The sequence below is a fragment of the Thamnophis elegans genome, chromosome 4 (assembly GCF_009769535.1).
Source record: "Thamnophis elegans isolate rThaEle1 chromosome 4, rThaEle1.pri, whole genome shotgun sequence".
Lineage (NCBI taxonomy): Eukaryota > Metazoa > Chordata > Lepidosauria > Squamata > Colubridae > Thamnophis > Thamnophis elegans.
In genome coordinates this window covers 75,274,412-75,562,769 of record NC_045544.1, presented here as the reverse complement: position 1 = coordinate 75,562,769, position 288,358 = coordinate 75,274,412, and the positions used below count along the sequence as shown (strand labels likewise).

The window sequence follows — 288,358 nt, the reverse complement described above, 5'->3', positions numbered from 1 at the left end:
CAGTGACAGGTATCTTTACTGACAATAACTGAGCTAGCCCTTTCCAGAATTCTTATCATCTGAAAACCCAAATTAGATTGGAGACAGAATGATAAATGAGAGGGATGATAAAAGTAATTTTGGACGAATAGATGTTAACAAAAAATCTATAGTGGAATACCTGAGATCTGGGGGTAGGGGTGGGATAAGGATCAAACATGCTGACTTCCTTAAGTTCTAGCTATTGCCAGGCCATATGGGTCTGATCTTGCATTTATATTCAGCTTCTTTAAATAGCTTTATCCTAAAGGAAATCAACCCTGACTGTCCTTTAGAAGGACAGATACTGAAGCTGAACCATAAATATTTTAGCCATCAAATAAGAAGAGAGGACCCTGATGCTGGGAAAGACTGAAGGCAAAAGAGGAGACGGCAGAGGATGAGTGTCACTGATGCAGTGGGCATGGTTAGACTCTGGGAGACAGTGGAGAACAGGAGAAGACAGGGAGGTGCGAAATAATCTCTGATAGACAAATGTCACTACAATCATTAATAACCAGAATCTGAATTTAATAAATACATGGTTGTGAAACTTACTTTTACAGAACACTTAAGATGTGTCAAGTTCTTATCCACTCACATGTCCAATGAATTTATGACTTACAAGACATACATTTTCTGCTCTGTTCCATATTATTAGCTGCTACATCACATCCACATCCAGATGCAGAAAATTTGAATTAGATATTACAAGATGAGGGAAACTAAACGTATAAACCACCTTTTCAAAACAGTCCTAGGATGCATTGGTAATCCATCCTTCTGAAGTCGGTAAAATGAAGACCCAGATTGCTGGGGGCAATACGCTGACTCTGCCAACCGCTAAGAGAGGCTTTTAAAGCACCGTGAAGAGGTATATAAGCCTGGGTGCTAGTGCTATGATTCCATCTATAGTCAATGGTTACATATTACCTTATTAAAGACTTGCCCCAATTTAAATAAAATTAGAAAGGGTCTTTGGAAAACAGTCCATGAAAGGAAGCTGAGATAATGGAGGGTCACATTTTAATTTAAGCAATGCACCATTTGTTGTACCACTCATATAATTTCCATTTGCTGTCTGACGCTGTCCATTGGGGCCTTCAGTCTACAACCAGCATCCCAGATTGAGATCAAATTGCAAGCATGGTTGAAATAGTTGTCCTAAATGTTGGATTTACTTTCTTTTTATTCCCGTGTTGCTACTTATTTATTGGGGGGGCGGGGGGGCAGGGATGTATAGTTGTGTTTTGTCTGAGTAATTGTGTAGGAGAATTCAGAAACCTGAAAAGAACTCTTTGGGTTACTTTGGATCCTTATTTTACCCAATATGGATTCTCTTCCCCCCACACACACACAGGAAAAAGGAGATATTTAATTTAAAATGCCCAAAGCAGATACATACGGTTTTGAAGGGGCCTGTAGGCTAAGGCAGCAATGACACATATGGCTAACATAGCGCTATAGGCCCTTAGGCTGCCTGTCCATTCAAGCTTATGGATGAGAAAGGGCTGCAGTTGATTTAGGATGACAGTCCCTGCAGCCCCTCCAGCCATCACCAGGCCAGTAGCCAAAGCGCGTTTGCTCGTGAAATAAAGGCTAACCATTATCAGACCTATCAAGAAACAAACAGAAATTGAAAGTAGTTGTTTTATATTGAAGTCCAGTCACATCACCCTCTGTTTTATTTAACATGAAAAAGGGATCTGGGAAAGGAGAAAGCTTAAACATTGCTTTTCATCTGACACAATTAAAAACCATGCTACTATTTCTAATGAGTTTTGTTAGGAATTTAATCTAACGGTTGGGTTGGCAATATATAAATCATGTAGCAATGTTGTAATTGTTTCTTTAAATCATACGGTAAAATGTGATTGGTTGCTGTTTTTCCTCAATCGGCCATAAGAGGGAGCCAGAATGACTGCTAGCTCTCTGTTCATTAGATGCTAGGCTGATCTGATCTGAGTGTCGTGAGCTATTGTAAGTTTTGCAACAGTTAGCAAACCGACTGTTTGTATGATTATGGACTATGTTATTTGGATTATCCCTTAACTGAAAGACATTGATGACGGACTGTCTTATCTGTTTATGACTTGGACTGTTTGATGGACTCTGATACTTCTATTTCCACGAAAGGAAAAGCCTATTTAAACTGCAGCGTCTCTGTATCAGGGGTGGGTTCCTACCGGTCCTTGCGGACCAGTTGGTCGGTGAACCTGGAAGCAATTAACTTCCGGGAAGACCCCCCTCTAAGGTGCGGCTAGAACTGGCCACCCGCAAAGGACCTCCCCAGACTTGTTTTGTTGAGCACTGGGCGACTGACGGTAGTTTGCGCCGGCCGCTCAAACTAGCACCAGTCGTCCCGTTTTCAGCAAAGCAAGCCCGGGGAGGTCCTTTGTGGGCGGCCAGTCCTAGCCGCTTGCGCCCAGCACTGCAGCTGAGGAGAAGCCCCAAAGCCCCCGCTGCCACCAGATTATCTTCTGCCGCCACCTCCTCCTCCTCCTCCAACAGCACTGCCAGATTTGCCGTCCGACACTGCGGCTGAGGTGAAGCTGCCAAAGCTCCCGCCACCACCCCCATCCATGGCAGTGACACATCCCCCTCCGCTCGGAACACCTGAACTGGGCACCGCGTTATCCCTCTCCCCTCCTCCTTCGCCGTGCTTTTGAGGAGCCACGAGGCTGCGGGAGCCAGTAAGAAGGCGGTGGAGGTGGTGGGAGCAGGAAAAAAAGGCCTCATGGCTTCTCAAAAGCACGGTGGAGGAGGAGGAGGCAGCGGCAGGGGTAACGCGGGGCCCAGCTCAGGTGCTCCAAGCAGAGGGGGAGGCGTCGCTGCCACAGGTGGGGGTGCTGGCAGGAGCTTTGGCGGCTTCACCTCAGCCACAGCATCGGGCGGCAAATCTGGCAGTGCTGTTGGAGGAGGAGGAAGAGGCGACAGCAGATATTCCGGTGGTGGCGGGGGCTTTGGGGCTTCACTTCAACCGCAGCACCGGGCGCAAGTGGCTAGGAATGGCCACCCACAAAAGGGGCTTACCAAGTTTACCCACCTTCTCCAAGAAACAACTACATTTCTCTCTTTCTTTATCCCCTACGTTGCTTCTTTTTCAGTTTGTGCATGTTCCTGGGTGGTGTCTTTTTGCCCACTTCTCCTTAAGGATGGAAGTCCTCCCTAGGAAAATGATTGCACCTGACATACTATCTCTCCTTAGTTGGTTAGTTGAAACCCACCACTGCTCTGTATGCTGCTTTGTGTGTTCTGCAACACAACTCTCACAACGCTTCGCTGAACGTACTCGCTCTCCCAATGGAAAGCTTACCTAACAAGTTTTCTCATGAAAAAGTGCTGCAAAGCAAAAGCAAAAGCAAAAGCAAAAGCAAAAGCAAAAGCAAAAGCAAAAGCAAAAGCAAAAGCAAAAGCAAAAGCAAAAGCAAAAGCAAAAGCAAAAGCAAAAGCAAAAGCAAAAGCAAAAGCAAAAGCAAAAGCAAAAGCAAAAGCAAAAGCAAAAGCAAAAGCAAAAGCAAAAGCAAAGCAAAAATATGTTTTCAAAAACAGAAGAAATGTGTGACAAAATTTGATTTTAATGTAAAGCATTACCTGGAGCGTAGGCCAGACTTGATCCCACACCAACAATGATTCCTATAAAAAATAGGATTTTAAATTTTTCAGCATATGATGACCACACTAGACCACCTATGGTCACCAGATCGCCAATTACTGCCACTTTGATAGCTCCATACTTCAGCACGAGTTCTCCGGACAGGGGAGCAAGGGTCATCATAAGAGCATGGCTGATTGATCCAACCCAAGCTTAAAAAGACAAATGCATTTAATTAAACATATAAAAAATATCGTAAAAAAAATATTATCAACTCACTTGTATGTTTTACTGATGTAAATGACACTAATTCTTGTGGATTTCAAGAGCATTGACATATAGTTTAAACCATTTGCTTAAAGACTGTTAATAAGCAAGACATAATTATAAACAAAACTGCAGTACAATATATCAAAGCTATGCTGGAAACCTTAATGTAACAATGACCTACCTATCTGCCAGTTGCTTGATTCAAAAGAACCAAGAAGGGGCAGCATGTAGACGCCAAAGGCGCTATGTAAACCACCAACAAGCAGGCAATGGGTAGCAGCCACCGCCACTACAACCCAGCCCCAACCTCCATCCGGAGGGGGTTGTACCAAAGAATCATCCGAGCTCATATTCTCTGAAGTACACGTTCTTCGTAATATCCGTCTGTTTAGGAAATCACGGACCCTCCTCATGTCTGGGAACAAAGAATTGTAGAGAAGAAAAAAAGCGTTATTAATCTCTCCAATAGAAAAGATTCAGCACACCTGTCCAATAATCAGAATTTTGTTACTAAAGCAGCATGCACATAGGAGCAGTGTTTGCATTACACCATGTCAGCAAACATTTCAAACTTGTGGCAGTGCTCAACAAGGGGCACTTGCAATTGGTCTGCAGAGTTCTGGCCATCGCACCGTCTCTGCAGTTACACAATTGAGATCTGGGTTCTTGGCACTTGGTTTGCAATTGCAATGTTGCAGCAAGCTGCTATGGTGCTAGTGCAATTTCTGAAGTTTCCTGCTGACTTTCCAGTAGGAAAGTCAATGGGGAAGCGGGCAGGAAGTTGGAAGTCACTGTCATGTAAGGTCGGTGTTTAATGATCCACACAATGGTCTCTTAATGATGAAAACTGGGATCGCCATCCCTAAGCAGCACAGTCACATGAAAATGCACCACTGCATTGCTTACCAATGGCAATTCCAGTCCCAATTGTCTTTATAACCCGAAAAACTACCTGTACTGCCTGCTGGCAAAGCTGACTTGACAATTTATTTACAACTTTTCATAAGTTATCTAAAAGATGTTACAAGTGTCAATTCCTAGAAGCATAATTTCACAATTAATTTTATAAGACTATAAAAGCTATTATATTCATCAGTGAACATTTCACTCTCAGAGAAATGCTAGGTATAAGAGGATTTTTTTAACACATGCCTTGTTTTTGCTGATATTGTCAAGTGGAAATCAAGACATTCAGAAAGTTCACATGAGTAATAAAGATTTATTGCAAGCTTAAGCTCTCTACAAATCTGACCCACTAACAGTCAAGGGAAATGAGTAGAAGAGAAGCATTCAAGGTGGGCTGGACTTGCATGTCTTGTGAACATGCAGAGACTCGTAACTTATAACGCATTTGACCCTTCCCTCGGGCTCAGCCTGGTTATCTCCTGCAAATATTTCTGATACCAGACAAATGTTCTTAAATCATCCATCGAATCTAACTAAAATATCTTCTACTTCAATTTGCTAAGTTTAAATATTTTTAAACTGTAAATTGGTTTTTGATAAAAATAGAGAATATAGTTCTGAGAGAAATCTGTCCCTTAAGAAATCCTCTTTCTGATATTTTTCCCCTGAAACTTATGGATCAATATACTTTTAAATATTTTGTACACATATACTCAAGTTAAAGACTGTTGGCTTACGTGAACGGTTGTTCTCAGGGCACTGCGAGGAGAGTCCAAGTGTGGGTTAACACAGTCTATCTGCTCTAGGACTGAGTGAGTTTTTTCTCTTGGCCACGCCTCCCTTTGCCTCCATTATTCAGTTTAAAAAACGAGGAACCACCGAGCAGGAAGCCCGTACATCCAGTCATCACCCTCGCATCCGCGAAGACCCGGGGTGGGATTGGACTCTCCTCACAGCGCCCTGAGAATGACCGTTCAGATAAGCCAACGGTCTTTCTTCAGTGTGCTGCTGGGAGAGTCCAAGCGTATGACATGCCCAAGCTATAGTGTCCCCGGGTGGGAAGAAACTTGAGTCTCCGGAACATCCACAACCTTCTGTAGAACTCTTTGCCCAAAGGAGGCTTTGGCTGAGGCAAAGGTGTCAATCTTATAGTTCCTGATAAATGCAGTGGGAGAAGCCCACATGGCCGCTCTGCATACATCGAGAATAGATGCCTGGGTCGCCCAAGCCGCAGAAGTGGCATCGCTCCTCATCGAACGCGCAGTCACCCGGCTAAGCACAGACCTGCCCTGATGTTCGTAGGCAAGCTTGATGCAGGCCTGCAACCAACGCCCAATGATGTGGGAAGATGCTTTTTGACCAAGCAACCCCAGATGAATGGCAGGTCCCAGGACAGACTTTCTGAGCCAACATTTTGGTTGCTAAGCAGTAGCGTTGTTAAGTGATACTGATATTATATAACACTTTTAATTAAGCGGGTACCTTAAATAAACATAACTTTGAGTTTCAAATAATACTGATTTCGTTGTTGTCTTAGGTGACATCTGTTAAAAATATTCAGGTGCTCAGGCATGAAAATATGCCGCTCAAACACTATACTTTTCTGCTCACACTGAAAGAAAATTAGAGGGAACATTGCTCTCCACCCCCCTGAGCTCTTGGGGACTAAGAACAGTATGGAATAGAACCCCTGCCTCTCCTGTTCTTGGGGAACGGGTTCTATGGCCCTGATCTGGAGAAGATGAGCAATTTCCTCCTGCATAAGGGACCTCTTCAGGGGATTCTTTGGGGTCGGGCACTGGATGAATGTCCTTTGTGGAAAAGAGAGAAATTCTAACACCAGGCCCCTCCTGATCATGTTGAGGACCCAAGAGTCTGTGGTGATCTCCTCCCACACATTGGCGTATAACTGTAGCCGATCCCCTATGCGAGGGCCCCTGTGATGGTCACTTGCCCTTAAGGAACTGGCGGGAGTTGTTCCCACCACAGTACAGCTTCCGAAAGGAATGTTGCTGCTGCTGCCTTCCGTGTGACCCAAAGGAACCCCTGTTCTGATTCCTATCCCCACCCTGGGAATAGGGTCTCTGGTAGGTGGAAGAAGTGGATGGCTGGTTGGTGTCTGGAGCCCAAAAGGACTGCTTCCGAAGGGAACCAGAACCCTTGCGCTCGCCCTTCTTCAAGGTGGCCGGGAGAATCTTATGTTTGTCTTTCATCTCGATGACAAACTTGTCCAGGAGCTCCCCAAAAAGCAAGCTTCCATTTGGCCTTCATGTCGGCTTGCCAGTGACGAAGCCACAGCAGCCGCCGTGAAGTGACATTGATGCCAATGCTCTAGAAGCAAATTTTGCGGTGTTCAATGAGGCATCTGCCGAGTATTCCACAGCCGTAATGATCTTGCTGAGGTCATGCTTCCACCGGGATCCCTCGGCGGGAGGCCTAGCCCTCAGCTGTCTGAGCCAAAGAAGGGACGCCATGATGAAGAAAGAGGCCGAGGTGGATGCCCTGATAGTCCAGGTGGCCGCCTGGTGCACCTGGCAGGCCTTCTCAGAACATTTATCCTCCGCCTTTAGACCTTCCAGGAGGTCTGCTGGCAGGTTCAAGGTCGATGTTAAGGAAACCACTGGCGCATCCACCTCGGTCAGTTTCACCACATCCTCCATTTTACCCTCCATGGAATAAAGGGATTTATCTGCTCCGCTAGGATTGGTCAAGGTACCAGGCTGAAGCCACTCTCTGGACTACGTCCCAAAACAGATCTGCAACTGGAATTAGCTCCTGAGTGGGAGCAGTCTCCTTGAACAGACCTTCTTTGGGATCCTTGGTAGAGGAGGATGCAGCAGCTGTAATCTTAGGGGTAGAACCTAAGTCGGTAGCCGCCTTGGCCTTATGCAATATGGACCTAAACAATGTTGGTTTGAACAATCCTGTAAAGGCTGGCTTGTCAGGAGGCAAATCCTCATCCTCAAATTCAAAACTTCCAGCCTCCCCCCATCCTAAGATTGACTCCTCTGTGGCGACCGAAGTGCCCGGAGAGGCTGGAGCCTGAGCGGAACTCGAGGTTCACTTAGACCTGGGGGTCCCAAATGCCCCCGCTTCCCTGTGCTTAATGCCTTCAGTGATCCCTTGGGATATGGCAATGGAGATGACCTCCTTCATCTCTGCAGACAAGGCCGAACCTTTGTCCTCCCTAGGCCGAGGCCTAGCTGGACCAGGCCCGCCCTGATGCCTCTCTGAGCTGGACCTCTCCTCAGCAGGGAGGAGACCTTGGAAGGGCCCCAGCTCCTCCCTGACAGAGGAGCTAGGGGAATCGGGGTAACCCCAGGATGCCTCTGGGGAATCACCCCCAGATCTTTCATCTATCAGGGAAGGGGACCTGCTGACCTGGAAGGAGTGGGGACCTGCTGCCCTGCATTTCCCCATGCCACGTGGGCGAGCCCACCTCGTGGCTCATGTTCACCAGAGACCCTTGTAGTTATGGGGCCTTAACCTCAACAGCCCCCCCTGGTTGGGAACCTTCCCTGGCCCTGTCACCAGTCCCAGAAGTTCCCAGGGAGGCTTCTCTCCTTTACTTCCCTTGGTTTGAGGGGATAGCTTGCTGCGTTTAGCGGAGGGCCCTGCCTGGACCTCCTGTGCCTCCTTGCCATCGTCTGCCATGATGTTCTACACAGACAGGAACTTTCACTGCAGCAGCTGGGCACTGGGCACCCTGCCAGCCGGCAAAGGTGTGCCCGCAGACCAAACGGGGAGGATAGGGCCACCCAAAGGCCGGATTCCCTCCTCCTGCCTCCCTCGGAGACTCTGAGCAGTGGGGAACAGGAAGGCAGGCCTGGCCGGTGCCCTGGACAAGGCCCACTTTCCTGGCGGTGGTCTGCAGCTGAGGGGCTTAACAAGGTCCTCTTCCTTGGTCCGACGGCACACAACTGCTCCCTCCGTCCACGAAGCTCAACCAAAATGGCGGCCGATATGTGCGTAGCCGCAAGCAAAAGCATGCAAACTACAAAAATGGCCGCCGCCTTTCCCAGGCAAGAGGAACACCGCCGCTCTCGCCAAAGTGCTCAAGCTCACCGTGCGAGCTCACGAAGGCCCAGTGGGGATCAGCGCCATTCAGGAAGCTTCCCAATGTCCCCTTGCTGACCAGCCCTCGCCGGACAAGCGACCTCTTGTTCCTGCCCGCGTGCGACCAGCAGGTGAAGAAACGGCCCGGAGCCCTCTCAGCACATAAACTACCTGTAAGTCGATCTTCCGATCCTCATAGAACACCTGAAACAAAAAACTGAAGCAAAACTTTAATCTCAACTAAATGCAACCAATTTAGACTATATAGCTAACGTGGGGAGTCCAGTTATCTGTTCTAGGACTGGAGCGCTCCCCAGAACAGTCCAAACGGGCAGACTGAGTTTCTTAAACTGAATAATGGAGGCAAAGGGAGGCATGGCCAAGAGCAAAAACTCACTCAGTCCTAGGGCAGATAGACTGTGTAACCCATGCTTGGACTCTCCAAGCAGCGCACTGGAGAAAAAATAGGGTTATTGTTTTAGTATATCAAGGCACTTACCTGGCTCAGCTTATTTACATAAAAAAATATTTAACTATTTTATATAGAAAATCTGTACAAGGTGGAAAAATACAAAAATTATGAAATCATTCTAATGTAAATATTGGTTCCTGCTTTTTCTTAAAATTCTTCTTGCCTAAAAGTAGATATGAAAAATTGAGGGAATAGATTTTATAAAAAACACACAAACACATTCATTATCATGTTGTCTTACAATTTAGAAAGATGCAGCAATTTTATGCCCATTTAAAGTGGAAAAAGTATGGCTGTGCAGGCTTCTGAAAATAAAGAAATGCTCTAGAATAAATATGCCAAGGATTAGCCAAGGTGGCGCAGTGGTTAAATGCAGCACTGCAGGCTACTTCAGCTGACTGCAGTTCTGCAGTTCGGCTGTTCAAATCTCACCAGCTCAGGGTTGACTCAGCCTTCCATCCTTCCGAGGTGGGTAAAATGAGGACCCAGATTGTTGTTGGGGGCAATATGCTGACTCTGTAAACCGCTTAGAGAGGGCTGAAAGCCCTATGAAGCGGTATATAAGTCTAACTGCTATTGCTATTAAAGGGGCACTAATGCTGCATTGGTTTGCAAGTCCTTAAAACAGCTACACTTTATTCTGGAATCAATCATACAGCTTCTGCACAAAAATGCATTTCATTTGAAGAAGTGCAGAGTTGCCTGCCTTCAAAAATCTGCGTAGTATTTTTAAAAGAAACATTGTAGCAGTTTACTGTTTATTTAAAACCAAAATGGGCAACCATCTGAACATAAACTACATTTAACACGTGGTCTAATTTTATACAACCCCCAACATGTGTTATTTTCCTTTCTTAGCAATTAGCAATTAGACTTATATACCGCTTTATAGGGCTTTCAGCCTTCTCTAAGCGGTTTACAGAGTCAGCATATTGCCCCCACAGTCTGGGTCCTCATTTCACCCACCTCGGAAGGATGGAAGGCTGAGTCAACCTTGAGCTGGTGAGATTAGAACCGCTGAACTGCAGATAACAGTCAGCTGAAGTGGCCTGCAGTAATGCACCCTAACCACTGTGCCACCTTGGCTCTTTCTCTCCTTTTCCAAGGGATTCATGGAAAACAAAGAGTACCAGCAGGTTGAAACTAGGATGCCTGTCACAGATTGTGGTGTTTATATTGTTCTCTGTTTCATGTCCTGCACAGCTTAGTCTTTCCAAAGAGGTATTCAAATTCTTTTCTCTACCCATATTCCTCACCCACACAATATTCATAATTTCAGGCATGTCCCTATACAAGCCTGCAAGCAAGCATTATTACTACAAAGCAAATTGACAGTCCTACCACCTTTACACCACAGTTAGCATTTGAATTTTTGAACATTCCAACGGCTGTTGAACAATAAAACCATAGTCACATTCTCTGATTTAATACATAGAATAATAAGGTTGGAAACGACCTTGAATATCTTTTAGCCCAACCTCCTGTTCAAGGCAGGACTTAATTTACCTAATTAATACATTTTGTAGGTGCTCAAAAGCATCTTGTTTCAGTTTTTTTGAATATGCTACCGGTTTAAAAGTATCGTGGAAATAATCGATTGAACCAATTTCTTTCCCTTTCTAATCAAAGTGTAGAAATATCTAATAATCGTTAACAGTGTTAACAAACCAAAGGTGCCTTTTACAAAAGGCATTTGGGACTTCGCTTTTCATATCTCATCATCCAAGAGGCTTCTTCAGTTCGGACCATGGATGAGAAGCGAAAGATCTTCAAGGGGGAAAAACAAAAGGCAGCTGCCTTTTGAAAAAGCCCCTTTGGGCTAACCATGACCTGGATGGCCGAGAATCTCCAAAGCCATTAAGCGTTAACAACAGGATTTCTTAAATAACACATGCTTAAATCAGTGTTTCCCAAACTTGGCAACTTGAAGATTGCCAAGTTTGGGAAACACTGGCTTAAATAATGCCAAAAGCTCTGTGGCCAATCAGTTCAAAGTTGAGTTTCTCAATAAATGTGCTTCGGCTGGATGATGAATCCAGTGGTCGTACGAAGTCCAATTCAGTTCAGTTCCCGTTCCTGCTCCCATAGACCTATTGTGTGCCTATCTTAATACCTCTTTCTTTTCGTTATACCCTACGATAACACCACCGCTAGTCTCCTCCTTTGGCGCTATTCCGTATCTCTCCTTGTCCCAACAGTTAGGCTAGACGACGGAGGATGTCCCCGTTATTATGGGATACACAGCCCTCCAGCGCCTCCTTTGAAGAAGCTCGGCTCTCCCACCCTTCAATTTTACACTCCCTTCTCCGAGCCCAGCCTTCAAATGCCGCAGCGGAGGACGGTTAAGAGGAAAAAAAAAACCACGGCTCCTGCTTTTATTCAAAAGCAATGACGTCAACTTTTAGAACGCTTGCTAGAAAAGTTGGGGGGGGGGCGGAGGGCAGGAGAGTCGAACTTAAGCCGCGCCGCAGTTCCATAACGGAGGCGGAAAGAAGAAAAAACGACCACCGTCCATAACAGTATTTCCCAACCGTGGCAACTTGAAGATGTCTGGACTTTAACTCCCAGAATTCCCCAGCCAGCCAGCTGATGGTGTAGACCAGTGTTTCTCAACCTTGGTAACTTGAAGATGTCTGGACTTTAACTCCCAGAATTCCCCAGCCAGCCAGCTGATGGTGTAGACCAGTGTTTCTCAACCTTGGTAACTTGAAGATGTCTGGACTTCAACTCCCAGAATTCCCCAGCCAGCCAGCTGATGGTGTAGACCAGTGTTTCTCAACCTTGGTAACTTGAAGATGTCTGGACTTTAACTCCCAGAATTCCCCAGCCAGCCAGCTGATGGTGTAGACCAGTGTTTCTCAACCTTGGTAACTTGAAGATGTCTGGACTTTAACTCCCAGAATTCCCCAGCCAGCCAGCTGATGGTGTAGACCAGTGTTTCTCAACCTTGGTAACTTGAAGATGTCTGGACTTTAACTCCCAGAATTCCCCAGCCAGCCAGCTGATGGTGTAGACCAGTGTTTCTCAACCTTGGTAACTTGAAGATGTCTGGACTTTAACTCCCAGAATTCCCCAGCCAGCCAGCTGATGGTGTAGACCAGTGTTTCTCAACCTTGGTAACTTGAAGATGTCTGGACTTCAACTCCCAGAATTCCCCAGCCAGCATTTGCTGGCTGGGGAATTCTGGGAGTTGAAGTCAGGACATCTTCAAGTTGCCAAGGTTGAGAAACACTGGTGTAGACAGCTGGCTGGCTGGGGAATTCTGGGAGTTAAAGTCCAGACATCTTCAAGTTACCAAGGTTGAGAAACACTGGTCTACACCATCAGCTGGCTGGCTGGGGAATTCTGGGAGTTAAAGTCCAGACATCTTCAAGTTACCAAGGTTGAGAAACACTGGTCTACACCATCAGCTGGCTGGCTGGGGAATTCTGGGAGTTAAAGTCCAGACATCTTCAAGTTACCAAGGTTGAGAAACACTGGTCTACACCATCAGCTGGCTGGCTGGGGAATTCTGGGAGTTAAAGTCCAGACATCTTCAAGTTACCAAGGTTGAGAAACACAGATCTATATGGAGATTCTCAGTCATGGTTGTCCCAAAGGAGCTTTTTTTCAAGAGGCAACTGGATTTTCTGGGGTTTTTTTTTTTCTCCTTTCCTTTGAAGACTTTCACTTCTCATCCAAGAAATGAGCTGAAGGAACTTCTTGGATGAGAAGTCTTCAAAGAAAATAACAACCAGAAAGTCCAGTTGCCTCTTGAAAAGCAGCCACCATTCTCCAATGAGGGTTTTGTGGAGGCAGCTTATAATTCACTAGCTTGGCTTCAGTGGCATCCCAGGCGTGAAAAAGCTGTCGGAAGGGCGAAATAACTGTGAATGGGAAATAGCCGGAGGTTTTGAAAGCTGCCTTTCAATGTTGAGCCTGAGTGAAATTGCAAGGTCCGAGTGAACTCGGTTGTAAAATCCGTCTTTCTAGGCGTTGCTGCTGCTAGTACCATATCAAGCCTGTCATAAGAATGATGGTGTAGACACCCAGCCGGAGGGTAGCACGAACCTGACAAATGGTCAAAGTGGGACATAAAATAAAGTTCTGACTAGCAATAATATTCCACAAGAGTAATTTTTAGTTCCATTTCTGGAGAGCCACCAAGATATTTAAAGTCATAAACAGTCATCAACTACTATTTCTCAGTCCGTGACCCGTCAAAAGCGCGGATGGCAAAAGCGCGATCGACAAAATCGCGCCTTTGACGTCATCACAGCGCGACGAAAAAGATCGAAAAATTCAAATAAAAATTAATAAAAATTAAATTAAAGCAAGCCGATTCACATAAAGGTAAGGGTTAGGTTTAGGGTTAGGGTTAGGTTAAGGGTTAGGGTTAGCTTTAGAGCGTTAGCGTTAGCGTTAGGTTAAGCGTTAGCGTTAGGTTTTTCGTTACTTTAACGGTTAGGTTTAGGGTTAGGTTTAGGGTTAGGTTAAGAGTTAGGTTTAGGGTTAGGTTTAGGGTTAGGTTTGGGGGGCTTAGGGTAAGGTTTTCGCTTTATTTTTACATTTTTTGAACTTTTTCGTCGCGCTATGATGACGTCACAGCGCGCTTTTGTCGAGCGCGATTTTGTCCTACGCGCTTTTGTGGTGGAACCTTTCTCAGTCGCCCCCTCCGCCACATTTCTATTCTTGCAGTGGGGATAATCATGAACTATATTGCAAAGCTGTGGGTAAATTGTTTACTTTTATCTGGAGCTTCTTGGGACGATAGACAACGACAAAGCAATTTCTTAAGTGCACGCACTGCCTTTATAAAAAGCCCAACAAAATCTTTTTGAGAGGCTGCTTTGTACAGTCACAGTTGTGCTGAATGCCTCTTTCCCTTTCACCACCATGTAAGCAGTGCAAATGCTGCAGGTATACAGGAGGTTCTCAACTTACAACAGTTCATTTAGTGACCGAAGTTACAGTGGCACGCAAAAAAGTGACATGACCATTTTCCACACTTACGACTTGCAGCATCAACATGGTCATGTGATTTACATAGATACCTGACAGCTGGTTCAGATTTATGACAGTTGCTGTGTCCCGGCATCATGCGATCCATCCTTTTGCGAACTTCTGACAAGCAAAATCAATGGGGAAGCCAGCTTCACTTAACAACCATGTTACTAATTTAACAACTGCAGTGATTTACTGCAGGAAAAGTAGTAAAATCAGGCAAAACTCACTTAACAGATTTTTCACTTCACAAACAACAGTTGAGCCCCGAATTTATGTTGCTAAGTTTAGGGCTACCTATACATGTGTAGCCAAGAAGCCCCCTCTGTAGATGATCAGCTTGTCAATTGAGAAATATGTCCTAATTATGTGCAAGTATTTGGTAGCACTTGTGGCAGATTGGCCGAAATGTGCTCAAACTGATCCAATCTTATCATTTACAGAAAACACTGCATGTGACATGGTGGGCAGGGTGGACTCAATTCTACATTTTCTCTGTATTACTGAAAAGGTGTTATGTGAGTGTCTTTGTTCACCAAAGCCATGATGGGCAACTGAGGTCAATATCTGTGGGCCCAACTGTGATATACAGAAGGCTTTATACAATATAGGATGTAGGAATGGATTAACCTATGGAATGGAAAAAAGAAGGGGGAAGGATGTAATGTTTCTGATTGAAAGTGGTCTGATCTTGTGGAGCAGAGTTGATGTGGTGGCATGGTGGTTAGAATGCAGTATTTGCAGGCTCTACTTCTGCTGATTGCTGGCTGCCAACAGTTCGGCAGTTTGATCCTGACCGGCTCAAGGTTGACTCAGCCTTTCATCCTTCCGTGGTCAGTAAAATGAGGACCCAGATTGTTGGGGGCAATATGTTGACTCTGTAAAGTGCTTAGAGAGGGCTGTAAAGCATTGTATATAAGTCTAAACGCTATTGCTATTATTAAACTGATTCCCTGACAGCTTACAGAAGGCAGTAATAATTTAACAACAGTTAAAGCATCTACAGTAACCTATAATCCATACATTTGAAAACTCTAATGAAGATATAGACTTAATATATAAGTGTGTGCTTTGCGCAAAAGTAACCAATGATGATCTTTATACTACAGGTGTCAAACTTGCAGCATCACATGGTCATCATGTGACATTTTGCGATGTTTCCCTCTTCTTGGAGCTGGGTGGGCGTGGCCTGTGTGTGATGCATCTGTCCCGCAGGCCGCCAGTTTGACACCCATCTTATACATATATGTAGTTCCATTATAAGTCGCATTGTCTCATACTCGAGATGCAATCCTGTGTTGTGTGCAGTACTCAAAATATGTCCCACTGAACTAAGTAGGACATTTTATCAGGTGAATTGATATAGTACAACTTTAGTATTCCCTAGGAAGCTTGGACCACAGCTTCAGGGACACTTCATTCTTAACATGTGGCCTGGAGCATATAGAAAATGCAGTGCAATACCAGAAAAACTTTAAAAGCTTTAAAAATTTCAGTGATGTAATTATATCACTACATGTAATTACGGAACTAGCTTAGGGCCTTTCAAATACCACTGGCTTAGTACTTGGTATTAACTGAGCCACTATAATCACAGCTTATGGCTTGATAGGAAAAGTGAATTTGGCCACAGAATGCAATGGAAACTTCTGACTTCATACTGAACTTCAGTAGATCCATCTTTTCCTAATACTTAATACCAGTGGTGGGTTTCAAAAATTGTTCGAACCTACTCTGTGGGTGTGGCCTCCTTTGTGGGAGGGGCTTGCAACCCATGTGACCGGATGGGAGTGGCTTGCCACCCATGTGACCGGATATGAAGATGCCGACGACACTTGTCAGAACCACCTTAAATTACCTCACACACAGCACTGGCATGCATAAGAATATGATGTAAACTTGTTTTTTAAAAGGCTTCTTTGGTTTGCGTTAAAACAACTTCAACACATGCAATGTTCTGATTGCACCACAAACGCAGTAGTCATCCTTACCTTTCACAGAGGCACTGAGTTTTATAAATATGAGCATGATAGTGTAGAATAATCATATCCAAGGACCAGTGGTGGGTTTCAAAAAAATCTGGAACCTCTTCTGTAGGTGTTGCCTGCTTTCCGGGTCCACTGGTGGAACCTCTTCTAATCGGTTCAGTAGATTTGACGAACCGGTTCTACCGAATAGGTGCGAACTGGTAGGAACCCACCTCTGCTTAATACCTAATGAAAGTATGCTGTATAAAACTCGATTATTTTTTGTGAGTCCTTTGCAGTTATTCTTCTCATATTTACCATCTAACTACAATAAATAGTAGTTTAGGGAGGAATAGATCTTTGAAAGTACTATTTATAAAAGGAGAAAATGGAATGAAAACACAATGTCTGCAAATCTCAACACATTTTTTTTTGTTTTAAGCTAAGTAGGGACTCTTGTTAAACAGTATTTATCCCACTTGACTCCAACCCTCCAAAGCCCATCACAACACTAGTAACAGTTGCATGGACGTCAGCAACCGTAGTTGTATTAATTCATGAAAAACTATATAAATTCATTGTTGGCTTCACCAACTAAAGTGGCAAAAAAGTACACGCCAGTGTTACCTTCTCTAGAACTCAGTCTACCACAGAAACAAGATTTGGGGGGGAGGGGAGCCCAAAATTTAAATTTTCACAATGTTTCCACCATAAGTGCTTGTATGGAAAGGAATCACTTTGTTATTTAATATACTCAACAAGTAGAAAGCAGACTGAAACTAAAGCAGCCTTTCCTACTAATACCTTCCTCAACTGCTTGGCTATAATTCATATGAATTACAAATATCATGGCCTAACAAGCCAGTGGTGGAAGGCAACCTTAAAAATAAACTGCAAATCACAACCAATTTCAGTTTACTGATAGTAATTGGAATAATTTTAATTTAAAAAAAAATACTTCAAAAGTTGTCAGTTTTTATTAAGGTGCACTAAGATGCTCAAAAAAAAGGCCAAGGATTAATATAACTAAATCACAGATAATATATTGCTGAGTATCAATTACAATTCTTGTACAAAGCTTATTAGTAAACACTGTATTTCTATATGTATTTAAACATAAGCATAGCCATATATGATATACAGACCACTTAGGTTTTATAACTTAAGGTGTCTAGAAGCAGGCTAAAGAAGGTTCATACTCAGCATTAAAAGACAAGGTTGTATGTGTTCCTTGTGCATTGATTTTACATCCTTTTTCGAGCCAGTTATACCACCTATTCCATATCTTGTGGTACTGTTTCCTCTCTATCTCTTAGTTCCATCGTAAACATAATGAAAAGAGATGGCATATACTTAGAAAGCAATAGAAATGGGAATATTGTATATAGATGTATATATTGCAAAAATGAGAAAGTATGAAACAAAGAATATGTATGATAATAGAATGGAAAATGGTAAACCCGAAATCAGAAAAAAGAAATACCAATAACGGAAAGCTGTAAAAGTATAATTGTGATTTTAATGTTTAGAAAATGTCAAATAATACTTAAAAAAATAAAAGACAAGGATCACAAAGAGAATTATTTTAAATAAAGGACTGTTATCACAGAACTTTTAAGTTTTTTGGAAATATTTTTATTTTGCATTCACCTGTGTTTCAAAGAAAAAAAAACATGCTAATAATCATTTATAATTTTCATTAAATTAAACAAAATGGTAACAATGTTTTAATATATATAAAAATAGGTTTAAAGTTAAGGCTCATATTTCAGCGGCAATATTCAGAAGTACTTAGCAATCTTGGCCACAAAACTAAACACTTAAAGCTGCAAAAAAGGTCAACTTGCTAGAAATCCTGAGGGATTCATAATTCAGAACATGTAATATACCTCAAGTTAGGTATTCTATTGCCATTTTGAGAATTTTGAGAATTATGCCCTGCAACTAAAATAACTTCAATAGCTAAAAGATAAATTATACTGAAAACTGAGTCAACCAAATAGCAACCTTGCTGAATTTTCTTACTTTCTTCAGCTAAAAAAACCTAGATAGTTGCCATAACATCAAACCATGTCTGCCATTCTTCATATACTTTATGGATTTCTTCCCTTATGAATGTTTATAAATCAAATGGTGGTGTGTCTGTCGCCTGCAACAGACATCTCTCTGGGACCTAACTACTACCTTAGTTGAACTAGTCAGCAGTATTAAACTCCATTCTTTGCAAGCTTAAAATCTTTCCCCTCTCCAGCTTTGTTGGGTTGTTTTATTTTTTCTCTTGAAATAAAAGGCACGATTTGTGAGGGGTATTTCAGAAGATTGATTGTCTTAAAATACAGTCTACAAAGGTCGACAGTCCCACCATTTAAGATTTCTGCTCTCTACTCATGCAACATCCTCTAGGTAATCTGCTTCAACGCTTAACTGAGAAACAGTGAAGTCTTGTGTGAGGTCTTCAAGCTAGAAAGAAAAAAAATAGGGAAATTACTAATATTAAAATTTAGATTAATGTATGTTGTCTGTTAAATACATTATTTTTGTTTAAAAAAGGCTGTATCAGCGACTTTAGGAAACATACAGTGCAAAATATATATACAATAATACAATAGCAGAGTTGGAAGGGACCTTTGAGGTCTTCTAGTCCAACCCCCTGCCTAGGCAGGAAACCTTATACCATTTCAGACAAATGGCTATCCAACATCTTCTTAAAGATTTCCAGAGTAGGAGCATTCACAACTTCTGAAGGCAAGCTGTTCCACTCATTAATTGTTCTAACTGTTAGGAAATTTTTCCTCGGTTCTAAATTGCTTCTCTCCTTGATTACTTTCCACCCATTGCTTCTTGTTCTACACTCAGGCGCCTTGGAGAACAGCTTGACTCCCTCTTCTTTGCGGCAACCCTTGAGATATTGTAACACTGATATCTGTTATTGAAGAAAGGTCCCGTTCAGAATGTGGCATAATCCAATCTTGATTCAAAGTTTCAGATTAGCTTCAATTTTGCTTTCGAATTGGCAGCGAGAAATAAACTAAACTAAAAGGCTCATACCTATTAGCAGCCATGGTGGTGCAATGGTCAGAGTGCAGTATTGCAAGCTAATTCTGCCCACATTCTGGGGTTTTGATCCTGACCGGCTCAGGTTGACTCATCCTTCCATCTCCCCCGAGGTTGGTAAAATGAGGACCCAGATTGTTGGGACAATATGCTGACTCTGTGAACTGCTTAGAGAGGGCTGTAAAGCACTGTAAAGCAGTATATAAGTCTAAGCATTATTGTTATTCTTCAGGTAAGATTATCGTACCCTGCCTATCTTGAATATCTGGCCATCAACCACTTCAAATATTGTATTCTGGGACTAGGCTAACTAAATGAAATTCTGTCACTTGTAGAACAGGTTTTTCGGTGCAGGTTTTTCCTACTTTGTCAATGGAAGAAGTATGACTAGATTTTGTATTTGTCCCCCATTTTGCCATGCCTTCTAAAGCAGCAGGGCTTCTTTTTCAAGCACAATATTAGAGCCGTGATGGTGAACACAGGTGGCACATGGAGCCATTGGTCAGGGCACACAAGTCATTGCCCTGTCAGCTGGCCAGCCTTCTTTTGAGGCCATTTTTCGCCCTCCGCAGCATGCGAAAACTGGCCCTAAGGGGCAAACCAGAAATCACTTCCAGTTTGCTCGTAGGGCCGTTTTTCGCCCTCCGGAGCCTTCAGGGAAGCCTCCTGAAAGCTCCTGAAGCCTCCGGAGGGTGAAAAACGGACCTATGGGGAACCCGAAGTTCGACTTCTGGGGCCTTCAGGCTTCTCTGAAGGCTCCAGAGGGCAAAAACAGGCCCTATGAGCAAACCAGAATGACTTCTGGTTTGTCCGTAGGTCCATTTTTTGCTCAAGGAAGCCTCCTGAAGACTCAGGAGGTCAAAAATCGCTCCTACAGACAAATCGGAAGTCACCATTCCCAAACTTCCGGGTTCCCCGTAGGTCCATTTTTTGCCCTCCGGAGCCTTCAGGGAAGCTCCTGAGGCCTCCGGAGGGCGTCGGGGAGAAAGCTGTTTTCGTCCTCACCAGGCTCCTAGAAAGCCTCAGGAACCTGGGAAGTCCAAAAAAGTCATGGCAAATGTAGGGTGGGGATGTTGCTGGTCGCGCACATGCGTGCAGGTGGTGGTGGTGTCGCACGCATAGCATTATGGGTGTGGCACGCCGGCGCACGACCCCCCTTGTGCTCCCCCCACTTTTGGCACGGCAGCCAAAAAAGGTTCGCTATCACTGTATTAGAGTATACAGATGATACTTTCGTGGTCATTGTTCTCATTAGTTTTCCCCTATTCTTCCTCCTATCTTGTGGTCTTTAAATATACTTAGATTTCTTGTTAGACCTGGCAAGTTTATTAGCTATTTAATTGACTATGAATCTAATGGGTTATATCTGAGGAGATTTTGACTAGGAAAACTATCAAGGAAGGAAGGTGTCACACCAAATTAGAGTTTAGAGTTTAGAGTTTTATTGGGATTTATATGCCGCCCTTTTCCCTGAGGGGACTCAGGGCGGCTTACAACCACAAGGGAGGGGGGTGCAGTGTCAAAAACAGAACAGTATGTGAACAAAGAAAAATCCTTCTCAACTGAAAGAATGGAAACTGATGTCAAGTAAATCCAAAGGAATATATAATAATACAATAAAATTATAATGAAAAAATTGTGATAGATAAAATTGCAAAGGAATAACAAAGTTCAAAAAATTGTGACAGATAAAGGAGAAAGAGATGAGAATTAGAAGCAGAAATAAACTCTTTTGCAATGCTTAACCTCTGTAAAGAAACACATCCCATCTCATTCAAAAGGATGTGTGCTGCCGTTTGCTTGGTTTATGCTTTATTTGTACACAGTACTTGTAAAGAAAGCAAATTTTATAGAGAAGTTAAAATTTCTTACTTGAATACTAGTTGAGATTAGCTACTACAAGTGAATTAAGCAAAGTTAGAGAAAATAAATATCTATCACTGGCGAGGCTATGAAATTATGAAGTTTCTAGTAGAGGACCAAAGTAGCCAGACTCCCTCTCAATAAATGTTTCTAAGCAAGCACGTCATAAAAATTCATCTAAAAATTATTTTAGATGAATCAGGAAAATAAATAAAACAAAACAATGATTACATGGATCACAAATCAGTCAGTCAGTCAGTCAGTCAGTCAATCGATCAGTGAGCCATTGTAACCCATCTTACCTAACAGTTCAGATTTATCCTAATCTTATTGTAATTTTAAAAAATTAAATTAAATCAGTGAGCAGGATGACTTCTGAAACTTTTCATGATAAAAATGACCAGTAAGTTTATCATAAAAAGCAGGGCCTCTGGCAAAAAATTCAGTACTGGTATTTGAAGCTTTAGTCCCCACGGCAGTTTCACTGATCAATTAGAATGCAGCTTTTGTTCGTTTTAAAAATAAATTTTTTTAAAAGAAACACAGATAGGGTAAAAAAAAATTCCTCTAATGGGTTACCAAGTAATCTTGAAATGAGAACATTGTGTCTTGGGGAGAAAATGATGACAATGAAGCAAAAAAATCCACACTCCTGGGCTCAAACAAAATTAAGTATTGACCTTTGTTGATACAGTCAAAAAAAAAATCACAGCCACTTGTATTTTTTTTAAAAGATAACAATATATAATTTATCCATGAAAGCAATATACTCTTGGCTCCTGGACAAAACCGCAAAAACAATTTAACTGTGTGGGGGGGAATAAAGTTCTATAGCTCAGTAATAAAACAGCAACAAATTTTACTAAGCTCCAAAATGTCTCTTGATTCAGCTTTCCTCCTTTCCCAAGGACCCAGTTTTCACAAAGGGCTGTCTTAGAAGTGTCTGTGACCTCTGTTGTGTTCCCCCCCTGCCCTTCCCCCCCTTGAATATATGGCTCATTAGTCAATGATACCAGACAGCCAACCTTGAGATGCTCTCATTTAATACAGAGTCATCTCCCTATCAACAGGAGGAGGCCCTAGACATCTTCTTGTCCTTCTTTAGTCTATCAAAAAGGACAAATAAAGATTGATTGATGTAAGTTGGCTGAATGTCAACAAAGCTGGCTTTTTGCCAGGGACAGTAATTTCTGACCTTCATTCGCATCTAGAGTTTTTGACAGAAAATTTGCAGATGCACAACAATAAGGCAATTCTGACTAAGGCACAGGAATTCACCGAGACCTGAATAGGTGGAGAAAATAAGTCAGTGTTCAGAAGACAGAAGACCATTTTCACACGGTCCAAGCACAATTTCAGCCCCAATTACTAATGTCTTGTTTTGAGAGATGAAATGTATGCTTGGTGTCATTGAGGCAGGGATATAGAGGAAAGATACAAGGACATTCGGGTCTTTGTTTCTGATCCTAATATAACAATATAGTATAACAATAGAGTTGATTCCACAGTCATGCTTAATGTATTTGCTTTGGTGTTTCTTTTCCAGTCTTCCTCAATCAATGTGACTAAGACTTAGTGTACCACACTTTTCTGAAAGTGATTAAAATGGATCAGCAAATTTGAATACATAAGCACATCTCTTTTTCCTACACTGAAGTGTTTTCCTCTTTGAATCTTTCACTCATACTGCATGGCAGATTTTTTAAAAAACTAACTAGGCAAGGACTTAAATATTCTTGATAGCCAGATGCTCCTTCATTGTGCATGCAGAGGGCTTCCAAGTCTTGTCAACTTGACAAATGAACTTAGTACTAAATGTGTCCTTCACTTACTTTAACAACAGTTTGTTCCAGTACTCCAAAGTATGTGCTCCTTTGATGCACTGAGTCTAAGAGATCTGCTATCAAAAAAGGTTGTACATTTATTCATTGAGTGTATGCTATATTGCTGTGTTTTTTTTGCTATCGGAAATTGTTAAAACAAAAGCCATAAATCAAGATAGTGCACTTGTAGCTTTTCTTTCTCTGCTACTTGCACCCATAGTTCCAAGAACTAGTTTTAGATTACAAATTGATTTAAAGCTGGGAACATTGTTTAAAATCTCTTTCGAAGCTTCTCTTTCTCACACCTAGCAATTCATTATACAAAGGTTGCCAGCTTCATAGATCCCAATTCCTTTTGAAGAAGCATTGCCAAGATTAGTAGAAGATCCAAAATACAGTGTTCCAGATTCCACAGAGTAGACATTGTATTTCCATTGCAAATGGAAATGTATTTGCTGTGCTAGGACTGGGCAAGAAAACACTATGTGCAGCTGTATGTATGTAACTTGCAAGGCAGAGATGGGTTCCTACCTATTTGGTCCGGTTTGGCCAAATAGGTAGTAACTCCAGCGGACACGTGTCTGTACTGGTTCTCTCCCCTCGGTGGTGCCATCTTGATTTTCTGTTCTGCACATACGCAGAACAATTTTCATTGATTTTTTTTATTTTTTATTCGTTTTTTTATGTTGTATCCATGAGCAGATCATTTTAAGTGCAAATATGCAAGTGCATGAAGTGTGTGTCTGGTGTGCGCATGAGCAAAGCAAGCGCGTGCAAACAATTTTCATGCGCCAAACCGGTAGTAATGGAGGCTGGAACCCTGCTGCAAGGCATATATTTTACAGAAATAATATGGGCTTTTTCTCCAAATATGTGACAGGGTCAGTGGTGGGTTCCTACCAGTTTGGATCGGTTCGGCTGAACTAGTAGTCATTTGGTGGCCTGGGTTGCTGGACCCAGGCCTGCTACACCCCCGAACCAGTTCTCCATCTTGTTTTTCAGTTATGTGCATGAGCAGAACAATTTTAATAGCACTGCGCATGTGCGCGTGATGTGCACATGAGCAATCCAGCAGTAGTGCCTGCCGGAACCCATCCCTGGACAGTGTGTACATGGAATTAAAATATAAGGTGTGGTTTGTGGTTGTTGGTTTTGATCCAGGCTTTGTGATAGATAGATAGATAGATAGATAGATAACAATGTGTAGCTTAGGGGGATGAGACAAAGGAAGAGTCATTAAAAACAAACTGTATTTCAAAAATGTATGACCCCAGACGCTGTAATACTGTGTCTTCAAACAAATTAATCTCTTGTTTAACAATAAATAATAGTGAAAAGAGGAAAATATGTAACTGCACTCCTAAACATATTTAGTAAGGAATATATTTATTGAATCCCACTTAATCAATTATGACTGATTCCCAAAAGATAAGTAGAACCTGATCTGGTTAGAATTTGAATAAGAAATCACAAGGTTGCAGAATAGTTGAAGAATAAATCAGAAAAAGCAATTGCAATCTAATTTTCTATTTTTTTAAAATAAAACAAGTGTGTCCATATTGAGTTGAGCTAATATCAGTGAGACAATATTCCAGGCAAATTGCAAATAAAAACAATGTATAACATTGAATTTTCCTTTTAACAAGCTACATTTGCTTGTGAAGACAAGTTGAACCAGCATAGACAGTTTAAACCAATCAACACACCTTAAAGTTGCCAAACAATGGGTTAAACAATTGTGTAGTTGACCAAGTAATGAACAATCCATTATATGTATTTATTAATGGACCCTGGGTTACTTTCTTCTAACTGAATGTACTTAATTTCCAATTGTCTTGAATATTTCCCTTCAGAATGTACACAGATTGCTAGCTAAGTGTATATGAATAATTGTTATTCATTTCTAAAATATAACTCAGACAACAATGCATGGCCTTTATATTATTTAGAAAATTCATATGCCCTTCATTTTTCCTTTGTTATGGTCAATTGTGACACGGGCAACTGGAAACTATATTGCTTCAGTTTGGGGAAATTGCATCTAGCTACATGCAAGTACGTCAGGAAAAAAAGAAAGGAAAACAGTCAATTATCTCTCTGACCTATCACATTTGGTAATTTAAAATCTGTATTTTGAAACTTCTTATGAAAGTAGAACTGCTATAAATCTGTTAGCCACTATCAGGAAATATAATCAGCACATTATTTAAAACATTAAATAAATAATTTTGTTACAACTATACTTACTTTTTAAGGAAATGGTTAGGGAGAAAGGCCCCATAGGATCAAATATGAACTACAGTATATCTGTGCCAAGGAACAAACTGGAAGGATGCCATTTCATCTCCAAGAAACAAGTTTCTTGACAGACAGTAAAAGTTATCTTCACAATCAATTTTGCTAACACAAATACATACTACTACATTGCTTCGTATTCCAGAGTACATTTCTCTGTTACTCATCATTGTTAGATAAAGCCAGCAAAAGCAAAATATTTTCTAAAAAAAATAAGCAGAGCAGAATATGTAAATGATTTTTGCAACTAGTGGAAGATAAGGCTGTCAGTGAAAAATAATAATCACAATAGGGTATTTCCAATCTCAGAGGCACTTATACTGCCTCGATCTGCTTGTGGTCTTTTAATTGGCCATGAGAATATTAGAATATATTGTATATGTCTCTAGCTTGATTCAGCATAACTCACATGTGTTTTATGTTAGTGAATCTCCTTAAGATTTCAATTTTCAAAACAGTGAGGAGTTTCAAAAAGTGGTTTTCATCTGGGGTCAGTTTCTTTTGGAGCAAATTCCTTGATCTTCTATGACACTTTCAGTTCTCCATCCTGATGTTCTATCAGAAATGTTAGCCACAAAGGACAATCACTAATATTCACAGGATGCCTAAATAGGGAAGTCTGTTGTATTCTTAGACCTGCAGAATTCTAAAGTCTTTTACAAAAGAGGGTCAGGGTTTTTTTGTAGAAAAGTAAGTAGGTCGGGAGGGCGGGGAAGAGAACAGCTGTGCTGGATTACAAAGATTGATAACATATACATATCCTGAATCCATTCCTTAATATCAGTGCTGGAAGAAATGTCCATCTGGGTTCAGTTTCAAGTGGGGGAAAAAGACACTGGAAACATGGAGACTACTTGGAAAGATGGTTTAATGGTGGACAGGATCCGGATGGACAGGAGCATGAGCTCTTGAACAGAAAAGGGGGAATCACATGCTTCAAGATGTTGGATGAAAAAGAAAAAAGAGTAGAAAAGCCGAGAGTAGTTTAGGTTTAGGTTTGTTGGTTTTTATGCCGCCCACTCCCAAAGGACTCTGGGCAGCTCACAGGGGAGGGAATAAATAAGACAATACAAACAATTTTAAAATCCACAACAGTCACAATTAAGACAGGGCTGGGTGTTTTAACAGCCCCCAGCCTGCCGGAACAGCCAGGACTTAGTAGCTTTAGGAGGTAGTAAGGGTCCGGATCTTCATGGGGAGCTCGTTCCAGAGTGCCCTGGTTTTATGCCCTCTGTTGGGTCCCACCCCAGAGCTTCCCATTCCTGTGTAAGAAATGATTATGGTTGGTGGTGAGACTCCCAAGGGGCAGTGCAGGGGCAACTATGTAGGCTGTGCTGAGACCCAAGCCTGTTTGTTCTGCTGGCTGATGCAATCCTCCCAGGTGCCATGTGGTGAGATGGGTAGAAGACTAATACCATCATGCCTTAATCCCATCACCCTGGAGCTGAAGTAAGGAGATCTTTTTTATGTAGAATAGACTGGCTCAGGCCTTAATGGCTCATTGACATAGGTGGGGGGACCTGAGTTTCTGTCTCCCATTTAGAGGAAATATTCTGTCTTTTTAATATTTCCTAAAAAACTCCATTTTCTCTAGGAGATGGGTGGATTTTAACTTCCTACACCAGGAAGGTAAGTTTCTTTCCATTTATGTAAGATAAATGGATCTCTCCCTCTTTGTCAACCCCAAGCTCAATAAATTCCATAATTTAGGAACATGGAATTTAACATCACATTTGCATCTTTAATTATTATATTTTTTTCCATAATTGCATTAATGTATGCTATTTAAGATGAATATCATGTTGGTCAATGATGGCAAAAAATTGGGAGGAGTCTAATGGTACCTTTTTGGACTAATAAACTTTATTAAAATGCATATTTGTGAGCTGCAGCTGATTTCTAATGATAGAAGCTACCACTATATTCCTTTTGATTAATGTATGCTGTAACTCAGGAGTGCCAAGCTCATGTTGTCACGGTGTCATCACGTGATGTATCAGGAATTTTTTCCCCTTTACTAGATCGGGCGTGGGAGTGGCCAGCTTGTGACGCATCCAGCCCGCGGGCTGGGAGTTTGACAGCCCTGCTGTAACTGAAACCAAGCTGAGCTAAGGCTGGAAAAGACCAAATCATAGGAGTAAAACAACCCTCTAATTTCTTACTATATCAACACACACACAAATATCTCATATCCAGCCCTTTTCATACATTAGAGACAAAACAATATTTTCTGATGCATTTATTCACCTGGTCTCTCAGTGTGGCCCTAAGATATGACCTCAAACCTATATCTCTCATTCTTTCCATTTGAGACTGCACTGATATAATTCTTCTAGCTCAGTGATGGCAAATATTTTGGCTAAGTGAGTAAAAAATTAAGAAAATGCCTAATGTGACACGGCGTGTCACCCAAACAAAAAAGAAAAAAAATTCTCCTTTCATCTAGGCCATCCTGAACTGCAGCACTTGGGGCAAAATTGAGAATGAGCCCTAGCATAACCACTGCCACTTAAAAAGGACACGCTCCCCAAGGCACACGAGGGATTGCCCATGGCCCAGTGCTTCCCAGGATCTGCTGCTCACCACTTACCTTCAGGAAGTGTTCACTTTCTCTTGACAGGCCCCTGTGGCCTACCTGAGGCTGCTCCAGATTACACAGGGCCTTTGTTCTCAAAGTGGCTTTGGAGAATGTTCTCCTGCAACCTCTACAACTTTTGAAAACTCGTTGCGCATGCTGCACAATAAATGGGAAGTGCTCTCATGCTCTCCAAAAAATGTGTGATAATAGGGCACGTTTTCAAGAATAGTTGTTGCTACATGTTGGTAAATGTTGGTGTGTTACCCAAAATGTCACTATTTACATGCATGTCATAGGTTCACCATCACTGATCTGGTTTATATCATTCATACTTCTTCTTTCATGGGACAGAACAACTAGTAGAAGGCTTTTTCTTTCAGTTCCTAGTTCATGAGCAGTTAATTTAAAGTCAGAACATGTGTTGAATATTACTAGCTATGGTTAGGATTTGAGAATTATTTGAACAGAAGTCCATCTCTATTTGCAGCTGAAATTAAAGTATAATTAAAAAGAGATTGACTCTTTTGGATGTATTGGGAGAATGGTTTGACTCATGCAAAAAGGATCAAAGATTAATCCTTTGATGCCTTCACAAATAGCTAGTATAATTTTTATAACCATGGTGGAATTCCAAACATTTGTATCCTGCATGGACTTAAGAACAAGACATAGTGGAATTAAACTAATTTTAAATAAAGCTGATGCTTTATTTATTGTCAGCGTATACTTTGCAGCCATAATGAACCGTATGTCCTTGACAAAAACAAACTTTATATAGGCAAAGCTTCAGCTAAAAGTCACTATTGTTCAAAAAAAACACCTCTTTCTGAAGAAACTGTTAAGTTACTAAAATAGGGGTTACTTCTCTTTTTGATTTTATGAGAGAATCCATACATTTCAGAGAAATTTCTAATAAGTATAGGGCTTGACATTTCTATTTTCAAATCATGAACATGTGCCCTAGGCATTCTTGGAAGTGTGTGTGTGTGTGTGTGTGTGTGTGTGTGTGATTTTTTATGCCCTCCTTTCTCCAATAAATTAGGACATCTTACTTGGAGACCTTCAATTTATCTCCACTTCCCTCATGTAATAAGGGATGACCTGCCTAAAGGGACCTAATGCATTTCTTGATTGAATATGGACTTCAGGCTGAGTATTGTCTGTCCTTAAATCCTTTAAGCATTTCACCAAACTGGCTCTCTAGATATGCCTGGAGATTAGCACTTATGCCTGCCTCCTGTGAAAACCATCTCCATCTTTATTATATCTATATTAGCTGTCTTCTTTTTTAAACTCCTGATGTATTTTCTTTTCTTGTAATTTTTTATCTAAAAGCCACACAGACTTGTTATGGAGTTGGGTGGCCTAAAATGGAAATACTATCTATAAAATTGAATTGGCAAGGAGCGAGCAGTGACCAAGGGAACTCTGTTGTAGATCAAGAGTTCAAGAAAGATTAAGTACCAGGACATAATAGCTTTTAATTGGAATAAGTGCTTTTAAATTGTATCTTTGGAAGGTTTTCAACATAGGGAAATCTGGAAGACTTTATATGAGGGTGTATTTGCGTCTCCTGAAAGGTCAAAATGAGTCTAGATGGCGGCTATGATTATATGATTGGAACCACTTCCCTTTTTTATGTATGTTGTAAGAGAGCTTTGGTTATATAGTCATGACTGTCATCTTTTTCTTTTTAACATGTTCCTGAAATTGGGGGGGGGGGGTATTTGGAGCATACTGGAATCATAAAATGTCATATATAATCACCTTTATAGATATTTCTCTTATGCAGTTAATTTGTTTACTGAATTGTCTTTTTCTTCAACTTTCTTTCTCTGAAAAAAAATGTTTTATCCTATCTTCAATAACTGCTGTTTGCAATTTTACCATTTCTTTTCCTGTTCAACAAAAAAAAGAAAGGTAAAAATGAATACGTGAAAAAAACTTGCACAATTCATCTTTGCAAAGATAAAAGGGTTCCTTTCTTTCTGTTTGCCTTGGCCTATCTGCCCTGGAAGCCTGCTTCTCTTACGGCATCTCCTTGAATTCTTTCTAGCTTGCTTGCCCATTTCTCTGAAGTAGCTGCTAATATACCATTTCTTTTCATCCAGAGTGCCTTTGTCATTTTGCCCTGACGGAGTTTCAGTGCATTTGGCCAGAAAACATTGACGATTAGAGAGGGAAAAGAATCTTAATGCAAATATTAAAGAGGAATACTTTTGGTTTCGAATACATTGTAGAATGCTGTGGGCTCTTTCATTCAACAGTGGGCTGTTTGCTTTAGCATAATTTGGCACTAAGAGTGCTGGAGGAAATGGGAACGTGGCTTTGGGTGGATTTTCAAAGCCTGTCACTTTTTGTCACCATCAAGAGAAACAAAAAGGCAAGAATGGACTGGTACAGTACTGCTTCGTTTGCAACTGTTGACTTGATTTAAAATACATTCCTTGGGATTACTTTGCTATCACTGTCAGATTTCCTCAGTGGTGGGATACATTTTTTTTTACTATCATTTCTGTGGGCGTAGGTTGGTGGGAATGGCATGGCTTGGTGGACGTGGCTTGGTGGATGTGGCAAGGGAAGGATGCTGTAAAATCTCCATTCCCTCCTCACTCCAGGGGAAGGTTACTGCAAAATTCCCATTCTCTCCCGATCAATTGAGACTCGGAGGCAGAGAATAGATGGGGGCAGGGCCAGTCAGAGGTGGTATTTACCGGTTCTCCCAACTACTCAAAATTTCCGCTACCGCTTCTCCAGAACTGGTCAAAACCTGCTGAATACCTCCTCTGGATTCCCTTTCCAAGCTTTGAAAAATGATGGAAGGAACAACCCATCAGGGAGTTTCCCCATGGCAACTATGAGAGCATTGCTGCCTCAAAGATGACTCTACGCATAGAGATAAAGCCACCACTTGAAGAAACAGGACCCTCAAAACTAGAAACTTTGTTAGTATTCCCTCCCTCTTCTTAATTTTTTATAGTACAATTAAGAAAAAGAAAGGTGGCTTCTCTGCTCTACTCCATTCTCTACTCTACTCAATGCCTGAAAATACTTACATTGACTACTTGCACACTTGGAGGAGACCTTTGGAAGATCACATCTGCCTTTAATAGTTGTTTCTGGAGCAGTGCTACATCTAGTTCAACCTTGGTTTTTTGCTGTGCTTTTTAAAAAATCTGTTTTAAAAAATTGATCAATATGGTAAAGAATCTTGTAAAATGCTGGCTATTAGTAAAATGCTGAAACTAGAAATATCTGATCTTTATGATCTCCCATGTAACAAGGCAACCCTATGGAGTTCTTCAGCCAGCTCAGAATGTAGACAGACTGGGCTCATTTATGTGCTAGTGTTCAACCAAGCAGCAGGGTCTCCATTTTTAAAACCCAATTTAACCTTATTTAAAATAATTGTGATACAATTCACCAAGCAGCACTATGTGATTCAGTTGTGTACAACAGAAGGCCCAGGCAAAGTAGTTTGTTAATTCTAGATCAAAATATTTTGAACTCATTATAATCATATTCTGAGAGCATCTTGTTCTAGAATTTATGTTGTGACTTTGCATTCCAATTCAGATTCTTGTATGTGTGTATGTGCATCAGTATTGGGATTCATTTTTTAAACTACCAGTTTGTGGGCATCGCTTGGTGGGTGTGGCAGGGGAAGGTTATTGTAAAATCTCCATTCCCTCCCCACTCCAGGGGAAGGATACTACAAAATCCCCATTTCCTCCCAATCAGCTGGGACTCGAGAGTCAGAGAATAGATGGGGAATGGGGCCAGAGGTGACATTTACTGGTTCTCCGAACTACTCACAATTTCTGCTACAGGTTCTCCAGAACTGGTCAAAACCTGCTGAATACCACCTCTGGTGTGTGTGTGTGTGTGTGTGTGAAAGAGAGAGAGAGAGAGAGAGAGAGAGAGAGAGAGGGAGGGAGGGAGAGGGAGAGAGAAAGAGGGAGGGAGGGAGGGAGGGAGGGAGGGAGGGAGGGAGGAGAGCCATTTTGATATTTTGAGAGTATTATTTTTCAGAAATTAAATTCAACACACAGCCCTTGGCCACCAATTGAAATGAAAGAGACCTATCCCACCAACCTTCAAAACAAACTGTGTTCCCATGGGAAGTATTTATTAGCAACTCTATTTCAGTAAACTGACATCAGAAAAGGCAATAAAGTGATTTACATAGAACAATCTATTACTACTGCTTTTAGACAAAATGAGTTTATGGTGATTAATGGCTTTGCTGTAAAGATGAAAGTTGCTTGAATATGGTTGGCAATTTAAAAATCTTGTGATTTGCTTGCATTGTTTGCCCTTTTCCTTTTTAATTAACTGAAGAAATAAAATAGATTATATTTTAATATAAGAAACAGGAAGCGGGTTTAAAAGTAAAACAACTTGGGAAGCCCGTTCTTCACTGACGAAATTCATTGGGTGGTTTTGGGGGCCAGACTCTGGTTCTTAGGCTGATGTATCTCATGAAATTGATGTGAAATAGAAATAAGAAGGAAATGCGATGTATGTGCTACCGGATCTCCTGAGAAGAAGTTGAAAACAACCCTAAAACAATCTAATTAAAAAAGAAATACTAGACTGAAGATGTATGGAAGAAGTATTTGTAATTCAAACGTGAATGCACTCTGCATTTTTCAGGTAGCAAGGATATTGTATGACAAACTTTTGAAATGTAAACATTGTTTGTGAAACTATTATATTGTATAGCAATAGCAATAGCACTTAGATTTACATACCCCTTCATAGTGCTTTTACAGCCCTTGACAGAGTCAGCATATTGCCCCCAACAATCTGGGTCCTCATTTTACCCACCTTGGAAGGATGGAAGGCTGAGTTAACCTTGAGTTGGAGAGATTTGAACTGCTGAACTGCAGCTAGCAGTCAGCTGAAGTTGCAGTACTGCACTTTAACCACTGAGTCACCTTGGGCACAAAACTGGAAAGACTCTGATATACCCACAAAAGAGGAATGGCTGAAGATGATTGAACTAGCAGAGATAGCAAGATTAACTTGTCTGCATAGAGAAATATGAGTTACATTTATTAGTGGCTGGAAAAAAACTTACAAACTTTTTGCTGAAAAAGAAAGAAAAAATGAGCTTGTGATTTATGGTTTAGAAAACTAGAAACAGTAACTTATGGAATTATGATGTAAACTTATAAATGCATTTATAACATCAGAAGCAGCTTCTTTATAATATTTTTATCTGTTTTCTTTCTGAGTTATGGTCTAACCTTCCTCATGTCTCTCATAACACACATTTGGGAATCCTAAAAGACTTGAATAGCATCATAAAAAATAATTTTATTTGAAGAAAGTGTTAATTTATAAAAAGCGCACAGACAACTCTTGCAAGAGGATTTATATGTTTTTGTTAGATTTAGGTCCTGCCTTTTGCCCAAGTGCTCGAAATTTTGCAATTAACACTCTTTCCTTTTATTTTCATTTTGTAAAATATGTGGAGCTAAGACAGAATGACTGGCTGAAGGTGGAAGAGTAACTATACAAAGAGAGCTAGCATGTCTGGTATTTTAAAATACAAATTGCACTGGGGAGCATATAGATGAAAGTAGTATAGGAAATGAGAGAAGGATGACTTCCTTTCTTTTGAAGGGTGAGTATAGAAGGCTAAGTCCCATGGTGAGATGGAATAGCAAAAGTAACAATTCTCTAAAATGTTTTAGCAAATGTTATCTGTTTTTAAATTGAACTAAATTGCAGCACTGGAGAGTGATTTATTGAAATTTGACATAACGGGATTATATGTGATGCATTAGAGTCGTTCTGATGCTGATACAACTGTTATCCATGTAGTATTTAACATTTCTGCTTGGTGGGAAAAATCCTTTTGCTACAAAAATGCATTCCTATCCTGTCAGGTTGCACTTACTAGAAAGATATTTGGATCCCCTATTATACCTCTCAGGAAGCAGGGTTTTTAAAAATGGGAGAAGTAAATACAGTTTCATCAAAATGTTCAAACTTTTCTACTGGCTGCTCCTCATTGAAAGATAAATAAAACCATATCTGTTACAATGTTAGGTGAAATGTGAAAAAAATGTAATTTTACTTGTATGACTTAAACACACACAAACATATGTAGAGTTATTGTTGCTGCTGTGTGTTTCATAAACTCCAGTTTAAAAAAAAAATTGAAACACCTTTAGGTATATAAAAGAACTTGTTCAAACATTTTGAGAATATGGATGAAAGACAAAGGCTGAATCTCCTTTTCAGGCATTTGGATACTTCAATAATATTGTCCAGGAAAATGGAAGAAGCTTCTATGATTTGGATCTGCAGCGACAGGCATTTAGAGTGCAATTTCTGGAGAACAACAGTTTGGGCAAATCAGCTCTATATCAATACATGTTGTGCTTATTTCTAAGTTTAATGTAGCTTTGTACATTCCTCAAAATGAGTTGTGACTTAAGAAACAGGCCATGCCATAAATTGTTTCTATCTTAAAAGTCCCTCTTCTGACCTAGTCTTCCTTAAAAAGCATGAAGCAGAGTCTTGGTTCCAACAAAACCACTGTTATTTACATGACTGTGAATTCGTTTCATTCACAGTCAGCAAGGCTTGACAAACAGTCTTTCAGAGGAATATTTATCAACACGAACTTATCTCACTTGGCGAGCTGCCAGATAACTAGTTTACGAACACAGGGCAAGGCAACACTTGGCAGAGTCTCTTATGAGTCACAAACAGAATTTTCCACTCTTGAAACAACCAAAGGAATGAATTGTTTCCTGCAAAAGCCCACTCCCCGTTTGCTCCTCTTTTGTTTCCTATGGGAGGGGCCAATCAGCTCCAAGGTGTGGCTTTACTCCCAAGTCGACCCTGCTTTCCTAGTGGTTCTTGTCTTCTGGCAGCTCTGTGCATGCGCACACTGGGAACAAGCTCCAGCTCTTCCTCTGCCTCATTGCTGTCTATCTCCCTCACTACCTCTGAAACAGAGCCCTCGTCTGAGCTTTTCTCAGCCCCCAGGGCTGGCCCATGTTCCTTCCCAACCTCCTCACTGTCCAACTGTGCATCCAGCTCTGCTGGCCGCCAGCGGGCCACAACAGTCCCAAAGGTGCTTTTTTTTCCCCCAAGAGACAACTGGACTTTCTTGTTTTTCTATCCTAAAAGTGTTTGTTATTGTCAGCCCCACGATGCAGACCTGTTCTGACCCCCTCCTCCGTCCAGTAACAAAAGCTGAAACAAGCTTGAATGGAATGTCCTTTAATAACAAGACCAGAATCTTGGTGGCTGAAAGCCAAACAAGCAAACAGATAAGGACCTTGGCAGCAAGTCTGACAAACCTTGGCAGTAAGCCAGCCTGCCAAGTTAGTTTCTCTTTAGTCAAAGCATTTACTTCTGCAAGAAGCAGTCTTTTTTATAGTCTGGAGAGGAGCCTAATGACCATCAGCTGAGCGTAATTACCTCCTGTAATTATGTAATTGTTCTTGATGCCGAGTAGCTCTTCGATGTCGTGCATCCTGGAACAACTCACTGTTGGTTTCTGGATTACTCTCCCTTGTCTCCTCCCCACTGATCCAAGGCTCAGGCACCACCTGGTGGTCAACCAGTCTCTCTGCGCCCTGCTTGGAGTCAGAACCCTGTCCAGGGTTCTCCACATCCTCCAGGGGCCGACTCATAGGCCCCTTGCTGTCAGAGTCTGGTGGCAGCTCCAACGGCTCCTGCTGGGCCACAACACAGACCAAACTAGAAATCAAATCCGCTTGAAGGCTAAAATTATTTTTATTAATATTGACTATAATAATTGGAACTTGCACACCTGACTAACTATGCTTTACTTCCCTACCTCCACCCCATTTATGTTTTTGTACATCCCTTCTTGTATTTTTGGACCTACACCACAATTTTCCCCTTGTCACTTTGGTAACGGATCTGGCCTATCTCTGTAAATTTCATCTTTGCTAACTCTCTACAGTTCTAGAACTTAAGGAAATACACAGATCCATTCACTAAATTAATGTTTGCTGCAAGAATGAATTATTCCTTTCAGCTCATTTGCATTTGGTATCCAAGGATTAGATTGTTTGGCTTTCCTCTTAAAAAGATATGATAGAGGCAAGCAAGAAATTCCAGGGTTCCAGATGAACCTGGAAATAAAAAACAACATTCTAGAACACTATTATGATAGGTAGTCCTCGACTTGTGACTACAATTGAGCCCAAAATTTGTGTTGTTAAGTGAGACATTTGTTAAGCGACTTTTGCCCCATTTTACAATCTTTCTTGCCACAGTATTTAAATGAATCATTGCAGTTGATAAGTTAGTAACCTGGTTGTTAAGTGAATCTGGCTTCCCCATTGACTTGTGAGAAGGTCATAAAAAGATGTTCATGTGACATTGGGGCACAGCAACGGCCATAAATATGAACCCGGTGCCGAGCATCTGAATTTTGATCACATGATTGTGGGAAGCTGCAAAAGTAATAACTGAAAAACAGTCAAAAGTCACATTTTTCACTGCTGTCGTAACTTTCAATGGTCACTAAATGAACTGTTGTAAGTGGAAGACTACCTGTACGGCATTGCCATCAAGATAGCTAGAATGATGAGTCTATCAGACATGACAAACTGGGCTTGAACAAGATATTGTTTCCTGGGTTAGAGCTCATGTATCCTGTTGGTTTCAATGCCAATTCCCTAAAAACCTCATTATTCATTACGTTTGTGGATTAGTTTTTGAAATATTCCCAACAGTTTTCCTCAACCAGGCCGGCCACCCTCCTAATGTATTGACTCCAAGCACTATTAACCAGCATAAACAATCTCTTCATTCTGAACCAAACTGCAGGATTGAGTTAACCTTGAATAACTGATGTTCTTCTCTCTGTATAAAACAACCCTTTATTTACTTTTAAAAGGAAAAATAACTTAATTCATGTCCCCAGGTTTTGGATTGTGATGTGCTGATCTCACACTGCTATGCAATAAGTGCAACAATATTGAATTCTTTGGATGTTGTAAACCAAGCCTTATCTCAGCTAGCAGAGCAGTGAACTGGAATGATGGGGAGGTACCCATATTGAGAAAGGCTGCTTTAGACAAAGGAAAATTGTGGCAGAGATGGAGAACAAAAGAACACTGCAGAACTATTTTAACTCCTGGAGATAAATAAGCACAAAATTGAATGATGAAGAAACAAATCACAATATTTATGTCTTTATCTGTTAACATAATATGACAATGATCTGAAACCTTGGAAGATAAATCTAGTTAATATATGATAAAAGCATCACCTATGAAGCAAAATAATTTTCTCATTCAATCTATTGTTTTAAAACATCCATGTTAGGTGATTTGCTTTATATTTTGTAAGGTAAAACTGCATTTAGGAGATTTGAAGAGGCAAAATTTTTGCATTCATTTGCACACTTAAAATATGTATAAAAGTACTCAAGATGAATAATCTGCTTTTGTATATATTGTTACTTCATTAGCAAAAAAGGAAGTTATAAGTTCAATATGAGCTAGTTTAGTATAGGGATAAAAATATCAGGCTAGAAACAGGGAGACTGTAAATTTTAATTCTGCCTTAGGCACAAAGCCTACCTTTAACCAGTCAATCTCTCTCAGCCCTAAAAAAGAAGCAATGCCAAATCATTTCTATAAAACCTTGCCAAGAAAACTGCAAGGAGTTGTCCATGCAGTCTCCAAAAATTAGACATGATTGAATGAAATAAAAAAGGTCAATACATCCTTCTAAAACATTTTATTGTGAACATAATCTACCTTATATTATTCCCAATGTAGTCCCCTGGTGATGCCTAGGATGCCAGCTCCCATAAACTCCAGGTGGCATAATAAACAGTCTTCTAGAGGGCACCAAATACTGTGGAGCTCTCCTCTAACTTACGGCTAAAATTTTACATCTCATTAGATGGATAATCATGTTTTCCAGCAATCAACCCTGATTTCATTAAGCATAAGATACATGGAATAAGATACGAAGCATGTTAGTTAATGACAATTAACCAGCAATAGCTGTGCATTTTTAGAACAAACTAGTGTGTCAGAATGGCATGCGAAATGCAAGGACAAAGCTAATAAATAAATATCAATATTATTTCATGCCTTTATTGGGAATGACATATTCTGTTTCAAAGATATATAAGTCAGGATGACTTTATTAATATTTAGTTTAAACAAGTTTATTAAACAAAATTGCTTAAAAGGTAATAGCAACAGTTTGTCCCTTATAACAACACGCGTCACAAAGGGAAGGAGGGAGGGAGGAAGGAAAATAAATCAAGTTTCAAATGTAAGCAGAGAACCAAGAGTGTAAGTTGCAATTCTGAAAAAATTGTTTCTGAAGTTATGAGCTTGTTTCTCATACTAGACACATAACCTGTGGTGCAATGTAACATCCATCAGATATTATGAAGCTAAATGCAATTGTAAATCTATGAAGAGGAAAATTCAGGGGAAGAAGGAAAGAGATGTCAAATGGAAACTTTGGGAGGAAAACAGTTCAAGGGCTGACAGATAAAAGTAGCAATTTGGAATAAAGCAAGAATGCTGCGTATTAAGAATCAATTCATGTTGTTAGCCAGATCCTTTTATCTACATTAAATATAATTATTTTCTAGTAGGCAGTTTCCAGTATAATGTATTCAATGACAGTGTGTTAAGAGAAGGGTTGGCACTGTGACATTAATGGGAGCTTCTCTTGACACTGCCAAACTTGCTGTCCCATCTAAAAAGCATCTTGCCAAAGTTTGCAGTGTATTCTCTAAAAATAGAAACAATAGTTTCAGAGACTTGTCTGGAAGTGTGTCCACCAACTCAGGAAAAAAAAAAGCAAAATAGGGAAGGTTGTAGGAAAGCATTCTAGAGAGCTTTTTCTAGAAAACCTTCCTTCCTTCCCCCTTTCCTTTCCATTCTTTCTTCTTTATTTGCTAAAGATGCTTTAAAGCTAATTGATGGTGTCCATTTTGTAAACAGAGAAGCCTTCCCATGAAAGCTTTTGTGAAAGTGTTCATATATTTTTAAGCATTGGAATGTTTTACCAACCTAAAAAGATGGCCTATGAAAAGGAACTGCATTGTTGAGCACCAGTTTGCCCAGAGTTGAAGTTGGCAGCAACACTTAAAACAACCCTGATGGATCACGCCAAGGTTTGTCTAACTCAACATTCTTTGTGGCTGAATGGCCAACTAGGGAAGCATAGATATTGGGCTTAGATTCTGTGAGTATATATTTGATTTTTTTTTAAAAAAATTGAAACACATGCAACACTTGGTATTTAATTATCCTTAGCGTAGCTTTTACTTTAAAGCCAATTCACTCACTTGGAGGGATGTTCTGGGAGCATTTCATAATTTTTAAACATTTTCCACTTTGAATCATTTTGTGACCATACAAACCTAGTCACCCTGGATTTCAGAACTATTATCAATAAATTAAAGCATACCAGCCCCAACAGAAATCCTTGGGGGATTCAATTTCATATATCAAATAATCTATCCATTACTCTGCTCTGATTCTTGTTTCTGACATGCACAATGTCTCCTTCATACATAAGGCTTGGGGAGGCTGCTTTAGAGTGAAACCAATTCTGAAGTTTGGTCTTTTTATGGTATATTGTGTTTTCTATTTATAAAAACATACTAGCAATGTTATGGCTCTTCAGTGAGCTTTATTTAGGAGAGGATTAAAAAGTTGCAAGTTCTGGATGATGTCATAATTTGTTCTTTTTTGTCAAGAGCCACAGACCCAAGGACAATTAGTGCTAATAATGAAATGACTTTTCCGTAAGATTTTCCACTGTATTAAATGCAAGAGAAGATCCAGTACAATTGCATCAGTGGTCTAAAAGCTAAGTCACGTATTGAATAAATTCACTTCCCTCGTAGATCTTGTTTAAAAACACTTATGGCTGTTTCTTCTATATACTGTTTCAACCCGTTTTTTCTTCTTTTCTCATATTTTGAATATGAGATTGGGCGTTGGTACTTACCTGATACGCTCATTCTCACTGCAGGTGGAGACAGCAATCAGATTGGGTTAACTCCATCCAGTAACCAATAGGGCTGAGTCTACAGTTTATAAAACCATCCTCCTTGCTGCTCCTTCTCAGCTTTTGATGAAGGTGGACTGTAGACTGATGTGTAGTTGATATGATGGAGAAGAAAGGAAAAAAGGGAAAAAGGAAGGGAGAGGCCTACCCTAGTCCTATCAAAGGATGGACCCTGACCGGAACAGGGTGGGGCTGACTGCTGTCTCCACCTGTAGTGAGAATGAGCATATCAGGTAAGTACCAATGCCTATTCTCCGCAATTGGTGGAGACAGCAGTCAGATAGGGACATACCTAAGATTGGCCTGTGTTGGGAGGGATCCAGTCCACGTGAAAGAGGAGTCCAAGGAATGGACCTATTGTAAAACCCTCCTTCCAAAGGCAGCTTCAGCAGAAGCAAAGAGGTCTATCTTGTAATGGCGAATAAAAGGGACTGGGGATGTCCACGTGGCAGCCCTACAAATTTCCTCCACCAAAGTCTGAGTAGCCCAGGCTGCAGACATGGCCGCACTCCAGGTGGAGTGAGCTGTTATGTCTTGTGGCGGACACAGATCATTCACCCTGTATGCCTTAAATATACAGACTCTAAGCCAGTGCCCTACTGTGGAAGAAGAGACCTTGGAGACAAGGGAAGCTGGTTAAAAAGAAATTAGTAAGGCCTCAGAATGCCTAAACGCAGCAATACATTTGATGTAAATATGCAACGCCCTGCGAATGTCTAGGGTATGCCACTTTTTTTCTAACCTATGAGTAGGATGGAAACAAAAATTAGGTAGTATAAGTTCCTGAATTTTATGAAAGGATGAGTTCACTTTGGGCATAAATGCTGGATCGAGGCAGAGAACAAATGAAAGATGCAGAGGTCGCTTCTAATTGACAGAGCCACAATTTCAGAAATTCGTCTCGCTGAAGTCACTGAGATCAAGAAGGTGACCTTGAGAGTGATATATTGTAGAGAGACGGTCTGTAATGGTTCGAATAGAGCCTTGGTGAGAAAGTCTAAAACCTTGGTCAGGTTCCAAGTTGGGTACCTCTGAATAGTGGAAGGATGAATGTTGGTCGCTCCACAGAGGAACTGTTGAATGTGTGTGAGATAGGCCCACTTGTCGGTAGAGTTAAGACTGTAGAGAGGGCTGCCACTTGATGCCTCAATGTGTTTGGTGAAAGACCTTTGGTGAGGTCCTGTTGGAGAAAGTCTAAAACATTAGCCAGAGAGGCAGACAGAGGAATAATATTAGAAGAGGAACACCACTAGGTAAAAGCTGTCCAGGTAACATCATATATTCGAGTCATAGATGGGCATCGCAACATTTGTATGGTTTGAATGACACTGTCTGATAGCCCATCCGCTCTCAATGCCTCCCGCTCAACCTCCACACGGTTAGTTGCAACCAATGCAGGTCTGGAAGATGGATCAAGCCTTCTGAGAGGACAGCTTGTGCAGCGGAATACACCATGGAGGTGTTACTGATAGCGTCATTAAGCCACCGAACCAGGGACGGCAGGGCCAATGTGGTGCCAGAAGAATTTCTGCCTCCTTGTCTAGCATTTTCCGCACCACCCTCTGTGTTAGAGGTAGAGGAGGGAATGCGTATAGAAGGCAAAGTGTCCACCCCTTCTGACCCCAGAATTGCATACCTGGTGAAGTATCACGGAAGTGGGGAGTTTTCCCTTGTGGCAAAGAGGTCAAGTACCGGTCTCCCGTATCTGTGGGACAGTTTCCGGAAGAGATTGTGTGAGCTGCTCCACTCGCCGTGGTTGATCTGGGTGCTACTTAGCCAATCGGCCGGAGCGTTGTCGACACCCGAGATGTGTTCCGCCCTGAGGGAGAGAAGATAGGTTTCCACGCAAAGCATCAACAGCCACGCCTCCATCATTAGTGGTTTGGACCTTGTCTCCTCTTGCTGATTTACATATGCCTTTGCGGTGATATTGTCTGTGAGACGAGAACATAGGTGTTGCGCACTGTGTTCTGGAACCACCGAAGGGCTAGGTGGATTGCCTGCAGTTCCAACCAATTGATGGTGTTGGCATGATCTGCTTGTGACCACAGTCCCTGTGCCATCCCTGTTTGGAGGTGGACCCCCCACCCCATCAGACTGGCATCTGTGGTGAGCGTGAGGTGAACCGGCTCTCAAAAGAGAGCCCCGTGAGTCAATGCCGGTGATAGCCACCACCCCAAGGACTTTATCACGTGCAGTGGGATGGAAACCTGTTACAGTGAGCAGTTGAGGTCGCTCTTCTGGTACAGCAGCAGGTACTATTGCAGGCAATGGCTGTGGAGGCGTGCCCATGGCACAATGTAGAAGCAGGACACCATCTTCCCCAACAGAGGAGACAACTGGAGAAGCTGGACTCTGTGACAGGTGCGGATTGTTCTGGCCAGATCCTGCAGGCTGTTCTGTTGATCTGATGAGTTGAACACTTTGCCCTGCACAGTATCTATTAAAGCCCCCAGATGAAGGATACTGGTGTCTGGATTCAGAGAGCTCTTTGTGAGATTTATTGAGAAGCTTAGGCCCTGAAGGACTTGAATGGTGGTGTGAATGTCTCTGTGGCCCTGCCTGATGTAGGGGGACAGCAAGAGAATATCATCCAGATAGACCTGGATCCAGACTAGTCTGGAGTGGAGATGGGCCGCTACCACCGCCAGAACCTTTGTAAAGACCATTGGGGCTGATGACAGCCCAAAGGGGAGGGCTCAGTACTGGTAATGATTTCCCCTATACTCGAACCTAAGGAACTGTCTGTGTTCGCGAAGGATGGGAATATGCAGATACGCCTCCATGAGGCCCACCAAGGAGAGGAGGACGCCCTTGCGGATGTTCTCCAAGATGGACTGCAGGTAGAACTGTCAATAAATGACAAATCAGTTGAAGACTTTGAGATCCAGAATTGGTCTCCATCCCCCTGAGGCTTTTGGCACCCCTAACAGCCAGGAGTAGAACCCCTGGTGTTCTTGGCCCTTGGGAACAGGTTGAATGGCCCTGATCTGAAGAAGATGGCAAATGGCCTGTTCCACCAGCTGTCTCTTTTGAATATCGCAAAACACTGGACAAGGGACAAAATGCCTTGGAGGATTGGAGAGAAATTCCAGAGCCAGACCCCATTTGATGGTCTTCGGGACCCAAGCATCTGTCATTATTTCTTTCCATTATTCTACAAACACAGCTAGTCAGCCCCCTATCGAGAGATCCTCCAGTCACTTTTGATATCTGTAGGATTGGTTGAAGCCCCCTCCAAAGGATTTCCTGGGAGGGTATCGCAGGAAGGTCCTATTGGACCTATCCTGCTGTTGATTGGAGCTCTGCCTAGGGTGAGACTGGCACTGCGGATGGAGGTTGGAGAAACCCGTCCTGCCCTCGAAAGGGCGGGTGTCAATAGAAGGGAGATGTTTGATTGTCTGACTTGCGGAAGGTTGATTGAAGGACCTTACGCTTGTCTTTTGACTCCACTAATAAAGGCTCTAAAGGGGCCCCAAATAGACTTCCCCCAGAGAATGGGGAAGAAGCCAGATGCCACTTGACTCTGGCATCAACTTGCCAATTTTTATGCCACAATAACTGTCTGGATGTGAGGGGTAGAAGCAATAGCTTTAGAAGCAAAGCAAGCTGCATTGAGTGCTGCATCAGCCGAAAATTCAAGAGCTGCTTTCAACTTATTGAACCCTATGGGCCCTAGAATCCTTATTGGGAATCCTGCTCTGGAGTTGTTTTAGCCAAAGGAGAGCAGATCTGTTAAAAAAAATGAAGACGAAATGGAAGCCCTAATAGCCCAGGCTGAAACTCCAAACGCTTGTCTTTAGGTTTAAGGGAATCCTCCGAGGCATTGGCAGCTGCATCAGGAGAAGGAAAGGCCACCACTGGCAGGTCTATAGTGGGGAGATCGAGAGCCTTAGCTAAAGCAGGCCCTATGTTATACAGACGTTCTAGGGCATTAGGCAAACGACTGGAGCCAGGAGAGGCCCATTGTCTTTGTATCACATTCATAAATATTCTAGAAGGAACAACCTCCTTTTCAACAGTGGGTTCCAGAAAAAGAGGATCTTTCGAATCCCCCGTCTCTGGGGCTGCAGCCTTAAGAGCTGGAATAGGTTTAAAGCCAGCAATTTTCTTTGTCTTAAACAACAAGGACCGAAAAAGAGCAGGTCCCACAAATGAGGATTGATTGGGGCCCAGATCTTCATCCTCAGAGAGGTCTGAATCCCTGGGCGCCTGCTCTTCTTTGTCCCCTACCGTGGAAGCCCGAGACACAGAAAGTTCGGAAGAAGCCTTCCCAGAGGAATGCTTCTTTTTACTTTTAGATTTGGAACCCTCAGACTTAGATTTAGAACTGTGGCTAGAAGATTTATTGCGCTGAAGCCCAGCAGCTATGCCTTTTTCAATGGCTGAGGATATGATGGCAGCAACATCTGGGGTTATAGTAGGGGCTGGTTGAAACCCCAGAAACCCTGGGGAGGAAGGAGACTGATCTGCCTCAGGAGAGGGGCCTGCACCTCTCAAAAAGCCCTGTACCCTCTCCTATCGGAGAAGGAGAATCTGGATCAGAAAGAGAAACCTCTGAATCAGAAGAAAGACCCACAGGAAGAGGGTTATCAGGAGAGGCCGGGATCACCTGGAATGGATGCGGGCTCTCTCTGCCACCTTGTATGCGCTTGCTGGAAGAAGTCTTGTGAAATGAAGACTTAAGTTGCCCCTTTTCTCTTTTCTTAGCTGTCTTAGGAGCCTTTGCAGGGATCTCCTCAGCTGCCTCAGTTGCTACCACCCTTTTTCTTGAAGGCTGGGCTGATGAAGGACCAGCTATAGGCTCTCTGGTGGAGAGGGCTGAGGGGAGATTACTGCCCCATCTCCTGTGCTGGAAGCCATAGTTAGATGCCAAGAAGAAAACAGCCACCCTCAAGATAATTGCTGATAAAAGGGCCCTGTTACCAACCGTTGGCTTCAAAATGGCACCCGCTGCCCTTTGCACCAAAATTAAGTGCCTCATACTTTCTGCTGGCTTAAAATGGTGTCCGCTGCAATTTCTGAGGGAACCAGTCAGTGATCCTTCTAAGGGCTTTGCAGCCACTGCACTGTGCTTCTGACAGAGGTTGCAGAGTTTCCACCGGGGCAATTGCCAGCAGTCCGAATTGAAATAGAAGGATCGGAGCCTCTCTGCTGCCTAATAGGAGCCTCCAACGTTTTAAAACGGCTTTCCGAGCCGCGCAGCTGGCTCCGCAACGTGGGGCAAAGCCCTTTGTTGAATTTGAGCACTCCCTCTGCCTGCAAGGTCTTAAGGATGGCAGAGGGTGAATTATTAAATTTTTAGCAATAGCCAATTAGTAATTAAGAACAAATTAGTCAGAGAAAATCAACTAAAGCTGGGGAGGAGCAGCACGGGGGATAGTTTTATAAACTGTAGACTCAGCTCTATTGGTTACTGAATGGAGTTAAACCTATCTGACTGCTGTCTCCACCAATCGTGAAGAAATGTGACAATCATGTTACCAAAGTAAAGGCAGGAAATGTTGCCCTGTGTTCAAATAATGTTATGTGGCTAACAATGGCTAACATGACATTAGGACAAAATTCATTCTGAGTAAGGGCAAGCACCAAAATTTTGATGAAGAATTCACTTTTGGGAGTCCTCCTGGATCCACAGCTATCCTTTGATCACCACCTGACGGCTGTGACCAGGGGGGCATTTGCCCAGGTTCGCCTGGTGCGCCAGTTGCGGCCCTACCTGAATCGGGAGGCTCTCACAACAGTCACTCGGGCCCTTGTGACCTCTAGGCTGGAATACTGCAATGTGCTCTACATGGGGCTGCCCTTGAAGAGCATCCGGCGACTTCAGCTAGTCCAGAACGCGGCCGCGCGAGTGATCGTGGGTGCAGCTCGGTTCACCCACACACCTATCCTCCGCGAGCTGCCCTGTCGATCTCCGGGTGCGCTTCAAGGTGCTACTAGTCACCCATAAAGCCCTTCATGGTAGTGGATCTGCGTACTTGAGAGACCGCCTTCTGCCAATTACCTCCCTGCGACCAATTAGATCTCACAGATTGGGCCTCCTCCGAATTCCATCTGCCAGCCAGTGCCGGCTGGCAACTACAAGGAGGAGAGCCTTTTCAGTAGTAGCTCCGACCCTTTGGAACGAGCTCCCCGTGGAGATTCGTACCCTCACCACCGTCCAGGCCTTCCGCATAGCCCTCAAGACCTGGCTAGCCCGTCAGGCCTGGGGACAAAGATAGCCGCCCCTCCCGAATGATGAATGAATGTTGCTCATTATTTTTACTCTATGTGTGTCTACGTCATTGTTTGTATTCCCCCCCTCCTGATTTTATGTAAGCCGCCCTGAGTCCCCCCCAGGGAAAAGGGCAGCCTATAAATGTTAATAAACTCTCAAACTCTCAAACTTTTCAGGCAATATATAAAGTTTCACTATTCATTTATAGTGCTCTCTTTCCACAAACGAAAGTAAGAAGTTAGTACCTAATACTAAGAACGAACATTGTAGAAAAGCTATTGATTGTGGTGTGTTTATGTGTGACTGCATTTATGATGGTGTGAAACCAAGACTGTTGCTATTATTACATCTCCTTTGTTGCAATCACAGCTTGGTTTTAAAGCTTTGAAAAATGTTTTCATCTCTGCCATAGGACACATCAACAGGAGGTGCTTAATCTGAAATACATCTTATTTTGGGAAGATGGGGATAGTATTAATAAATAAAACATTGCCAACAAGTATTTGTAAATCTGTTTCTACTTGCAAATATAACTCTCCTTCTGTATTGTCAAATGTTACACATATTGAATCTAGTAATCTATTAGCTTTGTACCATCTGATTACAAAAATACTCTCACCATATTGAAATTAATATTTGGAAAATAGATGACAGGACAGCGCAATCATCTAACCCAGGGCAATTTGTAAACCTCTCAAATGAAATATTTGAGAAAATATTTCTAAATATTCAACAAGTATTTTTTGCTTAATTTGAAATCATAATCCCGTTTTTAAAAATACCTTTTAATAATGGGCAAGAAATCTTCAAAATTCTTCTCTTCTATTGTGAGAAATATTTTGTCTGTTTGAGTAAATATCACTGAGTTATTAATAAAAATTTAAAAAAGATTAATTCAGTAGTCCACATTTTGGCTGAGGTAAAACCATGTGCATTTATTTCAACTGCATTTTAGAATTAGTTAAGCATAAAATTAAATATGTTGACTGTAATAAATTCAGTCATACAAGTGCAAGTCTCCAACTATAATGTATTCATGGCAAGATTATTAAAAAAGGTACCAGTAAATCATAAGACGGAGCATGTCCATTTGATCTTTATTGAAGTATACAGAAGGTTCTCTTTAGAAATCAAATATGAGAATGGAGATATGGCCAAACGTAAAATCTATCAAATTCAGTGAAAACTGTCTGACTTTAAATAGTAGCTGTAAGAATGACCAATATATATTCTGTTACAACTGCCCTCACTCTACAAGTAAAAAAAAAATAATAAACATTCAGTAAACATTCTTTCCTAAGGTAGCTTCCCTTATATAACAGTGATTTATCCATTCTTGTATACATAACTTTTAAACATACCAATCAGTGGTTCTCACAATTGGAAAATAAAAGCACAAAAAAGTTTACACTCTTGTACAGGTAAATAAAAGATCATCTTGAATTAAACTGTATATCCTGAAGGGCATATTAGAGTTTCAATTTCTTTACCTATTACATAATTAGCTTCTTAGATACAAATATTGACATATTTGGCTTGTGCTTCAAAGCCTTGTGTGTCTATCAAGTCCATGTCAACATAGCTCATAATTTGAAGTCACTTGGGAGGTCTTTACTGCTGCTTGGTTTGACTTGCTCGTGTAAGAGAGTGTCCTCAATACTAGTCATGGCACTGCATCTCTCGTCAGGATCATCCACATCTGGATCCAAGCCTTCAGGGCAGGGGAGTTTCTGAAGCTCTTCCCTCAGCTGAGCTGTGTGACGCTGTACACAGAAACATAGATAGGAAAGGTTCTCTTTCACAGCAGTTTGAGTTTGAGTCCCCATTACAATAAAACCATTATACACTTCATATGGTGATAATAGCCAAGGTTTATACTGTTGATAAAATAAAATAAAAATATGGGGAGTAGTAGCTGCCCTACATATGTCAGAAAAAAAATTCCACACAGAAAGGCCCAACACATGGATTAAATTCTTATAAGGTGATCATGGATCTGAAGAGGGCAGTGGTGTTTAGCTAATGCATTCACTAGTGGGCTTCTGCAACTATCTACTTGGAAAACACTAATAAAAAAGGACCTAACTCCAGGATGGGCCTTGAAAAGCTGGAAATGCCTGTGTGACACTGAAATGAAAATAGAAAGCAGGAATTTAAAAAAAGTAATCACTTGTTGGAAATGGGATACAGAAACAAAAGCTCAAGATCAAAGGGATATTTGGGTGAAGAATTACTGTACTTCGTTCTTGAAAAGTGAAGGCAGGTTCTCTTATCCAGCAAGCCAAAATTACTCCTATTAAAAATACCATTTTCCATAAAAGGAAGTGATCATTATTTTAAAATGCTTCAACATTAATGTGGGGAGAACTAGGAAAATTCCAAATAGGGTCTGGAGTAGCAGTGGGCAAATCAAATGAAATGTTTTTCAATAGGCTAGGAAGGAGGAAGGCTGGAAAGTAAAGGAAGAAATGAAGGTTGGTCTTTGTGGAGGAAAAGTGAAACTTCAAAGATTTTGCCCAATATGCTGTAGTTTCACTAATCCTTGAAGAATGAAGGCTAAATCTAGAAAGGTGACTGAACAAGGAGGAACAGATTGCATCTTAAAACCCCTTACGAGCAGAATGGACAGTGAATAAATTAAAATATATTCACACTGAATAAAATAGAACAAGATGGAAAGAATAAAGAATTCAGAAGAACCAACAAGGTCTAAGAATTAATATAAAATCACTGTTGTGCAAACATATATTGAAGGAATTCAATGACAGCTGTGCCTAGGCATATTTTTCTCCCCCAAGAAATTATGTTAGCTCCAGCAAATTCTGAATGAACTCCAGGCAGACATATTACCCATGTCTGTAAATCACAACAATCACAAAGAAGAATTTTATTAATCTGATAAATTCATTTTTAGTTTATTTCATGTGTTATATTTCAGCAGTTGTGATAAGTAAAAGAATTGTGCAGTTTAGAATTAAAGTTTATATTTTAGACAGCTTGCAGAATATTACACATCTGCAAATGCCCTATACCTTTTGGGTACAAGTAAGCAAAGTTGGATTCATTAACCCTAAAAACTACATCTTGAACTGTATGATGATGATTCAGGAACACAGGCATTTCACTTGATTTTTGTTACCTCCAGCTAAGTATGTGAAATGACATTGAAAATCATTGGGTTTTAAGTGACGTTCAATTTCAAATAAAACATATCTTCCTATTGATCTTCAGCATTATTAATAACTATTGGGAGAGAGGAAAAGGCAACATGGAGCTGCTTTAAGACTATAATAGCCAATTCATAAAGATAAATGACAGGAACAACTTGAATAGAGAAGGGTCTGGTTTAGAGAAGGAATGTGCAATTTAACTGATATTTTACAATGTTTTCCAATGCAAAAGAAAGAAGAAAAAAGACAATGAAAACAATTCAATCTGACAACAGTTTTAATATGCACAAGGTGTAATTTTTAAGGAACTTCCTACTTTAATATTTTCACTCACTCACTCACTTTTGAAGATAGCCATGAATGCATATTTTAGCTTCTTACCTTTAGAGCTGCAGCGTGATGAGACATAGTTCTGCCTACCCGTTTATCGCTGCTGTACTGCTGTATATCTGCTATCCACTCCTCACACTGAGCCATTATCTCTATCCTCTTCAAGTAGAAGTGTTTATGTATAACCTATTAAAAAAAAGAATAGGAGCAGAAATAAGAATTAGCTATTAATTTACACTTTCACAATGCTTCTGATGTTCATGAACATGGAAGGAACTATTTCATTTTCTAAGTTCATCAGGCAAATGTAGTAGGAAAAGATATGGTTGCTTTAAAGCACCGCCGATAGACTCTGTTTGGTATGAGAAATGTTTTTTGATATAAACAACTATCTAAATAGGAAATTAGTTAATAGCTCTGTAACAATCTTGAGAATTGAATTAAATAATTAAAGTGATTTATCTAATTGGTTTGACTAATTTCATTAATCAAAAAAATTCTTATATAAACTTATAGTAAGTCTTATCTTATGAGATAAGAACAAATGCTATTGTTTTCAGTTATGAAAATATAATTTGGCACACTATTCACATTTGTTTTGTTTAGCAATTTTCAAAAGGTGTGAGTTTACCATATATGAACCGGAGTATCTCAGAATATTATTTATTTACCAATTTGACCTATATGACTTTCAATATCTGAGTATCTCTGAGATCAATGGATGCTGGTGCAAATTTATTCTCACAAGGGGTGGAGGGAGAACAACTGTGTGGCTGGATCTTTTATTTTTTTGGGTCAACAAAAATCAGTTTGGTCTAGTGGTTAAGACCTAGAAAGCAAGAGACCGTGAGTTCAAGTCCTTCCTTAATCATGAAAGTCACCTGGGTGATCTTGGGCCGGTCACTTTTTTTTAACCTGACTCACTTCACAGGATTATTGCAGTGGGGAAAGTAGGAGGTGGAAGGTGTGTTATATATGGTTGTCACCTTGAGTTACTTGCAAAAATAATAAAGATGGGATATAAATAAATAATTAAAAACTCCATAATGAGTAGACTTCCTTGTGCTCAAACTCCTGTTCTTAGATACATTGTCTGCATTTTAATCTGTTGTTAAAGTTTTATTATATTAAACAATTGTTAAATGGATTTTAATATGTTGAATCATGAGCTTTTTTTTTCCAGTTTACCAGCCATTCAACTGAGAGGATTTTAAAGAAGTGAAAGGAAAGGAGTTCTTTATTGAATTCCATGCAATAAATTAAATTTAGTGCTTATCAAATTAATTTTTTTTAATTTTATTTTTTTTAAAATTAAAATTAATTTAATCTTAACATTTAACTAGGAGCGTGAAGTAAACTTAGACACTTATTCTACATGTAATATATAAAATCTTGATAATCAATTACATGAAAAAACCTTGCATTTATAAACTATATCTTATGCTTCTATTCTGATTTATCATGATAGCTCCTGGTGCCTCAGAATTAAGATAGAAATGCAATGATCGATATGAAATTATCTTTCTATTATTATTCAATTGTTTTTACTTTTGTTAGTGTTTTATTTGGTTTTAATTCTATGTTATTCACCCAAAGTCCCAATCTGATAGTTGGTTGGTCATACAATATAAAATAATTAAATAAATAAGTAAAGAAAGAAACCCAAATATAACTCCTACTGGCTTTAATTACAGTTAAAGTTATTCATGGTGTAAAAATAACCTCTCTGAATATTATTTACGATTGGTTAAGATTACAAAAAAATATAAGAAAATTTGCTATGAAAATGGGAAGGTTTTGGAACATGTAGTTTTGCGGTACAATTGTCAAGCCTTAAATACAATTGAAGGCATGTGGGTACTCTATGCACTGATCTATTTATGTTTCTATTAAGTTAATTTAATGCTACTATTGGGCAAATTTCATTCCAAGAGACCAAAACCCATTAGGATTTTGCAGTAAAATATGCAAATAGATATATCTATTAACTGCACACAATACTTTAGAAAATTTTGCAAAAAATACTTGGCAACAGTACCTACTATATATACTATGTCAGAAACAAAAATCACAAGGAGTTAAGTAAGCACTAATATATTACAATAGTGGGGGTAATATGACCAAGAGAGAGCCACATATATAATCTTAAAACAAGGCCAGGGCTATGCATGATTTATTTTGGCTCCAAATGGACGCTTGCAAGGTCACTTCGAAGTTTGGCAGTAAGTAAAGAAATGTAGAGATAATGAGAGGAGAACAGGAGCCAACTATGTATTTCATTAGAATTGTCTTAAACATTTCATAGCCTTAAAAAGTGGAAGTTAGTGGTCTGGCTTGTTTTCATTATATTTTAAGTATCAAAGCCCTTTTCTGTGAAATGTTCAGTTCACCATTGTTTTAATTATAAATCAGTAATTCAGTTTCTACTGTTAACTTCTACAATTGCAAATGCTTTAGGAATGCTACTCCCAACTAAGCAAGTATAGTGCAGAGGAAACTTCATGGAAGTGAAGGATTTAATTCTTACTTTGTTTAGCAAAAACATATTTGGTCACCTAATTTCAAAAAACAACATATTCCTATTGCTTTCTTTCTGAAAAGTTGGCAGAAAGGTTTGGTGGTTCGAATCCCTAGTGCTGCACAACGGAGTGAGCTCCTGTTACATGTCCTAGCTTCTGCTAACCTAGCAGTTCGAAAGCATATAAAAATGCAAGTAGGAAAATAGGAAACACCTTTGGTGGGAAGGTAACAGTGTTCCACACGCCTTCGGTGTTTAGTCATGCCAGCCCCATGACCACAGAAACGTCTTTGGACAGTGTTGGCTCTTAGGCTTTGAAACGGAGTTGAGCACCACCCCCTAGTGTCGGGAATGACTAACACATATGTGTGAGTGGAACTTTTACCTTTAACTATTGCTTTCTTTGAATGTATTATTTCTTTAGGATGTCCTCTAAACTCATATGCATAATTTGATATGGGATACCGAGCAATCAAATAAAATGAAAAAAAAATAGTGTTGTTAATTTAAAATATGTTTCTCCATAAGATGATTAAAAAAAAATGTTACATTTGCAGGAAGAAATATTATATCTGTGATTCAATTTTTCAAATGTACATGTTTTTCAATTGTACAAATAAGGTCATTGCAGAAATGATATAAATTGCTGGCAATGATATAATTTATTTATTTAGATTTATACGTTGCCTGACTGCAAAATGACTCTGGTTAGCTCACAATATAAAAACAAGCAACAAGATAAAAAATAAAAATACGTAATACATATAAGAAAACAAAACTGAATCCATCCAAAGAATACACCATACATTACACACACACATACACACAAACACATGTGCACACACACACACACACACACACACACACACACACACCTAATTGCCATCCATCCAAAGAATATAGTATATATACAAATATCTACAAGCTGAGGATTCCACATCTATCCATCCCCAAGCCCTGGGAGAATAGCTAGTTCTTTAAACAGATCTTTACAAATAATTGGCATCCCCACAATTAGTATATTCACTTTATGTATGAGAAATTTGCAGAACTATTTTTAGTACTTAGTACTTTTCTTTGTGAGCAATTACTCTTGTAGGGAAAATGAAAGAGCTGTGTATTACTATGAAAAATAAAATTTTAGTAAATTCACACATCAATATACAGGTAATTCTCAATGTAAAGAGCATTCAAAATTATTATGGTTCTCTGCAAAGGGACTTACAAACCTGCCTGAAACACCCCAGAGACACAGCAGCAACCCCACCCCCTCCATCCTGCCTCAATGCGTCCTTGCAGGTTTTGGGTCTACTTCTTGTCCTGTTAGGTTCCCTTAGGTTTTGGGCCTATTCCCTACCCTGCTGACTGACTGAATACTACTTCTTGAGGAACAACAAGAAAAGTATGACTGGTAGGCTTAGCAAAGGCATTTAGTTGAGTAGTGTGTGAGAAATAGAACAATGACTTCTTAATCTATGTACCTTATCTCCATGATAAACACATATTTTAGGTCATATCCTTAGCTAGGTTACATTATGGGGCAATAGAAGACCATTAGATTTACAACCGTTAGATCGCCTAGAAAACCACAAACACAAACCTCTTTAAAACATGGGGAAGGATTTCTGATTTGTTCAAGCATTGCCCATTTAACTGTTGCTTGCCGTATATTTCCATCATATTCTCTGGAACTCTGTGTGCCACTTGGAGTTCCTCTAGATCTTTCGTAGCCTGGTTCATTGAAATAGGGCTCCGCAACTAAAATGAGCGATTGCACAGAGACCAGTACCTAAAGAAAGAAAAAGAAAGGTTTTATGTAGGCCAACAGTTATTAATGAAAACATAAAAACAATTGAAACTTTCCCCTTTGCAGGAATCGATTCATGTTAACAAAATGATACTCTGTTCAGTTTAAGTGCTTGTATATAACATCTTAAAAAGTGATAGTGTGCCTTTAAAAATGTTTTTAAAAGGCTCACAAAACAGTTGATTCTGTTCACTTTGCTTGTGTTTTTGCCACTTTTTTCTTGTCAATATAGATCCATTTCCATTTTATTTCTTAACATAAAACAATTACATGATTAAATATTTTGTGGTACAATTCAATAAAAGTTTTCTTGTTCATCCATATAGTCTTCCATATGCTGTTTGACAACCTACTGCAAACCATGGCTAAATATGTTTATGGTGGACATGAGTAACATAAATTTTGTAATAAAGCACTTATATTTAACCATCTTAATGCAAATACTCTGCTTACCAGCTTGATTTCAAGGCATCTGTGGCTAGATGCAATGATGGAAAAATGAAAATATTCATGCAGTGATATACTTGCTTTCTGACACTAGGTGCTAATGTTGTAGGGTTTGTATTGCAACATCATGACTTATATACACTAATGAAGAAAAAGTTACATACTTGTAAAAAGCTTGATGTCTGGGGATTCCACTTCTCTTCTGGTCTTCCATGCCAGGTATTGAGTATACTTAAACAAACCTGAAAATAAAGATTTTGAACCATTTAGGACTCCAATCCTATAGGATTCATAAATGCTACCTGTCCAAAGCTGATGAGTGTTGTATAATTTAAGAAATGTGTCTTCCTGTCTTCAAGGGGTGACTGGTATATTATAAAACCCATCATCATGATCTTTGACTGAAAATAAATTCTGATCTTGTACACTGAATTCAGAAATACAGTCAATATACAGAAGCTGGTTTCTACTTATTAGTGGATCTGAATATATAAATATACATATAATCTTAATAGTATTTTATGGGGCTTTGCCAGGAAACAGTATTTTATTTTACACAAAGCAAATTGTGATATTAGTATATTTTCACCCTTCTAAATTAAAACTGTAGATCCCAACTTCACCAAGGATGACCAGAAGATCTGCTGTCATCACACTGGTCTGCAATGAGTTTGACCAACCATTTACCTTGCCATCATTGTATAGGTTTGGATTGAATCTCACGCTGTGTCCGCCAGTTGTTTCCAGATTGACAAGTGGAGGTGAATTAGGATAGTCTTGTGGAAAATACACATCAAATTCAAAACAGCCATTTGCATAAGGTGTGTCTGCTGGGCCAGTTATCAAAACCTTTTGAAAAAGTTAAATTAAATTATCCTTAAGAATCAAAGGAAACTAGATCACAATACAAATTGCCACGGAAATTACAACTGGTTAATTAGCTAATTTACTATTTCAAGCAATAGTCTTTGACTAAATTTACCTTTACTCTTACACCTGAATGGCTCTTTGGCTTCTTTCTCCCAAATAGATGGGCAAAACCTCTTTTACCTGCAGCTAATGATATTCCCTAGAGTTTTCACTTATCACTGTTTTTGTATTTCAATGACTTGTCTCTCCTGTTTCCTTTTTACTCTTCTGTCATCTTTCCATTTATAAAACTAAAATAAATTTAGGAGACAGCATCTGGCAAACCTGTTCTCACAAGAACTTAAAAACTAGACTTGAAAAGTGAACTGAACTATCAAATTCTATCAGGTGGGAAAGAGATGTATAGAAGTAGTGGCCTAATTTGCCCCTTGCCACTTCCCAGGTCCAATGAATTCCACAAAATAAGTAACAATATTATTTAACTAGCATAATGGATATATGTCTGGCTTTACCTTCATGATATCTAGTCTCTCCTCATCACAGCGGACAAAAACACTGGATGATGAAGAAAGTGGCAGTGATGTAGAAAGTGTTACAGCTTCTTGAGCAAGACGTCGGGCTCTAGCAGCACTGTTTGCATCAGTGGCATTTTTCACCTGAGACATGTAGTGGTAATTTACTTTAAACACAAGTTTCCCATCATCATCTTCAGAAACCATCTCAAAAGTATCTAAAAAAAAAGCGTTACATTCTTACTTAGGAGAGCAAAACTGTATTTTAACTGGATAAAATAATTAAATTTAATAAAAACAAATCAGTAAATAAAAATATTTTCACAAAACAGTTCTAAAAGATTAAAATGTCAGTCCAAATTTCCCGAGTTCACATCTACACTACCTCTGCATATTGTGTAATCTAAAACTGTGAAGTTATTCTACCTATATATTCTTCCAGAACACAACAGTAGTGATACAATAACATTAATTATAGGAGAAGGTGAGTAAATTATCACGTTAAGTTTAAGAACAAGGATAGCTCTCCTGGTTTAGGGCAAGACACTCCTTAGTCCAGAACTTTTCTCACAGTGGCCAATCTGATGCCTATTGGTGCTCATAAGCAGGAAATAAAGACATACTCCTCTCTTGTAAGTATTAACTGTGCTAGTTTTTCCTTAACAAATTCTTCCTGTTCCCTCCAAAGTAGAACGAAACAAGTGTCCAACATTGATTATTTGCCATCAATTCCCTCTGTGTGTGTTTGTGTGTGTCTGTGTGTCACACAAACACACTTTATATGGCTGCCCATATTTGACTTTGGGCAGCTAACTTGGAAGAAAGACAAATTATGTGTCCAGTCCTAATCGGACTGAGTCTAAAGCTGGGAGAGTCACCAGCGGTACCAGTGATGTCACCAGGTGTAGACTCAGTCCTATTGGTCACTGGACAGAGACAACCCATCCTGGCTGCTGTCTCCACCGTCCGGAGAAGGGACTAACACCCATTCTCTTTCTCTCTCTGTGTCTGTGTGTGTGTCACACAAACATGCTTTATATGGTTGCCCATCCTATATACATGACTCTGGGCAGCTAACAATTAAAAAATAGAAACAAAGTAAAACAAAACCAGTAATCAAAATAATAAATAATGCAAAAAGCATAAAATAGCAATAGTTTTCCTCAAACTATGACACTGTTTTCTGCCTCACTAACATTTATTCTTGGAAATGTCTCCCAAAATATATGTTATTTTTCTTGCTTATTTCAAATTTATTTGTCAAAGTTGCATTTCCCTTGACAGTTTTGCTAGCGCTCCTGGTTTTCTCGCACTCCATTACAAGTACTAAATTTGTACTAAATTTCAGGTAACTATATCCAGAATTTTGGCAAAAAAATAAAAATAAATGGCAAATTTTAACTTATATGCATCTTTGGGGGTAGGAGTTTTGGATGGTTGTATATAACACATTCTGAAAGGACTACAAAGGAGTAGTAAAAATATCACTTTTCTCAATCTTTCATATAGGTACACCATTAAAAATGTGTTTCAAATTAAACCACAAAACAACAAAAGCTACAAAGATGCCTTTAGGATTTTTTTAAATGCTATAATATAGATTATAGCATTTAGTAAGTAATATACTTACCAAACTGGAGTTTTTTCATTACAGCTACATATTTCTCTTCAAGAGATCTTAAAATTGACAATGGCTTGGGTTTCATTGCGGCTTTTTTAGAGGATTCAGCCAATTTTCTCTCTGTTGTAATGGTTACAACAAAACATAACAATAAAGTACTGTTAAAGTTATCAATAGTATTTATTTACTGCAAAATTCAGAAGACACTATGCTGATGGTCCTAAAGTCAAACATAATGGTATTTCTTTGGTTCCAACTTTGTGCTTGGTCCTATTCTATCTCTGTCACAGGAATTTCTAAGGAGAAGCAAAAGCACCATGAATAAAAGCTTCAGTAGCTTTGTATTAATAGCATAGTCTTCTTTGATGGATATTGTAGTCTCTAGCAAAGTAGTCCAGATGGAAGAAAGAAGTATGTGTGTAAAGTGAGTGGCTCGGCCTGGGGGTGGAGTCAAAAGGAATCAGCCTAGAGCACAGGTGTCAAACTCGTGGCGTCATGTGACGTATCACAATGTTTTCCCTTTCGCAGAGCTGGTGTGGGGATGGCCTGCGTGTTACACATCCAATCCATGGGCTGCCAGTTTGACACCCCCGGCCTAGAGTCTTTACATTGCTACAAATGGACACCAAACAGACCTTTCTTAATTCCCATCTTTCTTGAATTCCCTTGACCCTCATCTAGCACCACAATAATGCTAATGGAATCCTAGAATCCTGTGCACAAGCAATAAATCAGTTTAACTGGAACTTCATGTGTGACCTTGATCTTCCACACCTGAGACATGTATGCAAAATAACTTGGGATAAAGTTTCATTTTTCTATGTCTCAGGAAGAATGAAAAAGTTCTTGCCCAGGTATAACTTATACATTAGTTAACATTTGATAATTTAAAAAAACATTTTAAAATGATTGCATTTTATTTTTTATCTACTTGTCCATAGTTTTTTTTAAGGTTTTCCATTTCTGAACTCATTATTACCTCAGTCTTGTGGAGAATTTGTATACTGCTAAAAGATAAAATGCAAAAATTCATGCTCATTTACCTTGATTAGCTTGACGCAAACTTGTTGTTGCAGCGTAAACAATTTCAGCAGTCCTTTGAATATCTGGCACCAAAAGAGTCAGCCCCTCGGGTTCCTGATCTGAAGTCTCTGACTTTACTCCAGGTTTTGACTTGTCTTTTTTTGATCTACAGAATAGGTCAAAATTGGACAAGATTTAAAAAAAGAAAACCTTTAATAGAAGTGAAAATATTTACAAAACATGCCTTAAATATAATGCCTTGAAAGGTTAACCAGGTGTGTGACTTTCAAATGAGGAAACCATAAAATAAAAATAAAATTTAATATGTATAATTTAAACCACATTTTTCTTGAAATCGATAAACAGGACATTTCTAACAAAAAAACATTGAAGCAATAAAACTACCATATTTTTCAGAGTATAAGATGCAGCGGAGTATAAAATGTACCAAGAGGCAAATTAAAAAAAAAAGGTTTTGCATTCTGCAAACATCCCCAAAATGGCCCATTTTTTGCAAAAACATGCCTGTTTTTTTTCTTTTCAAAAAAGGGCATGAATAGCCCTTAGGAGGCTTGTAGAATGTTCCTGGAGGGGTGGGGTCAAAAACGAGCAAAAAATGGCCCATTTTTTGTCAAAAAAAAAAGGGCATTAAGAAGCTTATAGAGTGCTCCTGGAGGCTGGGGGGGGGGAATTGTCCTCCCTAGCCCCCAGAAGCTCTCTGAAAGTCTCCTACAAGCTATGCACGACCATTTTAGTGAAGGGGCAGGGTTTCAGGAGGCAAAAAAAATGCTGTATTCAATGTGTAAGATGCACCCAGATTTTCAGCCTCTTTTTTGAGGAAAAAAGGTACGTCTTATACTCTGAAAAATATGGTACATCTTTTGCAAGGCTTATGAGGCTATGTGAAAATTGTCCCTAGTTTTCCATATGTGCATGCATTGCACACTTCTGCTCGAACTGCTAATGAAACAAAATAGTTTGTCTGCCTATGTATACACTAACACATCTGGGAACAGATTTCAAAGCAGTAATTTAAGTATTCAAAGAACAAAGTTGTTTAAAATCTTCAAATATAGGTACTAATTTTTTTGCAAAGCAGCTCTTTCTAAAACTTTGTATAGCCCCAACAAATGAAGATTGTGAGTGTGTGTGTACAAATTTTCTTTCCTTTTTTCTCTGTCCAAATTTTCTTTCCTTCTTTTTTTCTATCAAGACAATGCTGATAAATAAAAGCTTCTTTAAATTCTAGCAAACTAAGTGTTTAAAATCTATTTCAGAAACTACAATAATTAATATGCTGAATAAGCTACGTTTCAAAACATGTGTATGGAATATTAGTGTAAATAACAGCATTTAAATTTTATTCTGAGTACCTTGTACCTGATTAATTTGACTACTTTTCTTCATTTATTTTTATGTTTAATTCAACCAATTTTGTTGTATTTAAATACAATGACAATAAAGATTATACTTATACTTGTCATTTAACTCAATAAAACTAATAGGGTGTGACTTTCCTTCTTGTTTTTACTGCTTTTATTTATCAGATTTTAATTTGCCTTTCATCTACAATATAACAAATAATATTTTGTTCAACATAAAATCTTTTTCTGGTAAAACTATTTATTATCTGGAGTCAGGAGAAATACGAATGATAATTTGATCTGATTTTCTTAATCTGGATTTTGGATATTTGTTTATTCTGAATGCTTGCTTTAACATATAAATTTATTTTGTTCTTCTCGCTCTGATATATTTTTGTCTGCCCCTTTTTCTAGTTATTTTATAATTCATGGGACAAGCAAACATATTTCCTTTTAATATTATTAATTTCTATTTTTATTGTCTGATTATAATTTGCATTTTATTTGTATTATATTATCTCGGCTCTTACTAATTTTTTAAAAGACATTCTTTCTCCTGACCCAGATTTTTGCACACTTTTCATTCTAAAACTTAATTCAAGCTGCTCTTCTATGATACTCTATATACCTATTTGTTCTTCTGTTGGCAATAATGTTTTTCTTCATTATCATCATTATTTTCAAATTCAGTAGAGTCAATGCAATAACTTTTCTGTTTTTAATAGATTCTGTTTTAATAGATTCTACTCAAATTATTGCTATAATAATTTTTCATAATATTTTCCCAATGTTTTCTGTTTGTATTTTGTTCTATTCTCAATGAAAAAGATTCTGACTACTTTTTCATTTTTTTTCCTACTGTATTTTTGGGGAATTTATTTTATTTCTTTAGTTCTCTTATTAAAGATACTTTCCCATTTCTTTTCTTTAATGTTGGGGTTCCAACATTTAAGATGCTCTTTGGAAAGGTTTGACTCATTAATGACTTATTTATTTCTGAAGAACAATGACAAGATGTCACACGTATCCTATGTCTACATGAGTTCCATTATGCAAGAAAAAGAGGTTAGGAATGTCCAACATGAATTTGAATTTATTTGGGTCTTATTCTTTTTGCCCAAATTTCATAATTAAGGTATAATTTTCAGCTGTAAAACATGAAGTAAATTTCAGTTGAAATTTCTATTTGCATATTCAATATTCAATACATATATATTAGCACAGTAAGAAACTGTCTGGACGTACAAGAATCAACAATTTCATTCTTTTTTCAATGCTGAAAACTTTGAACATAATTTAAATCCAGCCATTGGAGAAATATTTAAAACTCACCACAGGATTCCTATTTACACCAGGTTTTGATTGTTTTAGAATCAACTTAGTTTTTTTTTTAAAAAAAATCTAGATGGAGGGTTTTTTTTCTCCAATTCTTTTATGTTTTTAAAAAAATTAAAAATTAGGTGTGGCTTGATAAATATTGTAATACAATTGAACCACCAACTATGAAGATAATATTTAATGTTCAGCATGATCCCAAGACATCAGCTCTTAGATTAGAGCAAGATGGATTTGCTTAAGAAGGTGTAGACAGTTGTTATTGTTATCGTCCCTATGAAGTACAGTCCTATTATTTAAAATATTACATTTGGTTTCATAATTTTTGTCTTGACTTCTATCAATTCACTTGATTTGGAATTCAGATCAACTCTAAATTTTGGTGTGGTCATCTCAATTTATTAAATACTATTGTTTTAATGTATCCAAAATTTCTAGTATCTGTTGATTACAAAAAGAAATTTTCTGGAGTTATGCAGGGAACTTCTTAAATGTTCAGTTTTGTTTACTGATGCCTCTTTTTTGTGTGTTTGTCACATCTAATATTGGATAAATGTGCAAGGTACAGATCTCGGCCCATTACTATATATTATGCTGGATTATATCTTGCTTTGTACATAACATTAACTTTGTTTTCCATACCTAACAAATTCCATGACTCAAATATTGAGGGGAAAATTGTTTTGGAACACTGCCAAATTTCTTGTCATTTTTTCCTAATGTTTCCTTATATTTCACTGCATTGATCCCTTGCATACTTGGTTTTAAAAAAGCTCTAGGTGGAGAGCTCTTCTAAAATTGGAAATGTTTTTTATGAGAGATTTCTACTTTTAAACAAAAGTGATGGTTGGAAGGAGAAAAGTCTCAACTGCTTGAGATTTATTACATGAGGCAATGTTCTTCCCAGATTCTTTTCTAATGGGAAATAGGGGTTTGTAGCAGGAGTCATTAAAACCAAATTTGATGGGCCAAATTTGTTTTAAAATAAGAATAAACCAAAGTTGTTCTTATTTAAAAATTTTCTGCTCTAAGTCATGGAAATAAATGGAGGTTCCCTTGCGTTTGTTTGGGGAGTAGTTTATATTATGCTATTTCTCAAAATCAATCAATCTCAAGAAATACCTCAATCGATTAGTGTAAGTATCCACACATGTCTTCATTTTAGCTAACAGAGTTCCAACCGAAGCTTGGGATTCTAACTGTTCTTCTTCCTCTTCTCCATTTTCTCCAGTCAAGGGAAGCAACAATGGTACCATAGATGTGCAAGAAGCAATGGCTCGGAGAAGTTCCAAAAGAGCTCGATAAAGGGGGACATGCCTTGCCATATCCAAAACTAGTGAAGAAAAGGAAGAAATATAATAAAATTTCAGCTATTTACATTTGAGTTAGATTCTATTTAGTTATTAAAAATATCAATTTATAAATGTTTCTTGAAAAAAAGAGGAAAATTAAAATGTTTTTGGTTGTTTTGAACAACTGTAATTGTAAAATCAGAAGTTCATAAGACAGTATAGAGATTGAAAGTATAAAAAGAAACCATCTAAAAGTGCAATTTCAATATAAAAAATAAATTCAAGAAAAAGAATAAATTCAAGAATAAAAAAGGTTTTCTTTCTACAACACGCAGTTATGTTTCCTTCATCAGATATCATACCAGCCATTAATTTTAATAGATTTAAAGGGGAATTGGCCAAATTCATGGCTATAAATGGCAATTAGTCTTGAATGTTGCTCACTTTCATGGAAGTAGGAAGTATAAGATATGATAATTTTATGAATGAATTATGACATTAATTCATGGAATTAATACAACTTCAAAATATATCTTAATGTGTATATCTCCTAACTCTTTCCTCAGATTATATTATTTTGAGGACAGTGATTTAGTTTCAAATATTAAATGCTGATATATTTCTGATCTTATTTGTGTTTTTGAGAGAGTAAAGTTTACCAATTTTTTTTAAAGGTAGGCTAAAAGTACAGTTCATATTTTGCTATTTCACTACCTATAAGTCATCTTTGAAGTTAAACTACAATTTCTTCACCTTCTGTTTCACTTTATTGTGTCCAACTCACTCATTATAAATTATTCTTAGGCATATCTGCATTGGTGTTACTGAAAATTCAGAAATTCTTCCATTATATTTTAAACTCAACCTGAAGCAGCTGTGAAATAATAAGGCTACTGGTTTCCAATCATTTTTCCCCATTGGCAAAGCCACTTGATTGGTACTGTGAATGCAAACCTCCCATGGCAAAAACTACAAACCACATTTTGTGTCACTTACAAAACCTGAACTTTAATACTCATAAAGAATTTTATTTAGTCTTTAAAATGATGTGTATTAAATTAGTATGACCTTATTATTTATAACTCATGTTGCTACATTCTGGGCAGGTTGCAATCTAGGGGTTGCCTGAAGGAGAATGCAATGCAGTAGTCTAAGCTCGTGAAAAGCGGCACATACGTCACTGACATACCAATATCTGTCTTTCAAGAATGGGAGCAATTTTTTAATTAGCCAAAGCAGATAAAAGCTTCATCTCTGGTGTCTATCCAGCATCAATGCCAGACCAGAATGCAGAGGACAGGAGGACGAAACAAGATTGTCCTTGTGCGTATGCCTTTTCTGGAGCATTCTGAAAAAATTACAGCTATCCTTTAGGCTGGTTTGAAAGAACATGTCTTCGTAATGGTATAAATAAAATAAAATGCTAAGCAAATAAAATGCTATCATTTTATTGAACATCTGAAACTGTATCTTCTGGATCCAATCCTAGCATTCCAATCATTATATTTGATTGCCTTACTGAATGAAATTTATAAAGCAAATGCAGACAGATTGGTTAAAGGTAGCCCTCGCCCCTAAATGGCTGCAAATAGTAACCTTTTTCATAGGTATCACTGTCTAAGTTTCAATGTTCTGTGTATTGCACTACTAAAGGAAAACTAAGCTGGACTGAACAGTTTCCTTTTACTGCTGATCATTCCAAGCAAGACTGCCTTTTTCAGTGAGTTTGATTGCAAGACACAATCAAAATAAGCAAGGTGGAATTTTGTGATTTTGCCTTCCACTGATATATCTGTTTTTATATGCTACAATATAGTACATTTATAGTAGCAATGACAATCATATGTCTACATTAGAGTAACGAATGGTTGTATAATACAAAATTATTTGGGATGGAATACAGAATAGAGAATACCAAAGTTGGAAGGGACCTTGAAAGACTTTTAGTTACTCCAATCCCCTGCTCAAGCAGGAGACCCTTCAGACAAATGGTTGACCATCTTAAAAACCTCCAGGGATAAGAGCATCCATAACTTCTGGAGGCAAGCAGTACCACTAATTAATTGTTCTCAATGGCAGGAAATTTCTCCTTAGTTCTAGGTTGGATCTCTCTTTAATGATCTTCCATCTGTTACTTCTTGTCCTACCCTCAGATGCTTTGGATTTGAGCTGACACTCTCCTCTCTGTGGCAGTCCCTCAAATATTGGAAGGACTCCTATCATGTCACACATAATCCTTCTCTTCATTGGACTATACATTTCCAGTTCCTGCAATAGTTCATTGTATGGTTGGATAAGGTTTTAACAGTTCAAGATTTGGAACTGTGATATTCTCAACTGTTAGCTATATTTGAAAATGTCACTAAGTATGGCTGGGTGTCCAAATATTCAGACTCAATGTATTTCAAAAGAAATACAGAAGAATGTTTTGCTACACATTATAAAAGTTTTGCTAATACTGTACAGAATTGAGAACTGCAGGGAATGCCCAGATTTATACAAAAACACAATCTTATCATGAGTAAAAATTGAGTGTTGTTCTCTAAATTCTTAACATTTTATTGGGGGAAGGGAAGACAAGACGAAATTTGAATACATCACTTAGTACAAAACAATAACATTTGTCAATGACCTTATCATCTGGGAAACTATCATTAGATTTTGGTATTTGTCCAAATGCTCTTTTCTCTCTCATAAGACCCTGAGAATCTGAACTGACACTATGCTTATGATATACAACTCCAATCCTAAAAAAACCTCTATCCATAGTATTTTAATCTCAAAAGTTAATGGCACATTTCATTCAACAAAAAAGTTGGTTTAAACTATAAATTATCTAATTTGATTATCTAACTCATGTGCTAAAAAATTCCGAATATACTTAATGTTTGATATTTATATTAATTCTGGGCAAAGAGCATGGAGAAATGTCTCTTGAAAAAGAAACTTTGCTGTAAGCTATACATTAATTAGAAGCATCCATATTCCTAAACTTTTTACTGTTCCAAGATACTCATAAGAATAACCAAGCCCAATGAACCATTAAATAGATAATATTGAACAGCTCTAAATTCTTTTCCAAAGCATTTAACATTCCAAGTACAGCTTAACCAAATACAGATGACATTTTAAAAGTCTTTTTTTATATTATTGAAATGTGCTCTCAAAAAACACAATGAATAGAGCATATATAACCATAATGAAAAATGGATTATTATGTAATATTTCCCATGTGCCTCAAAGCAAGCTAAGCAAAAGAACCAAATGGAAGCTACACAAAGTATGTATAACCATTTTATAAACATCTTTTAATAACTTATTCAAAGGATATAATGTTTTTGTTTCTTCTATCTTCATCCATAATTTGAATTCAACTCTGAATCTCACACTATTAAATATGCAGATGAAGGTAAAAACGGTATGCATACAACCCATTTAACTTGTAACATGTGGGACTTCATTTTGGTATTATGACATTAGGTTAGTCTCCAGTGACAACGTAAATTGAGGTTTAAAATAAAAGGTGGTGTGATCATAGCTGGTTTCAAATAAACATCTTTTCTATGTTAGGAGCTCCCTTTTCTCATCTTTATTAGCTAACCAGTTCTGTATCATTCATATCTTAAGAAATCATAGAGGCCATAACATTTATTCAGACAGTAATGTTTATATCCTGTTTTTTCATCTTTAAGCTTCTGATGCAGCAAACTCTGATTGACGACTGAACCAAAGTCTCTTTCCCCCCCCCAAAAATTATATGTGTAGCCTTCATATGTAAATTCAGTAATAATTTCAATAATCACTGAAAATACCATCCAAAGATTATGAAAAAGTACTACTAACAACAATGAATCCTGAGTGTCTTAGTTAACGGGATGTGCAGGAATCTCATTAACTATCCAAAGATTTACAGCACAGGATAGCTACTCCAGCTATTCAATTAAGATAGCTAGAATCCATTTTCTTGCTTTATAATTAGTCAGTTTAGATCTTCAAAGCATAAAATTATTGCCAGTGGTCATATTTTTGTTTCATAATGTCTAAGTAATTTAAAATTTTAAACTTCCCTTGTTTCTGCTTTTGTGGTACATTTTCTTAAACATATGATGTTAACAAACTCACTAAAAGACATGGTCTCAGTTACAATATTTCAAGAGTTACTATGCAATCTGAATCTAATAAGACAGGAAATAAAAAAGCCATTATGTAAATATGGCACAGTGCCCTCTGTATTTCAGGTTGGAAAAGAGACACCTACAACTAAAAACCCCAGAGCTGATAAATACAATTATACACTCACAGAGAAAGTTAGATATTTTGTAATAGTTGATTTTTTACATAGGCATTTCTCCTTCTAGATGCAATCAACTTCCTTGAAAGTTTTACTATTGGATAGTTACTGACTGTAGTATATATATGCATGTTTGTGCATCTGAAAAGTAGAGAATTAAAACATGCCTGCAACAAGTTTGACAGCAAGTTCAGTTCCTTACTCCTACACTATGGGAAGACATCTCGGAGTCCAACCTCAGCATTTAAACAATGGCTCTAATTCATTTGCAGCTCTGCTGAAGTTGGATTAGGTTACAGTTTTTCTCCCATGCCATCACTCTGCTAAACAACTAATTTCCACAACACTATCGAAGTATCTAGTAGGACTGTCTTACTATTATCCTTCTCATCTTTTCTATTACATTTTTCCTTATCTTCTTATGACTATAATAACTTTGTTGCTTGCATCTTACAATTTATATTGTTTTATTTAGAATCTAGTATGATTTATGTTGATTGCTTACTTAGTATCCTATGACTATCACTTAGTATTGTATCTTAAGATTTATGATGAATATATTTTATGATGATTATGATCATGATTTATCATTTGTTGCTCAAATGTACACTGAGATCTTATGCACCGGAGACAAATTCCTTGTGTGGCCAATGGCACCTTGATTGGCCAATAAAGAATTCTATTTCTATTCCTATTCCATTCCATTCTTTCTCCACCAGAAAAAATGGTGACCCTGACGGTTAAGCCACACAATGAATAAGTGAGGCAGAATTTAACAAAACAGACAATTCCAATGCCTCTTTCCAACCCAGGATCCAACTATTGTCTTACCCTAAGGAGTTTCAACCTTGCCCGAAAAATTTACTTCTGTTTTGGAAATTTACAACCTTTGTAACTTTGTCATTCAGGAATTGTCTTTTTCATACCAGAGGACTTTCTCACTGATTGAGCTTATATACCTTTTGCAACTGATTCAATGACTAAGATAACTAATATGGGCAACCCCCTTCTCATTAAAAAAAAAAAAGGATTTGGATAACTACGCAACAAAAGGACTACTAGATGAACTGCCAGGTGACCTATTTCAGCAGAGCATCCCAGACATTATTCCAACACTACACTGATGGAAAACTCAAAGAATTACAAGAGAGTAACACATCACTATTTACAAGTCGAACCCAGATAGCTAAATGCTAACAAAACTCCAGTTTTTCTCCAAAGAAAAAGTGCTGACAAACACATGGAAAGGAATAATGCCTTCCAGTTTCCCACATTGAGAGAGCAGGAGAGAGAGATGCTCCTGAGTGCTTCAGGCTTAAAGGAGAAGAAGAAGAAAAAAGAAAACACGGTGGTATATAAGGGCTAAAGTTGGTAAGGTGAGAAGCAAAGGACTGCAGATCAGATTGCTATGTAAAGATATTTTTTCCTCTTGCTTTTTATCTTGTTCTGTTTCATAAAATAAACAACCCCACCATGCAATAATCACACTGCAATTGATTCTCCCTATTGTAGTCTGGGAAAAAAACAACAAAAATTTCGTTGCCACGAAAGGAATGGAAAGATCTCATTTGAGATCACACATATTCCAGCACATATGCATACAGCTAGATTCTGCCTTCTGTAATAGTTGATCTTCTGCATAGATGTTTCTTTTTCAATTCTGCAATAAAGCTTTCATCTAATCATGCTGGGTCCTCGAAGATACTGCTGTTAGCTAGTTACTAAGCACAGGGGGGAGTGTGTGTGTGTGTGTTTAAATGTCTGAAGACTCATGAATCAAGCTATGCCTGCATGAAGTCTGACATCTAATGACTTTTGCTTTTTCTATTTAAACAATAACTGGAGGCAGATCTCTTATAAAATGTCTAATTAACACTCAATATTCAATTGCTCTGAAAATAATTGATTGCCTGGAGAGCTCTGTACAAGAGTGGGAAATATTGTTTTTATAAAAGGAAAAAAGAAATAATTTCAGACAGTTTGGTCAAAATGACAAAATCCAGGTTCTAACCCTGGAATGCAAGCTTTGGTCCAGCAATATGTTTGTTCAATGTCATTCCTCACCCCATATCTATGATTTAGATGTTTTCAATTTCACAGATTGCTTGTCACATGATGTAACATAGTATCAAAACATTGAGTAAGCATTTGGTAAAACTGATGTATTTTTAAAATTACAGGAATTTCATCGCATAACAGAATAGGAAAGGGGCCTTGGAGGTCTTCTAGTCCAATCCCCTGGTCAAGCAGGATTCAGGAAACCCTATATCATTTCAGATGAAATGCCCAATCTCTTTTTTAAAACGTCCAGAAAACCATTTGTCTGAAATATAGCCGTGATGGCGGTATATAGCCGTGATGGCAAACCTGTGGCATGCGGAGCCATTTCTGAAGGCACATGAGGCTACGCGCTGGCCAGCTGATTTTCAGCCTTTATTTTTGGCCATTTTTCACCCTGAAGCCTCCTGAAGCCTCTGGAAGGAGAAAAACGGCCCAACAGGCAACTTGGAAGTCCATTCCCAAACTTCTGGTTTATGTGTTGGGCCGTTTTCGCCCTCCCCAGGTTTCAGGAGGTTTCTCTGAAGCCTGGGTAGGGCGAAAAACGGCTCAATGGGACCCACTGGAAGTTCAGGAACAACTCTGGGTTGTCCATTGGGCCGTTTTTCTCCCTCTGGAGGCTTCAGGGGGCTTTCCTAAAGACTGCAGCGGGCACAAATGGCCCAACGCTCCTCCCAGAAGTCCAGAGGCTTCAGTGAAGCCTCTGTGCATGCGTGGCTGGAGGGCATTGCATTATGGGTGTGGGCATGCGTGCCCCCCCGTTTTTGACATGCCTCAACAAAAAGGTTAGCCATCACTGATATGTAGGGTATCCTGCTTGAACAGGAGGGTGGACTAGAAATGATCCCTTCCAACTCTGGTATTCTGTATTCTAAACATAATTAGAATAATTATAAGTTCTGAATTGTATAAAATTAAATCCTACAGAATGATTCTCTTTTTTGCTCACTCTGCAATGGAAGACATATGGCAGAAACTGATGTTCTTGAATATCTACCATTTTTCCTAGCTACCTCTGCTCAAACTGCTCAATATTTACCAACTTTTGATTCCTGCAGTTGATATGCATTATGTCTGAATGATTCTCCTAAACTTTGCAGAATCTCCCAACAAAAGGGATCAATTATATTCAAAATCTCTTTTATTCTCCACAATAGTGGCTCCCAACCTTTTGGTAAACAGGGACTGGCTCTATGGAGAAGAGTTTTTCCACGGACTGAAGGGGGTGTGATTTTGCATCCTGCCTGCATCCTGCAGATGGGGCTTTGCTTGCTTGTGTGGACCAGGTTGCTGCCATGCCACAGATCGGTGCCGGGCCTGGACTGGCTGTTGGGGACCTCTGCTCCACTATGAAAATAGATTTTTATCCATACAGGTAAAAAAAGATTAAATAAGTTACTTCTACTTTATTTTAATTATCTAATAGCAGAAATGATTTAATTTCACTCTTTGGGGAAGAAAATCAACTAGCTTAAGACAAAATCAAGGACGTTTAAGATATTAGTTGCTCTTCTTAGTAGTTCAATGTAGTTGTAATAAAAGTGTAAATATATTTGCATATATCTATCCCTCCACTATATTCTACATAATTATTTCTGCTTCTGATATTTCAAAAGAAAAAATACAAAGCACCCTGCAATGATTCTAGTTTCTGAGATTTCATTAAATATCATCCACACTTTGACACATTGGTTATAACTGGACATGTCATTACAAAAATGAGCAAAAGGGGAAAAATCAAATTAAATTCTTAGAATATGAAATTCTGTCAAGTATTGGACTCATGAATTGTTATTTACATTCATAGTTCTGTCTATAATCATTTCTTTATTGATTCCTTTTTACTACCACTATTTATTTAATATTGCTCTTCAAATTCATCTAAATCACTCTTTCTGGAAAATGGCCAACTAATTCTAATCCTATTCAAATTAATTATGATGTGTGGCTACTGAGATTTAAAGTGAAGAGAAAAGTGTAAGAATAATTATATTTCATTTAAAATTTCACAAGTCGTAGTATTTTTCAAAGGGATTCTAATAAAATAGATGATTTTTAAAAACTCCAACAGATGAAACTTTAAGAAGACTTATCGAACCATACTACCTAAATTTTGCAATTACATTTTGTTATGTTAGTGCTTTAATTAATATAATTAATTTAAATCCAAATTCTGTTTCCCCTTTTCTTTAAGCTAGATACACACAAGTTTTGGAATACTATTACCAACATAATACTGAATTCCAATAGATTATTTTACGTAGCCAATTTTAATCCTTTAAATAAAGCACTTGGATTAAAATATAATTCAAATGCTTGTGAATTATTTTTATATTTCTATTATAAATGTAGAACAAATTGATTAATTTGTAAATCACCCTGTGGAAAAAAAAAGCTGGTGAATGTAAAAATCAAAATAATTTAGGACTGATAACATGTGAAATTTCTTCAGATAATGCCTTAAATGCTCTGATTAAAGTATCTCAAAACCATTGGAAGGCAATATGCTTTTCTTACTATAAATTACCCTCTAATGACAATGAATGTTTCTTGTTTGGTGGTATATTCCATAAAACCAAAGCCATAATAACCACTTGTAGGATTGCTCCTTTTGAAAATGTAAGGATTCCTTTTGCAATATGGAAAATAAATTATTTATATTTGATATAAATACATAGTGGAACAGAGAGTTGAATGCCCTCAAATTATATTTATAATGCAGAAATTTTAAGATCACAACCAGCACTAATTTAGTTTCTTATACTGTAGCATCAAAAACTTTGTGTAGTTCATAGAAGATACTAAAAGCTCCTGTTGATTTTAATATTTTGTGCATATATAAAAATTTGCAGTGTTTCAAAATGCAAAGCATTCAAATTATAATAGGTAAAAGTAGTCATTAAAAAGTGGTAAGAAAAATAGAAAACAGTAAGCTCTATGTAGGAAGACTAATGGACTGAAAATAGTATTCAGATCTATTACAGCATATAATTTTATTGGATTATTGTAAAATAATATTTTCAAATGAGTAGTAAAATATTATTTCTAAAAAACACACCATGCATATACCAGTTGTTGATATTGTATTTTGTCAGATAGGAATCAGTGAGAGAGCAATAAGAATCAGTCAGAAATCAACTTGCAGAGTCAGTAGCAAAACTTAATCTAAAAATACATAACTTTTGTTGAAAATAATAGATTTTTTGAAATAATATAAAATTATGTGAACAATAAATATATTTGTCACCATACACCCCCAAATGTCTTCAGATTGGAAAATATTTTTCATGAAGCTATGTAATAATCAAAGCAATTTGTCAATCAAATAACCTTTCCTCAAAACAGCCATACAATTAGTACATACTAATTCCAAAATGATTTCAAAGTTGATAGAGACCATCTTACAAATCAGGCTTTGTGCTGTAATATGCTCTGCTTTTATGCTAAACACATCTCTGAGGTTTTTAAAGTTTAAAAAAATACCATAAAAATACTATAATTTACCGGAAACAAATTTAATGAAAAGATTTTTACAAATTTTTAACTATGGATAAAGGATGTAAACACACAAGCAAAAATGTTTTCATTCAAAATCATTGTCTACCAATTTCTTCATAATGAAATATTCAGTTAAGAAAGTATTCATTTTGTTTTTATCTGAAAAAGGTATTACACACACCTTAATACACTAAATTGCATTAGCACAGATCTGAAATTCCACTCAGAACTATCAGATAATTACTTCCTATGACAAAAGGCTGGGAACATTTCTTTTGTACATGGTGTTATTTTCACAACTGACCTGTATTCTTCAAAGAGAGAACAGGAAGGGAATGAATAGATTTCAAAACGACAGTTCCATTTTGAATCAACAGTCTACCAAAAGCTGTTGAAATGAAAAAGAACTCAAAAGCAAAAGGACCGAAAACCTTGTTGCGGCTCAAATGCCTTAAGGTTGTTATTTGTAGCATAGTACTTTGTCAATTTGGCTTCCTTCTACACAGCACACTTTCACAAGTGTTGCTGGATTAAAATGTGCCTAGCCTGACAATGAAACAGCAGAACCATCATGCATTGTTATGCAACTCATTGTCTGCAAGGGGGACTTGTAGCTGTTCTTTATTCAGCAAGTGCCAACTGCATGTTTAATCAATGTCACCACTCACTACCGTATGCAACTGAAGCCACTGACATTCCACTCCTCAGATCTGACTGGCTGCTAAGTTATGCAATGCTCTGAAGAATGCCTTGGGATTATTTGTCAGATGCTCTGAATGCAGGTGTGTAATATTCCTATCCTTGTCGCAAAACAACTAACTTTGTTCCTTCTGGATAAAAATATAAACAGGGCAATATAACTGCATCTACTACGTTTGGATTTACAACTCAGCAACACGAAGAAAACATCTTCAGAGAATTAACAAGATCGAGAGCACGTTACCAAAACATGCCTCTGGAATGTCCTGGGTTAACAGCTACATGTATATGACAAAGAGTGGGAGATTAAATTTTAACTGGAAGTCTCAGCTGTGTATCCACTGTTGGTACAGAATGTGCTTCGTCTGATCGAAGATTCAAAAAATTTAAAAGGGAAACAAACATACAACCTGGATAAGAAGAGCAAGGTTTTCCTTCCAAACATAAAATTGTTTCAATGGATAACCGACATAAGGCCTGCATTTCTTGGAAGATATTATAACATTATTGCATCTGCAGCCTAATTTATCAAGAAATTGTTCATGCATGCATACAATTTCTGCTCTGACTGAAAGGAACAGCCCTCCATGAAGATAAGGCTGTTTTTCCACTGCAGTGAGGAGTAAGCAGCATGTCTGATGAGATTTTATTCCTGATGCAATGTAGGGTAAGAGAGGCTTTTACAAATCTTTAAGCGTAAATTAGTTTATTAATTTTTGATTGCTGCAATCACTTTAATTTTAAATATAATTAAAATATTCAAAAACATGTAATTTCAATAGGCATTCAGTTATATGCCTTTCTGGATATTGTGTGTAAACTGTCTGGCATTCCATTCAGATTAGACTGAAAATTTTATTTCCCAGAGTAATATTTAAATGTAACAAATTACAAATCCCAGCATAACTACATCTTCATTTTTAACACCAAAAGATTATAAGGTGAACCATGCAACATAAGTCATATTAAATCTATATTAAAAACCACAAAACAAAAAGGAAACAAAAGACAATAGCTGGTATCTACCATAAATTGTATATATAGCACTTCTCCAAAATCTTCCTAACAGCATCGTGCTATCTGTTGCCACACTTCATGGCAACATTTACACAATTTTCTTTTTTTTTCTTTCCAGTTTAAATGCAGATTTTTAGATATAAAATCCACTAAAACCATTCTATCTTTTATATAAAAGGCTAACCTATTTGGGGCTATGTGATCAAACTTACTTATTAACATATCAACGTATACTAATTTAACTACCTGTCTATTTCCTGTTTATCTGTTTTTCAGTAAGCCACATATGTTTACTATGTAAAGTACAGGTGCAGACTCGGGGGGGGGGAACTATTCAGTTCAAAAATTAAAATTAGATTGGAATGAACTATACATTTCTCTTTTTTACTATGAAATACACAAAATAGAATACATGTTCATTAATATGTGGGTTATGCACATGTTGGATTTGTGTGTGTATGTATATGTGTGAAAGGGAGGGAGGATCCACAAAGTAAGTAATTTTTTTCCTTTTTCTAGCCAGCAGTCCAAACACTGGTGAAGGTCTTTGCAGAAAAAATGAGGAGCGCTGCCATTACAACGTTAGAAGATGTAAAAAAGCAAGAAGAAAGTGAGGAAAAAGAGGAATCTGTTTTAGCTCTGTTGGGAATAATTGGAACAGTGCTTAATCTATTTGTAATAATTTTTGTGTATATCTACACAACACTTTGATGGTTTTCTAGAAATCCAGAAAAGCACAGAGTGCAAAGGCCAGCAATGACAAATAGGATCAGTGAACTCTATCCAACAGGAAACAAAGCCTCAAAAGAAAATACACATTCCAGACAGAACTGCCCAGATAAAGGCCCAGCACCACTGACCATATTCAAATGTATCTTTGAATCTAATTAAGCTTATTACATGTAAATGAAAACAGTATTCAACTTCTAAATGATGAGTGTCAATATTCAAATTCTTAAAATGCATAGTGTTCTTCTGCCAGTGAACATGGGGACAGTGATAATATAAGCAGGTTACAAATAAAGAGAATGGTGCCATGAAGCCTACTTGTTTTATTTACCTGATCCCCATTAAGCTTCTGGATTCATTTAAATAACATCTGGGTTGGAATCCAGTGCACTTTCTACCATTATTAAGTGCTAAAATTTATACAACTATACATGAAATGTAGAAAGAAGAACATTGTTAAGCACCATATTATGAATAAATAAAATCTTCATTGATTAGCTTCCATGATACTTTTATTTCTTATACTGCTGACAATTCTGTCAGGTACTGCAATATAATGCTTGTAGGTATTAATTTATATCCATGCTTATAAGCTACACTCTATACAACATGTAATTGTAAAACAATGTTTGTATTGCAAATTGTAATTTTCAAGGGCAATTTTCATTAAAAAAAGTGAAGATCATGGTTTGGGGAAAACATAGTAACTGCAATCTACTATAGAAGTCTGACTTTAACAGAATATTGGAAAGAAATACATTGAGTAATTGAAATTTGAATCATGTATGATTTAAAAACAGTTTTTAAAACAGATGGTTTTAAAGTATTATGGTATTATATTGGTTCCAAACAATATATTCTCCATGGCCAATAACCTGGGGAAATCTTTCATGCATTTACTCAAAATTCCACTTAATTGATCCAAATAAACATTTTTACAGTTTTAAAGTGTCTCTTAGACTATAATATTTATGGGGGGGGGAACCATAATTAAACCAATGGGATTTATTTATAATTTTTTTTTAAAAAAGAACTGAGCTGTTAAATGTACATCAACTACACTGTTTTCCTATTCCATGTGCCAACTAAACCAATCATCTAAAGAATTATGGTCCATGACGTTGCCTTTCCTATTTTGCCTGTATTTTTAAGAACATTTTAATTAAAAGAAACATCATTAATATTTGAGTAAATAATCTTTGAAAAAATGTAATGTCTTTGAATATTAGATGTGACAATATAACAAGGCAGTTGTCCTTTATTACTGTTTAATATCTGATGAAACTCTAATTTCTAAAACAGGAAATAGGACACTAAACAGATGAAAAACTAAGTCCAATGGACAAGTAGGTTGAACCAAACATCTAAGCTGAAGTCAAAGTTTTTATCCACCATAAGGACCCATTTTAAATTTAAAACATGTACTGTGTATTGCTAAGAACTAAATTAATGTTTGGGAGACTGGTGAAATGCTCAGGCTTATAAAAGGACATTAAGAAGACTTAAAAGTGTTTTATTTCTCTGAAATGAAAGGAGACCTATATCTGGACATCGGATACAAAGAAAGGAATATGGAATAAGAATACATATAGTAATTGGACATGAAGAACTGACAAAAGATTATAGGACTGACGTAAATGAAAAAGAAAACAGAAGAGTATAAGAGCAGAAATGAAAAATGAACACATGGTGCTTGGGCAAAGATGCATATATAGGAGAAATGACAGTATAGGGCACATACATTTTTTATGAATATTTTTAAAAGGAAGTCCAAGATAAGTAATGAAAAAGAGAAATCAGTAAAGTATAGATCGTAGCAAGGTATTTGTCAATCCTTGTCAAACTATCAGGTACAATTAAATGTCTCTTCAGATTAGCATTTGAACTTGACAATGGTTATGATCAATTTAGAATGTTTACATTTTTCCAGGCAGTCTCAAGAAATCTTAAAGTGACTTAAAGTGGCATACCTGCACATGCACACGCACACAGTTCTAGCAAAATAACTTTGAATCAAGATATCTTTAAAGTATATGTGCTTACACCTAGTATTTGCACTCAAATACTAGAGCAGCCAGGAAGGCTATGGAAAGATAGTCAAATGTCATGATGTGTCTAATACCAGTGATGAGATTCAGCCAGTTCGCACCTATTTGGAAGATTGGTTGTTAACTTTCTAGGCAGTTCGGAGAACTGGTTGCTGGAAAAAATCTCCCCCCCCCCCCCACTTTACGGGACTAATCCTGTCAGGAAGGCAGGAAGGAAACATTCTGGTGTTGTTTCTTTATTGCCTTGCTTACAGAAACTGCCTCTCAGGTTAACTTTCATTACATTGTAACAGCTAAGGCAAAGTGCCCATTGATGTGAGTGACATTGAGGTGGCCATGCCCACCCAGTCACATGCCCACCGAGCCCAGGCTACCCAGCTGGTCATTAGGGCAGACAACCAATTGTTAAATTATTTGACTCCCACCACTGGTCTATACCTACGAAGATCAGAACTGCTTAATCAATGGTTCTTCACTCTATGAAAGCTGCAGTTTAAAAAAGTAGGGAAAAAAGAGAGCACTGTTTTTGAACTTTGTATTTGAAAAGGCTATTGAAAATACCATGGGTTGGTAAGAAATCAAACAAATGGATCATAGAACAAATCATTTAAAGTTCTCGCTGAAACAAATGTCCAGGCTTAGATTATATTCTGGATACATTATGTGAAAACTAGCTCTCTTGAGAAATTCATGATGCTTGGATAGTGGAAGGAAATTGCTTTAGAATTTGCTGGATCTGAAGCACGTGTTGTTTAATTAATTTGGCCTACTGATCTCTATAATAATCTGACAATTGATATTAAGAATCAAGTTCTTAAAATGATGTCTCAGCAGGTACTAGCTCCAGGCTACTAATCTGGGCTGATAATTAACTGAGGTTAGGTGTTCTTGAGAATATTACACTGTTAGCAGGATAAAAATAGCATTGTTGCTTTTGAACATTGGTGTCGAAAAAGACTCCTGAGAATACCATGAACATCTAAGAAAACAAAAGAATAATTGTACAAATCAACCCCGAGTTCCCATTCAAATGATGTTATTTCAGGTACATTATTGGAAAAACCTGACTCTCTGAAGAATGCTGGGACGATTGGAAGGAAAAACGATGAGGATGACCAGCAGCCAGGTATATGAACTCAGTTACAATGCCAATAAGTACACTGTTGGAAGACTTGGAAAACCAGATTAGAGACAGCACATCATGGAGAAAATCTATCTATGCAGTCGTTAAGAGTTGATAATACCTTGATGGCACCTAATCAGCCATAAGTTAAATACCACATCTTCTATTCAGCATTCCAGGAAATACACTACTGAGTGGCTTAGATGAATATTCTAATTATTTATTACACGATTTTTTTCTAAAGAGCTATGATATGATGACTATTTATAATACTTTTGAAAGTTAGATCCATAGGAATTAGGGGGGAGGTGCAATTTGTCACAATAGAGACATTCTTGAGATATAATGACTAATTACAAAATATGCAGACTGACCACTTGTTAGCTTTACAGATTTAACAACTTAAAACCAAATTCTCTCCTAACAGAAAATAAAATGATCAACCATAGGATGAAATTCCATATACTGTCCACTTTTATTGTAAAAAACACAAATGACAGAAATCTTAATGTCTCAAATGCAAATACTCATAAGCCATCAATTTTACATTCCTATACCAACTCATTCCCAACTACTAAAATTTTGTCTCACCCTCTATAATTTGAAACTAAAAAAAAACTTCAATCCTGCTTTTTTGCACAGCCAAGGCCTTCTTTCTACTTTTGATCGGTCTGGCCCATCTTTCTCAGGATTGAATATTTTGATAATACATACATGTGCAACTTACTGTGCTCTGCAAACTTTTTTCTTGTCCTTTATGCCTCAGTGGAATCTGAACATGGAAGCAGGGAGACTCCATGTATCTTATTCCACTTCTGAACTAGAATAACTTTCACAATATCAAATATCTCTTGAAATAGAAGACGGCTAGCACCTTTGGTAACCTTCCACCTTGTCCGTGGGAATCTTAGCTTGTACACTATCTTATATAAAGATTCCTATTTTTCCCAATCTAAAATGTGGCAGGATGGACAAACATGAAAAAAAATTGTCTCTTTGTTTGGGATTATAGAGCCATTAATCATTATGCAATTCCTTTTCCTCCCATTGTTTCAAATACTACTGTAGCATTTGTTACTATCCCTGCCAAACTACTCATTTTACTGTCATAAATCTTTGTTCTGTCTCCTTCATTGTATCTTTATAAACAGAAGTAAGATTTGGATAGGTTGCAATTAACATGAATTCAAATAATATGGTATTTGATTTAGTACAAATTATAAATCGATACCAGGTTGTGTTTAAGGCAACGCAAAATTCACTTAATGTCAGGCTAGCACAAGCACAATTGAGGCTAGCACATAAGCGGTTGTGGCTGGGGTTTTAGATGCTGCTAATTATGGATGCTGACTCTAACCTGAATTGGAGCATGCAAATTTGCTGAGATGTGGCTAGATGTGCATCTACCAGCATATTATAAAGATTTAAAAATAAGGGAAAAAAGTTCAGTCTATGCTGCTAAAATATTTTGAGAGGCAATTAAGATATTTTTGTCAGGATAGGTTTACCTTTAGGAATACTTTTTATATACTTTTTTTAAAAAAAATATTCTGTGAATTTCTTAACCATACGTTTATATTTTTACCCTTTGCCATAATATTTCATTAATATAGATATAAAATATGTTTACAAATTTTACGGTCTATTTCTATCGAGCTGGAATCAATTGCCACATTTTCTACAGAAACATCATTTCAAATAATGCAACCATTTTGAAGGCTTAATTAGCCACACTAATCAAAATCCACTTGTACCTGTTATTTTTACCTCTCAGAGAACAAGTACACTTGGACATGTTTACTCCAGAGATTTTGAATATTTGCAACACGTTTTTCCTTAGGAGCTGCTCAGAGTTTATTGAAAGAGGGGAAGCTATATAAATGTAATAAACAAGCAAGCTAACAAACAAATAGGAATGAGTTCACAAGAAACATTAACCCTTCCTGAAGAAGGAAAACTAATACAGTATAGGTATAGGTGCTTTATTTGTATGCCGCCCTTTTCCCTGGGGGGGACTCAGGGCGGCTCACAGTTCAGAGGGAAGGGAGGACAAACCAGATTAAACACATAAGACAATACATCGTTAAAAGCACAACATTCATACAATTCAGGTGGGGTTGAGGTCTTTAGCCCCAGGCCTGTCGGGACAGCCAGGTTTTAAGGGCTATGCGGAAGGTCTGGAGGGTGGTGAGGGTACGAATCTCCACGGGGAGTTCGTTCCATAGGGTCGGAGCTGCCACCGAGAAGGCTCTCCTCCGCGTGGTTGCCAGTCGACACTGACCGGCTGATGGAACTCGGAGGAGGCCTAATCTATGGGATCTAATTGGTCGAGTGGAGGTGATTGGCAGTAGGCGGTCTCTCAAGTATGTGGATAACCTGCTAGTGGTAGCTCTTGAAAACCACATTAGGAGATATTCTTGTCACAGATGACACTGAAAGGATATAAAATATACAGCAAAAAACTGCAATTTTACTTCTGAGAAGTTTTTTATTTGGGACACCTAATTTTGGAAATCTAATTTAAAACCCAGTCATATTACTTGTACAGTAACATGTTCCATAACTAAATTCTGAGAGTTTTTCTAGGGACCATTAATTTCTATCATCAACACATCCCTAAATATTCCACTTTGACTAAGCTTCTTTATGCTTCAAACTTTATTTATGTTCCATATAATTTCTTATCTTAAGCAATTGCTTTCTACCATTTCTGCTTTGGAGAGACCTGATATTAAAAAAACCCATTTAAATTATATAGTCATAAAAAGAGCAGATTTCTTGGTATAACTGGATGGATACCATACAAACATCTATTATTCTATGGAAGTTATCCTATGGCAAATATCTTTCACCCTGCTTGCATGTTGTTGCAACTGCTGCTTTACTAAATGATAAATCACAAAGCCTGATATTAAGAAATCCTCCTACGATAGCTGTTTTGCCATATTAAAAAACCTACATAGAATTTTCTCCCCAAAGACTTCTTGTTATGAAGTAATCTTGTAAACTGCCAAAAATGTTATTTTAGTTCACTGCCCATTCTTGAAGCGCCTTTCCATTTCCTAATCCAACAGAAGGCACTTTGCTCAAATTATTGCATGAATGTCACTTCTACCAAAATTCTTTGATATTCTCCTGGCAAATCATGACCTGATGGCTTCTATCCCAAAGGTAAAATATTTTTTTATATTTATATAGCTCCTCATCTCACAAATATGCGATTCTGGTTTGCATACAACACAACAACAGTTAAAAGTTTCAACAGTCTAAAAACAAAGCAAACAAATGAATAAAATATATAATATAATCAAATCCGTCCAAAAGTGGGAGAACAAACATCACTTAATGTCATGTAGCCAACTTGCAGAATCTCTCTGGGATCCCCAAGGTTGGTAGGAAAAAACCCCACATGTTTTAAGAGCATTCCAGAAGGCTAACAGGGATTGGGCTATCCTCAACTTGGCAGGAATGATATTCTTGAGGATGTAGGCCATAGCAGAAAAAGCAGACCACCCGAGTCCTGACAGATGGTGCTAATTTGGGGACAGGGCCCACAGTATTCCACTCCTGCCTGACATGGTGGAATGGGTAGATGTAATTGGGAAGAGAAAGTCCCTCAAATAACCTGGTCTATGCCATGTAGGGTTTAAAGGTCAAAACCAGCACCTTGAATTGCACCTGGAAGCAAATCAGCAACCAGTGGAGCTCACAGAACACAGATGTAACATGTATCTTTCTAGGGACACACTTCATTGTCTGTTCAGCTGCATTCTGAACCAGGCTGAAGCTAACAGATGAACTTCAAGGATATGAGTTACTGTGAGAGCCTCACAATCCAGGAAGAAGCACAACTGGGCACAACACAAAGCTGTGAAAAGGCCTTCCTAGCTACAACTGCCACTGCTCTTTGACAAAGGGTCATGAGTCTAGAAGACCCTCAAATTGCACACATAGGCATGCATATGTACTTAGTACTTGGTTTGGGCCCCTTTTGCAGCAATTACTGCCTCAATTCGGCGTGGCATGGAAGCTATCAGTTTCACCTTTTAAGTTGCATTACTGAAATAAATGAACTTTTGCACGATGTTCTAATTTTTTGAGTTTCATCTGTACAATCTTTAAACAAGTAAATCGATTTCATATTCCTTTCATTTACACAACAATTATTTTTTGCAAACTGCAATAGCATAAAACCTCTTCCTTCTATGTCTTACCTCATATGTAAAAACAAATAATTAAAGCCTTATAATTCAATCAGATTATAACTCTATTAAGACTTACCAGAAAAAGTAATAAAAATAATTTTTAATCTCTTGAAATAATTCTCATAAATTAATGTATTATCATCTTTCCTCTCCTCTCAGAAACGTCTCCCCAACTTTAACACTTTCCTTCAATTTCAATACTATAGATCCGGGATGGCGAACCTATGGAACTCGTGTCACAGGTGGCACACAGAGCCATTTGTCAGGGCACACGAGGCATTGCCCTGTCAGCTGGCTAGCGCACATGCGCCTGCTGGCCAACTGAGTTCAGCCTTTTTTAAAGCCATTTTTTGCCTTCCCCAGGCTCCAGAGGCTTTATAGGAGCCTGGGGAGGGCGAAAAGAGCCCCCCCCGTCCCCTCAGAGGCCCTCTGGAGGCTTCAGGAGCTTCCCTGAAGCCTTTGGAATGCAAAAAACCGGCCCTATGAGCAAACAGGAAGTTCAGGAATGGACTTCCGGGACCTTCAGGAGGCTTCCCTGAAGCCTCCGGAGGACTAAAAACCACCCTACGAGCAAACTGGAAGTCACTTCCGGTTTGCTTGTAGGGTTGTTTTTTTGCCTTTCGGAGGCTTCAGGGAAACCTCCTGAAGGTTCCTGAAACCTCTGGAGGGCCCCCGGGGGCGTGGGAGAGACTGTTTTCGCCCTCCTCAGGCTCCTATAAAGCCTCTGGAGCCTGGGGAGGGTGAAAAAAGCATGGAAAAATGGGGGGGGGTCGCACCTCTCATGTGCGTATGAGCACTGGGTGTTTGTGCGTTGCATTATGGGTGCAGCACGCCTGCATACGAACCCCCCTGCGCTCCCCCCCTATTGCATGTGAGCCAAAAAAGGTTCGTCATTGCTACTATAAATTGTCATTTTCTGTAAAAATATAAGAAACATCTTTTCTTCACGTATCTTATCTATAAATGAATGTTAAAAGCCTCCTTATTTAGCCCTGGGTAAAAAAAAATTAAAAGCTGTTAGAAAAAAAATCACATATATTTTAACATTGATCCAATAAGCCACCTTTATAAACCTTCCTTTTACTTTTAAAAGTAATGTTTATTCCTTTCAAACAGTGCCTCAAAATCCAATTTCTTTCTTTCTTCATAAATAAAACACATCTTTCTTGTTCAAAATAAGAAAGCTGACAAACTTCTGAGTTGAAATCCACACATCCCAAAGTCTTCTTTTTTATTAATTGTATCTCCCTTTTAGCTATTAAAACATCAGCTGATTTAATTTGTAAATCTTGTATAAAATCTTGTTCCTATTCTTGTATCCAGTCAATTTTAAGTTCATATTCAAAATAGTTATTTCTGAATTCTATCTTCTATCTCCTCTTTTGAACCCATTTTTATTGTAATAGACAATCTTAAAATAAGTTCTGAGTACATATTGCCAAATACTGTATCTTTGAATTCTTTTAGAGTTAAAATTCCTTTCTCCAGTCTGAATTAGTGGATTTTCTCCTTTAATTATAATCTTTAGTCTTTTTGTTTTTCTACTTTCCTGTTTCCTGAAAATAAGACCTCCCTGGGTGGCAGAAAGGCCGGATCCAACCGGAGTGTAACCCGGTCTGCATGAAAAATGCACAAGTCCTCCCAAATTGAGAGAGCTGCCAACTCTGATCCTCTCTTAGCTGAAGTAATCGCTATGAGAAAAGCTGTCTTCAGAGTCAAATGCCAAAGGCCAATGGAACGTATGGGCATCGTAGTCAAGGCTCACAGAACCAGTGGAAGGTCCCAGGTGGGGAACCTGTGGACTGTGGGTTGACATAAGTTGGACACCCCTTTGAGGAAGCTTCTCACCTGAGGGTGCTGCCCTAAAGATACAGCCTGATGTCTAGCTAGGATGGTTGAGAGAGTCGCTACCTGTCAGCGAAGGGTGTTGGGGGACAGCCCTTTGTCCAACCCCTCCTGCAAGAAGTCCAGCAATTGTGGGATGGATGTCGAAGATGTCCAGAGAGTTACACCAGGTAGCGAAAATGGCCCAGATAGCATTATAGATCCAAATCATAGATGGAAGTAGATGGTACGGATGATCTTGTTTGAAAGCTTGCCTTTCCTCAGGAGTTCCCACTCAAGTACCAGATGGCCAACTGGAGCCAGCTGGGATCCGGATGTACTATGGCCCGCTGGCTAAGGAAGAATAACTCCTGAGGTATTCTCCATGTCTGTGAATGGAGAGGTTGACAAGGTCCGCGTACCAGGATCTCCTGGGCCTGTGAGGTGCTACTAGGAGAACCTTTGCTTCCTCTGACAATATCTTCCGAATCAGCTGTGGAATGAGAGGAAGCGGCAGAAAAGCATATAGGGGCCAGTGGCAGTGCAGAGTGTCTGTTCCCTCGGCCTGCGGTGTGGCATTTTCTCGAGAAAAACCTTGGGAGTTGAGAGTTGGCTGGACTGGCGAACAGATCGATCACCGATAGACCAAACTTGATGTTTAGTTGATGAAAGGTTGATGGATGAAGACGCCATTCCGAGTTGTCGATGGTCGTCCGGCTCAGCCAGTCCACCCTCACATTGTCCACTCCTGAGATGTGGTCCGCACGTAATGAGGGTAGGTGACGTTCTGTCCACCTCCCCAGAGCTCTCGCTTCTGCCATGAGGGACTTGGTGCCCACCTGGTGGTTGATGTGGGCCTTTGTCGCTTAGTCTGTGAGCACCAAGACATGGCGACTCACAATGTCCTTTCGAAAGTGGCGTAGGGCCAGCCTGGCAGCCCTTAACTCTAGCCAGTTTATATTGTGTGCTGGCTCGTTTTGCAACCACTTGCCCTGAGTCACTTATACTTGAAAGTGGGCGCCCCATCCTTGGAGATTTGTGTCTGTGGTGACCACCAGATGGTTCAGCACCTGGAAGAGGCATCCTTTCATCACCGCACTGGACCCCCACCACCGTAGGGACTGTTTTACCTTTGGTGGAAGTCTGACCCATATGGGAGAGTTGCTGGCTTTCGCCCGCTGAATGGGCAGGAGGAACCATTGTAGTTCCCTCGCGTGAAGTCGTGCCCAGGGAACTATGCTTATGCACGATATCATGAGTCCCAGAAGCTGTGAAAGGGACACAATGGACGCAAACTGGTTCACTCTTGCCTCCCGTGTACGGGTGATATTGCGCCTGCGGTCCAGTGAAAGGAACACTCGGCAACAGAGAGTCTATTAGAGCCCTGAGATGCAAGATGCGGGTCGAAGGTGTCAGTTGACTGTTTTCTCGGTTTACCGAGAGCCCGTGTTTCTGCAAGGTGGTGATGGTGGTTTGCACATCTCTGAGAGCTTGGTTGATGGACACTGATTGAATCAAGATGTTGTCCAGGTAACAAAGAAAACGTATTGAGTGCGAGCGCAGATGGGCCGCTACGACCGTCAGTATCTTGGTGAAAGTCCTCGGTGCTGATGATAGCCCGAACGGCAGAGCTCTGTACTGATAATGCTTGCCGTCATAGTGGAACCTGAGGAACCTCCTGTGGGACCTGGGATTTGGATATGCAGGTATGCCTCCTTCAGATCGATGGAGGTCAACCTGTCCCCTTGCCTGATGCAACCTAGGATGGTTTGTAAGGATTGCATCTTGAAACGCTTGTAGGCCGGATGTCGATTTAGGTTCTTGATTTAGGTTCTTGAGGGCTTTATGCCTGCGGGCTTCAGCTTTAGATAGGGCCTTGCCACCCCTGGGTTAGGAATCCCTTTCCCCTTGGTGCCCTTCCTGCCCTCCCCCTTCTCCTGGGTATCTGGCCTACTATGTTTGAGCGAGGGGACTGAATGTTTCTCTGGCGCTCTATGGTCTCTGTCAGCCATAGCGATCTTCTACTGGAACAGTCTGACGTGGATGGTTCTTCAGGGAGATTGTATAGGCAGCAGACAGGCACCGGTGCTAAGCAGAAGGCTTGGGTGTGCTCCACAGATCTGTCAGTAAGACAGGAGTATGACAGGATGGCCAAAACTCTCCTAGGCTGCCAAACGAGTGTTCTCTGAGGGAGGAGATCTTGCTAGAGCCCCGAACGAAGGCTAAGAGCTCCCTCACGGCGATTGGCAGCTGGGAGGAAAAAGCACGGCAAGTCTAAACGGCCCATAGCGCAAAGCGCGTGAAAATGCTTTAAACACTTTAAAATGGTCGCCGCGCTTCTCAGACACTCAGGGAGCTGTCAAACATAAACCGGAGCCTCCGACGAGTACTCCAGCAGCCGCAACAAGGTGAAAGACAGCTGGGGGAGAAGGAAGCCTCCTACCTTCCCCCGCATTTGCCAGCAGCTGTTGGACAAACACCCCGACAATCGTGAGCTCCGTCAGTGACGGGCGCTCAAATCCAAGCCTCACCAGCAATTTCAAAGCGAAGGCAACAGTGAAGAAATTCCCTGAATCTAACTACAAAGAAAACATAAAAATAAATAAAATACTATGCTAGCTAATGGAGAGTCCCAGTCTATTCGCTCAAGTACTGAGGAGCTCCCCCAAGACGTGTCCATTTTGGACTGGGCTGAGTTTTTGAACTGGTCTTCAATGAGGAGACGAGGCGTGGTTAAAACTTCAATTCAGTCCATGGGCGAATAAGCGGAATTTAACCCATGCTTGGACTCCCCAAGCAGCGCAGAGGAGAAATTGAGGATTCTATCTCAGAATTCTAACTTTTTGAATAAACAATATTAGAAGTAAAAACAGTTAGGCACTTGGAATTCTAAGCCACAACAAACATAACAAACTGCTAATAAGATTGGTGAATGTGAACTGCAGGAATGCAATCACAGCCATAAAGAATGAACAACTAAGACTGGGAATTCAATAGTTTTAGATAGGAGCTAAATTAAAACAACAGCTTAGACCCAATTTATAGACTTCTATGTTTAATCCAAAGGATCCGTTGCACAAGGAAGGTAGCATTTCATCCTCTCCACCTCCATGCATACAAATTAATCTAATCAGAAAGGTTAACTCTATTAACAACATTACCTGCTATCACATGACTAACGAACATTTTAACTTTTACTGTAACATCTCAAATAAAAAAGATGTAAACCTAAAAAAATTGTTCTTGTAACAAGAACTTGTTTATAGGTAGACCTCAAAGCATAATAGAACTCAAAACATTTCTAGGGAATGCAAGCTATGCATTCTGAACTTTAATATCAGGCAAATGTTACACCTGCCCCCTAATACACAGACACCTTATATATACTTTATAAAAAGTTAACTGAACAAAACAAGACAAAGTTTCCATGGAGAATATAATTTAGTCCAATGTGGCAGGAATCAGGCCTTTAGGCACTAGAGAATCTTTCGACAAAGCCAAAAGGGCATTCAGTTTCTCAGCGCAGTCAGTTAAACAAAATTAAGCTGCATTAAGGAAGACTAAAAAAATCAGTATAGAACAGGTTACCTTGCCTATTAGAACCATTACTTATCATTTTACTGAATCATAAAATGTTTTACAAGTGATTCTTGCAAGTTGAATTGATTGGACAACTATTGTTGTTAGTTGCTTCTTTTGACTACCTATATCTTTTAGGAAGTCTTGGCTATAGTTTTATCACTTTAACTCATTCTCAACTGACATCTAGATTTTTGGGAAGTCGCAACTGAATAACTTTTGTATAATCATAATAATGTGCCAGTGAGATTTAGAAAGACTTTATAGGATTTGTAAGCAGAAAAGACAGAATCCTACTTTACAACTGAGTAAATAAATGTTAGTCTTTTGACAAACTGTACTGAATTGGATTCAACTTTGTGCAGTTTCAGCTAATACTCAATTGACGCGATGAAAAAATAATTGTTATCCTGAAACACCTCTGAGCCACACTGCTGTAAAAAGCATCATACTTTATAGAAGTTTTAAATATTCATCTTTCACATTCACAAATGTATATAAAACACAATTTACAGAAAACCCCCAAAACAGTTATTTTTGTTATATAACAAAATGTGATAAAATATGTATAATCTATTAACATCCAAAGCACAGAAGATAAGTTATACATCTCATGGTTTGAAGTGTAATTATATTCATCTTTAAGGTGCTAGTTTCTCACACATTTTACAGAAACTTCAATGCATCTGAATTTCATAATATGCTTTGATACAACATTACACACACTTAGCATTTCTACATTGGATTGGAAAACAAGTTGTTTTGAAAAACAAAGAGCAATACACTACCTGAATCATTGCGGAGGTAAGATGACATTGCTGGAATAAGACATGATTGACTAAGTAGCTCTAGCAAAACTGATGGAAGGGCACTGCTGTTTTGTCCTCTACTTTCATGGCTGGACTGGATATCTCCATTTGATGTGCTGCCTGCAGGATTTATGTAGCTAGCTAGAACCTGAAATTTAAGACAAAGACATTAAGAATTTTACTGAGATGTGCACATAAAGGATATGAACTACAAAGTAGTAGTTCTTACTATATACAATATGTAGGAAAACTATTTAAAAATCTCTTCTTCATTACTACAGAAAAATAATATATTTAAAATAAAATTAATAAGCATTCTTCATCAACTTCAAAAACCCATTTAGTGAACAATATAGGCACTCATATATCACTATAGAAATTATCATATTTAATTAAACCTTATACTTCTCTGCTCAAAACAGATTGCACATGTTAATGTTGGAAAGTTTTCAATAATGGAAGAAATGGCATTCAATACCAATCAAAGGGAAATTCAGTGTAACTCCTAAATGGAAGATTTACTTTTTGGTAAACTAATGTATATGAATATTATATTGTTCTAATACCTGTAAAAGACATGTAACATGCTCTTCTTCCAATCTTTGTTTAGTTAGAGCTTGTTCCACATCCCATCCTGAAGCAGTAGAACCAGTTCCAAATCCAGTGCCTTTAGCCCAGTAAAGTTGCTGTTCTTCTGTTGATGCACTATTGTGTGTGCTTGACATCTGCGTCTAGTTAAAAAAAATTACACTATCATTTGGAATTGCATAGATTCATATTCTAGATCAAAATAGTCAATAAAATCCTACTGAATAAGCCCTCCTTATTTTGGTATCTGGCTTATGGATAAGAAGGGATACGTTGAAAGCTTGCTTAGCAAAGATTCTAACAGGTCTTTACAATTCGTGCTTATCCATTGTACCTGAACTGTGGGATGACATTTATCTACTTTGCTGAATGTAAATGTTTTACGTACTGTATATCAGTAAGACAAATCTCCTTCTATTGCTAAACAGTGGTAAGCACATATAGTAAACAAAAGTTAGATAAAAAAAGATTTGCTTCCCTATCTGCTTAACAAAAATGAGAGTGCAGGTTTCGATAGTAAGGTCAACCAGGTATAATGGCTTGTGTTTCACAAAAAATACTTTTAAAAAATCTGATAATTCAGAAAGCTATTCTAACCTATCTAACCTATCTACCCACCCATCCATTCAGATAATTTATTGTGTTACGTTAAGTAACTACTTAAAACAATTGTGGTATTAATTGGAAAAATAAGTTTGATCTGAATGACTATTAAGTTCATGAATATTCTTTATCAACAGCTTTCAGTTTTGAGAATAAATTGATAATCACAACATCACCTAAGTAGCAAACATTCTGTTCTACATTACAAAATACTTTGTGTACACAAAGTTATATTATCATGTGTCTTTGAAGCAATTATATTGATTTAAAAGCAAGACTGGACAGTTTCCATAATGTTTTTACATTGCATGTGCTAATTAGGTCTCCACACAAATTGGGAAAAGTCACATTATGAAAGGTGATGTGAAGCTAGGAAATATTATCAGTCAGTTTTTAGGGGGGGGGAAACTCCTTATATGAACTGGCGGTTTTTTCTGGAACTCAGACAAAGTTGACATCTTTCCACCAAGTTCCAGGCCACTGAACTTCCAAAAAGCACACAATGCTTATATAAGCTTCAATTACAAAAACTGGACATAATAATGTCTTTATAATAAACAAAGAACTGCTATTAGAAAGACTGAAGGAATTTGGGATAGACACTTCAGGACATGGCAGATAAAAACACTGTATCCACTACCAATGAATTAATTGAGACTTGTTCTCAAAGAACCTGCTGAGAAAGCTTCATGTTGACAGCTTCATTTTGTAAAATAATCTTGAAAAACAATCCTCTAGCAAGCACACTACTGTGGAAATTGATTACTGTACCATCCTTTCAATATCATGCTACTCTTCTGGATCATTAAGCAAAACAAATATTATTTTAAATAACTACTGATGCTCTGAAATCCATAGCGGTAGGCTTATATGTTTAAATAGGTTAGAAAATTGAGGTCCTTGTGTTAAAAAAAAAGAGCTGTATAATTAAAACTCGTAAAAGTATTATTTGAGCTATCCAAAATTAAGGCAGAAACATTAACATGCCAATTTCCCTTTTTATGAAAATGTAGAGTAATCATTATCTGGAAGCAATTATTTGGGCAGTCAACCATACACAGAATAACAGGGGGGGAAATCCTCATAGATATTGATAATAAAAGACATAAAGTTGGAGTATATATATATAAAAAATTCCTCCAACATCTTTATAATTCTGAGATCATTATTCTGGAGTCAAACGCACCTCTGTTTGGTTGGAACCAGAATTGGGAACTCTTGGAGCGTGGTGACTAAGAGCAGACAAACAAGCAAGAATAAGGTGAACTGCACCAATTTCCAGGGCCATTCTCCTCAGAAGTACTCCATCATCAGTAGTCAAAGGCGTAGTGCTAAACAAGCTGCGCAGCACGTGAAATGGAAGAGTTGGAAGAACATTAGCTGAAGGAGACTGGAGAATGTGACCTAAAGAAAAGAAAGAAATAAAACATTTCAATCGCAATGGCTTGGCATAATGCATTAATCTTCAAATACATACCAAATATTTTATTAGGTGTCTAAAATGCAGCTTTTGTTTTATTATACATTAAGTGTCACCGACTGCAGGACTTGTGGAAAGCAATGGAAAACAGATGCAATGCCCTTCCATTATGAAGTGTATCTAGAATATAGTGTTAATATGCTTGAAAGTGCTGCAGCAGGAAAGGAAAGCGCATTTGCTGTATGGTAAGTAACGAAACTTGGCTTGTATTCAGTTACTAAACCAATTTAATGTTTTTCACACGTCATGCCATTATGAGGTTATACTCCTTGCATGTGACTATTGTCTAGAATGTAGGCCAAATTTTTAGAATGTTTTTATATGAGAATATTTCTTACAAGAGGATAAAATAGATCTTCTCCAAAACCGTCCACAACATAAAAAAATTCAATAAGTATTACCTTGTTCCTTTGGGAACATAACTTTTGTACATGCAATTAATATATAAGATTTATTTCCTGTATATGATTAACTTTATGAAATCAATGAATATATGTTAAAAGATTTATACCATTATGAACATTTTGGTTGTATCAGGCCATTAAATCTCTTTTTAACAAGCTGAAAAAAATGCAAAAGCTTCGAGCAGCTGTGCATGGCCATGTTACTTTCCCTTTGCAGAAATGAGAAAACAACTGATGATGTAATAGTCAACTCAGAGCTTCCCATTAGATCGGAACTATCAAATATGGCTAATAGCTTCCATTCAAGCCAGAATCAAAGTGCCAAATTTAAAAAACTTTAATACACTTGTATTTTGTATGAAAAACTATTGATTGAGAAGGCCTTTCCCATCAAAGGGAAGTGTTCAGGTCAATTGTGTGCTTTGTGGGATCAAAGAAAGTCAAGCACATCTGCGCAAAGCTACAGTGCCTGACACCAAAGTAGCAGTACAATCATTTTATACTTAGCTACAATTAGTTATGGGTTTGAGAGATGAATAGTCTTAGTCATAGCATGATGCTAGATCTCATTTATCTTCAAGAAGTTCAAGGGGGGGAGAAGCTTACTTCTCCCAAAGAAAGCATCTATCAGTGGTAGGGGATTGATGATCATTGTCTATAACAGATACACATAACACCGGGGTTATAGTATTAACAGTGTGTTCTTTGCCCAATCTGATTGCTGCAGCAATGGAAAAGCAACTGAGGAAATAGTAAGAGTTCTAGTCACTTAAAATGGGGTAGCATTCTGACCAAAAAGTATCTCAGATATAAAAGATATTGTTGGGTTTCTACACAGATGCAAAACCTATATAGATGATATACAAAAGATTTTAATTCTCAGATAAAATTAGGATTCTTAATAGGCATGACAAATCAATTTTTTTCTCTTTAAATTAATAGATAAAATAATTGTTTATAAAATTCAATTGTTTCTTCTGTATTTTTTATACATGGATCTCTCAAAACTCAAATTTCTAAGTCATAGAAATATTGATCTTTGCAGCAAATACTGTACCATAAACACAATCATATATCCAATCATTCAAGGAAGATTATTACCTAATAATAACCAAACTGGAGAAATCTTATATTGTTTTGAATTCCATCAAACAATAATTTCTCATTATATATAAAAGAAAGACATTAATAACAAGCAGAATGACAGAGATCAAGAAGTGGGAAATGTTTTTGCTATAATCAAGTATGCTTCTGCACACCAACAGAGAGAATATCCACACAGTAACTTTCTGATAACTTTGGCTCACGCTGTCTCCATTGTGTGCATAATGTAAGAAAGCTGCAACACAAACCTAGGGAAGGGGAAGCAAAAGCAGATCAAGGTGCCAGTTAAGATTAATTTGACTTATTATGTGACAGACTGTCTAAACCTGGTTCAGATAAGAAAAAAATAATTGTAATACATTCAGATAAGAAAAAATAACTTAATTAATTGTATTAGCTTGGAACAATTTTTACCCTGTGCAATGAAGGAAGAATGAAGATATATGTCTTTAAGGACAAGTTTTCAATATCATATGCTTTGCTTCCAAAGCCAGAAAAAATCCAAAATTCCACCGAAAAGCCACTTTTATCTGTTTCAAATACTTGTCTAATTGCACATTCAGAATAATGGTTTAGCAGTAGCCCCAAATATACTTAATAGTTACAGTACATACTTCCTTCACCGTCATCTGTAACTCCCAGCACCAATCTAAGCAGACACTGGGCATGTTTCCTTTCTTTAAGTAGCACCTCAGCATAGCCTGGGAGGCGAAGAAATAATCCAAAAGCAGCCAAAGAATGAGCAGGTATGGGAGACATAGTTTGGACTGTTGATTTGATCGGTGGCGGTTCTGCTGCAATTGTTTCTGGGGCTTCATAAACCAGTTCTCCTGATTGTTCAATGGTAACCCATTCAAACTGATCACTGTCCTTCTGCTTCTCCTGGGTGGTGGATGTAACCACTGGAGCACTCACCTTCAGAAAGAAAAGAAGATGCTTAATACTATCCTCTAAGAGTGACAACCATATCGGTAAGTAATTCCTTGATTTATTTACAACCTTCTTAACAACTGAATAAAAATAACTGAAAATTAAATTGACAATCAAGTTTTACCTAATATGTAAGCATTTTTGAAAGTTTCTATGAAAATATCTGTGATATATTTTAAAAAGTAAGTCATATATTCAAATAAAACATTAATATTTTTATCATATAAGAGGAAGTAAATATGCCAGTAGGAATTTTCTATTATTACTTCCAGTGTTAGAATTTTGAGACAACTCAACGTAGTATTTTGTAAATACTTCTTTTTTACCACGAGGGGGACAGACAACGCAATATCCAAAGAAACCCCCTTTGACACTCACCAGACTCTGCTTTTTGTTTAATGTACCTAATGTGTTCATTTTAGAAGCTTAAGAAAACTTAATGAGAAGCTAGCATGCTGCAAAACTTTCCACATCACCTTTATTTACGACAGGAATGCCTCTTGGCCTCTTACTTAGCTCAATAGATATATTTAGAAAATAGAGGGGGGGGGATGAAGAGCCAATCTGGTATAGTGGTAAAGGTGTTGCCTTCAAAACCAGGGGATTGAATTGTTGTTCTGCCTTAGGCATAAAAGCCGGCTAGGTAACTTTGGGCCAGTCACTCTCTTCAGCCCAACCCATCTCACAAGTTTGCTGTTGTGGAGAAAGTAGCACTATGTAAATTTCCAGCCTCGAGTTATTTATATTAAATAATAATAAAGATGGGATTTAAAAATATATAAAAAAGAAGCGATTGGAGCCTTTACCTGTTTAGAAATATAGAAAAAAAATAGCTGGGGTGGTAGAGATTATTTTGAAAGATATAATGTATAATAGTGACTATATAATGATGTAGTGAACCTCAACAGGTAAATTCATATTTTATGACTAGCAACATGCACTATGACAATTTTATGAATTACAAAAGCGTTTTTATGGCAACCATTCACAGAAAACACCCCATCGGCACCTCAGATATCCAAATATATCCACTGCTCCCATAAAATTGCCTGGTCTGTTTAATACAAGGGGTAAATAACTTTTTTTTTTGCCAAAGCTATATTTTATTTATGTATGTTTTAAACTTATCTTTGTGAAGAATATCTGAAATAATGATGACACTACAAATTGCTGTATTTTTAAAACCCTTTTTTTCACTTGGGAGGATAATTTTAAAAATGTACAAAAGAAACATTTAAATTTGGTAGTACATACTGAACACTAGAAAGAAGGAATTCAGAACCATTTTTCCTGTGAAGACTTGGGAGAATTATCAAGAGCAATATGTAAAATCAGAAATCCCCAATCAATCAGTTATATAAAAGGGGTTATATATTTTCAAAGCGCAAGCTGTACCTAATAGTTTTTACTTACATAGTTAGTGTACAGATATATGCTTAAATGAGTGTGTGTGTGTGTGTCTAACTTATTAGTAAAATCAGTTATTTTTGAAAAACAAACCCAACGTTTGTATAATTTATCAGTGTATTTATGATAAATTATGTTCCAGGGTAAAGTTTCATTTTTCTGATTTTTAAATATATAAGTGAGAAAACAGGAGAATAATTATCTCATAGAGGTGGAAGAAGTCTCTGTGCCTTTCCCTATAAAAAATGGACATTAAGAGATCTGGAGGCAGTTTTCAATATTGAATTTCTTATTTTACATTAATTCAAAGTTAAGAGACATTTTCCAATATACCTGGCATAAATACGACTTTGAAATCATGGAATGTATCAAAAGCAAATTTTCTCATTTTTTCAATATGAAGAAATAAAATTGAGACAAAGTGCTTTAGAATATTCTCAGATTCTGTACCAGCAAGCCCTGAATAATTCCAGTACTTTTAATCATTATATTAATCCATCTCTATACAAGTAAAATTCACTAGATTTTTTTTTAAGCAGGGTACATAGAGGTTTACAGTTATATGTAATAATTCTTAACTGGAATATTGATTCCAATGTTTAGTAAATGCCAAGATAGAAATAACAATGCATACTTTTGAGTACCTTAGCCACCATTAAGCCCATCCATCTGTTCCGTTCTCATAGATTTTAAACTTTTAATTAGGTCAATTATACATGTATCTTTTGACTTACTTGTTGAATCACATCTGGGTAAAGCATAGGAAGTCTTTCTGCAATGAGAGCCAACCCACCCATTCCAGCAAAAACTTGCAATGGGGACTGGAGAGGGCATGCATCAAGAAAAGATTCATCCAGCACAGTATCCATGCATTCTTCAACTGGAGTAACTGCTTCATCTTCAGGGCAAGGTCCCAATAAATCTGCATGATCTATTTGTGCATAACATAATACATAAAAATAATCAAACTTATAAAAATAGTATTAAATAACATTTATTTAGAGCGATTATAGACTTACAGTCTAGCACACTACCGTTTAGCTATAAGTAGGAGAAATATGTTTGGACAAATAAAACACTTGTATATCTCTGAAGAAATACAGTATTTTTCGGAGTAGAAGATGCACCAAGATTTTGAAGAGGCAAATTTTAAAAAAAGTTTTTGCACTCTGCAGACCTCCCAAAAATGGGCCTGGTTTTTTTTTTCTAAAAAAGGGGCATGAATAGCCTTTAAGAGGCTTGTAGAGTGCTCCTGGGGGATTCAGAGGGGGAGGGCAAAAACAAGCAAAAAATGGCCTGTTTTTCACTCATTTCTGCCCTCCCCAACCCCCTAGGGGCACTCTGAAAGCCTCCTAAAGATTATGCATGGCCATTTTGGTGAAGGGGGCAAAAAAAAGCTGTATTCAGTGTATAAGGTGCACCCAGATTTTCAGCCTCTTTTTTGAGGGGAAAAAGGTTGTCTTATACTCTGAAAAATACGGTAGGCAAAATTAGAAAGTAGTTTGTCAAAAATAATGAAAAAAGCAATGAGAAGATTCTGAAATTCTGAGGCAAGAGAAAAATACTGAAAATACTTTGAAAATTTTAATTCTGTATATAGAAACTTTACTATTATTATTTTTATAGCTATCCTATTTTTACTAATTGGATTGCCATAATATTTGGGACAATTTTTTTTTTGTTAGGCATGATGTAGGATATAGTATTGTGCATAAAATGGGACAGGAAGACTGTGCAATGTTAATAGAATTGAACTGATTTGAACTGGAATAATTTTGTGATCAGTCATTTTAGAAGTATTTCAAGCCTGAAATAGTGTTTTGAAACAGGACTTTTAAAATTCCTATTAAAAAGTAAAGCAATTATTACTTTTCACAATTTTTATATAGGTCAGCTGCTAGGAAACAACATGGATTGCCATTTCACTTATTCTTGGAATGAAAGTAGGGCAGTAAGAAACTCATTCCAATTTTTGTTTTCTGCGGCTGGAACACTGAAAATGCTTCAGGTTTTCCTCCACTGCAATACATTCAACTTTTAAAATGGAGCTTTTTTTGTTTATGTTTCCCCCAAAACCTGATCCAAACAAAACAACAACACGCAAAACCTTTTCTAGGGTTGAGCAAAATGCATTAAATGTGTACTGTCTTGAAATACCATTGTTGTTCCACATATGAAGCCAGCTGTTTTTATCATTATGACAAGTGCAGAACAAATTATTTGACATTCTTAAAAATTAAAAAGGAGGACACAAGACACCCAAACAATTAATTCACAAGAACTTTTCTCCCATAGTGAAAACATATCCAATCTTGTAATAACTTATCTGCCTGGCAAGCTACAGTAGCAACTGTTGCTTAGCATTGGATTTTAACACCCCCCCCTCCACATACACATATTACCCCATCCAGCTAAAGAAACAGTGGCACAAAAATTTCCAATCATAAGACATAAACCATATGCAACATCTGAAACTTCAAAGAGCCACGTTTTATTCTGAGTTTAGTTTGCTTTGCAGTAGTAAACAACAATATGAAATTGTGTTAGATAACTGTCTTGATGTCTGCATTAGGATTTAACATGGTATATACAAACAGAACAAACATTTTGTTTGTATTTTCCTCTCTTAATTCTGGTGTTTTAAACAATCCACAAGGCAAATCTTTCTCCCTCTCTCTATTTTCAATAGGTCAACTATTTTCCATATTATGTACAAATCTATCTATATTTATACACACAAACACACAGCAAGTGGAGGTTCATTCTCCAAGCTTGTGGGTTGGTTTTCAAACGTTTCGTTACCAGACTAGGTAACATTTTCAGCAAAGTTTAGGATATGTCACTGTTGGTGTTCTTCTGCTTATAAGGGCTTCGTGTGGTCAGGAGATCTTGTGATGGGAGGGTCAAGCCAGGTCAGATGTGTATACACACACACGCACACACACACACACACAAACACACATACGTATATATATAATAATTTTCAATAAGTTTATGTAAGTTTCCACATTTATATATCATTCAAACAACCAGAGCAAAAAAACCAGTGTCCATATAAAGATAATTCTAAGTATACCTTTTTCAGTGTGTAGGCGCTTGAATGAATCTGTTTTTGAAAGACTAGGGTCTGAGATGACCTTCGAGCCAAGCTTAACTGCCAAGTCTATAGATCGGTATCCTTGAGGAAGCTTGCGGTCATACAACAGAGTCAAAAGTTGGGCAAGGGTCATCTCAGGTGGCAACGGCTGACCTAAATCACATGATGTTACAAGAAGCTCTAAATTGGTATTTAACTGATAAATTCAAATCATAAATAAGCAATTATCATTAACATAATGAATAAGCAGCTTCTGTCTTTTTCATTTTCTAGGCAATCAGTTCCTATAGTTGCAGCACATCCTTAAGCGAAATGAAATGTCCTTTCACAGATTTTTCAGTAATATTGAAAAAAAAATCTTCAAAAAGGTAGTCTTTGGCTTATAATGACAATTGGGACTTAAATTTCCATTGCTAACTCATTAAATGAGTCACACCCAATTTTATGACCTTTTTTTGCCAAGGTCATTAAGTGAACTCGGCTTCTCCTCCTAACTTTGTCAGAGGTCCCCTATGAATGTTGCAAATGGAAATCACATGACCCTGGGACACTGCCAATACATACTAGTTGCCAACAATGAATTTTGATCATGTGACCACAAGGATACTGTGACAGTTGTAAGTAAGAGGACCGGTTGTAAGTCATTTTTTTTGCCGCAATTATAACTGAACAATTACTAAAAGAATGGTTATAAGCCAAGGACCTCCTTTAAAAAACTACACATACAATATTAATTTGGATAAATACTTAAATGTTATTAAAATACTTGCTTAACAAAATGTGATCAGCACATATTTACCCAAAGAGCTTACTACATTCTATCATATATTGAATCAAATAACTGATTCAACTGTAAGTTTATCCATGAACACTAGATATATTTATAATGCTAAGGTTACAAGCGTATAGATACAATGTTCCATAGGACTATATCATATAATTAGAAAACTTCTCATTTCAAGGTTTCTCTATAGTGAATCCGAGAAAATGTGCAGATCCTTGCAAGTCTTCAACATCATTTTATGTACCTTAGCATTCTTGAAAAACATGGTCTAATTTTTTAAAAAGCCGAAAACTACCTGGTAGCAGCTTATGATATAGGTGAAAAACAGGAACACTAATAGTTTTGCTGGAAGAATCATTTCCTGTGGCGGAGCTGCCTACTTTATCTGTCACCACTCTCCCTCGTCTTGAAGGTGGACGAGGTGGTGTGGACAATACAGCTCTTTTTGACTGAGATTTCAAACCTATAATGAAAATGAAGTGTTACATTTTATACAGTTTGCAATGCAACTCAACAGTATTTACACTGTTGCTTAAAAGTTAGTGAAGCTTTTTAAAATTTTCAATATTTCTGCATAAATATAACCAAAACACGACCTGTTCTCCATACAAGTCATAAAACTAGATAAAGAGAGCTCAATTCAACAAAACTCATTATACTTATTCCTTTATTTTTTCAGGGAAATGATCCAAGGCTATATACTTATGTTTGGCAAAAGGATGTGAACCTCTAGCAAGATAGCAAAAGAAAATTCAACCAATGGAATAATGTGTGAGTTTGGGAGAACATGTCTTATTTAAAGAACAGGTTTCTGGATGTTCACTATTAAAGCCAACCTTCACAACACAGGTACATGGGAGTATGTCATGGCCTGAACAAAGGAGATATCTGAGAATCTTTGAAAAACAGATGTTGATGGAAAAGCCTGGAAAAGGTTATAAAACTTTTGCCAAAGTGTTTGGACTCCACCAGTCCAATGTCAGGCAGACTGTATACAATTAGAGACAATTTAGCACCATTATTATCCTCCGCAAGAGTGGTTGGACAACCAAGATCACATCAAAAAGCAAGGTGTGTAATAATCAGGGAAATCTCAAACAAGCCCAGGGTAACATCTAAGGAACTTAAAGGCCTCTCTTGCACTTGGGAATGTCAGTGTTCATGAGACCTTCATCAGGAGAACACCAAGCAACAAGGTATACATGGCTGGGCTAAAAGGAGACAGCCAATACTCACCCCACCTCTCTCTCAAAAAGCAAGCAAGCAAGCAAGCAAGCAAGCAAACAAACAAAAAATCCAGTTTGTAAAAGACCACATGGATAAGCCAGGAGGCTATTGAAAGAATGTCTATGGAGATTCTCAATCATCCAGGTCATAGTTGTCCCAAAGGTGCTTTTTCAAGAGGCAACTGGACTTTCTGGCCCAGTTATCTCTACGTTTGGACAACCATGACCTGGATGACTAAGAATCTCTATAGACATTTAGCTATGCACTTTGGGATGAACACCCTTTGAATGGTACGGGACTATGAACGGATATTCAGAAAAATGGTAGACTACAGGAACAATTTGCTCTTCAGTTTGTGATTCAGACAGCACAGAGTCATCCCCAACAGCCTGCGCCTGTCTCAACAGTGAAAGTATGATGCAGAAAGCATAGCTCCAGCTTCTCAAACCAGAAAGTCCAGTTGCCTCTTGAAAAGCACCTTTGGAACTACTAAAATAATATTTTGTTGATGGATGAGACCAAAGCACAACTTCTGGGCTTAAATGCAAAGAGTTACATTTTGTGAATGGTGAACGCTACATTCTAGCATGAGAACCTTATCCCATCTGTAAAATATGTTAGTGCAGTACTGTTCTTAATTGAGTTCTGTTCAGTTTTAGGACTTGTGTGGAAAATAGATCACATTTTAAGTCGTATTTGAGTAGAAATATTGAAAATTCAAAAGGGTTCCCAAACATGTAAGCACCACAGTATTTGTAAGAGCGACAATAACCTACATATTATATCCATTATATTATATTATATCCTCATAACCCAGCAGATTGTTGCAAGAGAGAAGCCACTTCTGCCTCACCAAGCTTCACTGCAAAGCATCTTCTATCCCAGGATTTTACATGCATTTTCCTTATGTCTAACCTTATTTAATTCAGACTACATAAGTAATGGGCAAACTATATTTTTCTTCCTATCCAAATATTAATATCCCATGCCCCATCTTCATTTAGTTTTGTTATCTCTCTTCTCAGTCTATCTCCATTTAGATTTTTTTTGGTATTTTCTGTTATTTCTTCTGGAAGGCAGGAGAGAGTTGTAGACTCTAGTGATGATGAAAAATGTTTGGGATTCCCTTTGTCTAATGCTACACACAGTGCCTCATTCACCTTTGCTTGAACACATGGCTTAACTTTAATTCAGCAAGTTGTAAATTACCATGCTCCAATCTTCTGGCCAATGAATGCAAAGGATCAAGATGGCTAACACTGTTTAAAAAAAGATGCTTTTAATTTAATATTAAAGTTAGCTTACTGTTCCTCATACTATCCCAAATCAGGTATGGTAACTTGACATAAAATTAGACATACCAGATGCAACAACAACACTGTAATTGTCCTGAAACCCACTGTCTGCTTTAACTTTCTCTTTTTCTTCGTAATTCTTTTTTTCCTTGTCTTCTTTTTGTTCACTAATTAATTTTGCTGTTATGCTAGGAGTATCTGGAAACAAAATATTATATTATGTAGAAAGCATTTCTATTTAATTATGTATGTATCTAAAGGTATACACACACACACACACATACTAGGGCTGTAGTAAGTATTTGAAAGAGATGCTTTGCAACAAAATGAAGTGGCTGTATGTGGACATGCATGCAGAGAAGGCCAAGAACAGCTTTCAACGTCACTTAAGCCTGCAAAAGGGATACTATTATCAAAGAGAGGTGGTGTGTTTGTGTGGTGTGTGCATTGTGAAATACTTCTTTTGCAAGTCTTGCACAGCACTATATGCATACATGTACAAGAGTCATTCAGTATTGAAATCAATGAGAAATAGGAAGAAAATAAGGTGGAATTGGTGCAACTTGAATATATTCATTACATTATTGTATATTCTAAAGCCACAAACCTCACCTCTGTCTCCTTATGACTAAAGAAACAAGGAATGATATAATTTGTTTAGAGCTAGCCTAGCAAGGAGGAGTTAAAGCTCAAATGAAAGATGATATTAACTCTTTCTTAAGTTCATTTTAGAATGTTTTTGTTAAAGATTTATACCCTGTATTGGTTCTGGGAAGTCGGGGGGGGAGGTTGGGGGGGTTGGGGGGGAGGGTGGGGGGAGGGAAGTAAATATTTGTAAAAGTTTTTTTTCCAAAATTTTCATTAAAAAAAAAAAAACCTCACCTCTGTCTTGTAACTATGAATAATGGATGCCGTAATTCAAACCAACAGGTCCCATTTTGCTACACTGCCTTCTAAATTAGTAGTAATACATTGGTGAAATATTTTTATTTATTTATAGCATCTTTCTAAATATGACAGTTTTGAGCAGTATCTGGTTCTTAAATGTTAAGTCACTTTTATGAACCTGCTGTAAGACTTAAAATAAAGTGTATTTTAGAATAATACAAATGTACTCTTCAGCTCTGATATAAATACACCCTTTTATTATACATTCCACCATGGAAAATTCTGCATTGAGCAATAAATTTATACATGAAATAAAATAACTTTCCACACACTATAATAAAAAAATACCTATTTAATAAAAGCAACTTACCTGATACACGATCAAGAACCTCTGCCAGGGTTGTTGAGACTGGCAACAGAAGAGTACGGAACATATGTCCCGCCCCATACATTGGATGTTGAATTACGTGGCTGGTAGCATTAATTCTACCTTTATACAACTAAAAGTTAAGAAACATAAAAATTGTTTTAAGGATTTTGAAATAAAAAGGCCATAAACATTTCATAGTGTTTGTTTGTGTAGAAGCTGGGATTCCCTCTAGATTCACAACTCCTGCTCAATGAAACTATGGCTGGGAGAACTTGCACAGTTTCATCTTGTGTACTAATTGAGTCCATTCCTGCATTGGCAGTCTCTGCTTACAGTCACTCACGCACTGATCACCTCCATACTGGATTACTGCAGCATGGTCTCCATGAAGCTGCCCTTGAAGAGTATCCAGAAGCTTTATCAGCAATAGATGCCCATTCTGTTCCTGTTTCTGCCTCCTCCCCCATACACATATGCACACTCAGCTGAGCTGCAGCTCCTGTTCCTGTCATCTCCTTTCCAAACCTGTCCATGTACCCAGCATGCAGATCTGCCTCCCCATCTCCCTCTTTTTGCACTCTTTCTTCTCCTCCCCCCTTAAGAGCAGCACACCAGCAGTGAACAGCATGTCCCAAAGGATCAAATCCCCAGCAAACTGAACAATCCAAGACCTGAGGACAGATGGGTGGGAGCTTTTCTGAATCTCTTCACTTGGCCAAAAATAATGAGGGGGAAAAAAAGAAGAAAAACAGGGAGGCAGACTCTGAAATGCTTGTGCCCCAAGTCAAGTTTGGAAGAAGCTGCACATGGAATACCCAATACCCCGGTTCACTTCCTTTTTCTTTAAAGATCTTTTGTTTTGAGGATTTCTGGACAAGATAAGCTTTCGGGAAAGGTAGCATTAAAGTTTCTTTTGAGGAGTGGCTGGCTGAGGAGTGGGAAATTGGTTCTTTTGATCAGATAACATTTTTCTTTTTGGGGAAACCTGGGACTGGAGATATTTGCCAATAGCAATAGAAAGAGTATCCTGTCCAGGAACTTCCCCCCCTCCCAAAAAAAAACAAATGATCTTTATAAAAAAAACAGTTGTGGGGTACTCAGGGCTAGCTCTCTAAAGACCACCACCTTCGTCCAACTTGGTTCCAGGCACTAGCATCTCAATGTGCCAAGTGGCAGAAGAGAGATAACAGGAACAAAAGACTTGCTGCTGAGCTGGCGTAGCTCCATCCCTTCCGTCATTCTGGAAATCTCTAAAGACCTGATTATATTTATCAGGCCTGGGAACAGGAGACATGCTTAGATGGCTCCATTGCCAAAGCAGCCATTTTTACCCACTCTTTGCCTAAGGGGTTATATATTCATTTTTACATTTATCTCTTAATGTGAATTTTATGTTTTTGCATTTGTTCTTTTATATTATTGTTATAGGCCAATCAGAGTTGATTTATGTGAGGTATAAATAAATAAAAATGAAATACATAAACAAGCTGTAATGGATGCTAGTTATAGAACGCAATTTAATTCAGAGTATTTCAACAGCTTACAAACAAGATGAGAAATATCTAAATTAAAGCATTCTCAAAATATCATTTTGTACAGTATAACTGAATTCCACTCCCAGACTTTATTTTGAAACAGTAATTAAACAAAGAGTCCAGGACCCTGTTTGCCACATTATCTAATTAATAATTCTGAAACACACAGAATCTTTGTGCATAGTTTTTGTGACCTTGAGTTATTAAAAGAAATAGGGCATACTGTTTCTATTAAAGGACTACAAAAAAAATTTCAGAAACAGATTAATTACTGTGATTTACAGTGAACAGCTACCAAGATGAAACGGATATTCTAAACTTCTTTATTTGAAAAGGAAAGGAACACGCTACACAACAAAGAATATAAGCAAAAGAGATGATCCCATTATTCAGGAGCATTGAATGGCAATTGGATTAAGTAATTAACATGGAAATGCATTACACTAGAAATTGAGGCATAATTAATATTAACAGATGGTAAAATATAGGATTTGTCAAGATGTGGGAAGCATATACACTCTTCCCCTTTTGCACCTTATGATTTCAAGGTTATTATCTAAATTTTAGTATAAGAAATTATATAGAACAGGATTATGCATATGGATAATTTACAGAATTAATAATTATGAATAAATTTAGAATAACTATGTATATTGTAAAAGAACTGTGTAATATGTAGTTACTGGTTGGGCAAGGCTAATCTATACCATCAGGGCTGGAAAAATATATTTTAATATTTCCTTTTTAGTAGAAACTGATATGATGAAGTTTTATTTTTGTATCTACTGTGAGTTTTACTTAGCAATGAGCAATGGCTGGGTTGACAGAGGATAGGTAATAGTGGTACAGTGAATGTGGAGAGAAAACTTACTGGGCAAGGTGACTGAAGAAACATTGTCACTTTTTCATCCTCCAGCATCAGCTGCAAAAAAAGCCTTCTAATAAACCCTGAAATATTTCCAGATGTTGGGAGATTGCTTCTTTGAGGAGAGGAATGGAAGAGTTCACAAAGAACCTATGAAGGAATGGAGAAAAAATTTCAGACCGAATTATGTATTCATGAGCTATAATTATGAATATTTACTTAGTTGTATCTACAATAGGGCATACATTTGTTGAACTATCGGTTTCACCAATTTTTCCCCTTTATAACTCTTAAATCAGGTACTTCAGACTATACCTACAGGAACTTCACTAAACTCACATTCCATTGTTGGAATGGGCTATTCCAACCCTACCTAGTGCCTAGACCTTGAAACAGACCATACTCGATCCCTAACACAGCTAGAACCCATTCTGATCTGTAGTAAAATTTGCTATTGCTACGTCTGTTCTTGAAGTTGCTTGCCATGTTATACATGGCAAGAATAAGAATAAGATTCTCATGCATAAGAATCTCAGCAGTTCCAAGATCTTTATTCTGTAAGGTTACTGTGTTGTTCTGTATCACATTTACTGAATTCTGATCTCATCATAGGTGCCAGAATAGAAGAGTTAGCCATACCATAAGGAATTCTCAGAAAAAGCTGCTCTCAACCAGTCCTTCAAATCTAGCTAAAGTGATATTTTATGCTACATCGACTATTCAGATTACCTGAGCCATCAATCTTTGATTATTAGGATGGCAAGAAATACACTGCAAGAAAAACGCAACGGTAGCATTTTCAATTGCTGTTCTCTGCTGAGTAGTCAGTCCTGTTCCTGAAGCTGAAGTAAGCAAAGTAGGTCTAGCACTATTCTGTTGTTGTGGTGCTGCAGCATGTCCTCCAGAAGTAGCACCAGAATGGCAGAGTAGAAACAAAAGTGCTGTCCATAGTGGATTGACTTCAGAGCCACCTAACCAGTCCTTCATAAGGTTGCTGTTTCCAACGTCTGTCAAGAATCTGAGTACAGGAGCAACTAAATCTGCTGTGATGGGCATTTTATGAAAGTGCTGCGGAATGTGGTGTCTTCTGATCCTATCTTGGGAATTGTCTGTTGTTGGAGTACTGAAATCAGAGGCAGAAGTATGGTTAAAGCAAAAACTTGCAAGGCTTCTTACAAGGAGGGAGGGCAACCCTGAGTCCAATAACTGTTTAATAGCTTCAGGAGACTGTGATGAGGCAGCAAGAGTGGCCAAGTGCGATTCAGTTAGTGCAAGGGGAGCTTGTGCATTTTTAGAGTCATCTGTTAAAGACGAAGTAAGATCCTGTTTTTTGCTGTCATCTGTCATGGACAGTCTGTGTTGCAACTGGATAGGGGGAGGAGTAATACCCATCCACCCCATGAGTAAGGAAAAATAACTTGGATGAATATGGCACATAGAACAAAGGAGACTGTCAACAGCTTTCTTCAAAACCACATTGCACGGAAGAGACATGGACCAATTAAACAGAGACCTAAGGAGAAATAAAAACCTAATTAGAAAACCATATATATTAACGACACATAAGTTAGTCTTAAATTCAATCATTCTATTTAAAGCAGACTGCAGGACTAAGTATTGATAATATGGATTTTGAGTCACTAGGGAAGTTACTGAAGCCAATAGCTACTGGTTTGCCATAATAGTTGAAGAACACCACAAGAAATTTCTAAAATGCTTATGCCAGCAAATAAAAAGGGAGATATAAAATCAATTAAATCTGATATTTCAGATATTTTTCACACAAATTCTTTTTTTCCTCAAAGTATTATTTTCTCCAATTTACATTGCTTTGAGGCTCTGGAACTATAAATTTGATGAAGTTTTTCTGCGGTTTAGCTACAGACCTTGATTGTCGCAGATTCCTTCTCCATTATCTAAAGATACTGAGTATTCAGGCCAAGCCATCCTATTTCTATTCAGGACTTGGGGTTTACTGAAAATATTTGTACAGTTAAGTTTCTTATATTTTTTATGCCACAAAATAAATTACTGCCTTAAGAGGGACTGGGCCTGCCAATTAGGAGCAGTAAATGTCTAAACTGAAATTCTGAAATTAACATTTCCTAAGAAAAGCATGTTTTTGTAGGTAAATAGACTTGTTCTAGAATTGTACTTATACAACCTTTGCCACTGGCTTGTACTAGTACAGAATCAAAGCATTTACTGCATCTTGGAAAATACCCACATTTTAAGTGAAAATTGAAAAGACTCTTCCACAAGAGATATAGACATTTGTCCAAGCAAACAGGAAAATCCTATTAGATTATGAATGTATATGGGAAACTAGGTCCATATTTCTGAATGATAATCATTGTAACAGACAGCTTTGGGCATTTTTAAAAAAAAAAATTATAGTACAGGGAGTCCTCGATTTATGACAACAATTGAGTCCAAAGTTTCTGTTGCTAAGGAAAAGTTAACTTAGTTTTGCCCCATTTTATGACCTTTCTTGCCATAGTTATTAAATTAGTAACATGGTTGTTAAGTGAATCTGGCTTCCTTATTGATATTGTCAAAAGGTCGCAAAAGTTGATCACATGACCTCGGGACACTGCAATGGTCATAAATATATGCCAGTTGCCAAGCATCCAAATTGATCACGAGACCATGGGGATACTGCAATGGCAACAAATGTGAAAAATGGTTGTATGTCACTTTGTTCAGTACTATTGAACAAAGTGACATACAACTTTGAATAGTTGCTAAACAAATGGTTGTAAGTTGAGGACTACTTGTACCATCTTTTTGTCAAAAACGTATGAAAAAAATCAGTAAAACCTACACATAAAAAGAGCAAAGGATTGGAAGTCTCATTGAGAAAGCCATTTTTTCTGAATACAGTTTTATTACATCAGCAATTTATGTTTAAGTACTTGAGTGTTTGTGGCGCTCAAGCACTGCAGAGAAATTCTAGTTCAGACCTCTATCACTTAGTAAAACTAATGCATTGGCTACTTACTCAAAGAGTTCTCTGTTCAACAATGCTGGCAAGTCATATTCCACAAGCAATTCGTAGCTATGCCATAAAATTGCTGCTACACAATGCAAATGTGAAGGAGACGGCATGAGAAGACCATATTCTCTTGTTGAACTGTTTGGACAGACATAGTTAACTCGGCCACTTTTTTTCATGGCTGCAACTCTTGCAGAATCACTGACCCACTTCAACAAAGCTTGAATTCTAGAAGATGGAAATACATTAAGAAGGCATATGGTAGGTATATTTATTTATTTGTAAAACTTACATGGCCACCTGTCTTATATATAATAATCCTAAGTAGCTCACCAGAAAAACAATTTAAACAGTAATATCCCTCAGACATTCCCACCATAGTGGCCTAATATCCATCAGTTCCTCCCCATTCTAGTCTAATATCTGGGATAACTGACAAGTTTTCACAGCTTTCTGGAAGGCTATGAGGGTAGGAGCCCTTTAAGGTATATTTATTGAATCTATTTCTATGCAGCCGTTATCAAAATGACTCTTGGTGACACACATAGAAAAAAACAAAAACACAAAAAAACTGCAACAGCAATACATAGTAACAATACTGTGAAACAGTTTTGAGAAAATATGAATATAGGAGAAAAAACAAATTTTAAACCAGCACACAAGCTAAAAATAATCTCAAACTAAAAATTATTTCAAAATAATTCAATAAGTGTCTGCTTATTCTAGGTTCTTGGGGAAGACTTCATAGGTGGATAAACATATCAAATCCATTCTAAACATCTGTCTGACTGTGTGACCAACCACAATTTATTAAACTTGTAAGGTGCCTGACTTTTAATGACTCTGAGCATCTTGCAACAATCAAACAATATCACAAATGCCTTAAATCAATTTGTTCTGGCTTTTATATCTTGTCTTTATGTTCAGTGATTCACACATACAGGTTGCCCTCACAGGGTTTATCCATTCCTAACATTTGGGACTTTAGTATACTTTATTTTATTGACAAGAAAGTCAAAGTTAAAAAGGAGGATGCTATCTATACTGCCGAGTAAAAGCAAATCTTGTTCTAATTCGCAAATGCCAAATTTGATAGTTACAGCCAAATTAGATCACAGAGATACGTTTGTGAAGAAGGAAGGAAGGATAAAATCTATAGATCTTAAATTTGTATATCTATTTAAAAATAAAATATTTACCTTTCTTTTGTTCCAGGGTCCTGAGTTGTCCCAAGCTGATAGAGAATGTCAATTGTGGAGTCAGAAGACAGGCCATTTAATCTTCCAAAAAGTAACGGGCTATTCAAATCTTCTCATATAAATAAAGTAAAAACAAAACAAAACACTAAGGAAGATGCACATATAATTCACTGGTCTGCCAAAATATTTTAATAATTTTATTTAAGAAAAACAATGTTTTGCCATGTTTCTACTCATGATAATTACAGTTTGAAAACATAGCTACCAGATTTTCAAAACTCACTATATGTAAATGCATGATAATCTACTAATACAACTTTCTTTTTGTGAGCGGAAGTCTCCCCAAGCTTAAAACTAGAAAGAGATCAAACTATTCTCTTACCTGTAGGGTCACTCCCAGAGGCAGAACAATTTCTTAAAAGAATGTCAATTAGCTTGAGGCCTATTTTAGTGGACTGAAGTCCAATTTTTACAAGCACAGCCTCAATATTTGGAGAATGCATGCCACAGTATGGTGACATCAGGAGAGCAGCACAGGTCTGCAACAGGTTGGCAGTAGGTGCTGCAGCACTAGCCATCATTCCTTCTAAATCACTTATGTGAGTGAGGCAATGATGCAGCAGCCTTAACCATCCAATGCTGGAAAAGACAGAAGTACAATTTAAACAGATGCCATCTTGACTTCAACACAAAACGTAATTATTATGTAAGTTGGAGTGTAAAACCAAAAGTACTGTTCTCCCTCCCCCTTTTCCAGGTTTATTCAATTTATTAAAAATATATGAAAATAACTATAGTATTTCTTTGGAAAGAAAACCCCTCTTTGAGATATGTAGACTTGAAGTTCAGAAGTTAGGATTAGGTTAACCCTGTTCACAGCTCCTCAAATCAAAATTACAGTCTAGGATTGTTTATGTTGTAGGCCACCTTGGTATGAATTACAATAAGAATGGTATGAAACTAACATCCAAATTTTAAAAGTGCAGAGCATAAAATAATATCCTCTGAATTTGCTTGTCAAAAGTTTGATTCTTCATACCTTCCAAATTGTCTGTGAGGCCTAAATTTATAATCCAATGCTTGCCGAACAGAAATGAATTACGGTTATTCCACAAATCTAATTAGTGGAAAAGATATTAGAGATTTCAGAAAATGAACAAAGGAGGGCCAATAACCATTAAAGGCTTATATATTAAGCCAACAAACTTCAAAAAATTCAAATATTTGTTGAAGTCTAGTCGCCACAGGGGACTGTCAGCCTTACTAGGTAGACCGGACAGGAGATCTATAAGCTATTTCTACTTTATTATAAAACTACATTAACAGAATCTTGCAAGGCGGAAAACACACTATGTCTACCATCTTCATTACTGCCTGAGAAATTAGGGAGGATCACTTCTCAGCTTCTTGCCCCACCCACTTATCCAATTGTGGGCTATGCAGTCTCTTATCTGTTTGTTTCTAGCAGAGTCTCTTTGCTCTGTCTCCTAGTCTTTCTCAAATATCATTACAGGAACAGATGCAATCAGTATAAAAACTGCAACTGGAAGTCTATTTTTAAGCCCAATTGTAATACTTGTAATTATATTTAGAGAAATGTGAGTCGACATAACGCCACACAATTCCCTCTCCCCTGCTAAGCCTGAGGTTTTTCTTGAGGGACAGTATGAATAATAATATCCATTAAGTCTTATAACATAGCAAAACTTTTTCATATAGGAAAATGAATTAATCTGATATTGCTACTAATAAAACATACCTTGTTTTAGATACCTGGTCTTCAGAAGGAAGGAATGGATTATTGACTGTTGCAGACGAAGTGTTACCAAAGGCAGTGAGTCCAAGTAGTTTAATCTGAGATAGTCCTAATGTACTAGCATCCCGTGGGCGATGAAGGCGAAGACACACAGCTGAGGCAACTTCAGCTTTCACAAGCTGTATTTTTATGTAGGTAAGACCACTTGTGATAACAGGTGTTGACAAAGGTAACATGTTCACCCCATCTGCACTTATTTCAACAGATACCGAAGAAGGGCATGCTGTAGAGATAGGAATGTTCATATATATTTATATGTAGAACAAAATTTACAGACATCAATTTCATTACTTTAAAACATGAAATAAATACAAATATTCACATATGGAATGGCAATAGCTTTCCATCTTTCCAAGATTGGTAAAACAAAAGCCCAGATTGTTGGGGCAATATACAAATAATGCTAACATTGTAACCCACTCAGAGAGTGCTGCAAAGGATTATAGGGCGATATATAAGCCTACATGCTATTGTATAAGTAAAACAATGAAATCTTGTGGCATATATCTGCACACACTCATAGCACCTGGAACAGTTGGTTATGGAACTAACAAAGGGAAGAGGGAATTGTAATCCTCATGTCAGAATTATAAATCCTAATGTCAGGCTTCCAAAACTGACACATAAAATATTAAGTTTTTTAAAAAACAAGTATTGAGATTATCTGAAACAAATGGCTGCTATTAATATCTGCAATTGATTACATGCACTAACACATTCGAGTGTAGAAATCTTCTCAAAATGAGGAAGTAGGTAAAATTATAATGAAAGGGAGAGCCAAATAAGGTAGTTACTCAAAACCAATAGAGAAATAGCTGGTATGTGTAGATCAAATTAAAAAAGATACATCAATGAATGAAGTTATTAAATGTAAGGAGTTTCTCTCTCCAAGAAAACCAAAACTAACATCAAATTAAGAAAAGATAATAAACTTACATTTCAAATGGTATAGTGTATAAACATAGCAGAAACATGGATGGATTGGAGGGCAGAAAGGTGTGGACAAGTTTCAATGTAAACTATTTATAGCTATTTTTGTTTTTATTTTATGACTTTTAATTTCTTATTTGTTTTCTATGCTCTATATAATGTTAATAATAAATGTAAGAATTTTGAAAGTTGTCCACTTTAGCTTCTAGAACTTTGTCAATTCTTTTAAGTCAGATCCTTTCTTCCAAGTATGAATTTTACAATAGATGTAAAACTGTACATTATTTGGCCTACAGCCAGCATGTTTTAAAATCTTTAAGATGGAACCTAGAATCAGATTGTGTTAACAGCACTCTTATTTTCTCACAGTAATACTTCAAAAGACTTTCTTTACTGTACAACAACAAATGAGGTATTGTGAAGATACCTACTTGCAAGAGAGGCAAGATGTGGCTGAATATGTATTTCTTTTAGCAACACTGCAGCAGGGAGATGAATTGTAAGGTCACACCAGGCTTCCTCAGGTAGAAAGATGTAAGACCAAGCGGCAGATCGAGCCCTTCGATGTGGTGGAGTTGCCTGCAGCAATACTTCAGCAGGCTGGGCTGTAGGACTACTTGAGGTAATTGAGCCTTAAATAAATAATTGCCATTAATTTAAAAAATATGCCAGATAAACTTGAAAACGATCCAAAATCCAAAAGAGAAGAGAAAAAAATCGTATGTGTGTTGTCTATGGGCAAGCAGTTGAACTCCATTTGTGGCTACATACATTTTACTCACTGTTCTTTATATGCAACTAGAACAAATAAATATTATACGTGTGATGTCAATCACGGAGTATTTCAGTTCAGTATTTCAGAGAATGCTACACAGTTCATGTGAAGGTTCCTTCTGACTTGGTGTGAAAAAGGCATCATAAGGCTTAACTTTTTTGCTTAGATTGGCAGAGATAACGTAATTTAGATATTTACTTTAGGCTTTGTGCATTTACATTGTATCCTTCCAAGTATTGACTGTGGCTGAGTTTGAGTACATGCATAGTAGAAAGATACACTGTTGATCAAATCAGGCAGCAAGAATGAGAATGGCTAATTCTCTATAATCTATTCTCCAGAATAAATGAAATGGTAACTGATGAACACTTAGAGAAAGAATGGCCCACCTCTATTGTAAAGGAGGAGATTTTAAAATTTAATTTTGAAGACTGATCTCTATCCAAAATTGATATACTGTAATTAATGACACTCTTCAAGTAAGCTCTCCTGGTATCTTTCATCCAAGTCTCTAAGGAAAAGCCTCTACTTTAGAAAGGAGGGTTGTCATAAGACCATCTATCAGAAATTTAATTGATAATGGTCTTTGGCAGAATATATAGGCCAGTGATGGCGAATCTATGACCAGAGGTGGCACACAGAGCCCTCTCTGTGGGCACGCATGCCGTCACCACTGCTGTTCCAGTTTCCAGTGCGCGCATGCTCACTGACCAGCTGGTCTTTGTGCATGCAGAACCATTGGAAACCTGAAGACCAGCTGGCCAGCGCGTGCATGTGCAACGGCCAGCTGGTCTTTGGGTTTTTGGTGCTCCAGTGCATGCAAAGACCAGCAGCGTGCATGCGCACACTGGAAACCCAAAGACTAGTTGGCTGGCGCATGCGCAGCGGCCATCTTGTCTTTAGGTTTCCTGCACTCCGGCATGCAAATGTTCTGGTTTTGGCACTCAGTGCCAAAAAGGTTGGCCATCACTGATATAGGCCTACAAAGTGTCCAACAGGTTAAGTATCTACTATCTTGTTTCTGCTGGAAGTAATTGTCTGTGGAACTAAGAAAGTAGTGTAAGAGAGAAAGAGTAATGAGAAAGTGTAAACTTGATTTTGTGGCCATTCTGGAGAAAGGAAGATATTAAAGAAGATAGCTGTCAAAAAAAAATGATGTCTTGGGTGAAAGGTAAGGAAGATTTGGAGTGGAGTTCCCTGGCATCAAGCCTAGGATAAAAATATATGTCACATGATCTTTGCCCTTATTAGTTGACAGAAATTGCCACAATAGTAGATCCATTCCTCATAACAACAGACAATTTCTATATATTTCCACGGAGAGAGCAAGAAAGACAGAAACTTAATACAAATGTTTATAAATTGTGAATAGCCTAAATAGAAGTTCTTAATTTTCAATCTGCTTCATACTGTCAGAGAAATATCTGTGATCTTGGGGGAAGACAAAGCATCTTATTACATAGTCTGCTGTCATATTTAAGGATACCATTAAACAATAAAAAATGCTTGATATAAATTTGAACCACAAGTCTCTGGAAAGTTTTTTACAGTGGTGTTGGTGAGACACTAAACAGGTTTTACAAAAACATATTACTTTCCAAAAGTATTTGCAAAGATAGATTATTGCTAATGATTATCACATCTGAAGTTTCTGAACCGAAAAGCATCTCTTCACTGTGAGAAAAGAATTTTTTTTTTAAATGCTAAAGTGTTTACATTTTTTTAGTTATAATGAAACAAGGAACATCTTTCTAGTGATTTTAATTCCAAAAAGCTATGGTTAAATGCAATGACTTTAAATCATGTTTTTATCAGAACTGATATACAACTGAAACTCTAAATGTAACATTTATTAGAACACAACTAAAACATACATAAATTAAATTTAATGGTGAAGCGGTTACAATGTAAATCTCTCCATATTTTACTTGGTGTAAGAGATTGGTATGGTATAGGGTTTCCTGCTTGCACAGGGGGTTGGACTAGAAGACCTCCAAGGTCCCTGCCAAATTTGTTATTCTGCTATATCAAATCTTAGCCAAAGGCTAGATAATATATAGCTTTAGGAACTTTTGGGAACTATGATATATAGCAAAATTTTGTGGTGAACATTCTTGCTCAGAATTTCAGACAACTTATTTCATGATATGTGAAATAATCATAACAACTTCCTGCACAGTCCTCCTTTCTATACTAATGTAACATTTTGTGCCTATTGTATTCCACCACCAGGTGGTGTTATTCCTTCTGCTTTCTCTAGTAATTTAATATTATTTTGCAAAATCTAAGTTTTCCTCAAAATCTGCCAAAACATTCTATTCTCCTGTGTTTCAAAATCATATATAGGGATACGTAACTTACCCAGTGGTGCAAAATTGTGGATTCCTTCTGCATTATCAGGCTCAGAGGCTAGGACTCTTGCTTTCAAAGTACCATCTGTTGCCTTGCTAGGGCCAGAGTCTAAGAATTTCATAATAGTTGAAACCATGCTTCTCGCTGTGTTTACAATGGCTCTGGTACTGGTCACCATGTTATTGCAAATGAGCTGAACACCTCCTAAGCAAGAAAGTCAATAACAGAAAGAGAATAACAATATGATCGGTTACAATTTAAACAGTTTTGACAAAAAGCCGAGTACAATTTATTACAAATCTGGAAAAAATTATGCCTACACAAAGAGAAGATATTCAAAATTCATTTAAACCATATTTGAGACCAGCAACTATTTTCCCTCATGTGCTCCCTTCCTTTCTCCTGTTCTCTTAATAGTCAAAAACTGTTAGATCAAAAGTTCAGTCTGAAGTACTCACGGCTGGGTACACAAGGAGCCTTTTAGTTCAGATGCAAACATGTTTTGACTGTAATTTTGATTGTAATTTCAGTATATTTATGGAAAATGGAAAAGAAGAACCTTACCCATATCATGAAAAGCTTTCAGTGCCTCACTGGTATCCAGCACTCTTAAAATGAACCATAGCAAAGGTTCAGACAACTGGCAAGTGGCAAGAGAACCCTAGTGGAAAAAAAATATATACATTTACCTAGACGTACATAATCAATTGATAAGTTAGCTATATAAGTTACCATTTTTCTGTTTGTTTCCGTTTTTATTTTAAACAATTAAAATAAATGAAAGAACACAATTCTCACAATATCTGAACACCCATTTTTTTCTGAAACTAAAATTCAGTTTGAAGTAAACTGAAGAGCAGTGAAACGAATCTGCCAATGCCCATTGTACCTATTGCAAAGAATAATGTCTACAGCTTATATCGGTAAAGTATCAGTTAGTATTTTCATCTCATTATAGTTTAACAATGAGTCCTCCATGTTTAATAGCTGGGCTGAAAAGAACTAAAAGAGCAACTAAGTCAGCTGACCAGATTTAGATTAAACATTCATTGCTTCTCTTCTTCAGTGGATCCCTATTTAATTAGGTTCAAGTTTATAACACAAAAAAGGCTGTAATCAGCAGTTCAAACAACTTCCCAAAGTCTTTATTAGAGAGAGAGAGAGGATCAGAAATCAATTACAAGATAATACTTTGAACACTTACTTGTCTCCCCATATACCCACAGGCCATATAGGTAAGAATTGGCTGAAGCATCACTTGCACTGTTGTAGCTTTTTTACTGAGTGTTGTTAGTATAGTAAATAATCCATCTCCAACTGATATGGCATCCAATCCTCCATGAAAATTCTCATGCTTTGTAAGATGTAAACCACTGGCCCCTAGGATATAAAGAAGTGTATAAATCTGAAAGCACTGGGAAACAGTGAATGATTTACGATAGCATTATCCATTTAAATCAGGATGATCTTTTCAACCCTTTCCAAAAAAGTAATATAAAATGATCATGTTTCTTGTTGAAGGACAAATAGCATATAAGACAGTAGGTTTAACAAACTCATATTTCACTATTATTCATGTTAATGACAAAAGCAAAAATGCAAAAGCTGATTTATAATATCATTTTCAGTAGATATTTGTAGGTTTCAATGGGCAATATAATATAATATAGCAATAACAGTAGATCATTTTGTGTTCTTCACACTGTCACAAGAGTGGAACCTTTCCCCCCTCAAAATCTATCTTCTTCAACTACTTGCTACAAACTTTGCACTCTTTCCAGTGCCAAATTAAGAGACAATATGGTATGGTGATTAAACTGGTGAATTAGGAATAGGGAAATACATTCAAATTGACTAGAAACCATGGAGGTTCCCCTGGTGACTTTAGGTTGGTCAGCTCAAGTTACTTCACAGGTAGTAGCAAAGTTGTTATTATGGATATACATTGAAGGATGAAATGCTACATATGCCCTTTTGAGTTTTGGGAGGAAAAGTGGAATCTGTATTTAACAAATAAATATATACGTTTGCTAAAGCATTTTAGAAGAAATGTTATTCAGTTTCTTTTTCTGTTTCAATTCTTTTTATTTTGCTTAAATACATTTATTTTGCTGCATTTTATTCTATTATTTGTATTATATTTCTAATTTGGCATGGATATTTTCCAATTATTGCACACCATTCTCCATTTTTCAAAATAAATTTTAAAGGAAAACTTGAGATTGATTGGTATGTGGGAAGAACAGGATTTAACACTGAGATTTTTATTTGTGTCATTTTCAATTCTTTTGTTAGTTCACTGAAAAATATACTGAGTTATCCATAATAATTCAGGGATAAAAAACATGTGTCATATTATCTGAGCTATTCCAGCTTATCCATCGCCGTAGTTGCTAGGAGTAAAAATTGTCTTGATCGCACATGATCATTCATTCATGTTATATAAAAATATTTGAAATACAGAGTATTCTTACAAAGAAAAACTTTACAGCCAATTTATTTAAATATGGGCATAGCTGGAATGGTAGCAGGCAGCATTACGGATTACCTAAGAATTGCACACAAGCTGTTCTGATCTTTTGAGATGGTTTAGCAGGATACAAAAATTATATACATGCATAATTAAAATACCTACCAATGATCATTGCCATAGCACTGCTGTTACATTGGCCCAGAGCAGACAGAATCTGACTCATGATTTGTTGGTTTGCTAAGACTAGGTCAGCTACATAGACAGTAGAGCCTTGAGTGTTCCCACTGTTTCCATTGCTATCTTTTCCACCAGAAACCTTTTCTTCATCAGAGACACTGTCCATGGTGCTACTCGCCACCTGAGCCCGAGCACTATATTCTCTGTTGCTTGAAAGAGGCAGCTGAACCAGGATATTGACCAACTTGAGCAAATCAAACATGAGCTGATCCCTCGTCATCTCGCCACAGACTGCTTTGGCATCCCCTGGCCGGATGATATTAGCAAAGAGGCCTCCAAAACATGCACGAGCGCCCACTGAACTGTCAGAACCACTACGAGACATCACTTTGTCGGTACATGTAATGTAATGGTGCACTAGAAATGTGATGGATTCAATGACAGCGGAAATGGTGCTCACTGAAACGACTTCAAAATTCTGCTCAAGGGTAAATTCCAAAAGCTTCACTTGTGCATCCAGTGGACCCTGGCCAGTCTGGAAAGCACCCCTAGAAATAAAGGGAAATAAAAATTAGGGTTATTTAGGCTGATAAAAATCAAAATACATACAGGTATACATATTGTATATTTTATTATATAAGCCTAGCCAAAAACCTGCATAGAAATAAAAATAAATATCAGAAGACACAAAAATAAAAAAATAAGGAATAAAACATAAGAGAAAATAGTACAAACAGGTTTTAGTAACACATACTCCCCCTTTTATCCCATGTTTCAACCACTAACCATTACGTAAATATTTATGATTTATGTTGAACATTAAACATTGGAGAGTGTTGCTTATATTTTAAGTAACAATTATTTGATCAATTATTTTTACTTAATCTTTTGATCCCCCCAAAAACATATTCCAAGTACATAATTTAGTCTTGCTGTGTAGCACATCATATATAAATGAACCAATCTTGTTTACATTCAATTAATTATTTTATGAATAATATATTGTTAGTTTTTCTATTGTAGATTTATGAATTTTGGTCTCACAATCTTGTATCATCATCAAAATTTCATTTTACCAACCTTTTGTAAATTGTAATATTGTGCTGTTACTATTTGAATAAATCATGATGCTTTTTATTTATATATTTTTAAAAATATTGTTATTAAACATGCTTGTGGTTTTCGTTCAAATTTATTTTTTTTAAAATCATAATGTTTGATTCATTTCTAATACACCTGAGATTTGCATGACTATCACATGATATAATGTTCCTTTTTGATGGTGACATTTCCAGCACTTACTATACAATTTGTCCACCTAGGTAATCAATGTTACCTATATACCTTCTATAATATATTTTATACAATTTTTTCCCTGAATTATAGGTTGGAATGGATTTTATTAATGCTTCCATTTTGCTGCTGCAATTACTTCTTTAACATTTTGCATTCACTTCAATGAGGAATGTTTACTTTATTGTGTCTCTATGTTATATTTCAATAACTATTTATAAATACATTCTAATAGTTTATTTTGATTCTAAGTGTTTCAAATCCTGTAATCTTTCTCAGAGTCACATCCTTCTTTCTTAAGGTCACTTTGTACTATTCCATCAATTTGTAAATACATTAACTGTGGTAAATTCCTATCTTCCTTAACAAATTCATGATGTGTTTTTAGTCTGAATGCGCTACATTAGCAAATGTAATTAAATCTTTTTTGCTGTAATTACCCTCAATCTAAAGTATAAAAACATGATGGTGATGGCTAATGATAAAAGCCTTGGATTTATCCTTATTCTCAGAAGACTCCAAATTTGCAACAAACTTTGTCTTATAATACATTCCTTCAAATTATTTTCTTCTTTTGTTTCTTTGAACCATAAATACTTTTGAAGGCCTTTGGTTAAGCCAGCTCCTTATGGGAGCTGGGAAGAGTTCTATGGCAGTTAATAGAACTCACTAAGCCCAAAATGCTGGTCATCATTACACTTAATGAAAAGCTTATACCCCCACCCAGCTGCTACAAATGATTCCACAGAGTATGAGGAATAAACAGGGCGAATTAGAAATTCAAGTAAAAGAGGGCAGATACGATATTATTGCCATTACAGAAACTTGGTGGATGAAACCGACAAATGGAACATACAGGTAGAAGGATTTAAATTATTTAAAAGAAATAGACCAAATAAAAGAGGAGGTGGAGTTGCACTATATATAAGAAATAACTACAACTCTATAGAAATAGAGCACAACAATGATGAGAACTATCTTGAATGCATTTGGGTCAATATTAAAGGTTGGGGGGGAAATGACATTGCCATAGGTCTATACTACAGGCCACCCAACCAAGCAGAGGAAGTAGATGAACTTTTTGCTAGTCAGATAACTAAGGTATGCAGGAAGCACACCACAACAGTAATGGGAGATTTTAACTACCCTGACATCAACTGGGAAATAAACTCTGCACCAAGTGGAAGATCCAACAGGTTCCTAACAAACCTAGCAGACAACTTTGTTTCCCAAAAAGTAGAGAAGGGAACAAGGGCCATATTGGACTTAATTCTCACTAACAGAGAGAAAATGATAGAAGGTGTTGAAGCCACAGGAACCCTGGGGGCAAGTGACCATGCAATATTGGAATTCAACATTATGCAAACACAAGTAGTAGAACAAAGTCAAACTAGAGTCTTGGACTTTAAGAAAGCTAATTTCAATAAATTTAGATGAGAATCCTCAAGGGGAAAACAACTCAAGAAGCTTGGGAAATTTTGAAAAATGAGATTACAAAAGCTTAGTCTAGCACAATACAAATGAAGAAGAAAAATAACAGCTCCCAAAAGAAACCAGCATGGCTGCATAAAGAACTCTTTGACAAACTGAAAGACAAAAAAGATAAGTCTAAAAAGTGGAAAGAGGGGGACATAACTAAGGCAGAATATCAGCAAATAGCCCAAGCCTGTAAAGATGAAATGAGGAAAGCTAAGGCTCACAATGAAGAAAGGCTTGCCACGAAAGTAAAAATTAATAAAAAAAGCTTCTTCCAACATGTTAAAAACAAGAAAAATGTTAAGGAAACAATTGGTCCATTGCTAGGAGAACGTGGCAAGACAGTGACAAGCAACAGAGAGAAAGCAGAACTATTTATCTCATGTTTTGCATCTGTCTTTACACAAAGGGATAAAACAGTCCAATCTATCAAAAACAGCACCACAAAAATCAGATTAGGAACACAAACTGAAATAGGAAAGAAAACAGTAAGTGAGCATCTGTCTACCCTAGATGAGTTCAAATCACCAGGACCGGATAGATTACACCCCAGGGTTCTGAAGGAACTGGCAGACAAGATCTCAGAACCACTGAATTATATCTTTCAGAAATCCTGGAACACTGGGGAACTACCAGAAGACTGGAAAAGAACTGATGTGGTTCCCATCTTCAAAAAAAGAAAAAAAAATAGATCCAGGAAACTACAGACCTATCAGCCTGACCTCAATACCAGGGAAGATTCTGGAAAAAATAATCAAGCAACGAAGTAGCAAACACCCAGAAGCAAACAAAGTAATAGTCAAAAGCCAACATGGGTTTTTCAAAAACAGACCATGCCAGACTAATCTTATTGCATTCTTTGATAATGTAACACAAATTAGTGGATCAGAGGAATGCTGTCGATATAGTTTACTTGGACTTCAGTAAGGCATTTGATAAGGTAGACCATAACCTAGTACTAGATAAAGTAGAAGAATGTAGGTTAGACAGCATCACCACCAGATGGATTCGTAACTGGCTGACCAATTGCACTCAACGTGTAGTCCTCAATGGAACGGCATCTACATGGAGGAAAGTATGCAGTGGAGTACCCCAAGGCTCTGTTTTAGGCCCAGTACTCTTCAACATCTTCATCAATGATTTGGATGAGGGAATAAATGGGGAAGTCATCAAATTTGCAGATGACACCAAGCTGGCAGGAATAGCCAACACTCCAGAAGATAGGCTCAAGATACAGAAGGATCTTGACAAACTTGAACATTGGGCACTATCTAATAAAATGAAATTCAATGGTGAAAAGAGTAAGGTTCTATATTTAGGCAACGAAAAAGAAATGCACAGGTATAGTATAGGTGATACCTTGCTCAATAGTAGTAACTGTGAAAGGGATCTTGGAGTCCTAGTGGACAACCATTTAAATATGAGTCAGCAGTGTGCAGCAGCTGCCAAAAAAGCCAACACAGTTCTAGGCTGCATAAATAGAGAGATAGAATCAAGATCACGTGTAGTGCTAATACCACTTTATAATGCCTTGATAAGGCCACACGTGGAATACTGCATTCAGTTTTGGTCGCCACGATAGAGAAAAGATGTGGAGACTCTGGAAAGAATGCAGAGAAGAGCAACAAAGATGATTAGGGGACTGGAGACTAAAACATATGAAGAACGGTTGCAGGAACTGAGTATGTCTAGTTTAAGAGAAAGAAAAACTAGGGGAGACATGATAGCAGTGTTCCAATATCTCAGGAGTTGCCACAAAGAAGAGGGAGTCAAACTATTCTCCAAGGCACCAGAGGGCAGAACAAGAAGCAATGGGTGGAAACTAATCAAGGAGAGAAGCAACCTAGAACCGAGGAGAAATTTCCTGACAGTTAGAACAATTAATCAGTGGAACAGCTTGCCTCCAGAAGTTGTGAATGCCCCAACACTGGAAGTCTTTAAGAAGATATTGGATAGCCATCTGTCTGAAATGGTATAGGGTTTCCTGCCTAGGCAGGGGGTTGGACTAGAAGACCTCCAAGGTCCCTTCCAACTCTGCTATTTTATTGTTTTGTATTGATTCAAAGATCAGCAATGTTGATGGGATTTTAGTATTATTGCAACGAAGGATTGGTTAGGGAAACAAGCCCACCAAACTAAGGAGCTCTCTATAAAGCAGGGGTGCCTGAGACAACATGGTTTGTGAAGCAACCCTTTCCTTTGTTTGCATACACTTAGTTTCTGATTCATTTTCTGAACCATTGCTCATTTTTATTGTAAACTTCAAAGACAACAATGCATCACTAAATAACTTCCATGATCTTAGATATCATCTTTATTGTTTATAGGTATTGCTCCTGTTGGATTTTTATTTTATTTTAATCATTCTCTTGGCTTGCCAACAGAATTTCATGCTGATGGCTTTTAGTTTTACTTTGCATGGTCCAAAATAATTATGGTTAGGGTTTATTTTTATAAATTCCTATACCTATAAATTATAAATTCTGATAAAACTTTCCCCCTCCTCAATTCTTGCTTCCAGGAATAGTTTTAATATGTTTAACAAATCAGAAACATGGTAATTTAATATCCATTTGCTGAAAATTGACAAATTCTAAAAATAAACATATGCAATGTTTCTATAGTCCAAAACTATAAATTTTGGTATTTATAATAAACATTACCTCTCAATTGAAAGAATATGTATCAACTTTAATAAAAATTCACTGAACATCTGAGGGCATGCCGAAGAAAGATGCACTTGTAAACGAGTAAGGAATTCTTGCATAGCTTGGGTGGCTGTTGGGCCAACCTGAAATAGATTTAAAGAAGTATTTGCATTACATTCTGAATAACTACATTGTCTGAAATTGTTTGTGATTAAACTATTTAATGCAATTAACATTGCATTCCATTCCAATTTCAAGAGAAGAGAGATCTACATATACACATTTAAAACTGCAATATTAATTGGTAGGTTTGAATACTCATATTATTTCTCTTAAATGATTAACATTTATCTATACATGCTTTCAACTGACTACCCAAATAGTACAAAAATGAAGATGGTATATAAATCAAATCAGCAAACAAAATTAATATGAATAAAAAATATTACCTGTGGACTATGTTGATTTGTTCCATGGGGATTTGTTCCAGAAAGAAACTTCACTAAAATATGAATAAGATTAGGATCTGATACCAGTAGCTGGGCAGTACTTTCCTGAGATGTAATGGCACTACTAGAACCAGCTGTAAGACAAATAAAAAGTTTGGTTTTTCTTCAGCCTAAATTATAGTACCTATGACTCTGAAATATTCATTCTATATATAAAGTGTTCTGAAATTCTAAATTTTAAAATACATTCCTTTCTAACTATCAGAATTAATTTGCATGTTCTAGGCAGTACCTGAATACATTCCTAAATGCCAGGAGGATTAATAAGGTAGGAATTTCATTCTGTTATTTAAAAGGGACCCTGATCTCTAGTTGCCTTGGTGAATGTCTTAAATACCATAAGGTATCAAATTTCTTTCATAGCTCCATCTGCCACTTTCAAAACAAAAGAAGGGCCACCAGTTTCAAGCAGCCAAGCTGTATGGGGGAATACATGTAGGAGGAGCAACAGTTATATTTATCAAGATTATTTATCAACATTATCAAAACTGGGAATAAACAGTAGATCTTTGGGGCTAACTGAATTTGGAATCATGGATGCTTACAGATATTCTCACAAAATAGCAATAGCAATAGCAGTTAGACTTATATATCGCTTCATAGGGCTTTCAGCCCTCTCTAAGTGGTTTACAGAGTCAGCATATCACCCCCACAGTCTGGGTCCTCATTTCACCCACCTCGGAAGGATGGAAGGCTGTCAACCTTGAGCCGGTGAGATTTGAACCGCTGAACTGCAGATAGCAGTCAGCTAAAGTGGCCTGCAGTACTGCACCCTAACCACTGTGCCACCTCGGCTCATACTATGAGCAAGTCTTTAACGAAGTATTGGGTTGTACATATTCACAAAATACACATATACCAGAAGATACAATAGACCTAAGGATATATATGACTATTCCACTTTAATTGTCTTCCTTTTCCGTATAGGTAGCCATACCGCACAAGCAGGAATCTATATCCATCCAGTTTTTACTTGCTAAGAATGCTTATGCAGCCTATGCTAATAAATGTCAGTTATCTGCAAAATGTATCAAGCTAAAAATGTTTTGAATTCTCAGAAATACTTTGTTTCAAATCCATAATCTGTATTTTGGGCTGGAAACAGCTGTTCTGACTTCATTGGAAATGCCCTAGCCCTTTCTTAAGTGTTTGGACTCAATCTGAATTTAAAACAGAATTATTGCAAAGTTAATACATTTCAGACTAGAACCGTATGGAAACATTTTTTGCTTAAGGCAGAACATTTTAAACTCGAAACAACTGTTTTGAACCCCAAATAGTCATACACTCCTAATAAATGCATTTAGAAATTGATCTTTTCTTTCAGGTATGTAAATTTTTCAATTTCTTTTTAAGAACAGATTTTTAAAAATTAAAATTAGATGCTGGACGCATGAAAGGTATTTTCAGGCATACTGCTGCTAATGGAGATATTACCTATCCAGTTATTGCTATCCACTATTTATTCAGTATAACCTTATGAAGTTGATATGGCCTACACCAGGGGTGTCAAACCCATGTTGTCACAGCGGTGTCACATGACATTATCAGGACTTTTTTACCCTTTGCTAAACTGGGTGTGGCCAGCACGCATCCGGCCTGCAGGCCGAGAGTTTGACAGCCCTTGTCTACACAAAGCATATTTAATGTAATGATCTAGTATGCTGTGAATTGAAATCTAGATTCATTTGATCAGTAATTCACCATGTTCCACACACTGAATTAATATAAGAGGTTCTTATTTTATGCTGATATTTTAACAAATACACTGATTAAAATGAGGCATCAATTTTTGGTGTCTACTACTTTTAGTCAAAATGTGTTTCAAAATTTCCTATTTTTTAAAATGATAATTACATTTCTAACTTAACTTGAACTTACAATTGAACTGCATGTTTGTCATGAGAGTTAGGCTGTGAAGTACAAGGCACCATGTTCGCAGCAAGGTATTAGGATACCATGCCAAGACAGTCAGGAAGCTAGTTACTGATGCTGAAAAAAAAACCAGACAAATCAAAAATTGCATATCACAACCATAAGTTGCAGTTTTTGGTATTATTGTTGAATTATTTGAAAAGGTTAAATAATGATCATTTTTTAGATAAGGGGAAAAAAATCATTATGCCAGAGTCTTTAGTCTTTGGATCTCCCAAGCTAGTAAATGAACTACATACATCACTTAGGAATAACATGCATGAAACTGGCAGGAAAAACTGTGATAATTTCATCGGCATTCAAGATTAAAAAAAAAAATTATAACACTCTGGTTTTGCTTTAGCTTCTATGTTTCCTCTCTGTTGAAACGAAGACCAAGACTTTTACTTATTTATTGGTAGCGGTCTTATTCCTGTATCCACAGCAATTAACAGAGTTGCTGTCATAGAACTGTCTACAGCCACACTACTTTGGATCATTTTACATGTTGTCAGTTCAGAATATGTCAAGATCTGCACGCAGAAATCAAGCAATTTCCAACACAAAAACAAATTCAATGTTGGACATCCGTGCAAGAATTTGATAATATATGAAGCAGCATTTGTTGTCTTACTTAGGTAATGAGCATACGGCATATTAATGACTGAATTAGTCAACTGACCCTAGGATAAGTATTATTGCTCTTTTTCTTTACAGACTAATAAAAAGAAGTAGTAATATATTCCTAACCCTCAAGCTTGTACCTGTGTATTGCACAGCGCCTAGAGATAGAAAAATGGAAGAAAGCAGGCACCAAATCTTTGGGGGAGATGAGCAGTCTAGATAGATGAAATATAAAGGGGTGTGTGTGTGTATGTGTGTATACATACATAGTCCTCAAGTTACAACCACAATTGAGCCCAAAATTTATATTGATAAGTGAGACAATTATGGAGTTTTGCCCCATTTTACAACCTTTCTTGTTACATTTGTTAAGTGAATCACTGCAGTAGTTACGTTAGTAACATCGTTGAGGCTTTCCTATTCACTTTGCTTGTCAGAAGGCCACAAACAAAATTAAAAAAAATTAAAAAGAAAAATAGTCATAAAGTGCCGTTTTAACTTCAAAAGGTCACTGAACTGATGTTAAGTCAAGGACTAACTGTAGTACAGTATACTGAATACAACAGAATCCCAGTATTTTTAAAACTACTGATTTAGATCAATGCAGCAGTGACAGTGATGCAACTCACCTTGATTTAAAGGAATGACAGGTGTCCGGTTGGCATTGTATAAGAAAATGTCAGAACAGTTGTCTTTAGTTCCAGAAGTTCCAGAATTCAGGCTTAACGTGAGCCATAACTGTAGTAGGGACTCAAGCTAGAGAACAAATATTACAACTGTTAGCAACAAATATTAGCAAATATCTAAAAGGCATACTTAAAACAAGATAATCATGTAATTGAGAACTTGCAATTAAGATTTCAAACATCAAGTTTTACTTTGGTTAACAAACTACTGTTGCAGACTGTATTATTTCTGTTATATTTTAATTTGTATGGTTACTAAAAGCAGATAATAACCAGTTTGTCAAAGCAGCAATGTAACATCCAAATTAGTGTTTGCTCGTGTTTTACTGTTACTGAGAATATTTTTGTTTCTTTTATTGGAGCTTAATAATTTGCTTTTGTTCTTCTAAGTTCCGTTGCTTACTTGAAAACTTAGGAAGATACTTATTTTGAAAACATAATTGTATATACTAATGAAAAAATATCAGAGTCCAGAAGAGGACATTATAAAAATGTAACACTGTAAATCAGTTTAAATATATGTTATAACTAGATACGTTGAATGAATGTTATGTGCAAACTCATCCCACGAAGCTACAGTTTAAAGCACCAGTGCATGGCTTCATAGATCCTACATTAAATAATGTATTATATTATGTTTTAATATAATATGTGAGCCATGATCTCTAAAAATGCATGCATATTTTTAAAAATGATAAAAAAGTTTTTAATTAAAATTATGTTATTAATATTTTGTTGTTAACTAGCACTTTACCTATAAGGATTATCTCAGCCTTAGAATATATTGTTTAATTTGCAAAAACATCATAAATAATATTCATCTGTCTGTATGTATGTCTGTTTTGGAAATACATATCTATTTATTTTCTAATATATTTATTAAGGTAAATATGACAGAGTCAAATACTTTTATTAGAAACATCAACGTGAAAATACAAACAGCAGACTAGGGGTCAACTCAGTAAAATATAGTGCCGAGTAAGTGTATATTTCTTGATACTAAATGCCAACACAGAATATGAACTTTCTACAAATACCAAGGGCAACAATTATGTACCTGAACATGATGGACTTGTAACATGGAAAATAGTTTATTGAAGCATGTGCTTAACACTGGAATGGAGGACAACTGGATAATAAACTGATTGTTTTGATTTGAAGTGTGCAACCCATGTAGCAAAGAATCATCTGTTCCACTAGGAGACTGAGTTACTAGCAAAAAAAAAACAAAAAACAAAAAACCAAGATATTTTTAATTACAAAAGAGAATCACATAGTGTTTGTCACTGAATGTGTTATTCTTCCAAAATATTGTGATCAGTTTCCCAGAACTCAAACTGAATTAAATAACTTGAAAAAACAGATTGATATAACGATAACTTAAGTTCAAACTACAATTAGTCTGGCAAACATACTGCTAGGAAATTGAATTAAATTCTTTGTATATCCTATGTCAGGGGTGTCAAACTAGTGATGACACATTGTTGTCACATGATGTATGGCAACTTCCCCCCCTTTTGCTAAAAGGGGGGTGGGCATAACTGGCCTGCGGGCCTCGAGTTTCACACTCCTGTCCTATTTTCTAGAAAGCACCTATATTAATTAATGTTTTGTCATTTTTTATATCTACATGCTTATTGTTATATACTGTAAATAACCACCAAGTTGATAAATATTAGCTAGACAAATTGTCACTTGTTGAAATAACATCTTAAGAACATTCTAAAAAGATAGATTTCCCAAATAGGGAACTCAAGTACAGTACAAAAAAACCCTCTCATATATATCATATATATAATATGTTTATAATGAACTATGAAATTAATAGGATTTGTAAAATTAGGTGTATGCTGGGAAGTTCATATGCGCTTAATATGTAATTATGCCAATTATACCTAATTGTGATTAGGTATAATTGACATAATACAACCACTATTCAGCTACAAATTCCAGACTATCTACAATAGGAAGAGAAAGATTACCATAACATTCAGAGATGTTTAGGTTTAACTGTGTAAAATTACATGTAGGAGATGTATTGGTCAGGGCCTGCAAAATGGAATCAGCTTCCAGGGTAGACATCATTTTCAGCATCAGTTCTGCTTGGTGTTCCAATCCAACTTCTAAACGTGCATCTAAAGCTTTGAAAAGAATCATTAAACACATTTGTAAATTACATTAAATAGGTAAAACTCTACATGTTTTAATATTGTATTAAACATTAATACGTTATTAAATATTTGTTTATTCTTATAAAAATAAGTTTTGACTGATTCATACATTTGGAAATACTTTTAAAATGGATTAAAATAAAAACTAATTATAAAAATGTGCAAACGTGAGCAAAGAGTTAAATACATCGTCAGAAAGATCTTTCCTCTAAGTAGCAAGACATGGTTCCAAGACAGAAAAATGTCCAGTTCTTAACTTTAAAATATTTTTTAAAATGCAACATTGTTTTTATAATCTTTATATGCTCACATCTCTTGTGTAATATGATACTGGATCAGAGTTTCCTAATTATTATCTCTAAAACACTTTTTAAGCATAGTTTGCATAACTATGTAAATATTTTGGAAATATGTCCAAAAGCGAACATGTAATTTTTTTTAACCACAAATACAGTATTTTATGAAATCGGGCTGCAAAGTAAAACTAGCTGATATGCTTACCTTGAGAGACTGATACACTCACAATCTGTGATCCATTCTTCTCAGTTGTAACTGGTGGTTTTGCCACAGAAATTCCAACACCTCCAATATAAGGATTGTAATTGTATGTACCATAATCTGCACCCCAGTAATCGTACCAGGTACTACTTATAGGCTTTATAAAATAGAAAAAATAATAATTCATTGATCTGAAATTCCACAAAATAAAAACTTGTGTGTGTGTGTGTGTGTATGTGTGTTCAGTATTTGTATCCTAACATCATGTGTATCTATAAGGAAATCAACAGCCTTTATTTTTGCCATATAAGCTGCCAACTATTACTGGCAGTTTTCAGATCAATACGTTCTTTCACTGAACTATAATTTTGACGGTATAAAGGGAATGGCCCAGCTAATATTTACAGCATTTTTTCCCAACTCTTTATTGGACCATTATTTTGTATTATCACTCCAATCACCTGCTAAATGGTCATGCTGAAAGGAGCTGAAATTCAAAGTGTCTTTGAAGAAGATTGCTTTACATGATCATATGCTCAGAATGAAAACAAATGAATTATGAAGTATATAATAATTCAAATTCAAAAATTACAATGTTGTATAAATAGATCTATTACTATTATGCTCAAAATCAAATTCTAGCACAGACATGTTTCCTATTATGACCATTAAGTCCTCTGAATGTCCCTCCTTCTACAGTTTATTTTAATCATATGCTGTGACACATGAATGTAAAGAATGTCACAGATCCAAATATAATTAAATACTTAAGTGGCCTCTGTGGTGTGACATGTCTAGAATCTGATCTGTGGTTCAGATTTACCACCTCAGTATCAATAATATGTGCCCAGTTTCTGGTTATGAATTGGTTCTACCAATGTAATACTGATCAGCACTATAATATTACTTCATGTGTTCAAGTTTTAATGCTGGTTTAAAACACCTGATTTTTGTTACAAGCAATAAAATATATTTCCTCCATCATTTTTAAACATATATTTATAAGTTTTTGCCCCTCTTCCATTTCTTCATATACAAAAATAACAAAAAAATTGTTAAAATGATGCATTTTAAAATCATTAGGATTTTACGGAATGTCTAGAAATACCTTAAGACTCTTACTCTTAAGAGTATTTGTCAGAATGAAAATATAACCTGTATATAAAATAACCTCATAATAAATCTAAGAGGTTTATAATGAAAGTGATATTGGTACCTATGTATTGTACAGGATTCTACCACGTCAATATCAGAAACACACATTTAAGAAAGAGCTGAGATGGTGTCACAGGTCTTTTGCAGCTATTTAAAAAGTGCATTATGTTCCATACCTTGAAGACTTTTGCTGCCAGAGGATCTTTTTCCAAATCAATATCTAGTGGATCAATGTCAACTTCCATCAGGTCTTGTAATAACTCAAGATCAATGTCTTTGTCCTTTTCCAAAGATGACAAAGGTGGAGTACCTTTGGGTGATTAAAATAGTTCATTTATCTACTGAATTTACAGACCATCCCACTGACATGACTCAGAGCAGCTTACAACAATAAGAACAACAATAAAAACTGAAGTTTACAAACAAAATACAGGCAGTCCTTGTCTTCCACCCATAATTGAGCCCGGAATGATGCCAGCTGTGCTTGATATTAATAGCAATAGCAATAGCAGTTAGACTTATATACCGCTTCATAGGGCTTTCAGCCCTCTCTAAGCGGTTTACAGAGTCAGCATATTGCTCCCAACAATCCGGGTCCTCATTTTACCCACCTCAGAAGGATGGAAGGCTGAGTCAACCCTGAGCCGGTGAGATTTGAACAGCCGAACTGCCGAACTAGCAGTCAGCTGAAGTAGCCTGCAGTATTGCACTCTAACCACTGCGCCACCTCGGCTCTATTAAGAAGGCCATCGTGTGACAACCAATGTTTCATTTTTTCCAGAAGCCATTAAGTGAATCACCATGGTTCTTAAGTGAATCCATAGTTGGTAAGTGAATGCTGAGATCATTAACTGAATTCATTGTTTGTAATTGGCTTTTTTTTGCCGGAAACCAAATATAAATGCAGATTTCCAGCAAAAATATTGTAAATCATGGTTACATGAATGTGGGATTCTGTAAACAGCTGAGCACCAGAGAGAGGATTCAGGCCTCCTGGGCATGGGGTGGAGGGAAAAGAAATTGTGACAACTATGGCATTTGCTAGTGTATTTGCCAGCTATGACATTTATTCCTCTATTGTGCAGAGGAATTGCTCTCCCTAGTGGGGATGGAGAGAGAGTCTAGGCCTCTCTGGTACAGTCAGGGCCCTGGCCCTCTCTTCTCCATAACATGTCCAGGAAGCCTGGACCACTTCCCTGGTGCTCCACTTAACAAGTGCAACTGGGAGAACTAGGATACTAGTTGGTGAATGAAATGTTGCTCAACTACAAAAAATCCTAGGCCCATTTGTGGTTACAGGTGGAGGATTACCTATAGTTTGCAACAAAAAATAGAAATTCTTTGTCTATCTACTCACTAAGTCTTGGAAGGTGAGCTCTGAATTTCTATTATGCACAATGTGGGGGGAAGAAAGTAAAATAAGGCTACATTACACTCTAGAGCATGCTTGTCCAGCATTTTGGCTTGCCTGGGTCGCATTGAGTGAAGGGAAATTGTCTTGGACTGCACATAAAATATGTAACATAGTTAATGTCTATAAATAACAAGCTTTAGGTTATTTTTTTTAATTATCTTTTGAGGCCTGTACTAACTGTACAGGGCAACATGTGGCCTATGAATCACAGATCTGACGCACCTTCTCTAGAGATTTGCATCTGTTATAGACTGCATCAAGTTTTCACAAATCAAGGCAATAGCAATAAAGAAGAATATTTGTCGTTCAGGGCTTGCTTGTTTTCATCAGTGCTAGTAAGGAGTGCTGTTTGCTGTCAGTTTATATTTTGGTTGCTTGCCTGCCTGTGTGGGTGGTGGCCGTCTTAGAGATTCTTTGGTTGGGCTGTTTACTGGCAGTTTATTGATTGGGGGCACTGCAAACTATGCAAAAGAGATAATTAACCAGCCCCCAAAAAGAAACTAGCAGTACTCACCCCTCAGATCATCACAGATTAACTTCAAGGTTAACTTCAGACCAATAATCAAATAAGCAATGCCCCAATCAAAAAACTGTCAAAGAGCCATCAGTAAACAGCCCAACCAAAGAATCTCTAAGACCCCACCCCACCCACAAAGGCAGGCAAGGAACCAGATTATAAACTAACAGCAAACCACTCTCCTTACTAGCACTGATGATGTTACCTAGTTAGGTTAACAAAACGTCTGCAAGAAAACAAGCAAGCTTAGAAGGCAAATATGTATGTCCCAGAATAATGTTGCAAGATCCAATCTGGAGTTGGTCATCGGGACCAGGGATTTATTTTTCTGAGCTTTCAGAGGAACTTCTCTCTAGCAGACTGTTTGGGCTATTTTGTGGGTGGTGTTTATATGCTGCCTGGTTATGTGTGTGGCTTTTTAGGTGCTGAGTACTAAAGGTGCTCAGTACTATTTGACACCAGCACAACTGTATACTTTCCAAACAACTACTGGAATCCAAGAATGTTTAGCAGAATTGCCAAAGCAAAAAAACCAGAACAGTTTTAAACAATTCAATGCCATTATGCAGGTTATATTGATTTACCTGTAATGTCATGTGATAAAGGCTCATCAATAGTTTCCACTAACTGAGCTGCAGATTGCTGAAGAGCATCATCTGAGTCCCCAGTTGAAGTTCCTGCCTCCTCTCCTACTGCAGCCTCCTCCATGGCTTCAGCAGCTACTGGAGCCAACAGTTCTCCTGAATGGTACAAGGAAGAGTTACCCGCATAGTCAAAGTTGGGTATCAATTTTAAAAGAAGCCTGATGGAGACTGACACATGTACCAAAAGATTATATAATCTAAATATAATTACCCAGGTACCTTGCCCCCTCCCTCAATGAAAGTATTTAGAGCAAAAAATAGTCCCAATGCTGAGACATGGTGTGGAATTGTGGGGCCTTATAAAAGCTTCCTCATTGGAATAAGTTCAGATCCATTTTTAAAAAAATCATACTGGGAATTGACAAGTACATATAAGCTTCAGCGGTCAGAACAGAAGCAGGTTTTCACTCCATACAGTCATTCAATAATTAGTTAAAATAGTTTTTAACCTTTTGGCACAGGATCCATTCAATAGGCCCTGACAGACTACCCAAAATATGTTTAGCGGAACAGTTTAAGTACATCTCAGCTCATCTCCTGCATAAGCTGAATTACTAAAGTTGTTTCATAGCATGGGTTTTCCAACCAATATTTACTCTCCCAGGCAAAGGAAATTTTCAAACAGAGTCCTGAATAGCAGTACCCAAGAAAACATGGCGTTATTGGCAAAAAAAGGCCTTAATATGATTGGCTAAGAACGAAACCATTTTCCAATATGAAAAATATCTGCCTATGAATTTGATGCAATTCTTATAAAGGGCCTATTATAGAGCAGGATTTGAGGTGCTAAAAATGGGTGCTTCCCTCACCTACCGTATTATAAAATGGCGTATAGAGAAGGAAGTTCAGCTAAGAACCTGTTATACCAAACAAATTGGGATATCATATACCGACAAAATATTTTTTTCTCTATTTACCACATACATATTTTATTGTTGCATTTTTAAATCTATTTTGTCCTGGAATTAGTTCCTGTATTTTATCTTTCTTTTGTTGACTTTAATATGGCTCAAGACTAATTCTCCTTCACTGTTCCCCACCGCAGGTAAACAAAGCATTTTCCATAGATAAAATATAATTTTTAACAAACCTGCTAGAATATCTTGCAGCATACATGTCAGAGAATACTGAGCCCACGCTCCTCCCCAAGAGATATCACCTCTGTTAAAGTCTGTTCCAACCAGAAGCAGTAGTAGCCTTTCTAACTGAGCTTCATTCACAATTTCACACAAATGAATTGTAGGCCTTGTTGCATTTGCAATTCTAGCAAGAACCTGGGGGAAAAAAAACAGTAGACAAAATTCTCTTTGCCACAACCTGTTTCATATCTATGGAGAACACAACACTTCTACAAAATAAAGATTTGAATATTTAGCAACTGTCATTTACATTTATATTTATAAATAATGGTAAAGGAATTTAGAATAATATCAGAAGTATTAATAAATCAAAAGAAGAAATAAGATAATCCTTCTGGTTTGAGAGCATATGTAACTTTAGTTTGATGCCTTCCATCTGTAGCTTGGGGAAGTTCTTCTCATAGAGTCCCTCCCATTTCTAATTTCTTTATTTTTAATTTTACCTTAGAAATTGCAAAGTTGAAAACTATAAGAAAATATGAATTACTAAAGTTATTGTACTGTAACCAACAGTGTTTCTATCTAAGTGAACAACACTTTCAAAAACTCCCAATAAAATTTTGGTTTATTTCCAACCACTACCTATGCTGTGATGATTCAGATTTTTGCCAGTTATCAGGAACACAATGACAACATTTTTCAGAGGCAACGTCTTAAGTCAAGAGAGGAAAAGAAGCAAAATTTAGGTGCTCTAGTTAGCATAAATTAAAGGTTCATGTAAAGCAACACTGCTAGTTGATACAATCCACAGCTTTTGCTTCACCACAGATGGATTGAGAAAAAACATAGATGATTTTATATAAACAACAGCTAGGAAAAGGTACATCGTATTGATGGAATTATATTTAAAGCCCAACAACCAGCTTCCTTCTCTTATGGAAACTTACTTATTGAAATGTAATTCTACCAGAGCAAAATTCCTTGGGATCAGAACAACAGTGCAAGTTTTAAATTTTTTATCCTCTCAAATCATGCTATTTTATTATTTCTCCCTCAAGGGGCTGAAGTCATCATACTTTTGCATGACAAATAATTATTCGGAAAGAATTTTGTGAGAGCTGCTGATCCAGCCTAGTGTACTAAAATGCAAGTTTCAAGTTTTGATCAGGTTTATTTCTATTAACTGTATTGCATAATACATACCTTGCAGACAAATAACAGCAAATCTGCATGACAAGTAAAATCCATGGACAACAGAAAGAGGGCCAATTTCTGCACTACTGAGATACAACGCTCATGTGCCAATGTAAATGGAAGTGGCTCAATTTCTGGAGTTTCTTTTGCAGTTGATACTTCAGTGTCTAACGTAGAACGGGGCCACTCTGCAGTCCGTCGTAAGCGTATCAAATCCTTAAAGTGCTACATAAATCATAAACACAAACACATTTGTCATTATTCAATTATTCATTGAATCATGAGTCGATAATTTCACAAACAAATAAAGAAACCCCCTCCCACATAAATCACTAGTATCAATAACACAGTATTTCAATCAAAAAGAAATAAGAAAACATTGAGTTACCTTATATAAGCAACATTGAGTTATCTATTGTAAGCCTTATATTACAATATTATGCAATTAGTCCAAATAAATACATGTCTATTTAACTAAACATACATACGTTTATTTCCTAAATCACAGCATGAATAACATTTGTTGTTCTCAAATTTATAATTCTTGTAAGAAACAAATTAACTGATTACATAAACTATTAACTGATTACATTCAACTATTATCACACTGAAACCTTTTGATAAGACACTGGATAAACTTAATGTCTTAACAGTAAGGAATAGTAGTTGGAACATACAATGGTTTCTAGATTAGATGATGTGAAAACACAACCATAATGGTATGATTATTGGTCTTCAAGTGAGGATTTCTCAACACTTTGTACAATGTGACTCTAACTCTAAGACGGGTGGTAAATAAATTTAATAAATAAACAAATATTCCTAAAAGAAATAATTAAAACTGATAGCCAAAACTATTTCAGACAATTCTGTTGACCAAAAAGTGCTTAATTAATACACCATTTTATTTGAAGAGCATCCTATACCATATAATAAAAGAATGGATAGTGAAGGGGAGTTGTTTTAAAAAGACAAATCCAACTTCCTTTTTCCTTAACTAGTAGCATAATTATCTGGATACAGCTCATGTACCTCTTCTGATGACTCAAAAAGGGCACAGTTGGAGAATTGTTGAAATATTCTAATTTAATCTTAAATTTTTATTATAAGGAACTGTCTTGATGTGAATAACCCACAGCATTATTTAGAAAGCAGCTTATATAAAATATATGTACATTTACATACATATCAACAGGTATCTCTGTTAGAATTGATTAGTTCTAAAACCAGAGATATAGCAGGTAGCTGAATAAACGAGTTAGGCCTTAAGCGGCATAATAAAATCATATGTGGAAAAAATGAACCCAAAACATATTTGAATTTGCAGAAAAAGATATTTCTGCACGAGACAATAAATATAATTGCAGAACATCATACCTTTGACGTGGCCTGCTTTAGTTTTGCCTGTTCTACTAAAAGTTTATAGGATGATCCTTTGTTGCTTTGTATTTTTTCTTTTTCCATCTGTTCCACCAAAGCCTTCTGTTTTGCTTTTAATAAGTTAAGTTGCTAAAAGAAAATGTTAACAGTATATAAAAATGTATATAATAAAATGCAAAATAGATATGCACTTTCATAGGATGGTCAAGTTAAAGTTTTTTTTTTTAAATTTAGTTTTTATATTTATAAAACTTTAACAGACTGCCAACAGACCTGAATTACAAAGCCAGTTTCAGTAACAGATTTAAGGTTGCAGAAACTGGTGAGGCTTCAAATACTATATATAGGAGCAGATATTTGTCAAGTGTTTGTCCTCATTGTCAAGTTTTCCAAACGTTGTATAATGAACAAGTTAAATAGAACAGTGGTTTCTCACATTTTTCCCTTCAAAGTTTTAGACTTATGTGAAAACTCTTCTTCTACCAAGATGGTGGAAATCTCTTATTCTACCCTGCAGGGCACGCATAGGATTTCCTTAGATCCCTTGTCTGCAATTATTATATTGTCAATATTGTCAGTATCAGTCACACTTTCAGTTAGGTTCATGGTTGCTGTGGGAAAGTCAGGCAACTGGAATTTTCTTTAACTTGCTTCAGTGCATTCCAGCTACATGCTACCTAACTTATAAAATGTTGCTCTGAATATAAAACATGAATGGCATCTCAAATGCATAATATCCTCCTATAATTTAGAAGAAAGAGAAAATCATTAATATGAGCTAGAAGTTACCTGTTTGTGATGAACAAGCTGTTTCCTGATCTTTCTGGAATATAACCTATCTAAGCTACTGTTGCCTTTTGAAGATCTATTGAGGCTCTGTGTATGTAAATTATTATTAATGAAACTCCACTGATTGCCTGAAAAGCAAAACAAAATGATATTTCAAATTTGGTAGTCAATGTTTTACACACAGACCACATATACACACAGAATCATGTTATCTTGAAAAAAAGAAAAAAGTGTTAGTTTGTTAAAGGGTACAAACATTGATTGTTATTGTTATGGATGCTGAGAAAACAGCTGATTTAGCTTCATTAAAAGGACCAGAGACGGTATTTAGAAACAGCTAGTTTACATCTTTCAAAACAGGACTTTTTAAAAATGAAATGTTAACTGAATGATCAAACAAACAAACAAACAGGTAAATTTTTTAAAAAGGAAAGTAGAAAAGACATTAAATGTTGCACAAGAAAATCAGATGAGAAAGGAAGTCCTATGCAATAAATCTGTGTATATCAGCCTGTGATAAGCTTTCAGGCTGAATGGCCTTGACCTCATCTTATATTATCCTGATGGATCCCGATCCATCAGCATTTTCAGAGCTGATGTGAATTGTTTTGTAGTGTGTACAGGTAGTCCTCGACTTCATTTAGTGAGCGTTCAAAGGGACAATGGCATTGAAAAAAGTGACTTATGGCTGTTTTTTCAGACTTAGGACCTCTGCAACATCTCCATGGTCATATGATTAAAACTCAAAATGCTTGGCAATCAGCGTATATTTATAACCGGTCCAGTGTTCCGTGGTCAAGTGATCACTTTCTTGTGACCTTCTGACAAGCAAATTCAATAGGAAAGCCAGATTTACTTAACAACCGTATTACTACATTAACAACTGCAGTGACTCACTTAACTGTGGGAAGAAAGGTCATAAAATGGGGTAAAATTCACTTGGCAACTGAAACATTGGGCTCAATTCTGGTTGTTGAGTCGAGGACAACCTGTACATCATGGCATCTCGCAGGCAACTGAACAGGAACTGTTTGATTGACACTGGCTGTAAAACCTCAGGTCAGCTTGAAACTGAGTGGACCTTAGAATATTCCTTTGCAACAATTAAAATCCCAAAATATTTCTTTTTACTAAGCATGTATTCAATTACTTTATAGTCTGTATATCTTAAAATTAAGCTTAACTAAAAGTTTGTATCTCTTAATCAAACCTTTGGAAACTATCCCAGAATCTGAGGACCACAGATCTGTTACTACAAAGCGTACGATACAATTCCAGAATTTTTTGAAATGTGTACGGGAGGGGAAGGGAGAAAACAGCAGCTAGCATTTATGTCAACTAAAAGCCTACTAACCCAGACTTCAACTTAAACTTGGGCTGCTATGTTATTTCATGTGTGGCTCATGCTGTTATATGGTTTTTGCTTTTATCACTCTCGATGATTGCAGTTTTATTGCACTCCACTCTGGTATTCATTTTAATGAAAATCAGGCTAATGATTCAAATAGGTAAATAAATGGGATTCAATTGTTTTCTATAATACCAAATTATAAGCAAATACTAGTGAACAAAATCCCAAACCAAAAGACTCTCCCAGCCCTTATTCATACTTATTTAGTCAAGTGGGAAGGAGTTCTATCCTAAATAATAAAGAAAAGAAAAAGAAAAGAAAAAAGTGGACTGGACATGGGTATGTATGGGTTAATAGCTCCTTAACTTAAATATGCACTTTACTTGGGTTGCATAGTTACTGTTTTACCCCAGGAAAAGAAGTACCTTTTTTTAAAAGTAATGTACATGTGCATACACACATTGCTACTTTGTATCACCTTTTCAGCTCTGGGCATAAAGTGCTGCCCATCCCTATGTTTTTCCAAATGACTTAATCCAAAAGGGAATGTATATGTTTGCAGATATGTCCCTTGGCATACTGCACATTTCCTGCCCTGTCTGATTATTAAAGCATTTTTTAAACAGATGAACAGTTAATAAATTGATAGATGGACAGAAATGATGCTGGATTGTAATATTCTTATAGGAATAATTCCAAATATGACACAGATCTATAGATAATCTAAGAAAATGAAAGTAGGTGATTGATGCTCAGGGCTTTCTTTGGAAATGGGGAGATACTGGAAATGTGGCCATGGGAAAAAATAATAGTAAAGCTAAGCTAAAATGGTAAAGGGCAACCTGAGAAAATAGCAGCTGGTGGGAAAAATCCTCAGGCTGTGTTACAGTAACTCAGTGCTTTTTGAGTGGCCATTTATCTTGGCAGTCATTCTGTGAATAGACAAGTTCCACCAAACTTTATGCCTACTTCTGTCTAACTGTTAACTAGCACTGGAAATATTATGGAACAAGTTAACTTTATTTGTAAATTCCAAAGAACTGATTAGAAGGGTGTGACTAAAAACTATTATTTAGAATGTTTACTCTTGCAAGTATTTGGCATTCTGATTTTAGAAACAGAAGAACAAGATCAAGTGATGATTTTAAAATTTGTTGCTGGACTAGAGGCTGATTGGGTCTGACCTGAGAGAAACAGGTTCAGGTTCAACCCCAGCAAGATGGTGTGGCTTTAAATGCTTGGTTTTCCTAGCTCTGGAGAGTTCTAATTTTGGTCCTGAATGGGATTGCACTGGCCAGTGAAGAGCTGTGTAATTTAAGGCTCTTCCTAGATTCTCCAGCTTCTGCTGGTACTACCTGTGGCATTACTATAAATCCAGCTTCTGCAACAGTTATGCTCATTTCTGGATTGATAGACTTTCCTCACAGTCAAGCCTTGCTTACCTTGTGGTTGGAATACAATAATGCTTTCAACATGGGCTATCCTTGAAAAAACGATAGATTCAGAATGCGGTAGCCCAAGCAGTGACAGTCAAACCTCACTAAGTCTACATGAAGCCCTTGCTATGTTAACCGAACTGGTTACCAGTTGGTTTCTGAGTGCAATGCAAAATGTTGGTTATTACAGGTACTCATTTTAATAGACATTCTTTCAACAACTGTTTAAAGTTACCATATTGCTGAACAAATGGTACTCTGGAAATTTGTGAAATGAATAATTTTTCCAACACAATGACAGTGCTCCTAGACTGGGGAGCAAGGATGTCCAGCACACACAACCTTCCCCACCCCTTTATTTCTACTTGCCATTGTAAGTATTGAACTAATCAAATAGCTAATCAGCAGAATGCTTAATTCAGTATCTGAGATTGGGATACTGGTTCTCTCTAAAATGGAAAATTAAGATTATTTTGTTTTGGAACAACAGCGCAGGATCTTCAATTCTAGTAATATTCTAAGGTGTCAATGGTTAGATTAGCAGTGACAATGATTGGGTGGAGTAAAAAGATTGTAAAAGGAGTGGCAGAGCCTGGGGGTGGAGTTAAAAGTGGGATCAGTCTAGAATTCCTATATAGTTACAAGCAAAGTAAGTCTATCCCCCCCTCCCCCAATTCTATTATCTAACCCCAGGCAGGTGCTAACCATTAGTTGAAAAGATTCCTGTGCAAAGGCATGATTAACAATTAGTCAGTTTAATTGGACCTTTACATATGGACTTGATCTTTCACGCCTGACAAACAAGTTCATAGCTGTTTATAATAAGATTTATCAAAAATGGTAGGTTACTATTCTATGCAAACATAACTGCCCTTTTTCAGGCACTATATGCTCATTAATAGATTTTACCATCTTAAGTAGTATATACTACACCTGTCAAGAATCTTTCTCTCTCTTTTCCATTCAAAGGCTTCTTAGATGTAGCTGCTTCATCTTCCACTGTTGCCACATAGTCTAAGAGTCTAGATACCAACATTACAACCCAGCTAATCATTGGGATATCCAGAACTCCTTCAAAATAAGAGAATTTGTTTAGGCAATTATTAAGACAAAATATACTAACATATTTTTTTTCCAGAATTTCAAAATAGTTTACATATCTCTTTTCTCCTCACATAGAAAAGCAAAAAAAAAAAAAGAGTGATTAAACTTTGATAACCATGTGAAGAAATTATTTGTTCAGCTATTGGGGAATAAATTTTAATACCTAAAATGAATGCTTTGAAATTAGTTTCAGTCAAATTAGTGTGCAATGGTTGTCTGTGAATTTTTTAGTTCATCTTTTCTTCTAAAGCTCCTGTACATGGGCTTAAAAAAAGCCCAGCTCATAACAGACAATCAATAGATGGTAGCCAAAAATCAAGGTTTTCTGTTATCTGTCTGTTTCCATCTAATTGTGATCTGGATTGTATTTTACAAAACAGTTACACTAACAATGTTGAACAGACTTTTTAAAAAATCTAATATTATTTTAGAAACGTTTGGTACCTTCTGAACATCTGTGGATAGGTAATTGAGGCTGAAGAGGAGACAAGAGATTATCCAAGAGATTCAACAAACTTTCTAAGACACCAGTGTTGCTGAGTGATCTTTGACCAATGCAAGAAAGCAACATGAAGACCCTAAATATAAAAAGTAAGAATTTTAAAAATATTCCTGGCTTCTTTAATAAGTAGCAATAATTCTAAGAGAGGAAAAAAAGCTGATCCTAGGGAATATATCATTTATTTCTCTTTTGTTCTTCAGGCATAAAGAACTAAGTCATACTGATAGCATTAAATATACAGATGTCATATTATTTTTGCAGGTACGTTATAGACTATGTATATCAACATGCAGATCCTAATATGAATAGAATACATTTCAACCAATTACAGACAGACTTAATTATGATGATGATGGCTTTCATTTATAACTGCAAATTGTTATAATTATTATAAGGCTTTCCCCCTCTTGCTTATCTTTCTATATTTCAATAATATATAGACTGGATGCTGCTTGATGATATATTAAAAATAATGTGAAAATTACCTGTCTTGTGGAAAAATAAGAAGTTGCTCTGAATTATACAATTCCTGCAGGACATTTGAGAGAAACTGCCCCCACCATCTTTCACCTCCACACAGCTGAACGAGTAAAAGCCCTGTGTGCAAACGTATTTTGGGAGTCCCACTAATACATAAGTGCTTGAATAATTCTTCACAGGCTTGAGCATTAAATGTACTTTGTAAAACCACAGGAACAGAGTGCCCTTAGAAAAAGAAATGAAGAATGTTAGATTGCAAAAAAACCATCCTATGCTTAGTTGATCATGATTCTAGAAGTGAATATAGATTACACAGGTTTGTTTAAGACATTATCTCAGCAGTGACAATATTGCTAGCAGTCTCACAGGTTTCTCTTGAATTAATTAATTGAATTTCTATGTTGCCCATTGCATAATACAGCAACTTTGAGTGATTTACAATATAATAAAAAGTTTAAAATGCCATCAGTCTTTTAATTTAGAAGATTTAGAAGCCTTTTGTCTTCTATTTGTACAAAAAGGCGAATCACTAAAAAAACCAGAACACATGGATACTTCTAAAAAATACAGAAGCTGATTTTACACAACAAGATCTCTCTCTTTCTCTCTCTCCCTCCCTTATCTCACACACACACTTATCCCTGTAAATTAGATCTCCTTCGACTCACTAGGTTCAACCCCAGGGGCACATCCTCAGTGCCAGGCACAAGGCTGCAGCCTCCGCTTCCTACGCCCCCTGCTGGGGATGTGTTAATGAAAGAATTTTTCCTGAGCGAACTAAGCGTGGCTCTTAATGCACAGACAATTAAAATGGAAGATAAGCTTAGAGATCATAGAGAGGTGATAAAGCAGGAGAGAAAAGAGGAAATAAAAGAAATGAAAGAAGAAATCAAAAGTGAAATAAAAGGACTTAAACAGGAGTTGTATGAGAAAATTGATGCCAGGGTTGTTAAAATTAAAGAAGAAATGCTGAGACTTGTAACTGTATTGACAGAACATGTTTCTGGAATTGAAGATAGTCTAGAGGATCTTAATGACGCCAATACCAACTTGACATTGAAAACAGAGGTGGTGGAACAAAAAGTGGAAAATGCTGAAAAAGAAATTATTATGATACAGTATCGACAAATGGAGTTTGCATTAAGAGTAAGGGGGCTGCGTGAGGAGAAACAGGAGAACCTGAAACAGATCCTATCAGAAGCTTTTGACCGCCTGATGGGAAGACCAGGGACCAACCTTGACTGGCAAATCGACAAAGCTTATCGCGTTAACTCTTGGCTGGCAAAGCAGAAGCAGCTTCCTCGAGACATCGTTATATACTTCACTACAAGAGAGCTTAGAAATATGGTACTACAAGCGTCTTATAACACTAAGCTTCAAATTGGCGGTCAAGACCTGATTGTTTTGAAAGAGATACCACCTCAAATGTTAAGAGCCAGGAGAGACTACGCTTTTTTGGTCGAAGAACTCAGAAATCGTCAGATACAGTATAGATGGGATGCACCATTTGGCATTATATTTACATTTGATAGGCAAAGATATCGCCTCAACTCTGTATGGAAAGCCCGAGATTTTTATTATAATATATTGAAGGCTGGATACCCTGCACCATCTGGACCTGGAGAAAGACCACAAGAAGGACAGGATAGACAGCAAACTACACAACCACCAGATAAGATGGAGCATCTCTCTCTTCTAGAAGCACAAGGTGTTATGGAACAAAGACCTAGCCGCATGATTACTAGACGAATGGAGAAACAAGCTAAAAAGCAACAATATCAACAATCACCGGCCATCGATCAAGGAACTACAATAACAAGTCTGGAAGCAGTGGGAGGAGCTAGGCCTAAGATTAAACAGGCCATGCAGGAAGCTCTAAAAATGCTTCAGCCAACCAAAGATGACAACTAAGATTTTAACATGGAATGTCAATGGACTGAATTCTCCACAGAAGAGAAAGAAAATATTTCACTATCTCAAACAGTTTAAGAATGATGTAATTTGTTTGCAAGAAACTCATATCAAATCAACTGATCAAAAATATTTGATTAACTCAAAACTTGGTCAACATTTTGTAGCTTCCGCTATGGAAAAGAAAAATGGTATAGTTGTATACTTAAGAAAAGATATGAAAGCTGAATTAATAGAAGCAGATCCCTTCGGAAGATATATTGCTTTAGACCTAATCCTAGAAGGGAAAAAGACATTACTTTTGGGAATTTATGCCCCCAATCAACAGCAAGATAGATTCTATAGAAATCTTCATGCTAAATTAGTACAGTGGGACTATAGTTCCTGTATACTATTGGGTGATTGGAATGGAGTGATAGACACTAAGAGAGATAAGAAGACTTCCTGCCTAAATACTAAGATGCGAGCAAAGTTACCCAAACCTTTCTTTGACATCATGGATGACTTTGAATTGAGAGATATTTGGCGAGAAAAAAATGCAGAGGAATATGACTTCACTTTCTTCTTTGACAGGCATCAATCCTTTACAAGGATTGATTTTATACTAACCACTAATGATTTGCTTTCTAGGGTCAAGAAGACAAAGATTGCAGCTAGGGTCCTTTCGGACCATAACCCAGTTTGGATGGAGTTGGGAAGGGTAGTGCAGGCAAGAAGGTCTTGGAGATTGAATGAAAACTTATTTAGATATGAAAAGTATATTAATGATTGTAAAAAATTGCTATCTGAATATTTTGTTTTGAATATGAATAAGGGTACAACTATGGAATTTGTATGGGATGCAAGCAAAGCGTATATGAGAGGAGTGCTGATGAATATAAATAAAACACATAGAAATAAACAAGGGTTAAAACGAACAGAACTGGAAGAGGAAATTAAGAGAAAAGAGTTGGAGTTAACAATGAACCCAGGCGATACAAAGGTTAAGGAAGCTATTAACATATTAAAATCTCAATTTGACATGTTGATCCCTGACCAGGTAGCCACTAATTTATTATATGCAAAACACAATACCTTTTGTAATGCAAACAAACCTGGCAGGTGGTTAGCTTATCAGATTAGGAAAAAAAAGAAAACTCGAAATATATCTAAACTGATTTACAGAGGGAAGGAGGTCTTTCAACAGGAAGAGATTCAAAAGGCATTTCGGGAATTTTTTACAGAACTGTATAAAGGGGATAAAATTAATGGTTTAGATATAGACAAATATTTAGATAAAGAGAAAATACCTTCAGTTAGAGAAGAGCACAGGCAAAAATTGAATCAACCAATAACCTCGGGGGAAATCTTGCAGGTAATTAAGCAATTAAAGTTAGGGAAAGCACCAGGTACAGATGGTTTGACAGTGGTTTACTATTAAAACTTACAGTTAGAAATGGTAGAACCTCTTAGAGAATTATTTAATATGATTCAAATGGAAGGTAAAGTGCCTCCATCTTGGAAGACAGCGTTTATATCTTTGATACCCAAAGAAGATCAAGATTTATAGTCTCCCTTTGTGGGGAAGGTTGTTGAGAAGGTGGTGGCCTCCCAGCTCCAGCGGTCCTTGGAGGAAGCTAGTTATCTCGACCCATTCCAGTCCGGCTTCAGGCCTGGTTACAGCACAGAAACCGCTTTGGTCACATTGACCGATGACCTCTGGAGAGCCAGGGACGGAGGCCACGCCTCCATTCTGGTTCTCCTTGACCTCTCAGCGGCTTTCGACCATGCTATCCTTCTGCGACGACTGCGGGAGGTGGGGGTGGGAGGCACTGTTTTGCAGTGGTCCTCCTCCTACCTGTCGGACAGGTCGGTCGGTGTTAGTTGGAGGGCAGAGATCGACCCCAAGGCCCCTAACATATGGGGTGCCTCAGGGTTCGGTCTTATCCCCCCTACTTTTCAACATCTACATGAAACCGCTGTGCGAGATCATTCGGCGGCACGGGATAAGATACCATCAATATGCGGACGATACCCAGTTGTATCTGTCCGCCCCGTGCCAACTCAATGAAGCGGTGGACGTGATGAACCGGGGCCTTGAGGCTGTTAGGGACTGGATGAGGGCTAACAAGCTTGTGCTCAACTCGGATAAGACCGAGTGGCTGTTGTGTTTCCCTCCCACTAATTTGGCAAGTGTTCCATCACTCAGGCTGGGGGGTCAAACACTACACCCCTCAGACAGGGTTCGCAACTTGGGAGTCCTCCTGGACCCACAGCTGACATTTGACCACCATTTGTCAGCTGTGACCAGGGGGGCATTTGGCCAGGTTCGCCTGGTGCACCAGTTGCGACCCTACCTGAACCAGGAGGCTCTCACAACAGTCACTCGTGCCCTTGTGACCTCTAGGCTGGAATACTGCAACGTGCTCTACATGGGGCTGCCCTTGAAGAGCATCCGGCGACTTCAGCTAGTTCAGAATGCGGCCGCGCGAGCGATTGTGGGTGCACCTCGGTTCACCCACATAACACCTATCCTCCACGAGCTGCGCTGGCTACCTGTCGATCTCCGGGTGCGCTTCAAGGTGCTAGTTACCACCCATAAAGCCCTTCATGGTAGTGGGTCTGGATACTTGAGAGACCGCCTCCTGCCAATTACCTCCTCGCGACCAATTAGATCACATAGATTAGGCCTCCTCCGAGTCCCATCTGCCAGTCAGTGTCGACTGGCAACTACGCGGAGGAGAGCCTTCTCGGTAGTAGCTCCGACCCTTTGGAACGATCTCCCCGTGGAGATTCGTACCCTCACCACCCTCCAGACCTTCTGCACAGCCCTCAAAATCTGGCTATCCCGTCAGGCCTGGGGTTAAAGTTTGTAATCCACCCCCACCCGAATGGTATGAATGTTGTGTTCTATTTTAATTATGCATTGTTCTTATGTGTCACTGTTTGTATCCCCTTCCCCATGAGTTGTAAGCCGCCCTGAGTCCCCCCAGGGAAAAGGGCGGCCTATAAATAAACTTTAAACTAAACTAAACTAAGATACTACCCAACCCAAAAATTATAGACCTATTTCATTACTGAATGTAGATTATAAAATTTTTACTAAAATATTAGCAAATAGGTTAATGTTGGTTATTCAACAATTGATACACACGGACCAAACAGGTTTTATACAGGGGAGACAGATGAAAAGTAATGTCAGATTAATTATTAATGCATTAGAATATTTGGGAAAGAACAACCAGATCCCTGCTGCGTTTATATTTTTGGATGCTGAGAAGGCCTTTGATCGAGTTAACTGGCAATTTCTGTTGAAGATATTGAAAAAAATGCAGATAGGAGATAATTTTTTACAGTCAATTAAAGCAATATACCAACAGCAAACAGCACAAATCATAGTCAATGGAAGTTTAACAGACTCTTTTCAAATCGGAAAAGGTACAAGACAGGGTTGTCCTTTGTCCCCATTATTGTTTATTATAACTTTGGAAGTATTGTTGAATAAAATACGGGGCTTGGATGGTTTAAAAGGGATCAAGATTAGGCAGCAAGAATATAGAGTCCGCGGTTTTGCGGATGATTTGGTCATAATATTGGAACAACCGCAGGAATTCAGTATGGTCTTAATGAATACGATTAATCAATATGGTCAAGTGTCTGGTTTTAAAATAAATTTAGGAAAAACAAAAATATTAGCTATAAATATGAATACTAAACCAAAGGAAGAATTAGGAGTGATGATAGGATGTGAGGTAGTTAAAAAAGTCAAATATCTTGGAGTTAACATCTTAACTTCAAATGGGAAATTATATAAGCATAATTATGAACCACTTTGGCATAGTATACAGACAGAGATGAAAAAATGGGAGAAATTGCACTTATCTTTGTTGGGTAGGATAGCGGCAGTGAAAATGAACATCTTACCAAAATTTTTATTTCTTTTCCAAATGTTACCTATACTTAAAAAAGATGCGAATCTTCTAGAATGGCAGAAGGGTATCAACAAATTTGTATGGGCAGGAAAGAAGCCGAGGGTAAAGATGAAAATAATGCAAGATGTACGTGAGAGAGGAGGTTTGAAACTACCTAATTTAAAACTATATTATGATGCAGTGGCATTATCTGTAATTAGTGATTGGACTCATTTAACTAATGATAGAATATTGAATATTGAGGGACACGATCTGGTATATGGTTGGCATGCTTACCTGTTATTCAACAAAAAATTGGATAAGAATTTTAAAAGTCATATTTTAAGAAATGCTTTACTGCGGGTCTGGAAAAAATACCAATATAAATTAAATGACAAGATACCCATGTGGGCAATTCCTAGACACGCAATTGAAAATATGAATATAGCACAAAAACAGGACAGAATTACTTACAGACAGCTTCTTACCTCGGAAAGGGGGGTATTACAATTAAAATATTTAGAGGTATTAAAAGAGGAGAAGGTAGTTCAAACATGGCTCCAGTATGGGCAATTACAGACTAGGTGGAAAATAGATCAAAAAATTGGTTTTATCCAAGTTGAGGATAATTTGTTTAAACAAATAAGAGATCAAAGCTTAATGCATATAAAGAGGATATATAATGTATTAATACAAATGGATTCGGAAACAGAATTAGTTAAAGATTTTATGATAAAATGGGCTCAAAATATTGAAGAACCAATAATGTTGGATACATGGGAAAGAATCTGGGTAAGAAATGTGAAATTTACACAAGCTCAAAATCTGAGAGAAATTTTTTACAAAATGTTCTATAGATGGCATTTAGATTCTAAAAAGTTGGCTTCTATGTATTCGAATGTACAGCCTAAATGTTGGAGGTATGGTTCTCTCGATGCTATGTATTATCATATATGGTGGACCTGCCAAAAGGTTAAGGCATTCTGGATAAAAATATGGTGGATTATGCAAAATATCTTTAAAAGAAGGATAAAGTTTACTCCTCAGTTATTTTTACTAGGTATATGTACTGACTTTACAGTGGTAGAGACTAACTTGATTCTGCACCTAATAACGGCAGCAAGACTGTTGGTGGCGCAATACTGGAAGAAGGAAGACTTGCCTACAATTCAAGAATGGACATTGAAAGTCACAAACTTAGCCGAGATGGCTAAAATATCGGCATATCTTAAAGATCACTCAAATGAGAGATATAAACGAGACTGGAAAAAAATGGATTGACTATATACAAAATAAATACGGGACCAAGAAACTCCAGTTAGCCTATGCTTAAGATCAGAAATGATTTAAATTGTTTACAGTTAGTTCAGCAAGAAGAAGCTAAGGTCAATGTAGAATGTCATTAATTTCTTTATTTCTTTTTTCTCAATAGATTTTAGACTGTGTTTGTTAAAAATCCATACCGTGTACGGGTTCTGGGAAGTTGGGGGGGGGAAGGAGGAGGGGGGTAGGGGGGTGGAGGGAGGGAGGGGCATACAAAAAAATTGTACTTCGATGTTTTAATGATTGACGAATGATGAAATATTTGTGTTTTAAAAGAAATAAAAAACCTTTGAAATGGAAAAAGACTCACTAGTGAAGATTTCTTCCCAATTTCTGAATAAAGACAGCTTAGATAGCACCTGAAAATATTTATTTTATATTTTAATTAATTCTGCACTACTGCAAATTATATGGGAGTATCTTGACTGACTTATCAAGAAAAACAAGAACCCTGTCTGTGAATAAAAGTTAGGCCATTTCCCAGTTAAAGATGCTACACCATCAAATCCCACATATTTATATATCATAAGTTGGAAGGTATTCTAAATATCAAGATGTTATTAAAAATGATGGCAGTTTGAAATAATTTCTTGCAATGGATCAGTTCTTAATGCAATCCATTATTTTTGTTTTGAGTGGTTTACAAACCTATCCTCTCTATGAAATGACTATTATCACAAATTTTCACGGTCTAATTTTATACGTAGACCTTGACTTACAACCATTTGTTCAGTAACTGAAGTTGAAGGGACTTAAAAAAATGACATGACCATTTTTCACACAGCCAAAATTTGGAAATTGGCAACTGACATGTATTTATGACAGCTGCAGTGTTTTGTGGTCATGTGATCACTCTTTGCGACCTTTTGACAAGCAAAGTTAATGGGGAAGTCACTTAACAACCGTAGGTACTAACTTAACCGCTGCAGTGATTCACTTAGCAACTGTGATAAGAAAGGCTGTAAAATGGGGCAAAATTCACTTAACTGTCTTGCTTAGCAATGGAACTTTTGGGTTCAATTGTGATTGTAAGTGGAAGGCTACCTGTATAAAAAAATTGGAGTTGTGCAATATTTGTTAACATATATGATGTAAGTTAGTTTCAAAGAAAGAAGTGATCCAATATTATTCAATTTTTGTACCTTACTGAATAAATGAACCATAATAATCAGTTATCTCCCTTGGATCTCATCCTTTTATTTCATTCTAATTTTAGTACAACTGTCTGTGATACCTATCTTTATTTCTATATTTTGTGGTAGATCAAGAACTTAGGCAGGGAGGAGAGAACACTAAGAATAACTAGGCTGACCAGAACCAGGCTACTCTGAGATGTACATTTTGTGAATATTCAAAATAGTGGACAGGAAGTCTGAAGGTAAAGCAATTCTCCAGTTCCTGTAAATTTAGAAAATTAAGAGACACAGTTGCTGAAATTTTCAGATTAACCTTAATTTGACTCTTTATAGTCTTACTTTCTTAACCTTTGTCTCATTCATTTAATCTGAAACATTCTACAAAGCCTCAAAATCCCCACTGACACGAACACATATCATTTCAACACTGACCAATTAACAAGTTTGTTATTTTATTAATAAAAATAATTGAGCTACCAACCGTTGGAAGAATGGAGTAAACTAAGTAATGTATCCAAAAGATATCGGATAATTGTGCGCAACTGTTCCGTGGAGGACATCTGAATTAGTTCTTTAGGATCACTCTGTTCTTTCAAAATCTTCCTGCTTGCTCCTAGAGCTACTCTGAGCCTTTGTACAGCATGATGAGCCAAATTCAGCTGAAGCTGGAGTTGAATGCAATCCTGATAAGCAGAAAATACTCGGCTGTCTTCCTCCACTGCCTTATCTGGCTTGCGTAAAAAATACTGAGCATTGTTAGCACTGTTCAGTGGTGGAAGGTCAATACTTTGTAGAAGTGTTTCAAGTCTATGGCAAGCTAAATTATACCTGTAAATGAGGTAAGGAAAAAATGTCTTAATTATACATAAATTATTAATAAAGATCCCAGGATATAAGAATATTTGTACTTATACTGTTAAATAACAGTATTTTAAACAGGACTAACACTTTGCTAACATTCAACAACTTGCATTATCTAACTAACACATCAACATAAACGAAACAACACAACACAACAGAAACAACAACACATTTTACCTGCATTGTATATCTTCCTGCAGTGCAATCATCATAGCTAAATGTTGATCAATTTCTGGCTGGTTTGCAGATTCAACTTCACCTCGCAAAGGATCGTGCATAATCTTCAACTCACTCTCTAAAGGCAAAATGTATGTATGTCCATAGTAAAATCCTAAAGGAATTTTGGCTCTGGCATTTGTACTTCCATAGCGACCAATGACCGTAATCTGAAACAGAAGAAATGCAGCCTTTCCATGTCAATTCATTCTTTGAAAATAGGAAATATATTGTAAAACTGAGCATTATTTATCATGAAGAACATTTACCATATTGAAGTATATATTCATTAGAATATATTATCTTTATTGAAAGAATTTTTACCTTCATGAATCTGCAAACTGGTGGCGGGATTAAATCGTGCAGAATAAGAGAATGGGTGCTAATATCTGTAGCAACAACTAGCCTTCTTCCATCAACTTCTTCACCGAGTGTCCAAATATCAATCGATAAGGAAGCCAAATCCCCGCAAGTTGGAATCAACACATCTGTCAATAAGATGGGTCTGCCAAAGTCTAATGTCACAAATCTTCTTGCACCTTTGAACAGAAATAGTCTTGATGAAATACCAATAGAATGATCTCTGCCAGCCTTTGCCAGAAAGGCAATCATGGCCCACAATTTAACAGACAGAAACCATATTGTCAAAAATATTTAATTTTAACAAAGAAATATTTACAGTTTAGTTACTGCTGGCCCAATACAGATTATTCTGGAATTTATGGCTGATATATCAATAGTTCTTTCTACCCACATCCCTGTGTCTTTTGGTTCCCCTCAAACTATAGCTAGAGAAGTGTTAAAATCAACCCTATGAACCCGAACCAGGAATAAATGTAATGTAAACCTTGACTACACTCCCAATCCCTCTTCCCCTTATTTGAAGAATTACTAAATCATTTTACAATTATTTCAAAATTGGTGAGGAAGAGGCTCACACAATTCCCTTCTCATTTTTAAACATACATCTCCTACATTTAATGTGCAAATATTTTCAGTTAAAATAAAGAAATACTGATCTTGCATACAGAGTTTAATTATACAGCTCTATGGATTTTAAAGCAACTTCTAGGCTACATAACAAACTTCTTAAATTGAGGGAAATTGAAAAATCAATTTGCTATAAAACACCAACTGGAATTTAAATATATGAATCCCCAAATCACCCTTTGTGCCTTGGTCATACTTATACAGTGGTATCTCAGTACTTGTCTTTAATTGATTCCGGGAGGATGAGTACCAAATAAACCATGTGACTTACAATGTCGTGACCCGTCAAAACCGCGTTCCACAAAAGCACGGTCGACGAAATTGCGTATGTGACGTCATCACAACGCGACGAAAAAGATCGAAAAATTGAAATAAAAATTAAATTACAGCAAGCCGATTCACATAAAGGTAAGCGTTAGGTTAAGGGTTAGGGTTAGGTTAAGGGTTAGGGTTAGAGCGTTAGCGTTACGTTTAGCATTAGGTTAAGGGTTAGCGTTAGGTTTTTCGTTAGGTTAAGGGTTAGGTTTAGGGTTAGGTTTAGGGTTAGGTTAAGGGTTAGGTTTAGGGGGGTTAGGGTAAGGTTTTCGCTTTATTTTTACATTTTTCGATCTTTTTCGTCGCGCTGTGATGACGTCACATACGCGCTTTCGTCGACCGCGATTTTGTCGTCCGCGGTTTTGTGGTGGAACCTACAATGTGACTCTTTGTTTTGGTGGGAAGGACTTCCTATCTGTCCCTTTTTTATGTCAGTGACCTTCCGTGTATGGCTGACTTCCTGTTTGCCCTCTCTACAGCTATTCCCCACTTCCTTTTGCATTACACCCAGTACCAAACAAATGATGAGCACCAGGGTCAACATTTTCGTGTCAAAATGCATCAGTTTTGAAGCAGTTGAGTACCAAGGTACCACTGTAGCAGTTTTGGAATCTAGTTATTATATTAGATATTCAAATCAAATTAACCTAGAAAGAATTAACCTACAAACTACTATTTTACCTGAATGCATTCGCTCTATAATGATAGACTGATGAGGAGGTGGCTGAAGAAAATGTGAAGCATGAGATATTGCAAGAGCAAGGCCAGTTCCAAGTGGATTCTGAAAAAAAAAAACCCTGATCAATATATAAATACATTGTATTTTGGTATTAGTCACTTGCTACTGCGCGTGCAAAAGTAAAAAAGAGCAGACTGAAAACTCATGGTTGAAAAACTGATCACTCATATTGTATACGAATTGGTTTTTAAGCATACCAATGGAAAAGTTCAAAGCATTTACAAGCTATTTGCACTAGCTTCCTTATATGGAATGTAGGTTTAATAGATTTGGGGCTATTATATAAGATGTTTTAACAAAACTCGCTGTCAAAATACACTCTCAACTCTTAGATAAAAGGCAAATTACCAAGCAGTCAAAATAGTTCCTGTCATTAATGATCGTTAGATTGGAATTTTATGAAAGCTTTTTTTTCTTTTCTTTTTCTTTAGTTACCGTTTTGGACTTGTGTGCATTTTTGTTGTGTGCAGAAAGGTTAACTGGAGGAGGATCAATGACTGAACCCGGAAAAAGCTGTGCAAGCTCTGCATTGATAACAGCAGAAACTGCCTCATTAGGTGGTGTAAGAGGCGGAGTCATGAACAGGGGGGTTGTTTTAGGAGTGGGTGGGATGACATCCGACGGATGAATGAAGAACCCTGGGGCTGCTACTGAGTTGGAAGGCACAGAGTTGTGAACAGGACCAACTGCTGATGCTGCTGCAGCAGCTGCTGCTGTTGTCTGATGTAGTTTGGCTTCCAGCTTTGCTTTCTGCAGGGGAAATAAAAGCAGCATATGTACTGTAGGCTGGTGCTGCCCGTGAAGGCAGTAGCAATTAAAAGCATTAGCAATAAGCAGCATGAACAAAACAAACAAAAAAGCAAATAGCTTCAGCTTTCATTTCACACACCAGAGGTTTTTACCAAAAGAATGCAAAAAGGAGCACAAAAAAGTGAACAACAGTGCAAGAAATGAAAGTAGAACACTTCAAGACTCACCTATTTTTTTTTTACTGAACTTGTCTCTTAGAGATAACCTGTTGCATAAACCATGCAAGCTGAAGTTGTCCAGTGCAGCCCAATTGTCTTAAATATATTTAGTATAACTACATTCAATAGAATATTATATCTAAGAATGAATGAGGCTGAAAGCTTAAATCTAAATGTAATCAAAGTTCTTAGTTCACACATTTGTAAACATTTAGGAACCCATTATGTTCACTGTGAATACATCCTGAAATTCTTATATTATGTGTGATGGCTCTTTCATATTAAAAACATTTTAAAAAAACAAATTTGCATATTCAGGGAAGTTCCATTTTAACGGACTACTCAGTGTAGGAATGTGTATTACAAAAATCTGTTAAATGCAAAAGTATGTCATTGCACCATATGAACTAAGTGAACACAGATATCCTAAAATTAATATAAATTTAAATGCTTCATCCAGGTTGCTTCGGATGCAAAGGATTTTCTGAAGATGTTAAGGCTGAAATTTGCTAACAGAAGATTCTCAAGTTTTGAGCTTGACTAGCACAGATTAGAATGGTTAAGATGGACTGCACACACACTTTAGAAGGAATAGAATACAACTCTGTATCTTTTCCCAAGTGCAATGAAAAGAAGTTTCTGTTTTTAAGGCTCTTAATCAAATAGCAACCTATTTGTTTCTGTTGAAAGAAATCCAAGTACATTTTCCATCTTTCACAGTTTTTTTCATAATCCAAAATAAGGTGGGGTTTTTTTGAAAATGGAACAATAACATATATAAGAAAAAAATTTATGCACCAATAAAAAGCCCATGTGCACTTTGAAGGTCAGAATGTTTGTTACATTCTAACCTGCTACTAAAGAGGTACTTTTTGATAGTTATGCTTGATTTCTTTTTGATTTCCTTTCTCTCTCACAAAGGAGAGAGACTTTCTGCAATTAAGGGAACCATTCTCTCAGCTTTTGAAGTTTAGAGACATCATGAAAGAGATGGCCTCCAACCTGTTGCTGAAGCTTCAAAAGCTGCTGCTGTTTCTCTTGAAGCACCTGGAGCTGCTGCTCGGCTGAGGCCATTGCATGAGAGAGAGACTGCAAAGCTACCTGGGCTGCTGAACTCAGGGCTGTCGAGGCTTCCCCTACTGTCCCAGATGAGAGGCCTCCAACTGCTGGTGTAACCCCAAAGGTACTCACTGGCATGAAACAAAGGAACAAAAGAAAAAGACACGTATGAAGAAAAGCAAGACACAAAGTACCCTGTTTCCCCCAAAATAAGACCTCCCTAGATTATAAGCCCAATCGGGTTTTGAGCATGTGCACTAAAATAGATCCTCCCCTGAAAATAAGCCCTCCCCGAAAATATTGCAGCACAGCAGCAGCCACGAGGTGACCATGCTTGCCATCTCCTGCACCTCAAAAATAATAAGACCTTCCCAAAAAAAAGGCCAAGCAGGAAACATGGTATTATCTTGAAAACAGTACACTTTGGGTAATGAGCAAGAAATTAATCTCAAAAGGAAAAAAAAAGTTACATACAATCTAATTTTTAATGGAACTTTGATTCAACATTCATGGTGCAAATAGGGAAATCAAAATATCGGTTTCCAAGGCAGTCAGATTTTTCTCATCATTAAATTAAACCTTGAATTATGTGAGTAATTACAATGTGTTGATATCCTTTGTTTAACAATTAATAGCTCAAATTCATTGTAACTTTCTTATTGGAAAGATTATATCAGATTACTAATAGTTTGGTTTACGTAGAAAAAAGTAATAAAATATATATATACCAGTAAACGTACTTGCATCGTCCCTTTCTATTCTTGTTCCATCACTAGTTGAAACACAAGTAAAGTGTAGAGGTTCAACTTCTAAAAGTCCAGTGAGGGAAGTAAAACTACCTTCGGCTGCTGTACAATTACTGATTTTTCCATTCCCTGAATTGGGGAAAAAAATAATATAATTCAGTTTACTCATATTATTAACTAGAAATAACTTTTTGATTTTTATTGCTATCATGCATGTAAAATGTGGGGGGAGAGAAAAAGATAAATGACTAAGTGCCCAATCCCCCCCCAAAAAAACAACAACCCAAAAAACCCTATGTATGTAATTAACACATATGAGAGAAACAGATAACTTTTCAGGGATTTTTTTTTTAAAGAATGAACTGGGATTCAGCTCAAGCTTTCTCTGAAAATGGAGGGGAAAGAATCGTCTCCAATTTTCCTACAGTCCTAACCTCATTTATTCTGTTTTTAAGAATGCTGCACAAAACAGGGAATGCATTTTGTTTCAAGATAAAACTCAACAATTCTGTCAGAATGTTCCATTGGAATCAAACTCAAAGCAACTAGAATCTTTTGCTCTGATATAAAAAACAAAATTTGTTTTTCTTGGGAAATTTCAAATATTAATTTTAAAATTGCTTTCTCTGATCAGAAAAATGCCACTAAAAACAGACCAACTGTTTGTTCTGATCTCAGAATATTCAAAATTATCACACTGACATTTTTATTCACATAAAAAAATTATACATATTCCTAGAAAACCTCAAGAAGAATTCCTAAAGAAACTCAAAATTGTCTTGCCTGGATTCTCTTGGGTATAAGATGACAGACAAAGGACCTCTGCCAAGTTTTTAAGACTTGGTTATAACATCCTGCACTAACAGAGTTCTAGATGTCCTTACAGATTCTGTAACGCACCTCACCTATCTCAAAGGCTAATCTAATCTGAAAAAAATAACCATTTCCTTGTAGCAATGCAACTCTTGAAAACATAGTTCAGCCTATTTTGAGGAGGTTGTTTTTCTTCGATGACAAATTGCAACATGAAGATTATATAACCATGTTATTGCCAAAAGCAAACAATATAGACTATAAAAAAGGCTTTGACTCACAGTTACAAGTGGATACATGGGCTTACCTGAGAGAACATCAGATAAATCAATTTCATCTGACTGAACGCCAATGCTGCTATTATATATATTCTTACAAGAAGAACCACTCATTTCCAAATCAAAGAGCACCGGATCAAAAGGTGAACTATATAATCCATACCTGAAAAAACAATGTAATGCAGGATACTAGGCGAGGTGAAGAATTTGGTTAATGGAATAAAATCAATCGAATATTTATAGCTTTAAGGATATCAATGTACAAGACTATTAAATATTTTTGTCAAACTTTTAGCATTTTAAGGAACAAAAAACTGACATTACCATCAAATATATTCAGCAAATTGTTATTTAAAAACAATGCAAAAACAAAACAATATGCCTAATATTACTTATTTCAAGCCCAAAGAATAAGTACTAAAAAGTATGAGTTTAAGAAGTTCAAAATGTAGCAGTTACGGGTGTTGCTTGGTACATGTAATACATGTAATGCCTCATGTTAATACTTCTTCTTTGCAAGCTATAGTTTATTAGTGACTAATGGGCTTTGGTGTATAAGCAAAGATGCTGGTTGTCATTAACAAAGCCTGTGGTACAAGATCTAGTTATTTGCAGGATTGCCCTTTCCAATTATCTGTGCCAATCCAGTATGGATCTGACAGTGCACACATACTTCAGTTTCTGTATATGAAACAATGTCATACCCATGAGATAGACCTTCTATGTCATTGCATTGCCTTTTGAAACAGCAATTCCTTCCAAGGCCCTTATGACCCCAGACCTATCCTTTAAGAAAGCCTTAAATAGCTGGCTTGTAACATAGGCATTGAGCTAGTACATTATTTTATTTATTTTTATTTAGCAAATTTAGAGACTGCCCAACTCACCCTGATTATGTGATGACGCCACTTCTGACAATTCTGCTTAATTGTTGTGTCTCCCCCCCCCCCCGTGTTGTTTTATTATTGTTCTTAACTAACTGATATTATTTCATTACAATCCGTTATAAGCACCCATGGTGAGTTGCTGATGAGTGGATAATCTTAGCAATTAAATGAATAAAAAGTGATGCAGTTTTTCCCTTGTTACCTTGTTTGAAGGAGTGCTTCCATGGGTGTTAATCGGTCCTGTAATTGTCTAGAGACTGCAGTTAACAGGGAAGCACAAGTAGTACTGCAGCCAGCTAAATCTTCATCTTTTACATAGTTCAGCAAAACAAAATACCAATACACAGAACCTAAAAAGAACACATATAGATGTTCAGCCTTAAGCAGATAGAAAAGCAATCTTTAACTATATGTTTACAGACACCTACAAAATCCATTCAATAAAATTCTATGGCGATTATCAGTCATCCAGGTCATAGTTGTCCCAAAGGTGATTTTTCAGGAGGCAATTGGACTTTCTTTTTTCTTTGAAGACATTTCGCTTCTCATCCAAGATGCTTCTTCAGCTCTGATTGGATGGTGGGGAATGGAAGGATTTATATTCCTTGCAGACAGCTGGTCATTTGCATTCTTTTAGAGAAACGTCTTCAGAGGGAAAAAAAGAAAGAAAATCCAATGCCTCCTGAAAAAGCACCTTTGGGACAACCATAACCTGGACGACTGAGAATATCCATAGACTTTTAGCTATGCACTTTGGGATGAACACCCTATGAATGGTGTGTCTGAACGGATTTCCAGAACAATTGCAGACTACAGGAACCATTTGCAATTCAGTTTGAGATGCAGACAATACAGACTTATCCCCAACAGCCTGCTCCTGTCTTCAATAGTGAAAGAAAACAGAAAACATCCTGCAGCCCAGAAGGCTCCACACCCATTTGCAGGTGACCCTGAGGACACAGATAAACCTCCAAGTGGTCTCAATGACTCTCTAAAAGAATGCAAACAACCAGCTGTCTGCAAGGAATATAAATCCTTCTATTCCCCACCATCCAGTCAATGAAGAAGCTTCTTGAATGAGAAGCGAAATGTCTTCAAAGAAAAAAGAAAGTCCAGTTGCATCCTGAAAAAGCACCTTTGGGACATTCAATAAAATATTCCGTCAATCAATTTTAACAGATTGTGGTAAGTTTGCATTGATACCTATTCAGGCAGTATTCCTAGGTTATATTACTCTGGGTGTATGTTTGTAACATTAACGTATACAAAGAGTAGAATTGACTAGTAAGTGAAATGTAAGATTAGTATTAAGACAGAAAAGAATATCAAACAAAGAAAAACAGGTAGAAAGTATCAGAAGAAATCAAATTTGATTCCAAAAACAAAAATCTTAACCTTACCTCCAGTTGCCGCTGCAGGTAAATAAGATATATTGCCAAGCAAAGCCTTCAGAAGGACCGAGCTAAATCCTTGTTGACTTGGTTCAAATTTCCCATTACTACAAAAATATATAATTAATTTTATTTTAATATTTTATTTTGTTCCTTGGCAAACATTATTCAGGTGTTTTGTTTTGTTTTTACATACATAGGTCTCAGCAGAGAAAGGGCTTAATCAATGTGCAATCCAATTTCTATCTGTCTAGAAATACTAAATTTGGTGGAAATGGCTCCTACATAGACACAGGATTGAGCTACAAAATATTAATTTTCTCTATAAAAGATAATCTATGTTAACATATCTTACATTATGTTAGCTAGCATATTCAAATAAAAGAAAACTTTAAGCTGGAAAAAAACCAAGTTAAATTATTACCTTATGCAAAGAGCTAGAAATCGTGCACATTTATGTGCTATGCTTCGCCCTGCTTCAAAGAAGCATACTCGAATTATGTGGAAGAGACACGTCCTTGTTTTTGACAACAAACTCTCATTTGTTTCTCTTGAACTGAAACATTAAAAACAAAAGCAGACTTTACATCTTAATCATTACTTTTGAGTACACTTCCAACCAAGGTAAGAAACCTGTTAAGGGGTCCCTTTATTTATTTATTTATTTTTACCTCCCTGGTCCATTGGATTGAACTCCTGCTAGCCAACACAGGATATCTAATACAAGACTTTGAGCATGTTCTGTCACAACTCCATCTTCTGCCTTTTTGCAAAGGCTGTTAAGAAGTCTTTCATGAAATTCCGAAAACTGCAACATAGCACACCTCTGAACTCTAGAAAAGAAATAATATACAATAAGAAAGAAGGAACTTAATCAGTGAACTGGGGGTAAACTATTCTTGCTTTTGATTATAGCAATGTTAAGGTTTTTCAAGAAGGAAGAAAAGAAGCTTCGGGTTTCTCTCTAACATGGTTTTAAAAAGTCCCGAAACTGCTTTTTACCTCTTAGATTTGAAATTCAAAACTTGTCTTGTTATAGAAAACCATGTTATTTAAACAACGTGCTGAAACCACTTGATTAGATACAAGTAATGCTCAATTTACAACCATTTGTTCAGCAATTGTAAGTATGATTGTACTGGAAAATGAACTTATGATCCATGCCCAAAGTTACAGCTTTTGCAATGTCCCTGGATGTCACAGGATCAAAATTGGCAGCTCACCTGCACTTATGACTGCATGAGGGCTGCAAATCTGCCCTACATGGGTGGGTGGGAGTTGCTACAGCCCTGCAGTCATACACACTGCTAGGCTGGGTGGGGAAGCTGATGCTTCTAGGGGGATCTGTGATTTTGCACCAAATTGCAGCACCCCAACTCACCTGCCTACATCGAGCCTTCCCCACCCCCATGGCACTTCCACACTTCCTCCACTTACTAACCATGATGGTATTGAATGTGTTAAGCAACTGACATCTCACTTTACTTAGTATTCTTACTTAGTAAAGTGAGCACACTGCTTAGTAACTGAAATTCTGATCCCAATTGTGGCCATAAGTTGAAAACTACTTGCAATTTGAAGATGACTATGGTTATTAAGTTTGTCTTCTAGTTCAACGGGAAAAAGAAGCTAGGGTAGAAAATCCTAAGTGTGCTTTTTCTATTTACTATTTTACAAATGCTTAATTTTCTAAAGGTTCTGTTTTCATCAAAATGTTCTACTATACAGCTAGTCCTCAACTTACAACTTTTCCTTTTGTAACTCTTCAAAATTATAACAGCATTGAAAAAATGACTTATGGTTTTTACGCTTACAAACATTGCAGCATCCCCATAGTCAGGTGACCAAAATTCAGGCACTTGACAACTGGCATGTATTTAATGACAGATGCCATGTCTCAGGGTCATGCATGATCACTATTTGTAACTTTTCCAGCTGGATTCCAACAAGCAAAGTCAATGCGGGAAAGCCAGATTCATTTAACAATCACATGATTCAATTAACAACTGCAATGATTTGCTTTACTGGCAAAAATATATCCTAAAACAGGGCACAATTCACTTAACTGCCTTGTTTAGTAATGGAAATTTTGTGTTCCATTTTGGTCATGTCAAGCACCACTTGTAGAGTGAGCCAGTTTAGTAATTAAAAGTGCTGGACTAGGAGCAGGACATTCTGATTTTTAGTCCTGCTTTAAGCATAAAATTAGGTGATTTTGATTCAGTCACTCTGTCTCAGCTGTAGAAAGGCACCAGCAAAAAAACTATTCAAAATGTTGTCTATAAAACTGCATGGACATGTAAGTATAATTGTCAAATCTGACTTGAGAGGAAAAAAGTTTTGTTCTAATGAAGATTTGCCATATATTTTTAAATTATTTTAATTAAATCTAAATTAAATTAAACAAGTTAAAATTAAATCTTTATTTTTATATTCAATATAGTTAGCCTGTCTTATATATTATTGTTTGAGATACAATGCAGTTCAATATAATAATATCAATAATGCATTAACCTACATTCTTTTTGAATGCGTGTTTAAAAATGTATTTATGAAATATACTCACTGATAACCAACTAACCTTTCCTTTGAAATAGATGTTTTTTTAAATCTTCTAATTGTTACAGATACTTCTTGCAGCAAATCACATCCTCTTAGGTTGTCAGATTTCCGTGAGGAAGTACTGGTTTCTGCTTTATTAGAAGACTTGTCCTGTTTTAAAAAAAATAACAATTCATGAATTTGAAAAGTCATACTCTGGATGCATACAAGTATTTTTCATTTTGCCAGGGTATGAAATTTACTTAAATTATTATCAAGTAATACCAAAACACATTTTCTCAGAATTTGAAAATCTTGCATTATATAAAAATTTGAAACATCAATATACAAGTTCTACTATGTTCCTCAATATGTAAGCGTATTATACATTATAATGTTCTTAATAATGCAAGCATGAAGATAGAACTATCAAAAATTGAAGGAGAGACGTAGAGAGAGAAATTAGTATGTTGCTTATTTTATCAACTACATAAAGGGAAATGACTAGAAAACAATACAGTGATATTATCAAAAATTGTCCCCTGTCCTACATGTTAGGCTTGCATACCATTTTAAGCTAGGTTCAGCAGTTAAGAATATTATCAGGAATATCAGATTCTGACAAGTATAATGATAATATTTGTATGTCATATTAAGCATGTTAGTGTGTTGTGAACACACTGCAATAGCTCCTGCATTTATTTCCTAGCCTCTTCCTGACTAGCCAGGAATGTTAGTTTGAAACTTCTATTATTCATTAGATTACAGTAAAATTGCTATGTGGAGGTTACAACAGTGGTTAATTTTGATTACGCATAACTCTATTTTGGAGTACATAAATAAGATCAGACAGTTCAGATCAGGACAAGTAGCTATCCCACTATCCCTTAAATCAGGAGTCTCCAACCCTGGCAATTTTAAGACTTGTGAACTTCAACTCTCAGAATTCCTCAGCCAGCTTTTAGTGTTTGGATATGTTTAGCCAAAGGATTAAAAGTACCGGTTCTGGAAATAGAACAAATTCTAGAGATATTCAAACAGAGGCTGAATAGTATTTGTCAATGGAATCTAATGGATGTTGCTCTGAGCAAGTATTTGGATTAAATGACTTCCATGGTAGTTTCCAATTCCAAGACTACTTGATTCTACGGTTTTGCTAATGGATAGTTCACCAGATACTGTATTTTTCGGAGTATAAGATGCACCTTTTTCCCTTGAAAAAAGGTGAAAATCTGGGTGTGTCTTATACACTGAATACAGCATTTTTGGCCTGCCGAAACCCTGCCCCCTTTGCAAAAATGGCTGTGCATAGCCTTTAGGCGGTTTCCAGAGTGCCCCTGGGGGGCCTGTTTTCATGAAAAATGGGCTATTTTGTATTGTTTTTGCCCCCACCCACCCACAGGAGCACTCTACAAGCCTTCTAAAGGCTATGCATGCCCTTTTTTTGGACAAAAAATATATCATTTAAATACCTTGCCTGCTGCAACTTTTGCTAAAAGTGATGCAAGTGAATGTCCCTTGTTATTTTGAGGTTTCAGAGATGGTATCCTTAAAACAGGCCAGATTCCTCCATTACAGATTTCCTCTGTTACTCTGTCATTCACAGCTTTTACATGGATTAAAAATGAACGGTATTTGCCACCTGCCATGCCTAGAATAAAACAGATATAAAGAAAATAAATTAATTCTCACAATAGAAACAATTATCGGCCAACTTTTTACCAGAAAAATATTCACATTTTAAAAGTCAGGAATCAATTCTAAATATCAGGTCTGTATCTAATCATTTCAAAAAAAAATCACACACACATTTTAGATTTTGTTCTCCAAAATATTCTGCCAAGAGTATTACCTTTTACAAGCTTTGGACTTGTGAGTGTCAACATTCCAGCATGTCCGGATAAGTCAAGTCCAGTAGCCAACCATACAGGTCCACACAAAATATCTTCTTTATGATCCTCTAAAAAGGGACATAGCCGAAGGCCTTTAAAAAAAGTATAAAAAAGTAAAATTACACAGATCATAGCAACCTTATACATACAAAATAATTCTTTTAAAAGAATAACATTGAAAGTAGGGTATATTCTTGAAAAGCCAACTCTTGACACACTTTGCTATTTAATGTTATTTTTTTAATCTATCCATTTAAATGAAAAGTTTCTTGTAAAAGTTTTATTTCTATTTTTCTTTTCATAGTTCATTATAAACAGAACTGTCTCCAGTACTTCCATGATTGTAGTATGTTCAATCATGGAAGGATCAAATTTGTCTTTTAAATTTATCATTCATGAGCCTAATGCTTTTAGAAAGTTACTTCTCTTATATCAACTACAAAATTAACACATTTTGTCTCCAATGCTAGCATACAACGTGGCCTTATATTCAATTTATAATGCATCCATGATTATATTTAAGAGCTAGACATTCAGTTTATACCAATGTTCATTAATTTATTTTAAAATTAGGATAAACTAAGATCTCCTTGGAACATTAGCATTTAAATGAAGTGGACAGCTTCATCAATTTCCTCCTCTAACCAGACATTCAAATTGTAATTTTTATACCACTAAGTAACAACAATTCTTCATGCATCAATATAATAAGGAAATATAAAGCTTCAGGACAATATGTGCCAAATTTTATTTCTAGAACTTCATTATTGTTGCACTGGTTTTTTGTGATTATGTAGCAATTTATCAGGATTTGCATTCCTTTCAGTGGGACAAGTCTGTCAGAGAAAATTATTTTTCAAAGTTACCAACTTATCAAACAGGAAGTAAAATTTGGTGGCATTTGTAATCTGACTACTGTAATCCCTTCCTGAATTGTTTTCAAGGAACCAATAAGACCTTTCCATTCTTTTGATGTTCTGAGTTACAGTAATTTCTGATGGTTCTTTCTGGCAAATAGTGGCACTTGGATGAATTGTTTATGGAAGGATTTCTGAAATTCCAGTATTTGATTACCAACTATGATGATCAGAATGAATATACAGTAATAAAATTCATTCTAATAAATTCATTCATATTTCAATGAATGAGGTAAAGCAGATTTTAGTTGGTAAAACCAGTAATAAACAGGATCCCAGAATAAGAGAAACTAAGTTTATTTAGTTACTTAATTATGATTTATATAATTTATACAGCCACTGTTCTCAAAATTGTAAGTCTAAATGATGACTACAGGGTTAAAACCAAAGAACAAAATAACAAAATTAATTAAATAAACGAATATCTTAGCAAACAAACATCTCAACTAACAATGTAACATACATCCAGGGCCTAAAACCATTCCTTTTTGAATCAGTAAAGACAAGCACTAGAAGAAACTACTAATGGAACCCAGAAGCAAAAGTTCACTAGACTTCCTTCTAAAACTTATCTAGCAAGCTTCTATGTGGCAACTCTATTTAAAAGAATGTTATACTTCAGCAAAACTCACACTGTGACTCTTCTACATCCATGTTTTGCATTTCTTCATTCAAATCATCCAACCCTGTTTTTCCATTTCTTTCCATTTCATGATGAGCTGGTGATAGAGGAAAAGTTATCTGTCTATCTACAGCTGCTTCTGGAGAACAAATACATAGGAAAAAAACACTTTCAGATTTTTTAAATTAGCACAATCTCTTTTGGAGCATAATTTTATCACATAATATGTTGTGAATGTGTTACAGAAACATTTTTAAATATTTTAAAACTATCATGAACCTTGAAACAATTGGTGCTTGGAATGTCTTGGCTTTTGAGTGGTACACCAAGACCTACGCTCTAAGAATGAAGCAGGGCAAGGATAAAAATTAAAATAGATTTAATTACTAATTCTATGATCACCAATGCCAGTGGGCTTGTGAGGCAATTATTAGCAAACTGTTAAATCTGAGAAATGGGAATTGCCACGTTATCCTCAATCTTAAGTTTCACAATATTCTTGGTTACTTAAATAGTATCAAGACAAATTATATCATCTGTAAAATGCTAATAAAATGAAAATAAAAAAGATTGTTTAAAAATAGAACTGAAATGAATTCCTGCAACGCAAAGAAAAAGTATCAAAATCAAAATTAGCATTTATAGCATTTCCTCATTCTTAAAACAAGTAAAAATATTTATTGAAGGATAAAACTCATTTTGACATGCAGTGATACCTACTGCTTTCTGAACTTTTCACCATGGGACACTGTTCACCCATTGGATTTCATTTCATTTGACATTGCTTTAACATGTTCAAGCTACTGATGGTTTAATAATGCCATTTTGAAATATATAAATATTACTGAAGGCAAATTGTTCAGTTATTTTCTTACCATTAACTTTCCCTAAACCAGGAGCTTTATTTTTCAATAAAGTCACTTGAATCTGTGGAATGTTTGTGATACTTGAATTCAAAACAAATTTGAAATCCACATGTCCCACCATACAAGCCTTTGGCAAAACCAGTTCAAAGACATGTTCATCCCAGCTGTTGCTACAAAGAAAAAAAATGAAAATAATGTTCAATGAGATAAAAGCTCCAATTTATTTTCATCTGTACAATAATAAAATATGAATGTTTACAACTTTCTCACTATTTTTAGTATGAACCTAATTTTTAAAGTCTATCTAATTCAGTAACGTAAGATACAATAACATTTTCAAGTTGAAATATGTTTAGGAATGTCTAGAACATTTTGAATTTGCATTCATTTTGATTAAAAATGCCCAATTTCAAATGTTTTACACAGCATGTTTAAGTGTAAAATGGTCTGCTCATTTTGCAAATCTTAAAAAAGTATCTTAAACTCAGAACACTTCTAAAATGAAAAGCAACATGCTAGGATACATGACATTTTGAGTTGAAATGGTTCAAATTTGAAATGTTTGTATACCTCAAGGACTGTGATGGCGAACCTATGGCACGCGTGCCACGGGTGGCATATGGAGCCATTTGTCCAGGCACGTGAAGTGTTGCCCTGTCAGCTGGCCATTTTTCGCCCTCCAGAGGCTTCAGGAGCTTCCCTGAAGCCTCTGAAGCGTGAAAAACAGGCCCTAAGGGCAAACCAGAAGTTCAGGAATATGTTTTCGGGTTGCTCGTAGGGCCGGTTTTAGCCCTCCAGAGCCTTCAGGGGCCTTCAGAAGGTTTCAGGGAAGCTCCCCCCGCTTTTGGCACGCGAGCCACAAAAGGTTTGCCATCACTGCTCTAGGACATTGTTCTTCTATATAGATGTAGGCCACCTGAAACTTTGGATTTAAAACCAAGTTATAGAACACATCGCCTTCCAGTTTTTATATGTAATATAATACAAATGAGATCCAGTTGATTCTAGTGGCTAACGCACCAGGCTAGAAACCAGGAAACTGAGAGTTCTAGTCTCGCCTTAGGCATGAAAGCTGACTGGGTGACTTTGACCTACTTTCAATCCAACTCACTTCGCAGTATTGTTGTTGTGATGAAAACTGAAGGAGGAAGGAGTATTAGGTATATTCACAAGCATGAGTTACTTATAAAAACAATAAAGCAGGGATTAAAATAATAATAAATATAAAAGAAGACTTCTACTAGGAAATTCCATTTATAACTCAAGATATCAGAAGATTTAATGTTTAAATAAAGTAGGGAGGCAAATGTTCTCTCAAAAATGATTTACCTATCAGTTTGCAATTTCCAAGTCCGGGTATGTTGAGCTGCATCCCCATGATGCTGCTGGTGCAAATGTTGTGGATGTCGTCTTTGTTGCTGTTCTTGTTGCACTTCAACCCAGCATGGTGGAACTGTAGCTGAGAATCGTGGTGTCAACGTTTCAAAACGAGTAAGCTCTACTAAAGATGTCAAAGTTTCAAGCGAGAATGGCTGGTCCACCAGAAGATCAACTCCTGTTTTGTAATTAGAAAATAAAAAGATGTTTAAAAACATTTAATCACAAAAAAAAATCAGTAGTTTCCACAAGAAGCTACAGCACTTTTTAAAATATTTGTCTTTTGGTTCAGTTACACTAGAACTAAGTACACATACATATTTCATGGCACCATGTTTTCATGCATGTTATGTTACAGAGTCTCTAGTTGGCATTTAGAAATAAAACTGATTAGCCATCTGCTGCTGGGAAAAACAATCTATGAACATTCTGGTTCAGGTTTCAATATTCATTTTAGTTTGGAAAACACATTTTTGCAAAAGTAACATGCACAAAAACAGATGAGAATTTTTGCAGTAGGCAGGCACAATATAACAAAAAAAGCATACTGCTCATTTTATGAGACTTTAAAATGGTACTGTATTGTGTTTCTTCAATCAAATAATATACCTTCTGAAAACATGAATGTAAAATTGAAGACTTACCTGTAATGCCTGGACTTGAAGGATTAGATAAAGGCTTTGTGCCTTCTGTTAATTGCTCCGTCACTTTAGACAGAGATGCATCCACAAGAATATCAGCTTCATCAACATCATCACAAGTTCCTCCAATCTGGAGAAAATGAAGTTCTCCACCTAAAAGAAAGAGTTGAGAATTTAAATAGAAGTCCACAACAGTCCAAATTAAGCACATGTACGCACAAACTCATTTTGACGAAGTGCTTCAATGGAGTGTATTTTCTTGGGCAAGACAGATTTACTTCAAATCAGGTTTTGAGTATGTTGTATGGCACAGTAATATTTCCTAATGGGATGATCTTTCTTTAAAAAATGGAGGGTCAAGTTTTGATGAGCTGTTCTTGGAATACCACTGGCAGCAGTTTCATTGTTACTTGGACTGTCAGTTCTCATGATGCTCAAGAACTGTTGTTCATTTCCTTGGACATTCATTCCTTCAGGTTAGCAGATGATTTTTTCATAACAGATAACGATTGCAGCCATTAATTACTATTATTGATTTAAAACTAAAACAACATCGGAAGAATAGGCAACACAACAGTTTTACTAAAATGGAATTAGTTCAATTGGACATAAATAATACAGAGAAAAATCTGGAAAATCATTGCCTTCTGAAATGACATATTTACAATGAAGTAAAATAATATCTAATAAAAAATTCCTTGGGAACAATGCATACCAATTATAGTGGAATTAATTTCCATTTTTTTACACATAGCGGGCAAACAGACTATTTTTTTTAGAAATATCTTAAATCTTCCAATAATTTTAGATGTACACTCAGAGGAATTGGCTGCATCCTTAATTTTTTTTAGGAAATCTAGGATATTATTCATAAAACGACATTTGGTAAAGACCAAATCACACCTCAGGGTGGTGAAGACAGGTTTAAAACCAACTGAATCATCATAATAATAAATAATAAACAGCAAACTACAATTAAGGTTTCTCAAACTCAAATGTTATACTGTAACCACAGACTTACATAGACATAGAAAAACCACAATAACAAGCTCACTCAACTAATACAACATGGAATTTATTAAAGGTGTCCTTTATTACATTTAATTTCCAATCTGGTGTTGGAACCCTTGGCATGGTTTACAAGACAAACTTGTGAAATTAATGGAATGTGCTAGCTGAATTTAAAGGGAAACTATTGTTATATGCAAATAATATTCAGGGTTTTTCAATGAACACCACTGCTCTCTATCTAAATTTGTAGAAGTTGTAAATATTTCATAAAATAAAATTAATATAGCTAATGGTTAAACTATTATTGTTTTGTTTATTGCCCAGTTATTTATTACCCAGAGATTATTATTTCCAGGAAAACATACAGTTTAGCTGATTAGATTGTTTTAAAAATGTTAAAAAATACCCAGATGAAAACAGATACAAAGACAATAATGCCCTTTAGGTCTATGGGGAAGAATTTGTCATAAAAATAAACAGATTTTTATTTTAATCATATTGCTAAATTAATAGTTAATATTTTATGAAAGAATTAAATAGGCAGGATTTCTTTGTTAAAAGTGTGTTACTCTTATGACAATAGTAGTTTTTATCTTCTTCATTTTAACCAGTATCACTGGGCGTCTCTATTAACCTCAATCATGTTTTGGAATGGACTTAATATTGAATATGTGAGCATGGCTTAAAAGTTTGATTTAGTGTTCTTTAATTTAGGAAATTTTAGTCACTAATTAAAGTAGGAGTTTGGTTATATTTCCAGCACTGAAAGCAGTTGTTAGACATATCTAAGCCCTACTGGGTGGAAAATTGAAATTTGATTTTGCTTCTTATCAGAAACTGATTGTCTGGTAATAGATTTAAAAACAACAACAACAAAATATCATGGTAACAAAATCATTACCTTTGATCAGAAATGGAAAGTTTTAAAGGTATTGGAAATAGTACGTGCAAACTAAGACAACAATGTATTATTAGTAAACGTCTTAAAAAGATTTCAAAACAAATTTTTACAAACTTGGTTAGTTCAGGAAAAAAATTATCTTTAATCTCAGTACTATTTTTGTCTCGTGTGTGTGTGTGTGAGAGAGAGATACTTGTGTGTCCATTATTATTTTGTTCTATACTATTAAGTGAACTCTTATTTTCACCATTTTTTCACCTTAATTTTACCCATAAAATAACTTAGGTTTTTATTCTGAAATAGATAATAGTACAAGGTAATATTTTAAATTTAAATAAAAACATAAAGAAGAGAAGCCTCTTAAAAGATCAGGACAATAGCTGTGACTGCGAGACTGAAGCCTTTCCACTCATATATGTGTGGAAGTTATGGATGACAAACAAACAAGAGGGCAGATTTTTGATAAGATTGTCATGGCTACCATTTTGACTTTTCTTTCCTAGTTGACATCCCATGGTATAAACAGAGAAACCTGAAAAAATGAAGCATTTTTTAAAAAAAAACAAATGAAAATCTTACCTCTAGTGCATGCACAGAGTCTATCAGTGCCTGAGCAGTATATTACTGAGACAAATTTGTCTGATTCTTCAGTACCTTCCTTTTTAGGTGGCTCCACTTTGGCCAGGATTTCAAAGTTTGAAAGATCTAATATTTTAACATAGCCTCCCTGAGTGGTTATTACTAGATGCCCAAGAGCAGAGATTTCCGATCTTTTTTCTCTCTCGCTGCCATTCTTAGAAGTTAATTGTATTTCCTCTGTAGGTTCCTCACAGTCATCTTCTCTATTATCCAATATGTCTGGTGGGAGCAAAATCAATGAGGTAATGGTATCCTGGGGGTCTTTGATATGCTGAATTTTTATAGGTTCCTCTTCTAGAGTCACAATCCTAGTGGCATAGTTCATTTTATAAAGCACTAGATAACCACCACTAGCACTTCGTTGTTCTGGCTGGATTATTAAGGGCGTCTGTACGTCTGCTGGTGAGTCATGCTGGATCATACTGATATTTGCACCATTCACTACAGTAAGATTAGATTCTATTTCTCCTTTCCTTCTATTACATAGTGCCGAGTTTAATTTATTTAAATTATTCAAGGCCTCTACTTGATTTATTGCACTCAGGGATTCAACAGGACATGTCCGCAGTCCTATTAATAAATGAACTCCATCTGCACAAGGAGTGATTGAATCTACACAAAAATTCTCCTCCTCTGCAAACTTTGGCAGTCTTAGGCACTGAACCAAAGTTCCAGGTTTGGGAACCATTGAGTTCCACTTCTCAGAGTCCGGAGAAGTTAGGCTGGCTGTTGCGTCTGCAAACTGCTGAATGTATGTCACAGGAGGATCTTGCAACAGCAATTGCTCCTGGCTATCCAGCTCCATCTCTATGATTTGTGGGACTGTAAAACCATCATCATGTAAACTTTTACTCATGATATTGTTCATCTGTGAAAAGATTTTTCCTGCTTTTTCATCAGATTCCTTAATGCTGTAAAGCAGTAATATAGGTGAAGTCCTCCTTACCAGAGGAGAATTCAGTTCTGAATTAGTACAGGATTCATTGTCAGTTGATCCCAGGTCTGATATACTACCAGCTTGAGTCCTGCTTAAATCATCCAGTGATCTCTGAGAATTACTACTAACAGGAGAGGTAGCAGGCGATTTGTATGTTAATAAACCTCCAGCTAACAAACAAGGAAAGGGAATGTTGTGGTGTTCTAGATGCTTTTCCTTCATCTTTTCACTTTTACAGTTAGTCAGGCAAGGGTTTGCCCCAAGTTCTTCTAAATCTTTCACTGTGTCTTCAAGTACGTTTGCAACTATTTCCCACTGAAGTTTCTCAGGCTGCTGAAGAATGCTGAGAGCAGTTACATCAAGGCTGACCTCCATGGTTTCCTTTTGTGATGTGTGTCCTTAAAGATAAAACATACAATGTAAAACAAAACAAAACCAGATCTTATCCATAGTACAATTATGTTTTTGTAAACCTTTACATTTTATTTATTTATTTAATTTATTGACACACACATACACACACACACACGCAAACCAACATCTAATGTTATCTTCAAATATTTCTATTTTATCCAAACCAGGTAATTGTAGCTTGCCTAAGCTTGAGGATGGCAAAAATATGCTTTGTCATGTGAATGTCTGACACCTAAAAAATTTACAGAATAGAAGTAAATTACCAGGTAGAGCAATGCATTTAAAATATGGTATAAGACATTTGCATAATGTATTAATATAAGATAATCACACAAACAGGTATAATTTCTATACTGTTAAAGTGAAAGATAAAATATCCAATGTCTAAAACGGAAATAAGAGGAAACCTATGCATATTTTCAGCATCAGTGGTAGAGATCCAACCTTGAAGGAAAATAGGGGGCAGTCAAAATGATCTATCCCCCAACCTCCAAAAAGATTTAAGGGTTTCAAATACATTTTGTCCTCAGAGAATAGTATGAAGACATTGTTAATCAGACAGCCCTTAAAAAGGATCTTGATTTGGGAGCTGCCCCTTCTTTGTTGAAAAGATTGCAGGGAGGAGCAGAAGAAAAAGAATTATGTGCCACACTTTCACTGAACTCATTCCCTCTGCCCTGCTTATGTTAAAAAACAGGTTACTTTATTTCTTAATTCTAAATCAAAGTATTAAGACTAATTGCAAGGTATGTAATCCTTACTCTTTATTGACAAAAGCATTGTAAATAATTGCAAGTAATGTTATTACTATTTCATAATAAATATTATGTGCCTACCAGTCACTGATTCTGATCTGGAATGCTCCTCACTGTCTGAATCTTCTAGCAAATCATCGCTAAAATCAAGATTAGAGAAATTAAGCCAAGAAAACAATTTAATACAATATACCTATTTCTAAACATAAATTTTAGCATTAAAACCTGTTAATATAACAGCATATTATATGATTATTAAATTAAATTAGTTAGGCAAACTACTGATGAGTCCAACGATGATTATACTTATTTTAAATCCATTCTGTGATTTAACCTATATGATCCTCCAATTCAGAAGCAAGTAGCCTGTATTTTTGCTTTAGAAGGTATATGGGAAAGAATTTGTTGAGGACTTCAAGTTAACCATCAAGGAGAGTCAATTAAACTCTCACACTAGTGAGATCATCAGGACATATATTCTGTTTTTTATAAATCAAGAGAAATCAAGAGAAAACATGCTGCAAATAGTGTTAATTATGTAGTTTCTGCTTCTTGCTGAAAAACGAGCATTGCTAATTCAAACATTAAGATAACTAAGTACTAGCTACAACTACTACAGTGATTAGAATGCAGTATTGAAGGCTGACTCTGCCCACTGCCAAGAATTCGATCCTGACCATCTGAAGGTTGACTCAGCCTGCCATCCTTCTAAAGTCAATAAAATGAGGACCCAGATTATTGAGGACAATAGGCTGACTCTGTAAACCATTTAGAGAATGCTGTAATGCACTGTGAAGCTGTATATTATGTCAGTGCTATTGTTAAAAATACAAAATAAACCAAGAAATATATAAAGGCAAAGGAGGAAAGGGCAACTCATGTCTGTTCTTTCAATCTGTAGGTAGGATTGAGCTATATTGATGACATTCAAATGATAAACTAAGCTTTCATAAACTAACATGAACTATACGGCTTCTAGATTAATAATTCAAACTAAGACATATCAAATGGCAAGAGAAGAAAAATGCAGAGTTGCTTAACTGAACTAAGAAAAAAAGTCTTCAGAAATAAAGTTCTATAAATAATTCTATGTGTTAATTGTTAACAGTTAATAGAAACTCATAAATTTAAATTAATAGTTAATATAAATTATGAAGTTATTAGCATCCTCAGATTTTATAAATTTATTAATCATTTTAATATGGACTATTCATTTGTTCTGCATAAATCTTACAACAGTAGTTAAATTGCACTGCAATTCATATAAAATTAATGTTGAACTTAATCTCTTAATGTACTTCACTTACTGTCTGTATTACAAACAAGTTGATATTTTAATGTTAGCTTTCATTCTGTATTTCTACAACCTTTTAAGACAAACCTTTGCAAGTACTATTTATAAAGCCCACTAGGGCTTTACCTGCTTTTGTTTCAATATCTTATTATTGTAAACTTCTGTGAGTCATGTCAGCAGTATATAAATGAAATAAATATATTTCCTGCTGAAAATAATAAGTATGAGTGCAAAAATGTATTTTTAGAACAACTGTTCTGTATAAAAAGAAACCCTTCATATTGGATCAAATATAAATTAAAGTAACATCTTTGGGGGCACATTTCTGTATTGTGAAAACAAAGCTATGTTCTCTTGGAAGGAACTAAATACTGATAGTTCTACCTCAGTACACTATGACTCTTTTCAAAGAAATAAGTACACTCACATTCAATCAAATATTATCATACCTGTCTCCTTCTAATTTTGGTATATCTGAACAGCTAGATGAATCTTCTATCCATGTTATTGTTGGTCTTCTTGAATCAACCCCTGAGCTCTGTTCCCCAGACAATACAAGTTGCTGTACAATTACTGGATCATAAGCATTGATCTCAAACTTTAAGTGCACCTATGCAAATGTAAAAACATAATTAAACTTAGATACAAATTCTTATTCATATAATTAGCATTACAACTCTAGACAACAAGATACCTTCATAAGTTTTGAAATATCCCATATACAGATCTTTCCTCGTTTTGTTGCAGCAGCTAAAAAATGAGGACAGCTTCCAGATCCAAAGCAGACTATTCTGTCTGTGCCATCTGTGCAAGGAAATTGTGCTGGACTTGTTGCCAGCGTGACCGAAAGGGGCACGTTCTGCGTATGTTCACCTTTCACAAATGGGCAGTTAGGGGAATGTCTTTCGTGTTCAGACCTTAATGAATTAGAAAAATAAGTGTTAAAATGCAACAGCATTATTTTTTTCTCATTACTAATTTTGCTGCATATAAGCTAAGGTGTTTGGCTAATTAGCCTGTAAGATAAAAGCACTAACCTAGATAAGTTAAAGAGATAAAGTATAAATTCCAAAGTTCCTGTGAGCAAAACCCTATTCATATCCACTTTTGCAGAGAAGGAGCAAAGGTGATTTTTTTGGTCATTACTCCTCTACTGCAGCTCTCTGTACCTCCAAACAATCTTATCTGGAGAACGGAGATTACCTTCTGGGACTTTATAGTCGCTGACATAGGAAGCTGTACTTCCCCATCTTATCTTTCATAGTATGGATCCAGAGGGTATTAAGGAACTCATTCACTTTTAATTTTTACCTGAATGCAGTGAAATTTGTGATTTTGATGAAAAATGTTTACATAAAGTTTCACATAATACGTATTTGTACTGCAGTAGATTTACGGTACATGTTAACGTTCATAATTCAGCATCTTGAGATGTAATTCACAATTCAAAAATGCATAAAAGTGATTATTTTAGGGAAAGGAGAAAGAAACCAACATATTAGGAGAATCAATTGTAAACATACATGCTCCAGAAAGTGTATAAAGATGAGTTACTAGAAAAATAAATACTTTTTATCAACATTTGTCTCTCAGAATTGTGAATCGGTGAATAAATAACTTAAAATCAACCGACAATTTGGAAAATAAAAAAGGAAGTATTGATGTAATCAGTTATCCCTAAGTTCCAGAATAATAATAGGAAGACATTGGTTCTGAAATAGTTATGATTTGCTTACAAGTATTATTTAAGAGTGATGATTAGGAATAATGGCTGGTTCGTCATTCCATTCGCTAAAAATCTCATTATTCAATCTAATTTTTTAAAGCACTCTTATGTTCTTTTGAAATAAGACAAAAACTCCCCAAATAGAAATTATGTGTATTAATACACGGAACATATTACCATTTATGGTGGATCTGTGAGGAGGCTAAAATTTTTTGGAAAAGGTTCAAAAATTGGCTGGAGGCAATAACAGGGGTTAAAATAGAATGGAAACCTGAAGTTTTTTTTATTAGGAATAATGTCTGCGAAATACAAAAAAGAAATCCAGTATTTAATACTACATATAATTACGGCGGCAAGGATTGCCTTTGCCCAGAAATGGAAAAACAAATTAATTCCAAGCGAAGATGAAATAATAAGAAAGGTTATGGATTGTGCTGAAATGGACAAACTAACTAGGGAAAAGAAGAATCAGAATTCTACCAGATATGGGATAAATGGTATAGGTGGATGGAGGAAAGAAACAAAAATCAATGAAGAAATATAACAAAACTCAAAAAATAATAGTAAAATAAGAGGGTTAAGAATGGTGAAATCCAAATAAAATACAACAGAAGGGGAAATAATATAAGGTGAGCGGTATCGATTGATAATTGCTATTATAAAGAACAGGAAGCTCCTGTTCGTATTGTATTGTGTAAATGTGGTGTATGTCTGTGTTTTGTGTGTGTGTATTTTACATGTTTGTTAATAAAAAATTTTTTTTAAAGAAAATGTGTATTACTGAACATTGAAAAATATTTATTTAATATTTAAATATTAAATTCTAAAAGAATTCTATCAGAAAATCCTATGCTACATTTTGACATTTTTAATTACTTAAATACTGTAATCAATACTGAACCTAAACATGTCACAAAAAGATCTAAAATAGATCTAACCCAGTTTCTAAGGTAAGCCTTAGATAAAGAATAGAAAGCAGTGCAGATGTTTCAAATATTACATTCTCACCAAGGTTCATCTGTTGGCTCCCAGCATACCAAACATACACTACACGTAAAACACATGGCTCTGTCATCTCCTGATGATGCAGGCTACGGGAGAAGTGAGAGTAACAAATAAAATTTTAAATGTGGCATATGGTATCCCATATATATAAACTCACACACAGCAGAGAACATATCTTTGCTAGTATCTTAACATACATACAAAAAAAAAGGAAAGAAAAAAAGTCTTCTGGATAAATGCAAGTTCGTGAAGGGATAAGCTTCTTGAAAAATGTATAACATGTATAACAATATTTGTCTCCTTGTGCTGTTGCAAAATGAGAGAATCACAAATTTATAATACAAATAAACTTCCGCAGTGATGCAGTGGTTAAACGCAGTACTGCAGGATACTTCTACTGACTGCCGTCTGACTGCAATTTGGCAGATTGAATCTTTCCAGGCTCAAGGCTGACTCAGCCTTCCATCCTTCCGAGGTGGGTAAAATGAGGACCCAGATTGTTGGGGGGAATATGCCGACTCTGCAAACTGCTTAGAGAAGGCTGTAAAGCATTGTAAACCATTACATAAGTCTAAGTCCTATTGCAATCCATATAACCTCCATTTATTATAGAAAATTTGGGGCAGGAATATCCTGAATGAATAAAACACATTTGGTCACAAGTAACTACAGAAAAGCTTTGCTGTAGTAATGGTTAAGTATGATATTTGCAATTATTTCTCTTTTGGAAATCCCTGGTGTCTTTTTAAAAAAGGCTTCAGAATCAACTACTATAGATGGATGCTTTACTAGCCTTTCTTACACTCCCAGGACATTTTATAGCACATCTCAAAAATTGAAAAATGAGACTTTAACTCAACTATTGAGGCGTGATTGTTGTACTTGCAAATATCAAAAGGTTATAGACTATCTCAGAAATTCTTAACAAATCCAAGAGATTTTTAATATATTGCAATTGGTAATTGATAAAGTACTGGAAGTTTGCCTGATTTATCTTGCCCTCACTTCTTCACTCACCTCATCCCAATTTAAATCCTACACCAGTCTAGTCATTCAATGCCTTAGATTGTGAATAGCCAACCTTCTGCCTGCCTGGGCCACAACGACTGAAGACAATTTGTCGTGGGCCACATATAAAATATATAATATAGTTAATAGCAATAGCGCTTAGACTTATATATCGCTTCATAGTGCTTTCCAGGCCTCTCTAAGCAATTTACAGCGTCAGCATATTGCACCCAACAATCTGAGTCCTCATTTTACCAACTTCAGAAGGATGGAAGGTTGAATCAACCTTGAGCCGGTGAGACTTGAACTCTTGGCAGTGAGCAGTGAGTTAACCTGCAACACTGTATTTTTTAAATATTTTATACAATCTTCTGGGGGCACATTACTAGCTGAAGTGAGTTTCAGTTCACAAAACCTTATGCATTTTAATAAAAACTGTTAGTCAGAAAAGGTGCTACCAGACTCCTGATTACTTTTGCCACAGCTCTTCTCCTATCATCTTTCAAAATCAATAATTAAGAATAGTATATAGTCCTACGTCAAAGTTAAATATTAAAGAATGATCTGATTTGAAACAGACAATTTACAAAAATGTTTGCTTTTTTAAATAAAATAATATAGCATGACATCCTGTCCCTAATAATTTGTATATGCTATTTGTGTAATTTAAATAAAGTGTTTTATTTATTATTTCTCTATTTAAAAATATTGGCATAGTAAAATAAAAATATGGGAAATATTGCATATTTCAACAATTACCTAACAAAGAAAAGTCAATACTCTTTGCCCCTCTTTTTAAAATATTGTAAGTAATTAAAAAAACCCAAAACCATTAGCATAACATATTAAGAACTGTCTGCTGTCCTCAGGGCTCTTTTTACTTCTAGAAAGCTCTTATATATTAAGCCTCAGAGACTTTTATGAATACAGTGAATAGATAGGAGACTGTAGGATCGCAGGTTATTGTGAAACAAATCCAGTTACCCAGAAAACACAAAAAGGTAACCTCATGATCATGTTTGAATGCATCAAGTTTTTTTGAAGTGGTATGATAAAACAGCCTTCAAAGAGTTTTCTCACCACCATTTCTGGAATGTTTTCTACTTTGCAGTCTAGTCTATAGTTCTGGTATTCCTTGAAGTCTTTCGAATCAAGTACTGGTAAGGCTTACTCCTATTTTAATTACTGAGGATGCCACTTACTGAGATTAAACACAATATCATTAATATGGTGGTTAAGTGGCTTATTTCTACATGGTTGAGTTGTGCTTCAGGGTGAAATATGGCATACACCATTTACTCCACCTTATGCAAAGACAGTTATGTAGTTGTTCCCCATCTTATATCCTTTAAATTGCTTTGCAAATGGATTCAAAATATATTTTATAAACACTTGGCCAGATTTATAGCACCTTTAAAATTAACATTTGTAATATTTATTACAATGCAAACTTTATTTCTGAAAAACTGAACATGTGACTCTTTTAAAGGATTAAAGGCACAATCAGGGCCAACAGAAAACTATTGAATATATTTTCAGAAGACAAAGTATTTGAATATACAGCACTAAGAATAATACATTGCTATGTTTTCAGTTAGAAATCTATTTATTTACCTGATGGTAGAACCCAGCTTGAGCCATGGGATCTGGCTGTGCCCACCTATAACCTACATGAGGCCATGAGGTGAAGGTTTCCCGTCTGTTAGCCTCACTATACATTAAAGACCTTGGAAGAAGAAAAAAGGAATTACAAACAGTTCAAAGGCTCCCTAGCTGTTATTAATTCTCCAATCTTGTGACCATTGCCCCTTCCAAAAGAAGCAAAATTATTTACGATTTGCACCCCGCTCATAAAATCACAACTTAAATGATGACCTGTATTTCTCTTCCTCCCTCTGCTGAATTTCTTACTCCTTCTATCACCCATACTATAATTCTCTCTTATAGAATCTATATTCCACCATAGATACTTGCTCACAATTAAGGGTTATCTCCCAGAACAGTGATTGCCTCCCATTCCTCACATAAAAAACAGGTGAATTCATAGGTATATTACAAGACACAATGATAATGCAGCATTCAGTTTGCAAAAGTTAAAAAACACTGTTGCAATCTTTTTCTTGTATCTCTGGATATTTAAGAGGGAGAATGTGGGCTTTTCCCTTCATGAATTATTTCAAAAACCAGAAATGGATAAACCATAATCCATGTGGTTCCCTACAATCAGGTTTTTTGTATGTGCAGAGAATACATTGCCAAAACTAGCAGCACCCAGAAGTGTACCTATTCACTGAGCTCAATAAGACCCCCTCCAATATCAATCTTCACATTGGTTTTATGTATCTAAAAACATATTACCTGAAAACACAATATTAATTATATTCCCCTGTATAGATGTAATAACTTTTCACATATTAAACAAATAAACAAACAAAACACAAACTAAACAAATAAACAAACAAAACTGCATATAGTAACTTGAGTATCTAAGATGTGCTATGATTAGCTATACAAGGGGACTCAGAACTAAGTCTAAAACCATTCTAACTCTACTAAAACAGGAAGACTATTAATCATCAGACGAATTGCCAGTTTTCAAATGTTAGGCATGTTGGAAATTTTGAATACTGTACCCTAGATGCAAAATGGCTTGACAAGGAAGCACAACAACTTACAGTATATCAATATTCTAGGAAGAATGCTCCCTACTATCCAAATTACTTTAGCATTTTTCTTCCTGCACAGCTGGATGCTGCACATGCAGCATTCTGCATGTTTATTTTCTAAGAAATCTGTGGAGCCCAAGTGAAACTGAAGTACTTGTAAAAATAAATATGATTCTGTAGGTTGGGGCTTTACTAACAGGAACATGTCCACAAGGATAACATAACAACTGACACCATAATATATAGTCCTTGCTCATATATAGGCTGCTATAGTGACTCCTTTACATAAACCATGTGATGCTGGTATAGAGAGGGCACTTACAACTCCCTACCATTTCTCTGCCTTCTTTCTCAAGCAAGTGCTCTTTGAATTCTGTGAGGAACTGTCACACATAGCACTGAAAACATGCAATCTGTCTCACCAATAATATTGCTTTAAATCAGACTAAAAATACGCATGCAAGTGAAACAAAACTTTTTAAAAATGTGAATTAACTTCGCCATACCTATCCACTGATCGGCCAGGCCCCACACCAAGTTCCGGTCGTGCACTGGGCAAGAGGTAAGATAATCTATCCATAACAGATGAAGCTACAGATAAGGCAGCAATGTTTTGATTTATTTTCTTGAGTTCACTTACAATGGCACTGGCAATAGACTTCAATACATGGTGAGGGAGATGGAACATAACAGTTGCCCACTACAATAAATAAATAAATTAAATTTGAGTTATTGAGTACAAGACCTCAACTTCCAAAACACAATGGGAATGTATTTTTAGGATATAAATGCAATAACAAGGCTAATGGGTATAAAATGTCTTTAAAAGTAGGTATGCTACCCCAGCAACTTTGAGATATTTTGCTTTGAAACAGAACAAACATAGTACACCTCTGGCCCTCCAGATGTTGGTGACTTTTTGTTCCCAGCAGCCCTGCCCAACATAGCTACTGTAAGGAGTTACAGATACTCAACCCTACAAATATAAACATAAAAACTAGACTTATTTTTGTTCTGAAAACAGTTCACTCAAACAGAATAACTATATAAATTTTTTCGAAGACTTCCCTTTCAGACTTTTGCTTACCACGAAGTAACTAATGTCCTACATTAAGAGAGAAACAACAATGGCTAAAAAATGAATCCTCTCTGTATTATAAACATATGATGGTAACTAAACACAAAGTGTCCAACTTTCTCTTCCCAACATTTATATGGCATATTCATGTTCAAACTTTGATTAACAAATTCATTGCAAGGGAAAACAACTATTAAAAATCAAATATGGAATAGTAACAGCAAAACAGAAAACTCTATGGCATTAAAAACAGTGATAAGATTTCTTACCTTTGCAACTTTGTGGTTCGCTGCTGTTTCATGTGAGGTATTTTTTAATCCATCTTTCAATTGTGCAAGAAACAAATCATATCCTTCTGTGCTTGACACATCTATCTTCTCTATGCAAGCAGACAACAGTTGTTGAGCCTGAGATGCAAAAAGCAATTTTTTAACTTCTGACAAGCACTGGAGTTATTAATTCAATTTTTTGCTTTCTATAAAGAATTTATCTTTTGCAACAAATGTTTAAGGAATAAGGCATAAATGGGAAAATATTTTAAGGCATTTAGTTATTACAAAAATAACTCAGTACTCAGAAAACCATTTGAATCTAGTTCCAGATAAAAATCCAAAGTAAAAATAGAGAAAGTGCTTCTTCACAAGAAATATATCCAAATTACTTTAGAAATAAAAGACTACTATTGGGATATATCAACATCCTAAACATAAACAGCAAAGCCAGCATTATGTCATGGTATTATAAAATACCCACAGAAGTTAGTTAAAAAAAGAGAAGAAACTGATTTGTGTTCAGATCATATTAAATAGATCTCGCATTTAAACTTACAACTTTCATAATCAAAATGATTATATATTCTTGGAAAGGTGCATGTGTGACACATTCCAAAGTCTGGCTTAATGAAATCTTCCAGGTCTCAATCTTGTTATTGGCAAGGAGGCAAAACAGCACAATTCTAAAGTTTTTTTTCCCCTTCTGCCTTTTTTTTAATTGTTACTATTCCATATTCTGTTAAATATACAATTTTTCAGGATGGAATTAAATAATCAAGTCTCGTTTTCCAGTGGTATTATTTGCACTATATATTAAAAAATTAATAAAAATATAATTTAAAATGAGATACATGTATCATGATATACAATATAGTAGATGCTCAAAACAATAATAGCAAGTAGCAACGTATCTTCTTTACTAGATCACTTTGCAGTAGATGCAAAAACAAATTATTTGATTATTAGTAATAAATTATTATTAGCCAAACAATTAATCCAAGTGGGCATCAGATTTGTATTCACCCATGCTTTTTCATAGTGAACTGTTACAATTCTTGTATTCTGTACCAATATGCATCCCAAAGTAACTTATTTGTGGTACATTACAAGCTTGAAAAGCTTAAAACAAGGTTGTATGATCAACAATAAAGGAGTTCCTATTTGACTCTTTCATCCAGTTCTTATCACCCAGGCACAATTTGCAAAATGATAGTGCGCACACATAATACTATTTCCTAGTTAGGTACGCTTATTCTAGTTAAATAGATCTTCATGATTAATTTTCTCAAAATATACCAACAGCTAAAATTCAATTAAAATACTTCCAAACAGGAAAAAAGGATATTAATTAGTGGTAATATAGGTCTATGAATATATTCTCCAATCTCTCTATAACTGATTTTAAATAGTTATAAAATATGCCTCTCCTGTTACATAAATCTTATTAATCAAGGAAGGTGAACCAGGAAGATGCATTTCAAACTTTTAAAAGGTAATCATCATCAACCTGAAACCAGTCTGAAAATAAACTGGGAGCCACTGGGTTATTTAGGTTACATGTTCCTGAAATTTACCACCAATCAGCATAATTATCCATTCTTTGAACAGATGAAAATCTCAGGCCACTTCATGAGTATGATTAGTGAGAGGTCCTGCATATGATGAAAATCAGATTCTGCACATGATAAATACATGTAAATGAGGAAGAGACAAAATCTCCCCCCCCCCACCAGCAGAGTAGCAGTATAATAATAAAAATACATATATTCAATGGAAAAAGTTAAAATGCAATTAGATATAGTGTGTGGAGTTCCTGTAGAAATTTAATAGAAAGACTACTAATCACTTACCTCTGTCACTGGCAATTCAAGCTGAACTATATCATCTTGTTTAGAAACAGGAGTTTGCAGAGCTGTGTCCAACAATAAGATGCCATTCAGATCCTTCCTACATCCAACTGCATAATCATCCACAAAGATGACTTTATCCACTGCAGAAATGTACTGACATTTCACCCGACCACCTGGCTTAGCTGTAAAATGTAAAAAGCAAAACAATAAAATAAAATAAGGAGATTTTAAATCAAGAAAGCATGTTCATGGAGTCCTGCTGAAATAAATTGCAATCTCCTCTCACTGATCATACAAGGGAAAGCCTATCATGGAAGGACACTATGTATGACTTCTGAGAAGATTTTAACGAAGTTCCTGCACCTTAAACAAATTTACATTTGAAGATGGATGAATGGTATTCTAACTTCTAATACTGTAGCCTCTTTTCCAGGTATAGATTATTTTCCTTATTTTAATATACTTTAAGTTGAGAAATATCTGAAATGAAACTGAAAAATCAAGAACACTTGGATTTTTAAAAACAATATTATTCTAATTTTTTATAGAAGAAATGTTTATAGTTACAGACAGGTATGTTTTAACAATCCAAAACCTATTCAGTATAATTTTGATAAAAATATCTTCCAAACAACCATCTAATTCATAACCTAATGATTTATTTAGCACTATAGTAGTACTGTTTTAGTACTAAATAAACGTACCAAATTGTTCAATCTTTTCATTAAAAATAATCTGAACAAAAGAGAGAATCGTTATGCATTCTGAAAAGGAAAAGCGCACATACACACATGCATGCATACACCTGTGGCAAATAATGAACATTATTAAGAGTAGTAAAATAAAATACATTCTTTATATACAAGTCTAAAAACCAAAAGGTTATGATTTCTAGTTCTGCCTTTGTTCAACAACTGTTTTAAGTGACACAGGTTTATGATCAACCCTCTAACTTATAGCCATTGCAGCACCCCTGAAGTCATGTGATCAAAATTTGAGTGCTTAGAACATAAAATAACAGAGTTGGAAGGGACCTTGGAGATCTTCTAGTCCAACCTCCTGTTCAGGCAGGAAACCCTACACCACTTCAGACAAATGGTTATCCGATCTCTTCTTAAAAACTTCCAGTGTTGGAGCATTCACAACTTCTGGAAGCAAGTAAATTCACAACTTCTGAAGGCACTGGTTAATTGTTCTGTCAGGAAATTTCTCCTTAGTTCTAAGTTGCTTCTCTCCTTGATTAGTTTCCACCCATTGCTTCTTGTTCTGTCCTCTGGTGCTTTGGAGAATAGTTTGACTCCCTCTTCTTTGTGGCAGCCCCTGAGATATTGACAGCCTGCTGAACTTGAGATTGCACAGGCAATGCAAGTCCCCCATCTACCTCCTCCATGTATGTCCCTTTTCCGCCTACACTCTCCAGCCCCTGCGATCATAGCTAAACTTTGTTGTCCTCTTGCTCCCACTGCTGACCAAGTATGCCCAGCATGAAATGGGGACGATGGCCTCACATGGTGCCTTGTGATGGACCAGGGCAGGTACATCACAGCAGAAGGAAGATGGTAAAGATCAGCTGAGGTTGCAGAATGCAAGATCTCAGAGTACAGAGCAGTGAAGGCAGATGGGCTGGGCTTTCTGAGGCAGAAGCTTCAGGCTGCAGTGCTGGGCAGCAGCTTTCTGGGATTTAGTATTACTTCATGTTGTGATGCTAGGTGGCAGCTTTAAACAGCACCATTGGGCTTCTAGAGGAGGCTACTATGCATTGTGGTGTTGGGCAGAGGCTTTGTGCTGTGCTGTTGGGCCTGGTTGGACTTTCCTTGCACTGCAAAAGATTTGCTGCTGAACTGTGGTTCAGGGCTTCTTGCAACTTCAGAACTGCAGTACACCCAGAAGCCAGTGATCAATGGGCTACTTACCACCTGCAAGGCAGAGTGCAAGGTGTCCAAAAGGGGAGAGTTGGGTGAGTTAAAGAAGAGACAATAGCTTACCTTACCAAGGGAAGGGAAGGAGGGACCAAGTGTGGGTTGGTTTGGAGTGGGTACTTACTTAATGTTACGTGATTCTTTGTTAACAAATGGCAATGGGGATTGCCAGGATTACATCACTAAGTAATGCTGTTGTGTGATGTTGTGCTTTATGACTACATGACTTAATAACAGAAATTCCAGTCCCAATTGTGGTTCTAAGTCAAGGACTATCTATGGGAAACTTTAATTTCTATACTGTTTCTATATTTATGAAATGTATGGTTGTCCAAGACTGTACAATAACAGAAAATTCCACCTTCTCCCTAGAATCTAAAGTAACAGTAACAGGAGCAATTAAGTATGCTTGCCTACTGAGCTCTTTTCAAATGGTGGAGCATCCCCCGCTAGGAACTCCTGGAAAGGGGCTGGTGGTTTTCTTGGTTTGCTGCTATGAAATGAGATGGGCACTTGCTGGCTATCACCCTGTTGATTTACAAGTTCTGCATCTTGTTGCTGTTTAAGACACTGGTGCTTTTAACAGACATAATCTGGCTAAGAGTCCTGGAGCTTCATAGTAAAAGAATGTCTCTGATCCTTTCTTTTTTTCTTTTTTTCCTGATGATACAGAGATCCTGGCTGATCCAATTTGCATGGCTTCTCCTCTGCTGGATTCCAAGGAGGCTATTGGGAGAGGGTGATATGGGAAAAACAGACTGTAGATTCTCCTTACCATTTCTTCTCTCCCTTAACTCTTCCAGTTATGTCTATTATTATATAATGCTGATGTAGCTCTTCCAGGATATACTTATTCACTTCTGACACCGTTTCAGCTCCCAGATCTTCCATCTTGTATGGGATTGCCAAAGCGTCAAGTTTACACATGAGGTCCTGGTTCTGTCCAATATCAGATGGTTCCCTCAATGAATGAGTTGCTGCTCCCTTCAGCAAAGTTTATCCAAAATTCATTTTGGTGTGATCAGTGGGAAAACTCCACTGGTCTGCCTGCTATAAACATATCAGATTGAGAAGTGAATGTAGAATTGATCCTGATTCTGGCAAGCTTCTATGGGAATGCAGAAGCATTGCCTCAGCTGCAATTTGTTGTGCTGCCATGGATTGAGGCAAATTTGCCTCAGCTGTTGCATTAGTCTTATCATGGCATTCTGCAAAGTGGTCATTTGCTGGATCTACTAGCTTCTGGGGTTGCAACAAGGCTGCTGCCAGATGCTTGGTGGATAGCAGAGTTTCTTGACCATCAGAGGATATTCCTGAAATTCCTCTCCTTGGAAGAGAGAAGGAGACTTGCAAGATTGATGTTAGTCTTATCAGGTAGACCAGACAGAAAACACAACCAGATAAGCTAACTTTACCTTATTGTGAAGCTACAGTAACAGAATTTCAGGCCCGGCTCAAGAACGACATAGAGCAAGTCTGTCAAAGTTCAGTTCTTTATTTGCTTGTATTCAACAGACAGAATCTTGCTAGGCTTAACCTTTACTACTCTCACGCTCATAGATGTACCTAGGACGTTCTAGGAATTTGCTACCGTAACTCTTTTTTCTGTCTCCTATTCAGCCCCAGGCTGTATTCCTTCTTTATTTTGCCCCTCTCCCTTCTAACACATAAATATAGACTGCTAAGGGAAATATCTCCAGCCTAGCTAAAGTGAAAGCCTTACAAAATTTCAAAATCATAATGGATGATAAATAAGAGGGAAGAGTGAACCCTTACAGGAGAATATGTGGTGTGACTCCTTTGCTTAAATTTCTTTGGAGATCCATATTCCAAATTCATTGTTTGAATTTAGATCTAGATTACTGGACTGCAAGAGATCAATTATTCTTTGATTATTTAAGTCACAGATATGAGTTCTAGAAAAGAATTTCTTTCTCTATAGTTTTTTCTCTGCCCGATCTACCCCTCTCAATTCTTGTATTACCTGCTAATTGATTTACGACAAAGCCAGTAAAATAACTGGACATGTGCTAATTGAGAACTGTTTGCTGCTCAACTTGTGCAAGACAACATAGAATAAAAAGTGGGGAAAGTACAAGAAACAACAATAAAAACAGAACTACCAAACAGGGAAATAGAAGACTTGAATGAAAACTGTCAGATTAATATCCAAGAGAATGAATGGATTTAATGAAAGAGGGTGTGGAAGATGTTAGAACAAAATGAAAAAATGTATGCTACAGACTGCTACAAGATATATGGAGATGTTAATGAGGAATAGGATATTTGGTGCAATGATGAAGTGAAAGAGACTATGAATGCATAAAATGATTAGTGCAAAAAAAATTAAATACCATATTGTCTACTATATATAGTAAAAATAGCATAGAATCATTACAATTTAAAAAGCAATCAAACTGCTGAATTATTTTGGTGGAAATAAAAAAGTGTTCTGGAAGAAGATGAAGGAGGAGATGAAGATAGCTAAACAAGGAGACTCCAGCAAAATAAACAATGTTTTTGCTTTTCTTGATTTTGGATGAAACAAAATCCAGAAAGTTCTCAAGGTAGTGATCAGACATATATGATGTGTGTTACACAAAATCCAGGCTCTCTCAATTTAGCAGTTCTCAATAAGATACTCCCACGGGTCTGCCTGCTCTATGTCTCCCCAGCCTCTTTTCTTCCCTCCCTCAGCCTCAACTATCACCAGTCATCCTGCACAATTGATGGTCTCAGCAATAATGAAAAATCTGCAAGCATTGCATAGCCCACCGGCCCAACTACTTCATTCTGATGACTTTGCTCAGTCATTACAACCAATATCCATACATTGTGTCACTAAGGAAATCCCTCAAGCCTCTTTTTTTTTTCTCCTGTTTTTCCCAAACCATTTTTGCCAGAATAATCATGTCTTGGTCTGTATTTAGAATCAGTTTTGTTCCATATATGAATCAACATAAACTTGGACTAATCAAAATTAATAGTACTATGTATGAAAAAATACGTGGAACATTTTGCACATCCCTATTAGAAATATATTTAATAAAATTATGAAAAATTACCATAAATGTCATATAAGAATGTTCTTTCCTTATAAACCTTTCTTTCTTCTATCACCTGCATTCCCTGCTTCATACATTATATTCATGTACATTAAAAAAGAAAGTATTAAGAGTCACTTCTCATGAGATGGGTGGTTATATACATTTGATAGATAGATAGATAGATAGATAGATAGATAGATAGATAGATAGATAGATAGATAGAGATAGATAGATAGATAGATAGATAGATAAATAAAAAAATAAATAACGTCACTACAATTTCAGCACAGTAGATGTAAAAATAAAGTAACAACAGTCATCACAACATATAGTTGCAAGAAAAAGTATGTGAACCCCTTGGGATTACGTGGAATTTTGCATGAATTGGTCATAAAATGTGCTCTGAACTTCATCTACGTCACAACAATGGAAAAACACAGCCTGCTGAAAATAATACTACACAAACATTAGATGTTGTCATGGTTTAATTGCACATAACATGTAAACATTCACAGTGCAGGGAGGAAAAAGTATGTGAACCATTGGACTTAATAACTGGTTGACCCTCCTTTGGCAGCAATAACCTCAACCAAACATTTCCTGTAGTTGCAGATCAGACCTGCACAACGATCTGGAGTAATTTTGGACCACTCCTCTTCACAAAACTGTTTCAGTGTAGCAATATTCTTGGGATGTCTGGTGTGAATCGCTCTCTTAAGGTCATGCCACAGCATTTCAATCGAGTTGAGGTCAGGACTCTGACTGGGCCACTCCAGAGGGCGTATTCTGTGCTGTTGAAGCCATTTTTGTGTTGACTTACTTGTATGCTTTGGGTCATTGTCCTGTTGCATCACCCATCCTCTGCGGAGCTTCAGCTGGTGGACAGATGGTCGTACGTTTTCCTGCAAAATGTCTTGATAAACTCTGGAATTCATTTTCCCATCAATGACAACAATCCATCCAGGCCCTGAGGCAGCAAAGCAGCCCCAAACCATGATGCTCCCTCCGCCATGTTTTACAGTGGGGATGAGGTTTTGATGTTGGTGTGTTGTGCCTTTTTTTCTCCACACATAGTGTTCTGTGTTTTTCCCAAACAACTCAATTTTGATTTTATCTGTCCACAGTATATTTTGCCAGTAGTGCTGTGGAACATCCAGGTGTTCTTTTGCAAACTTCAAATGTGCTGCAACATTTTTTGGGAAAGCAATGGCTTCCTCCGTGGTGTCCTCCCATGTACTCCATTCTTGTTTAATATTTTCCTTATTGTAGATGTGTCAACAAAAATGTTAGCATGTGCCAGAGATTTCTGTAGGTCTTTAGCTGACACTCTAGGATTCTTCTTTACCTCATGAAGCATTCTGCGCTGTGCTCTTGCAGTCATTTTTACAGGACGACCACACCTAGGGAGAGTAGCAACAGTGCTAAACTTTCTCCATTTGTAGACAGTCTGTCTTACCGTGGACACATGAACATCAAGGCTTTTGGAGATACTTTTGTAACCCTTTCCAGCTTCATGCAAGTCAACAATTCTTGATCGTAGGTCTTCTGAGAGCTCTTTTCTGCGAGGCATGGTTCACATCAGACAGTGCTTCTTGAAACCAGTAAACCCACAACAGGTGTGTGTTTCTAAAGGGCAGAACAGCTGTCAGCAACACATCCAATATCATCACACTGATTGGAGTCAAGGTTGGCTCACTCCTCGCTCCAATTCGCTCATGGAGACGTCATTAGGCTAGGGGCACACATACTTTTTTCTCCCTGCACTGTGAATGTTTACATGTTATGTGCAATTAAACCATGGCAACATCTAATGTTTGTGTAGTATTATTTTCAGCAGGCTGTGTTTTTCCATTGTTGTGACATAGATGAAGTTCAGAGCACATTTTATTACCAATTCATGCAAAACTCCACGTAATCCCAAGGGGTTCACATATTTTTTCTTGCAACATCAACAGTACTAGGTATAAACAGCTTTGCTTCCAATCCCCAAATATGAAACATTACAGAAACTACCCATAATGGCATTTTATACCTTATGGCAGAGGTCCCAAACCCCCGAGCCGTGGGGGTTTGAGCTGTTTGGAACCAGACTGCAGAAGTACAGGTGAGCGTGCACGTTCATCCCCACTTGAGTGGAGCTGCATGCACACCCTTGCCCACCGCTTGCGCAACGTACACTTGCCCACTACTCACGCGAAACCGTCCACTCCCCTCCCCCCCCCGCCAGTCCACAAAACTGGAAAGATTGAGGAACTCTGCCTTATGGTACTGAAGGAAGAAAAGTACTCTTATGCCTACTTTTAGTAAAGCTAAATACATTCTTCAGACTAAAGTTATTGGTTTTGGAGCAATGGTGGCAAAGTTGTCTCCATGGGCACCAATAAGGCTACACGCATTTTCCGATATCTAATAGGCTCTAAAAGGCATTAAAACAGCTTTCCATCCAAAATTATTTTCTGCATGTTCTATATGTATCACATAGCTCAGATTGGTCATATGTGCTTGAAAAGATTCTACGAGTCTCAAATATTAATCCTGTTGCCACTTTATTTTGTTCAACCATCAAATACTTAGCTAAAACTATATATACCTTTTCAAAAGATGCACTTATTTCTATCTCTATCACAAATTCTAATAATAAAAGTGAAGGAGTACAATGAACAAATAGGACTTTTCCATTGTTTTGTAGTCCTTCCCTATAGAACACCCTCCTCCACGAGAGCAAGCAGGCCTTTACCCTTTTAACCTTCTTTAACTATTTAAAAGCTGGCTTTCCCGAAACTTTGAGATAGAATGAAGATGAAGTCTGATGAAGATGAAGTGTGAGAATGTTGTGGGCTGTATCAGGGAAGTTTGTTGTGATGTTTTATTGGTCTCTTTTTTATGAATTGTGAATTCTCCAGAGTTTGGTTTCAGGTTGGGTGGCTATACAAATCTTTTAAATAAATAAATGAAACCTCAAATAGCAACTTCATATGAGGGAGATGGACAGCTTTTGAATATGATACAATATATAATAAATAAATCAGACTTCATACATAAGGCTTACATTTTGGTAAAAAATTGCAAAATCACGAAGATGCATTTTTATCCAAATTTATTCAATAAAGGGGGGGGGGGAGTGTCAGAAAAAAAATACAGATATATCCAAATGCCACAAAAATAGCTCAGTCAACCTAGCATGTGTAGCCTAGCAAACCCTGAGCATCTATCTATATATGAGCTGAGAATTAAGGCTACGACTAGATGGCAATTAACATGTTCTTTGCCTAGCTCAAAGATAGGAAACATATTTACACTGCTGAAAGAAGACATCAGGTGCATTCCAGGAAAAGGCAGTTTGGCATTAGTGGCCTAACCGTTTACCTCAGCTTGACCTAGCAGATCCCCCTGCAACCGAAAAGTCTGATTGGCCAGGCCATGAAACCGTTGTCCTGATGCCTCTTATGCTTAGTGCTTCTTTCTGACAAGAATCAGTTTATGCAGGCCAGGGCAGCAGGAAAGCAGAAAGGTTGGGAAGTAGTGTTGCCTGAGGAAGAAAAGGTGCAGTGGCCAAGGAGTAATACTGGATCTGGCTACTCTGCCATACAGATCTCTTTGTCAGACAAGGAGTAGGAAAGACTATAAGCAATTGAACAAGCAATCTCTCTCTGCTAGGCAGAAGGGAGGAAGGACAGACTCTGGTAAGCAAGAAGAGATTAGAGAAACTGAAAGTAAATAAGAAAAAAAATGAAAGTAGCTGTTCTACTCAAACACTGATATCTTTCAAATAATTGTTCAATCATCCTAGATGATCTCGTAAACCTGCACCTTGGGGGAACTGATTTGCAGTGATTCTGGCCCCTCCTTTCAAGCCATGTCCTGATGCAAGAGTCTTCAGATCTATTCCTAAGTCGCTATCCTATGCTGTTCCACAGGATTCCATCTTTTACTGTATGCTGCTCAGGTTCACATGGAAATTACTTGTGTAGCTCATTCACATTTGGTCTGAAATACTATTAGTATTCTGATAATATATGGCCCAAAATATTTTCCAATTCATTCCAAGGAAGCAATCATTATGTTTGACCATTGCTTACATTAATAATGAACTTAATATTCATTCTTAATGAACTTAAGAAAACAAATTGAAATTCACTACTTAAATTCAAAAGAGATTTCTTGATAAGGTAATGATGATGATGAAGAACCACTAGTCTAAATCAATTAATAAGCCTACAATATATTTTTTTATTTTCAACTGTTACCAGTTTTTCTGATGGAGGCTGCAGCAAGAACTACATTTTAAAAAATTATATCCATTGGGCCAATTGATGTAATCTGACCATTTATTTATTTTATTATATCTCAGTTTGATTACATAGTCCTCGATTTCCCACCACAATTGAACTCAAAATTTTTGTTAAGTGAAACATTTGTTAATCAAGTTTTTCCCCATTTATGACCTTTCTTGCCACAATTGTTAAGTGAATCACTGCAATTAAGTTAGTAACAAGGTTATTAAGTGAATCTGGCTTCCCCATTGACTTTGCTTGCCAGGTCGCAAAAGACGATCACATGATCCTGGGTCACTGCAACTGCCATAAATACGAGTCAGTTGTCAAGCATCTAAATTCTGATCCCCTAACCACGGTGATTATTCAATGGTCATAAGTGTGATAAACAATCATAGTCACTTTTTTCAGTGATGGTGTAAGTTTGAACGGTCACTAAATGAACTGTTGTAAATCGGGGACTACCTATAACTGCAATTTACTCAACTCTTTATAGTAGTAGTCTTGAAAACTATTTGGAAATTGCAACTAATATACACTGTAATAGCTAGACTACTAACTGGTACAAAATTACCAAGATAACATGATAGGAATAAGCTGACAGTCAGCAGCAGAAAAGTAGTGGGCACAATTGGATAATCAAAACCCTGCCCCTTTTAACATGTAACACATGCACCTAAAAAGAGAAAGCTCTTGCTATTTTGAAGCTATTTATGACCCTGCAGAATGCAGATGCTCCATAACTTGATAATACTGAAAAACCTGCATTGATTGTCAAATGATTTTCAACTATAACTAAAGACATTAGTGCTAATTACCAAGTCCGAAAAAGGTCATGATCTGACTAACAGAAGATTTTCTCTCATATCTATGGGAGATGCTTTCAGAGGCCTACTTACAGTAAAGAGAGCTTCTTTTGTCCCTTCACTTTCTTTGCCTTTGCCTTGTAAAAACTCTATTTACTGAGGCTTTTAATATTATTATTTGTGATTTAATTATTTTTCTTTTGTACATTTTATGCTGTTTTAACTTGTAAAAGCTCGATTATTCATTTTGAACAGAAAAGTGGCATTTAAAACAAATATGTAAATAAAGCATAATCCGTACAACTGCAGTACTTAAGTGTTCTATTGTCATCTTCTACCTTTTAAATTATTTTTACACAAAAACATTCTTATCCCAGGTATTTTTGGTTCTCACTATAAATATTTTTAGCCTTATCAATTATTCTTTAAAAAAAAAAGCCCTACCGCAACCTTCACAAAACACAATGAGTACTAAGAAATGATAAACAAGGATTACATTTCTTTGTCTTAAACACATTTTTCAAATGTTGAAATATATTGCATTAAAGAAATTGACCAATGTAACAAAATTCCGTAGAGGGTAATAACCTACAACTAGTTCAACATGTTGCTATATTCCACTTCAAAGTAGCATTATAAGAAAAGCAGAAATCTGCTTAGTTGTAACATTTAATATAAAAAAACACAGCATAACCACCTAATTTAATAAATCAATGGTTGTCAAATCTAGTTAAGGGGTATCTGAATTTTTAGTATAGTAATGCTTTCAGTGTTATTACCAATAGGCTATTCAAGCAAGGATTATACTGTAGTCACATTTTGGTAAATTACAGCATATCGATACAGGTTTGTAATCACCAGCTATCACATGGATATACCCATTTCTAATAAAGCATTTGAAGAAACTTATTTTGGTCAACCTTTCCCCCTTCTCTCTTAACAATTGGTGGAGTCATGGTTTTAGGAAAGGTGGGGGGAGGGTGAGGAGGAAAGTCAGAATTTGAAATAGTTTTCCAGAACTGGGATTCTGTCACTCTTGGCCAACGTTGCCCTTCCTTTTCAGCACTGCCATGTGGAATGACAGCGGTGGGGCTTAAGGTCTGGCATTTCCGGAGCACACCGAGCTGAGGAACCCTGCTTTAAAACAAACCATTTGCGAAGTGGGAAAAGAAAGCAAGCAGGGAGCCGTTCAAGCCGGCACGGGAAGGCAACTTTGGACTTCCACTTCTGCCCTCCTCCTCCTCCTCCTCTCTCAAAGCGTCCAACTCCGCCGGCCTTTCTTTATTGGCTTCGGCTCTACGTCCTCCCGAGTCACAATCCGAAAGAATAAAAGCGGCGGGTGCTCAAGAGAAAGAAAGAAACCGGCTCGCCCTTCGCGCTCTTGCCAGGCAAGTAAACGGACTTCCAGGGCCCGAAGCCCAACCGTCACATTCACACACACACACACACACCCGGGACAGATCGGAAAGCCACGGCGAGCGGGAGAGAAGAGACGAGGGGGACACGGCGGTCTTTTCTTCCCAAAACGCCGCCCGCTCTCCCTACACGAACCCGCGGCGCCCACTTGCCACTCTTCCCCTCCACCTACCGCCCACCCACGGGGGTCCCGTTTTGGACCGGCCTCCGACCCGACACCCCCCCCCCTCACCGTTGAGCGCCGACGCCTGCAGCGTAGCTCCTGAGGTGCCGTCGATGACTTTGATGGCGCCGCGGGCGGTCACGGCCAGGATGGCGTTGAGCGCCGGGTGGTAACACAGGCTGCAAAGCCCGTCGGCGTCGCAACGCAGGCAGCCGTCCCGCAGCAGCAGCCACTCGCAGGGGCCTGGACCCGGCCCCGGTCCTGGACCCGGCCCTGGCCCCGGCCCCGGCCCGGTCGACACCGGCCCCGAGGAGCAAGACGCTCCCCCGGCCTCCTCCGCCGCCATCGCGCAGGACAAGAAGCCCGGCGGAACCGCTCAGTGACAGTCCCGAGAGGAGCCGCCGCCACCAGTCAGCATCCGGGTCCGGAGAAAGGGGGAGGGGAAAAAAGGGAGAGGGGAAGAGAGACAGAGAGAAAAGAAGAGGGAGCTGAGCGTCGGCGTCCGCAGGAAATGACGTAACTGCGCCGGAAGCAGAGTGCCGCTAAGAAACCGCTTCTCAAGTGTTCAGTGCATGGTTCGAAGTGAAAGGGCGGAAGGAGAACTGACATGCGCCCTACCGCCTCCTGAGGCGATTCCTAAGAGCTCGCTTTAAGTCACCTGACCAGCAGCCTCCGTAACCAGATGTGTCTCCGCCCTCCAGCCTGCTTTTAATGGCCGTTGAAGTGGCGGGTGTATTTATTTTGTAAACTGACGAAATAGAACTACTGGAAAGGAGAAGAAAAAAATACAAAACAAAACCCAGGTTCCCTTTCAGATTTTGAGAGAAAACCGATTTGCAATTTTTGGCAGCCTTCAAAATTTGGAGCCTCCGAATGTAAAACGTCTCGACTGCTGGAGATGACAAGGATAGGACTTTGAGACCAGTCGGGCGAAGAAGGCTGGCTGCAGGTCCCTTCTTGATTCTCATTGGTTTTCGGCCTCTAAAGTCTAATATGTTTGTTATAGATCCGGCCAAGCGGGTGAGGATTTATAGCGTTTATTTTCACAGCCACAGCCTGACTGTGTATTAGGATAGTGAGATAATGCCACCGCATTTCCATGTATTGAAAGTAAGTAGTAAATCCCACTTTGGTGTGTTTAAAAAGATACTTGGACTCCTGTTTTAAGTGTGGAACTTTTCCTTTTGAGTTGCTCTTCTATTCCCTTTACTTTTACTATTTCCAAGGAAGTAATGAGTTCTTGGGCTGTTTGAGCCCTTGGACCAGTACAAGAAAATAATGGTTATGGCTACTATATCTTATCTGTAATAATCTGCATACCACAAGATGTCAAAGAGTTAAGTTTTCCCTGTCACTTTGCTGCTATCTAGTGGTAACCTGGATTTTTGCAGCCAAGATACGTTAGCCTTAACTAACTTAACTCTAGCTATGAAAGCTAGACCATTTGGAGGGTTGAAGAAAAACTGATGCCTTTGAATTGTGCTGAACAAAATAGTTGAACATACCACCAATTACAAAAAGAACAGATCATTTAATATTGGAGGAAATAAAAATCACGCTGCTCATTGGAAGCACTAATAATGAAACTATGGTTTTTGGATACATCACGCAAAAGCAATAGTCAATGGAGAAAATTTTGATGCTTACAAAAATTGAATGCAATTGAAAGAGAGGCCAACAGAAGACAAGATCCAGGATACCATTGCTAATGATATAAGCATGAGCTTACATGAAATCAGAAGCAGTAACCAAGAGGCAGTCATGGTGGAATGATGTCCATCAGGCCACAGAATGCAGAAATGACTGAATGCAGAACTTCCATTATCTGAAATGATATAATCAGAGTGTACAGCAGTTGTCATGGTGGTGAACAGCACTAATCACCACTTCTAAGCCCAGTCTGGCCAGAAAGCTCAAAGCCTCTGAAATGGAGGTGTCTATGTCTCATCAGAAAACCTGAAGGATATTAGGGTCTGTGTTAGCAAAAGCCATTGAGATACTCAAAAGAATCAACAGACATAAGCTATCTACTTTCAACAGTCCTGTATTTCAGCTTTAAAAAGCCTAGCCTTTTTCTAGCAACATATTTTCAAATACATTTATTTGTGTATTGATACAAGCTCAGAAGCATTCAGTTTAATGCTGAGGAAAGAAGCTTATTTAAGAGTAAAGAAACATTACTAGTTTCTATCTTACAGACACTATTATGTCTATTTAATGATAGGTTTAACATTCTTCAATATTCAAGAGTTCTAGAGGTATTCATCTAAAATACAGAAAGCTTAAAAATCTGAAACAGAGATATTAAAATAGATAAGAACAATGGGCTATATCTATGCCATTGATATCCAAAACTTGACTTCAGTAAGCACGGCAGATACATTTATTTGCAGAACTTATAGGGCCTATTGTCTCACATAGTGATCCAACTAATAAAAACAGGACTAAAAGTAGAACATCAGGTGCCAGACGAACCAAACGATTAGCTTCCTGACTCAATACTATCAGCTTGGCCCAGCATTTGGTCTTCACATCATTCTAGAAGACTAAAAGGATAGATTCCCATAAATCTCAGTTGGGAGACTATTCCAAAAGGCTGGGATGGTTACAGAGAAGGCACATTTCTAAGGTCCAATCAGATGAAAGTATTTAAGGGAAATGACCTGGAGTGCACCTACCATGCCTGGCTTAGTAGAAGGGGCAGAGATCCTTAGGTGCAGGTGGTCCCACAAACAACATGGCCCTGTGTAGGTGATAACAAGCCATTCAAATTGCACCCCCAATTGGAACAGTTCAGCTCACGCAACAGTAGTGTAAATCAAGCAAACCACAGGGCATCAAGAACTATGTCTGCTATTGCATTTTGGACCAGCTGCAGCTTTTGGATGGTCTTCAAGGGCAGTCCCATTACAGCATTGCAGTAATCCAAATGAAAAGTGACTTTCAAAGACATTGAAAAATAAGACATCAAAAAAGTGCTAACATATGCACTAAGAGTTGGGCAGCATAAAAATGTAATAAAAATAGTTGTTATTCTTTTAAACGCAGTACAAGTCCATTGTGTAATGCTTCTTTCAAAATGGGTACCTTGGGGGGGGGGGGAGTAAGCTGCAAAAGGAAACTTTTTCCCTTAAACTAAATGTGAAATTGAAAGAAAAGCAGAATTAGCCTCAAAATTTTAAAAAGAAACTTATGATTTCACTAAAAATAGTTACAAACGCCTACTGCAAAGAAAAGTATGTGTATAACAGAATTAGTTTTCTCAGGTTATAACATTCAGTAGATGAAACATGACTGTAAATAGGCTGTGTCAAACGCACACATGGATACCTATGACTTTAGCTGATGGAAAGCTATACAATGAAACCTTGTGATTATTTTCACATGTTTTCAGATGACAAAAGCTTGTATTTCAGTAATCCTAAAAATTTATTTACATTCTTATAAACACATTTTAAACATATGAAATATGGGTATTTATCTCTTGGATTAGATATTATACAGAAGATTTATATGTATTGTGCAAACAAACTGAATTCCATTTGGTATAAAATACATGTATTTTACATATATGTTAGGCTAAAAGTAGAAGTTGATGCAGTACTATAAATAAATAGTTTAATCCACTGGGAAACTCTTGACAAAGCTTCTTTTATACAGCATATTTAAATGATATTGAACCTTGGAAACAAAATGGATTCTGCTCAGGTTTACAGAAAATATTTTCACATCCTAATATATACTTTAATCCAAACCAGTTTCTAATCAATTAAGACAATAGCTATTTTAATGAATTAGCATTTATACCAAACACATTTTTCTATTTAAGAATGCTTCTGATGACTGGCTGATTACATGAACCAACTTTGAGATCATGCTGAACAGATTGGATAGAAGTGTTAGCCCAGCATATGTTCAGGGCATTGGGTATGGGAAATCTGAGATTGCCTGGATTGCCTTATATCTCTGTTACCTCTAGGCAGAGCTATATGTTTTAAAGCTGAATTTGATTATTAAGATTTAAAAAGGGTAGATGAAACTGAAATATTATATTTATAGTTTAAGCAGAAATAATATTGTAGTTTCATACACAATACATTTTTCTTCCATTTTAGTGTTTTTATAAATCAAAGTCTGCCATAGAATTGGACATTCTGGAGATCATTTAATAATACACGGTTCTGAAAATGATCATTAATAATGATGTTGATTTAGAGCCCAGGTGACACAGTGATTAGAATGCAGTACTGGCTGCTGGCTGCTTGCAATTTGGCAGTTCGAATCTCACCAGGCTCAAGGTTGACTCAGTCTTCCATCCTTCCAAGGTCAGTATGAGGACCCAGATTGTTGGGGGTAATATGCTGACTCTGTAAACCGCTTAAGAGAGGGCTGCAAAGCACTGTGAAGTGGGGTATAAGTCTAAATGCTATTGCTATTATACAGAAAAGCACAAGCTGTTTTTAAGTGGAAAGTAGCACTTTCAGAGCTTTTATAAGTACAAGCATCGCTTCATATGAAAAGTAGATACAACTTGTTATTCTTCAATTTTTATAATTCTGTAGAGGGGGAACTAATAGAAGGCACATGTTAAAGCCTTTTTGTTTTATTCCTGACTTTGATTTCCATGAAATTTATTCATAAAAAATGGGTCCAATGACATGAGTGGGGTGTAGAAGGAAAGACTGATGACAGCATTACAGCACAAGCCTCACCCTGTTTCACAACACTCCTTACATCATGCATTGCACACATGCCCCAAAGTTTTGGGGCTTGCGTGTGATGCTCCTTTTATCATTCTGAGAAAAACAACCAGATCCTGTGGCTGCGCTGATTAATAAATTCTAACATCAGGAATGGATTTAAGTTATTTTCCTAAATGCTGATAACTTGAAATTAAGTTCCATCAAAATAAGCGAATGTTAGGTCTAAACTTTATCTGGTTAACAATAAAAATCTGCTGCTTGACTTATAGAATTGGCAGAAATTAAACATTTAATTTGTCAATAAAATCAACAAATAGCCACAGTAGTTCGTAGCTACTTATTCTTCTATTAAACAATGCATAATTGTTTAACTTATTCAAATACAATCAAATTTAATCCATATGAAACTGTTTAGAATTGCTGAAAAACAATATGGTAATATATTAACAATTTTGCAAAGTATATAGTTCCTTTTTTCCCCAAGTCTCTTGGTTATAATATATGTTATTTAAGTGCAGTGAGATGTCAATGCGCATCCAAAAATTCAAATTCAGAAATGCAAAAGTAATTATTTCTCTATTTGGATGAGCAACTCAATGCAATTTATGCCTTTGATTGCCAATTTGACAAAAATTATTTGTATATCTGCTTATCTGAATAAGCAGACTGGATTAAATATGTGTCTTGCAAACAGGGTGGATCTGATTTAAATCAAGTCATTTTAAATCATGATATAAATCACTAGTAATAAGGCTTGATTTAAATCAACTTGATTTAAATCATAATTTTTAAAGAGCAATTGTCAACTGTCCTGCAGCGGCTCTTCCTCTGACCTGCTGTTGACTCACCAACAGTCCAAATATTGCAGAATATGCTACGTAACTAAGCTCCATTTCACGCTGAATAAACTAAATTATTAATGTATCTTAAATAGAAAACTCTTTAGATAGATTTTTACTCCAAAATCATGTTATTAAATTAAATTTGAATTTTTAAAATCCAATTTAAATTTTAAAAAATCCATTTTTTTGATTTTTTTTTAAATCTATTTTTATCCACCCTGCTTGAAAATGATAAATGTTGCTATGAAAATCCTTATGATGCAGAATGTCTTTCTCATTTGTAACAATTAAAGAATCATTTCAATAATGTCAATTCATATTAAACTTGATAAACAAATTGCAAACGCAACTTTGTGGCTAACAATTTTACCAACCCCAAAACCAGTTTACATAAACAGCAAAACAAGGTGTTATAAAACAAGTTCAATTTTGAAGAAAGCAGTGTTTATTCTATTGAAGATTTTTTTTCAGAACCATACTATTTATTTAAACTTTTTTCCACTTACCACTTTCATAAAGCTTCAGATAAAAACTTTTTTTTCTGAAAGATTTCAAAATCAACTTTGTAAAGCAATATTTTGCTATGACATATTTACAGTTGAACTTTTTTTAAAAAAAGAATTACTTCAAATACTACTAAATATTACTTCAAATATTTCATGTGATGGTAATGACAACCATAAATCCCCTTTATGATGAAATTTCCTAAACCAATCTTTGATCAACATAAAACTTTAAATCAGAACTGATAACTCAATAGCCAAGTCAAGAGTGGACAAGATTACACATTAAAATATAGGAACAATGAGGATTGGTTGATGTATACATTTATGGGAACTATAGTTCACTCATTTTTTTCAAGTTCCATGACAGTTTACCTATCATATGGACCTCGTGCTTTTGGCACAAGTAATAAGTTTCTTCAAATAACATATTTATAAATGTTACCATCTGTATTCATTAAAAATCTAACAAACCTAAACTCTGGTATAAATCTGCATTATAATTAAAAATGCTTAAATAATAATACACAGATGTACTTAAGGATACTACTGAAACTTCGTCCGCCTGATAGGATATAGTCACTTGCCTTTTCTATCCACCAACAGTTCATTCTTCATGGTGATCAAAATGTCCTTGTTTGAATCTAGCAATTTTGGTCACACCCCAGTATATAAAGACAGAAAATAAATGTACAGTAAAAAGATGGGATAAATCAGAAGAGGCTTCTTGGTTTTAAATTCTTCACCAACTAATAAGGAAGCAGCACTGTATGCAGCCCAAAACACTCCAAAAAGCTGGCAAGAAATAAAAAGAAAGAAATATTATCAAAGCAAGGAAAGTCCCAAACTGCACACTAGAACTTTTTTTTAATCAAGAAACAACAGAATAAACTTGTTATGCCAGTAATCTGAAACTAAATTCCTACTACTGTGTGGACAATCTGGCACTGCAATTCAACATATCTGGAACATTACATAGCAGGAAGCTGATCTTCAGTGAATACCAAATCAGTACTTATGTATTTACAAAATGAGAAAGTCCTAACAAGATATTTTTGTTTTGTTTTGCTCCCCTTACTTTATAAAGCAGTCAATTGATTATTATTAAGAGAAAAAAGTAATTTCATCCAAATGTTTTTGAAAGCTTCCTTAACAAGCTGTTTTCCTTTTCCTTTTATATCATTTTTCATTTACACTATGTTGATGTTTTTGTACATCAGTCAGAATAGTTATTTATAGCCATTAAAAGGAGTACTGGAAGTCAAACTTTATTATATATTATATCTCATACTTATATATTGTATCATATTTTATATCCCTGCCTGAGTTGGGCTGAGAGAGACTGGCCCAATATCACCCAGCTGACTTTCATGGCTATGGCAGGACTTGAATTCATGGATCCTTGCTTTCTAGCCATAATCGCTAGTGAATTCTCTCAATTTATAGGCATACATTAGCTCAAAAGCAAAGTAGAACATGAATACTAGCTGCAAAATATACTGTTGTATAAAATTAATTGATATATTGTTGAGATTTTGGTCTTCTGGTCATGAATGATATTGAACTTACTTTTATTAGAGTAGAAACAATTTCAAATGATCCAACTACAAGGAGTACAGGTGCTATTACAATAAGAGGAAGTAAAGAATATCCAATCACTCCCAGAACTTGACCATATGCAACCTGTAAATTTAAAATACTTCAGTCATTGTTTCCAGTAACTCAGTCTACTAACAAAGATAATTGTTCAAACTTGAGTACATAAGTCATATATGTTCTTACAAGCCTAATTCCCAAATCCTCTTCTTCTTGTAGTCATTTTCTAAACAAACAAAATTTTGCAGAATGGTAGACGCTCTGGTTTCATGTTAGAAATATTCCTAATAAGATGAGTTCAACAAAGGATATTTATTGCTAAAAGACAAGAGTTGATTTGAAAGGAGTGTTGAAAAGAAAAACTATATTGAAAGGATGCATTTGAATAAAGGTTGGTACTGATTTGTTTTGAATATTTCAATTTGGAATTTAGTGTTTAACAGCAGAATTCTCTCAGTGGTATAAACAGACTTTTCTAATGTTATCAGTTTTCTTTTTCTATACTTCCCAGCTTACTGTTGATACTTTCTGATAAACCAATAATAATGGGCAACTAGTATTCATCCAAGTTGTTCATGGATAGGACCATAAAATGGGAAATTAAGGAATGAAAATTTATATAACTAGTCCCAATTTAAAAATAATTTAAGTTGAACTTTCAAATAGCAAGTCAACTTTCAAAAAATTCTTACCTCTCCTCCAAGAACCCTGGCCAACAGGAAGATGGTTAAGGATCCAAATATCCAAATAGTTATAATCCAGGATACCACCTTAAGAAATAAAGATTCTAATCAACACAGTTACTTATGAACTGAAAAATTAATTCATTTTGACTGACAAAAACTCTTCCTTAAATTGGAAAAACAATGCCTTCAATCAGCCTATTCACTTTTGTTCATGTAATTATGCAAGCCTTATACAGGACAAAATCCTCCCAAGTTTTCATAACATGGTTGCTTCATATTATGAAAATGTGTGATTATCCTAATTAAACTGAAGGATAGTATATTCCAGAAAAGTGCTAGACTTCAGGGTGGGCTTTAATATGTACATTACATTTATCAACATGTCCTTAATTCAAATACGTACAGTATTTTCTTAAGATAATTGTTCTGTCCCCCCTTCTCCGCTCGTTAACAGACGACAGGCAAACAAACTTAAAAGGAACTCTCTTTATCAGTTCTCGACAGACTGGCTGCGAGCCCAAAAATAAACATAAATCAAGTCTCTGACCAGATAACAGAATACAAAACAAAACTCTTACAAAGCAATGCAATTCTCCAAGTGTCTCTCACAAACCATGACCGATGAATGTTGAACGAACGAACGTTGACTCCTGCAACCAGGGCGTGGCACCATCCGTCCTTTTATCCCCAGAAGATACCCCTAACGAGCCCCAACTGCATTGTTAATCTTGCATCCCGAAAAGACTCACGGAAGACTGCTGCTGAGTCACAACACTATTCCCCACCGCAGGGCCCTTTCCCCGGGTTCCGATGGTCTGGATGTGGTTGGAATGACTTGTCCACAAGAGGGCCCGCACCCATTTCCTGTGGTGCCTTTTTCATGAGTCCCAAACCTCTGCAGGAATAGCCCCCTTGAATCGGAACTCCCTAGGTATCCGGTGGCCACCATGTTTCCTTCCGCCATTCACGGCATTAACACCCCGTCCAGTGTCCTTCACCCTCTGCAAGGCCGACCCACTATCCCCCCTACCATCGGAGGTTGACGGCCGCTCTACCAGCTTTGGCCGAGCCTTAACACCCTGTCCAGGGTCCTTCACCTCCTCCAAGGCCAACTCATATGCCCCCTCGCCGTCAGAGTCCGGCGGCAGCTCCACCGACTCCTGCCGAGCCACCACACAATCCCCTCCCGCAGAGTCCTTTCCCTGGTTCCGACGATTGGGGTGTGGCCCAGAAGGGTTGGTGACGGCCTCCACGGAACACGGTCCAAGACACTGGTACCCCGCTGGAAACCTTGAAACAAAGTCCAGTGCTGCAGGGACCGGAGTTGACAAAGGTTGGTATCTTGGCGGAGTTCTCCTTACAGACCTGGCCCATTGGCACTGGGCACATGACTCCACGCACCTCCGCACGTCATTTTTCAGATGGGGCCACCAAAATTGACGGGAGGCCAGGCACAACGTCCGGAAAAAAAAACCAATGTCTTGATGCAGACGCGCAATGAACCTGCGAGAGCACCCGTCGACGGATGTGCCCTGCGGGAACATAAAGCCGGCCCCGACACTTCACAAGATCCCCTTCCAAAGTCCATGGGGACGCCGGCCCCACTTCCGCCCCCCCCCCGTCGCTCTACCCAGTAGTCACCCCGCTGTGCATCCCGCATCAGAGACTGCTTGCTCACGGGATGACAAATGGCAGCGCAGGATGCAACGGGTAGAACAGTCCGAGGTGGAAGTGAGTTCGCAGGGTCAGAGTTCTCTACTTTACTCGGCAGGGCATTTGCCCTGGGACTCCACCCCCCCCGAACGCACACTACCTTGTGTGAACGGGGTATCACGGCCGCACAAACGTGCTGGTTGTCCGACATGATAGTTCGTTGCTGAGGGACTGCTGCAGTCCGCGCAACCCTTCTGTTCTTCTTGAGGCAACTCCCTGCCAGGTGTCCAAGATCCCCACAGTAGAAGCACAATCCCTCAGCACGTCGTCTGTCCATCTCTGTCCGTGACACTGGAGGTCTGACAGCACCCAACTCCATGGGCTCCTCCCAGTCCACTGCAGTCCCTTGTTGAATCGGCATGCTGGTGGTCTCCTGAAATACACGGCAAGGCCTTCACCTCTGCAGCCAGGCGTCTATCCGGAGGCACAGGTGGACCAACGCGTTGATCCATCCTGGAACGTGTCCATTAGCACTGGTTCATTCCACGTGGAATCCTGGCTACGCAGCCTGAATTCACTAACATAGTCCTGCAATGAACCACTCCCCTGCTGCAGTGACTTCAGACTTCTAGCTGATGTTTCCCCCTTGATAGGATCTTCAAACATCCGTTTGAAGTACTGACAAAAGCCCTGGAAGTCATCCAACAAAGGGTTCTGCTGAATTAACAAGGGGGTAGCCCAACGGGCAGCTGTGCCTGAGAGCAAACTGATAATGAATCCCACCTTCGTCCGGTCAGTGGGAAAGTCCTCCGCTCTCAAACTCAGGAACAGCTGGCATTGTCCCAGAAACGCGGCAAACATAGCCAGACTCCCATCATATTTATCTGGCATGGCTACTGGGCACTTCCTCCTTGGCTGGGTTTTTTTTGCAGCTCTCTGCAACTGCGTAATTTGGTCTGCCAACATCGCGATTTGTTGGGCCATTTGTCTATTTTCAGCCATTAATTGTTCCATAATTAATGAAATGGAGACTTGTCAGGCAGGAGTCAAACTGTTCTGTCCCCCCTTCTCCACTCGTTAACAGACGACAGGCAAACAAACTTAAAAGGAACTCTCTTTATCAGTTCTTGACTCAGACTGGCTGCGAGCCCAAAAATAAACATAAATCAAGTCTCTGACCAGATAACAGAATACAAAACAAAACTCTTACAAAGCAATGCACTTCTCCAAGTGTCTCTCACAAACCATGACCGATGAATGTTGAACAAACGAATGAACGTTGACTCCTGCAACCAGGGCGTGGCACCATCCGTCCTTTTATCCCCAGAAGATGCCCCTAACGAGCCCCAGCTGCATTGTTAATCTTGCATCCCGAAAAGATTCACAGAAGACTGCTGCTGAGTCACAACAGATAATACACTCATGTTGATTTTTAAAGGAGATGCTGATAGAAGCAATGTGTGCTCCTAGACTTGCTCCAAAATACCTTTTCAACTTCAGTTCCAAAGTACAGCCCTAGTAAATCCCAAGTACATAACAGATAAACAAATAAAATCCAGTACTCTCTTCATTAACACAGTACTAAAATCCCATGATACCTCAAATAACTTTTCTAAATCTGTTAACATAATAAATGATAAATTTAAAAGTGATTAATTATGGATCAAATTAACCAGTGATTCCTAGCTATGATAATCTATAAAAGTAACAGGAATAGCAGTAACAGTTTTAGTTATTCTGCATAAAAAGAATTTTCAGATTCAAACAGTTGTTCCTATGAGCTACTATTATCTTCAAGCCCTGCCTATTAAATACTTATTGGACAATATAAGAAACACAATAGAATAGATTCATCTTGATCCAAAAGGCCTCTGCAAAATTATAGTTCAAAAAACAGCCAATCACTACAATGTATTATCAATGGATTAGGGCCAAAACGTTCAGTCTGCAGAACACGTTCCACTTGGAAATACTAGATTAAAAATAAACAAAGCGGAATAACATAAGCACAGATTATCTATTGAAGAAGAAATAAAATTTAAGAGAAAAAACATCACTAGATATAAGAACCATATTCCAGTTATTTTAAAGAGTATATTCAAGTTTCTATATGAAGATGCAGGCATGTTTAATATTTGACTGATAATAGTTTAACTGTATTAATAGTTGATGACAGCTTAAAATAATGAAGGTGGTTTTAAAAAAAAGTTCACCCACCTTGAATTGTCCATATAATGAGATCATTGAGAAGAATAAAACAACAGCCAAAGGGCCCCAGAAATCAGGATTATCTCTTACTACTTGTCTGTTGAATCCGAGAGAAGGCATTGGCATCAAGACACACCGAATTTTGTAGTATATATCCTTCAGATCAATGTCTAATTCTTCTCTGTTACAAAAAAGTAGAACTTCCATAATATGTCCTGAAATTATGGCTTAGCATTATTTGAAAATACAGACTTTATGAATTGTACATGAAACATAGCAACTGAAAGATTTCCCCCAAATATATTTAGCTATTATTGAACAAGCGAAAAAATTTTAATACTAGGAAACAATAAACAATAAGCTAAGCCACTCCTTGTCTGACAGCTATATTATTCCATTTTAAATATTGCAAGAGAATAATGATCATATTCTTACTTCCTAGGAAAGAAAATTATAGTAGGAAACCTAGAAAGAAGGTGCAACTCAAAAATAATCCATAATCATACTATTATCAAAAACTGATATCATTTTATTCATGGAATACAGATGCAAATATACACACCTTAAGCATTTTTAAACAATTGTCTATTATAGCTTTGAGATTCTCCTTATTAAAGTTTTCAATAATTTTACTTGATTCTACTGAAAAAAATATTTTAATCTATTATGTTTTCTAAACAGTACACTATGACATGTTGCCAAAATGGAATTTTCTACCTATAGTGTACAACAAATATTGAAATGATAGCTGTATTTAAATGTCAATAAATACATAATCATTTGTCAACTGTGTTTTTTCATTTAACTCCTTGTTCACTATTCCTACAAATCACTGCCCTTAGTCTAACAAGAAATTAGTTTCAAGGGCACAGCTAAGCTAAGAATCTCAAAACAATGTGACTTACAAGAGTGGTTTGTTATCTTCAGGGTCATCATCTTCCACCTCTAAAAGCCAACCATAACCTCTTTGCCTCAGGAAGGTAGTTGCTGTGGATTCTTTCATAAATTCCACATTTCCTCCTCCAAGGTTGAGTTTCACATCTGTAGATGCTATTGAGCCACTTAAATCTTAAATTAAAAAAATATAAGAGAATGTAGTCAAGAATATTTTTTTTGCTATACTGGAATGTATATTGATATATGAGAAAAAGGGAAGGTTGCTTAATTCTCATGTCACGCTCACTGTTCCCTCTAAGGTGCGCGCCTGCGCGGCCGCGCACGTTGCAAGAAAACCCCGCGCAGCAGTTTTTATCTGCCGCGCAGATTTCTTAAGGAAACGTGTGGAAGTCCTTTGCAGGCGGCTACAACTGAATCCGGCAGTGCTGTTGCCTGTTGGAGGAGGAGGAGGCGAACTAGCCTGCCACCACCGCCCACCGCCAGCCCCGCTGCTCTTTCCGGCCCCTTCTCAGCCCCACAGTCCAGCGGTCGCAGCAGAAGCAGCCCCGGGTCTCCGCTCCCGCTCCCCGCATTTTCTGGACGGGGTCTCGCAGGAAGGAATCCCCTCTCCAAGGGATCCCCGTCCAGAAAATGCGGGGAGTGGCAGCGGAGCCCCGGGGCTGCTTCTGCTGCGACCGCTGGACTGTGGGGCTGGGAAGGGGGCGGGAAGAGCGGCGGGGCTGGCGGTGGCCGGTGGTGGCAGGCTGGTTCGCCTCCTCCTCCTCCAACAGCACTGCCGGATTTCCGCCCAATGCTGCGGGGGTGCCAGCGGGAGCTTTGGCGGCTTCACCTCAGCTGCAGCGCTGGGCAGCAAATGTGTTGGTGCTGTTGGAGGAGGAGGAGGAGGAGGAGGCAGCAATAGCACCTGAGGACAGGACAAGAACCAATGGAAACTTGTCAGGAGACTCAAGCTGGAAATAAGGAGAAATCTGACAGTAAGAACAATTAAAATCAATGGAATCTTAATTCATTTGCTACAGGTTTTCAAAAGACTGGAGGGCCATTTGTCTCAGATGATATAAAGACTCCTGCCTTGGACAAGGGGCTGGACTAGAAGACCTCCAGTATCCCTTCTGATTCTATGATTTTAAAAACCACAAGCTTTTTACAGCTCGCTTGCAACTTTACCAAATTTAATTCAGCCATTTTCTTTTGTTATTAAATGGGTATTGCTAGTTCAATGCACATGCACTCCACTTTTAAGATGCTGAAAAAATCCCCATGACCTGCAACAAAATTCATTCTTCTACTCTTATCTTGCCCTAACTTCTGATAGGTTCCTGAAATATAGATCTATAAAATTTAGTGAAAATATTTCTATCTATTTTAATACAGACTCGTAAAACAGATTGGGACAAATGACATTAGTGCTCTGGGATAATAGCAGGTTTACTCTATTTGGATTTTCAGATAAAAGGTATCTTTTGTGCTAAGTTCTAACAATGTAGTTCTCTAATGTAACTATGAAACAGTCCAAATATATAATTCCCCTCAGGGAGGAATTCTGGGAGTTGAAGTCCACAAGTCTTAAAGCTGTCACGTTTGAAGACCCCTGGGGTTTTTTTTTTCCCTAAAGGGTTAGGGGTGCAAGGGTCTTGTAACAACAGCTTTAAGACTTGCGTGCTTCAAATGCCAGACTTTCTGAGCCAACATTTTGGTTGCTAAGCAGGACCGTTGTTAAGTGATACTGATATTATATAACACTTTTAATTAAGCGGGTACCTTGAATAAACATAACTTTGAGTTTCAAATAATACTGATTTTGTTGTTGTCTTAGGTGACATGTGAAAAAAATTCAGGTGCTCAGGCATGAAAATATGCCGCTCAAACACTATACTTTTCCGCTCACATTGAAAAAAAATTAGAGGGAACATTGGTCACGCTACGTTGTAGCATTTTTGGTTTGTTTTTGGCTTGACCTGATATACAACTCATTCTACAAAAACAAAAGTGGTTTATAAATTAAAGTGGGTGAGTTTGTATATTATCCTAAGCTAAAAGAAATGTAACATAATGAAAGAAGCTAAATTATCCATAAACACATATAAGGAAATAGCTTACAAAGAAATAATTGGTTGCATAAAGAATTCAAAAGAAATGCATTGCAAAAATGGGTTAACATGAACTTTAAAATTTTAAAGCAGTGATATCCTTTGGAAGGCTTATGACTGCTTCAGAGGTTGTTGGATGCATGCATAGATGACACTAGATTTGGGGCCACCAGCAAAATAGCATGCACACACATGGGCAGATACCTGAAAACAGTTTTTACACCAACAATGCCAGCTTTCCAAAGGACCTGGATGTTTTAAAACTCCAGGAAGCGGTGCCATGCTCATGTGATATGTTTCACAAAGCCCTAACAAATACCAACATTGTGGAGAACTAAAATATTCATTTTAGCATGAAGTTTCATAGGGTTCTTCCCTATAGTTCAGTTGAAAAGCTCTCCACCCCGATTAGCCAACAGGAAACTAAAGCAATATAGGATTTGCTGTCTGTATATGCTTTTGCTTGCTGCTAGAGGATGGTGTTGTTATTTCCTGTGTAGGAAAGACAATACTTTCCCATCTTCTCATCATCAACTGGCAGGAAAACCATTCCCTAATCACAGAGAGAAGGCTTGATCTGTAGATTTAAATCTTGACACCCTTCACTTGCCACTTCTCTTAGCTGGGGAGATCAGCTGCCCAAGCCAGGAAAGTAAGCAGAGAAGATCTCTTTATTTCCCAGGTCTTTAAACTAATGACTCAAAGATTTGGACCAGTTAATTCAAACAGCAGACTGGCACAGGAGTCTCTGCTTTTTTAGTATTGCCTGTCCACCTCCCAGCTGTTGTTCAGGCCAAACTTGAACACTGGCTTAGTATTATTTCAAAAGAACATTACATGAAGAAAAAGCCAAACAACAACTGACAGATGAAATGCTAGGGTGGGGACAGGATATGCATTCTTTCTCCTGTATTATCACATAGTCCACATTCATGTAGATGGCATGGCAAAAAAAAATTAGATTGTTTTGGATTTTTCAGTGATGTTGTTAGGAAGAAGGGAAAGACTGCAGAAGACTTATGCATCGACAATAGTCTTTTTTTTTAACACTTAAATATTTTTTATTTTCATTTTCTTTTTCATAACACACACTCTCATGTATACTATACATAGCCCATATTGTATAGTATTAAATAATAATTACATCAGTTCCTCTTGTCAACAGTACCCAGAAAAATAGAAACCCATTATAGCTCTTCTGCTCTCCATACACCTCCCTCTTCTACCACCCTCCAACTTTCTATCCTCCCTCCATCATCCTTTTCCACTCTACTTCCCCTCCCCCTCTACCACTCCTCCCTCTACAATCCACTCCTCCTTATCCTTCTCAACCTCCCCCCCCTACCCTCTCTCCCATCCCTCTCCTCCCATCTTCACTCTCCCCTCTATTTCCCACTCCTCCTCTCCTTGGTGTATTTCCTCTACATGTCAATATACTTGACATATCCTAGTTTTAAAGAAAAAAAATAGTAATAATAATAGTAATGAGAATATAAGAAAAAAAACAGTATACATGTGGGGTCAAATTACATCAAAATCTAACTCGTCAAACCTGACATATATCCCTCCCTCCCACCCTCCCCCCCAACCCCCCCCAACCTACCCCCACCCGACTTCCCAGAACCCGTACACAGTGTAGATCTTTAACAAACACAGTCTATAATATATTGGAAAAAAGAATAAGAAATTGATAACATCTTTACATTGAACTTAGCTCCACCTTGCTAAACTAACTTTAAACAATTTAAATCATTCCTGATCTTAAGCATAAGCTATCTGGAATTTCTTAGTCCCGTATTTATTTTGTATATAATCAATCCATTTTTTCCAGTCTCGTTTATATCTCTCATTTGAGTGGTCCTTAAGATATGCAGATATTTTAGCCATCTCGGCTAAATTTGTGACTTTCAATGTCTTAAAGTCTTGTAAGTTAAAAGACTATGGCCAAGGCAATTTTATATGATAAATGAAAAAACAAAGAATTGGAGAAAATATCTGTGATTTATTATATACATATAACTCTAAGAATAAGATACTTTTTCACAATCAAGTGGAAGATGCAGCCAAACTCTGTTTATGTCTCCCAATTATACAAAATAGTTGACTGTTTCATCAGTGAGCAGGGTAGATTAAAAACTTGGCCTGTTATTTCTGTAACAATAATGCTCAGATACTGCTGAAGCATTGCATCTATTCTTTCTAAAATCCATAGAGCTACTGTTATGCTTTTCTGTTCACTGCACAAAAATGACATTTTGATTGAAGAGCATGAAGGAGGTTTAACTTAAAAAAAGAACAGTTTAACCATCAGTTGAAGTCATAGGATATTCAGTTTTGACATGCAGAGCTCTATACACAGTGTAGAGAACTAGTTGAGTTTTGAAGTTTTCCATTAAAAATCTGGGAAATATCAATACATTTAATACAGTAGTCCTCTACATATGATGACAATTGGCACCAGAACATCTGTCCCTAAGCGATGTGGTTGTTATATGAGTCACATCCAATTGTACCCTATTTAACAGAATAACAGTGTTATTGGAGGTCTTCTAGTCCAACCTGCTACTCAAGCAGGACACCCTATACCATTCCAGACAAGCACCCCCAACCTCTGAAGATCATCTGCTTCACTGGAAATTTGTCCTTAGTTCTAGATTGAGTCTCTCCTTGATTGACTGCATATGCCATGGTCATTAAGCAAATCACCAAGGTAATTAAGGAAATATTACAGTCATTAAGCAAATCCAGCTTCCTCCTTTGGTTGTTGAAGTCCCCTGGGAAAGTTGTAAATGGAGATCACATGATCCCAGTTTGCTGCAACCATCTTAAATACATGCTGGTTGCCAAGCACCTGAATACTGATCAAGTGACCATGGAGATGCTGTGGTGGTCATATGTATGAAGACCAGTTGTAAGTCACTTTTTCAATGTTGTCATAACTCTGAAAGGTTGTTAAATGAATCATCCTACGTTGAGGACTACCTGCATTATTTAAAGTCATAATGGCATCCATATTAACTGAGCTCAAAGGCCAGTCTAGTTCAGCATTTTGTTTTCATAGCAGCTAATCACATGGTTCTGTTAATAGCAGTTTCAATTGCAACTTCGTTGCTATGTCCTTCAGCAACTGGTTATCAAAAGTTTTAGTCTTTTGGTACCAAATGTAAACCATAGTTGCCATGATCAATAGGGATTGTAAACCTTATCCTTCAAACTCTATACTCTCACTTTTTCCATCTTTGTCCCAAAATACAACCAAGCCCATGAATCATACTAATTGGATGTGATCAGTCTAAGTTTTTAACTTCAATTATTATTATCAATAATTTTGAATAACAACTAATTTGCCTGCAAGTGTTACTCTCCAATGGTAACTTGACAGCAACTCTCAGAAAGCTGCTCAAAAGTGCCCCAAGGCTGCTGTATACAGAGATCTATAAGCAAAAGCAATCTGCTGATGCCCTATCAGAGTGAGTAACCAAGGTGCCACATCCACAGCCCTATGCGTTGGTGTTTGTGTGTGTGTATAAAATATGGAAACAATGGAAGGAAACTACCAGAATTCATTTTTAGTCTGTACTCCCTTCTTTAGCTGCTTTGCGTAACTCAGTAAAGCTTCATACTCCCCTCCTCCGCCTCCTCCAGCACCACTGCTCGATCCCTCCTTATTTACTGGACCTATTAGTCCAGCCCTCCTCTCTTCCCGCAGGTGCCTCTGCCACGCAGACCAGGCTGCGCCACAGGGATCCGGGTTCCTTGGCTCCCTCCTCCAGGCAGCTCCCGGGGTGCCCTCTCGGCGGAAGGCGCTCCCGTTCTTACCTTCGGCATCGGCCGAGGAGACGAAGGTGAAATCGCCGTTATTGGGAGCGTAGAGCGGCGGCAGCGGCGGCGAAGCTTTGGGGGGACCCGGGTGCTGCATCGCTCCGCCCGCCGCGACGGCTCGGTCGGAGAGCCGAGAAAGGGCCGAACGGAACCGCCGGGCAGCCCGGTCAACAGCAACCCGCGGAGGCGGAGATCATCCCTTCCTCCTCCTCCCTCCCTCCTCCTCCTGCTGCTGACTGAGCACCTAGCAGCAAACCTGAGATCGACTTTCCGATTGGGCTCCCGTAAAGCCCTCTTTGATTGGCTGCTAAGATCTTCTTCCCGATTGCTTCGGAACTGGATTCCATTGGTCTGGAGAGCCCTGGTTCCTGGTCATTGGTTGGATCAGGACCCAGACGGGAGGCGGAAGAAAGAAAAAGATGGGAGGGGGTAGAGGGGAGGAGAGTTCTTCTGGCAAGGAAAGGGGGTGGGGTAAATCTTGCACCGTCTTCCTTGAAAACTTCCACGCCTCTGATGATGATGATGTGATGATGATGCCACGAAAGAAGCTTTGGCTATAACTCTCTGATTGGCTACTTCCTTGCATTGTGCATTTAGTTTGTTGCGTAGAAAATAGGGGTTTCTCTGCCTATTTTTTTGCTTAGCAAGCGCCTGTTCTGCTGATCTATTAATGCTCAGTCAGTATTGTAATGCTGAGGAGGCAGAATGTATCTATTGAATCTATTGTTAGATCTCTTGAGTTATTTGCAGTAGATCAGCACGGAGTTCCAATGGTCAGTTATTTAATAGGTGCAGCAACTTAGGCTAAAATGACAATAGTTGTCAGTTAATCCAAAGCTCAAACAACCTCCAGATAAGCTTTTTCAAAAACCTTTTTTGGTGTTAGAAGCATTTCTGATGTTTTTACATGTCTACTGAAATGCCTTGTATACAATCGAAGGGGTGTGGTGGCCAATTACTTTTACCCCACTACCTTTCCTTTATTATTGCATCAGTTTTGAACCTTAGAGGCAGAAACAGGAATTGATTGCAATCTAACATAAGCTTCCTGGCAGAAATGCATCAGTCAAGACCATTAATGCACCAAAGATACCAGTATGAAAGATCCTTTCAATTACTTTTAGCAGCAGAGGACAGAAAGAATTCTGCCACTAAAAATGCAGATTCAAGCAATTTGATTCTTCCTTCAAATCTAGAAAATGGTACAGTATTATCTAATAAGAGTCTTCAACATGCATATGGCTGTTTATAAAAACAACACAAAGATGTTGTTGATATTTATTAGATGTATGTACCACACTTTCTCCAGAAGCTCAAGGTTACATCCATGAGGTAGTCTAGTCATTTTATACTCAAGTTGAGGAAAGACAAGTGGCTCAAAGTCATCCAGTAAGTTTCTGTAATTCAAATGGACTAGAATCTGGATTTCTCCAATACTAGTCAATACTTTACTGATCACACCAGAACCTGGGCCCTTGATACCGTAGGATATGTGATATAAGTATGTTAATTAAAAATAATCAGTTTGTGATTGAACATGAGTGTATTCTCAGATATTATAGCAATAAATTAGTGTACCATAAATTGCTGGCTTCCTCCTTTTTTATACTGCTATGCTTTTTATTTTTGTAGTTCTGTTGATCCTTTTGTATTATTGTATGCATTGTACTTTTAAAAAAATTTGTTTGCAATTTTACAATTAAAAAACATAACAGTTGATTCACTGACGGCTATCCATGGTTGCTAATGAGTTGTCCTGTCTTCTGTTGTCTTGCATGTGTTTTGTCTCAGATATGTCAATAGCATTGTTGCTCTTTATAGCTATTCCAGGGACAGAAACAAGGGCAAAATGGGCTTTCTGAAAATTGAAATGGATTAAAAATTACTTGAGCACAATGCTCTAGCATTTTCTATCTGGACTTGTCACATTAAATATAAAAAATGAGTGAGCCCAAAACTTAATCAGTTTCATCTTTTGCCTTGAGCAAGAATAATTAATGGGTTTGTTTCTAATTATAAAATAAAAATGTCATCTGTATATGATAGACATTTATAATGCTTCATATGATTTTATTTTTTTTTGCTGAGGGGTGAATTCGAGCGCTCATTTGCCCCTTCCTTCACTTTTGAAACAGTCCCTTTTTGCACTTTCGCAATGCCCTCATTCTTAGAGTTCTGACCTAATTAGAATATAGATTTAAAATATGGGATCTTAGCAGTCAGACAGCTTTAGCATATATCATTGCAGTATTGGTATAAGAGTCCAGTTCTTTTTTTTTTATGCCAGATACAATCTGAAGGAATTAATTCAGGATATAACAGAATGCAAATAAATGTTCTATCAGCCACACCACAGTCCCTGGACATGTGGGAGTAACTGTCACCTAGGAAACCTAGATAGATTTCAGAGTACAGCTCCACAGAAACCCTGCTGTGAAACCCTCTGGTTGAAGTTGAGCTCTATGGAGCCCTTCAGCTGTTACTATTATAGTAGCACAGAAGCATTCCTGCCTAGATTTTTTCACCCTGTTGACGGTTGATGGTGAAGCAGTCAAGGCTAGTTCTTGGTAAGTTCAAACTGCCCATTGGTGATATAGAATTTAGAGGAGCTCAAGAATTCGTGGCAACCATTGACTTGAGCATTGGAGTTTGTATATTGGTCTAGGTCAGTGATGGCTAACCTTTTTGATCTCCTGTGCCGAAATCACATGCATGCCCACGCCCACAATGCAATATGCTTCGCCCACGATGATATACGCATGACCCCCCTGTACAACCCACCCTTGTGCATGTGCATGATTCCCCCATGCATACACACGACCTCCCCACACATGCATGCCACTCCCCTGTGACCCGTTTTGGGCCTAGCAGGGCTCCCTGAAACTTCCTGGGACAAAAAAATGGGCCACAGGTGGGTACCACACACCCCTGTGCCCCATTTTGGTCCTAGCAGTCCTCCCTGAAGCCTCCTGGGACCAAAAATGGGCCATGGGTGGATGGATATAGCTTAAGTTTGGCAAGATTCTGTGCATTACATGTAAACAAATAAAGGATTTGTCTATGGAGATTCTAGTCATGGTTGTCCCAAAGGTGCTTTTTCAAGAGGCAACTGGACTTTCTTGTTTTTCTTTGAAAATGTTTCACTTCTCATTCAAGAAGCTTCTTCAGCTCTGACGAGATAGTGGGGCATGGAAGGATTTATATTGCATTCTTTTAGGGAGTCATTGAGGCCACTTGGAGGTTTATCTGTGTCCTCAGGGTCACCTGAGTAGTGCCTGCATCTCAAACTGAAGTGCAAATGGTTCCTGTAGTCTGCAATTTTTCTGGAAATCTGTTCATACTCCTGCACCATTCAACTGAGCCCTTTGTTGCCCTTTAAAATAGGCATGTGAGGGGGAACTTAGATTGGATGGTTCCTATGTAGCCTCTCACTGTAATCAATCTTGGGGTGTTTCTTGGTTTTCTGAAAAACTCCAGCAGATGAAGCAGCAGAAGAGATGCCTAGAGTGACACTGGAGAAAGATAAAAACCTGGCCTACAGGTTTACTACAGGTAAGAAGAGCAACAAAATGTGACTATTTTCTCTGCTGTTATCATGTCCACAAATAGCTGTCCAGCGGCCCTGTATAAAGTGTCCCGTTCATTGCTGCAGAGAACAGGTGACAAGGACATTTGAAGAGTCTCTGTGAAGAATAATTTAGGCATCTAGAATAAAGTTACTCAGATCCATTTGGAATTAAACTCCAACTGGGCAAATCCTATCAAGGCAATGGAAGCACAACCTTGCCTGCTTAGCTGGGTTGAGTCTTGTCCGGGAGACAGTTTTACCTTATTAGTCCTTTATCATAACTAACAAAACCGTACTACTGAAGTGCTGTTTATTGTTAGGCTGTCTGGACAAGTTAAAGAATAAAGATCTGGTGGGATGTATGAGCCAGACGGTGCTACTAACCTGATGACCTACTTGATGCTTCCTATTTGGCTAATCACTGTGTGTGATGACCCGGGGCAAGGCACGGAGGCAACACAGTCAGCTGAGATAGTTCAAACTCCCCTTTATTGCGCCAACTTTTCCCCAAACTCCCATGTTTATGACAAGTTCCGGAGCAAACCACTCACACACACACCTCCAGCAGCCTCGGGCTGTGTGTAGTACAGCAAAACACTATTAGCACAATGGCTTCTAGGCAAGAAACCCAGCAAGGCAAGGGAACAAGGCAATGAGTTCCATGAAGCAAAGAAACTAGACAAGAAGTCCAGCGAACTCCAGAATTGGCAACGGCACACGAATTCAGTGTTTGTTCCCAACAAGTGTCTCTCTCCACAGTGTCTCCTAAAGTCTCAGCCCCCAGGTGTGCCTTGTGAAGAGGGGCGGGGCACTCTCCTCCCAAGCCATCAGGTTGGCCTGCGTTGTTCTTGCCTCCTCTTCACTTTCTGTGCTTGGGAATCAGGAGTGGGCAGTCCTTGCTCATTGTCTGAACTCCCTTGCTCCTCATCTCCACTGTCTGCCCCCTCTCCCTCCCCGTCAGTCATCCTGCCCCTGTTCTTTCCTGTTGGCAAGCCGTCCCAAGCCCATGGGATCCAGGCTGCCTTGTCCAGCTCCTCCACACATTCCTCTAATGCCAATGAGGCCACATCCCCGACCTCTTTCAGTCCCAGCTCTGGTTCCTCCTCCTCTGCGGACTCAGGCTCTGACAAGGCTATGACGCTGTGGGTACAGAATGATGGACTGATTCACCAAATGTTTTAGGACTATAGTTTCCACCACCTCTTCCCATTGGCTATTGATATTCTAATATGGCAATGGGGAGTGTGGCAATTGTCTAGTTTTTACAGGACCATCATTTCCCCTACCTTCTAAATCTTTGGTATGATCCATACCAAAGTATTACAGCCTAATACATAGCAGATGACTAACTTAGTACTTTCCAGAGGTATGAAATTTCTTTAGGCTTCCCAAGCAAAGGGGAGATTGTGGTCAATTGTGTAAGAAGATCTTATTGTTCTTATTAGGAGTCTTTTGTCCAGGGATATGTATGAGTTGTTGATTTTTTTAGATTTCATCTTACTTTTATTATTCTTGGCCCCTTTAGGTGTTTCCATTCCATCTTTAATATCCTGATCACAGATGTTTAATTTCTGAGTTCAGAATATTCAGTTATCTGGCTAATTTATATGTAGCGAAAAGTTCTACATTCCTTGGCCTGTATCAGTACATTCCAGCAACTAAAATGTAGCTCTATGAAAAATGTATTCTCATTGTTGAAAGAAATGTCCTTCTGGGTTCGGCTCCAAGTGGGGAAAAAAACACTGGAGACATGGAGGCTGCTTGGAAAGATGGTTTTAATGGTGGACAGAACCACGTGACTTGAGTCCTGAACAGAAAAGGTGATCACATGCTTCAATGTTGGTGGAGAAAAAGAGAAGCAAAGCCTGAGATGCTGAGTCCCTGGTTTTATGCCCATCTGGCCTTTGATCTTGAGCTTGTATTCTCATTGGTTGTCAGACTCCCATGGGGCCATGCAGGGGCAACTCTCTAGGCTGCGTTTTGAATCCAGGTTTGGTTGAGTTCTCAGATGCCATCTGGCGAGTTGGGTAAAGGTCCAATATTATCATGCCTTAATCCCATCCCCCTGGAGCTGAAGGGGAGAACTCTTTATTATGTAAAGGGACTGGCTTGGCCTTCTTAATGGCCCATTGTCAAAGTGGGTGGGGGCAGGAAGCTGCAGGGAGCTATTCTCTCTTTAAAACATGTTTCTTCCTTTTCACATCCAGGGAAATATAATATTCTGCCTTTTCAATATTTCCTAGGATATTTAATTTTTCTGGGAGAGGACTGGGTGATAACTTCCTACATCTTAACTTGCTTAAATTAGGCCTGTGTGTTTTGTAATTATGGCTTTATGTGCAGATCTGGAGGAATTTTAATTTTGTTTTAAAACATTTTTCTCTGGTGCCCAGGAAAATGATGTACAGGAAGATGCTGCAATGTTGTCACAGAGATGTCACAACTTTAATTCCCTTTAAAAGAGAGGTTTGAAATTTTCTGGGCAAAGAATTGAGAACATCCCACCTGCTCAGGTTTATACTTCAGCTGAAATCATACCTAGAGCAAGCACCTGGCTCTGATCCAAGTTACACACGCACTTGCTTCCTTGCCAGATCATTTGTAATGAATGTTGTGGAGATGACAGTATGACAGTATTCCCTTCTGTAAGCACTATCCTTTCTTGCAACACCCCTCTTCTGAAAACCGGAAGTGTTGTTAGTATTCTGTGAGCCAAGTGAAACAAATGTCAAAGTTCGGCAACTGGGCGTGAGAAGGAACTTAGAACGGCTACAAATTGGTAACGTTTTCCCTAACAGGGAAAGCAGGTATGTTTCTTTTTTGCTTGATATGCTTTGAAAACTACAGGCATTGTTTTAGATTAGTATTATAGAACAACCATAACAAGAGATGGGTATTCTTTGGGGATGATTTCTACTTACATTTGTGAAAGAAAGAAAGGAAGGAAGGAAGTAGGGTGGGGATCATGGACAGAGAGATTTCTTTACTAGAAGCAGCTCCAGATCTAGCCACCAATCTTTTCCTCAAGATCCAGCTCCCGCAGCTCCAGTTTAGGATTCCTGGAGCTCCTTCAAACAAATACATTTTTCTCATGATCCACGTGCTTTTCCTTTTTTCTTTTTTTTGGGGGGGGGATGGGGGAAGTGGGGGGGAGGAGAACATAGCTGCTACTCCAGAGCCTTAATATATTTGGTGAAACTGAACTGTGCAAATGAACTTTGTAGGTAAAAGACATCAATGGACAGCTTCCTGACAAAGTTATGGATATTTTCTGCCTTCTTTGGTGCCAGTTCTGTGTCATGCATATTGCTTTTATTCCTGTCCAGATCTCTTGACTGCCTATCAGTTGAGCCAACTGCAAGTGTAGAATTCAGAGATGGCTCAACATATTTTGATCAGTGGTGGGTTTTCATTTTTTTTACTACTGGTTTGCTCGTGTGCTCGCACATGTGCAAAAGCGTCCACCACCCAATCCGGGCTGAACCGGGAGCAGCCCACCTCTGATTTTGATGAAGGACGCTGAAAATCTATATGTTATTGTCTCGTTGCTTAGTTTTAAAAAATACAATATGTATTTGATAGTTTGCTGCTAATTAACCGAACTACACACTTGCTGCTTTAATCCTATGTTCTTGTCAAAAGGATCAAGTTGATTCAATCAGGAATTTTTAGGCTTTTAACCCTTGCTTAACTCTGCTCGAGTGATCATAAAATGCCTAAAGTCAGACTAGTTGAGGCACTAGGTAAGCACTAAGCAGAGTCATCCACGGTGACTCTGGCAGCAACTAGCTCAGCCTTTTTCCTTTTACATTTTCTTTTCTTTTCATGATGACAGTGGTGAGGGTCTGCCTCCCCTGCCTCCCCTGACTGCATGTCACTGGTTGATTGTTAAGATTTTGTTATGACCCCTGAGAAATGTTCATCATTGTAAGAGATTTTAAGGAATTGGCCTTTCTTAATGACAGTCACATCACAAAATGAACCACATTGGCACATCTTGTACTACCGTTAGGAGATGGTTTTGGTGGATTCAACCTTTTTGACAGTTTGCTGTGGACTTCTGCATACCAGGAAGGAAAATAAATATGATAGATATGATATATTAATTCACCATTGACATTTCCCATCCTATATAGAAAATGAGGGATGTGGTGGTTCAGTGGCTAATACACTGAGCTTTTTGATCAGAAAGGTTGGCAGCTCGGCAGTTTGAATCCCTAACGCCGTGTAGCGGAATGAGCTCCCGTTACTTGTCCCAGCTTTTGCCAATCTAGTAGTTCTAAACCACATAAAAATGCAAGTAGAAAAAATAGGTACCATCTTTGGTGGGAAGGTAACAGCGTTTCGTGTGCCTTCAGCATTTAGTCATGTCAACTACATGACCATGGAGACATCTTTGGACAGTGCTGGCTTTTTGGCTTTGAAACAGGGATGAGCACCGCCCCCTAGAATCAGGAACAACTAGCACATATGTGCAAGGGGAACCTTTACCTTTACCTATAGAAAACAAATGTCCTCATTTATCCAAGAAGATTCTATGCAGAATGTAAAACTTGAAAAATGATTTTTTTAAAATATCAATTTTTATAATTAGCATCGTCGCATGGTGCTATGATTCAGTCTGTGTGTATTTGTGAAATTCATGTTTTATTATTAAAATCTCTGCATTTCCTCTAGGATTACCAACCATTTCTGCTGCTGTATTTGAACCTTCAGAATAAGAGTTATGACCCGCAGTCAAACCAAGTTAGCATTCATTATTCAGAGCACAAGTAGAATTGATTAGATTCAGATTGGAAGAACCATCTGCTCTCACCAATGGATTTTTTAGAGAACAACCGTGAACAGCTTATTCAAAGAATGGAGATGGCAACCATCAAGAAAATTGTAGACTGTCTTTTTGCAAAATCTGTTTTGTCACATGAAGAAAAAGATAGTATCCTTTGCCAAAAAGTAACGCAGGATGCGTCAAGAAAATTGACATGCTCCATTTTGGAAAAAGGTAGTGAAGCCTGTGATATTTTGGTGAGATCACTGGAGAAAATAGATTTTTTCCTTTTTAAGAAACTACAGGGAAGCCGTAAGTAGATATCCAATTTATTTTTTATTAATTATTATTATATTCTTATAGTAAGTATCTTTATTAAGATTGCCATTTTTTTCAAATTTAGTTGCTTTATTAAGTACAAATTAACTTTTATTATTTTGCCTAAGATAGAGGTGGTGTCAGGAGAAAGTCATCCATTCAGACTTTTATGTACTATTAAAAATATAGAAACCAGTAGTTTTCAAGAATCTTGTACCACACCAGAGAAAGTTTTTGAAAGTTAGAACTAGCCCCTGAAGAGGGCTCTAAAAAGATCTGTGCTTCAAAAATCCAGATAATTACTAACCTGCAGCAAAACATGAAAGGGTTTTTCACTTATCAAGGTTTTTACAGCTCAGATTGTACAACAGCTCTAATTAAAATCTAGTATAAAATGTAGGTTGCCTCTATCAGATCTCATTTAATCTGCATTGTAATAGTATATCAATTAAATCATACTCTTAGGTAACATGGCATTCAGATCTTTCTGTTTTGTTTTAGATACAGATGGACAAGTTACACGACAAGATGTTGATTACTTAGCTCAGGATTTAAGTAACCTATATAGGAACCCGTCCTTTAAACGTTTTCATCCACTGGGCGAAGAAATTGATATCATCTTTGATTTGAAGAATACCTATACAGATATCTTGCTTTGGAAGAAAGATATCCATAATTTCCGCTTGGCGCAAATGACTTTAAATACCCTTTTAGATGAACTTGAAAGCCCCTGTATCATAGAGGGGGAAGCTGGGAAAGGAAAAACGACTCTCCTCAAAAAGATTGCTTTACTCTGGGCTAATGAAGATCATCCTTCTCTGATGAGGTTCCAACTTGTCTTCTTCATCAGCCTGAGTGGGGTAGAGGCAGGCCTATACGAGACCATATGTGAGCAACTTCTTAAGAAGAACTATAGAATATGTAAAGAAGACTTTATGAAGATATTAGAATTGCTAGCAGAAAAAGTCCTTTTCCTTTTAGATGGGTATGATGAATTCAAGTCCCAGAGCTGCCCAGAAATAGAAGCACTGATAAAAAAAGCCATAAATCCAAGAACACAGTTATTGTTACTACAAGGACCGAGTCAATTCGAAGACTGAGGCTGTTTGGGTCACTGATTGCTGAGACAGGCGATCTAACCGTGGAAAGTGCAAAAACACTAGTTACAAATGTTTTGAAAGAAGCCACATTAGCTGAGGGCCTACTGTCTCAGTTGGAGAGTTTAGAGTCCACTTTTCAGAATTCTGGGACTCAGCTGGAGAACCTGATGAGGACACCTTTATTTGTGATTATTGCTTGTGCCATCCAAATGGGAGAATCCACTTTTACTCCACATACACAAACCACTCTGTTCTCCACCCTATACAATTTGTTAGTAGGGAAAAACAAGCACAAGATCAGAGGGACAAGTGACAAACATTTTCGGCTCAGCCTAATTCACTGTGGAAATTTGGCTTTGGATGGAATCTTTGAGCAAAAATTTGTTTTTCATCCCGATGATTTTTCCAGTGTGAAAGAACAAGTGTTGTTATCTATGGGCCTTATGCACAAGTACACAGCTCAGAGACTAAAAGAAGCATATACATTTTTTCATAAATCTTTCCAAGAATATATTGCAGGTAGAAGACTTTCCAGGCTATTGAGATCCAATAGCGATGAGGAAGTAACCAGAGGATTCCATTATCTCCAAAGAATTGGGAGTTTTTCGGATATAATTACTACTTATCACAGTTTGCTTTTGTATACCTGTGGATCGTCTTCTGAAGCCACCCAAAAAATTGTCAGCCATTTATCAGCCATTCATCAGAAGGGTAGTCTTTTTGGATTGCCTTTTGCTCGTGATTTATTTCCAGAAGAACCCAAAAAATATGAACAAATTGCTGAAGAAGAAGAAGGCTTAATAGCAACTCGGGAAAATTCATTTGTGGAGTGCGTTATTAGATTTCTTTATGAAAGTATCTCTGAAACAACAGTAAAGGAGGAGTTTGAGGAATTTTTCCATGATAAAAAATTGTACATCAATACCCAGAGGATTCCTACCTATGTCTCTGGGTTTTTTGACTATTTTTCTAATTGTGTAAGTATGTTAGAAGTCATCAAATTAGACTTTTTTGGTACTTCATCAGCTACAAGGACAGCATGGAAAACTGTCATCCCCGAAAAGGCAGTGTCCTTATTCTTCAACTGGGATCGAAAGCTCAAAGGTTTAGAAATTGCCTTAAAAGATTTCAATCAATTAGAGAAAGGTGATATTAAGTATCTGGAAAAAATATGTTGCTCTGCCTCAAGTCTGAGACTGATTATCAACAAATGTCCTGGCCTCACAGGAAAGTTGAGGGAAGTCCTCAATAGCTGCACAAATCTGCAGGATCTTATTGTAGAGTCCACGCCTCTTAGCATGGAAGATGAGCAACAGATAACTAAAATGATGGTACTGAAAACTATAAAGGTAAAAGACCTGCAGAGTGAAAACCAGCATGGTATGTGAACAATAATATTGATAAATAACATGTTTACTGTGATTTCAGATATTGTATATTGCATAGGAGTTTCCATGGAGTTTCCCATGAAAAAGCCTCTTTATACACTCTTGTATTTCTGTTCCATGGGCTAATGTGGAGTATACCCTACTATATCAATAAGATCTCTGTTAAGGTCATCTTCCCTAATCTCTGTTTTGGATTATAGCGCCATCTAACTTTACTTGAATTGGCAGAAAGCTATATTAACATGAATTTGCTATTCCTATCACCTATTTCCTATCCTTTACCTTCATAATGCATTGTTCCTCAGACAGAACAGTCAGAACATAGAATAATAGAGTTGGAAGGGACCTCAGAGGTTTCCTAGTCCATCTCCCTGCTCGAGCAGGAGATCCCATACCATTTCAGATGAATATTTGTCCAGTCTCTTTTTGAAAGCCTTCACTGATGGAGCATCTACAACTTCTGAAGGCAAGCTATTCCATTGCTTGATTGCTCTCACCATTAGGAAATTTCTCCTTAGTTCTAGGCTGCTTCTCTCCTTGGTTAGTTTCCAACCCTTGTTTCTTGTCTTGCCTTTTGGTGCTTTGGAAAATAGTTTGACCCTCTCAGAAAAGTATGATAAAGCCTGACCAATTTTGACTGATGCTACCCTGATGTTGAGCAATGTTTAAGGAAGAAAGAAAACATGTATACTTACTCAAAATCTCCTCCTTTTGTTTTCTTCTGCATATATTACAGAGGTGGTATTCAGCAGGTTCTGACCAGTTCTGGAGAATCGGTAGTGGAAATTTTGAGTAGTTTGGAAAACCGGTAAATACCACCTCTGACTGGTCCCACCCCCATCTATTCTCTGCCTCCTGAGTCCCAGCTGATCAGGAGGAAATGGGGATTTTGCAGTAACCTTCCCCTGACACTCCCACCAGGTTATGCCCACCAAGCAACTCCCACAGAACCAGTAGTAAAAAAATTTGAATCCCACCACTGGTATATAACTCTCAAGTTTGTTGAAGATATGTAAAGGAGAGAGACGTATTTGGCTGTAGGATGGAGAATGGAGAAGATATGAAGATAGGGTGGAAGAAAGGCTCTTTTCTGTCTCAGATGAATATTATTGATGTCTATTTCTCCATCCAGTTCATCCATCCAACTCCATCCAACCTTATATCATTATGAGTTTTTAAAACCAAATGTTCTTTTCTTAGGGGGCCTTCTTGATGGAATATCTATCCTTGCCAATGTGGAAAAAATTATATTTGATAATGTCAAGATGAATGAGAACACTGCTGACAAATTAGGTAACTTTAGTGAATGAACCCAGAAAGTATCCTATAGCCTTCGGTTGAAATGAATTTAATGTATGTTTAATAACATTTATATATTCTATCCCTCCATTTGTTTTTTTCTTCCTTCATTTTATCCTGTTGTTAGATTGCATGTTTTAATTTTAAATATTAAATTTAGTATAAATAAGAAGCTGAATATTTTACCATGTATGTAACCAGTCAAATATTTTTAATCTGCCCTGAAAAAATAGACTAAAGCATCCTGAGTTATTGCCAATACCCTGCATGTTCCTTCTGGTTAGCAGGATATGGGGAGCATATACTGGATTGGTTTGCAAGTTAGTCCTTAAATTAGACATCCCATTTGCTTAGAAATGCACGTTTGAGATAAAATTGGATATCGGTTGTCCTTGAATTATACTAGCAAAATATAGAACAATACTATTTAATAATGAAAAGGAATGCTGCATAGGGCACAAGCAATGTTTTGTACCACATGTTTTTCCATTTCTTTTGCTTTTCTGCACTCGCAGAATGTTGCTTATTTCAAAAGGGAATACTATGGGTTATAGATATACAAGTTGTAATAGAATCAACTATAACCAGTTTTTTTCCTCAATTTGTTTATAGCTGAAGGCTTAAAGAATTTGAAAAAGTTGAATTCATTGCAATTGAAAGAGCTTACAAATATTGGAGATGGAATGATAAGTATAGTAAAATCAATATCCTTAAATCTTCGAGAACTAGAAGAAATTTATTTGGTTAACTGCTGCATTTCTGCGACTGCTGTAGAAATTCTCGGTAACACCAGTGTTTTGGTTATTTGAATTCACTTATTCTATTTATAAGTTATCCGGTAATAATAGTATTCTTGGGGATATACCAAACTTCTAAAACAGACAACATTCTGAATAGTATTGCTTACAATTCTAGAACAGATTCCCTCCACCCCAAACTATTAACCGTCTTGTTGGTTGTAAATTTTGAGAAAGGATAGTAGGTTGAGGGAATCCACACTGTAGAACAAAAACAGTATTTCAAAACCGAATAACCTTATAATTATTATGCAGTTCAGTCTGTTTATCCCAGTGTTTTTCAACCTTTTTTGTGCAAAGGCACACTTTTTTCATGAAAAAAATCACGAGGCACACCACCATTAGAAAATGTTAAAAAAATTTAACTCTGTGCCTATATTGATTATAGGCGGGTGTTTTTCCCACGGCACACCTTACACTATGTCACGGCACACTAGTGTGCCGCAGCACAGTGGTTGAAAAACACTGGTTTATCCTACTCTAGGGCACCTGGGGCAGCTGTTAGGGGTTTCCGACACCAAGGTCATATCAGTTGCTATTGGATCCTGTATGGTGGAAATGCCACCAGCTTGCTGCTTTTCAAAACATATTCAGCTCTTGAACTCTGACTTTTCCCACTCTATAAATCAGCCTTCTTCAACCTGGCATCCTCAGTAATATGTGTTGAAATTACCGCTCTCAGGCTTTTTAACCAAGGTGACCAATTGAAAATGCTTCCTTTTTCTGGGGCCCTCCAGATGCTACTAAACTGTAACTTTCAGGATCCTTTAAACAATAGGTTTGTGATCAGGGTTTCTGGGTATTAAACTTCAGCAACATCTGGAAAGCCAAAATCCCATTCCTCTTTTAGCTAAACCTTCTGTCTGTGAACTACCAGTTCAAGACATAGTTCCTCATAAGGGGTGATTCTAATCATGTCTTGTTACTGTATGTCATTCAGACATTTATCTCTGTTTTCATCTTCAGTCTTTCTTCCTCTAGATCTTCCAGAATCAGACCTTTCCTTTAACCATTTGTATTTAATTTAATTTAATTTAAATCCATTAGACTCTGAGCAGATAATGAAATCCAGAAAATCATTAACTAAGGTATATAATTTGATTTTTGTTATTGCTGATGTTATTATTATTAGCAATTTATCACATTGGTCTTTTTAATGAAGCACGGATTAATGGTTTTATTTCATACTCTTTCCCATGCCTATAAATTAATTCACTGTGTGTTTCTTATTTTATAGTTCAGAATATTGGCAATTTACCCAAACTTTCTGCACTTGATTTATCCAACAATTTTTTGGGAAATGGAGGAAAAGAAGCTCTTTGTCAATTAGGTAAGAAAGATCATTTTATCTCAGGAAAATGGTGAGTTTGGTGTCTTGCTCAATAGCGGAGCCATGTTGATGCAGTGGTTAGAATGTGATATTGCAGGTTAACTCTGCCCACAGCCAGGAGTTTGATCCTGACCATCTGAAGGTTGATTCAGCCTTCGATCCTTCCGAGGTCAGTAAAATGAGAACCCAGATTGTTGGGGGCAATATGCTGGTTCTGTAAACCGCTTAGAGAGGGCTGTAAAGCACTGTGAAGCGGTGTATAAGTCTGAGTGCTATTGCTATGCTCTAACAAATCTCAATCTTAATTTGGATTTTGGATTGAAAAGAAAAATAGACAAGAATGAAAAATATATGTACTTCAAGGCTAAATTGTCAGATTCTTGGTATTCTCTGAGCTGTGTTTTCTTCCTGTGGACATACTTCATAAGTGGTCAGTAGAGGGGGCATGCATAAGTGCCCTAACATGCCTATCATCCTTGTCATTGTATTTTTATTCTCTTATTCTTGCTCTCATTTTTGTTTGACAAATTTCAATTAAAAAAAATTCATTACCAGGTACTATAATCATTAGCATATGGATGAGTGAAGTTCGCCGGCTGCTTTTATATATGATAGCTTAAACTACCTAACATACAAACCTAAAACAGTAATAAGGATTCTATAATATTAGATACAATTTTATAAAATCAATAAATAGAATATAATTAGAATTAGAATATTATTTATTATGTATTATCATATACAAATATTCAATAAATAATCCTAAAAACAAATATCCTACTTTAAAGGCCTCTTTTAAAATGCCAACTAGCAGGTCATTTTCTATAAAGTAATTCAACAGAAGGCATTCAGAGATGGGGTAATGATAGGGAAGGCTTGGTCAAAAATTACAGACAAACAAGGCTAGAACAAATTTTGTGAGCTAAATGGCATGGTGAAAAATCATATTATAGGGATGTGGAGCTCTTTGCAGCAAAAATGGGAATACAATCAGCTTCATATGTTGAACTGGTGATTTCTTTGAAATACAGTATATTATCTATCTGCATTGTTTATGACTTTTCAATATTTATTGCAGACTACTTTTAATTAATGCCATAGTAGATGGCAGCTTCTAGTTGAATTTGTTGATTCCTATAATGTTAAATGAGTCTGATTTGGTTAATCACCAGATTGGTTGCAAGCTACATTGGGACATTGAAACGCATCCTTTAAAAGACAGAAGGAAAACAAAACAGTAATCAGAACTAAAGGTGAATTATCTTTTCTATAGTTGAAAGCTTAAATGTCCTACCAAAGATGAAAATTCTGATGTTCCCTTGGGTGGATGAAGTGAATGTTTGCCTTGTTAAGTTAGAAGAGTTAAAGAGAATGCCACGGTTGACCAAACTTGGGCTAAAGAAATGGAGAACAACCAACTCTGAGGCCATAATTCTCAGTAAGTATATTTTGCAGTATTAAAAAAGGGACATGAAAACAAGAGTGAAGGACTCACATATGGTAGCATACTCAGTCAAAGCAATAACTCTGATCTAAAAGGCTATTGCAAGAGTTATTTATAGCCATCTCACTGCCGTGACTCTGGGTGGCTTATAAAGTTAAAAATCAAAAAAACAATTCAATCACAATCAAAAAATAATGGCAAAATCATTTTTAAAAACCCTCTTAAAATAATGAAAACATTAAAACAATCTGTGGGAGAGCACCGTTCATTTTCTTGAAAGCACAACCATTTAGCATGTTCTCCACATCACTAGATCCCAGGCCGGATGACAAAGCCATGTTTTCAGACTGCTCTAGACAGCCAAGAGGATCAGGGCTGATCTCCCCTCAGAAGGGATGATGTTCTCAAGGATGGTTGCTGCAGCAGAACGGGGTCTCTTCCTGGCTCCTGTCAAATAACATTCCTTTGTACACAGAATTATACCATGTCATTTCTGGCAGGTCTGATGGACAGATAGATTTGATTGAGGCAGTCCCTCAAATACCTCAGCTGACTTTTGCAGATGTTCTGCATGTTTTGTATATAGAAATATGACCTAAAACAAAAAATACACTCAAAAGATTAATGTTCATACTTGGTACATGGAAAAAACAGAACTATGTTTCAGCAGTTAGCAATACAATAATAGGCCTCCTGGGGACACAATCTAAACCAGGGGTCCCCAATCTCCGGACTGTGGCCCACTACCGGGCCTTGAACTGTTTGGAACCAGGTGATGGAAGTGGTGGATAAGCGCATGAGCATCTCCACTTGCATGAGCAATGGATCAGCACATGCATTTATGCTACGTTTGCACAAGTGACAAGCATGCATGCCCACCACTCGCAAAAATGGAGCTGCAAATACACATGCTTGCCACCGTTCATGCATAGCCATCCACTCTCCCCACACCCCCGGCCGATCTGCAAAGCTGGAAAGGTTGGGGAACTCTGGTCTAAACTACAACAGCACTATTTAGATTGCTACCTGATTCATAATTCTATGAAACGTCTTTAGAAGCATCTTGGAAGAAAACTATCTGTTGCTTTTACACTTTAAGTTTTCTAAAAGTTTGGCTACGTTAGAAGTCCATATACTGTATATCGGCAGTAACGTTAGCACCACATGACCTTCTGATCACACAGGCAGTTGGGTATAGATGGCGAGTTAAGTGTTTATTTTGTGTCCCTTCTTTATCTGTCACTGTCTGTTTTTGCCTCGGAGATCTCAGGTCACTTCCCTCTGTTTTCTTCTGCAGGCACATGCGGAAACATGCTTTTTGACTCTTCTCCTGGCAGGAATTATTATTTTAATTTATATAGCCACTGTCTTTCCATAGCAGCCCTAGAGGTCCAACAGCCAAAAAAAACCCCAAAAAAACCCCAACAACCAATAAAGCAGTAACATACATGTCAGACATCTAAATTAAAAAAAAAACATTCTGCAGTAACTCATAACAAAAACTTCCTGTCGTTAGATACATTTTGCCTATCCCTAAATAGTTCCAGTAAATAAATCTCCCCTCTCTTATGGCTATATAACCTGCTTGCCAAATCCTTGATGAGGTCAGATTCTTGCTCTTCAGAATACTCATGTAGGATCCTCCAACCTTAAATACTAATTGATTTGATTTTGAAATGTAAAGCCTTATCTTTATATTCTCCTCGATATTAAGATTCATGGTAGGCCATTTTTGAACATTCATTTTGCTCTGTATGGAGAACTAGGCAGGCAGGAACTGAGGCGAGGCAGGTTGCAGTAACAAACAACCTTTATTGTAACAGCTAACAATGCAAAGTGCAAGGCAACTCCTGAACCGGCAACAACAACATTGGCTGTCTGACAGCTCTTTATATAGTAGCCGTCAGATGGCTGAACCAATCAGAAGGCTGCGTCTTCCCGCTGAAAGGCTGCTCATATCTTAGCCAATTAGGGAAGTCCTGTAGCCAGCAATGTTTTTGACAGCATAGTAAGTCCGAGGATTTAACACATTGATACATACATGATTAAGTCTCCACACAATTACATTTTCTGTATAATCTGAGAAACAAGAAATTACTGAATGTAATTCAAACCTATTTCCCTAGGTACCCTTTTTGCAAAAGCATCTTTGGCGGACCTCCAGCATCTGGACATGGCAGAGACTTGCCTGACAAGTGAGGGGTGGCTCACTATCTTGAAGGCATTAACTCATCTCAAGAAGTTGACATTTCTAGACTTCAGCCAAGAACGAGGCTTCACACCCTCTGCCCTGTTAGTCTTGACACTGGCCCGCCTAATAAACCAGTTGGTTTCTTTACAAGAGATTGATCTGACTGGCTGGCAGTTTGATACACATGAGCTGCAAGAAATTAACAAAGCAAAGGAAAGTCATAGGAATGAGTTGCAAGTAATAGTTTCTTCAATCAAGCCATTTCTGGATACAATAATTTGATCATTCCCAGAGCCCTAATGAAGTGCATTTCTATGTATCTGGATCTTAATATGAAGAACCTACAGATGGGAAAGACTTATAAATGAGGGGCAAAAAACACTCCAGAATATACACTTGAAATCAGCAAAAAAATGTGAAATATTTCAAAAAAGCACAAGCAAGCTTTTAAAAAATGTGGAAGGAAAGCTGGTGTTATACAAGTTCTCTTTATCTGGATTTTAATATATCATATTATAATGTATAAACAATTATAATATTCTTTGTTTTTTAATAATAAGAATGAATCTATTTTGAAAGACAAATCTAATACTGTCAGTATAAACAAGATTATGTCTGCACATTTTCCTTTGTGTTTTGGTGCTTTAATTTCCCCCTCTTTATTTGATGCAAAAACCAAGAAGATTATTTTAAAGGTTATTCTGCAATGAAATCATCCAAACATTTTATTCCCTTTTATAACTATAGTATCTCTTGAAAGAAAGATAACATCACAATACAAACAGGTAACCAAAGCCTTGATCTCATCCCTTAGGATGTCTTAGCAATTTGAACTGATGTGTATCAGCCATGTATGGATAAAAATGAGAGACCAGATAAGAAAGAAAACTCATTTTCTTTCCCTAGTGTCCTCCGCCTGCATCATTTCATTATCATCAGTAGTTTTTTTGTTTTTGAATAAGTGTGTGGCTAGGACAGCTTTTGACCTCCATTTAACCACCATATTTATTATCTGAAGAATGCTTTTACTGAACTGAAGGTTAGATAATGCTAAATTAGGAATCCTAAAATATGTGTAGTAGTAGGAAATGCTTCAAGAAATACACTTTAGAGAGGACCACTTGTAAATCATCACTTTCAGGTGCTGCTTCATCATTCCTAAGATGAGTGACTTTATAGAGTAGCTTACCACCTTACTAGCAACTGTATGGTGTCCCTCTGAGACTTTTGGGTACATTGTATTGTGCAATGGCTGTGGCCATTACCTATACAGACAACCAGCTGAGCACAGGGAGTTAATCTAAATATTCCTGCTGAGTGCATAAGACAGTCAATGGCTGGATAGCCAGAGAGTCAGATGGGTCAATGTTGACACCCAAAGTGTTATTTTGGAGGAAGCTACAGTGTGGGTGGCATTGATGGAAGAAAAGTGGGTTCTTCTCTGATCTCAAGTGGAAGCCCTCCTGAGTCAATCAGCCACAGGATGTTGTTAGAGTACTATGGCACATCTGCAACTGCAATTGCATTGGCTAAGTGAATGGGAGTTTTTCTTCTGTTGCTTAATTATAGCAAATTTGGAGGAAACTTTCACAGGATTTAAGGATATGTGGAACTTCCCTGTTGGAGATCAGCTCTCCAATGAAAATCACTTTCCTTACTCTTAGGTTTAAATAAAAATACTGTACATTCCGATTTGGCAGCAGGCTAGGTAATCAACAGTATCAGCTTGCCTTTAAGAAGGATCACTTTGAAGCACCTTCATTGATATGGAAAGAAATCGAGATAGAGATTGCAAGACAAATCTTTAAAGAGTTTGAAAGCAAGCAAGAACTGTTGGGTTTCCATAATAATGCTGTGTCAATGTTCATTATTATCAGCCCTCCAAGTCAGACCACACTAGGAAACCAATGGAATACAGGTCAATAATACTTTTATTGTAAAGCTGTAGTATCATAATCTTTCAAGTCTGAATGTGCTTCCCCTTCCTTCCCTTTATCTAGGGGTGAATTAGTGAGGGCCTTCCCTATGATGTTTACTCACATTACTTTCCTGGCCCTGGGCTCACATCCCTTTTATCTCATGGTTGCCTTGGTAGTGATTCTTCTTCCTGTCTTTCAAGGCCCTTCCCTTGTCCCTCTATTATTATGTATGGAGTATCTTTACTCAGATCAGTTAGAAGGGAAATCAAACAGACCATAGAAATTAACAATGGGTTACACCAATCCTAGGTACACCTGCTGACATCAGGAACAAAGCTTTTTGCAACCACTTCAAGGCAAACAATAATGCACAAAACCAAGTTCTTCGGAGATTACATGATTTCAGAAATAATTTCCGATAATGGTGAATTTCAAAGCCCCCTCCCCACTGTTTTGTTTTTCATAGTTTGAGCAGTTAAAAAACTACTGACTCTGCTTGGAGGTTTGCAACCTTGGGGTAATTTTAGTTGGACTCTTTCCCACAAGTGCAATAAAAATGTCCTTAATGCTACTTAGAAGCTTGTTAATCAGATTAGAAGAAGGGTTGCAGTAGTTGTATTAAATGATTATCCGATCAATGTCTAATCTCTCTCTCTCTCTCTTTTTTAAAGAGAAAAAGGTATGTTGGAAAAGCTACTTTGAAATATAAGTCCAAAACAGTAGCAATTGTTAACCGTCAGGTATTGATGTGTATGGCTGGATTGTTAGCTAATTAAAATTCTTCCACAGAAAAGTCATTTCACCCTTGCCTTGACCTACCTCATATGACTGCAGAAGCTGCATAGGATTAGTATAGCCGTATGGAATGTATGAAGTGCTTATTTATCACCTCTTCCCACTTAGCTGGAGTGAGCAAATGGTACAACAGGAGCTGTTAGAGTCTTAACACTTCAAACTTGCAGTCTTCAATTATAATGGCCATCAGGAAAATAGCCCCCCTTAAAAAGGCATGGGATAGTTCTCAACTCAATGCTCAAATTTGGCTTGGCATTTCCTGCTTACATGTAATGGAATCCATTAGCGGCCTTGAGGAAAGAAAGGAGAAATGCTGCCTGGGAAACAGTCAGACAAGATGGGTAGGTAGCCCACAATTGTTTAACAGTCACAGAAAGAAGCCTACCAGTAACAGAGTTGGAAGGGACCATGGAGGTCATCTAGTCCAACCCCCTGCTCACGCAGGAGATCTATACTAGAGATTCGAACCGCTGAACTGCTGACCTTTCTGAGCCTGGCATTTGAAAGCAGCGACCGAAAGTTTTGCGCTTCCAGATTTGCACAATTCTGTTAATGTAGCCTTACAATAATGTAGATTTAGCTCATACATTTCTTTTCTGGCTTACCTGGGAGGGCTGACATCACCTTACTTCAATTTGCTTTCAGTTAATAATAGCCACTCAGGGGTCAACTTTATCGAGGGATCACCTTTTGCTTCATGGAAAAGGGCTGCTTTAAAGGACTTGAGGAAGCAAGTAAAGAAGTAAATCGTCTTGTCCCATCTTAGGATCTTTCCCCACTTACACCTAGCAGATCAGAACACACCCTGAAATATTTTATACTGTCACATCCTGCAACACTGCTTTTTTTCTTATTCTCAGTCATAGGCGAGACAGACTGAAATTACTCCTTAGCTCTACTGCTCGATTTTGTCTCATTCTATTCTGAAGGTAACAGCCGGGTCTGTAGCATGTTTTACAAATGTCAAGATTGTGGCTACAATCATGTGATCAACAACTGGACCCTTTTTATGCACAGCATCATGCATATAGAAAAGGATGCTGATCACATGGTTGTGGCTACCATCTTCACTTTTTTAAAATTCCCCTTTAAAAATTTCTAAGAGGAAGGATGGAAATTAGGAATGGGGAAAGATATTTCAAGACAGTATAGTTTTCTGATATTTCAAGGATGGATTTTTTTTAAAAAAATGTAATTTTTAAAAATAATAATCTCAAAATTAGGATAGTACAAATACCAAAGAACAGCAATAAATAATAATATTTTTTTATGATTGTTGTGAACAGTAAGTCAATAAAGTTTAATTTCAATGTGCATTTCACACATTAGATGGCACTATTTATCCATTTCTGCTAAACCAGGAAAAAAGGGAGGAATGGATAGAAAAGTTAGAATCAGCACAGTTGCCAAGCTTAATTATTTTCAGGAAATCACTTTTGCAAGATGATGTAATTTATTTTTTCCAACACTTTAATAATATGAAACACTCTATAGCAAAAACAGCTGTCAAAATTTGAAATGGAAATAAAAGTATAAATCAAAAGAGATGTCTAATTATCTTTCCTAGGAACCCAGAAAGTTATTGGTCAAGGTCAACAGCTCAGATGGCTGTAAGGGGGAATGGAGACAAATTTATGGAGCAGAGGAATATTTTAAAAGCCAGTCATAATTATTAGTTCTTCTGTATATTCTTAAATACTTTTTAAATTATGTTAACTACAAGAAAATATGGCCACACAAATATGAAAAATGAAGGGCTGTTATTTGATAGCACTTAAAAGGTATATGTGCATGCTTTCTTTTTGTGCAGTTCAATCCAATAAAAATATAATTGAATGATCCATAATATTAAGAAAGGTCAGCAGGTCAGTGGTTGAATCCCTAGCGCTGCATAACAAAGTAAGCTCCCATTACATGTCCCAGCTTCTGCCAACCTAGCAGTTCGAAAGCACGTACAAAATGCATGTAGAAAAATAAAAACCACCTTTGATGGAAGGTAACAGTGTTCCATGCATCTTTGGCATTTAGTCATGCTGGCCACATGACCATGGAGATGTTTTCAGACAGCACTGGCTCTTTGCCTTTGAAACGGAGATGAGCACTGCCCCCTATAGTCAGGAATGACTAGCACGCATGTGCGAGGGAAATCTTTACCTTTACCTAATATTAAGAAAACAGAAGCTTGTGTGAATTTTGGTTTACTTCTTCAGGTGCGGGGAACATTATCTTGCAAAGAACAATCCATACATAGTTGTAATTTTTTGATATAGAGATGTACATATGTGAATACGGCATGTAAGTATGAATAGCAAATAGGAAAATGAAATGAAGGAAACAGGAGCAGTATCATTATTTATATGGTTGCCATTAATCAGACAACTGTGGCTGTAACTTAGATATTGGCAAACAAATCAACACATGTAGTGCAATTAAAAAGGTATGCTTAATCAAGGGGAAATAGTCTAAGTCATCTAAAGCAGTCAGTGAAATAGCTTGCCTTCAGAAATTGAGAGTGCTTTCTCACTGGAGGTTTTTAAGAAAAGGCTGGACCTGTCTGAAGTGGTATAGGGTCTTCTGCTTGAGCAGGGGATTGGACTAGAAGACTTCCAAGGTCCCTACCAACTCTCATTCTGATTGATTGAAATCAGTTTTTCAATTCTTTTCATTGAGATAACTGTTTCATTCCATTCATGAACAATAGCGTTCATCTTCACTTGAACACTAGATGGCAGCAAAGAGTTTGAGTTTTCTGAGGGTTTTTTTCCCTTCCATCTAGTGCTCATCTGTAGTTCTGCAGCATAGATTTGCTACATTGGGATTATCAGGCAAGTAGGAGAGGGGAAGAAGCAATGATTTGTTATTGTTCACATTTTGAATCTTGGTTAATTAAGTCATTTCCAAGTATATGTTTTATCATAAAAATAAAACAGAACAAACAAACAAAACAAAACAAAACAAAAACATACATTCAACACTAACAATATAAAAAAGAAAAAATAGTGTACAAAAAAAGAGGAAAATTGATCAAATAAATTTAACATTTAACATGCATGATCCACCCTGGTGGGTGCTGAAAAAAAAGCAGTAAACTGTTTTTCAGTTAATTTCCATGCCCTAAGTTTTTAACATGCCTTGGATTATTATTTATGGATAATGGAAATACATATCTGAATAGTATTTTTGGCAGAGCTGTTTAACTAAGATGAGTGGGGTAAAACTGAATTTACCACTAAAGCATAGATCTCTGGTCCTGTGATTAAGCAGAACAACTCTTTTCTCAGTATACATTTTGCACAGTTGTGAATAACTTCAGACAGGGGATTCTGCAGGGGCGAAATGCTACTGGTTCAGACCGGTTCGCCCGTACTGGTAGTAAAGATGCCAGCTGTTCGCCCGAACCAATAGTAAAAAAAATGCTACTGGTTCGGGCGAACTGGTTTTCCCAATGATCAGCTGTGCCGCATGATTTATATTAGTTAGAAAGCAGGAGTTCTTGCTTTCTAACTAATCTAAATTGTGTGGCACAGCAGATTTCCCTGCCCCCCCTCACTGTTCACCTACCTTTGCAGCCACGCTCGGTAGCAGGCTCTTCCCATCCACCTGGATGTCATTTTTACCCTGCGCATGCCCAGAAGGTCCTGTGCATCACATAGCTGCCAAACAGGTAGCAAAGATAAGTGGATTCACCCCTGTGATTCTGTGCTCAGTTTAACGAGTTAATACTATGAAATATGGCTTCTAAGAGCCTGATATATGCAGTGCTTGATTCAGAAAGAAAGAAAAAAATCAGAACGAGAATGGACATTAAAATGAGAAGGAAAGTGATGGAATTACAAATAATGCTCTATGCAAGGAGGGGAATGCTGCTCTTCTGGAACTATTTGGCTTGATGACAATCTATTGTCCCATTTTTCGCTGTTGTATCCCTGGATTGAACAGGAGATGTCAACAGGACAAATGTGTTGGAAAAGAAATGTGTTTTTCATCCAGCCATCCAAAACTGCACAGAAAAATGGTCCTGCCTTATCTGTCTTCAGTGAATTGCGGCAACACACAGCTTAGATGGAGTCTCAGCATGAATCTTGGCGGTGGATGCTGCAAAGTTGGGAAGCATGAATAAAGGTATTTATTCCTGGGGAAAAAAATAATATGAGACCAATTATTTCTATGGAAACTGGAAATAAACACACAAACTGGCAGCCAAACATCTCCTTTCTGTTTAAGAAAAAGACCAAGTGAAAGGTTACTTTGTAATCTTCACTACTAAAGTGTTTATTCAGTTAAATTCCACATTAGCTTTTCTTAGACAAACACAGAGAGCTTGATAGAACCTTGCTGCGAAGTCAATGCAAAGAGTCTCTTTGACTTCCGTGGAAGCAAGGTCATGCCCACAGGGACACTCTTCATTGGTGGGTCCGGTTAGCCCAAAATCCACAATTCAGCAAAAGCCAAATATTTGGCTTCGTTCTGACATGGCGCCGTTCAAGTCAATAGCATTTAAATTTGTTTAAATCTGAAACATTTGCAAGTGGCTGGCCCAGCCTGTGTGAAACCCAGAGTTGCTCATGGATTTTAAAGGCTGTCATGGCTCTTCTTTTCCTGCAGTTGAATTTCCAGGTTAACTTGATGTAGGGAAATTCTTGAAGAAATGTTGGCCCCCCAACCTCTCAGTACTGGAACATCAACATTTTACTGACACCCAAAGGTTCTTTTCAAAAGGCCATTGGACTTCCTGGGTTTTTTCCCCCCTTTGAAAATGTTTTGCTTCTGATCCAAAAAGCTTCTTTAGCTTCTTGGATGAGAAGTGAAACATTTCAAGGGAAAAAAAATGTCCAGTTGCCTTTGAAAACACTTGGGACAACCATGACATGAGATTGAGAATCTCCATAGACATTTTACTGACACATATTACCTGGGGAAAAATGGTGGTCCTAAATATATAAGCATATTGTTGTTAGTTGCGAAGCCATGTCTGCCCCATCACAACTCCATCAACAATGTTCCTCCAGGCCTTCCTGTCCTCTACCATCCTCTGGAGTCCATTTAAGCTCACCCTACTGCTTCAGTGACTCCATCCAGCAACCTCATTCTCCGTCGTCCCCTTCTTCTTTTGCCCTCAATCATTCCCAGCATTAGGCTCTTCTCCAGTGAGTCCTTCCTTCTCATTAGGTGGCCAAAGTATTTGAGTTTTCATCTTCATGATCTGGCCTTCTAAAGAGCAGTCAGGGTTGATCTCCTCTAGGACTGACCTGTTTGATCACCTTGCAGTCCAAGGGACTCGCAGGAGTCTTCTCCAGCACCAGAGTTCAAAGGCCTCAATTCTTTGGCGCTGAGCCTTCCTTATGGTCCAACTTTCACAGCCATACATTGCAACTGGGAAAACCATAGCCTTGACTATACACACTTGTTGGCAGGGTGATGTCTCTGCTTTTTAGTATGCTGTCTAGATTTGCCATATAAGCATAAAACATGTGGAATGATCATTTAGAACTTACCTGACATTTCATGGTTTGGTTGAAATTTAAAAGGCTTGTTGGATTTGAAGAAAGAAGAGCTCTTAATTCAGGAAGGCCAGGCACCCAAATAAAAATAATAATAACATACAGGACCCCAAAGTCCTGTGCTTTATACTTGCTTGCCCCCACACTGATCTTTGTCCATGAAGACTTTGAGGAATGATGACAGGTCATATTTATTTTCATAAATATAAATAATTAAATGTGTTCAAGTTTGATCTTTGATGTAGAAGAAATTAATTATTTCCGTGAATGGTGGGCTGTGGACTCTTCATACTCCATTCTCCTGGGACAAAGTCTTGCTTCATTCTTAGTAAATAGAATTTGGTTATGACTGCAAAATAAGTACATGTTTGGATTGTGCCCCTTGGGGAAGCATTAGGAGCATATACTCTTTATTTACTTGAACTAGTTTTAGGATGGATACATAATGCTCTGCAGGGAGCTCATAAGGTCACACAACACAAATAATTAGAACTAGTAACAATAGAAGAGAACCGGTTTGGTGCAGTGACTGAAATCCCATACTAAAAACTGAAAACCAGTAAGTTCTCATTCTTGCTTTAGGAGGTAGGTTTATGGGAAGGTTTTAATTTATAACAGAGGTGTCCAACCTTGGCAACTTTAAGATTTGGCTGGCTGAAGAATTCTGGGAGTTCCTGGAAGTCCACAGGTCTTAAAAGTTGCAAGTTTGGTCACTCCTGATTATAAGATTGAAAAGTTTAAAAACCCACACTCCAGATTAACACTTGTTAGGAACTCCTGACAATTCTCCAAAGCACCAGAGGGCAGAACAAGGAGCAATGGGTGGAACTAATCAAGGAGAGTAGCAACTTAGAATTGAGGAGAAATTTCCTGATAGTTAGAACAATTAAGCAGTGGAACAACTTGCCTCCACAAGTTGTGAATGCTCCAACACTGGAAGTTTTTAAGAAGATGTTGGCTAACCATTTGTCTGAAGTGGTGTAGAGTTTCCTGCCTAGGCAGGGGTTGAACTAGAAGACCTCCATGGTCCCTTCCAACTCTGTTATTCCATTCTATTCCTCCCACCAAACATCTTTTCCATGGGCTCATGCTGCACCTGCAGAGGTCAACAGTGAAATCCTGGTCCCAGATGTGCCAGAGCATCTTTTTGTTTTCAGATTATAACTACAGGTACTGCGGGACTTAACAGAAATGCTCTCCAGCTTCACCTCAGGTAAGGTTTATTCCATGCTTTCTTCTACCAGGTCAACTGTTTTGATATACTGGGTGGCGAAATCCAGAAAGCTTTTTTCAAGCTTTGACACTGACTTCATTGTAGATTTGCAATGATTTGTACAGCCTTCTTCTCTTTCTGCCCGATTTAACCTATATGGGATGGGTTTTCTATCTAGCGTTTTGACCCATTGAGCTTCTTTCTTCACAGCAATTACAAAATGCACACTGAAATGTGCAATTTCCATAGGTTCACAGAGAAGCAAGTGTTACAGGTGAAGTAATGTGTTTGCATAGGCCAGAGTGAAGGGGGCTGTGTCCTAGTTGCCAGCAGAAGCCCCCCGATCTGTCTACTGCATTCAGCAGCTGCCAAAAGGTTGTTGCTAGAGTCTGCCCAAGGCCCAAGGCAGACTTTTCATAGCAAAGCAACAAGCCATTAATGTTCCTCTATGGCTGTTAGTCTTCCTCGCTTTTTAAACATCTGCCACAAACTGTACTGTGGAGGGTCTCTAGAAAATCATGCAAATCCTTCATTCATGGGCACAAAAGGATTAAAAAAAAACATGATCTGCTGACTTCAAGCCAGTCAGTCTCAATGTGTGTTTGAAGTCTTGGTGATCAATGCTTATTTTGGGAGCATTATAATAATTTGAAGAGGAAAAATTGCTGCTGTTTAAAAAGAAAGAGATTGAGGCAGGAGTGTGTGGTCCCAGCCTGGACAGAGTCCATTTCTATAGCTACTCCTGCTGGTTCAGGCTCTCAGATAGCATTAATTTATTCATTAATAAGATCTGTGGTTATACAATCCACAGGATTTGCAAGTTGAGTGTGCGTGGCAAAAGTGGGAGGATTGGGGAAAGAGGTTGCTGGTTCAGTTTGCGCTCATTTGTACAAGACATTCTAAATACATGTAAGGATGTATAATTATATAAATATAATGATGAGAATAGCGGGGAATTGTAACCAGGTCTACATCTCGGCCAAACTAGGCTGGGTGGTGGTGGTTAAAAGCACAATGACTATATATGTATACTTTATTGTTCTGTTTCTTTAAAAAAAAGAAGGAATAAGATATATGTTAAAATTAAATATGCATATTGAAAAGGAATTATACATATCATCAACATAAAGTGGAGTTTGCTCAGAAGCTGAAATACACCAAGTAAATGAGATGAAGAGTGGGAAGAAAAAGAGAGAGGTAAGGAAGGAGAGAGGGCTGGGAGAGACGGTGGGGGGGGGAAGAGGAGGAGAGAAAGGAGGAGTGGAAAGGGGGGAGATGAGAAGGAGAGAGGAAGGGGAAGTTGAGAAGAGAAGGATGACAGAGGAAAGAAAGGCTGTAGGGAGGGGGAGGAGAGAGGGAGAAGAAAGTGATGGATAAGGTACAAATATGGTGTATGGAGAGCAGAAGAGCCAATAATTGTGTTTTGGGAATTGATGGCAAGGTGAATTGATGTAAACATTTAATAATACAATATGATGTTGGCTATGTAATAGTATACATGTGATTATATGCTATGAAAATGGAAAAATAAAAAAAACTTCATATGCCATAATTCCTATGGCACATGAAAAAAGACATTCTAAAGAAGTCTGTAAATAAAACAATTTAAGACATTTTTGCACATACACACATTTCGCACACTAGTTTGAAAAGATATCATTAAATCAGAGAAATGTTAGAGGTCCTCTAATCCAACCCCTTGCCCAAGGCAGGAGTTCTTAATTCCATCCCAGACAAATGGCTGTCCAAATCTTTTCTTGAAAACCTCCAGAGATGGAGCATCAGAGGTGGGTTCCTACCAGTTTGGCTCCGTTCTCCCAGAGTGAACGGGTTCTCTGTTTTTGTTAAAAGAGGGCCCACCCACCTGCCCCTGGGTTATATTTGCCTTTATTCCAGCTTCTGAAGCCCAGCTGATGAGGAGCGGCAGCTTGAATTGCCACTCCTCAGCTGTTTCCCCTTTTTTCTGACTAATTTTCATTGAATTGAGCACACACGCTCAGCGAACCCGTAGTAAACTGGTTAGGAACCCACCACTGTGAAGCACCCAGATCTCAGGAATGCAAGCTGTTTCCACTGATTAGTGTTCTCATTGTCAGAAAATTCCTCCTCCGTTCTAGGCTGGTTCTCCCTCTGACAGGCTTCCATCTTTGCTTCCTGTTTTGCCCTCAGATTCTTTGGAGGTCAATATCACAACAGAGACTCTTTTGGAGGACTTGGTTCAGGAGTTATGCAGCTTATTAATTTTTAAAAAATATTAAATTTATAATAGTTAAATATTTATTTATGTTTAACCACATATTATTTATATTTAGCAACAATTATTAAATATTTATTTACCATCAGTGGTTTGCTAGATTGAGGACTTTTATTTGGATGCTTATTTGATCTTTTTATAGGGGAATGGAAACATATGAATTAAATGCAACTCTCTCAGAGCGAGATGACAGGAAAGAAATGGGGTCCAATTTAATTGCAGCTTCCAGAGGCAAAGAAGACATTTTTCATTGCTAGCAGAAATCTAGTTTTACAGGAAAAAGCTAGGCTGTACAAGGCAGGGGACAGGACAGAGCCATATTTAACATTTGTTGATGGTCCAAGGGCTGTTTCTCTTTGTTGTTTGTCCCCTCCCCCACATTTCTGTGTGTTGCATTGATATTGGAAATCATTACTTCTGGAAAAACTCTCACTTTGATAAGGCAACTACCAGGAAAGTGAGGAGACTTTTCTTTCCATTTTGATTTTTTCAAAAAATAGTGAAAAACAGAAGAAATGATGCTATTTAACTACGAAAAGGAGGGGGGAATTAGAAATTAATTTATGCTACCAGAAATCAACATTGGCTGTGGCAATTATTACATTGCTAACTTTGGTTAAGCAATAAACAATCAGAAAAGGCAAATAGGAAATACTTTATTAAAAGTATAGGAACTGTGAGAAATCTCACTAGTGTCTTATCAGTCAACATTGGACATATTGCTGTTGTTGCACTTAAGATTTATTACGAAAACCAAAAACCCACAATTTTAAAAAAGAGGGATAAGAATATAGAATGCATTGATTTATAGCAAAAAGTTTCAAGTAATGTAAAGCACATCTATTCATCTCTATTTGTAACTTGTAAATGCAATTTTTTAAATACTGTATGGACTTCATCTCTGGTAAGTGCATAAAAGATGGTAGCTAATCTTTTCTGCATCCCAAAAATAATATCACTGTGAAAAGGAACCAAATGTTGGCATCTTAGGATAGTATGGGTATCAACTATTGTTTACACCTGCATAACCATAACTAAGGAATAAAGATGACAATCATTAGAGCAATTGGTTCAGTTGGGGGCATTCGGAGCCATGTTTTAACACATGGGTGTCAAATTCAAGGCTTGCGGGCCAGATTCGTGGGGTGCTTAGATTTGGCACGTAGGGCTGTCGGGGAAACAGCAAAGGCTGTCTGTGGTGCCTCTACAGGGTGGGTTGCAGGTGGTACGCCCCGGTACAGGTGTACCGGATCCTGCCCAGAGCACCAAGTACCGTTCCGGTATGGTGCTCCAGAGGGCCCACCCACCCGCCTGGGCTCCTTACCGGTGTTTTATGCTTTTGGCGCTTCCACGCATGCGCATGGTGCGTACAGCACCTGTGCGACACTCTGTGGAGCAGCTGGAGCGTCGTGGAGGCTTGTGGAAGCATCATTTGATGCTAGAATGCATGCACGTACCACATGTGTGTGTGCTCGCGCTGAGCATGTGCATGTTGGTAGGAATCCGGAACCCACCACTGTGCCCCTGCTACTGAAAACGGAGCTTGTGAGGGCTGTGCACATACACCCAAGCTCTGTTTTCCCTGGCAGAGGGTTGCAGAAGGCTGTCACAGCCGAAAACAGTGCTCGGCAGGGTTCCACCACAAAACCGCGGTAGACTAAAGCGCGCTCGACGAAAGCACGTACGTGACGTCATCACAGCGCGACGAAAACAGCACGCTGTGAGCGGTAACTTAAAATTAACGCGTAAATCTAAACCTAACCCCCCCCAAACCTAACCCTAACCCTAAACCTAAACCTAACCCTATACCTAACCCTTAACCTAACGCTAACCCTTAACCTAACCCTAATGCTTAACGTAACCCTAAACCTAACCCTTAACCTAACCCTAACCCTTACCTTTATGTGAATCGGCTTGCTTTAAAAGCGCTTTTTAAAGCGCCCTTTTTCTCTGCAGTCGTATTGTCGCGCTGCTGATGACGTCAGGTACGCGCTTTAATCGGGCGCGCTTTAGTGGACCGCGGTTTTGACGGGTCACGGCTCGGCAGCCCATTTTCACTGGCAGAGTGTTTGGGTCCCCATAGGTGTCCCCCCAACATGAGTGACATCATGCTGGCCATACCCACACCAGCCAGCCAGCCCCCCCCCGCCCCAGGTCAAACACAACCCTGATGTGGCCTTCAATGAAATCGAGTTTGACACCCCTGTTTTAACACCATTAGTTGATCAACTTTAACTCATGGTAAGATTATGCTGAGAGCATGCCAAGGAAGGATCCCACTCACATTGGGAAGTCCTAATATGGGAGTCCTCAGACTTGAATAAACTGTGGGAAGTACCACTACCTATGAAAAAGTCCCAGGTGGAGAGGCTTGAAGAAGATGAGGGTGCAGGCAGACTCATACTCTATTATCTGGCAACAGCATGAATCAATTCTGTCTCTCTTGACTAATTTGGTTCTAGATGAGCAGTAGGAAAGAGAAAATGAGAGAAATGTGTCTTTGTTTCCTGGACCATCAAGAAAAGACCTTTTTTCCTGTTGCATTTGTGTCTTGTCTGTGATCAGCTGGTAGTGTATCTCAAATTATAAAGAGAGAGGAAGCACCTTAAACTGTAATCTTAATATCACAATACAAATTATTTATATATTACAGTTTAGTCATTTCAATTTAAAAATGCTCGCTTTATAATGTGTTGTCTCTTGCCTCGGGAAAGCTTGGTTATGAAAATGTTTTCTTATTTTTTTTTTGTAAGGTAAAATCTGGACAAACTACTAACAACATTTAGTAAGTGCATTCAGTAAACAGACTTTAAACCTTCTTTACTTTTTAAGTCTATTTACCTAGTAAGTTAAAAGTATACAAGTCTTTTATTACATTTTGCAGAAAGTTGCTCCAGCTGGATGTAACCTGTAAACAGCCTGTTTGGCTATGTTTGTATTTTAAGTAGTTTACTTTTCTGCTTACTTCAGTATCCTGTACTAATTTCATATTGCAATATTTTTCACTGTTGCCTAGAAAACCAGATCAATAAATCAATATCTGGATGAAAATCTTCTGTGGAAATCAAATGAGTAATAGCAAAATCTTGCAATAAGGTCACCTTGTCATCAGAATCTAGAAGAAATGAAAAAAACAAGTGGTGTCCTGCAAAAAAAATGAAGTTTGGCCTGTTGTTGATGGAGATCAGAGCTCCAAGTATGTTCTGCTGGAATCACAGAGCAACTGGTGGTACATTTGCCCTAATTCCATCTCAGATTGTGATCCTCATGATGATGGAGAACCTATATAGAGATGGAGGTGTTTGCAGTAGAGGTGTTGGTGTAGATGAGCTGTTGTCTACTTAGTTGATGAGTGGTGATTGTCTGTGGTGACTCAGCAGAAAGAGCAACAAGAGAATGCCACTTCCAATTTTGCCCCCCATCTTATGTCTGGTGCATGGGACAGATCATTAGCTGGCTAAATTAGGCTAGCATGTCTTGATTGCAGTGGATACGTTGTCATGAAGGTGAAGCCCTTGCTGGAATGGGTTGAGAGTAGAGTTCTCTAAAATGATGCTTCTGAAACTGTCTTCTCCAGCCCAGAGTTTGAATGGCACAGGAGTTCTTGGCCACCATGGACCTGACCCAGCTGACTAATGGCACAACTCATACTAGTAATCACACATTACCCCTGATTTTTGTCCTGGAGCAGTGACAACATGATGTAGAATTGGGGGATGTTAATATCAATACCTTGCTGCGGAGACATCATTCCTTTTTTGAATCTGGGATTCTCCTTGTTGGAAGGAGGAAGGATGTTTTTCATTTCCCCCACACCATGAATTTAATGGACCCACTGGGATTTTAGAGGCAACTTGGGGCAATTTCTGAAGCTCTGGTATATAGTTTGATTGAGAGTCTGGTCACAGCTTGAAATGAGCATGTGGCTAGGCACAGGATCAGATCATGCTGTGCAGAATCTCTATTTCACAGATCATGTAGCACAGATCCCTGGCTTACAGAAACACTGAGAGAGATGAAATGACTCAAGAGATGCCTTGAGCACTACTAGAGAAAGACTAAGAGCTAATCTGATGGAACACTGGTGAAAATCTTTATTAGGACTGCTCTTTTTGTCATTACAGTGATGAAGAGAGCTTACTACTCTGCTTTTATTGTGCCCACAGTTAATTCTCTGTGTTAAACTCAGTGGTGTATTAATCATTAAGCAGACTAAGCATGTGCTTAGATCATCAGGCCCAAGAGGGCACCACAAAGTTGAGAAAGAAAAAACCCAATGAAGATTTGTACAGTATGTACAAAGGAGGGGGAGCACCAAGATTTGTCAGTGCTTAGGGCACCAGTGTGCCTTAATCCACCACTGGTGTAAACTAGATACCTCTGGGTAAGGAGGGATTGAGAGAACGCCTGGAAGATTATTCTAGGCAACTATCAGATAAACTCATTTAAGGTTGCTTAAAGTTGGACTCTGGCTGGGTTAATTGGTCCAGAATGCAGAGGCACATGCAGTTTGGGCATGTCATTTTTTCTCAGTGTACTTTCTCCCAGTTAGTTTTGTATGTGCCAAGTCAAAGTGCTGGCTACCATTGAGGAACCTAACCTCATGTCATACATGCTTTCTTCAAAACATGTACCCAGCCCAAGATTAGATAAAATAGACTTGCTGGAGGTCCTTTATATTAAAACGACTCTTTTATATACCTGCACTATGGAATACATAGCCTTCCATGTGAGATGTAGAGGATTTGCCTTCCACAAGCTGTTAAAACCTGGCTCCTGCCTGAGGCATTGTGCCATAATGGGTGGGTGACTCCAGCTTTTTTTTTCCTTTTTGAGACAGTGTTATGATGCTGGAGGTGTGTTAATTCTTGTGTTTTTATTTTTTGTGTGTTTGCTGCCACCCAGGCTTGTTTATATAACATGGGTGCCATATATATTTTTCTAATAAGAATAAATAAATACTATGTCATATACTTTGACTTTATCCCAGAATTTTTATAAAGGAGAGGTTGAAGGTGTTCATGGCCGGTTTAACAGTAGTAAAGAAGAAAAATAGCAAACCATTCCACTAGTATAAAATTATTACCATCTGGATTATTATCCAGCAATCTCGGTTTGATTGTGCTGAATAATGTACATTTGGTAAACATTGCACATGGACAGTATTATTAATATTGCAAACTTTGTAAGAAAGTGAGGTCATAAGTATAAGATTAGACTAGCAGAAGAGAGGGCAGAATTCCAGAAGATAACATGAAGAACTTGCAGGGCTGAAGGCTTTGAAGGTCAGCTCCCACATGGGCAAAAGTTAATGCTGTCACTTGATGGAGTCTGTCCAGCAATTTACAAAAGTCACTCTCTTACATTTTGGCTTTCACCAATAACTGAACAGCACAACTGCAGACAGGATATTCCTATTCTTGGCTGAGGAATGGTTTGCCTTTCTAGCTGAAGTGGAGACCTTGCTTGCAGTTGCAATATACACAGGCAAAGTAATCTGCAAACTTGCTTCCATTTGCAATCTAGGCAAATGTTGACTGATATTAACAGTGTGCACCCACCATGCTCAGTTGAAACATATTGTGACCATGCTGACTGGCGATTTTGGAAAGTGTGGTTGTGAATCATCTGAAGAGCACTAGCTTGGAAAAAACTACTTTATCTTAAGAATGATTGCTGGTTTCTAGGCACTTTAGTGCCCATTGGGATCTGGTACTTATTGTCTTTATTTGTTAGAAGCCCCTGGTAACTGCAAACTAGGGCATACAAAACCTCTGCTAGACCAATTCTCAAATACAGCTTGTTTGTCTGGAATCTGCACTGTATATCGGACATTAACATAATTGAGCGAGTCCAGAAGTATTTCATGAGAAGAGTACTCTATACCTATAGTTGCAACAGAATACCTTATGCCACCAGGCTCGAAATTTTGGGCCTGGACAACCTAGAACTATGCTGCCTATGGTCTGACCTAAGCGTAGTACACAAAATTATCTGCTACACCATCCTACCTGAGAATGACTACTTCAGCTTCAACTACAAAGATACACAAGCACACAATAGATCAAATTCAAGGTAAACTGCTCCAAACTCGATTGCAGAAAATACTTCAGCAACAGAGTGTTCAATGCCTGGAATGCATTACCTGACTCTGTTGTTACATCCACAAACTCCAAAACTTTAACCTTAAACTGTCTACTGTTGACCCACCCCATTCCTAAGAGGTCAGTAGGGGTGTGCATAAGCGCACCAGCATGCCTAACATCCCTGTCCTATTGTTCCCATTTATTTGTACCCATTTCCTGTGTTCTTATTCATCTTCATGCTTATTCCTGTTATCTTGTACATGAGTGACAAAATAACTAAATAAATAAAATAAAAGGTTGACCAAAATATTTCAGTTTGGAGTGCTTTGAGATTGAAATATGGCCATAGTGGAAAGGTTCCAAGGTTGGTGGGACCATTCTGAAATGTTTGAGTGCAGACTACATACCTGAAGAGAGGACACAGACAGGAAAAGGTTCTTTTTTAAACAGCACAAGAAATACTCATGAAATGCTGCAACCTCTACACTTCCATTGGAATAGTGATGGCTTAGAGGAAGCAGGCAGAATAATACATAAATATTGTTTTGTAATGAAGTAAAGGTGAATAAACACATGCTTTTATCCTCTCTCTCAAAATAAATTGACATCATTTGTTTGCTTATTGACTAAATTTCAGATCATAAATCACAAACTTTCCTGTCTTAGGGTTGCTCCAGGAGATCTGAGAGTCGTCTTCGACCAATTCCTTGCCTCTGTTAACCTTTCCTGCTTTGCCACTGAAAATAATCAAAATAAAAACATTAAAGTATCAAACTACTTCTAGATTAGTCCTTGAAGCCACCAGAAGTCAAGCTGAACTTGAAAGAAAGCTTTACCTTTATTTTATGAAATTATACTTTGATTTGAAAAAAGAAATATGGCTGCCAATGGGGCTGTGTTGTTTTGACCCTCTTAAATAGGCTAGGTGGAAGAAAGGTTGAAGTTCTTGCATAAAATCATAGAATCAGAATAAGAGATTCAGACAAGTAGCTTATGGCTGGCAGTCATTGGAGAGCTTCAGGTGTGTGAACTCTATGGATATATTCTGAAAAAGTGTTCTTTCTGTGTTTGCATGTGCTTTGGGGATGTGTCCCAGCAGTGTGCCTTTGGGTGTGGCTAGCCACTCCTTAGTTGGCCCAATAGTGTTGTTCAAAAGGTGGGGACATCTCTACTCTTAGCCCCATAGGATGATGTTGGGGGACAGGGGAACTCTAACATACAAGGGTAGAATTGGGAATAAATGAAAGTGGTAAGAAAGCTTGAGTATGACATGAAATATTCACTCCATTGTGCTAGTTGGTTAAAAAGAAATGATCAAACCAAAGTTATATCCCACCTTGTAGGGTCAGTTTAAGGGTGGCAAAAAAGCCGCCCCCTTTTTTCATTTTCATTTATTTTTGCCTTGCTATACCACCAGATCCTGAAGATGAAACTCAAATACTTTGGCCACCTAATGAGAAGGAAGTGGAGAAGAGCCTAATGCTGGGAAAGATTGAGGGCAAAAGAAGAAAGGGACGACAGAGAATGAGGTGGCTGGATGGAGTCATCGAAGCAGTAGGTGTGAGCTTAAATGGACTCCAGAGGAGGGTAGAGGACAAGAAGGCCTGGAGGAACATTGTCCATGGGGTCGCGACGGGTCAGACATGACTTCACAACTAACAACAACAACACTAAGAAAATGCTAACATCTTAGAGACCCCAAAATGAGAATCTAGTCCAGTTTAAAAACTGTGCTGCTTTCTAAACACTCATATCCTGAGAAGTCAAATCCTGTGGCTGACCTCTGCTTTTCTGCTATCACCTTTTAAATGTCAGGAAGACTCGCATTATTCAGTTATTTGCAGTTTCATAAAACAGCAGTATTTTAGGAATGGCTGTCACTGAACAATTAATGAACTATGCTGTATTGCTACATATTTAGGCATTGGAACAAGGTTTACTCTTGACGTTTGCACAAATCTTAATAAGTACTTCTGATTGGATTTTCATTTTAAATAAAAACATCTAAAATGTAAAATGTCAGTAATGTCTGCTCATAAAATGGATAGTGATCAAACAAGAAACCCAACAGGACTGAAAATATTCAAGTTGTGGTAGACAGTTCTACAATATGAATTTACTATTGTAATCAGGAATGAATTTTGAAGGCATTACAGGTAGTCCTTGACATGACCACAATTGAGCTCAGCATTTATGTTGCTAAGCAAGACATTTGTTAAGTGAGTTTGCCCCATTTTACCACCTTTCTTGCCACAGTTGTTAAGTGAATTACTGCAGTTGTTAGTTAGTAACATAGTTGTTAAGTGAATCTGGTTTCCCCATTGATTTTGCTTGTCAGAAGGTCACAAAAAGTGATCAAGTGCAACCATCATAAATATGAGTCACTTGCCAAACTTTTTAATTATGATCATGTGACCACAGAGATGCTGCAATGTTCATGTGAAAAATGGTCAAAAGTCCCTTTTTTCAGTTATTGTTGTAACTTTGAACGGTCACAAAATGAACTATTGTAAGTCAAGCTCTACTTGTATGTTGCAAGTGGACAGTAGTATGTTTTGAACAGCTACAACAGAATGGCACCAGTTACACCAATCTTTGGAGATGTCAAGCTGAGCCAGTTGGCTTATATGCTCTTATATCCTCCATTGTGGTCTACAGAAAGTTCTTTTAGAGCAGCTTATGGAGAATATAAGGCAGCGTAGAGACTAATTTGGTTCTGCACCTAATAACGGCAGCAAGAATGTTGGTGGCACAATACTGGAAGAAGGAAGACTTGCCTACAACTCAAGAATGGACATTGAAAGTCACAAACCTAGCCGAGATAGCAAAAATATCGGCATATCTTAAAGACCATTCAAATGAGAGATATAAACGAGACTGGAAAAAAATGGATTGACTATATACAAAACAAATATGGGACTAAGAAATTACAGATAGCCTATGCTTAAGATTAGGAATAATCTAAACTGTTCATAGCTAGTGCAACAGGAAGAAGCTGAGTTCAATGCAGAGATGTTATTAATTTCTTTTTATTATTCCTTTGTTTTAATATATTTTAGACTGTGTGTTAAAAATTTATACCGTTACGGGCTCTGGGAAGTCGGGGGGAGGAAGGGAGGTGGGGTGTTAGGGGGGGAGGGGGGATACATAGTATGTGTTAGATTTTAAAGTAACGTGACTGCACTTGTATACTGTTGCTCTTTAATTCTACTGTAAAAATAGGACAAGCTGAATATATTAATAGATTGTAGAAATACACCGAAGGGAGGAGTAGAGGGATAGAAGAAAGAGGGGTAGAGAGGGTGGGAGAGAGGACTGGAGGGAGGGTGAGAAGGAAGGGAGGGAGTGTATCGGGAGAGAGGAGTGGTAGAGGGGGAGGGGAAGTAGGATAGAGGGGAATGATGGCGGGAAGATGGAAAGTTGGAGGGGGCGAAAGAAAGGGTGTATGGAGGGTCGAAGAGGTACATTGGGTTTCTATTTTGGGGGGTATTATTGACAAGAGGAATGGCTGTGTCTATTGTTTAATGTTATATGGCCCCGGTTCTGCACAGTATATATGTGACTGTACGAAAATGAAAATGGAAAATAAAAAACACATTTATAATAAAAAAAAAGAGAATATATGACTGTCTTACTCTAGTACCTACCAGTCTGTTCCTGATCATCACATATTCAGGTCCTGGTTGTGACTTACAAAACCCCCAAACCTCTTTCCCAGCTTCCCCAAGCTTGGTAATATCTTGGTAACTTCTCTTAGCCTTGCCATTATCACAGACATGTTTGGTGGAGATGTGAAAGGAAGCCTTCCAAGATGTTGCAACTCCGGGCAGACGAAGGCCAGCTCAATTTTCTTGGCTGAGCTGTAAGCAAAAGTATTTTTATTCAGGCAGGTTGGCTGCCTTTCTGCATGGCCACTGTTTGTTTATTAAGGTGCTTTTTGTAACATTTTAATGTCTGTGTGGTTTTCTCCGCATACACACCTTTTTATTTGCCGCTATGAGCATGATTTGTTGACGAGAAAGTAGGATCTAACCAATGAAACAAAATACTGTATAAATTTTAATTATTTATTCAACAAATAATTGAGTGTACAGGCATTTTTATTTCTGGTGCAGGGTGGAATTTTATTTTCTTTCCATTTTGCTCTGTCTTACTGCTTAGCTACAAAGCTTTCATTCTTAGGCCTGCTTTTCCTTTTCTTTCTTAAAGATGTTTTCTATCTCTAAAATGCGTCCCGGTGAAAAGATCTGGACCAAGGGATGGCTGGAGCAGTACCATTCTTTTTGTTCTAGGTACCTACAACCCATGTTTCCCTGAAAATAAGACTGATATAAGAAAATAAGATTAATATAATAAAATTATATTAATTTTTCCTACAAAACATGCGTTAGGGCTTATTTTTTTGTTAGGTCTTATTTTCAAGGAAATACGATACTAATGTGTCCACCTGACTGACAATCTTAACTGGGGCATATTTTTGAGGTAGGGCTTATATTACAAGCATCCTGAAAAATCATGCTAGGGCCTATTTTCCAGTTGGGTCTTATTTTCAGGGAAACAGGGTAAATGCCATTTCATTTTCAATATGCATGTGCTAAAAGTGCGATATGTTTTGACCTTAAAAAAAGCACACACACACACACACACACACCACACACCACACACTAAACAAAGACAAAGATTTCTTTAAGAAATTTCTAAATCAATTTCTTTGAACCCAGTTAAGCTTTTGACACTAAACTAGGTAAGGACTGTTGCTTTCATGTTTGGTCGATTTTGAAAATATTCCTTATGGTTTATGCTTAACTATCTTTATTGTGCCTTGACATTTTCAAAACTAGACCGAGGAACGTATCTTCCTTTCACCAAAAGCAAAGCTATCGTGAAACCTTGAAATATGCATTCATTGTTTTGCTCCAAAAGTAACAGAGAGAGAGAGAGAGAGAGAGAGAGAGAGGAGAACAGAGAGAGAAGGAGGGAAAAAGAGAGAGATGAGAGACAGAGAGAGGGAGGGAGAGAGAGAGTGGGAGAGAGAGAGAGAGAGAGAGAGACTTGTTGATCAATCAAAGCAAAGAACAGAGATGGGCAACTCCATTCACTAGATTGACTGTGCCTACAACACTACATTTTATGGCTGCTACAACTCCCAGAATATTGTTATCAATATTCACTAGCAAGCATCCACATAATAGAGGCATTTGCACCAATTTGTAGAAAACCAAAGAAAGATGCCTTCTGAAACATAATAAAAAGTCCAACTTTCTCATTCCAGCTTTTGATTTCTAAAAAAGAAAAGTCCAGCCCCTGTTTGTGGAAAAATAGTCCTACTACCCCAGCAAACAATTTTGCTAGAAAAGGCGTTGGGATAAAAGCTGTGGCCCAGTTCCAAAAAAAAGTGCTTTCAAGGGCAAAGATATTCTTTGCCTAGCAGCATTAGAAAAATAGCTTATCGTTGCCTTATTCCATCTTTTGGCTTCCCTGTCTTATGTATAGACCTGGGACTCTCAGGCAGTTCATATCTACATCTGAACTAGGATTAATTCTGATTAGCTTCTGAGTAAACCAGCGTCATCTGGGTGCTTCGGCTAGTTAAGTCAGTCCTATATACACGTACTTGAGCTATGATGTGTAAAATCAGACACTTGGAAGAGCAAGAGCTGGACAACAAACTAGTGAAGGAGTCGGAGGTAGATGATACGGGACACAGAAAATTCTCTACTTATACTAGGATACTTCTACTGACTGCTGTCTGACTGCAATTTGGCAGATCGAATCTTACCAGGCTCAAGCTTGACTCAGCCTTCCATCCTTCCGAGGTGGGTAAAATGAGGACCCAGATTGTTGGAGGGAATATGCTGACTCTGCAAACTGCTTAGAGAAGGCTATAAAGCACGTTATATGTCTAAGTCCTATTGCAATCCATATAACCTCCATTTATTAGAGAAAATTTGGGGCAGGAATATCCTGAATGAATAAAACACATTTGGCCACACGTAACTACAGAAAAGCTTTGCTGTAGTAATGTATAAGTATGATATTTACAATTATTTCTCTTTGGAAATCCCTGGTGTCTTTTTAAAAAAGGCTTCAGAATCAACTACTATAGATGGATGCTTTACTAGCCTTTCTTACTCTCCCAGGACATTTTATAGCAGATCTCAAAAATTGAAAAATGAGACTTTAACTCCACTATTGAGGAGTGATTGTTGTACTTGCAAATATCAAAGGTTATAGACTATCTCAGAAATTCTTAACAAATCCAAGAGGTTTTTAATATATTGCAATTGGTAATTGATAAAGTACTGGAAGTTTGCCTGACATAATTGATTTATCTTGCCCTCACTTCTTCACTCACCTCATCCCAATTTAAATCCTACACCAGTCTAGCCATTCAATGCCTTAGATTGTGAATAGCCAATCTTCTGGCCTGCCTGGGCCACACCGACTGAATTTGTCATGGGCCACATATAAAATATATAATATACAGTAATTAATAGCAATAGCACTTAGACTTATATATCGCTTCATAGTGCTTTCCAGGCCTCTCTAGGCAGTTTACAGAGTCAGCCTATTGCCCCCAACAATCTGGGTCCTCATTTTACCCACCTTGGAAGGATGGAAGGTTGAGTCAACCTCGAGCCTGGTGAGATTCAATCTGCAAAATTGCAGGCAACTGGCAGTCAGCAGAAGTAGCCTGCAATACTGCATTCTAACCACTGGGCCACCACAGCTCTTAAGCTATAAGCCTGCCAGAATTTTCTTCTTATGCTAAAAGCATCAAGATGGGGTTACTTTGAGTAAAGCACTTTTATTTCTTAGGACTAGGTAGAGATGCTATCTAACTGAAAAACAAAGAGAAGCCTATGGAAATACCAAGTAAGGCTATTTGTCTGAAAAGACTAAGAGCAAGCTGACTTGCAGTCCAAAAGCAAATTCCTGAGTGCCTGCACTCGGAAGCACATGTCCTGTAAGTAATCATGAATATTTTTCATGGCTCTAATAATTATTTCTGAGAAGACTGAAATACAGTGTAGATTACAGATTAACAGAGTTGCAAGGGACCTTGTAAGTCATCTAGTTCAGCCCTCCACCCAAGTAGATCCTACATCATTTCTGGCAGATGACAGCCCAGTCTCTTCTTGAAAGGTCCGAGGGATGAAGCTCCTGCAACTTCCAAAGACGACTTCTGTTCCATTGGTTGATTCCTCTCACTGTCAGAAAATTCCTCCTTATTTCCAGGTTGAATCTCTCCTTGATCAGTTTCCATCCATTATTCCTTTTCTGGCCTTCGGGTGCTTTAGAAAATAGCTTTGAGGCAGGACATAAAGTGAATCAAGATATAAAAGTAAGACATGACACAAGGAAGGAATAAAGACCTGATTTTGAGACTTGTACCAGAGCAGGAAATGTTAAAAGCCAAAACCCCAAGTTCAGCTACAGTTCACACATATGACTCCAGAGGACAAGCTAGCCACAAGAAGTTACTGGAACAGTTAAACAAGATATGTAGTAACAGGAACTACGAACCCATCAGCACTAGCATGTTACATTCCTGTGTTCTGCTGCTTTTGAAAGATATATAAGAACTGACTTTTCTATAAGCTGTTGTTCAGATATTCAAATGGCTGTCTTGCCTATCTTGCCTCTGAACCTTGATACCAATAAAGCCACTTCTTTTGATTCCGAAATCTGAGTCCCTTAATTTCCTACAGCTTGACCCCCTCCTCTTTGTGGCAGCCCCTCAAATATTGGAAGACTGCTATCATGTCTCCCCCGATCCTTCTCTTCACTAGACTAGCCAGGCCCAGTTCCTGCAACCATTCGTCATATGTTTTAGCCTCCAGTCCACGAGGCCATAATAATAGATGCTGCTTTTGCATGAACTCATAAATTCATAAGATCTAGGCACTGTACTGTATGCTTATGTATGCTTATGTTTCAGCCTATTGCAAAGAAAAATCAGGATATTTGTCCAACAGTAACTTTGCATAGTCTGCAACTCACTATTTCCTTTGTTTCAGACATAGTGGACAATTATTTTCTAACTCTTTGCTAATTTGGTAGCAGCCTGACTTACCCATAATCTTCTATCAGAATGTTTTATTTACTAAATTATTTACAGGTGGGGTGTTTTTAAAAGGAAAAAATATTCAAGGAAGTAGACTTATAGGCCCCAGCAGGAGACACTAGGGAACATAAGATATGTTGAACATTGGGTTTTTCCCGTGCCTCCCTGCTTCCTTTTAGCCTTGCTCTTTGAAGTCAGGAATTCTTGACCTCAGAAGTCAAAAAGGAGAGCTGGAGTGGGTCACCGATCCACAGGATTCCAAATTTCCTGGGCGCTCTGTTAAAATTTAGATTGGAACTCTAGGAAGGTTCCTCCATATCTGCTTAAGAAGTGAAAACAAACAAGGGCAAACAAGGAACACTGCCCTTCTTATTTTTCCATTGTTTTGCATTGCTGGCTAAGTGTTTGGAATCTTTAGCATAATCCAAAGCTGAGGCATTCTGATCAGAATGGACACTCATTTGGCTGGATTCACTACAAAGGGAGTTGCAGCTGAAACCTATGCAATATCTGCTAAGTGAACATGGGAATACAAGGACATAATCCAGAACCAAGAATTTATACTTTGTTTCATCTACAAGTGTTTGCACACATCTATATTAAATTAAAAGACTTATTAGGACTTGGAAAAGTGTAGACATGTGTTGTGTATGATATGCAATACAAGAGAATCTGATGAACCTACAGTTAATCATAGATCTCTGAATAATTCAAGAATTATTGTTGGTAAGAGTGAAAATAGTTCAAGTGCCAAAGACTGCTAGTAATGCAGAGGCAGAGGCCCTTTTGTGTCTCTCCTCACACAGTATCCAATTGGTGCACACAAGTCTGATTCCAGATTTATACCCCTAGCCCTCTTTTAGTCTTCCTTACTTTTGGTCTATTGCAGTTTTTCTCAACCTTGCAAACTTTAACCAATGCGTGGACTTCAACTCCCAGAAGTCCTAAGCCAGCATTCTATTGAAACTTCAAAATCAAGCTTTGTTCTGCAACATGCAGGAAAAATGGCTATAGAACATAGTTCCCTAGATGGGTGGACTTCTGATATTTTGGACTACAGATTCCATAATTCTGGACCAGGACAATCTATGGGAATTTAAGGACTTTACTGCAATACATAATAATGGCATCACGTTTAAGAAATCTGGAATAAGGTTTATAAAGGCATGGGTACAGGTCACCGAAGGGACCATCTCATCCAACTGGGATTGGCCTGCCCTACTCATGCTGGCAGAAGAGGCATTGGCCAGGGAATTCTGGATGGCAGGGTCCAGGAGAAGGCCTTTTCTTTGTTGTTGCACCTGCCCTCTGGACCATCTCTCCCCCCTCCCCCTCCCGGAGTGATGCCTGCTCTCAATTTCCCAGACTTTCCATAAGAATCTAAAGACCTGGCTCTGCCAGTTGGCTTGTGACTCCAAAGGACAGGTTCCATAGTCGAGGTGGTTGTAGATTAATAGCTGATCCCACTTCCCCCACTACCCATTCCACTACTTCCCTCCTTCCCCATCTTTTAGCTATTGCATTTTGTATTTTTATAGTTTTCTAGTATTTTATTTATATAGTTTTATGTTTAATATTGTAAGCCTTCCAGAGTTACCTTTTGGTAAGATGGGCAGCCAACAAATTTGGTAAATAGTAGTAAGCAAGTAAATAAATAAGTAAATAAGTAAAGTAAAATAAGTTAATAACCCAAAATGCAATTGCTGTACATATTGTTTAATTAAACTAACAATTTCTCTCTTTCAATCTGACTTGGAGCTGAAGACTGAAAGCCAACTTGACTAAACCTAGTTTTTTCTTTAGGGAAAAAAACATTCTGCTGGCACAGATTAATAAACTATCCTAAACAAATATTTTTGATTGGTATATTATAGGTAGGTTTCAAGCAGAGGTGGGTTGCCAGTTTTTTTACTACTGGTTCGGAGGCAATCCCGCATGCACGAGCCTCCTGCCACCATTACTACCGGTTCAGCCGATCCGGGCCCAACCGACAACAACCAACCTCTGATTTCAAGGTGAAGGAAGTCACCTAGTTTCTTGATTTATAAGAAGAGATACCATAAAAAGTACCGTATTTTTCAGAGTATAAGACGCACCTTTTTTCCTCAAAAAAGAAGCTGAAAATCTGGGTGCGTCTTATACATCGAATACAACATTTTTTTGCCTCCCAAAGCCCTGCCCCCTTCACCAAAATGGCCGTGCATACCCTTATGGAGGCTTTCAGAGAACTCCTGGGGGCTGGGGATGGCAGAAATGAACAAAAAACGGGCAGTTTTTTGCCTCCCCAGCCCCCAGCAGCAGACTATAAGTCTCCATAAGGGTATGCATGCAATTTTTTTGACAAAAATTGGGCCCGTTTTCGTGAAAAACTCCCACTCTATCCCTTTATCTACCTAACTGCTTTTTAAAAATTTGCTTCTTCAAAACCTTGGTGCTTCTTATACTCTGGTGCATCTTATACTTTGAAAAAATATGGCAATTTTTAAGTCAGTGATTTGTACTTCACTTTGACTTAACAATCTCAAATTAATAGATTGGTGTTGCTGATTTTATTTTCTTCTCCCAAGAGAGATGTTGGATAACCCTGAGCTGAGATCAAGAGGCTTGGGAAGTAAAAAGCTAATGCTTATATCAAACAGGACAAAGCTTTGGCTTCATACACTGATTGTATATGACCCACTAAAGTTAACTTACTCAGTAAACTTACTTGACCAGCCAGACTTTGAAAAGCTAAAAAAAGAAAAAAAAATGCTAGAGGAAGGAAATACTTCAAGATCATATTCTGTAGAAGCCATTACTGTAACCTGTATCTGTAGTTTCTTAGCAACAGCTGATCCAGCAATCCCATGCAAACCATCCCACGGGGCCAGGACCACTTATCATAAATGACATTGTTGGGCATGAAAGGCATGTCTGATGGTTTGCAGACCAAACATTAAACATACACACTCAGTATGAAATGGAGCTCTTACAATGCAATCAGAAACTTCATTAAAACCCGCAGCTCTTGGGAAAACAACCCCAGAAACAATATATAATCTTGGAAAAAATATTTTTTAGCAGATGCATAACGAGATTTTTTAAAGCTTTCCATTAAGGCAGATTTAAAGGTTGTTTAAAAGAAGCTCTGAAATATGGATTTAAGCTCAAAAATAAATTGCCTTATAGGCAAAAGGTGCATGCTCTTGCATGCCCAACAACGTCATTGATGGTATTCTTTTTCCAAAAGGAATTTCACTGAATTATATTTATTTACGGCACGTTCATTTCATTCACATTGCAGTTATTTATAAAAACAATATTCCAGGAAGAGGACTTTCAGGTGATTTTCTATGGCAAGAGTCCAAAAAAATAGATTCTAGGGAAGTAAGAATGTTTAAAAGGGTAGATGGAGAGATGAGTAAAAAAAGTTTCTCCTTTTACACCCAACCTTAACGCTAAATAGGTTTCCTCTCCAATGCAGGGGTGTTAAACTCAATTTCTTTGAGGGCCGCATCAAGATTGGGTTTGACCTCGGGGGCTGGGATGGATGTGGCCAGGGTGGCCGTGACCAGCTCAACGTCACTCATGTTGCTGGCGCCTGTAGTGACTTGAGTGATCTGCCAGTGAAAACGGACTCCTAAGCTCCATTTTCACCTGCGATGGCCTCCTGCAACCCTCTGCTAGCAAAAATAGAGCTCGGGAAGGCTGCCCGCGGCCCTCATAAGCTCCGTGTTTGCTGGCAGATGTACCACCGGCCAGTTCTTCACTATTTCCCAGGCAGCCCCATGGGCCAGATTTAAGCACCTCCCGGGTAGGCCCCGGCCCCGGCCCTTAACACCTCTGCTCCAACTGGATTTTCTCCATGTATTTTACCAGAAAATGTAGATAGGACAGGCTTAAATAATGAGCGCCCTCCTAACCATACTGATGCAATATGAAGGTACAATTACAGATAAGGCGAAACCTGGCTCAAAAACATTAATGTCTGGTAAAATACATGGGAAAATCTCATAGGGGGAAATTGAATGTCACCCAGTAGTGGATTTCAATTTTTTTTAGAACATCTTCTGTAGGTGTGCCCTGCTTTGTGGGAGTGGCTTGCCGGCGATGTGACCGGGTGGGAGTGGCTTGCTACCATGCCAACTTGTAAAATGTGGTGAAAATGTGGTAAAATGTGACTGGGTCGGCATGGCCAACTTATAAAATGTGATGAAACTCACTTAACAATGCTCTTGCTTAGCAACAAAAATGTTGGCTCAGAAACTCTGGCATTTGAAGCACGCAAGTCTTAAAGCTGTCAAGTTACAAGACCCTTGCATCCCTAACCCTTTAGAAAAAAAAAAACCAGGGGTAGTGAAACTTGACAACTTTAAGACTTGTGGACTTCAACTCCCAGCATTCCTCCTCTCGCTCTTCATCTTGATGATGTGCGGATGGGCAGGTGGAGGGATCTGGAACCGGTTCTAAATGGCACTGTAGATTTGTGGAACCTCTTCTATAGAAGAGGTTAGAACTGGCAGGAACCCACCCCTTATGTCACCAATAGATTCATAGTGGATTGGTAGGGTGCTGACTTTTTGAATACACCCTAACTACATTTACTGGTAAAAGAGTTAGGAAAATCCCTTAGGAGGAAAAACCCTCTTAGGGTTCAGGTTAGGTTGCCATGAGTTTGAAGAGCAAAATGGATGTTGCCAACAAATTCATAGTCCATCATTATTATTAGGAGGGTATTGAATTTTTGAGCTTTCTGTAAAAAAAAAACACTGAAGAACCTCTGGTTCTAAAGTATTTTTAAAAACTATAATTCTCACATCCCTCCCATTGACCATTGTGGTTGGACTTCCAGTTGAAGAAACTATGGAAAGCCTGGGTTTTTACCATTTGCTTTAAAGCATAGTCCACTATTGATATGCAAATATGTAAAATTTCTGCTTTGTACATAATAAAGGCAGTCCTCCCTTAATAACACTAAGTGGACTTAATTATTATCCATAATTAAGTGATATGGTTTTATCACTAATTGCCATCATTAAACAAGGAATTTGTGAAGTGAAGACCTGACATGATCTCAAGTTGCAAATTCCTGCTGGCATCTCCACTGACTTTGGTTGTGGGAGAGGATCAGGGAAGGTCAAAAACCACGATTACATGACCGCAGGACATTGTGATAAGTTGTAAGTACAAGGATCAGTTGCAATTGCCATCAGTTTAAGTTTGAACCAATGTATAATAGTATATTGCATCATATGCTTTGATAATAAAAAGAAAGAAAAAATCCTACATCCTCACCATGAAAGCCATTGGTTATATATTTCATACAGAATAAGTTCCCAGTTAATTAGGATAATTAATATAATTAAAGCCCTTTGAATCAAATCATGGCAGAGATAGTGACCATTTACATTTAAATTTTTCATGTGAGGTTCCTTTATACAGTTGGATATTTGTAGCTCACACAGTGCTACATAAACTATTGAATCCTGAGTGAAAATAGTGCCTTGTCAGCCGGAGGTACTCAAAAGAATTTCCCCAGAGACTCTTAAAACGCATTGGCTAATGGGAAATTAATTTTTTAGCACTAGATGTTGCCATTTCCAGTCACCTCAGAACAGGCTGTTTCTTGCTATCCACATTTAAAAGGGAAAGAGTATTTATAAAGAGCTTTGTACTTAAAGGGGTGGAAAACGCAGACAGACAAAAAAACAGAGCAACAGCAGTTTGGCTTTCCAATGAGCCAGTGAAATAGCATATTGTTGATCTCAGCGCAATAATATTGCTGATCACCCCAGGACAATTACATCAGAAGGTGCCAGTATTGGAAACTCCAGTTAATTGTTGCTTTGGGTCAGTAACGTTAACAGCTGAAATTCCAAACCAGATTTACAATCACCTCTTCTTTTCCCAAATATTTTGCTTTCAGAGGGATTCTTAACCACTTCATTTTGAACTGAACATAATCTACCTCATAACATCATAAACCACTTGAAATGACTTTTTTCCACTTTAGAAAACCACGTAGTGCTGTCAGGAGAGTCTATGAAACTCTAACCAAGAGTCTTAGCATGCATTAAATTATCTTTCCTGGGATTCTTTGCAGAAAGCTTTATACTTATTAGTATTATAAAATTGGTGAAAGTTTATAGTGCAGATACATATTTAAGGATATACAACCTTTTTCCTCTTTTCTCAGGGTAATTGGCCACTATTATCTGAAGTCAGGGATTCTACAGGAAAGGACTAAACTAGACAAAAGGATGTCCATAACCATATAGTTGAAGTTTTGCCTGCTTTTTATGTGCACAACACACGATACATATAGCAAGGGGTAGCTCCAATGGCACAACTGCAGTTGCTATCTCAACCTTTTTGACCTCCTTCTGTTACAGATATTCCTGACAGAAGTTCTCGCTGCCTATCTTGAGTTAATTAAAAACTACCCTGGTTTGAAACCGGATTGCCAATCCTGAACATGCATCTATGTCCTCTGTATGCTGCAGTCTCCTTAATCTCTATCAAAGGTTGATGAAGCCCAACAGATTCAATACTCTTCAAAGTACTTCTTGAACCTCTCTTCCTTCTCTTTTCCTCTTGGTCAGGCAGCTATGCAACTGAGTCAGCTCCAACTTTGCTACCCAGAGTAGTTTTGATGCTCTGGGCTCCCAGCTGCAATGCCCTGTTCTGAAAGCACTTCTTGGGAAGGCCTGGATATACATCTGCCTCTTTGAGACAAAACTGCATAGTGATTTAAGTAAGAGAATCAGCCATCAATCGATCAATCAAGGCGCTTTTAGGACCAAAGCATTATTGAGTATCATATCAGTGGTGGGTTGCAGGTGGTACGCCCCGGTATAGGCGTACCGGTGTCTGCCAGGAGCACCGGGTACCATTCCGGTACGGTGCTCTGGAGGGCCCACCTGCCCACCATCCTTACCTGTATTTGAGCTCTTTGGTGCTTCCGCACATGTGCATGGAGCATACAGTGCCTGTGCAACCTCTGCCGAACAGCTGGAGCATCGCAGAGGCATCGTGGAGCATCGCAGGAGGTAAGGATGCATGCGTGCACTGCACACGTGCGTGCGTGTGCTGTGCGCATTCATGTGGTGAACGCTGGGCCCTGTTGCACCATAAGATTGCAAGAGGATCTGGAAGCCACCACTGTATCACACTATTAAAAATTTTGTTTAAAGAAAAGGCCTCCTTCACAGTTGCTATTGTTATGGAATCCAGAAGAGCGTTGTATTGCAAACTCTTTTCTGGAATGGTTGGATTATAACTGAGGAAAGCACATTTCCTGTCAAGCAGGACTATTCCTGATATACTGTCTTTGTGGAGTCAACCTCTTCCAGGCTCTGGACAGTATGGGGACATATATCTAAATGAGGCAACATAAAGAATTAGTGTTGGAGCCAGCTGTTGGCTCATTTTGATAACAGCCTGGTCAGAATGCGGGGTCAATGGGGGGGGGATATTACTTTCACAGTGGTATAGTTAAGTCAATCTACAGACTGTCTAGCCACCTCATGGAGAAACTTGACCTTCCAATTAAGTTAGAGGTTATGTTCCCATGCATTTTTCTTATCAATACAGATGACAAGCAGGTCGGTCCTGCTCTTAATTAGCCTTCAATGTGTGCAAAAAATCCTTAGCTCAGATCCAAATGTCTTTTGATAGCCTCTTTTCAACATAAGATCTTGAACTCTTGATCCCTTCCATACTTCAGCATATAACTCTAAGAAAAACAAGAATTTGCTGGAAAGTATTTCACCACATAAAACAGCTAAGCACCATTGTCATACTAGCAATTTTCCTGTTGCATTTCTCAGGCAAGCTTTCAGGAATGCTTCTTGTCCCTGGACATGCAAGCAAGTAACCAATGTAATGTTGGGTTGCTCCCCAGGGAACCTGGGCTTCTAGAAGGCAAGATCGTTTCGATTCATTGGCAATAAAATATATTCTAAGTCATCTCATATTCTCAAAATTGCCTTTTCTGATGAAGTGTGAGAAAAATGGCTATGTCTGAAGTATGTAAGAATGTGGCCAATGGAAAACATCCAACTTTTCCATATACTATCTGTGCACTTAATTGAACATTGAAGGAGATTCCTAGGCAGGTTCATAACTATCAGCTTCTGAATTCCCAAATCTACAGAGCCAATGCTATTTCCATCATGACATACACTTGGCAGGTACAACTAGTAGTATACAGGCATAGATTGAAGCCCCAGTCATCTGAATGAAAGATTGGAACTGTCATATTGCATATATGTTAGTTTTCTTTCAAGCAGAATTGGATAGTTGTTTTGGACTGTACTCAAGTGCAAGAGTATTGTCTGAATAGTCCCGTTCCCCCCCCCCCCCCCCGACGTAATAAACATGAGTGAATGCTATAGCATTAGCTAGATGCCAGGCAAAACAGCTTTGTAACTGTCTTGTTTTCATCATTCTACTGCTTCTTAGAACATCTTCCTGATCTTGGACATGAATGGTTTCCTTCCCCTTGACAGGACACGGCGGGGGAAGGGAGTCATAATGTTACAGCTGTACAGTTTTTGGGAAATAATTTAGACAACTGCTTCAAAGTATGATGCACTTGTCTGCAGATCTTTAAAGCAATTATGGCTTTTCCAACATTCACACACCTGCTCTTTGTGATTTCTATGTGATTCCAGGTGCTGTGATGTTTACTTTCTTGTATGTTCTGAAGCAATTTTTTGGAACTGAATTTGAAGCAGGGCATAGCCTTAGTAAATCTTCAGATCTCAGGTCCTCACTTCCTTATGTTTTCAGGGTGATTTTGAAAAATCTGGAGATTGGACCAGTCTGAATGTATGGCCTCTGATTCTTAGAAATCTAGTGGTAAAATTGCTAATATAAAATTATATTCCTTAAAGAGCTTAGTGTACCAACCACTTACAGCAATCCACTGAAAACAAAAACAGCTAGTAAATTGAAAGTTGACATGAGTCATTTCCAATGCCTTTGTTTAATTTTCTAAAGAACTTGAACTGATGACTTGCTATCCATAGAAGGATAAAAAATGTACTTCAATAGCTAGTTGGATTTCAGTTAACTGGTTCTTGGCTTCTCTCATCACTGATTAATGATGCAAAGTAATTGAAGGAGCCAAGAGTCATGCAACTGCAAGCAAGTGAAGAAGACCAGAAAATGTTTCTGATTCCCAAGAGCTCCCATTTCGTCCTTTTTTTTTAATTAGCACAATGTCAACTACTAATATGAGATACTCGTTTGTGCCCAAACAAGTAAGCTAACCTGATAAACCTCATCCAGAAAACTTGATAGAATCGCAGCTCAGTTCCTACATCATTCTCATTCCCCAGCATAATTTTGGCTTAGCCATTGCTTATTTGTTTTCGATATCCTTCCATTTTCCTTTTTGTGTGTGATGTAGATATACCATTCAAGGCAGGCGATTAATGGTCTGTCATTCTGAGACAGGGGTTGGGGATATCTTTAAATGCCAAAATGAGAACTGTATTGCTTTCCTCTACACTAATACATTCTTCATTACAGTTTTGTCCTGGACCTGAGAGAAACATTTTTAGTGTATTTGCTATATGAGGCCTGTAAGCTTTCCTTCCAGGCTACATAAACATAACTCCACACTATACGAGAATACCTAACTCATCCTTTTCTCATTGCCTGACTTCGGCAATATATTTTTTTTGTTCCTTTTGTCTTTTATAGAGTTGCCTGAACCCAAATCTGTTTTTGTTTTTAATTCATGTCTAATGCCTACATATTCATCCTGGGAAAAATACTACCGAGGTGGCGCAGTGGTTAGAGTGCAGCACTGCAGGCTACTTCAGCTGACTGTTAGCTGCAGTTCGGCTGTTCAAATCTCACCGGCTCAGGGTTGACTCAGTCTTCCATCCTTCCAAGGTAGGTAAAATGAGGACCAAGATTGTTGGGGGCGATATGCTGACTCTGTAAACCGCTTAGAGAGGGCTGAAAGCCCTATGAAGTAGTATATAAGTCTAACTGCTATTGCTATTGCTATTGTTCAATATTTCTGTTTTTCTAGACTTTGTTTTTTTCCTGGTAAAACAGCAATGGCATACATTGTAGAAAAAGAGCTGAGTGTAGGTCAGCCTGACAAGGTAGATCTGACAAAGAGACCAATGCCATGTAGGTCAGGACTATTATTATTATTTTTTTGGGTGACAAGAGGAAGAGGATCTTGCAAGTCTGCATGTTCTACCTGCCCCTCCCCCTTTGCAGATTTGTTTTTTCAGATTATTTCTTGGCCTGGGCTCAGGCCTCTTTTATCTGCCTGTTGCCTTAATAGTGGCTCTTCCTCCTGTTCTTCAAGGCCATTCCTTCTACCCTCTGTATTGGGTGGAAGACTGTTCCATTACAGGTAGTCCTCGACTTACATCCATTTTTGTTAGCAACCATTTGAGGTTACAATGGCACTGAATAAAAGTGAGCTTAAGATTAGTTCCTGCACCTATGATCGCTGCTGCATCCCCACAGTCATGTGGCCAAACTTTGGGTGCTCAGCCAATGGCATGTATTTCAACAGTTGCAGCATCCAAGGTCATAGGGACTCCACTGTGTGATCTTCCTAGCTAGTTTCTGATAAGCAAAGTCAACGTGGGAAACCGGATTTGCTTCATGACTGCATACTTCATTGCAATGATTCACTTAACAGCTGTAGCAAAAAAGGATTCACTTAACAATTGTCTTGTTTAGCAACCAAAATTATGGTCCCAATTGTGGTTGTAAGTCAGGGACTATCTGTACTTGGCCAAAAGAATGGAGATAATGAATACATTGCCTTTTTAATCCATACCCAACCCGTATAACTGTTTCTCTGCAAAGCAATATTTCTTCTCACCCTCTTGCATACTTTATGTCACTTGACATAAATATGGATGACAGTTAAGATAGTTAATTCAGATAGTTAAATTCCTTCTTGCTTTGTTCATAAGCATGTCTGAAATGGAGAATAGAGATTTAAATCCACCAATTTCACCGGAAGTGACAAGCAAACTTTACTCTGACTTATTGTCTGTGTAATACCATTCTACCAGAAAAGCCGTACTTAAAAAAAAGAAAGAAAATGTTTTTAACCTCCAATGTGTTACTGCATTATTTGCTTTGGTGTCTGTCCAAATCCCATTATGGACATTTTAATGTGTTCATTTATTTTTAATTTCTCCCGGTAGCGCCTGACAACAAAATGGAAACTATAACAACTGTTTATCTTCACTGTACATCACATAAATAAAATAAATATTCCCTGGCATTTCAATGGGTTTGTGGAAATATTTATGAACTGAATGCAGACATAGTCAGTCATAGCTGCTCCTAAAATGTTACCAGGATCAATAACCCTCCCACATTCCACAGTTATTTTTTAAATTTGGTTCATTTTCTAATATGATTTTCAATTTTGAATCATTAATTTACTTTTTGTACAAAATGCCTATGTTTTAACATTTTTCAACAGACTTATTTAAGTGTTTTATTGTCTACTAATCAGCAAAAAGAATATCTTTTCTCTGGGGTTTCAGATAAAGCCATGTAAGTACTGGTTTACAAGAATATAATGTGACTCAGCCAGCCGAGCACAATTAACTGTGGTAGATTTGATCAGAGATACTACTGAGTAAGATGTATAAAATCGTATTAAAAGAATTATTTTGCCTGTGGGGGTTTGTCTTGCATCAGAGAAGAGTTTTAATCCTAATTCCTGGATATATTCCATGATTGTTTCTGAGGCCATTTACTGTTCGTAAATAAAGAGGAACTGTCATAATGCATAGTTTTATAGCTGGGTTCTGATTTGAAATAATGTTGATGAATGTGCTTTAGGGGACAAGCAGAAAATTACATGGATTCTTTTTCCTGCTCAAAGGAAAAACAACCTTATCCCTTAATAAATGGAGGGCACAACATCTCCATATGTATCATAACGTGACACTCTTTGGAGCAAGCCTACTGTCATGGATTTACAGCTAAAGGTGAACAAGTTTCTTTCAACTGGGAATATTTTTTGTTGCATTATTTGAAAGAGAATTTAAGGAAATTCAGGCTTGACACAATCAATGTTTTATATATTTATCAAATCTGACTCCTGATTAACTCTTGATTAACTATATAGTGGAAATAGTTAATAAGTAAAAGATTTTTGAAATTCTTCAAGAAAAGAAATGAATGAAAATTCCTAACAGAAGTCATTTATTATTTATTACAAGACCTTTCAATTATGCCTCATGATGACAGAAATTTTTAAATATATGATACAGAGACATATTTACTGTAATGATATTAGCTCAATAATTTGTGGGATAGGAAATATGAGAAATGACATTTAATTACTATGTGTAAATTGCATGTACTGTAATATAAAGTTCCTTTATATCCTGGGCAGTTGTGCGCCTGCGCAGGGGAAGATGGCTGCCTGAGCTTTTCGCTCTGGCTGGAAGAGAGTTTGAATTGCTCAGAATTGAGCCTCTCCTGAACGCTAGACCCCTTGCAGAGTGGAATTCCATGAGGAGAAATCGAGACGATCTTGGAGGGGTGACTATTTTGGGAAACGCTGCCCCGGCAGCTTTGGGGAGGACTTCGGCGTTGTCGGACGGCATCGAGTGGCCTGGGCGGTGCCCCCCCTCATGGACGGCAGTTTTTCAGCTGGCGGCGAGCCTGGCCGAATTCGGGACGGCGCTTGGTCGATTGCTTTGGGAGTGCTGCCCTGCGGCTTTGAGCAGTCTTGCGGTGTTGTCGGATGGTGTTGGGCGGCCTTCAGGTGGCGCCCCCCCTCATGAACGGCGGTTCTCCGGCTGGCAATGAGCCCAACTCGAATTCAGGACAGCGTTTGGCTGCGTTTGGCCGCGGAGTGACACCTGGGGGCATTACTTTGGCGGCTGTGGACGGTCTCTGGGGGTGCTGATGAACGATTTTTGGATGCCCCCCCTCCCGTTCGTCCCTGCGGGCGATGGTTTTTCCATCTGGTGGCAGTTTGTTGGCTGAGTTTGGAGAACTGTGGCCTTGTTTTTTGCTGGCGGGACGCCGCTGGGTCGTGCTGCCGCCCTGGGGGGTTGGTGAATTTAACACTGCTCCGCTATGGACCCGTGCGACTGGCCTTCTTGCCATCGCCGTTGCTGCCCCTAGCGCGATTTCCCTCCCCCCTTCCATCGCGGCCTTTTTGACTTTAATTACCATCTAACTATCACTGCCACGGATCGGCTGCTATAATTCTGGCTTGTGATCACCGTGGCCGACTCCCACCTCCGACTCCCACTACCGCTACCATCCGTGATTGTTCCTGGCTTGCCTTCTTCAGACAACGCTGCCTCCCTGAACTGTTTCCACCTTTCGACCGCTCTCACGCTTGCCACTCTGACTGCTGCTGCTCGGCCATGGAGTTTTTCGATCTCCGTCCTCACCGAGAGCCTTGCATGCCATTTTATATTTACAATTCTTGCAGAAAGGGAAAGCGGAGGACAAAAAGGGCGTGGGTAGGGAATTTGCCCTCTCCCCCTTCAACCGGGATTAACCCCCATCTACTTTAAACTGTAGAACTTTGTCCCTTTCTACTTGATCCAGCGGAGGAGAAGCCCTTGAGGGTAAAGACTTTCCTCTCTTGTCCTATTACTGACTTATTTATCTTCACGCTGCGCCAATTGCCTGTCAGCTCAAGAACGGCGCCCATCTTTATTGTTGAGTGTAGGAGTGCATGTTGGTATGGATGGCTGAGAGAATGTTCCCACATGCTTTAGACTTAAGTTTTAAATTTTTATCTGTTTCTATTGTATATTTTAGCATTTTACTTTCAGTGGGGTATGCATGTGGAGAATGGTTGGCCGGTGTGTATGAGGGGATTGAGAGTGCGACCTGGTGCCCCCTCCACTGAATGCAGCAGCAGAAGTGGATGGGGGCCTGGACTCGCCTCTCGTCCCAGAATGTGTGGTTTAAATGGCCTGCCGGGGAGAACGGAGGCTACGGGAAGTGGGGCTGACGGGTGCGGGGATGGGCCGGTGCATCCCGGTCATTGTTGGGAGCTACAGGGATAGCCATTATTGGGGAAGGCGGGTTCGCTACGTTACAGCAATCCCCCCTTCCAGCCCTACCAGCTCCACTCCAGGATCAGATGGCGAAAGTTCTCAGGGCCCTGGTCTCAGGCTGCTGTTGCTAAATGCCAAGTCTGTGATTCATAAAGCTCCCCTCATCCGGGACCTAATATTAGACGAGGGGGCAGACCTGGCATGTATTACTGAAACCTGGCTGGGCCATGAGGGAGGAGTCCCCCTCACTGAAATGTGCCCAGAAGGTTTTTGGGTGCTCCACCAGTCGCGACATCAGAGAAGTGGGGGGGAGTGGCTGTCATCATCCGGGAGTCTCTAGCTCCTCGCAGGTCCCTGCTCCGGAGATTGTCGGGTGTGAGTCCCTTCTGGTGAAGTTGGACCTTGGGGGTCATGTGGGGTTGTTACTAACGTACTTACCTCCCAACTGCATTACAACAGCCCTACCTGTGCTTCTCGAGTCAGTAGCCGAGCTGGCGGTTGAGTTCCCCAGGCTTATAGTGCTGGGGGATTTCAACCTGCTGTCGCTCGGCAAACGCTCTGATGGAGCACGGGAGTTCATGGTTTCCATGACAGCCATGGACTTGACCCAAGGAATTCAGGGTCCGACCCATACAGCGGGTCACACGCTCGACCTCATGTTTCTTTTGGGGCAGTGGAGATGTGATCTTGGGTTGAGGGGCATTAAGATCTTGCCCCTGTCATGGTCAGATCACTTCCTGGTGAGGCTTGACTTCCGGAAACCAATCCCCCACTGTAGGGAGGTGGAACTGATTAGGTGGTTCCGTCCCAGGCGCCTGATGGACCCTATGGGATGTCAGACGGCACTTGGGGAGATACCTGAATCTCTGGCCCGCAGTCTGGCAGAGTCTTTGGTCGCTGCTTGGAATACAGCGGCGGCGGAGGCTCTAAACCGGATTGCGCCTTTACAGCCTCTCCACAGCAGTGGATCTAGGAGGGCTCCTTGGTTCACCGAGGAACTCTGAGAGATGAAGCGCCAAAAGAGACGCCTAGAGCGACGATGGAGGGCTAGTAACTCTGAATCCGACCGAACACAATTAAGAGCCTTTGTTAGGACTTATCTAGTGGCAATACGGGCGGCAAAATGTGCGCATTTTTCTGCTCTTATCACATCCGCAAAATCGCACCCAGCCGCCCTGTTTAGGATAGCCCACTCCCTCTTGAAAGGGAGGGATGCAGACGAACCTCTACAGGGTAGAGTTGAGGAATTTGCCCAGTTTCTGTTCGATAAAATCGCTCGGATTCGGACGGACCTGGACTCCACTTGGATGGTACCAGCCGAGGTGCTGGGGGAAGGCCCTGATTGGATTTTATGGAGCGAGTTTCAACTTGTCGCTCCTGAGGAAGTGGACAAGGCCATGGGAGCGGTGAGTGCCTCCACCTGTTTACTGGATCCGTGTCCCTCCTGGCTGGTCTCTGCCAGCAGGGAGGTGATGTGTGGTTGGCTCCAGGGGATTATTAACACCTCTCTTTGGGAGGGATCCTTCCCGCACCCCCTAAAGGATGCGGTGGTGAGACCCCTCCTCAAGAAACCTTCCCTGGATCCAGCCATTTTGAACAACTATTGTCCAGTCTCCAACCTCCCATTCATGGGGAAGGTTGTTGAGAAGATGGTGGCCTTTCAACTCCAATGGACCTTGGATGAAACGGATTATCTGGATCCCTTTCAGTCGGGTTTCAGGCCTGGTTACGGCACCGAAACTGCTTTGTCGCGCTGACTGATGATCTCTGGCGGGCCAGGGATAGACATCATTCCTCTATCCTAGTGCTTCTTGACCTCTCAGCGGCCTTCGATACCATCGACCATGGTATCCTTCTACGATGGTTATGGGAGGTGGGAGTGGGAGGCACCGTCCTACAGTGGTTCTCCTCCTCTCTGACAGGTCGCAGTCGGTGTTGGTTGGGGGACAGAGATCGACTCCTAGGCCCCTCAAATATGGGGTGCCACAAGGTTCGGTCCTGTCCCCCCTCCTGTTCAATATCTACATGAAGCTGCTGGGTGAGATCATACGCCGGCACGGGATTAAATATCATCAATACACAACTATATCTGTCTGCCCCGTGCCAATTCAGTGAAGCAGTTGAAGTGATGTGCCAGTGCCTGGAGGCTGTCAGGGTCTGGATGGGAGCGAACAAGCTTGCACTCAATCCAGACAAGACCGAGTGGCTATTGATGTTACCTCCAAAGGATGGTCCTGATATTCCACCTCTGACCCTGGGGAGTGAAATTATCCACCCCTCGGAGAGGGCTCGCAATCTGGGTGTCCTCCTGGACCCACAGCTGATGTTAGAACACCATTTGTCGGCTGTGACCAGGGGGGTCTTTGCCCAGGTTCGCCTAGTGCAGCAGTTGCGGCCCTATCTGGACCGGGAGGCACTTTGAATGGTCACTCACGCCCTCGTGACCTCAAGACTGGATTACTGTAAAGCGCTCTACATGGGGCTGCCACTGAAGAGTGTCCGAAGACTATAGCTGGTTCAGAATGCAGCCGCGCGAGCGATAATGGGTGTACCGAGGTACACCCATGTTACACCTATCCTCCGCGAGCTGCACTGGCTTCCTATCGGTCTCCGGACCCGCTTCAAGGTGCTAGTCATTACTTTTAAAGCCCTACATGGTATTGGACCTGGCTACCTGAGAGACCTCTTGCCATTTACCTCCCAACGACTAATAAGATCACACAGGTTGGGCCTCCTCCGGGTGCCGTCGACCGGACAATGCCAGTTGGCGGCTCCCCGAGGGAGGGCCTTCTCTGTAGCTGCACCGGACTTGTGGAACAAGCTACCTGCTGAGATCCGGACCCTCACCACTCTCCCGGCCTTCCGTAAAGCAACCAAGACCTGGCTGGTCCGGCAGGCCTGGGGCTGTTGATTATTCCAGCCCCATTTGATGAAATTGATGTTGTGTTGATTTTAATTCTGTAATTTTAAATGTTTTAAATGTTTTTATTGTTGTGAGCCGCCCAGAATCCCTAGGGAGTGGGCGGCATGCAAATACCATTAAAGTTTGAAAGTTGGTGAATAATAGAATAGAATAGAATGGAATGAATGGAATAGAATAGAATAGAATTCTTTATTGGCCAAGTGTGATTGGACACACAAGGAATTTGTTTTTGGTGCATATGCTCTCAGTGTATATAAAAAGACATGAAAAGCTATATTCATCAAGAATCATAAGGTACAACACTTAAAATTGTGTTGCTTGAGAGATTAAATAAATCTAAAGTGGAGTAACTAAATACTTTTTATACATATGTAATACTTTCTGCCCAATTTTGTTTTATCAGCTTGTTCATAACCAATGGGAAAATGAATATTACAAAAATATGTACCTGCGTACATATAGCTGTGTAACTAACCTTTATAATTTGCCAATCAGTTCAGCTATGAAAATAGTACAGATATATGATATAATGCATATGTTGTGATATCTACATACCGCATTCATGTTAATTGTAAAAAATGGGAAGCTTGTATGGCAATATGAAGAATATAATTTACTTCTTGGTGCAGAAAAGCATTAATGTCTCTCTCTCTCTCTCTCCCTCTCTCTCTCTCCCTCCCTCCCTCCCCCTCCCCCTCCCCCTCCAAGAAAGCAAGCAAGGGCAAACTACCTCTGAAAATCTTGTCAATAAATCTACAGGGAGTATCCAGGCAGCTGACAGGAGTCAACATTGATTTGAAGGCATGAACAGACAGACAGGGAGAGTTACAGAACATCTTTTCCTCAAAGTTTTAGCAAAATACTCTTGCATAAGAGATTGAATAAATGCCCTATTCCAATAGAGTATATAGGATAGAATTGCCACAGATATTTTAATTAGTGTCTCTCCCTCCCCCCCCCCCCAAAAGAATCTCTTTGGGAAATAAGCAGAAATGGTTGGGACACTTAGCTAAATCTTTGCATTTATCCCATTGTACCTACTACTGCTGAATAAGACGTGGCAGAATTCTTTGAAATAACCCCTTAGTAAGCAAATTATGTAACTGTGAAACTATAGTTCTTTAAGCATCAAATTACAACTAAAACAACAAAGCTCAATCTGGAATGCAGCCCCTGAAGTTTTATTTTGATTAATATTTTTCTGGCTATTTTGTAAAATGATCTGCATTTTTCTTCTACTATTGTTGCAGAACATGGAAAATGGTGGATTTTTCAAATAAAGTGTATTAATATCTTCATCAAAATTACAGGAAAAAAGATTTCAAAGTGGTTAACAAGTGCATAGGTCTGAAAAAAGTTTTCAGAAAATAAATTCCTTATTTATAAAAAAAAATATGGTGTTCTTCTATTCCAAGAATAGAAAATGCAATAACCAGTTAATGGGACGGATTCCAAATTATCCAAATCTAGAATTATATTGTCATTCTTACCTACTGTCAAGTATTAAATATTGGAAGCCAACAATTGGCATTCATCTCCCAATTTGGAACAATTTGGTATATGCATACAAAGTAATTTTGGTTGGATGAATAGTATGAGTATCTAAACACACTAGAACTGTTAATTGCTACTAGTATTATAATTGCTACTAGGATATACTTTGCTTCTTTTCCTTTTTTCTATTGTACTGTTTCATTTTTAAGCATTTTTATGTATAGTTTTATATGGTTTTGCATTATAATTGTGTGTTTTCTAAAAATAAATTTAAAATGTGAACAAACTAGCAAAATGAAAATGGTAACAAAAACAATAAGCGAGTATATATAATCCAGTGAACTGAACAATAAAGCAGGATAGGTATTATTTTAGAAGCCATTAAGAAGAGGACAAGCATTGATAATATTGTCACTGTCACAGTTTGCTAAATTGTGATTTGTTAATTCAACCACAGATGAAATCATAAATCATGGACAATGGTTCATATGTTGCATTAAGCCATGAAGTTGATTATTTGGCTTTGAGGTAGCATAGTTTATGAGACCAGTAACTGCCTTCTGCAACTTTGCTCTGAATAACAATGGTAAACCTAATCAGTAATTAACTGATAATTAATTAATTGAAAATAATATTGTTCTGTGAAAGACAGTGAGATAATAATTTTACAGAGGAAGTATTAAAGTTTAGGAATAAATATTAATATCAGGAAGCAAATACTTAATGCATAGTTTATGAATTTGTAAAGAGAAAATATTTTTCTTAGCAACAGGATAACATGGATATTTTAAAAAAGCCTACCTATTCCTTAAGTCCAAAACAAACAGATTTTAAATTTAAACAAAAGCAATGCCGTTCTGACAGCCACCATTAAATACCACAGGGCTAAATGATCCTGAAGTTAAAGTTCACCTGGAAGCAATATGAACAGCCATGTCCCGTGCCAAATTCAATTTTGCTCTCCAGAAATCTACTAGCAAGCCAACTGCACATTTCTGAACAACACACACACACAGCACCAAAGGGATACATTTCAAATAACAAGTCAAGTATTTTTGGCATTCCAGGGAGAACGTCCGTTGGGCAGCCAAAGCTCCATCCACAAGGCAGCAGGATTAAAAAGAAATAGCGAGGCACCTGAGAAAAACTGTTCAAGGCCACAGCCTGGCTATAGCCCAGCACATCTTGAAAGAAATGTCCTTCTAGGTTCAGCTCCAAGTGGGGAAGAAGACACTGGAGACATGGAGGCTGCTTGGAAAGATGGTTTATTGTTGGACAGGGCCACATGGCTTGAGCCCTGAACAGAAAAGGTGATCACATGCTTCAACGTTGGTGGAGAAGAAGAGAGAAGGGCTGAGGAAAGGGCTTGCTAGGCTTTTTATACCCTGTTTAGTCCCACCTCTCTGTTTCCTGTTCCTGTGTAAGAAATGTATTCTGACTGGTTGTCAGACTCCCATGGTGCCATGCAGGGGTGTGATGAGTCCAGGTATAGATGAGTTCTCAGATGCTATGTGGAGAGTTGAGTAATATCCCTTCCCCCTACAGCTGCAGTGAGGAGAAGTCTTTATTATGTAAAGTGGGCTAGCCTGGCCATCTCAATGGCCCATTGACAAAGCGTGAATGGGCAAGAAGCTACAGACAACTATTCTGTCTTTTAAAACATGCTTCTTTTCACATCCAGAGAAACATTCTGCCTTTTCAATATTTCCTAGGATATTTCATTTTTTCTGGGAGAGGGCTGGATGATAACTTCCCACACACATAAAACCTGCATTTATATTTACTAAAAATGTATGTTAAATAAAATATTTATCTTGCAAAGCAGCAACTCCCCCACTTACTTTAAATTGCATTTATTGGTAGTCAGAATATGCAGTTATATAATTACATGGTGATTACATGTGATTACATGGACGTATGATTTAAATTTATGGATACAAAAACACCAGACTAATTCTTATGTGCCAGTCCATATGTGAAAAGTGCCTTAGCTACAACTGTTCCTCCATATGGTCACATCTATGATGGATAGACCTGGTGCATTACACTTTGTAGAATTTGCTTCCCTATAGGGTGCCTTCCAGATGGGTTGAATTAGACATTCCCATAGTTCCTAGTCAGCATAATACTTCTAGTTGGGTATTTATCTTGAATTTAATCTCTGTTCTCAGAAGGCCTCCTCCCTCCTTTTAAGAGTTTTGAAATATGGAAAAATTATACTGTACCTGTATATAATTATACAACTCTTTAAGATAAGGGTGTTGTGAGTATATTCCCAAAAGCGAAGTCCTTTTTTAAAAAAACCCTTCCTTAGTGCCTCTCTCTTTGTACAATCCAATATTGGGAAGGAAAGGCTATTTACCAGCAGACCTAAAGTAGCAACAGTGATCTTTGAAAGTATTCAAGCACTGACATTTCCTATGGCAATTAAAAGAGGAAGGTATAGCACTGGGAAGAAGGCAAGTATCTGGTAATAACAGAGCAGTTATCAAGTTTTTATCTGCAGCTTAAATACCTTAGTGCAGTGGTCTCCAACCTTGGCAACTTTAAGACTCCCAGAGTTCTTTGCTGGCTGAGGAACTCTGGGAGTTGAAGTCCACAGGTCTTAAAGTTGCCAAGGTTGGAGACCACTGCCTTAAAAGTGTACTCTTTGCTTTTTTGTTGAGATTTTAAATTCATTATATTTAGTAGATTTTTATTCCACCTTTATTATTTTTATAAACAGCTCAACACACAGTACTCTTTCCTCCTCTTATTTTCCTTCTATGAACAACCTTGTGAGGTTGGTTGGGCTGACAGAGAGTGATTGTTATTCTGCTAGTCAAATATTGATTATATTCATTTGGATCTAGATCAAGGGTGTCAAACTCAATTTCATTGAGGGCCATCTCAGTGTTGTGTTTGACCTTGGGAGGAGTCTGGGGGTGTGGCCAGGGTGGGTGTGGCTAGCTTGACACCATTCGTTTCAGGACCAGGGTGAATGTGGCGGCCCAAGCACTCTGCCAGCGAAAACGGGCTCCTGAGCTCCCTTTGTAGCTGCCACACCCTCTTGCAACCCTCTACCAGTGAAAACAGAGCTTGCATGCAGCCCTCCCAAGCTCCGTTTTAACTGGCAGAGGGTTGCAGGAGGGCATGGCCTGTGGTGCTAATGCCAGCTGTTTTTGCTGGCATTAGCACCACAGGCCAGGCCTTCACTGTTTCCATTATGGCCCCATGAGCCAGATATAAGTACTCTGTAGGCTGGATCCACCCCCACCCCCCAATCTTGAGTTTGACATCCCTCATCTAGATGTTGTTCCCAGTGACATTCTGCTCACAATTGGGGGTGGGGGGACAAACCAAAAACAACAACAGCACATTGTTGCTTTTCCTCTTTTCTTTAAGCTTCCTTCCACTGATGTGTGTAGAAACTTTTTCAGGAGATTTTGAGCTTCCTGTAGAATGGTACAGGAGTGGCACAGATAAGAAAAGTGAAAGGAAAAATGGGTGAAAATGGAAATCTTATCAAAGATAGATATTCTATTTGTAGAGGAAAATATCTCAATTTACCTACTGTTGTTATTAATTCCTGGTAAAGAGCCTAGAAGACTTTGAACAAATAGTCACAATATTAATTTCCCTCGTAAATAAATAATACATTTCTGCTTCATAAATGGTGGCATAGTGACTCAATGGTTAAGATGGTGGGCTTGTTGGCTGGAAAGCCGGCAGCCCAGGTTCGAGACCCAAGCGTCATGTGATGGGGTGAGCTGCCATCCTCACTCTTGCCAAACTAGCAGTTCACAAGCATGCAAATATGAGTAAATAAATAGATATCACTTCAGTGGCAAGGTAACAACATTCTGTTGTTCTGGCCATGTGAATGCAGAAATGTCTTTAGACAGTACTAGACAGTGCTGGGTCAATGGTCTTCAAAAGTAGATGAGCACTCTCCCCCCACCCCCCAATAGTGGGCAAAGATTAGCAGAGTAAAATTGGTAGGGATACCTTTAACTTTTATGTGGTAAATAACTATTTTTCTGGGCCCTCAAGTCTTTGGAGGCAAAATTTCTGTAGTAAATCAATTGCTTGGAAAATGACATTTATCTCCACTGTAATTGCTTGAAAAAAGGCCAGGTATTGGATAACAGAGGTTTATGTATTTAAAATAGGATATTTGTGTGTTGAACATTTTTATAGCTGAGAACACTTTGAAATTCCAATAATCTTCCTTACTTCAATAAAACCTATTTCACATCCTTACCAAAGAAGGGAATTAATCTGCAGAATATAAAGTATCTTTGGCAAGACTGAGATCTTGATGAAATATGCCCTTCCAAGGCACAAGAAGAGGATTGTTTAATTGCTTGAAAACTTCTCATTTGTTTTGAAGTTTTCATGTTTTATATCAGTAATATTGAGGCTTATTTTAATACCTTCAGTAATGAAATCCAGCGTTTGACTTGAAAATACAGTATTGTGATGTATTCAGTCTAATATTAAAAGAAATCACATTAAAAGGTCTTATTCAAGAAACATAATTATTATGATTTTTTTAAAACTTAAAACAAAACTACTTTGTTAATATGCTTTTTGTCTGTAGCCCTTTGGCCCAATCAAGATTAATCAGTCAGTTAATCTAAATGTCAAGATGAAAAGTAGTGCCTTCATTTTTATTACTCCAAAAATTCTAATATATATTTTGCATCCAGCTGTGACAGTATGGCAATTCTCATTCCCCACTTAACACAACTTCTAACATGTGTCATCATGGTTCTGATAAAATTCCATAAACAGATTTTTTTGGGTGTAATGTGTGTAAATTTGAAACATAATTGGGTCATTCTAGTTTCTTTTTGAATTATCTCATTTGTAACAGGAAGACTCAATAGAAATGTGCTGAAGGAATCCTCATCCAATATGGATTTTAATGTATTTGCCTTCTGCAAATAAATTAGATCATCCACACAGGCAAAATTGTGTCCTTTCAAAGTCTACTTATTTTGTAACCTTTAAGCAGAGGTGGTATTCAGCAGGTTCTGACCAATTCTAGAGAACTGGTAGCGGAAATTTTGAGTAGTTCGGAGAACCGGTAAATACCACCTCTGACTGGCCCCACCCTCATCTATTCTCTGCCTCCCGAGTCCCAGATGAACAGGAGGAAATGGGGATTTCGCAGTAACCTTTCCCTGTCACTCCCACCAAGCCACGCCCACCAAGCTACACCATGCTCACCAAGCCACGCCCACAGAACCAGTAGTAAAAAAAATGAATCCCACTACTGCCTCGAAGGGCACAAAGCCAACACTGCATTTGAGCAGCTTCTCTAAGCAAGATCCTTTCTAATATATTGAAGGTTAACTATAGTGGCTGAATCTTATAAATCCTGAAAACAAATTCTACTTTGTTGCTATTTTTGTGTCTTTTCTATTGATCAAACAAAGATGCAACAGTTAGGAGTCAGTTTTTCTGCTGCTTGCTCTCCTAGAACTCTGGAAGAACTCCAGGGAGTCTGCAAGAATTGTATTAGGCATCCCAAAATAATCAAATAACAATACTAGATCAAAATATTATTGATGATAAAAGTAATCCAATTTCTCTTTAATCTTAGATTTGCTCAGTTTGCTTTTCAAATAAGCTTTGGGGAGTGCCATTCAGATCTTCATAAAAGGAAAGCACCTTACAAAGATTGCACAGCTCTATATTTTGTTAGCAATGTTCTTTAGTGTTGTATTCATATAAAAACCCATCCTGAATTTAACAGATTTTCTCAAGCTTTATCAGAAGAATGATTTAATTATTCTTTGGATAAGGTTGAATCTTTGTCATCTGAGAATTTCACATCATCAGTTTTAATCTTGCTTCCATTCTGTAAATATTCAAAATATTCAATAATTTATTTCTGTACCATTTAATATCATTTGGAGTTTAGGAAAGATGAAGGGCTTGGTTGTCATGAACTACGGTATGTATTCCAGAAATATAGAGATCAGTTTTGCTGCTTTTAATGTTCTGTACATTGTACCTCGTAATCTATGCTTTAAAAAACTTTGAAACCAATGGAGTCCTGGTTTGTATGAAAATGAAACCTAGGATTGTTACTATTGATCTCTTTGTCCATTTTGAAGATGCTAATGGATATTTGTGCCTTTCTGAGCTGAAAATTTATTTCTCCAATATTTTCACAGGATGCATAGGAACCTAGAGCTATAGCATGGTGTATTTCAGAGGGGATTTAATCAATATAGAGAGCCTATGAGTGGAGGAAAAACATTATCTAGAGAACACCACAGTGAATCCAAAACTCAGTGGTAGTCTATAAAAATGACAAGAAATTCTTTTCAATTCTTAAATGGAAATGTCTGTTTGCATGAACTACTGATAACCATCAAATTGTAAGAAACCAGGGAGCTATTCTCTGTACAGTTGCTAAGATACAGGCAATTTATTATGCTTAATGTTTCCATTTATTTCTCCTCTCTAGATTTAAAAGTAATAACCTTTACTTTTTATTTATTTCATATGTTGTTATTAAGGTCCCTGCAGAAAACTGCATTGTAAAATACAAGAAAGTAAGGGGGAAAAATCATGCTTGAAGTATAGATTGAACTTTTGTCCTCTTGAGTACTTGGCCGGTTAGACGGAGATAACTATGCACTGAGCATTTTAGAGCTAATCCCCAGCACACACACATATCTCAATTGGCATGAGCATGCCCTGGTTACTGCTGTTTTATGCTATGTTTTCATTATATTGTCTTCAAGCATCCTCACTCCACAGCTGAGGGAGCTTTATGTTCTCTTTATCTCTTTCAGTACTAAGGTAGCCTTTTTCCTCTCCTTCTAATACAATTTCCCCATGAACATGATTTAGCACAACAACATGGTTAACGATGTAGCTGAGGTCTGAGGTCTGCCTAACTCCTACTGGCTACTCCAGGCTGATGCAGCCAGGGCCCCTCTTGTAACTGCATATGGAAAAACCCTTGGGAATCTGGGCAAAGAGATGAGACAGAATACATGAACCCGGAACAGAAGTATACATTCCAAAATTAGGGTACCATATATTGGTTGCAAATACACAGATAACCACAGGATGGCAGCAAAAAGATACAGATCATTCTCATATGTTGCGGCCATCTAACGAGTGTTTAGATTTTTACAACTCAGATCTGGTAGCCCTACTAAAATAACTCTCTCAAACTGTTTTCCAAATTTAGTCCCACCTACGTGTATGAGGTTTCCTATCCACTGTGTGACCTTAAGCTCCTCCAAATGTTACATGGTTTGGCCACCAAACAGCTGTCCCACCCTTGGCTTAAACGAGCAGATTGTATCTTCTAATTAAGAAGAATATTGCTTGTATGCTTTTTCTTCTATCGTTGGAAGGAAAAGCTAGAGATAATCTAAACAATGGGCAATAAGAGTTTTGGGTAGATGGAAGATAGAAGCCTCCACATTCTGATCACCTTAAACACATAGCTGAGTGCTAAAGGATCTACTAGTTCTTAAGAAGGCTAAATTCTATTTATCCAGCAATGGATTATTTCTCTTCTCTTTCTTCTCTCTCTTCTCCCTCTCTTTTCCCTCCCCTCCCATCCCCTCTCCTCTCCTCTCATGTCTTTGAGTCAGCATTGACTTCTGGTGACTGCCTCAACAGGATGCTGCAGTTTTCCTTGGAGAGATTTCAGAAATGATTTGTCCTTGCCTTTTATCTCAGGCTGAGAGATAGAGAATAGCCCAAGGTCAACTAGCTGGCTTAGAGCGGAAAGGAGGTCTAGGTTTCTAGCCTGATGCTTTAACGACTACATCAAATTGATTTTCAAATGACTCATTGTATGATTAAGAATGAAAAACAATCAATGACATGGAGCAAAAAGCTTGTTTCATTCTTGTGATTGCTTCCTACAATGAATAAATGGCTCACTATTGAATTGAACAATTTTAAGTGATTTTCCAAAGGCAGCATCAATGTATGCATTAGTCTGAAGATGCCAATATTTCATACGTCATATGTTATTAAACCAACATTTTAAATCTAGTAATGTAAATGTGAAAAATCAAAGCCTTGTTAATCAGAATAATCACATTTCCACCATACTCTGCAGACAAGCTCTTTCTAATGAAAATACACTCAGCAGGCTTTTGTTAGATAAAGATCATAAATATAGGAATGCTGTTCTTTAAAATTTTTATAGAAGCATTTCCTGTGTTAAAAAAATAACAGTACTTGTGCCCAGGAGAAAAAAAATAAAAAATAAGTTCTATGATAAGATACTGTACTACTAGCAACTTTCAAAATATTGTTGAATTTTGGGGTGATCGGGAGGGCTGCATCTTTGTTCAGTTGAATTTCTTTAACAACATGGAATATATTTCAAAAATCTATATTTCAAGGTAGTTGAAATTTGATATCTCTATATGGTTTACTGATTGTATATTATTAAATTCTCAGAAGAATCTTGAAGAAATCGCCTTTTCATCTTGTTAGTGTCCAGGGACCAGACTGTTGAGTAATGGCGATTGTACCTTTCTTTACTCAAAGAGAAACAAAATCCAATAAGCAAATGTCTTGCTGGACTATTCTGCCATCCTGATGCTCATTCTATACCTTGGGGGTAACACAGTGGTGAAATCTTTTTTTTTTTGCCACTGGTTCTGTGGGCGTGGTTTGTGTGGGGGGGTGTCATGTGCCTGGGTGGGTGTAGCCAGCTTTTTTCTCACTTTTTAAAGCATTTTTTTTTCCTGCCAGTTTGTCTGAACCGGCAGGAAAGAAATGCTTAAAAAATGGGGGGCAAAACTTCTGACGATCACATGGATCAGCTGTGAGCTGCACAATTGTTGGAAGCTTTCCCCCCCACTTTTTAAAGGAGTTTTTTTCCTGCCGGTTCACGTGAACCGGCAGGAAAAAATGCTTTAAAAAGTGGAGGGAAAAGCTTTTGACGCTCATGTTGCTCACAGTTGAGTTGTGCGATCCTCAGAACCTTTTTTTTTTTTTTTTACTACTGATAAAAAATCATCTCTGCCGTTTTGGTCAAACCAGGCTGAACCAGGAAGTTTCACCCCTGGGGTAATAGTTTCTGACTAATTTATTTTCCTTCGCTTTATCTTTTCCAAATGTTCTTTATCGGATTTCTCTTGTTGTTCTACCTAGAGCAGAGGTGCCAAACTTGACTTCATTGAGGGCCACATCAGGATTTGTTTGACCTCGGGGGCCAGGGTGGGCATGGCCAGCTTGATGTCACTCATGCTGGGGGCATCTGCGGTGGCCTGAGTGCTCTGTCAGTGAAAACAGGGTCTTGAGCTCCATTTCAGCCATGACAGCCTCCGGCCCCCTGAGCTTTGTTTTCACTGGCAGAGGGCAGCAGGAAGCCAGTCCTTTGTTGTTTCTAGGGCAGCCTGTGGGCCAGATCTAAGCACCCGGGACCTTGAGTTTGTCATCCCTGACCTAGAGGAATAAAACCTGCTGGCTGGTCTCCACATAATCTGGAATTTACAGTAAGGAGCCACGTTCTCCAACTGCAACATCAATGTGGTAGTTAGAAAGGAGAACATTGAGAGTCCATCATTGAAAGCTCTGCAGGACTCCTTCCTTCTTGACTTTATGTTTTGCCAATGAAGCCTCCGCTTTAGCTAGCTAATTCTTGGATGCAGTGGAGGCAGTCCACTTGTTATTTCCCCCCCTGGGGAAGGGCAGAACTCTGCCTCCAACCAATTCTCTTTTCGACTTAGCTTTCCTGGCCTGTTGCTGATGTAAAATGCTACTCATCACCAGTTTGATTTAAGATTTAGAGGCTGTCTAGTCAATTGCTCAACATGGTATAGAGATAATGAGCACCAGGCTCTGCTTTGCCTTAGACTACAGAATGTATTTGGCCAATCACGAGGCTCAGAAAATTATGTGAAACTCAAGCTTCACATCTACCTGTCCACTAAAGCGGGGAGAGAAGGAATGTGCTGGTCCCATACCCTAGGGAGATACACCTGGCGAGCCTTCTCCATAGTGGCTCCATCTCTCTGAAACATCATTCCCCAGAGATTAGAATGGCTCCCACTCTAACACTGTTCCGGAAGGTGCGAAGACCTGGTTCTGTCAGCAGCCTGGGGAACATAGAGTGGGATGGAGCCAGTGGTGGTTTCAAAAATTTTTTGGAATCTCTTCTGTAGGTGTGGCCTGCTTTGTGGGAGTGGCTTGCCAGCCATGTGACCTGGTAGGAGTGGCTTGCCAGCCATGTGACTGGATGGGAGTGGCTTGGCAGTCATGTGATTGGGTGGGGGTGGCCCAGACGATGTCACTGAATTCTTTGCTCCAAAGGATGATCTACAAAAAGATATAAAAAAGGAAATTTATTATTTTGTGTACTTACTACTTAAATAAGATTAAAATAAGTACACAAACAATAAAAGAGCTACTTACAGAAGGAAGATGACTGTCCTTGCCAGTCTTCAATATCAATGACTCTAATGAATGGCCTCCACAAAGAAGAGACACAGAAATGAACTCTTTCATTGCATGCCCTGCATTAGGATGAAACCAGCACACAAAATAATAGCAAAGGGAGATTACTGTCTTTTTGTGGGTTGAAGTCACCCACTGACCACCTTGTTCCAATGAATGGCCAAAGAGATACAGAAAGGAAGAGTTTAATTGCTTGCACTACTATATTAAGGATGAAACCAGCACACAAAGCAATAAAACAGCTACTTACATAGGAAAGATGACTGTCCTAGAGGTCATACTCTGTTGTCTCTTCATCCTGTTAATAATACTAACTGCAGAAGAAATAAACAATATTGGACTCGATTGTGGTTGTAAACTGAGGACTACACTACAGGTAACAGAAGGAATCTCTGTTTTCACCCAACAA

General features: G+C 38.0%; 3 protein-coding genes and 1 long non-coding RNA gene across 12 annotated transcripts; 2 read left to right on the top strand and 2 right to left on the bottom strand.

Moving 5' to 3' along the window:
* Nucleotides 1–47,234: 47,234 nt before the first annotated feature.
* On the bottom strand, nt 47,235–200,343 carry BIRC6 (baculoviral IAP repeat containing 6). 9 transcript variants are annotated; one of them, XM_032216650.1, is made up of 75 exons: nt 198,720–200,343; nt 196,111–197,866; nt 184,417–184,598; nt 182,564–182,701; nt 181,723–181,916; nt 180,165–180,276; nt 177,546–177,628; nt 175,506–175,728; nt 175,261–175,421; nt 173,599–173,657; nt 171,352–172,746; nt 168,864–169,013; nt 168,172–168,397; nt 166,852–167,012; nt 165,987–166,115; nt 164,398–164,529; nt 164,018–164,196; nt 162,571–162,716; nt 160,676–160,837; nt 160,429–160,560; nt 160,014–160,111; nt 158,816–158,963; nt 157,756–157,889; nt 156,618–156,764; nt 155,833–156,020; nt 154,298–154,612; nt 153,805–153,904; nt 152,143–152,357; nt 151,780–151,988; nt 151,223–151,569; nt 142,487–142,706; nt 141,944–142,077; nt 141,329–141,466; nt 137,609–137,736; nt 136,817–136,948; nt 135,449–135,664; nt 134,257–134,440; nt 133,107–133,262; nt 130,768–130,901; nt 129,440–129,593; nt 128,750–128,908; nt 127,825–127,979; nt 126,711–126,837; nt 125,425–125,535; nt 123,484–123,617; nt 123,050–123,177; nt 117,603–118,165; nt 116,172–116,347; nt 115,532–115,628; nt 114,977–115,171; nt 112,272–112,472; nt 110,854–111,133; nt 109,477–109,733; nt 109,095–109,203; nt 107,902–108,123; nt 105,630–106,413; nt 104,907–105,050; nt 102,501–102,630; nt 101,309–101,440; nt 99,016–99,183; nt 97,916–98,089; nt 95,574–95,770; nt 93,117–93,417; nt 90,701–90,918; nt 88,890–89,054; nt 88,303–88,471; nt 62,274–62,484; nt 58,473–58,618; nt 57,439–57,549; nt 55,809–56,026; nt 55,114–55,275; nt 54,591–54,668; nt 53,773–53,961; nt 49,706–49,840; nt 47,235–47,917 (listed from the first exon to the last, which is right to left on the bottom strand). In XM_032216650.1, the coding sequence occupies exons 2-75, from the start codon at nt 196,385–196,387 to the stop codon at nt 47,738–47,740; spliced, it is 14,664 nt and encodes a 4,887-aa protein (XP_032072541.1). In that variant the 5' UTR covers nt 196,388–197,866; nt 198,720–200,343; the 3' UTR covers nt 47,235–47,737. The 9 variants fall into 9 exon arrangements, with proteins under 9 accessions (XP_032072541.1, XP_032072540.1, XP_032072544.1 ...); XM_032216649.1 differs by having other exon boundaries at nt 196,111–200,343; XM_032216653.1 differs by having other exon boundaries at nt 128,792–128,908; nt 196,111–200,343.
* LOC116508148 lies at nt 73,004–75,683 on the top strand. The gene is made up of 2 exons (XR_004255288.1): nt 73,004–73,656; nt 74,526–75,683. It is a non-coding gene; the product is annotated as an uncharacterized LOC116508148 (long non-coding RNA).
* Nucleotides 200,344–201,862: 1,519 nt separating the features above from the next.
* YIPF4 (Yip1 domain family member 4) lies at nt 201,863–215,312 on the bottom strand. The gene is made up of 6 exons (XM_032216722.1): nt 215,039–215,312; nt 209,138–209,300; nt 208,242–208,413; nt 204,378–204,455; nt 203,659–203,772; nt 201,863–202,884 (listed from the first exon to the last, which is right to left on the bottom strand). The coding sequence occupies exons 1-6, from the start codon at nt 215,136–215,138 to the stop codon at nt 202,747–202,749; spliced, it is 765 nt and encodes a 254-aa protein (XP_032072613.1). The 5' UTR covers nt 215,139–215,312; the 3' UTR covers nt 201,863–202,746.
* A 6,019-nt stretch (nt 215,313–221,331) lies between these two features.
* On the top strand, nt 221,332–233,871 carry NLRC4 (NLR family CARD domain containing 4). The gene is given in 9 exon segments (XM_032216766.1): nt 221,332–221,416; nt 223,287–223,689; nt 224,197–224,730; nt 224,733–226,175; nt 227,384–227,476; nt 228,095–228,265; nt 229,517–229,609; nt 230,883–231,047; nt 233,180–233,871. Coding segments are annotated over 8 exon segments (3,108 nt in total). The 5' UTR covers nt 221,332–221,416; nt 223,287–223,427; the 3' UTR covers nt 233,527–233,871.
* Nucleotides 233,872–288,358: the final 54,487 nt, after the last annotated feature.

Bases quoted from the DNA above. Each gene is read 5' to 3' on its own strand.
- BIRC6 (XM_032216649.1), bottom strand. From the start codon at position 196,387: ATGGCGGCGGAGGAGGCCGGGGGAGCGTCTTGCTCCTCGGGGCCGGTG. The intron at 184,599-196,110 runs GTGAGGGGGGGG...TACATTTTACAG, and splicing joins GCAGGCGTCGGCGCTCAACG to CTAAGCCAGGTGGTCGGGTG. The intron at 112,473-114,976 runs GTAAGTTACGTA...TATTTATTTAAG, and splicing joins CCACAATTTTGCACCACTGG to GCTCAATTACCTCAAGTAGT.
- YIPF4 (XM_032216722.1), bottom strand. From the start codon at position 215,138: ATGCAGCACCCGGGTCCCCCCAAAGCTTCGCCGCCGCTGCCGCCGCTC. The intron at 203,773-204,377 runs GTAAGAATTTTT...TTAAATTTACAG, and splicing joins CCAGGGTTCTTGGAGGAGAG to GTTGCATATGGTCAAGTTCT. The intron at 202,885-203,658 runs GTAAGTTCAATA...ATTTCTTGCCAG, and splicing joins TTGTTTCTACTCTAATAAAA to CTTTTTGGAGTGTTTTGGGC.